The sequence below is a fragment of the Schistocerca gregaria genome, chromosome 1 (assembly GCF_023897955.1).
Source record: "Schistocerca gregaria isolate iqSchGreg1 chromosome 1, iqSchGreg1.2, whole genome shotgun sequence".
Taxonomy (NCBI): Eukaryota; Metazoa; Arthropoda; class Insecta; order Orthoptera; family Acrididae; genus Schistocerca; species Schistocerca gregaria.
This window is the reverse complement of record NC_064920.1, coordinates 935,857,026-936,145,383: the sequence shown is the minus strand read 5'-3', so window position 1 is coordinate 936,145,383 and position 288,358 is coordinate 935,857,026.

Genomic DNA, 288,358 nt, shown 5'->3' with positions numbered 1-288,358 from the left:
CCAGTGCCGACGGTATTTGCTGCGTGATACAATACCCATGTTAAAAGGGACCGTTTACCAATTGCGGAAAAGGTCGATGTCTTGATGGCTACTGTGATCAAAATGCCCAACGGGCGTGTGCTATGTATGCTGCTCGGTATCATGTGAAACTTCCCCTTAGAAAAATTTATGAATGACTGTGCTGATAAACCTCTTACATTATTTGCTTTTCAAACAGCTGAGCAAAACTGAACGTACTCATACATTACTCTCTTTACTTATTCTGATAAACACTAAACTGACACACAATATTTTTAGCGCAACGCAATCTTACTTATAATAATCCCTACAAAAGAATGGCCCTGACTAACAATAACCTATACATTTCATGAATCACTTACCTCACAAAAATCTTCGTTGCTCAAACTACTGCATAACAGCGACCGCAAATACTGCCAGGTAAATAAAGGATTCTAACTACTGAAGTCACTAACTACTGATAGACATAGTTAGCAAATGAAAGATTTTGATAAAGAACAAACAATGTATTTCCCTTAATAGTGTTCAAAAGTCATAATATATGTATATCAGCTCATGACATCCAGTCTTATAAATTTCCTGTCTCTGATAGCCACACGTCCAGATCATCCGCTCTCAAAACCCCGCCATCTCTCGCCCCACATCCACCACTGCTGGCGGCTCACCTCCAACTGCGCAACGCTACGCGCTGTTAGCAGCCAACTGCCCAACACTACAATAGCAAATTACAACAATGCAAAACAGCCACAGACTGCACACAGCACAGTCAGTGATTTTCATATACAGCGTTACGTGGCGTTATCAACATAAAAACCTAAACAGCCTACTTACACATGGACGACATCATAGTTACGTTATTTAAGGAAACAGGAAGTGTTAAACCACATGTGAAACGTCAACCACGACCTACAACAAATGATGATGCCCAAGTAGATGTTTTAGCTGCTGTAGCGGCTAATCCACACATCAGTAGGAGACAAATTTCGCGAGAATCGGGAATCTCAAAAACTTCGGTGTTGAGAATGTTTCATCAACATCGATTGCACCCGTTCCATATTTCTATGCACCAGGAATGGCATGGGAACGACTTTGAACGTCGTGTACAGTTCTGCCAGTGGGAACAAGAGAAATTACGGGACGATTACAGATTTTTTTCACGCATTTTATTTGGCGACGAAGCGTCATTTACCAACAGCGGTAACGTAAACCGGCATTAAATGCACTACTGGGCAACGGAAAATCCACGAGAAGTGGAACATCCGCGACCTTGGCCGGTTAATGTATGGGGGGAGGGGAATGATAATTGACCCCAATTTTTATCGATGGCAATCTAAATGGTGCAATGTATGCTGATTTCCTACGTAATATTCTACTGATTTTACTATAAGATATATCGCTGCATGACAGAATGGCGATGTACTTCCAACATGAAGGATGTCCGGCACATAGGTCGCGTGCGTTTGAAGCGGTACTGAATAGCATATTTCATGACAGGTGGATTGGTCGTCGAAGCATCATACCATGGCCTGCACGTTCACCGAATCTGACGTCCCCCGATTTCTTTCTGTGGGGAAAGTTGAAGGATATTTGCTATCGTGATCCACCGACAACGCCTGACAACATACGTCAGTGCATTGCCAATGGATGTGTGGATATTACGGAAGGCGAACTACTCGCTGTTGAGAGGAATGTCGTTACACGTATTGCCAAATGCATTGAGGTTGACGGACATCATTTTGAGCATTTATTACATTAATGTGATATTTACAGGTAAACACGCTATAACAACATGCTTTCTCAGAAATGATGATCACATTGGAACGACCGAAATAAAATGTTCAAACGTACCTACGTTGTGTATTTTAATTAAAAAAACCTACCTGTTACCGTTCGTCTAAAATTGTGGGCCATTTATTTGTGACTATTACAGCGCCATCTATCACAAAGCGAAAGACTTATGGCAGCGCTATCTAGGGGGCCAACCATAGCGCCATCTGGCTTCCCCCTTCAAGCTAGACAATTTTTGTTCTTTGTAGTTTTTTCGTTTGACGTTTATATCGTGCGTGAGATATTTGGCCCGGTCACGATCAATGGACCACTCTGTATTACAAAGCAGAGCCAGGCAAGGTGCCAATATTAATACAAGGAGAACCCCAGAGTTGTGATAACTGTCAAGTGCCTTTGAATTGTGGTTATGACTAGTAAATGTATTAAAATCACGGCATTATTCTTTCGTCAATAGTATTTCCAAGTACTATATAACCTTTTTATATCATTTTCCTGTACTATTTAACCCTCCCTTTTTATATATTTTATACGTGTTATAACTTCTTCGTTAAAAGAGAACTGGATTTGTGGGCTTGTCCTGACATTCAATCATATCCACAGGATAAGATTAGGAAACAGTTAGGTTAGAAAATGACAATTCACTTTATTAATGATAATAACGTACTTCTACAGAGGAACGTTTAAGTCTTAGAGCGACTTTAGTAGCGTTAAAATTTATCCGTTGTGCTAAATTATCATTTGTACGTCGTCTTGGCAGTCACCGCCACCAATAGCCAGTAGTAGAAGAGGTAGAGATAGGTTTCTTTTTCTTTATTGATTTTAAATTCCCTCCACCCCCCACCCCCCCAAAAAAGGGGGGGGGGGGGGCTGGCAGCAGCTTAGTACGCTGCTCTACAGCCTACAGACTTTTTGGTAAGAAAATGAAGAAGAAAGAAACAAGGAAAAAAAGGCGATAAATGACGACTTAAAGTGTAAAACGGCGAAAAATGCGGAAAATTAAAACAGAAAGCAAAAGGGGTTGGCAATGTCGATAAAATACACTGATATCGGACAAGTAACATAGTAGACACACAATTAAAAAAACAAGGCGACAGACTGGTTTCTGTTCGCAAGAGCTAAAAAAATCACACCCAGCGACAGTATGATTGCTGTTCGCTACACGTCCCTAAAGACACACCACGGAACGCTCACTGGAAAACACACACTCTAAAACGCTGCACGAAAAACGGTGGCACAAATACGACACTCCCGAGCCAAAGGCAGATGGGGGGCGGGACCTGGAGGAGGGGAAAAAATAAAGAGGGAGGAGAGGAGAAAACGAATGGGGGGGAACCAAGGAGGGAGAGGACTCATAAGGGGGAGAAGGGCAGGGCAGACGCGAGAGGGAATAGGAAGAGGCAGAGGAGGAAAATGCAAAAGGACTCGGGTGAGAGAAGGGGGCAGTGACAGGGGAGGTGGGGAAGAAAGAGGAAGGAAGGGGGGGAGAGGGAGACCAGGAAAAGGACAGAGGAAAGGAGGGGGAGTGAGGATCAGAGTTGATAGGAGGGATAAATGGAGGAAGAGAGGGCATCATCCGGGAGGGGGAGTTGATGTAAGCCACCTTGGGAAAGGAGATGTAGGGTGTAGAGATGGAGGTTAGGGGGGATACAACGGTGAAGACTTGGTAGGGGGAAGGGATGGGAGAGGAGAGGAGCAACCTGGGAGTGAGGGGGATCAAGGCGGCGGGAGGTGTAGAGGATGCAGATATGTTCGAGGAATAGGAGCAGATGGGGGAAAGGGATGAGATCCTAGAGGATCCGTGTGGGGAACAGGAGGCATATACAGAAGGCGAGGCAGAGTGCATGATGATCAAGGATCTGGAGGGACATATAGAATTTGGGGGGGGGCAGATATCCATGCAGGACTGGCATGGCAGAGGATGGGATGGATTAAGGATTTGTAGGTGTGGAGGATGGTAGAGGTGTGCAACCCCCATGTCCGGCCAGAGAGGAGTTTGAGGTGTTGGAGGCGGTGGTGGGCTTTGGATTGGATGGAGCGGAGATGAGGGATCCAGGTGAGGTGACGGTCAATGGTGAAGCCAAGGTAGGTGAGGGTGGGGGTGAAGCAGACAGGACGAGAGCACACAGTAATGGAGAAATCCAGGAGCCAGAAGGAGCGATTGGTGTGACCTGTAATGATTGCCTGGGTCTTGGAAGGATTGATTGTCAGGAGTCACCGGTTACACCATGCAGCAAAAAGGTCAAAGGGATTCTGGAGAAGGCGTTGGGACCGTTGGAGGGTAGGAGGAAGGGCAAGGAATGTGGTGTCATTAGCAGATGGCAAGCAGTGTACTGGAGGGGGGGGGGGTTGGAGCATAACTGCAGTGTACAGGAGGTAGAGGAGAGGGGAGAGGAAAGAGCCCTGTAGCACACTGGCAGAGTGGTAGAAGGTGTGGGAAGTGGCATTATGGATGCTAACATAGGAGGGGCGGTGGGAGAGGAAGGAGGCTATCAAACAGATGTAATTAATAGGAAGGGCGTAGGTTTGGAGTTTAAACAGGAGATCGGGATGCCAGACACGGTCGTAGGCCTTTTTGAGGTCAAGGGAGACAAAAATGGCGGAGCGATGGGAGTTAAGCTGGAGGGAGAGGAGATGAGTGAGGCAGAGCAGTTGGACATCAGCAGAGAAGGAAGGTCGAAAGCCACATTGGGTGGTGGGGAGGAGGTGGTTTTGGCTGAGGTGGTGCTGGATGTGCCGGGAAAGGATGGATTCCAAGAGCTTTCTGAACACCGATGCGAGACAGATAGGACGATAAGAAGAGGCATCAGATGGAGGTTTGTTGGGCTTGGAGAACATCAGGATACGGGAGGTTTTCCACAGGTCGGGATAGAGCCAGTGGCAAGGATGACATTGTAGAGGGCGGCAAGGATTGAAAGGAAGGAGGGAGGGCCATGTTTGAGGTGGTGGTAGGTAATACAGTAGTGGCCCGGAGGAGTGTTGCGTTTACTGTGGAGTGTGAGGCCGATGTCCTGTGTAGTGATGGGAGTGTTAAGTTCAGGTGGTGGTGTGTGGCCCAAGTACTGGAAGCTAGGAGCAAGGGGAGGAACACAGGTATTCGTACGGTTCATGACGTCAGGGAAGAGGGAATAATCAAAGTGGGGATCATCAGGAATGGAAAAAAAATCGGAGAGGTGAGAGGCAAAGTGGTTGGCCATAATGAGGTTTTCAGGAAACGGATGGTCATTAAGGAGGAGAGGGTACTGGGGGGGCGGGGCGGTTCCCAGTAAGGCAGTAGAAAGCAGACCAATAATTGGAAGAGTTTATGGGGAGTATGGTGTTGAGTTGGGTACATGTCTGGAGCCAGGCACGGCGTTTTTTCGCTGTAAGCAGGTTGTGGATGTGTCACTGTAATTGCCGGTGGTGGGTAAGTGTATCCCGGAGTGCGGAGAAAAGAGCGGTAGAGGCAGCGGGACACTTGATGGAGGAGGACGGCCTGTGGAGGCAGGTTGGGGCAGTGAGGGTGGATGGCTTTGGTGGGGATATGAGTGGCGACGGCGTCAGGCAAGGTCTGGTGCAGGAAGGCAGCAGTGCGAGAGACATCATCAGAAGATTGAAGGGTAAGGTCGTGGCCAGCAAGATGGATGTGAATGGAGTCCCGGTAGCCATCCCAGTTGGCACGGGAGTAATCATGGACAAGTTTAGGAGGGGCGTCAGGGCGAGGAGCGTTGTGGAGATGGCGACCATTAGAGATAGTGAGGAGAAGAGGATCATGGTCACTGCCAATAAGGTCAAGGAAATCTGCGATGATGGGCCCAAGAAGGTTGGGAGAGGCAAGGACCACATCGGGAGTGGTGTAGGATTCGGGTCTGGTGTGCTGAGGCAGGGGAACCAGGTCTCCCTGGAGGGTGGTGAGAAACTGATGCCATCGCTGGAGGTCGGCAGGATCACGGCTGTGGATATTGAGGTCAGCAGCAATCACGTAGGTGGAAAAGGTGTGGTCAATGTGGGCCAGGAAATCGTACGGGATGGGGGTGCGAGGGCGGACATAAATGGTGGCACAGGTGATGGTAAGGGTGGGGAAGAAGAGGCTGAGCGTGAGATGCTCGGCAGGATTGTTAAGGAGAGGTTGGGGCCGGACAGAGAGGTGCTTGAGGTGGCCTATAGCAACTCTGCCACGCACCAGAGGGTATGGGTTATCAGTGTGGTGAAGGATGTAAGGAACTGTGGAGATGGAGATACGGGGTTGAAGGAAGGTTTCATTTACGAAGAAGGCATCCACGTGGTGTTGATGGAGGGTGTGGAGGAAGAGGAGTTTGTGGGTGGGCAGAGAACGAATGTTGTGGTACAGGATACGGTAGGGTTGTTGTACCATGGGAGAGGAGAGTTAGATGAGGGTGGTGAGGGAGTGAAGGTGAAGTGGGCCTGGTTGTGGGAGTATGTGGCATAGGTGGTAAGATGGAAGATGGAACGGGCAGCGAAGGCGATTTGGGAAAGGCTGTGGGAGCGCTGGAAGGGGTGGATGTTTTGGAGCACTATGGTGATGAAACAGATGATGTCCTCTGCAGTAGGTGGACGGCGGAGCGAGTTGTTGGGGTGGATGGTGTCTTCAAAAGGACGGACAGGGACAATGAGCTCAGGGGTGACTGGAGGACGTTTCGCTTTACACTTCGAGGAGTAGGTAGGATGTGGTTCGTTGCAAGTGTTGCAGGAGGGGGGAGAGGTGAGGTTGGGGCAATTCTTAAGGAAGTGTGAAGCTTTGCAGTGGGGACAAGTAGGGGGGTTCTTGCAGGCAGAGGTAACGTGGCCTTTGTACGTGAGACAGCGTTGGCTGCGGTGGGATTGGGCTGGGGAACGGGAGGGGTCCACCTTATGACGGCGATTGTAGATGAGGGCTCCCTCGGTGAGGAGGCGGCCAATGGAGGAGGTGGATTCGGTGAATATCCGCACGAGAAAAGTCGGCCCGGCATCATTGAAGATGCGACGGGCCGAGCGGATTTCAATGACGGGCCAGGAGTTGAGTTCCGCCAACTTCTCAGCCTCCGTAATTGTGGAAAAGGTCGATATCGTCTTGATGGCTACTGTGATCAAAATACCCAACGGGCGTGTGCTATGTATGCTGCTCGGTATGATGTGAAACTTCCCCTTATAAAAATTTATGAATGACTGTGCTGAAAAAATCTTACATTATTTGCTTTTCAACCAACTGAGCAAAACTGAACGTACTCAGACATTACTCTCTTCACTTATTCTGATAAACACTAAACTGACACACAATATTTTTAGCGCAACGCAATCTTACTTATAATAATCCCTACAAAATAATGGCACTGACTAACAATAACCTATACATTTCTAGAATCACTTACCTCACAAAAATCTTCGTTGCTCAAACTACTGCAACACCTCAGCCTCCGTGATCACGGGGCTAAGCTTCATGATGACATCGGTGAAGGTCGGCGATCGTCAGGAGGTTGAGGCTGATGGGGAGAGGACGGGGTGTGGTAGGGGGTGAGGGGTGCACGTTGGCCAAATTAGATATGGGGAATGTGGGAGAGGAGATCGGTGTGGGAGGAAGAATTGGGGGATTTAATGAGGACCGAGTCTGTGCGGTGAATCAGAAGGGAGATGGGGGCATTGTGGAAGTATTTCCGAATGGCGAGGGCGAGGGAGCGGGTATCTAGGAATTGAGGGTCAGGATTGGTGAGGACAAAGGTGTGGGTGGCAGGAATGGCTGGGGCAGGGGCCGGGGTCGTGTCTATGGGGGTGGGTGGGTCATGGGGATTGGGGGTTTTTTGGAGGAGATTTCGGGGGAAGGGTCTACATTCAGGCGCTTTGAAGGTTTCGTGGTCACGACTGGGTGGAGAGGGGGCTGGGGGACTGGTTGCAGGGGGAGATGGAGGGGGGCAGCACCACCCTGAGCAGTGGATGACACAGAGGGAGTGGGCGCGGGTGTCACAGAGACAGTGGAACGTCGAGCCGAAATCCGTGCTGGCTTGGAGCCCGTCGGAGGCGGTGCAGGGAGCGGAGGAAAGTCAGTAGCTGTTGATGGGGCGACAGTGATAGGGGGGGTGGAGGGGGAGTTGAGGGTGGTTACACCCGAAAGTGGCGCAGAGGTGGGGTGAACAGGGAGAGAAGGAAGGACGGGAAGGGTGGTGGAGAATGAACTCCATGTGATGGTGGCTGGAGCAGCGGAGGGAGAGGTGAAAATGATAGTGGTGGTGGGTTGGGACATGGTGACGGGCGCGAGAAAGGCGGCGGCGGCGACCGAGCGGCGGCGGCGGTGCGGCGGCAGGCGGCGACGACGACGGCGACAGCAGGCAGCGACCGAACGGCGGCGGAGAGCACCGGCAGGCTGCGGCGGTGGCTGCGGCGGCGGCGGCGGCGGCGGCGGCGAGGAGGACCGGTCGGCGAGCAGCGGTAACGGCGAGCAGACGTCACGGCTCTTCCACGTCGAAGATGCACTCTGAGAGTAGCCCATGCAGTGCTAGTCCTGATGCAGAGATGAGGGAATCCAACCCTCGAATCAGAGGTACGTTATAAGCTTACTGAGGATCTGGGTGTTATTTTGATGGACATCAGACGAGATTGACATAGATTCTGAAGATGGAGAAAACGGTAATAGACGAAGCAGAAAACAAATGGGAAGCGGAAGTAAGTAATTTTCCTTTGAGCTGTTTCATTCGAGTAAATAGCCTGATGGAAGATGAACATTAATAAAACCATAAAACTGGATGGACGGATTTCTGACTGAAAATGGAGGAAAAATGTTGAATACACATGTGTCTGCCACAGCAGATGGCGCTAACGAATGAGATTTCCTCTGACTATGTGCCGTGTGTTCCCTTTGTGTTTTAGATTGTGTAGTGGACACAGGGTACTGTAAGCAGCAGAATAGTCGGTATCAAACGAAGATGGTACTTGTATATGGCCAAGAAGATGGAAACGGTCGAGAGGCAGCACGGCTATACCAAAACAAGTACCCTCACAGACACCAACTACATCACAGCATATTTCAAGCTCTTTTTTGGCGTTTGTGTGATCATGGGTCCTTCAAGACAGACGAAAGTGCAGGTAGGCAGTGCTTACCCCACATTTGGAGGATCAGCTTCTACACGATATTGAAACGAACCCTAGTACAAGCTCCAGGCAAGTAGCGTGCCGACACTGTGTAAACCAAAGTACGAGTATGTGTAGCCTGCGTGACCACCGCTACCATCCCTGTCGGCTGCAGACCCACGGTGACCACTTTGAACACACTGAAAGGAGTCTACTGGGGTGCATCTGTATGTGTCACCCCAAACTATTATGATGTTAAAGTAAACTAAAATGAAACTATGACACTATAGAAGATGTATGTCTCTGATTGGCGTTGTAAAGCGGGTCGCTGACTTTACACGACCCCAGAGCCCAAGACACTTCTTCTGGTCTGAGATTGTGGTGTTGGAGTTAGAGAGCGCACGGTGCTCAGGTGTACGTAGCTGTCTCTGAGTTAAGGAACATGACATAGGCAGTTTTTTTGGTGTGCTCTGTAAAGCCACCAAGTGTTAGAATAATGTAGGAATGACGAGAACATGTAAGCAGAAGTCTTCTCACAAGCAAGGTAAAGATGTTAAGTGTTTATGACTCTCGGTTTGCAGCATGTTAGTGTAGATGTGTCGGATGATGATTTGTAATTGTTGAGTAATCTCAGAATGTACGTAAACTGATTTGATGAAATCGCTAGTTAGATTTTTCCTTTTGTAAAGTTTCAAAGATTTGTTAGCACAGGTATATGTAATTTAATGATTTGTGTTTATGCATTTTTTAAGTGAGGTTAGATAACACTTGCTGTATAAATCTCATTGTTTGTCAATCAGTTAGAAACAAGATGTAATTTTTGTAAATAATGTAGTTTCAATTGGCAGATGTTTTCGAAAAGCCAAACTTAACTTGGAATATAAAGCACTAACAAGAAATCAGTGTTAGTAATTCACCACAATCAGCACCGCCTCCCTGACCAGATCATATATTCTTCAATGACGTTGGCTTTTTCTGAAATGTTTTCAGTTATGAGCCAAAAGAATGTCATGTCATTTCAAAGTATTACGGTAAGCACCGCACACGGCTTAGAGTCTGTAGTAAGCATGTATCGTATTCCACTGTTGCTGCTTTAGAGGTAATTCAATTATGTTTATTTGTTATGTGCACAAGGACCAGAGTTATCAATTTAAAAACAGGGCCAGAGGATTCAGTGCCCAAGGGCCTAAATATATCTTGCAGCGACTTTATTTCCTTATTGGTATTGGAAGATACATTGCCCAATCTATTCGTATACAGTTTTTGCTAACAATAACACAGAGTAAGCACACCACTTGCAGCTACAGCACGCGACGTGATAAGTACAGCTATGTATCAATTCCTCAGTCTCGCATTCATTCAGTTTACCACAAAGCAGATCAAGTAGGACAGTTTCATTTATTTGTTATGCGCACAGTCACTCACTTCGGTATCACAAATATTCTTAAAGATCGTTACACTTGGCGGCAGTTCTGCCAGTCGTTCACTCTGTGAAATCTTTGATGTTAAAATACTCAGGTATATATATTCTGTTCTCTCAACCACTCTATAACGATAAAATTAGTTACAGTCTTTTGGCACAACGGAGTTTACTAACTTGCACAAATATTTTCCACAGTTCATCGGCATTCTTATGCACCGCCTTGTTTTTTCATTGATTTCGTTATTGAATATTTTTGACTTTGGCCTGTACGCTGCATTTAATTTACGAGACCGCGCAGTGTTATTACGAATCAGGGGCGCAGTTTGACTGTTAACAATACTGCCATGAATAATTTACTAGTTAACGGTAACAATATTGAATGCAACAGTGTCATTGATAGTACAATTCTGCGATGCATATTTTGCAGTGCACCACAATGTACATAACGATTCTCAAAATAATGAACAAATTCGTGACTCTATAATTTCAGTCATTAATTTGACTAGTAATCAGACGGTAGGTTCTGGTATTGCGGACGCCACTGATCTGAGCGTGGCTGACGTACTCAATTCAAAGCTTGATTATTTACCGAATGAGGTCAGTGATTTACCTACTTTTCACACAATTAATCGGATTTGCAACAAGTGGGTCACAGGGCATAGTTGTGCAAATTATTAAGTCTGTTTTCAAAAATCTGTCAGATTCCATCAGCAGTAATTATGCAGATAATGCAACAAACGAGTCATCCACGGTTATAGATGATATCTCCACATCACAGAGCACAACGCAAGTTACAGCGGCCGCATCAGTTTAAAGTAATATGGAAGCGATTTTTCAAAATCTCATGCAAATAATGGTTAAATAGAATGCTCCGTTCTATGAACAGCTTTCAAACATACGAAAAAGAAAAAAAGAAAAAAAAAGATGAAGAATTTTCCAACATACAAGAAAAACAAGATAACACCACCACTCACTTCAATGAACGATTTAATTAAATGATAAACAATTTTCGAGCATATGAGGAAAACAAGATGACACCACCACTCAGTTCAATGAACGATTTCTAAGCATACGTGCCGAGCTTATATCATGCAAGGAAACGACTGATAACCGTTTCAAACGGATATATACAGACATTAAGGCTAGTGGCAAACGTCTTTGCGATAAAATTAAAGCCATAGCCAGGCAACTCGAAGGCAGCACCAGTCCTTTCAGAGATGACATTAATGCTTTAAGACACCATTGTGGTGAAACCTATAAAAAGCTTCGATTTGAAATCCATTCAGGTATTGAAAGAATAGATCAACAAGACACTGGGTTAAATGCACGCCTTAAAGTTTACAATGAGATCGCAGAAAAGCGATGCAAAGGCTTTGTCTGTAAACACACATAGGAGAACAAATAATTTGTATAGTTAATTGCAGTACAAATACAGGAAGTGGATCAGCAGTTTCTCACTAGTCTTACTACCCTTGTTGATGTTAGTACAAATCCCGTCAGAGACGAGGTTAACACCGATTCCGATTTACAAAACTCTTCAGTTATTCTATACAAACTGAAAACCTGATAACGCCTAGATTTCTCACATGTTACAAATCATTGAAGGTCAAGTCTAATAGGTGGTACAGCCTATTGGAAGCTTAGAGGCCACGGACAGACATAAATGTGATATCTGCAATAGCTTACTGTCATGTCCTCCATGAAACCAGCAGCGGCGTTGGCAACAATACCGTAGGTCTGCAGAAAGGCACGCCGCAGCTTATTTCAAAGCAATGTAGCGCCAAGACGAGAAAAACGAAACTCTCATCCACATACATCAAGCCCACGACGTCAAAGTTACTTCCTTTTCCTCACAGTGCCCATCTGCTTTAACAGCAGTGCACAGATCCTGTGGAATTAATCGCCAAGTAATCAGTAACAAATCAATCAACAATAACATAACCAGGGTTCAGTATCACCAGCGCCTAACTGTCGAGCAAATTTATTTGAAAACATCGATTTCCAAAACTAATTGCGTACTCGTCAAAGATAGGGTGCCTAGGAAAACTGCTTCTCAGATGCTAGACAACAATTCAAGCAAATCATATTAATGAAGTTTATTACAAAAGGAAATGGTTACCATACTTGACCTTGTATTTATATACATGAGTCGCAAGCAAAGAGCAACATACAAACAAGAAATCTCTTCAGTATATACAGCTCATAATACAAATACAATAATACAGTTCCGGCTTCCATCCAGGTTGCTGGTATTGACACTTATGTAGAACTCGTAGAACTCAGGCACAGCCGGGAGGTGCGGTGTTTATGTCCTCTTGGCGTAGAAGGCACTGCCGTCGCATTCTCATCCTGGACAGGATGCAATTGGCTGACGTCGTCTCACAGCCCTGTCTGCTCTGATGTTCCCGTCTGGCGTGCAGCGCTTGACTTTACGCCGTAACGCTAATCACATCTACATTCATCTCAAAAACATTATGCCAGGCCGAACAAAGTGCTGGATGTATTATGTAGCGCTATGTAAATACAACATTGCAGATTCTGCCATCACATAAATTAGTTTTATACAATCTACTTTCCCAGACTGCGACATTACACGCGATTTTGACAATGATACATGGAATTTGTCCCTTTGGTTTATGTCTTTATGTAGCTATGCGACCCCTGATATGTACAAAATTTCAATTTCTATCCTATAGCAATAATGAGAAATTACTGTAATACCAATAAGGTAAGTTTTAGAGCCAAGAACACAACTGCAGCTATGTACGAAATTGCAGGCATGCTTATTTCAGCAGCAATAATTCGGAAAGAAAACTTTACCGTATTTATTCTACGAAATTTCTTTGTAACCATCTACTTTATTTACGCTACAGATGTGCTCCAATTTTGACAACATAAATTATTTCTTCAGTTTGACATCTTGCATTCTGAAGACATTACACGGCTGCTTTTTATATTTTTTAATACTTTTCAGCTTTGTATAAATTTTTTGTGCTACTTTTCTGGAAATATGACGTTTGGCATTTGTCTAGCAGAAATCGTTATTTTCATTATCCGTAAATCTCAGCTTCCTTTTACGTGACACTTTTCCATGCTTATACAAATTCTGTTGGTGTTTTCCCGCTTCCTTGGTTATTCAGCATTTTATTAGGTGGTGACGTGTCCGGTAGAGAAAATCTTGCAGTTGGTTCTCTTACCGTAAGTTTAGACCCTGCAAATTTTTCTGTTTTCATACACATGTGCATGAAAACTACAACTGAAAGATACTCCATTTATTTTGACATGTGTCCAGCGAATCATATCGCATGGCCGGTCTGGCAGCTTTGTTGGTATTGGGAGTTGCATTGCCCAATCGATTCGTATAAAGTGTTTGCTAACAATGACACAGAGTAATCATACCACTTGCAGCTACAACACACTACACGGTAAAGCCAACTGCGTATCCATTCCTCAGTCTCGATTTCATTCAGTGTACCACAAAGCGGATCAAGTAACACAATTTCATATAGAGTCTCGGTCCGGCACAAAGTTTTAATCTGCCAGGATGTTTCATGTCAGCGCACACTCCGCTGTAGGGTGAAAATTTCATTGTAGAAACATCCCATAGGCTGTGGCTAAGCCATGTCTCCGCAGTATCCTTTCTTCCAAGAGTGCTAGCTAGTTCTTCATGGTTCGCAGGAGAGCTTCTGTGAAGTTTGGAAGGTAGGAGACGAGGTACTGGCGGAATTAAGGGTGCGAGTACGGGGCGTGAGTCGTACTTGGGTAGCTTAGTTGGTAGAGCACTTGCCCGCGAAAAAAAAAATGGTTTAAATGGCTCTGAGCACTGTGGGACTCTATTGCTGTGGTCATCAGTCCCCTAGAACTGAGAACTACTTAAACCTAACTAACCTAAGGACATCACACACACCCATGCCCGAGGCAGGATTCGAACCGGTGACCGTAGCAGCAGCGCATCTCAGGACTTTAGCGCCTAGAACCGCACGCTACCGCGGCCGGCTGACCGCGAAAGGCTGAGGTCCCGATTTCGAGTCTCGGTCCGGCACATAGTTTTAAGCTGCCAGGAAGTTTCACAATTTCATTATTTGCTATGTGCATAACCACTCACTCAAGCATCACAAATATTTTTAAAGAACGTTGGAATCTGTTATGATGTGGATGCGATACAGCTCTGTACTCTGTTCCGGGACGATTTTGTCGTTGCAGGCTCACCGTCAATTTCCAGGCACGTGTTTATACTACCTTACTTCCTCCATTTGCAGTCAGGAATCCGTCCGTGCAGTTTGTGGCTGTTATTAATGCTCATCCTGCATAACTAAATTTATTTGTACCACCAGGTCTGCTCTTTAACAACAGTATTCGCTAGAAGTTTCCCAGTTTGTCTGTTCACTATCATTCACTTTAATGTCTTGTAAGGTCAATAATAATAAAATAAGTAATACAGTGATCTCATGTCAAATAAACATTCTATATCTATGTATTTAACGACTTCATACAAATCAAAGTGCATATCTGCTCCGTACTTTTGCGTAAAAACTCGTTATCGTCATCTCGTTACATCTTTGGTGGCAGCGTCTGTACGAAGTCGAAGGCTTCCTGAGCGTTTTGAATAGGAATGCCATTGTGCTGAACAGCTGGCTGCAGATGTGACTGAACTTAAAAATGGTGTAGTACAGACCTTTTAGTTGTATCCCTGTCACTGGCGTGTCACTAGAAACCGACCTAGCTTTCAAATAACACATCCGTTGGTTTTCCGCTCGAAAGAGACTTTAGTTGCGACTCGCGAGCGCTGCGAACTACAGATAACAGCCGTGTGAGAGAGCGCAGTTCGTTAAGTCCACTAAATCAGGCCTGCGCCATTAGCGGAATTAAATGTGATCGGAGTGCAGCGGGTTCCCGCACATACGTTTACCAAGTCTGTGATGCGGCGCCGACCATGGGTGTGGGGCGTGTGGGCTGTCTCCGGTGCACAGAGCAGCAGTGGTGGCTGCCATGTGGTGGCAAAATGTCTGTTCCGCTAACAGTCGTCTCCCTTGACCAACCCGAACTCGTTTATTTTTATTATTATTACCTAATATGTACTCCTACAGCAGAGTGTACAGCGACAAAGATAGATATTATCAATAAAATTATGTATAAATGCAAATAAAGAGGATGATTCGTCCTGTTTCATCGCCAAATGTGATATATGGCTAAAATAATCTAGTTACAATCAGAATTACTAAATATAATCCAAATAATCAACCAATACTTGAACAAGACGAAATACTCTTAGATGCTGGTAAGCCAATTAAAGATTTTTAATAATCAGCTGACAAACCGGCCGTTGCGTGCGTATTCATTTTACCAATTTGACCTATGACCAAGCCGAACACCTTTCTTTCTTTTATTATTATCATATACGTACTCCTGCAACAGACTCAGCTGTGAGATGACCCCGGATAGTTTCTTTACGCTGGGCGCAGCTATTTCGAGTGTCAACAGCTCGATTTTGAAAACGTTTTTATGGCAATGCCTCTTCATAGCTTTGTATACGGCTAATGTTTCCACCTGCAGCTGTTTGCGCTTGGCGGTTGAAAGTTGCCAAATGCGCTGCTAGGTGTAAGGGATTTCCTCAGTTTGATCCGACTGTAGGAATATCTTTCCAGTAAGGTATAAATGTATTACAAGTTCTTCAGGCTTGTAAGCCTATTAACCATCGCACAATTTGATTAATTTTACACTCCCCTTTGTCTTGCACAAAAAATGGTTCAAATGGCTCTGAGCACTATGGAATTTAACTTCTAAGGCCATCAGTCCCCTAGAACTTAGAACTAACTAAACCTAACTAACCTAAGGACATCACACACATCCCTGCCCGAGGCAAGATTCGAACCTGTGACCGTAGCGGTCACGCGGTTCCATACTGTAGCGCCTAGAACCGCTCGGCCACCGCGGACGGCCAACTTTGCACATTGGGACACCCAATTACTCACAACTTTAATTATAGACTATTTTTGTTTCTAAAAATCCAACAGAACTCATGTTAAATAATTTAGTTATGAGTTTTCTTTTGTTTTTATTATATTATTTATTACTTTGTATTTTCCAATGACACAAATATATGTCTTTGTGTTTACATGCGATTTGCTACTAAAAATCTCTTCATAATGTCATAACATATTTTTATGCTCATAGAAACCATGACCTCAGATTATTTTCTTTATAGAAAAAAAATTGTTTCTTGTATGTCCATGCAACATTACGTCACAGGAGAGCACAGTCAGTTTGGTAAGAAAACTTCATTTTGTTTGTTCAGTTACGTCTGATACTATGCTAATGAAGCCATAAGCTGCTGCTGTAGGACTACCGTTTTCATTTTTTTTTTCACTCATAGATGGACAGACTACCATTTTTTTCCTTCTGACACATCCATGGACAAAATTCCACTATTTATATTATGATACATGGACTGAGTTCCATATGTTATCTTCTTAAGTTGGTTACTGAAAGACTGTTAGAGGTTCATTTTATTCGGGTATAGTTTCCAAATTAAATCTACGACGGAATTCTGTTCTTTTGTGGTGCCTCTGATAAGGGATACCTTTGACCTCGAACGCACAAATCGTACAGATCCATGAGCAGAGTAACATAAAAAGACAGTGTTTTGTGTCATTTCCAAGCAAAACGCTGCGTTCTACCACAACTGACACTTTAAGAGGAAAACAAAAGAACAACGTATCATTACCATAGGAAGGAAATTACACGGAATTCAGTGATGTCAGTGTATCGTTACATATTCAATCAACAATGCCAAAAACCTACCGCTTAAGGAAATTAATGCAAACCAGACTTATTCTATATACCTGATAATGCTTATATTAGACCTCGTGGTGCAGACGTAGGATTTCGATGAAGTAGTTAAAACAAGGGCCGGCCGCGGTGGCCGTGCGGTTCTGGCGCTGCAGTCCGGAACCACGGGGCTGCTACGGTCGCAGGTTCGAATCCTGCCTCGGGCATGGGTGTGTGTGATGTCCTTAGGTTAGATAGGTTTAAGTAGTTCTAAGTTCTAGGGGACTTATGACCTACGATGTTGAGTCCCATAGTGCTCAGAGCCATTCGAACCATTTTTAAAACAAGGTAGAAGAGAACAATATGCACACTCCACTAAAGCCAAGTTTTCACATTCATGCAGTCCAATATCAAAAGTCACACTAAGTATACTCCCAGATGGTGATATGGCTATTTCAATGTCATAAACTGCCTTTAACCAAGCTATTGCAACACAGACGTATACTTTGGTGCAGAAAACTGATTGTAAATCACAGAGTGACTTTTGTGATAATATAACGATCTTCACTTGTGGTTTGCTACATTTTAGTCTTACAAAATCAACAACCCCTTGGTATCCAGGAGATACTAGCGAAAAAGTAAATAACATAGGTTGGCAATATTTTGTTGTTTTTGGTGGTAATGTCTTCTATATAAAATTTCTGTTTACAAAATTTGCATCTAGAAGGATACGATCTGTATGACCTGACCAAGAATCGCACAGCAGTAGGCTATTTACTGGTGTTACGTATTCGCCAAGAATTGAAGCTAGAAAACGTTGCGCGTGTTCCTTAGTCATTTTTCCACTTTTCTTGCTGCCACATGAATATTTCGTGGGCAATTTGTTTCAGAATTCTATTATTTGGGCCGAAAGTGCCTTGTGTCTCTTTAAAACAGGTATACACCTTGGTTGCTAGTCTGCGCGTCATTTGATAAAGCCAAATTGCCCATTGGCTTCTGTCTCGGGTTCTTCGGCCGACCTTCGTCTAATTATTTTACTGACGTTTCGCCAGCACGAGTGGCTGGCATTGTCGAAGCTTCACCCTCCATTGTCGGTGGTGAACTGGAGCTGAGCTCGCGGCCGCAGACTATATGTACCTGGCGCGCCAACGTCCGAGGGCTTCTCCGCGGCCATTTCCGATGCGGTCCTCCTCTTGCTACCTGCGACGGTCGTTGGCTGCAGTACGGGAAGCCAGGATCCGTTTACCTTAAGGCTTTCCTCTTTCTTGTGAAACTGTTCGCGTGTTTTTGTATTTCTACAGCTTCTCTGAACAAGCGCGTGTGATAGTGCTTCTCTACAGCCAGAACTTCCGTGTCGGCGAATTTTATTACGTGGTCGGTCTCATTCAGTGCGTGCTCTGCCACGGCCGATTTCTCCACCTGCCCCAACCTGCAAAGTCGCTTATGCTCTTGGATCCTGGTGTTAAAGGATCGTCCAGTCATTCTGACATATACTTTTCTGCATGTGCATGGTATACGGTATATTACCGACTTTGCAAGTGGGTCTCTTTTCTCCTTCACCGATCTAAGACACTCTTTGATCTTCCTTGTCGGTTTGAAAATCGTCTTTACGCCATGTTTGCGCAATATACGGCCGATTCTGTCCGTCACTCTGGGAATGTATGGCAGAAAGGCCGTACCCGACATTTCTTTTTCTGGTTCCTTACTTCGCCGAGTGTTTGGCTCTGTTACACTTCTAATATAATTTGTGGAGTACCCATTGCTCCTCAGGACAGTTTCCAGGTGTTTCATTTCTCGTTTGAGGTGTTGCGGCTAACATGTTCGTCCTGCTCTCGTTACGAGCGTGCTAATCATGCCTCTTTTCTGACTCTGGTGGTGGTTTGACAGTTTGTGCAGGTATCGGTCCATGTGTGTCGGTTTTCGATACACGCTGTTTCCCAGGTTTTCGGCGTCCCTTGTGACCAGCACATCTAGAAATGGCAGCTTCTTGTCCTTTTCTACTTCAATGGTAAATTTTATGTAGACATGGAGGCTGTTCAAGTGCCTTAGGAAGTCACCGAGCTGTTCTTCACCATGGACCCACACCACGATACTATCATCGACGTACCTGACCTACACCTTAGGTTTGCAAGTCGCCGAGTCCAGTGCCTGTGCTTCGAATTGTTCCATGAAGAAGTTGGCCACCACTGGACTGAGAGGACTACCCATGGCGACGCCTTCCAGCTGTTCGTAGAAACCAGCATTCCACGTGAAATAGCTCGTGGTGAGACTTGCATGGAAGAGCTTTCTGATGTCTTGCGGGAAAATGGAACCTTTGTGTTCCAGAGCGTCACTGAGTGGCACTTTCGTAAATAACGAAATAACATCAAAGCTGACCAGGATGTCGTTTGGTGCAAGTTTCAGTTTCTTCAGCTTCTCAATGAAATGTCCTGAATCCTTAATGTATGTGTCGGTCTTCCCCACGTGTGGCTGGAGCAGAGAGGCCAAGTGTTTCGCCAGATTACATGCCGGTGAGCCAGGAGCGCTAACGATCGGTCTCAGTGGAACGTTGTTCTTATGAATCTTGGGTAATCCATACAGCCGAGGTGGTAGGGCTTCTGTGTTGCGCAGGTTTCTCTGTATGTCCGCCGGCAGAGAAGACGCCTTGATTAATCGATTCGTATTCCGTGTGATTCGCTGCGTCGGATCTGCGCCTAGTTTTCGGCACGTCGTCGGATCTAATAGGTCTCGGATCTTTGGCTCATAATCTTCTGTCTTCATTACGACGGTGGTATTCCCCTTATCGGCAGGCAGTGCCAATATTGTCGACGTTGAAAATCTCAATGGCTTGTACCTCTTCTTTCTTCGGGTTGCAAGCTGGTGCTTTTGCTCGGCGCAGCATCCTGGCTATTTTAGTGCGTATTTCATCTGCCCTCTCACAAGGAAGGGTCCGAATGGCTGCTTCGGTGTTGGCAATGGTGTCCTCCATAGGTATAGTTCTCGGGATGATAGCGAAATTCCCTCCTTTTTCAAGAACAGACACTTCCTCTTCGGTCAGTTATCGTTCAGTGAGGTTGCCCACTGTGTGTGACATGTCGGGAATCGCCTTGTTGGTCTGCTTCCGGCTTCTTTCAAACTTTTTCTTCTGTCGTTCGGTGCAGCGCTCGAGTTCGTTCTGCATGCTGTCGATCTTGTCCCAGTCGTCTCGATGCATTCTGCTACGTAGTTGATAGAAAATGTCCAGAAGTTCCTAATCCGTTCTTGCCAAGTCTCTCCGTGTTGTATGTATTAGCTCACGAAGAAAAGCTCGTTCCATTCTGTCATAGATACGATGTGCTTGGGCGGTGGTGAATAGGCGCTTACATCTCAAGAACTTCGGTGTAGCACATTCATCTCGGCACCGTGACAGAAAGGCGAGAGAGGACATCAGTCGCGCTTTCTTCTTCCGTCGTTGGTCAAGGTGTCGGTACAATCTGCAGATCTACTCCCCGTAGAGGCGTAATACAAAATTGTTAAGGCTTTCGTGGCCACTTGTTGACAAACTGCCTATTGGCTTCTGTCTCGGGTCCTTCGGCCGACGTTCATCTAATGATTTTTCTGACGTTTCGCCAGCACGAGTGGCTGGCATTGTCAAAGCTTCACCCTCCATCGTCAGAAAAATCATTAGATGAAATGATTGAAAAAAAAGCCCGGAGGTTGGCCTAATAGCAAAAGCGGAGAAGAGAGCAACTGCTATTTTCCTGTAAATATTATGGGAAGCGAGTTGCGTTTATACGCCCAGACATCGTTCCGCCAATCATAAGGTGAAGGCAAGTTCACTGCCAATTTTTAGTTTGTTGACAGACAGTGCAACAAGTGCAGGGGAAGAAAATTTTACAAGCTTTCCCAATTCGATGGAAGAGAGATGAAGATTTACATTTTCACTGTTACAAGCTTTGCGATTTTTCCTCCCCCATGGTATATTTTGAAAACTATGTCAGACTAAACTCTGTTGGCAGTCGATTTTGGGGAGAATACTTGGCGGCAGTCTATGTCTCTTCGTTGTTCGTGCCCTGTTTCATCTTGTCGCTCTTTTAGCTTTTTTGGATTAAGTGCCACGTCTAGTGTTTTCGTTGTCTTTGGACTGCACTGCTCACAATTTTCGAGTCTGTTTCGACTCGTGACTGATCAAACGTCGATGCTATGCAGAATACGTCCGTTTGTAAGTTTCCGAGACTTTAAAAGGCATTCCGATGCCTTCTGCACAGATACAGTTTTTATAAAACTGTATATTATCATGCTGGTGAGTCAGAAAATTTTAACATTGTACGCACATTGCTTTTTACATGATTTGATGAAAGTGATTGTTAATCAACCCAACTTAAACCTGGAGAGTATTGTCTGAGAGCTAATAAATTAGTGTTTTTAAGATAACATTTCCTCACTCCATCATTTCCTCCCACAACTTTCTGAAGAGGTGACACTTTCCATTAAAAATAACTATCATCAGACGATTCCAGCCCATTGAACTGCAGTCTCACTATGACGGCGTTTCCACTATAATTGAGGTGTCCTTACAAGAAACATATTCTTTTATTTCAATCTATGAAGTTAGTCGGATTGTTTTTAATAATATGTACTGAATTAAAGTTTTATTTCGTGGATAGTTAATCCTCAGCTGCATTAGCACTTTGTAGCAAGAAAAATTCTCAATATAACAGTTGTACGATTGTGTTGGTTTCTATGTGAACGATGAATCGCTTGTTTGGTCATTTATGTGTTGATTTCGATAGTGTGGTCAGCAGTTTTCACAGACGACTGCTGAACCCTTGCCCACTCGCATACTGCAATGTACGTATGATCAGAGCAAACATTTCAAGTTATTACGATGCTAAGCCCGTTTGACGAAATTTGCGATTCCATTCAATTCTCAGCTGTGTTTATCCAAAATTGCAACCCTGAAGTTGAAAAGAAGGGCCTATAAGATCGATGTATTGAATGAGCAAGCTGTCCATAATGTTTACCCTGATAACAAAACAATGTAATTCTTTATTGGGCACAGTAAAGGAAACATGTGTAATAACACGTATTTCTCTGTTCCTACTGTTTGGAACCTTACATAAACATTTAATACGGGTTACACAATTCAACATTTAAATCACTTCAATATGAGCACCAGTGGTAAGACGCAAAATATCTAGCCAGTATTCAAACTCTTGCTACAGGTTCTGCAACATGTCTGGTGTGACTGATGCGCTGTTGCAATGTCACAGTCTCAGGAACTGCTGTTTTGCACACAACATTTTTTACATAATCTCAAAGAAAGAAATCTAAGGGGGTTATGTCATGTGATGTAAGAGGACATAGCATTGAGCGCTCTCTGCCAATCCACCTGTTGAGGTAAGGTTTCATTAAGAAAATCGCGGATTTCTAGAGTCCAATGACGGTGACCTACGTCTTGCTGAAGGATGATAGTGCCTTGCATATCGGTTAGCTGGGGGACCGCATAATTCACCAACATCTCTAGGGAAACATATGCTTTCAATGAAGAAAACCGGGCCAGCACTCAGTCACACATTAACTCCCTCCACACATTAACCTATGGACTGTACCGAATGTGTTCCAGTACGACGTAAAGATTTTGTGATCCCCAGATGCGGACACAATGGCAGTCAACTGAGCCAGAAACGTGCAAAGCAGTGTCATTGGGAAAACATACACACTTCAAAAAATCGCTTTCCTCACGCAAACAGATCGGCGGGTCTACTGCATTTTGTTCATGTCTTAGGCTATAACCTGGTTTTAATGCTTGAAGAAATTGGATCGAGTATGCATGCAATTTAAGACGTTTGCGAACAACTTTATACACTGTGCTATTTGGCTCTTGAAGCTCCCGCAAAAGTCTCTAATTGGTATCTGTGGTGAACTCGTGGATGGGGTTTGAACTGCCTGCACAGTCTCCTTCGAAACAGACCGTCTCCCGCTGTTAGGAAGTTTGTGAACAGACCCTGTTGTTAAAAAAAGTTTCCATCCATGTCCCGATTAACTTGACACAAGATGCTCTCTTTCCATAATGGGACACAAACTTCCGTTGCACTATAGTGGGTATTTTGGTATCTGCTAGCCACACAACATAATGAGCTTTCCTCGGGAGGGGGGGGGGGGGGGAGGAAGCCATTTCTACGATATAGCTCACAAAACGCTCCTTCTTTCAAAAGTGTTGAATGAAACACAGCTGTACAGGAACTTCATGGTTTCTCTAATAGACCTGTAAGAAAAAGGAAGCGTTGCCATCAAAAACATAATTAATATGTAAACTCGAAATCAGGGTAAAAATTTACGAATTTATTTAAAATTTTCTCTTTTCCAATTTTTCTTGTAATGCAGTGGAACACTGTTTTTATCTTTGAGTTTAGAGAAGTTAATTATCCTGTAAGTTCCATTTGTTTCATACGACGATAATTGTCATGTACTGCACTTTAACATATCTAGGTTTCGAATTTTCTCACAACATTCACTATCTATTAAACTAAGAAATGTTATAATTAAGCAAAAGAAATTTCTCCTTTATAAAAATCTGTCACATGAAAGGAAATACGAAAGCTTTAATATTTTGGCAGCGTGACATTTATGTAAATTTTACGAAAACCTGGTTTCAAAATTATGTGTTGTAATATATGATTACTCCAACTTTATAAATTTTGCTAACTTCAGGAAATGTGTTTCCTTTATAACTGTTCACTCATGTGCGTAAAAAAATAGATACAAAATTAATTTGACCAACTACTGGTTCTGGGGTAAACTAGAAGTTCAAGGCAAAATAATGTATCGTTTGTCATACGCCCCAATGGTAGTCTTTGTTTCGAGCCCGAGTAGAATAATCTTTGTCTAGACCTAGTAAGTAACCTGGTCTTGGTACTGTCAAAAGAGTTTGCATCATTTACGACCTTTATATTTGAATCAGTGGTTTGCAATCGAAAATGGACGTAAAATGTTTGATGAAACAGTTAGCTGTGGGCACTGAAGATTATGAACTCCACGAAATGTTGCAAGAAGACTCTGTTTAGCAATGTTGACAAAGTAAATACATTACTTCCATTGTTTGTCACTTGTAGATGGGAAATATAACATCCTGAATGTGGGAATAAGTATTTCCACTTGCGTTCAACAACCTGGACGTTTACACCATCCCCTAGACAGCAAGAAGATGTTATGAGGCTGAATTATATCGTCATAACAGGATGATTGTTAAAAGTATGTGCCGTTTGCAATGACAATTTTAGCACCGTTTTTCTAGACTGTTGCGTCCTGTTATGTACAATATGCATTTACATAGCTATCTGAATACCTGAAAACTACTGTTCTCTATTACCCAACTACGTAATGATGACTTTTGAATAGGACATAGAGAACGGTAGTGTGAGATTGTACAAAAGTTTTCGTTACTTTTCATTTAAAAGAAGTATCAGGTGACATAGATTTCCGAAGATATGGTCACTTCACAAGATTTTTATATCATTAATTATTATTTAAAGCAAAGTTGTCAAAATGGATATGGTTTAAGGGCAAGTACTTCAGTAGTGCTAGCTCGACGCTCATCCACCTCCCATTCCTCACCCAAAAAGACAGAGAAAAAGAGAGAGAGAGAGAGAGAGAGAAAACCCAAGGGAAAAGTTGTGAATAAACTATTTGTGTGATAGCAGACTCGCTCATCAGTTTCATGCCTTATACTGACAAAATGACGACGACTATTATATAAAGTCAGATGCGAATGTTTTTAGGTATTCTTTTCACAAGAAGCTGACGCCTCTGCAGTTTTCAGTTCGGCCTCAATGTGATTGGGTAAGAGGCCACTCATACCGTGGTGTAACGGCATCAGGTTGTCATGTCAAATGTACGGTCGCTAGGGAGCAACTTGTACAGCAGCCTGCCCTATCCCCAGGGCGGTGAGCGAGACCGCAGGTGCGAGGTCCCGAGCGCGCAGTCAGGGCGGAAGGCGCACGCGCTCGCCGGAGTAATGGCGCGCAGATTAGTTGCGGCTTGCGTCTCTGGGGAGCGCCGCTGCCGCCTCCCGCGCTAAGTAACGTAGAGACAAATGACGCTTGCCTGCTCTAGTAGTAGTCACTTAAGGGCGCTGCAGCTTCCCGGAATTTTACAGTCTGTGAAGTAAATAAAAAGTAAAAGGAGTAGTAAGAACTGTGGAATACGGGGCACAAGAAACTTAAAACAATAAGTAGTCACCAGAAGGCATTCCTGACATTATAAAGCACCCAATGTACAAACCAGCCGCACCTAATTTCTATCAGTCTCTCCAAATCTTTGAATGCCATGCATCCTACCATCCATTTACCTTCCCCCGAAGCGGTCCTGTACCATCCCATCAAATTTCCACCGCTCGACACTAACTGTGAACACCTTCGAACACCCGCACCGTAAGCAAACTCGACGCCAATAATGAAACTGTCTCCCCTCTATCAGTCCTCTACATTTATGCCCACACTCTCCTAAAATACTAAACACTCAACTTCTTCCCTCCAACGACAAACTAGTTTTCCCCAGAACAGGTCCTTGAACTTTTAATGAAAGTGCGGCGCTTTATTTTTAAGATCACCTTGACTACATTGTGTTTCAAATGTATTCTAATAATTTTACTATTTTGTTTTCCTACTTCAGTTTTACAAAACGAATATAATCACGTTTCCGTTATATGGAATGTTCAGTAAGTTCATCTCTTAAAAATCATAGAATTATTTGTAAATATTTGCTTTTTCATTTATTATTTTTCATTAAAAGAAGATTTTTTATAAACTATTTACTAGCCATGATCGCATGTGCGAAATTTGTAACTATAGAGGGATAGTCTGCGCCTGTCATTTTCCTCTGCAGTTTGACGTCTGTCACTTTACTCTGCAGTATTGCAACATCGGCTGCTGCTACCGTTCCCTCATAGGTGACACATATAAACACACACAGACACATAAACGACGCGCAATTCCACGAATACTGCTCACGTGTAACGCGAAGAAATTTTGAAATAGCCTCCACGTGGCACATCGCAAATTCGAAATGGTCTGTCGACAGCTCGTTTTAAGTGATCTCTGACTGAACTGCGGCTGACGACGTGTTTTGTAAGCCTGAATTTAAACTTATCCCCTAACCTAGCAACAATCTCGTGATGTGCGATGCATCCGAGAAAATGATGGTCACCAATCTGCGGCAAAAGCAAAATCTTGATCGCTTTGTTTTTGTTGATCAAAGCTAACCTCTGTGAGCAAACTGAAGACATAGAAAATTCCGTTTCAACGCTAAAAGCAAACTGTAATTTCTCGACATCGTTGGTTACTTGGAAGTGTCCTCACACCAGCTACATGAGCTGCCGCATTACGAACAGATGAGAACTCCTCGTTGGCATTGGTTACAGATAATAAGCGACTCAGCCAGTTCTATACGAAAAATGATAGAAGGAAATATAACAGCCAATAAAGCGAATACCGTTATGAAAAGGACGCGACAACGAATTAGAAATAAAAAAAAATTAAACCGATTAACGGAGTAAAAATAATAATCTACCTTATAATACTATTTGTTTATGATTCATCTAACTTTTTATAATTTTTTTGCTTCTTGCACATTGTTACTATTTTTCTGTATGTGTAAAGTAAAGTGTGCTATACTGGAAGTTGATGTTCTTTGCATCGTATGTTAGTAATCTATGTAAAATAATATGTAAATTGTTTATTACGTTAAATATTAGATTTTTTGGTAATTTACTTTTGTACAGCGTCAACCATTAATTAAAACTGTGTTTTATTATTGAACGTTAAAGAAACTGGTTCAGTTTGTCATTTCATCCTAATCATATACCTATATAGTGTCCCTTCCTCGTGTTTGATTAATCCGAATAATCTGTTTTACAGACGTATGAAGTGGCAAATTAATATAAAGAGGCACTACTTAAACCGTTTTTGTTTAAAAGTTGTCTTAGTTGCTTCATTAAAAAGTGTAATGAAAATTTTTGTTAGAGTAATACCAGATCCGTGCTTTAGTACATTACAGAGAAATAAAGTCGAAATATTCTAGTTTAAAAGTTTTATTAAGTATTGCAAAGTTTTATACTTCAAATGGTTCAAATGGCCCTGAGCACTATGCGACTTACCTTCTGAGGTCATCAGTCGCCTAGAACTTAGAACTAATTAAACCTAACTAACCTAAGGACATCACATACATCCATGCGCGAGGCACCATTCGAACCTGCGACCGTAGCGTTCGCTCGGCTCCAGAGTGTAGCGCCTAGAACCGCACGGCAACTCTGGCCCGCAAAAAGTGTTACAGTAAAAGTTTCATTACGTAAAATTCAGTCAAAGAGAAGCAAAGTTACTAGAACTTCTTAAATGACTATACAGAGGTAGTTCAAAGATTAATAGCTTTTGAAAGTAAATTCCAGTAAGAGAACTTTTTTAAGTAAAATGATCAGTGTAAGAAATGTTTCCTTTAATATCTAAGTATTTTAGTATTTAAGTTTGCTGATTATGAAAAATGCTTTTCTGACGGTCCCGGCCAAATGTTTTTAGCTTCCTTGAATTTATCTTTCGGGTTTTTTCTCTTTCAAAAACGTAATGTATTACGTGTGTAGTAGTCAAACAATTCCAGTGTCCGCACCAACATTGTTTACGCGGAGTAATATTTATTTGAAGAAGTAACTTAAATAGTAGCAATAAAAGAGGAAAAATTCACACTTCTGCTTTTACAATACTTCACTGTTTCATTGCCTAGATAGGCTGTCGACACTTAGTACATATATTACACCACTAAATAAACTTGGAACTGAGTTGTCCTAGCTGTAATATAATACTATTCACACTGTGTTTCCCTCTAACCGCTGGGTAAGATCTTAGGAAAAGAATAGAATAGTTCGATTTACCTATCCATTAGACGCAACACATGGTCAAATCCTGTATAAAGGCTAACTCTATTGATAAGCTTTTCCTATTAAGAGGACTATCCTCACATAATGCACTTTATTTAGAAACTAAACTAAATTTAGTAAGAGGGTCATACTTGGCAACATAGAGAGAGGGTTTTCTGTTATTTAGGTAAAATCATATTAAATTACGATAATAGAGGTATGGTTATAAACTCTGTTGATTAGATTTAGAATTGAAAAAATAAAACCTACCATTATCTACGAGTTATGTTTATAAGCTAACCAGTGTGCAACACCACAAAACGGTGTTACTTAGTTATATGCATGACGGTGCTGCTCCAGTTTCAACGATGAATTGCAGCAATAAGAAAACAGCTTCTCGCAATGAAGTGGGAAGCTTACCTAATCCAAGCCATTCTCTGTAATTATGCTAACGGTATATGTGACGCTGAATCCCGTCTTTTGCGGAGATATCCAGTAGCGTTTGGTTAGCGCTCGTACGATATTTGTGTATTTCCTTAGCACCGTTGTTTTTAGTGTCGTTAACAAGTGTCATGAAGTACGAAATAAAAGTGAGGGACAGACCCATGATTTGGGATGCAAACACATCAAGAAAGAACGCTGGCCAAGCAATCGCAAGTGAACTAATCTATTGAATGTGCCTGGCAACGGCGAACGGTCCGGGTGGGACGTGAGCTCCAACATGTAAAATCTCAACTATCAAGTAATTTTGATCGGACATTTGTTTTGACATTTACCGGTCATCCTGAGGGCAGAGTATGCACAGCAGTGTCTAACACAAGAAGACACATTGCAGTTAGCTGTTAACACCGCAAGCGAACACGAGTATCGGCGTTCAACCCATCCTTGTAATTGAAGTAAATTGTAAGTACAGACAAGCACTGTAGTCGTGACATATACAGTGTGACCAAAAACTCCGTTTGTGCGTTAGAGGAGCTCAACGACGAGTTTGCCAGGGCAGTTACGGAACTAGTTGAAACGAATATTGTTAAAACGGAGAAAATGCTAGAAAAGAGAGAAACACTGTTACAGATAAAATCGTATTCACCCTTATCTAATCTCATCCATGATCGGCTGCACAATAACACAAGCTCATATCATGAAAGACAGCGTTAAAAGTTTCCAGATGTTCTAAAACTGGAAACTAAAGCTGTAAGTAGGCTATTTAGGTTTTTACGTTGGTAACGCCACGTAGTGCTCTGTATGAAAATCCCTGACTGGGCTGTGTGCAGTCTGTGGCCGGTTGGACTCACTGTTGGAATATTCGTTTGTGTAGCTTGGGGTGGTTGGATGTGAACAGCGCGTAGCGTTGGGCGGTTGGAGGTGAGCCGCCAGCAGTGGTGGATGTGAGAAGAGAGTTGCAGGAATTTTGAGAACGGACGATCTGGACATGTGTCCATCAAATTATGACTTTTGAACACTACTTAGGTGAATAAATTGTTTGTCCTCTATCAAAATCTTTCATCTGCTAACTAGGCCTATCAGTAGTTAATGCCTTCACTAGTTAGAATCTCGCGGGACTGCTACGGTCGCAGGTTCGGGCATGGATGTGTGATGTCCTTAGGTTAGTTAGGTTTAAGTAATTCTAAGTTCTAGGCGACTGATGACCTAAGATGCTAAGTCCCTTAGTGCTCAGAGCCATTTGAACCATTTGGAGTTAGAATCTTTTATTTAGCTGACAGTTTTGGCACTCGCTATATTGCAGTAGTTCGAGTAACAAAGATTTTTGTGCGGTAAGTGATTCATGAAAGGTGTAAGTTAGTTTCGGTCAGGACTATTCTTTTGTAGGGGTTATTGAAAGTCAAATTGCGTTGCTCTAAAATATTGTGTGTCAGTTTAGTGATGATCAGAATAAGTACAGAGCAAACTTTCTGAGTACGTTGAGTTTTACTCAGCTGTTTCTGTATCAAATAACGTAAGAGTTTTGCCAGCACTGTCATTCTTGATTTTCAAAGGATAAGGTTTATATTTCTTTCATTCAAAGTGGAAGTTTCAAAGCTATGTAAGACAAAAAGGAAAATAAAATAGATCCACAGCAGTATGTGACTGGCTGGTCCCTCATGAAAAGTCACGGCAAAGCAGGCCACACTCATAACAGATGTAAAACGTGGTCCTCAAACGTATGGACCCAATTGGACAGTTAAAGAAATTTTATCAATTGTGCCACATTCGTCTGATTATTTTCAGCTAAAATACAAGGCAACTCTGTCGGGAAATGAGCCCCTCCCCCCTATGAACCGAAAATGAAACACAGTCTGTGAATGTGTCGCTCTGTGATCTGTACGACACAAACACTACACATTGGAGGGTCCTCCGACCAGAGAAGTCATGCGTCGTAGGGCTGAGTCAAATGTGAAGACGGTTAAGGAGACCATCATTCGGCCTGCATTGCTTTAAGGAAGTACGCCAAGAACGTGTCGCGGACTTTGCTAGGTGCAGCTTAGTATCTGTCACTTCCAGCCACTCGTCTTGCCATCGGCAAATGACTCTGTCCCTCATCAGCGAGGTGATGGAACACTGAACTAACTGAGGATCGCGACACGCCCCCTTGCTTGCTACATCCACCTTTTCGCTCGCCGCAATTCCCATGTGCATTGGAACCCAGCAGAAAGACATCTCCTTCTTCGCCTTTGTAGTTGGAAGGGTGCGACCTGGGTATTCTTGACCCACTTTATCTTCTGGGTGCCAGCGTTGTGGAGAGTGAAGGGCACGCAAGGAATCGGAACAGGCGAGGAATCTCGTACACGTAACATACCTTATCGGTTCCAGTGCCCTCAAGATGGCGAATGATTCCTCGTCGAGGACAGTAGAGTGCCGAGGCAGTCGGATCTTGAGAACACGATCAGGGTGAACACCAGAGCAACCAATGGAATCCCTCTCTCTTGACCCATCCGTAAAAACGGATACAGAGTTGTGATGCTCAGCTAAAGTGTCATAAAACGATGTATTTAAAAACATACGCAGGAGTGCAAACGGTCCTGTACTACACTAAATGTACTCAGGATGTCGCTCCGCCCATATTATTACACGTGTGAATGACAAATTTGCGATCAGCGTTTGGTGAATATCGCGTGATGAGCCGCAACTTCTCTCATGCTAAGCCTCTCAGGTTCCCAGATCTCAGTCCGCGTGATTATTGGTTCGCAAGTCTAACGCGATCGTAGGACCTCACTACAGAGGCTAAAAGACAACACCCGACGGCAGTCTCTTACCGTTTGTCACCATACTTACTGATATGCTGTACAATGCTGTTCACAACACTGTATTTCGTCTACAGATATTGTTGATAATCACGGCTGACATACGTAAGATTCGTTGTAAAGAACGTCGTCTTTGTTAAGTGATATGCTAATGATTACTTTTGTATCATTTGAAGCGCCGACTATTGCTCATTTTGTGCACTGTTTTTTGTTTTAATAAAGCCTTATATCATTTGAAGTTCCTGTGTCAATTAATAGCTCTCTAGCGACACTATTCCTAGAAGTATTAAATATTACAAAATTAATGGACTTTTGAGTCATCTTGTACAATGACTGTGCTGTCTGGTGAGAGCGACAGTCAACGTTTCCATGAGGTAGTATTGGACTCGCAGAGATCAACACCACAGCCTGCTACTGTCGCAAAAGGGTGGACTCGGTTGTCTTCCCAGGTCATCACCATCATTCTGAGGAAAACTGGCGAGGCGCGAACTGGGAGAGTGCTTCTTGACACAAAAACATCTCTACTTCCGCCCTTCTAGCTGTCGTCTCTTGTAAAATGTCCCACTCTCACTATGGTCAGTGTCGTTCTACGTTTCTTCAACATAAAAATCACGAAAATGTTCTTGAAACATACTATAGGTCAAGCACCATTTCTTATTATTCGTAACGATCGGATGTAAAATGAACCGCTCTTCCACTTAAAGGGTCAAGGCTACCTGCATTACGAAGTTCTTATTATTCACACGAGGTTGTTACTTTAGCGATATGAATCACTTGTAATAAGGACACGGCTTTCTTAATACGTCCTCCGAAAAATACTTTCATCTATACTACTAATTAATATTTGTCCCTCATTATATTTCCTCCTTTACATTAATTTCGAACTATCAGTTTAATAAGTCACAGCTGCAGAATACTAACATGAGTTCTTTACAGACAAATGGAAAAACTAGTAGAAGCCGACCTCGGGGAAGATCAGTTTGGATTCCGTAGAAATGTTGGAACACGTGAGGCAATACTGACCGTACGACTTATCTTAGAAGCTAAATTAAGGAAGGGCAAACCTACGTTTGTAGCATTTGTAGACTTAGAGAAAGCTTTTGACAATGTTGACTGGAATACTCTCTTTCAAATTCTGAAGGTGGCAGGGGTAAAATACAGGGAGCGAAAGGCTATTAACAATTTGTACAGAAACCAGATGGCAGTTATAAGAGTCGAGGGACATGAAAGGGAAGCAGTGGTTGGGAAAGGAGTCAGACAGGGCTGTAGTCTTTCCCCGATGTTATTCAACCTGTATATTGAGCAAGTAGTGAAGGAAACAAAAGAAAAATTTGGAGTAGGCATTAAAGTTCAGGGACAATAAATAAAATCTTCTAGGTCTGCAGATGACATCGTAATTCTGTCAGAGACAGCAAAGGACTGGGAAGAACAGTTGAACGCAATGGATAGTGTCTCGAAAGGAGGATATAAGATGACCATCAACAAAAGCAAAACGAGGATAATGGAATGTAGTCGAATTAAGTCGGATGATGCTGAAGGAATTAGATTAGGAAGTGAGACACTTAAAGTAGTAAAGGAGCTTTTCTATTTGGGGAGCAAAATAATTGATGATGGTCGAAGTAGAGAGGATATAAAATGTAGACTGGCAATGGCAAGGAAAGCGTTTCTGAAGAAGAGAAGTTTGTTAACATCGAGTATAGATTTAAGTGTCAGGAAGTCATTTCTGAAAGTATTTGTATGGAGTGTAGCCATGTATGGAAGTGAGTCATGGACAATAAATAGTTTGGACAAGAAGAGAATAGAAGCTTTCGAAATGTGGTGCTACAGAAGAATGCTGAAGATTAGATGGGTAGATCACATAACTAATGAGGAAGTATTGAATCGGATTGGGGAGAAGAGAAGTTTGTGGCACAACTTGACCAGAAGAAGGGATCGGTTGGTAGGACATGTTCTGAGGCATCAAGGGATCACCAATTTAGTATTGGAGGGCAGCGTGGAGGGGTAAAAATCGTAGAGGGAGACCAACAGATGACTACACTAAGCAGATTCAGAAGGATGTAGGTACTGGGAGATGAAGAAGCTTGCACAGGATAGAGTAGCATGGAGAGCTGCATCAAACCAGTTTCAGGACTGAAGACCACAACAACAACAACAATAATTTATCATTTCATATTCATTGCTATTCCATGTAATGTCGCTAGTTGAAACCCCGGTTCCCTCAGCTCTACTGCAACCACTCACTGACGAAATCAAAACACTTGTAGGCTCAAACAAAGAATCTCGCATTATCAACGATATAAAGCCCACTCACATTTTCCAGTTTACCAAATAAAATTGTCTCTGTATACATTGTACAGTTTGTACAGGTAGACTGCATTATGGTGTTATCACGTTGACAACACAAAACACAGACATTTAAAGTCTACACCCAAGACCATGCAAGAGAGTACGATTTAACGCAGCATGAAACGAGAACTACTATTAAGTTTGTTTCTTGTCACATGAGTGACGTTACTTACGTAGAAACTCAGTAAATATCCAAGCTAGATTACCAGTTTTGTCATACGAAACCCAGTGACGTCAGGAAGTTACCATACTGCCCATTAAAATTGCTACAAAAAGAAGAAATGCAGATGATGAACGGGTATTCATTGTAGAAATATATTATACTACAACGGACATGTGATTATCTTTTCACACAATTTGAGTGAAGAGATCCTGAGAAATCAGTAGTCTGAACAACTACCTCTGGCCGTAATAACGGCCTTTATACGCCTGGGCATTGAGTCAAACAGAGCTTAGATGGCGTGTACAGGTACAGCTGCCCATGCAGCTTCAACACGATACCACACTTCATCAAGACTAGTGACTGGTGTATTGTGACGAGCCAGTTGCTCGGCCACCATTGACCACATGTTTTCAATTGGTGATATATCTGGAGAATGTGCTGACCAGGGCAGCACTCGAACATTTTCTGTATCCAGTAAGGCCCGTACAGGCCTGCAACATGCGGTCATGCATTATACTGCTGAAATGTAGGGTTTCGCAGGGATCGAATGAATGGTAGAGCCACGGGTCATAACACATATGAAATATAACGTCCACTGTTCAGAGTGCCGTCAATGCGAACAAGAGGTGACCGAGACATGTAACCAATGGCAACCCATACCATCACGCCCGGTGATACGCCAGTATGGCGATGACGAATAAACGCTTCCAATGTGCGTTCACCGCGATGTCGCCAAACACGGATGCAACCATCATGATGGTGTAAACAGAACCTGGATTCATTCGAAAAAATGACGTTTTGCCATTCGTGCACCCAGCTTCGTCGTTGAGTACACCATCGCAGGCGCTCCTGTCTGTGATGCAGCGTCAAGGGTAACCGGAGCCATGGTCTCCGAGCTGATAGTCCATGCTGCTGCAAACGTCGTCTAACTTTTCGTGAGGGTGGTTGTTGTCTTGCAAGCCTGTCATCTCGACTGCTAGTGATACGAGGCCGTTGGGGTCCAACATGGCGTTCCGTATTACTCTCCTGAAGCCACCGATTACATATTCTGCTAACAGTCATTGGATCTCAACCAGCTCGAACAGCAATGCCGCGATACGATAAACCGCTATCGCGATAGGCTATAATCAAAGTCGGAAACGTCATGGTACGGCTTTCTCCTCCTTACACGAGGCATCACAACAACGTTTCACCAGGCAACGCCGGTCAACTGCTGTTTGTGTATGAGAAATCAGTTGGAAACCTTCCTCATGTCAGCACGTTGTAGTTGTCACCACCGGTGCCAAGCTTGTGTAAACGCTCTGAAAAGCTGATCATTTGCATATCACAGTATCTTCTTCCTGTCGGATAAATGTCACGTCTGTAGCACGTCATCTTCGTGGTGTAGCGATTTTAATGGCCATTAGTGTATTTACCCTGGCAATGAGTAGATGTAGTTTGCTGTGATACCACCACCCCCTGGTACACGTTGAAGAAATCCTTGCCCTCAAAATTCATCACGTGCTGTTGGTATCTTGCATGATTTTTATTCATAATACTAGTCAGCCACTGACAATGAGTTACTCTTTGTGGAAACTCACATGTACAGCTTACACCTATAAATCTGAAATATATGTTATCTGTTGAATCTCTACTGCCTACTATCTTCAGCTGGAGGGCAAAGAGACGCTCCCGGAGTTGCAGGTAAAACATAAAATTAAATCTCGGATCTGAAGGTTTGGTTATTACCTTAAATGTAGAACGTCGCATCATCAACTACTCTGGATAGCCATTTAACGAATGAACCACATTGCAAATACGAAGAGGGCAAATTCAATGGCGGTCCCTTTCCGGTAGCTGCAGTTCGTCCCTTTGAGGTCAGACGGCCAGAACTCTCGGCCAACTTCCAGGTATCCACTGAACGCGGTGGAGCACAGGGTAATTCGGGGCACTTCAATTATGCTGAAGGCGTCATCCGACGCGGGCCGAAGCAGTGCAGTGAGGTGACGGCGTATCGATTTCGCGCTTCCCGGCGCTTCCCGGCCCTCTGACTCCACACCTGCGTGCCCCATGAATATTTTTGCATCACTCCTGGAGGAGGCTCCCGGCACCTCGGCGGAAATCGGTGCGCATGAAGATCAGGCCAGGGGAGGTTGAGAGCTCGCCCCGGTGCTCGTTCTACAGACCTCTGCGAGCTGCAAGTGAATTACTCCTGGTCCGCTGAGTGGAATGTTTTATATTATTTCACTCTTGTAACAAATAAGGTACCCAGAAATAACTATCCTACTTAAGTTAACTGGTGTTTAACACACACTAATTTGTTGCCAGGACACAATTGTTAAGAGCAAATCCCTTGTAGTGTTGTCTGAACTGAGGTGACAGAAGACGTGGGATACCTATTAATACGTCACAGACTTCTTTTGCTGGCCTAGTGCACCACTATGGATTCAACAAGGCGTTGGAAGTCCCGTGCAGAGAGCCATGCTGCCTATATAGCTGTCAATAGTTAAAAAGTGTTGCCGGAGCAGGATTGCATGCTCGAAACGACCTCTCAGTTATTTCCCATATATGTTCCATGGGGTTCACGCCGGGCGATCTGGGTGCCCACACAATTCGCTCAAAATGTTCGTCAAACCAATTGCAAACAATAATTGTGCCTCAGTGACACCACGCTTTGTCATCCATAAAAATTACATCGTTGTTCGGGAACATGACGTCCATGAATGGCTGAAAATGTTCCCTACTCAGCCGAATAGACAAACCACCCACTCCGTTCTATGCAAAAACTGTCCACGTCTTTATGGAGTCACCACCAGATTGCACAGTACCTCTTTGACAACTGTGACAACTTGGGTCCATGGCCCCCTACCATCGACTCTTAGAACTTAAATTTTGGCTCATCTGACCAGGCGACGATTTTTGAGTCGTCTACGGTCCAACTGATATAATCACGAGCTACGGAGAGGTGCTGCTGGCGATGTCACGCTGTTAGCAAAGGTATTCGCGTCGGTCATCCACTTCTATAGGCCGTTACACAAAACTTCACCGCACTATCCTAAACGGGTACCAACTTCGTACGTCCCTCATGATTTTTAATGTTATTTCACGCAGTCTTGATTGTCTGTTAGCACTGACAACTCTACACAAACACCGGTTCTCACGGTCGTTAAGTGAATCTGCATTGTCTGTTGTCACAAGTAACGCATGAAATTTGGTATTCTCGCTACAGTCTTCACATGGTGCAACGCGGAAACTTGAATTCCGTAACAAGTTTCGAAATGTAGTGTCTCAAGCGTCTAGCTCCAATTAACATCCCGCGTTCAGAGTCTGTTAACTCCAGCGGTGGGGCAATAGTCACATCGCAAACCTTTTCACATGAATCACATGAGTAAAAATGACAGCTCCGTCAATGAAATGCCCTGTTGTACCTCGTGTAAGGTGTTGCTACCACCATCTGTATACTTGCCTATCGCTATCCCATGACGTTTGTCAGCTCACTGTATTGGAAATGTGCTTCATGACGAAACACTGTAATAAATGTCTTACTGAAAGAAGAAAATATGTACCGAATAGATAGGGATGGAGGGGACCATGGAAGGAACGGAAACAGGCGAAGGATCAGTCCGCGTGTTTCGCATGTCTCCATAAACTATGGGAGTTAATAACTACCTAACGAACTATTAGAAAATGAGTCAGAAACTTTTTAAAATTTGCAAACACTAATAATAATAACTGGCTGAACACTAGAGAATGCAACAGATCTACTAAAGAGCCTGCCTACACTACGTTTGTCCATCGTCTTTTGGAGTGTTGCTGCGGGATATGGGATCCTTACCAAACAGAATTAACGGAGTACATCAAGAAAATTTCGAAGAAGAGCAGCACATTTCGTATAATCGAGAAATAGGGGAGAGAGTGTCTCTGATATGATACAGGATTTGGAATGGACATCATTAAAACAAAGTCTTTTTTTTATTGCGGCGGAATCTTCTAACGCGAATTCAGTTATCAACTTTTTCTCCTGGAGGCGAAAATGTTTTTGACGACGGCCTATATATGGAGAAACGATCCTTATAATAAAATAAGAGAAAACGGAGCTCACACGTAAAGATACAGGTGTTCGTTTTTCCGCACGCTGGAAGATTGTAATAACAGAGAATTGTTGTGGGGTGGTTCAATAATCCTCTTCCAGGCACTTAAGTGTGATTTGCAGAACATTAGTGTAGACGTAGACTTAGAAACAGAGTGAGAAATATAAACTTGAGTACCAATTACACTAACACTGACATATTCTATGACCAACATATCGAAAAGAAAGTAGCACAAATTAAAAACAAAATTGTACAGCTGGTGGATGAATTTTTACATTCAGAGATGTTGAAGGAAATGAATGGCTAGTTAAGATAAGAAATAAACAGAAACCTTAAACATGTCTGGAGTAATTCCTGTCAACTAACAATAAGTAGAGTTTTCCGACTGCTTTGCCTGATGTCTCTGAAAAGGGGAGTTAAAGTGTATGTATCTTTGTAGAGGGTGGTAGTGAAGTACGTAGCTACGAAGTGGGAGACTGAAGTATTTTTGTATGTGTACGGATCCTCTTAGCCACTTAGAAAGGGTTAGTTCACCCAGACATCACGTACAGTTGCACTCCAAAAAAAGGAGAATAACAAGTTTTTGAATGAATGTGTATAGCCATCACGAATTTTACGGGAATTTGTTCGCTCTGTTGAGGGTAAAAATCACATGACACTCCCATACAGAATGTGCTTTATCGAAGTGCTAAGCACAAATATTCGTGTAGTTAATGAGATATCTGAAGTAACTCCTCTGTTTCATCATGTGTTGAAAAAAATTTCGCTGAAACATCTGTTGACGCACGAGGGAAAGTGTGACGTTACTGGCTCTGGGAGCAATAGCATTTACTCCCATACTTCACTTAGTATTTAGAAATGCTAATTTCTGCTGATACAGCATAAATGATGGAGCGGGATACAGACAGTTATCAACATCCTTTTATTTCTACATTCCGATTTGATTGACAAACATTGTAGCAACCCTCAATAGCTAGATATCATACAAAGTGTACAAATTCTTTTCCTTTTATTAATTAAATAACAGTATTACTGTGATGCAAAGAAGACAAAGCACTTGGTGCGCTTTTGCCGTGCCAATAATGGGAGTGTGTGTTAGGTGCAGTCGAGTGTAGGATGTAAACGGGTTAGCACGCTCTTAGCACGCGTAACGCGTTTCAGTGTAGGCAATGTTGCGTGGATAAGATCTTATTTGCTTACCACGTACGTTAATATTAATATGCCGGGACAAAATGTAGAGAATATTCAGTGTATACAAAATGTTCTTGTAATGTGTTGTGTATGAAGCCGTGTGAACTGTTGATAACATGCTTAGATATAACATATAATGTGAGACTCTGAAGTCGAACCTTTATTATATTGCCTGTGAGCAGTTGATGCCATTAACCGATAATTCATTCCGTGTAATTACAGCAGTTGGCATATCTGAACCGAAAACAGTATATCTCATTCGATAGTTAAAGAGCCTTAGCCACCCACAAGTAACTATCACTACAGCCTCACATCAGGAGAGAGCGAACACCACGACACACGTGCTGTCTCTGGGCTGGGACATCGTCATCATTACCATCAAGACAAGCTTGGTGGACATTTAGAACTTGCGTGACGCGGTGGGATGCAGCTGTGGTACCACGCACGCTGTGCATTTAGAGTACAAGTTTTGACAGGTGCGTGTAATTTGTGACAACACAAAAATGGCAATACACAGTATGCTAGGAAGCTAGTTGTGAAGAACGTTGGCACTTGATTCCATCAGCTTGGAAAGGTTGACTAGTTTCCGAAACAGTTAATGCTTACCTCTACAGTGCCTCCTGTCAGTATCCTTCTGCCGCAAGGGTAGTGTAAAATTGTACTGTAAGAAGTCTATTCATGCGAAGTGCAACTGTTCCTACTTAATGTTTATATCAAAAGATGTTACAATGTAGTTGCGTCATCCCGTGACCGTTCAGTAAACAGATAGATAGCTTACTTCAAAACTGCTCCGAGACATAAATGACACTACCTACATTTACCTAAAAAAACTGAGTATCGCGCAATAACATTAATCTCCTGCAATTGTTAGTTACAGTTCGCGCAATATACTGAAGAAGACTGTAGAGCTTTGAAAAGGTTGACGCTCGTTCAGTATGTTGCGCAAAATATTGTACTGTCTAAGGCGGGTATTGCACAATATTTGTCAGTTCCTGCCGAAATCTAAACAAATACAAATGGCTTGGAACGGCCATTCCGCGAAGAATTGAAAAAAGTAAATAAAAAAGATCAGAAAGTGTATCGAAGATGAATATGAAAGCACAACATCTTGCTTTGAAGAAATACTGTTCCTCATTGATCAACAAACGACAGATACCTCTTTATCCACATTAGCTACGGAAACGGAAATTCGTGCTGATCCGGCAGTAAGTATCAATGTTTATTTTACCTGTTGTAGTTCTGAGAATTAAAATAAAATCGGGTCAGCTATCCAGTGTATATAAATGCTTATTTTGTGACAGTAAAGGCACAAAAATCATGCAAGGTTTCTATCACAAACTGATTTCTTTCGTTTGCAACAGTTGTATCTGTTGAGGAACACATAGAGAACAGTGCATATACATGATAAATTATGTAGTTCACTTTTTAAATTTTAATCAGTTGTTGTTGTGGTTTGTGAATCTAGGTTGCGATGAAAGCGTCCACGCTTTTGAAATGTTAGTAGCAAACTTCTCGCACTTGTTTCGCCCGTTCTGCATAATTTCCGTTTGTATTTTGCTAGCCAAGCAACTCAGTCGCAATACACACCGAAGTGTTCACTGTGAGCGAAAAATACTGATTCTTCCCGGACGTAAATATTGCGCCGTTGTTGGCCCCGCATTTTCCTCAATATATTTACACAATATAGCTCCTTAAGAGAGTGGATGGTATGTGTCGAGATAGGCACAGTAGTACACTAGAATTCGTAATTAGGAGGGAAATACTGGGTTGTTGGTGTGGTGTCACCGCCAGACACCACACTTGCTAGGTGGTAGCCTTAAAATCGGACGCGGTCCTGTAGTATACGTCGGACCCACGTGTCGCCACTATCAGTGATTGCAGACCGAGCGCCGCCACACGGCAGGTCTAGAAAGACTTCCTAGCACTCGCCCCAGTTGTACAGCCGACTTTGCTAGCGATGGTTCACTGACTTCTACGCTCTCATTTGTCGAGACGATAGTTAGCATAGCCTTCAGCTATGTCATTTGCTACGACCTAGCAAATCGCCAGTATCCGTACTTTTGATATTGTGAATCATGTACCATAATGAGCGACGTTCTTCATTAATGGATTAAAGTTAAGTATTCCACCAGCTACGTCCGTTTTTCTCAATTCTAATTCCCTTGTCATGTTCCAGACCTCACGCCAGCCTGCGTTAGCTAAAACGCGTGCATTTCGGCCTCCTTTACTAACACGGTTGGCTCTCCTGCCAACCACAACACTGGCGACGAGGCAAAACAGCGTTCTTATCGATATTGCCCTGATTTACTTGTGTAATGGCTTCGCCACAATCTCCAGACGTACTGTCCGAATTTTATCGCTTACAGAATCAGCAGACGCAGGCCTTACAGGATGCCCTTGGACAGCTCGTCCAGGGTCAACGTACGATGCAAAACGATGCGGCAGCAGCCGCTTCACCGCTAACGCAGCCACAAGAAGCTGGTGCACCCACTTTTTCTCAATTCTATTTCCCTTGTCATGTTCCAGACGCCAGCCTGCGTGAGCTAAAACGCGTGCATTTCGGCCTCCTTTACTAACACGGTTGGCTCTCCTGCCAACCACAACAGTTGGAGTGAACCTTAGTGGAAGCAAGGGAAAACAGGTGATATACTGAGGTATTCAATGTGGACAAGATGGTGGGGGAATGATTTTCCTCCGACTGGTGTGTAGCGGCCCGCCATGAATTCCTATCCTGCTGTGCCAACTTCTCCATTACAGATTAGGAGTTGCAACCTTCGTCCTCAGTTATTTGCGGGATGTATTCCAATCTGTCTTCCTCTACAGTTTTTGCCCCCTAAAGCTAACTCTAGAACCATGGAAGTCATCCCCTGATGTCTTAACAGATGTTCTATCATCCTGTTTCTTCTACTTGTTAGTGTTCTCAACATATTTCTTTCCTCTCCGATTCTGCTCAGAACCTCCTCATTCCTTACCTTATCAGTCCACCTAACTTTCAACGTCCGTATGTAGCACCAAATTACAGATACTTAAATTCTCTTCTGTTCCGGTTTTCCCACGTCCATGCTTCACTACCATGCAATGCTGTGCTTCAAACATACATTGTCAGGAATATCTTCCTCAAATTAAGGCTTATGTTTAACGCTAGTAGACTTTTCTTGGCCTGGAATGCCTTTTTGCCAATGCTAGACTGCTTTTGACGTCCTCCTTGCTCCGTCGGTCATTATTTTGCTGCCTGGCTGGAAGAATTCCTTAACTTCGTATGCATCATTCTTGATGTAAGTTTCTCGCTGTTCTCATTTTTACTACTGCTCATTACCTTCGTCTTTCTTCGATTTACTCTCAGTCCGTAAACTATAGTCATTTGACTGTTCATTCCGTTCAGCAGATCATGTAACTCTTCTTCACTATTGTTCAGGACAGCAATGTCATAAGCAATCTTATCATTTATATCCTTTCACCTTGATATTTAATTCCACTCCTTAACCTTTCCTTTATTTACATCATTGCTCCTTCGATGTAAAGAGTTAACAGTAGGAACGAAAGACTGCATCCCTGTCTTACACCGCTTTTAATCCGAGCACTACCTTCTTTCTCGTCCACTCTTATTTTTCCCTCTTGGTTCTTGTCCGTATTGTATATTACGCGTCCCTGCCTATAGCTTACCCCCAATTTTTTAGAACTGCAAACATCTTGCACCATTTTACATTGTCGAACCATTCTTCCAAATCGATAAATCTTGTGAACTTATCTTGATTTTTCTTTAGTCTTGCTCGCTTTGCGTCCACTAACAACTGCAACGTTAGAGTTGCTTCTCTGGTGTCTTTACCAGTCCTAAAGCCAAACTGATCGTCATATAACACATTGTCAGTTTTTTCCCATTCTTCTGCATATTATTCTTGTAAGTAACTTTGATGTATGAGCTGATAAGATTATCGTGCGATAATTCCCTCACTTGTCAGCTCTTGCAGTCTCCGAAATTGTGTAGATGATATTTTTCCGAAAGTCAGTTGGTATGTCACCAGACTCATACATTCTACATACCAACGTGAATAGTTTGGTTGCAATTTCACACAATAATTTTAGAAATTCCGATGGACTGTTATCTACCCTTTCTCCCTTATTTGATCTTAAGTCCTCCAAAGCTCTCTTAAATTCTGATTCTTATATTGGCTCCTCTATCTCTTCTAAATGTACTCCTGTTTTTCTTCTATCAGAGTATACATAGAGGCCTTCCCACCTATTCGATTTTTCGCCTACAGGTTTTTAAATATAAAAGTGGTATTAAAAATTCTGAAAGTCGATTAAAGGTGGTATTATAAACACAGACCGATGCTGGTTCAGTGGAAATGGCTTTATACAGTGAGCTGCTTGGTAGCGACGAGTTCCTTAAGATAGCGCAGATCTCGTGTCTTGCTTGATGACGACCTGCAGATAAGAGACAGTAGCATAAGATCAAGATGAAGAGTGGATGAAGCATGTTGGTCAAGAGCTGAAACTGGAGTCACAGGTATCCACATGTAGTTTCGAGGGCCGTGGGAAGGGGAGTGCTGTGGGGAACGAGTTAGATGAAGCTGCACGAGACTTAGTGGGAAGGTTTTTAGCGTGGGAGTCTACTCGGTGAAACAGGAGGTGAGATGGGTTTACCGAATATGTGGCAGTGGAATTTGAATGGGACACTGGACGGGCAGCCTGTGTAACTCGGTGGAGGACATGGGAGTGGTCAAATGACTTGATGTTTTGAAGGGTAGTAATAATGAACTGGATTATGTCTTCAGTGGTGGAACAAGGGCGAAGCAAGGAAGTCTGTGCGGTACGTGCGAAGGGAAATTACGAGTACAGGACGTTGTGATTATGGAGTATTTAGGAGTATTGACTGTGACGTGAGAGAGTATATACATGAGCAAAACAAATAGTTCTAAATTAAAAGGTGAACTCTTTACAAACGATTTTAAATTTTGTGAAAGGACGAGCTTTATAAAGGTTTTTATACAAAAGCAACAAGTTTTTTCCTGTTTTTTTTTTTAACTGGGAAGAAACTAAGCTGTAAAATAATAAAAAAAGATTAAACTATTTGACAAAAAAAGGTGAAGCACCCATAAAATTTCGTCGGTCACCTATCTAAGTCCGTACACGTACACAGCATCGACGCAAATGTGAATGATTACCGTTGCAATTTACTGTGGTCGGCAACGGCCATGAGGGAACGTTAGTGCTCTTGGTGATTAGTTTGTTACCATTCAGGCAAGCTGTTTACACCGCCGGCAAGTTTGGCGCCTACCTGGGCAGAGATCCCATTCTTCCACAGTTTTGACGAGGCGTAATGGTGTTACTCCTGGTATAATGGCATGGAAAGCCATCGGATATGACTTCAGGTAAGAGCTGGTAAAAAAAAAAAAAAAAGATCTTGCTGAAGGAACTCTTAACGGCACAACAGAATGTCACAGACATACAGCGTGCAAATGTTATATCCCACATGCGACAGTATATTGGTTACATTTTTCAACAGGATGATGACAATCCACAGATGCCACCTGTCTCTATGACCTCCATGCGTGAGGTTGAGGTACTCCCGCGGCCAGCAAGTTTCCCATATCCATCTACGATGCAACATGTGTGCAACCAGCACGACCGTCGACTCTATCCCATTGCCAGTATCCAGGATATCAAGGACCATCACAATAACTTGTGACGTAGCAAATTATTACGAGTTGTCACCGTGCATTCAGAACGTAGCTTGCCGTGAAGTCGGGAGCAGAGAGGATTTTGATCTCCACGCTCGCACAGTTGACGCTTGCTTCTGGGCTGGGCGAGCCGTGTACTTGCTTAACGCTGTGTGCAATACGTTACACGTGCTGTCCATGGATCCCAAGAAGTACTGTTAAATGGTAATCGATATTTTTCATACTTATTGTAGCAGAATCTATTGATAATAGAACCACACAACTAAAATTTCAAATCAATAACTACACTACCTTCGGAGATTTTTATCTAAAATACGTAATAAACGTGCTGGCATTGTGAAACAGAGTTAGATACTGATTGGCGACTCCATGGAGTGTTCTGTGCACCACGACCAGATAATGGATATAACTGGAAGGAGAAACAGCATTGGTCGTATTTTTTGGTTTTGTTATCCACAAAATCGATTTTTGTTCAGTTAGTGACCATCCTCAGTGCTGGAAGTTAAAAATTTCACATAACAATGAGAGAGTATAAAACAGAAAATCACAGCTACACCTGCGTATGAACATAACAGTTGGGAGGAACATACCTGTAATAAACCATTAAAATTGGTAAGCACTGGTATCAACAAGCTTAGAGCGATCACATAAACTGAGGCCGCTGTTTACATGCACCTGTTCAGGAGACCTGGGTGTGACAGGGCCTGGAACGCCCTCTATGTGACATGCGTCATGTGCAGACTTAATATTACTGGTTTTGCGAGATATTAACACAAAATAACTCTTGTGCATTTGTGAATCATGAAGTAATTCAAATTTAAAATGTACGTAAAACACATAGCAGACAAAGGGGAAGGAAACATCTAAAATACATTGGCGCATTGTTTTTTAAAAAACAAACTTACAAAACAATAAACAGATCGATAATAAGTTGTCAGAGTGCAGGACAGGTAAAAGAAAAAAAGACAATGCTAAAGAATAATATATGAATAATATGAAATGAGGTATAACACAGGTTTTTAAAAAACATAATACCCACTATCGGGCGTGGGACGTTACAAGTACAACGTTTGTAATTGACGTAAAATGTTACGTTAAGACTAAGCATATTTGGGAATGCTTCTCCGATTTCCTATGAGAAAAGTTGCCAGTTATAACAATTAGCAATTTCTAGTCAGTTTTTTTTTTCTTTGTTGTGATTTCATTCAACTGCCCCATATGGGTTCGTAGTCAGTAGCTTGTTATCCATTATATACAACGCCTCAGCCGTAGTTGCTACGAGAACACTTACAATGGCCGCTATTTCAACTATCTCAACCCATACACACATATGTTTCGGTTTGTTCTAATAATATTACTAATTTCGGTTTTTAAAAAGTATGCTCCCTTTTGTTCCTTAATTTTCAGAACTTATGGACGCCTACTGAACATAATTTCACTACAGTCGACATCTCTTAGGCGTTGACACAAAATGATATGTACCGGTTTTCACTTTTACGTAATTATTTTTAATGTATGTTAATAATTCCTTTTCTGTTTGAATAAGTGATGGATATCGTGCGTAGCCTATTTTTAATTTCTCTAAAGTTCGATGTATATTTCTGATATAGGTGGCACTATTACCTGCCCTTCTTCATGATGGTTTCTCGATGTATGATGTATACCACTTGTTCGCACCTCGTATTTTAAATTTATTTCAATGACACAATTGGAATTATAGGTACTTCTGAAGTCTGCTTTTATTTCATATGGGTCCCATTGCTACTATAAGTTATGTAAAATCAAATTACTTTTATTAGTATTCAAAGCCGGTTGCTTGGCAATTTTATTACTGTTTTGTCAACCTGTGGATGTATGTATGGGTTACGACCCAGTGCTTATGTGGAAGCGTACGCCGAGTCATGGGGCGACTGATATGTACATTATCACGTCGTTAAATATGATAACAGAATTGTTACTTTACACCCTCAAATCTTTTTTGCTGTTGTAATGAATATTGTTTAATGGCATTTGCGTACTATTACTATTTTTATATATTTGAATTCTCAGTTTTAACGTAATATTTACGTAAATCAAGAACGATATACATTAACTTCCCACGCCAAATGGTGGGTGCTATGTTTTACAGTAAGCAACCGTGTATATTTGATGTCATGTATGTACGTGTTCTGACCCAGTGCTTATGCGGAAGAGTATAACCACAGTTGTAATAATGCTAGCTTGTCCAAAGGGACAAACAAGATGTACATCATCATGTCAGTTAAATATGATAGCAATATTGTTTATCTACACCTACAAACTTTTTTGTAATCAACATTGTGTTTCACGGCGTTTTAATTATTACGTAATGGCGGTTTCGTACGATTACTATTTTTTTATATATTTGACTCCTTAGTCTTAACTTAACATTTTACGCAAATCACGAACGTTGTACTTCTAACTTCCCACGCCATCTGGTGGGTATTATTTTTTTTTTTTTTTAATCCTGTGTTATACATCATTTCATGTTATTCACATATTATTCTTTTGCATTGTCTTTTTCTCTTTTACCTGTCCTGCACTCTGACAACTTATTATCGATCTGTTTTATGTCATGTAAGTTTGTTTTTTAATAAACAATACGCCAATGTATTTTAGATGCTTTCTTCCCCCTTCGTCTGCTATGTGTTTTACGTAAATTTTAAATTTGAATTACTTCATGATTCACAAATGCAAAAAAGTTATTTTGTGTTAATATCTCGCAAAACCAGTAATATTAAGTCTTCACGTGACACATGTCACGTAGAGGGAGTTCCAAGCCCTGTCGCACCTAGGCCTGCTGAACAGGTGTATGTAAACAGCGGCCTCAGTTTATGTGATCGCTCTAAGCTTGTTGATACCAGTGCTTACCAATTTTAATGGTTTATTACAGATATGTTCCTACCAACTGTTATGTTCATACACAGGTGTAGTTGTGATTTTCTGTTTTATACTCTCTGATCGTTATGTGAAATTTTTAACTTCCAGCACTAAGTGACCAAAAATCGATTTTGTGGATAATAAAACAAAAAAATACGACCAATGCAATTTCTCCTTCCAAATATAGAGTTAGGTACTGTAATGTATTCATCTGTAGTATCAATTGAAACTAGAACCAAGGGGGTAGGTTCATATAATCTAAATTTCTGGAATTCAGTTTAGTTTCATTGCCACAGATTTTTGAAGTGATTAACCGTAGATTGGAAAATCATAATTTCATTGTGTTTTGGTTATGTGAGTGTTTTGGAGAGACCGAGAGTGCGAATGGAGGGCATACGTAAGATGAGAACATGACATGTTGTGTAATAGGAGAATTTGTTGCGTGTGTCCGAGTGAGCTTGACGTTGTAAAAGGCAGCCAGAAGGTGTGTTGAGTACAAAATTTATTAGTAAATCATTTTGTGAAAAGGAATCGTATTTTGTTTTCATTAAATTCTTTTTAGTTTCGGAATCCCGTGATTTCTGGTCTAAATCGCGTGTGCTAATCTGATTGGCTGACACTAGAAATTTCGTAAATATAGGAGTGCTCGAGATAATTTGGCTGCTTAACATACTAGCCAATAACAATTCGGCATTTCCCTCTCGTTTGAGTATAGGTTTGTGTCTCAGACCTATGAGTCGATACAGTCACTCGGAATCCAGCTTCTAGCAAACACCTGATCGAATTTGTACCAAACTGAAGAAATCTGCGCGTTTGATCAGTTCTAGTGTAGTTGATGAAAAACGACTATATTGTAGAGTATTTCGAGATAATTTGAGGTTTGTGAGTAATTTATTTTAGGAGATTTCACCTGAGAACTCTTCAAGTCGTAGATAAACCCCCGTAGCGTGTTTCGTGCAAATTACGATACATTATGGCGAGCACCTCTGTGCAAGAAGACTACTGAATTACTGAATGTGTTAACTCACAAACAGTCGTGGGTCAGTGACTTCTAAGGACGTTTAAAATATCTGGTAGGACCAAATATCTTCTGGCTGATTTTGGCTGTGAACTTGTTACAGAGACATCAGTAACAGTGTGTGATTAGTGTCGGGATATTAAATACGGATTTGACAGCAGTTTTCCTTGTTTTAGAGTTAATAAACCAACTATAAGGATATTTCAGTCATTTTTTCAAACGAATCATGCAAGACTTCCGGAAGCCCGATAGTTTAACTAACTTTGAGACGCTGCCCATGGATTAGAGTTATGTGGTCTCTGCGTCGTAAAGCAGTTAGCTGAATTTTCGTCAATGCTGCTTTTATCGCCTAAACCAGTATGTGCCACAGCAGAGCGAAGGGCAGACAACCTGAAACCTGTCCAGGGAGGTGGACTGATTGTTTAAAGAATAGTGAGAGAACAATCCGCCCCGCCGCAAACTGTGGGCCAACTGCATATTACCAGAGGATACAGTGGCGTTATGACGCCAATCCCAACCCAGTGCATGACTTTTAAGAAGATTCATATTTATTGTTCAGTCTCATCTGCACAAGTCCTTTCTACTCACAACCAATATACCAATATACTAATATACCAATATACCAATATACTAATATCAGAGAAGGTGCTACGTCATACTAGTATGCGGTTTCGAACTGCCAATTTATTTGCAAATTTAGCTTGACTGCAGTAATGCCACATACCCTCTCAGACTGTGGCGTTCCTCTTCATGAATCCACGATCATCATGAATATTTAATGAATGAAATCGTCTCTTTATCTATTACTACGTTTTGGCATCTGCCAACATCAGATATTAGCAGCTAAGATGAAAGACAGACAAACAGCAACTGTTGTTAGTTGATGTTCCGATTAAGTGTGGATTTTAATATTGCCACTGAAGGCAGTCTTAACTAGCTTTTCCAGTGTGTCACAGGTACAAATAAATATTGTGAAAATGTATTCGTCACTCCTACACGTCAGTGACTTACAACTTAATGGTCAGAAACAGATGCGGAATGCATTTTTTTCGCAACGGATTTTATACAAGAGTATACAGAAGGTTTGATATAAAACTGTTTGTTAGCATAAAAAATACCCTTAGGTTTGATGCTTTAAGTACTGGAAAAAAGTCACGGTTGTGTGGCCAAACTGCTGGATTTTTGACACCTTATAAATTTTCAGAAGGAAATTTTCACTCTGCAGCGGAATGTGCGTTAATATGAAAATTCCTGGCAGATTCAAACTGTGTGCCGAACCGACGTTCGAAGGAGAGCTTCTGTGAAGTTTGGAAGGTAGGAGACGAGATACTGGCATAACTGAAGCTGAGATAAAGGTCCCGAGCTCGTGTCTCGGTCCGCCACACAGTTTTGATCTGCCAGGAAGTTTCACCTTATACGTTAATGCCAGTACGACTAAACCTAAGATGGGGCTACCTTCCATGGTGTACTTAGATGGGAATCTGAAGGTCACAATGAGTGGCGATCTTCTCAATCTATCAAGAATTCCTTCAATCCTATTCTTGTCTTAGTTCGAAAACATTTATGTCCATAATATAACGGTAAGTCACCGCACATTTGCTAGAGGTGAGGGAGTTACGCACCTCAACACCTACGTCACTGTCACTTAAGCTTTTTGAGTTCCTTAGACGTTTGGCCTCTTAGTTTCAACCAGCAAGGATGCATTGTGCAATCATTCAATAGATTTAAAGGTACCAAAAAGCTCTTCTAAGACTTAATGAGTATAGAAAGGTGAGACTTTTCATATCGCCCCTCCTTCATCTTGAACGCTACATACGCTTGCTATTTGTAACTCCTTGAGTCCCATTACAAAATACAGTCTAACTATCAAAATGCCTATCCTCCCTCGGTCTTATAGAATAGTGGTTGTGAGTACTCCCAGTCAGTACAGCAGTTTGCGTGGGGAGCGTTTCTAAGTAGAGGATTCCCATGGGGTTGCCATGAGGAGTGTGGGATGTGAAGGTTCACCCAGACATTGCCTCACACGTCTGTGTAAACCTGATACGACTGAGGTGTGGCAGATTCCCCATAGGCTGCCTGGTAACAACTCGTCCACGTCAGCAACTATGTTTCTCATCGGCGCACGGTACAGTTTCCCTATGATGGTCTTCGTTATGAACGTTTTTACCAATCACACGATCTTGTTGGTGAAGACATGATCCCTGTTCGCTGTGGCACACAACGTTCTACCATCAATTTGCAAGGTTGTCGCTGAAGCACGCACAGAGCTTATGGTTACAGAAGACTGATGACACTCACGAGCCCCTACCAAGGAGCTGGCCAGTGTGGGCGAGCGGTTCTAGGCACTTCAGTCTGTAACTGCGCGACCGCTACGGTCGCAGGTTCGAATCCTGGCTCGGGAATGGATGTGTGTGACATCTGTAGGTTAGATAGGTTTAAGTAGTTCTAAGTCTAGGGGACTGATGACCTCAGATGTTAAGTCCCTTAGTGCTCAGAGCAATTTTTGAACCCAACCAAGGAAGCGCAAGGCCACTGAACCCTTACACAGTCAACAAAGACTGAGCCCCCTGAGGTACTCGGTACTTGGCACGGGTCATGGGGAGGGGGTGGAATATCGAATGCTATGGACGCGTAGAGCATTAACCCCGCCGCCTCCGCCACCGAGAAAGAGGCGGAGAGACCAAATATAAACTAATCTCAGACAGTACAGGCAATCAACAAGAGGACTTACAAGGAAATTGCCTAACACTTGAAGAAAGAAGGAAAAAAAAGACAGTCGGTCCTTTGCACCACAGTGCCTTGTCATATCTGGGCACTGCTTCTGTGGTCTTTCGTGATTTAGCACAGAGGACGCGCTGTCACAAGCGAGTTCGGAAGGGCAACCAACAACTAACAACGTGTGGGACTGGTCAGTGACAAACATTGTCCCGAGTTCGAGTCTCAGTCCAGCGCACAGTTCTTTTCTTCTTAGGCACGGTAGCTCAGCGTGTTCTATCAGAGAGCTAGTTGGCCTCTGTAATAAAAAACTGAGTGAAAGGATTAACAATGAACTTGAACGGATGTCATGTGACGTCCGCATCGACCAAACACAGCGATCAACAACGAACAAAATGCAAAAAAAATTTCCAATCTGAAGGTGAATATGTACTCATTCCTGAAAAGTAGAAGGCACAAAGTTAAGTCTAATTCTAAGTAATGACTCATGTCAATTGTAAGTCCCCGTTTTATGAATAATTTCATATCACTGTTGTTAACTTTCAGCTTTCTGTACAAACCATTCTTTAGAGTTGAATGCAGCCTTAATCCCTCACGAAACTCCATATCACAACTAATTCCGAGGAAAAGACTGTGTAAAGGGTTGATGTCATGGCGGCTGCAGTGTAACACGTGTTAATTTCGGCTCGCGAAATTTAGTCGAATTCGAAGGTGTTCTCGTAGGTGGTGTTGTCTAGTGCAAGTGGAAATCGTGTAAACAACAGTGTTCTGTGCAGTAGTGCTATTTTTCTTTCTGTGCTCCGCCAATATCTTCGAGAAAATGGTAAACAGAAGAGTCAACAGCAGCGCGTCCAGCAGCGGGGAAGCAGGCGTTGAAGTGACCAAGGCAGACATTGACAGGAGCCACCGGGTGGGACGAAAACTACCAGGTGCTACCAAACCTCATCCAATAATAATTAAATTTGTGTCGTACCGAAAAAGGGCTGAGATATTTACCCAGAAGAAGAAGTTAGCAAGGACAGGGCTTACAATAAGGGAAGATCTGACACACGAGCGGCTAAAGATTTTAAACAGTGCCATATCCCATTTCGGTATTCACAATGTGTGGACTCAGGATGGCAGAGTAATCATTAAGACAGCAGCTGGAAAGAAGACAGTCACACACATGACAAAACTGAATAGTATTAAGTGAAGCTACTCGAGCCAAAAGTGCAAAATAACACCATTTGCAAATTTTAACAGTCCTATACTCAGATATAGTCTTGTAATTGTATTAACGTTTTAATTATACCCATATTTGTACCTTCAACTAATAGATTTTGTAACTGTATTAACTTTTTACTATTTTTTGTGTCTGTAGCTCTAACCATTGCTTAATATTAGTTACTGCTAATACTTTTTTCATTTTCTCAGTTTATTCTCTTCCATTCTGTAATAGTTCTATTGCAATTATTAGTCTCTCCTTTACTTCATTAGTCACCCATCTCTTAGGTTTAAATTGTTCATAACAAAAATCACTATCAGTATCACTTTAGCAAATTTAAATCTAATTGTAGCTTCCTACGATAATCACTACCAGTATCACTTTAGTAAATTCCAATTTAATTCTAGCTTCCTACGATAATCTATTAAATATTAAGCTTACTTCTCTCTGCTGGCAGCATCGGCCTCTTAAATCACTCCCCTTTTCCTTATTTCCACCCTAAGCTGTTTCAAATACCCTAATTACATTTCTCCTCTTACGACATAGGATACTCAGTGACACACAGCCGTCACTATTTTGGTCATATTCTCCTTGCACCGAATACCACTAATCCATTTTCTATAATCCCGCAACCTCAGGAAATCTCTTGCAGTCGCCTTTCTTTCGGCACTCGCGGAGTTACAAACAGGGCGCGCAAAATCTGGGACACCCCCGTATTATGTCACTTGGCGGAAACACCGGCCAGTGCCCCTCGCGGCAGGTAGTGCCTAACAAAGGGACAAACCAGTCTGCCACCCTGCTCCAGGCTGCTCAGCGGAACGCGTAGATCTTTTAGCAGCTCACTGCATCATCCAGTCTTTACCTGCGCATTACGAAGAACTTAGCCTCCTCTTCAACCAACTAAACTACCACGTAATCCTCTTATCCGAAACGTGGTTGAGACCACACGTATCCTCTGCATCTATTCATCTCCCAGGGTACAGATTTCATAGGACAGACAGATCAAAAAAGTGAGGTGGCGGGGTCGGCGCGTATATACGAACAGATCTCAAAGCGAAAGTCTTATGTACGTCAAATCCTGCTGAGGAAAAAGAGGCTGAATTCATGTTCATCGAAATAAATATACAAAGTCGGAAATTCGTGTACAAGCCGCCAAAAATAAGCCCAGTGAGTTCCTTCCAGTCGGAATTACATTCACTTCAGTGTCAATACGAACATGTCGTCGTAATGGGTGACTTGAACATAGACCTGCTAAGAGACACTCCCTCCGCAATTAACCTAAGAAGATTGTTTAGTTGCAATAGCATCAACATTCTTCCATTACAACCTACACACCATACGGCACACAGTCATACTCTCATAGACGTAATCGCAACGAAACAGACTGAAAAAGTAAGAGATGGTGGTCAATCATCGGCCTCTGGCCTCTCAGCACATGATGTAATATTCCTGGCCTACTCTGTGCAGCCCCCAAGGATCAAATCGCGTTACATAACTTGTAGGAACATGAAACGTATTGACCTTGACGCTCTAACAGCCGACTGCCCAGAAATCTCATGGCATCAAATAATCAGAGAACCTGCAATCGACGGCAAAATTAATAAACTTGAAGATAAAGTCACTGCCCTCTATGACAAACATGCACCTGTGCGCACAGTTCGTGTAAGAAAATCTCCTGCGCCATGGCTGACAGCTGAATTACATAAAATGATGACTAATAGGGATGCTGCCCACAGGCGTTTCAAGGCAGATCCGAAACCCGAGCGTTTCGAAGAATATAGAAAGCTACGGAACAGAGTGAAACAATGCATTCGCAATGCCAAAATCAGGCACGCTCGCTCCCTTCTATGCAGCGATCTGACACCCACGACTCTATGGAAGAATCTGCGTAGCTTGGGGGTCGGAAAGGCAAAATCGGAAACTACTTTTCATGTGTCAGCTAACGAATTAAATGAATTCTTCTCTGCACCTCTGAATACCAGCATGGCTCATAATTACCGTCCACAAGAATCCCCAAATAGGATAACTAACAACGATACCTTCCATCTAAAACATGTAACAACAAATATGGCAAGAAAAGCAATAATGAGAATCTCTTCTGATGCAATAGGCAACGACAGTATCGGTATAACCATGATTAAGAATGTTGCCAATATCTTAGTACCTGTCTTAACTGAGATATTTAATTTTTTCCTCGTGAACGGAATATACCCCACTGCATGGAAAAGAAGCATAATTCGACCCATCCCTAATATCGAAAACCCGCAACTGCCTAGTGATTTCCGACCAATTAGCATACTGCCTGCTGTTTCCTAAGCACTCGAATGTATTGTTCATGACCAAATCACTGAACACTTGCATGAATTCAGTCTATATGACAAATATCAATCCGGTTTCCATAAACATCACAGCACAAACACTGCTCTAATTAAAGTAACTGATAACCCGAAATATGCCATCGACAGTCGAAAGGTAACAATATTCACACTACTGGACTTCAGCAAAGCTTTTGACACTGTTAAGTTTGACATATTGCTCAGAAAAATGCAACAGCTTAATTTCTCTGATAGTGCAATGAGATGGTTTGAAAGCTACTTCAAAGACAGACAGCAATGTGTTGTCTGCGTAAATGTAAATCTTCCTGGAAACATGTTTCTTCGGGAGTGCCACAAGGATCAGTCTTAGGACCACTTTTGTTTTCTTTATATGTCAACGATAATTCGTCGGTTTTATCCTCCTGTAAATATCATTACTATGCCGACGACCTCCAGCTCTACCTAAGCGTCAGACCTGAAGATGTAAACACTGCAATCGCTCTGATGAATGATGATCTGTCTTCAGTAGTGACATGGGCGAAAAACCTGGGGCTTAAATTAAATGCAAAAAAGACGCAAGTAATCTTAATAGCCCATCAGAAATTAATAAGTTCAGATTTCCGCGAACGGCTACCTCCTATTCTGCTCGACGGTACTCCAATACCATATCAGAAAACAGTGAAGAACTAGGGTGTAACTTTGGACGAGCATCTCAACTGGGCGGAGAATACAGTCGCAGTGTGCCGAAAGACGTCTGCTTGTCCCTTTGCTCTCAAAAAGTTTCGGAACATATTTCCACAGGACTTGAAACGCCAGCTCGTGCAAGTACTCGTTCTACCGAACGTCCACTATTGTGATGTGATTCAACAAGGCATGAGTAGTGAAAACAGAAGACGGCTAGAGCTAACCATGAATGCCTGTGTGCGTTATACCTGCAACATTCGCCTATATGATCATGTTAGTGCTTCATACTCCGAGCTAGGGTGGCTGCGGCCGGACAAACTGCGTGACTACCACACCCTATGTCTACTTCACCGACTCCTCGTCGCGCAATCACCCCAGTACCTTCCTTCAGAGATTAAAAACCGGTCATGCCATCATAATCGAAACACGAGGTCACTCTTATCTGGTATCATAACTGTGCCCACTCACAAAACAAAAACTTTTGCAAACTCCTTCTCAGTTGCCGCTGTCCGCCTCTGGAACAAACTGCCCCTTACGTTGAGGAAAATTCAATCTCCTGTTGCTTTTAAGAAGAAGTTGAAGCATTTCCTACTATCATCCTCATAAAGTTCTCCACAAAATTTATGTACAAGGCCAATCGTGTCATCTGTCAAATAGCAAAGCTAGCGTCTCCTATCTTGCTCCTGAGATGCCTTCCTCTTCATCTATCTCTGTTAGCCACGCAGTCTTCTTTTCCTTTATATTTCCTTAATTATGTTTCATCATGTTTCTCTATTCTTCTCCTCCCTTCACCATGAGTCTCCCTCATACTCCCTGCTGCCAGCACTCCTATCTAAAATCTTTCTCTTCAATAACGTGTTTTTCCAGGTGTACCTTTCTAATTGTTTATTTCACTTTTTGTATTAGATGTATTTGAACATGCCTACTAAAACATGTGGATGTAAAATAAGTAGAATGCCTCGCTAGATGTAAGAGAGGGCCTGATGGCCCTAATCTTGCCAGGTTAAATAAATAAATAAATAAATAAATAAATAAAATAAAGCTTTATATGGTCACTGTATACGTTGAACTACTGTGCAGTTCTTATATATATTTTCTTCTAAGTAATTGTGATTTTGCAGTCAAATAAATTGCCACATCTTACAGTCTCATATCTTCGTTCGATTAAAGACTACTTCCAGAATGAGATTTTCATTCTGCAGCGGGGTGTGCGCTGATATGAAACTTCCTGGCAGATTAAAACTGTGTGCCGAACCGAGACTCGAACTCGGCGGTGGCTAAGCCATGTCTCCACAATATCCTTTCTTCCAGGAGTGCTAGTTCTGCAAGGTTCGCAGGAGAGCTTCTGTAATATTTGAAAGGTAGGAGACGAGGTACGGACAGAAGTAAAGCTGTGATGAGGGGGGCGTGAGTCGTGCTTGGGTAGCTCAGTTGAGAGGGCACTTGCCGGGAAAGACAAAAGTACCGAGTTCGATTCTCGGTCAGGCACACAGTTTTAGTTTGCCAGGAAGATTCATAGACTACTTATTTGCGTTATTCGTCGTAGTTACTGTACTGGATCAAATTAAGCAAAATATTGTCTGACATTTTAAAGCTTGCAGAAATGAAAACGCCTGGTATGAACTTTGCGTTCGGTGTGTATCAGCTCATACATTGCTGTTATGAAATGTAGATAAGATATGGAAATTTTATGTAGAACTGAGAACGGAACGATAACTCCGTTTTCTTTCGAGCAATTGGTTTTTACATTCAGCGGAATGTCGTGTGTGCCATGCCCAATCCGTCCCTTCACATTGGAACTCATGTTGTCATAACAACCATCATATTTCATAAACGGTTCAAGATATGGAAATAAGTTTTTTTTTGCAAAGGATAGCACGCATAGATGCACGTAAGTTGTACGGTAAGTACTCTAAACTTTGTTATTCCCTGAAATAATAAGTAATAGATCAATCTTCCATTTTCTCGGTTCTTCTACGATAATTGGCAACTACGTTCGTAAGTAAACATCTTCTGTACAAGATTCTAACACTAGCCCCTGTTATCCATATGTTCAGCTAAATTCTTTGACTATCTCTCTCTTATTTTGGTGTATCGAACTGACTCCAAAACCTATTTACCACAGATTTAAGCCTGCTTAAGCATTCATTTCTATTAATAACAGTTAATTCTCGTATATGTAAGTCGTTGGAGCCATGTTACTCCATTATTGAGTCTACCTCAAAGTGTTGCGCACATAAAAATCATGTTTTGAAGATAGGAGTAAATATTTACCTCTTGGTTGAAACATTTCCAATAACCACATAATTTAACTGGTTGAGTTGTTCTATGCGACGGCTTCCAAGGTTTTGCATCTTACTATTGTGGGTAATATGACGAATAGCACTTTAGGAGCTTTTATTTAATGGCTATATGCTGTGATGCACATTAAACTTTAATTTTAAAACTGTAAAACTGGTTCTGCTATGACTACAGTATCTTCTTGCTCGTAGCACAGGAGATAATGTTGTGTTCAGAAATATATATATATATATATTTAAACTCTCTATTGGTAAGAGGTAACTGGGAACGCTTGTGCAAGATACTGTGGCCTACTTCAACCTCTAGGATATTTAGTCTTTTTAGTACATTACTTCATATACGTTCATAGAAAGTGGTGAAAGGAGGGCGTCCCTTTTTTATTATCTGAAGTTTGCTTCAAGACACGAGTTAAAGTTTACGTATGGAATTTTAATGGAATATCTTTCACGTTTCAGATTCACATCATTCTGAAGCTCTAAAATTCTTTCGCTGTCGTATTCATTTTCATTATGTACAAGACTTATTTAGCAATGACAGAATTGTTCGTGTTCTTCAAATAACATGGAAGCGAATCAGTAGTAATGCAACTAAAATGCATATCATTTTACAGGTATTAGTTGATGTTTTGTACTGCGATAGCAGATGCTTTAAGATTGTGCTTAAAAATCGTAGGTCAAGATTGTTAAAACTCCTTAATAACTAATTTTAACTCACTGATGAAATATTTTCAAATCAAAATAAATTCATCTGAAAATGGCTCGTCAGTGAGTTGAAAATAGTTACGAAATAAGTAAGTCTTAGCAGTCTTGACCGATGATATTTTATCCGCACATTTTATGTAAAAGATCACATATCTTCCAAGTTGACAATTTCTTATAAAAAAGCACTAGCTTTTTGCGAATCCTAAGGTTTCATGTGTAGTTCACTTTAAAACTCTCTTACGCTCATAAAAAGGTTACGCTTAAAGGGACAGGTCGAACAACGCCAGAGGAAAGACATCCTGACCTCTATAACCGACGATGTTACCTTCGGCAGGCGATCCCCTGCTGAAATCTGTTTACTGCTTTACGAGATATAATGACACGGCGGAAGCGGACGTTCCCTGTGAAAGGCTTAAGCCGCAGCCCGAGATATAAATTCACCGAACGAGACAAGAGCAGAAAAGGGATCGGAATTGGTGCGCCATCTTTCTCAGTCGAGATAAAAACATGGCCAGGCCCGGCACGGCCCGGCGTCTCCCATTGATCCTGAGATACGAGGGCGCCGCTGCCGCTGCCGCGCGCACACACACTGCCTACCTCCGCGCCACCCTTCCTCCTTTTCTGGCGGAGATCTTCTGGAGGGCAGTTGACTGTCTCCACCCGGTCGAGTGGGTGGGGTCGGTGTGGAGCATGTCCTCTTAATGACGGCTGCACTAAGAAGTATTACTCGTTATGACGAGATGCTGCCATGTGCTTTAAATTTAAAGCTTCGCATAGACTTTTATAACAAACTGCGTCAGGGGATCTGACGCTGAGTGGCTGCCCCCTCAGTCCCGTTTTAATGCACTGATAAGACAATGCCTCGCCTTCAGATATTTTAGGTGAGTTTTTGCAGCGATTGGAGTATGAGACTCGAGTGTGGTAGTTTTACATAGACAACACGCTTTCCTACGAAATACCCTAACCATGTGCCTAATATGAACACATGTGTCTTACACTTCAGAAATACAGGGTGGCGCAAGAGAGGAGATACAAAGTTTTTGTCTGCCAAGACATAATCTGGGTAGTTGGATTCTTGTTATTATATACTACCGGCCATTAAAATGGCTACACCACGAAGCTGAAGTGCTACAGACGTGAAATGTAACCGACAGGAAGAAGACGCTGTGATATGCAAATGATTAGTTTTTCAGAACATTCACACAAGGTTGGCGCCGGTGGCGCTACCTACAACGTGCTGTCAAGAGGAAAGTTTCCAACCGATTTCTCATACACAAAGAGCAGTTGACCGGCGTTGCCTGGTCAAACGTTGTTGTGGTGGCTCGTGTAAGGAGGTGAAATGCGTACCATCACGCATCCGATTTTGATAACGGTCGGATTCTAGCATATCGCGATTGTGGTTTATCGTATCGCGACAGTGCTGCTCGCGTTTGTCGAGATCCAATTACCGTTAGCAGAATATGGAATCGGTGTGTTCAGGAGGGTATTACTGAACGCCGTGCTGGATCCCGACGGCCTCGTAATGACTAACAGTCGAAATGACAGGCATCTTATGCGCATGGCTGTAACGGATCGTGCAGCCTCGTATTGATCCCTGAGTCAACAGATGGGGACGTTTGCAAGACAACATCCATCTGCACGAACAGTTCGACGACATTTGCAGCAGCATGGACTATCAGCTAAGACACCATGGCTGCGGTTACCCTTGACGCTGCATCACAGACAGGAGCGCCTGCGATGGTGTACTCAACGACGAACCTGGGTGCACGAATGGCAAAACGTCATTTTGTGGATGAATCCAGCTTCCGTGGTTCGAATCCTGCCTCGGACATGAATGTGTGTGATGTCCTTAGGTTAGTTAGATTTAAGTAGTTCTAAGTTCTAGGGGACTGATGACCTCAGATGTTAAGTCCCATAGTGCTCAGAGCCATTTGAACCAGGTTCTGTATACAGCATCATGATGGCCGCATCCGTGTTTGGCGACATCGAGGTGAGCGCACATTGGAAGAGTGTATTCGTCATCGCCATACTGCCATATCACCCAGCGTGATGGTATGGGGTGCCACTTGTTTCACGTCTCGGTCACCTTTTGTTCGCGTTCAGGGCACTTTGAACAGTGGACGTTACATTTCAGATGTGTTACGACCCGTGCCTCTATCCTTCATTCGATCCCTGCGAAACCCTACATTTCAGCAGGATAATGCACGACCGCATGTTGCAGGTCCTGTACGGGCCTTTCTGGATACAGAAAATGTTCGACTGCTGCCCTAGCCAGGACATTCTCCAGATCTCTCACCAACTGAAAACGTCTGGTCAATGGTGGACGAGCAACTGGCTCGTTACAATACGCCAGTCACTACTCTTGATGAACTGTGGTATCGTGTTGGAGCTGCGCGGGCAGCTGTACACGCTATCCAAGCTCTGTTTGACTCAATGCCGAGGTGTATCAAGGCCGTTATTACGGCCGGAGTTGGTTGTTCCGGGTACTGATTTCTCAGGATCTATTCACCCAAATTGCGTGAAAATGTAATCACATGTCAGTTCTAGTATAATATATTAGTCCAATGAATACCCGTATCATTTGAATTTCTTATTGGTGTATCCATTTTACTGACCAGTAGTGTATTTATGAGGTAGCAAAAGACCTGGAGTTTATCAGAAAAGGTTTTCAGTGTACTGTCCTGCAGCGACGAGTGTGCAGAGTGTTGACTGAATTTCGTGATGAATGAGTGAAGATCAGATTTCAGGTGCACGGTTCGTTTACTCTCAGTCCATAATTCAGTAACCGGAATAGGTTGAAGCTCTACATTGGAGCACATTCAGGTCTCACGAGCGCTAGAGTCAAAGTTAGAGTACTATAGCGGCCGTTCACCAAGCAGACTCAAACCCTCGACACCAACAAACAGGTCTATGTTCCTCAAGAAGTTGTGTAAAAATCCTAAATTTCTGCAGCGGCCGTTCACTGTCCTGAATCAGTCACCTACATGATCGAACAAAGCACGTTACCACAGGCAGGTCAACCTTCTTCAAGAACAAGCGTAAAAGTTCAAAACTTAAATTATCGTAGCGACCGTTGACTGCCAAGAACCAATCGCCTAAGCGACTCGTCAGTCACTTTACCACAGGCAGTTAACCTACTTCAAGAACAAACGTAAGAGCCTTCTTCAAGATCTAACGTAGCAGTGTCCCGCCACTGTCCTTCTCTCAATTGGCTGAAAGCCATTCTTATGTTCTACAGACATGATTTTGATAGAAATTGACCACTTCCAGTATAAACGTAGTATATTTTACAATATTTAAACGAAAAATTGCTTTGTTTAACTGTGATTTGTTATAGAAGTTATTTGTCAGTTATAAGAAACTGTTTTTAACCCTCCGTCACTCGCGCAGATGACACTCGTCATCCACATGAATTTCCCGCTCAATTTTTTCTGACGGGGCAGGGTTGAGATTGCGCCATTTGCTGTACCTTTCTGTTAGCTCTCCAGCAGTTAGCTCCAATCACAATTCGCTTTAAGTTACGAGAGATACATTGTTTATGCGACATTATTATAGACTAGAGGACACCAGTCATCTGCACGAGCTCTACTGCCACATTCTGAAACAATGAAAGGCTGTATTACCTGACTGCTTTCCTAGTTTCAATGGATCTTTCATGTGCGTAAATTAGGAGTTATTGAAACTGACTGCAGTTGCCTTCCGTGTTACCTAGTATTGACTTTATTTTTAGATTGTGGAAGAAACGTCAAAAGCAAAAATAAAAATCTTGGACAGAGTTTAGTAGAGATCCTAATTTATGGTTGGAATGGTTCAATGAGCCGAGTGATGAAGATGCTCACAGCGATAGTGCTCACTCAGAGACTGAGGACTGTGTTCCTGAAAGCGGTCACAATTCGGGAACAGAACAAAAAGTGCCGGAAAATGATGAATACGAGTCACAGGAAGAAATAACTCAAGAGGATGCATTTATTTTAGGGAAAGATGGAATAACTAAACGGAGGAAAAATAAATATTCTACCATTGTTAGAAGCAGATCTTGTAATAATATTACGCATTTGCCTGGACCAAAAAAATCGAGCTCGTATTAAAAAAAAAACAGAAATAGAAATTCTGAATTCGTTCTTCGATGAAACCATAATAAGCATTATTGCAAAATGCAGTATTATATCCATCAGTGAAGTTCATGGTAACTTCTCTAGGGAAAGGGATGCGACTGAGATGAGAGCCTTCATTGGTTTGTCATATCTGTGTGGATCTTTGAGATGTTCCTGGCAGAGTATATCGAAATTGTGAGATAACTCAAAGGCAAACGGACTTGAATCATAAGTGAAAACCGATTCAGGTTTCTATTGAGATGTCTTAGGTTTGATAATATCCGTGATATATGTGTTCGCAGAGAGAGAGTGACCAGTTGGCCCCTATCAGAGAGATACTTGAACCTTTCACGAATAATTTCCTAAAATATTTTTCACCTAGTGAATATCATACTGTTGCCGAACAGCTTTTCGCGTTTAGAGGAAACTGCCGATTCCGTTGAGGCAATATGTCCCTAGCAAACCAGAAAAGTATGAGTTAAACGTGTTTGCTTTGGTTGATGTGAAAACAGCTTACACTTTGCTGTAAGCAACCACAGGAACAATGTAATGACATTAAATCAGCTGAAGATATTGTTCTTCGAATGGTCGAACTGTTTCAGACGCTAGAGTATATTATACTGTGTACGATTATTGAATCTATTATATTTAGATTTAATTTAAAAAATCATAAAATCAGTCATAAAGACCGGTTAACGTATACAAATAGACCGCTTTCTTTCCGGATGACATCTGTCATCCGCGCGAGTGACCATGTCACGAATTTTGCACGAGTAGCTGAGGGTTAAGAGTGTCTCACACTTCGATATTTCTAGATTAGCTTCTGTGCAAAAGCCGTATGAGCAATCGTCGCTCACATTCTCTCTGTTTCAGGAGTTTCACATTTCTGGCTACTTTCTGACCTTCTCCATACTAGGACCGATCCCGAGCATACACTCTGGCTGGCGTGGTCGCATCACGTTGTGCGCCCTTGGGCGCCCCATAGCGTTCAGCAGTACAATAAAGTTAACCTTGCCTCAAGCCAGTTCTTGGCAGTCAGTTAGCACGCCTACATACGCGTAACACTACAGTCTAGACCTTTTATAAGGATTAGGTGAGTGCATTATGCACAACATTCAAGGAATACTCACATCACTGAATACTTATGCCCTACCGTCTCTCGACGGCATAATCAATACAAAGAGACACCCGGCGTCCCTATGAAGTGTCAGCTAACATTTTGACCGTAAGCTCTTCACCACGACGTAATCCGTCATCCCTAGAAGTTTGAAGCAAACGCCTTAAAAATACCCTATACAAGATGGTCAGTAACAGTCTGAAAAGCTTGTAAGGGTGTTGCTGTACAGGTTGTGCTGAGTAATAATTTTTAAGAAAGAAGTTCGATATGCTATACTGTTTCCGAAATAATTAGCAATGACGTTAGTCAATTAGCCCATTATACGTGCAAATTCAAGCAGTGTGCCACAAACAATAGTGGCAGATGTTCTCATAGCACTGATGATAGTGCACGAGACAGCTCAGCCTTGGCTCGGGTTCTATCCTTACTGGTGTTCCGTTTCCATTACTTGTACTGCTCACTTGTTTGGTCTTAGGAAACCAAATGAAGGACACATTTGGCGACATTGACTCTGTTGGACGGCTTGAATCAGTGTGCGCAAAGGCCTCATTGGCTAACTCCAAGCCTAAGAGTCGAAATGTGTGCTGTCTTTGGTATTTCAGGAGATATTATCGGTTTCGTTTTTTTTGTAAATAAACAACGCTCACCAGTACTCACACGCACAGCATCAACATGACGCTTTGACTTGTTTCCCATTACACTAAAAATTATCTGCTAAACGGTATTTTACAAGCCCGTTGTGTAGAGCTCTCCGATATTAAACTAGTGTGGTATTTGTTTTATCGATATGTATTAACAGAGAGAATGAACCCCGGAGAATAACCGGTACACCTGCAGCGACTGGGTAGCGCTGCTCTGTGGTAGTAGTTACCAGCGTGAGGCACCACTGCTCTGTTGTAGCTGGAGTACAGATTATTCTTTGGAGGAGAAGATCCAAAGTCTCGTCGACTTTTTGGGTTTAGTTCTCCCTGCTAATACTTGTTGATAAAACGAATATCACACTAAAATAATTTGGGGACGTAACATTGGGCTTTAAAAATCATTATGCTTCTAAAGTTGTAGTCTCTCCCCGATGTTATTCAATCTGTATATTGAGCAAGCAGTGAAGGAAACAAAAGAAAAATTCCGATTAGGTATTAAAATTCATGGAGAAGAAATAAAAACTTTGAGGTTCGCCGATGACATTGTAATTCTGTCAGAGGCACCTAAGGACTTGGAAGAGCAGTTGAACGGAATGGACAGTGTCTTGAAAGGAGGATATAAGATGAACATCAACAAAAGCAAAACGAGGATAATGGAATGTAATCAAATTAAGTCGGGTGATGCTGAGGGAATTAGATTAGAAAATGAGACACTTAAAGTAGTAAAGGAGTTTCGCTATTTGGGGAGCAAAATAACTGATGATGGTCGAAGTAGAGAGGATATAAAATGTAGACTGGCAATTGCAAGGAAAGCGTTTCTGAAGAAGAGGAATTTGTTAACATCGAGTATAGATTGAAGTGTCAGGAAGTAATTTCTGAAAGTATTTGTATGGAGTGTAGCCATGTATGGAAGTGAAACATGGACGCTACCTAGTTTGGACAAGAAGAGAATAGAAGCTTCCGAAATGTGGTGCTACAGAAGAATACTGAAGATTAGATGGGTAAATCACATAACTAATGAGGAAGTATTGAATAGGATTGGGGAGAAGAGAAGTTTATGGCACAACTTGACCAGAAGAAGGGATCGGTTGGCAGGACATGTTCTGAGGCATCAAGGGATTACCAATTTAGTATTGGAGGGCAGCGTGGTCGGTAAAACTCGTAGAGGGAGACCATGAGATGAATACACTAAGCAGATTCAGAAGGATGTAGGATGCAGTAGATACTGGGAGATGAAGAAGCTTGCACAACATAGAGTAGCATGGAGAGCTGCATCAAACCAGTCTCAGGACTGAAGACCACAACAACAACAACAACAACATGTTTCTGAAAGCAAACAAACCACTCTTGTTGTTGACAAAAGATGTCACATGAAGATGGTGCTCGGGGCAGACGCCCAGTGTATGTGTTGCATTGTGACCGATTACTCTGGAATGTACTTGATGTCAGTAACTGATTTTATGTTTTCATTTCTTTATGTTTTTTTCTTTTGTAAATCCTAATTACGCTCTGTTCTCGTTCCTCAATGTGCACATCCAATTTTCTTGCCTATATGTTCATGAAGTGTTCATGTATCACAGCCGTTTTTCAATAACTTGTGGACACACTGATCAAAAAGTATTTTGCAATATGAATGCCATGTTTGACGTGAAGGAAACTGTGCCTTCCAAATTCTTGCAAACAGAGGAGGAGAAGATTTCCGATCTTATGCCTCCCATGATATTTAAGAGCTGGCCAGGGTACATGATATCTCTGACAGTGCCCAGTGTTCAAGTTGTAAGTTTATTGCTATCCTCCATTCATTAGACATAGCTTGTGTAATAGCTTACGTTCAACCGCACTCCATGACATTCCGACTTAAGACCCAGTGCCAAGTTTTTATTCTTCAAACTCATTTGACAATGTAAACTGCAAACCTCGGGTTTTTAAATCTCTTCTTGCTCATTCAGAACAGCTTGGGAGAGATGCTTTCACTTTATTTCGCCACTCTGTGAACTGGAGACCCTTGAGTTGCTTCTATGTGGAACTTCCATACAGTTTACAGGATAAACAAGAACCACACTATCAGAAATTCAGAGATGTCACTGTGGATCAAAACAAAAAAATTCTGGTAAACATGACCCCTAAAATGCATACATGCGGAGCCATGAGCACTTGTTCAGAAGATGAGATGTGTTTGACAGTAGCGTAGATGAGCAACTGCTCACATCTTTGAAGGTATGCATTTCAAAGCCCATGCTTACTAGACCTTTTTTCTTGTTTTGGGCTATATTACCACCTCTGGAAGTTTGTCGGCGCTTACTTGTTCACCCCGTATTTGGTACAGGATTTCAATAAAAGCCACTTTCACACCGTGGCTCAGCTAAGGCTTACATGACACCAGGATGGCTATATATGTGAAACGATGAGCTGTGGACAAACGCTGTGCTGGGATGGAGTCCAAAAGACAGAGACAGATCAATAGGAGGAAGACCAGACCATTGTGACAAATATCTGTAGAATATCGTCAATCAAGTGGCTGAATATTGAACAAGACGGTAACTCATGAAAGAAGAAGTTGCAGTCAAACCTGAGCTCAATACGTGGAGATGTCACGTCATGTAATCATAGGTATGGCCGACACTGTCCCTCCTAAGAGAGGTGAGCTGTATTTTTTCCGGTGTTTCGGCAAACACGAATATCGCATTACACTAAAGTGGGTCTGCTTTGAAATGTATTCTCTCTCTCTACTGCTATAGATCTCTCTCCCTCTCTCTCTCTCCCACACACACACACACACACACACACGCACACACACACACACTATATAGACCGCTCTCTCTATGGGGCACCATACATAGTGCTTTGTGTGTGTGTGGGGGGGGGGGGGGAGGGCGGGAGAGAGAGAGAGAGAGAGAGAGAGAGAGAGAGATCTATAGCAGTAGAGAGAGAGAATACATTTCAAAGTTTGTAATCGTTTTCCAGACTTACCATCCTTGTGACTTTATATTTAAGTGTGGACTTAAAGATCACATCGATACTTTCACAAATATATTTGCAGTCCTTAATTTATCTTGCAGTTTTAATCTTGAATTTAACGGAATTCTTGTACGATAAACATTCATCTTGCTAATAACTTGTGCCATGATACCGAATTTCACCGCATTGTGGCCTTCCCCACCGCCCAGGTGCCAGTGACTCTGCTCCTCTGACGCTAAAGGTCTAGCCGGAGGGTGCGGTTGGCAGCATCGGAGCTGAGGTAGTGTGACGTGACACAAGGAGGTTATACATCTGCAGCCAGTTGAGCCAGTACTGTCTTCTGGAAGAAATAGCCGTTGCCACAGGTTATTAATAATTGGTGTTATAAATAAGCCCACGCCTGCACAACTCCTGGCCCAGAGTCCACTCCACTCAAGAGCTGCTGCACAAACATAATATAAGTTAATTTTTGAAAACATTCCTGAAAGACGTCAGCGATATATAGATAATCAAAATACTAATAAGTCTACATCGTATTGATTTATTAATATTAATAGTCACACGTGCAAATGGTGACCGGTTGCGACTTTAGCAAAAATCATCTTCAGGCTACGACTCATCAGATGGTGAACAGAGACCCCAGCTAGAGCGTTGGTATGTGTCGCAGTACACCCTGAGAGAAAGATCCGTTACAGGGTTGTTCTGTAATTAGCTCGTCGGCCGGAGTGGCCGAGCGGTTCTAGGCGCTACAGTCTGGAACAGGGCGACCTATACGGTCGCAGATTCGAATCCTGCCAAGGGCATGGATGTGTGTGATGTCCATAGCTTAGTTAGGTTTAAGTAGTTCTAAGTTATAGAGAACTGATGACCTCAGAAGGTAAGTCCCACAGTGCTCAGGGCCATTTGTAATTAGCTCAAAAATTATCCTCTGCAACTGCTCTACATTTCATGGACTTTTACAGCAAACTTCACATGTTGTATGTATACTCTTTTGGGTGGGATGTGTGTAGTAGATTACAAGAAGATGAGATAGTGACCATCGGTACAGTAGCTTGTGAGTTATGGAAAATTATGTTCTGGATGTGTGTAGGGGTTGACTGGATGACTGGTATGCATTTCCCCTATGCTTCCGTTTGTTTGGTGTCAGCTCCACCAAGAGGACGAGTTACGTTAATCGACGTGCCTGTGTAGTGAGATAGTACAGAAAAGTCGAAGTAAACATTGTGTTCAACTTTTAACAACGTCACGTTAATGTGACTCGTACATCGTCATACGATTATGGAAAGATGTTGAGGAGAGGAAGTGGAATAGTAAATAAAAAAAAATCTGTTTGCTGTTCATGTTGCTGGTCGCATATTCACACTGAGCAAAGTTACAAGAAAGGGAACTTCGCTGTTTAATGATCTCTAATGGCAAAATAATCTGTGTTTGACAGTTTTTTTGTTTTATTTTGCTTCTGGAAAAAAAGTAATTTTATATAAAGATGGTATCTTTCCTTTCGGACATACCATCTTCATATAGTTAAGACTAAGCGGCCATTGACCTTATTCTTCTTTGCTGGATGCACACGCATTGCTCGAACTCTTACGGGACTCGGTAAGAGTCTGCCGCGAGTAGTGAGGCACCACGAATGTAGTGTGTGGACGTTAAGTCGGGAATGTAGGTCTCACGGGGAGCGTGCAACGGATAAATCCTTGCAGCCGCACTATCCTCTGTGCCCTCGGTGGCTCAGATTGACAGAGCGTCTGCCATGTAAGCAGGAGGACCCGATTTCGAGTTCCGGTCGGGGTACACATTATCAATTGTCCCCGTTGATCTATATCAACTCCTGTCGACAGCTTAGGGTCTTGATTTCATTATCATTTTAAAAAGTAATTTGGTGTGGCCGAGATAAATGGGACACCTACCAACCCACCCACACATCTGCGACGAACAGTCTTTCCACAAATACGTCACGTAATTTACTCGTGCTACCTGATGTTTTCTGCATGGTCATAGCTACACCACTAAGTGAACTATGTGTGCCAGTACATTCAAAAAATATTTAATCTGTTTCACACATATTTGTACACACAGTTCAGCTGTGCCCCTAGTGCATATTGCCCTGCAGTTTTGTCTTCATTCAGCTCAATGTTTATGACATCATATCTGTCAGACTATACAATGATGTCTTCAACATTAAGCTGAGTGAAGACAAGCGAATAAATTGATATCGTCTGTTAAATATGTTGCTAATAGAGTTAGTAGCAAAGAGTTAGTTAGTTAGTTGCTTGTTCCATTGATCAATCTAATGGTAGCCGTTAGGATACGGAACGTGTCAAGCGCATAAGAATTGCATACATGAATCAATGTTTCTCTCTCTCTCTCTCTCTCTCTTTTTTTTTTTTTTTTGTAATAGACGTCTTGCATGGTGAAGTAGTTTCTCACGCATCTCAGTGTTTATAACGTCCCATCTCACGCACTATGTGTCGTACAATGACATAGTTTTGCAGATAAATTCCGTGTTATATGTGATACTGTGTGCAAACTTTTTCACGAATACAGTTAGTAGCTGTTTTTGTGGCCTCCAGTCCGAAGATAGGTTTGTTGAAGCTCTCAATCCTACTCTATCCTGTGCAAGCCTCTTCATCTCCGAGTAACTACTGCAAATTACATATTTCTTCTGAATCTGCTTACTGTATTCACCTATTGGACTCCCTCTACGATTTTTACCGCTACAGTCCCCTCAAATACTAAATTAGTGATCCGTCAATGTCTCATAACGTGTCCTGGCAGCCAATCCCTTCTTTTGGGCAAGTTGTACAACGAAGTCTTTGTCTCCTCAATTCTATTCAGTGTCACGTTATTAGTTAAGCGATCTACCAGTCTAATCTGAAGCATTCATCTGTAGGACAATAATTCAAAAGCTTCTACACCCTTCTTCTCTAAACTGTTTATCGTCCTTGTTCCACATCCTTACATAGCTTCACTCCATATAAAAGTTTCAGGAAGAACTTACTAACGATTCAAATCTGTATTCGATGTTAATGAATTTCTCTTCTTCAGGAACGCTCCTCTTGTCGTTGCCCGTCTACATTTCATATCGCCTCTGCGCCGGCCATCATAAGATATTTTACTATCCAAATACCAAAAATCATCTATTACTGTCTCTACTATCGTAATCTAACTTCCCAATGTAATTCTACTACGTTCCATTATCCTTGTTTTGATTTTGTTATGTTCATATTATATCTTCAATAAAAGACACTGGTCATTCCGCTAAACCGCTCTTCCAAGTACTTTGCTGTCTCTGACAGAATTACGATGTCATCTGCAGACCTAGAAGATTTTATTTATTGTCCCTGAAATTTAATGCCTACTCCAAATTTTTCTTTGGTTTCCCTTACTGCTTGCTCTGTGTACATATTGAATAATTCTGAGACAGGTTACAACCCTGTCTCACTCCCTTGTCAACCACTGCTTCCCTTTCTTCCCCTCGATTCGACACTAATAACTGCTGTCTGCTTTCTGTACAAGTTGTAAATAGCCTTTCGCCCCCTGTATTTTACCACTGCTACCTTCGTAATTTCAAAGAGAGTGCTCCAGTCAACACTGCCAAAAGTTTCTCTAAGTCTACAAATGCTATAAATGTAGGTTTGCCTTTCCTTAACTTATCTTCTAAGGTGTCGTAAAGTGAGTATTGCCTCGCGTGTTCCGACATTTCTCCGTCATCCAAATTCATCTTCCCTGATGTCTGCTTCTTTCAGTTTTTCCACTCTTTTGGGAGGAATTTGTGTTGGAATCTTGAAACCATGACTTATTAAATTGATAGTTCGGTAATATCCACACCTGTCAGCAAATGATTTCTTAGGAATTGGAATTACCACATTCTTCCTGAAGTCTGAGGTTATTTAGCCTGTCTCATATATCTTGCACACCATATGCAAGAGTTGTCTCATGACTGGATTTCCCAAGGCCATCAGTAGTTCTGACAGAATATCGTCTACTTCCGGGGCCTTGTTTCGATTTAAAACTTTCAGAGCTCTGTCAAATTCTTCGCGCAGTATAATATCTCCCATCTTCACCTACATCCACTTCCATTTCTATAAAATTGCTTTGAAACTTATCTCCCTTTTGTAGAATCTCCATGTACTCCTTTCAGCCTCCCCTTTTTACTTAGGACTTGTTTACCTCCTGAGCTCTTCATATTCATACATCTGCTTGTCTTTCCTCCAAAGGCCTCTTTAATTTTCCTGTAAGTGTTATTTATCTTTTACTTTCCTTACGGAAATATGTCTTAAATCCTTACATTCCTCCTCTAGCTATTCCAGCTTGGCTATTTTGCAATTCGTGTTACTCTCATTTTTAAGACGTTGTTTTCACCTCCGCCTGTATAGTTTGCTGCATTTTTAAATTACCTTCGTCAACTAATTTAAATACCTCTTGTGTTACCCAATTATTTCTACAAGGCCTTGTCTTTTTGCCTATTTGATCCTCTGCTGCCTTCACCAATTCATCTCTTAAAGCTACCGATTCTTCTTCTACTGAATTCCTTTCCCATTAGTCGTTGTCTAATGCTCAACTCTTGACAACTTCTAGGTCTTTCTACTTATTCAGGTCCCATCTTAATTTCCTATCTATTTCCATTTTCTGCAGTTCGCTCTATACTTCATAAACAATAAATTGTGTCCACATCTGCCCCTCGAAATGTCTTAGAATTTAAAATCTGTTTCCTAAATCTTTGTCTTACCATTATATAATCATTCTCAAACCTTACCGTGTCTCCAGGTCTCTACAGCGTATACAACCTTCTTTCATTATTCTTAAATCAAGAGTTAGAGATGATTAAATTGTGTTCTAATGGACGGATTCGTCTTTTATTTCTTTCCTCCTTCCCATGTTTACATACTATTTTTATTTCTCTCCCTTTTCTACTATCGATTTGCAGTCCATAATATCAAATTAATTTTCATCCTCTTTAACTATCTGAATAATTTACGTAACCTGATCATACATTTCTTCAATCTCTTTATCATCTGCGGAGCTAGTTGGCATGTAAACTTGTACTCCTGTGGTAGGAGTGGGATTAATGCCTATCCGGGCTACGATAATGTGTTCACTATGCTGTTCATAGTAGATTACCCGCATTAATATTTCCTTATTCGTTATTAAACCCACTCCTACATCAACACTATTTGACTTTGTGTTTATAATCATGTATTCACCTGACCAACAGTCCAGTTCTGCCACCGAGCTTCACTAATTCACACTATACCTATGTTCAACGTATCTATTTCCCCTTTTTAGATCTACCAAACTATCTGACCGAGTAAGGGATCTAACATTGCACTCTCCAATCCGTAGAATGCCAGTTTTATTTCTCTTGATGACGATAACCTCCTGAATAGTCCTCCCAACGAGGGACTACTTCACCCTGTGAATATTTAACATAAGAGGACGCGATCTTCATTTAACCAGACAGTAGAGCTGCATGACTTGGGGAAAAATACGGCTGTAGTTTCCCCCTGCTTTCAGCCGTTCGCAGCACGAGCACATCAATGCTGATTTAGTTGATATTACTAGGCCATACCGGTCAATCATTCAGACTGTTACCCGTGCAACTACTGAAAAGGCTGCTGCCCCTCTTTAGGAACCACACGTTTATTTGGCCTCTTATGGTTGCACCTTCGGTATCTCTGAGGCATGCCAGCCACCCCACTGAAGGCGAGGTCCATGGTTAATGGGGAAGTACAGTCAGTAGCAAGGAAGTAATATATCAAAACGTCGGGGCTGATGCTGCAGTTTTATTGTATGAACACCGAAAATATAGAAAGTGATAAACTTTTTCCCTATAGCTCTGTGCAGGTTGTCAGAAGAAAAGGTTTCTTTAAGGTTTGGAGTAATGTGTATCCTTTGCTGAAAGTAACTAAGTGCTCTCATTCTCAAGTAATTGATGAATAAACTCTAGATATTCACGTGTAGGACTGCACTTCCCTTTCATCCCAATCCCTTTGAAAGCTAAGTGGTTCTTATACCCACAGCTATATATTTATTCCAGTTTTGTGTTTGTCTATCTCCTCCTACCTCCTCCTCTCTGCCCACCTTCCCTTCACCCTGTCTCTATGCGTCTCCTCTTCCTCTCTTCCCCGTGTTCGTGTCCTTTCCTTTCTCCGTCCATCTCCCCTTCCTCCCATATCCCTGTTAATCTCCTCCTCTTTCATTTTTCAATTCATCTCGTCGTTTCTCTCTCAGTGTCCATCATTTACTCTTCCTTTCGCCTGCGTATTTCGTGTCCCCCCTCTCTATTTATCTCCTCCTACCCACTCTCTATTCCTATCTCTTCCTTTCCCTTTCTCTGTGCATATCTTCCTCCTTACTTACCCTTTTCATCTCAGCCTCTTTCCTCTCTCTGTCCCTTTCTCCCACTCCTATCTGCGCACCTGCACCTCTCCTTCTTTCTCAATGTTATCGTGCTCATATCAATAACATGTTGGTGGTTCTCACCCCCACAGTGTGATCGTAACTAATATGTGTAATAAATTTGATTTCATTGTGTCCATTGGATAAGGATGAGTTGTGTATTCATGGCTTTTTCAGTGTTCACACGTTTCAAATATATTTCCGTATATTTAACATGTTTCATTTGTATCTGTACACATATTTCAGCTATACGTCTAGCGAATTTCAGCCTGCAATGTCATTTCCGCTCAGTTTAATAGTTATTACCTCTCAACACCTACTCTGTATCCGCCTTCTTGGCTGAGTGGTAACGTGCTTGCGTCCCATGCTGCAGGCCCAGATTCGTTTCCCGCCCGCGTTGGAGACTTTCTCCGCTCGTGGACTGGCTGTTATGTTTTTCTCTTCATCATTTTACACTCATCAAGTCGCCCGATTTGGCGTCGACTGAAATAAGACTGCACTTGGCGACCGAACTTCCCCAGATGGGGCCTCCCATCAACTACGCCATACGTTTATTTCATTTTTCCTGGACTTTGTGCTGTACAATACCATAACTTCTCATGTGCATGCAGTGGTATACGCGTGTGCTGTATGCGACATGTGCTGCGAATAGAGTTGGTCGTAAAGAAGTAACAAAAAAAAAGAATCGTGCGTGATGTGGTAGTATTCCACGCACGTCAATATTTATGCCGGCGTATCTGTTGACATATATGTCGTACAACGATGTATTTTTGTACGTACACTTAGTGGCATATGCTGATACTGTGTGTGAAAACAGTTGCGAATAGAGTTAGTAGCAACGAAGTAACAAAGTTAAACATCCTGAATGACGCGGCAAATTTCCACACGTATCAGTGGTCATGACGCCGTACGCCTTCAACTGTTTGTCGTACAATGATATAATTTTGCTCTTACCTTCAGTGGTATATGTGAATACTGCCAGAAGAATGTGTTGCGAATAAAGTTGGGATTAAAGAAGTGAAAAATTAAAATGGTCGTGGCGGTTTTACTGCATGAACGTTGGAAGTGTAATGAGCGATAAACTATTTTCCTTTCATCGTTTTCTGAGGGTCTTCACTGAGAAAGATTTTCACAGAGATTTTAAATTATGTATAAAGTTTGTTCGAAATTACGAACTGCTCCTTTTCTCTAATACTGGATGACCAAAGTATGGGTATCGGGCCGTTGTGGGGTGCATTGCCATTTCACCCCACACCGTTGATATGTAGATAGTTTTTACCCTCACAGTGATAATTTACAGATAGTGAGTGGTACGTGTTGCTAGTTTTGTTGAAATCGATCCACTGCTTTATACCGTGGCGTATACACTCCTGGAAATGGAAAAAAGAACACATTGACACCGGTGTGTCAGGCCCACCATACTTGCTCCGGACACTGCGAGAGGGCTGTACAAGCAATGATCACACGCACGGCACAGCGGACACACCAGGAACCGCGGTGTTGGCCGTCGAATGGCGCTAGGTGCGCAGCATTTGTGCACCGCCGCCGTCAGTGTCAGCCAGTTTGCCGTGGCATACGGAGCTCCATCGCAGTCTTTAACACTGGTAGCATGCCGCGACAGCGTGGACGAGAACCGTATGTGCAGTTGACGGACTTTGAGCGAGGGCGTATAGTGGGTATGCGGGAGGCCGGGTGGACGTACCGCCGAATTGCTCAACACGTGGGCGTGAGGTCTCCATAGTACATCGATGTTGTCGCCAGTGGTCGGCGGAAGGTGCACGTGCCCGTCGACCTGGGACCGGACCGCAGCGACGCACGGATGCACGCCAAGACCGTAGGATCCTACGCAGTGCCGTAGGGGACCGCACCGCCACTTCCCAGCAAATTAGGGACACTGTAGCTCCTGGGGTATCGGCGAGGACCATTCGCAACCGTCTCCATGAAGCTGGGCTACGGTCCCGCACACTGTTAGGCCGTCTTCTGCTCACGCCCCAACATCGTGCAGCCCGCCTTCAGTGGTGTCGCGACAGGCGTGAATGGAAGGACGAATGGAGACGTGTCGTCTTCAGCGATGAGAGTCGCTTCTGCCTTGGTGCCAATGATGGTCGTATGCGTGTTTGGCGCCGTGCAGGTGAGCGCCACAATCAGGACTGCATTCGACCGAGGCACACAGGGCCAACACCCGGCATCAAGGTGTGGGGAGCGATCTCCTACACTGGCCGTACACCTCTGGTGATCGTCGAGGGGACACTGAATAGTGCACGGTACATCCAAACCGTCATCGAACCCATCGTTCTACCATTCCTAGACGGCAAGGGAACTTGCTGTTCCAACAAGACAATTCACGTCCGCAGGTATCCCGTGCCACCCAACGTGCTCTAGAAGGTGTAAGTCAACTACCCTGGCCAGCAAGATCTCCGGATCTGTCCCCCATTGAGCATGTTTGGGACTGGATGAAGCGTCGTCTCAGGCGGTCTGCACGTCCAGCACGAACGCTGCTCCAACTGAGGCGCCAGGTGGAAATGGCATGGTAAACCGTTCCACAGGACTACATCCAGCATCTGTACGATCGTCTCCATGGGAGAATAGCAGCCTGCATTGCTGCGAAAGGTGGATATACACTGTACTAGTGCCGACATTGTGCATGCTCTGTTGCCTGTGTCTATGTGCCTGTGGTTCTGTCAGTGTGATCATGTGATGTATCTGACCCCAGGAATGTGTCAATAAAGTTTCCCCTTCCAGGGACAATGAATTCACGGTGTTCTTATTCCAGTTTCCAGGAGTGTATACCACAGCAGGAAATCGGCACGAGTCGCGCACGCCCCAGAGTTGTCGGTACCGGAAGACAAAGAATAAAACGTTCCTTCTCACTCACCTACTAAAAGCGCCGTGGTCGCACTACTTATCGCTCAGTCCCTAAGGTAAGCAGCCAACTTTACATAGTTCACGGCCGAATCAACCAATGTGAATCAAAAATAGGCACCTCTTGAAATATTACTGCCTCAGTACTTTTGTTTGGTGCTGAACGAGAAAAAAACGTTCTTAATATGCTTTCAACGTCACTTGGTATTTTTGGATTTTTTTCAGTTTGTTGTTATATGGATATTACTACAAAATACGGTTGAGAACTGCGGGCTGCACGAAACTTGGGACCCTTGTCCCATAGTTAGACAATCACTCATTTACAGAGTAACATCTCCCATTTGTTTTTCATCCTGTATACGCTTCTCAGCCGTGAATATGGCAAGAAAAATATGAGATATAAACTTCCGCTCCTCATCACTTTGTTGTATGGCACAGTTAATGTTAGCGTAGCCTCACTGCATGAAGTGGAATATTTAGTACAGGTATAGAAGTAATGAAGACACACGCTAAAGTATTTCGGTATCTCAGTAAGACAATCTTTTATTTAGAAATGTATCGACTGCATTTGGTGGATATGACAACTGGTTTCGAAAGTAACGCATGAAGTCAAGCGCTCATTACGGTCATTTGAACGTTTTTAAGTCGTCGCACTGAGCTTTTGATGACGATTTGAAGTGCTACCTTGGTAACAAGATACGGGTTTCGATGACTCATTACAGTTGTCATATCCACCAAATGCGATTAAAGTAAGAGGGTATTTCAAATACACCGCATACTCCACTTTGACAATGTCCAATTTCATTAATCTCAGAACGGTTAAATGGTCATATGGACAGGAGACTGAGAAGTGGCACTTCCAAGACACTGCATTAAAGTTACGGAAACAAACTTGCAGCACAGCTGAGATAACGCCAGGTGCTACTTCTGCTGTACTAGAGGTAGATTTCACGTAGTTGTGCAAAGACAAGTAAGAGTCCGTTTGTGGTATGAAGTCCCGCTCTTGGCGATACGGCGTCTCGAGGCGGTTAGTCTGAGCTGAGCCGTATTTCGCGGCGGTGGCGCCTCTCGCGGCAGCCGACGGCGGCTAATGACGTTCCAGTGGCGGCTGCGTCATTAGGGCCACCTGGCCGCCGGCCTTATTAGGCGCCTCTTCCGCCCCTTTTGTGCGCTTCTTGCAACAAGACAATAAACTTGCGAGGTACTCTCCACCTGCCGCCCCTCGGCTGGCTCCTCTTTCCTCCCCACATAAATGAGCAGCGGCGGGCCTCCGCCGGCACAAAGTGCGCATTCCGCACGTTTATTAGAAACCGCGTGCGGCCGTCCTGCCTCTCCATCACGAGACGAGCGCCGGGGATCTTCTCTGGGGAAGGAAGAACTGCGCGGCCCGCAGAAACATTTCCATCCCCAGCGCTGGTCGAAATGGAAAGACCGCTCACGGAGTGCTCACTCATTGCTGACCTCAATACGTTAACAGTACTTACATTGCACATGACAACACACTTAACTGACACAGCCATCTGCTGTCTTATACACTTATCAGCCATATCATTATGACCACCTACCTAACAGCTGATATGTCCACCTTTGGCACGCATAACAGCGGCGGCGCTTCGTGCCATGGAAGCAGTAGGACCTAAGTAGGTCAATGGAGAGTGTTGGGTCCGCATCTACACACACAAAATGGCGAGGAGGGGGGCGATGAGCTCTGACGCCACGTTCAATCACATCCCCGATGTGTTACTTTTTTTTTTTTTGTTTTTTTCGTCATCAGTCTACTGACTAGTTTGATGCGGCCCTCCACGAATTCATACCTTGTGCTAACCTCTTCATCTCAGAGTAGCATTTGCAACCTACGTCCTCAATTATTTGCTTGACGTATTCCAATCCCTGTCTTCCTCTACAGTTTTTGCCCTCTACAGCTGCCTCTAGTACCATGGAAGTCATTCCCTCATGTCTTAGCAGATGTCCTATCACCCTGTCCCTTCTCTTTATCACTCTTTTCCACATATTCCTTTCCTCTCCGATTCTGAGTAGAACCTTCTCATTCCTTACCTTATCAGTCCACCTAATTTTCAACATTCGTCTATAGCAATGCTTCGATTCTCTTCTGTTCCGGTTTTCCCACAGTCCATGTTCCACTACGATACAATGCTGTACTCCAGACGTACGTCTTCAGAAATTTCTTCCTCAAATTAAGGCCGGTATTTGATATTAGTAGACTTGAAATCTTCCTGTATCTCCCGGCCTTTTCCAAGTATACCTCCTCCTCTTATGATTATTGGACAGGGTATTCGCTATTACTAGCTGAAACGTGTTACAGAACTCAATTAGTCTTTCTCCTCTTTCATTCCCTGTCCCAAGCCCATACTCTCCTGTAACCTTTTCTTCTACTCCATCCCCTATAACTGCATTCCAGTCTCCCATGACTATTAGATTTTCGTCCCCCTTTACATACTGCATTACCCTTTCAATATCCTCATACACTTTCTCTATCTGTTCACCTTCAACTTGCGACGTCGGCATGTTTACCTGAACTGTCGTTGTCGGTGTTGGTCTGCTGTCGATTCTGATTAGAACAACCAGATCACTGAACTGTTCACAGTAACACACCCTCTGATCTACCTTCGTATTCACAACGAATCCTACACCTGTTATACCATTTTCTGCTGCTATTGTTATTACCCGATACTCATCTGACCAGAAATCATTGTCTTCCTTCCTCTTCACTTCACTATCCCCTACTATATCTAGATTGAGCCTTTCCATTTCCCTTTTCAGATTTTCTAGTTTCCCTACCACGTTTAAGCTTCTGACATTCCACGCCCCGACTCGTAGAACATTATCCTTTCGTTGATTATTCAATCTTTTTCTCATGGTAACCTCCCCCTTGGCAGTCCGCTTCCGGAGATCCTTCCGGAATCTTTTGCCAATGGAGAGATCATCATGACACTTCTTCAACTACAGATAGATAGAGTTCAGATTTGGTGAACTGGGAGGCAGAACCTGCAATGGAACTCGCCACTCTATCACAGTCATGGCTTTGGGACATGGTACATTATCTTATAGAAAAATGCCACTGCCTTCATGAAGGGATGTACGTGGTCTGTAACCACAGCATGATGCTCCTTGGTGGTGCCTTGCCCGAGCTCCACTGGATCCAAGTGAATGTTCACCAGAGGATAGTGCAGCAGCTGACCGGTTGTCTCAGTCCTGCGGTACAGGTGTCAAGGAGCTTTTCCCCTGGAAGACGACGAATTAACGCCCTCCCACAAACATGATGAAGAAGGTGTCGGGATTCATCAGACCATGCTGTGCCGATGGTCATGTGCCCATCTCATAGGTAGTTGCCGATGTCGTCGTGTTAACGTTGGCACATGCATGGGTCTGCCCAACATTAAACTTCGCCACCTGTCGTCTTTTAGCAGTCTTCTCAGCTTTCGACGTCAGACATCTGTAATGAGGGGTAACCGCCCCACCCCACGACGTCTGGATGTGGTCTCACCTTCGTTTTGCTACATGTTGACGACGCCTCAGCACTCCCCGAACACCTGACAAGTCTTGCAGTTTTTGTAAATGTTCGTGTCTAGCCTACGAGAAATCTCAATCTGCCCTCGGTAAAACTCAGATCGCGCCTTCTTCATTCTGCACACGGACAGCATATTCACTGATACTGCATGCACCGTGTGTTTCTGTTATTCCTCGCCAGTTGTCGTTGCTATCTCGTGGATGGATTTATGTCGATAGGTCGGTGGTTGTAATTTTCAGGCTGATCAGTGTACTGTATCTCTTATAAGAGTCGTCAGGCGCTTTATCTCCGGTGATTAGGGAGATATTTGGAGTTCGTTCTTGCAACATGTAACTGGAACTAGCCCAAAGAAATACTGTTCATCACGTCTTTCATGCGACGACCAGCGTAAATCGAGGAATTTTACATGTCCAGCCAGTAGGGTCCTAGATAGTCTACTTCAATGTTCGTTTCATTGCTGCTTATTAACAGGGCGTGTAAAAGTCTTAGAAGAAAACGAACTGAAATCAGCAGCAATACCGTTGTCCTTGCCTGCACTGTGGAGATGCGCTTATCAGTAGCTACTGGAGCACTGATCATTCTTCGCGTTTCACTGCCCCCCTTAATACATGACATTTTCGCACTAGACTACATAGGATATCTCTGTCGAGTAGGCATGTAAAACACTGATTTAAGAATCGTATTGTCTATAATGGGAAACAAACCGAGCATTCCGTCGACGATGGGTGTCGTATGAAAGACGTCAAATGTGGTACTTATTTACAGCAATTATCAAAAGAGTGTTGAAACCTTCCCGTCTAATATTGGATGAACGTTTGCTTGCTGACTGAACGCTGCGTCTCTTAAAATCTTTTAACTGCTGCTCTGTCAAGACTACCTGCTGATTATTACGACGAAACATAAAATGTGTTGTCGCCGTGACCCTCAGTCGTTACCTGAAATTATTAAGACTGATTCTTACCTTTAATTATTTATACTGGATCGCCATCTGACTGCTACAGCAAACTGTGGAATGAATATACTTACTTCTCTTTAACATAATTATAAGCTGCTGGTGGAGTTTCATAATACTTTGTGACTGGAATTCTTTAAGTTGAAGTTAATTTAGATTTGATAAAAGCTGAAGCTCAGTTTAGACTTTTCTTTTAAGATAACAATAAATTCCGTAAAGCATTTACGTGAATGATTTTGGGATAGAAAATTCTTAATGCATTTAATCTGGTAGAAGTTAACTATATTCTGAGAACGATCTTGACAAACAATTACAAGGGGTATAGTTCTTTACAAAAATTCTTAAAAAGTAGCGTTGCGCTACATACCTAATTTTCCATCAAAATTACATAACTATATTCTGAGAACGATCTTGACAAACAATTACAAGGGGCATAGTTCTTTACAAAAATTCTTAAAAACTAGCATTGCGCTACATATAGCGAGTGGCTGGCGAGCACACCGCTTCTTTCAAAGTGTTAATTCATACCTCGCTTACAGCGACCTCCTCTCATGTCTCGCTAGCTACGACTGCCTCGTCTCACATCTTACTCGCAACTGCTCGCTTCCAACGCTCAATGCTACAAAAGTGCGGTCTCGCCACCAACAATGGTTTTGGTGCAGACAATCCCTGTTACCATTACAGATGTATTACTGCGCGCTGTTTCCCGCTCTTTCTCAAAATGTATCTATGCGCGGTTTCCCGCTCTTTCTCAACAATACACAATGCAATTTAATTAACAAAACAATTTAAATAAGAAACAGTTCAGATAATTACATGCTAAAACAGTTTAAATACGCCTATTACATAATTACATATGCCGCTACTCGGCTTTCTTAAAATTTTACTACGTTGTTGAGTCATATGGACTCAACATAAGTATAAAATTTGATTATAGAAAATAGTTTGAACAAAGTGTATACACAAATGCTGTCATACGAAATGATTTGTCTATCTCTAATAAAGAGAATATGTAAATAGAAAGGGTTTTAGTAGGAATTGTACATCAAGTAAAATTTGGTTCCCTTAAATTTAACAACAAGAATAAGAGTGAAACCTTCCCGTCTAATTTTGGATGAACGTTTGCTTGCTGACTGAACGCTGCGTCTCTTAAAATCTTTTAACTGCTGCTCTGTCAAGACTACCTGCTGATTATTACGACGAAACATAAAATGTGTTGTCGCCGTGGCCCTCAGTCGTCACCTGAAATTATTAAGACTGATTCTTACCTTTAATTATTTATACTGGATCGCCATCTGACTGCTACAGCAAACTGTGGAATGAATATACTTACTTCTCTTTAACATAATTATAAGCTGCTGGTGGAGTTTCATAATACTTTGTGACTGGAATTCTTTAAGTTGAAGTTAATTTAGATTTGATAAAAGCTGAAGCTCAGTTTAGACTTTTCTTTTAAGATAACAATAAATTCCGTAAAGCATTTACGTGAATGATTTTGGGATAGAAAATTCTTAATGCATTTAATCTGGTAGAAGTTAACTATATTCTGAGAACGATCTTGACAAACAATTACAAGGGGTATAGTTCTTTACAAAAATTCTTAAAAAGTAGCGTTGCGCTACATACCTAATTTTCCATCAAAATTACATAACTATATTCTGAGAACGATCTTGACAAACAATTACAAGGGGCATAGTTCTTTACAAAAATTCTTAAAAACTAGCATTGCGCTACATATAGCGAGTGGCTGGCGAGCACACCGCTTCTTTCAAAGTGTTAATTCATACCTCGCTTACAGCGACCTCCTCTCATGTCTCGCTAGCTACGACTGCCTCGTCTCACATCTTAGTGTGTACAGTGTATTTGAAGACTCTTTCTTTCAACTTATCTTTGTAAAGCTTCGTTTTGAAAAAAAAAGAAGTACTTGAAAAATAAATATCGGAATCTGGTGTTCAGTCACCTAGTAGACACAGTCATCTAGCAGGCTCTGTCTCAGGCTGATACTGATCTTCGGCCGGACATGGCTGCTTGTCCTATTCCAGAGGTTGCCCCTCAGTCTGCAATATCCGGGCTGACGCAGAGGGTGGGCTTACTGGTAGTTTGGAGCTCCAACGTCAGGCGCGTAATGGGGCCCCTTAGGGATGTGGCAGCAAGAGAGGGGAAGAAAACCAATGTGCACTCCGTGTGCATATCGGGGGGAGTCATTCCAGATGTGGAAAGGGTCCTTCCGGATGCCATAAAGGGTACAGGGTGCACGCATCTGCAGGTGGTCGCTCATGTCGGCACCAATGATGTGTATCGCTATGGATCGGAGGAAATCCTCTCTGGTTTCCGGCGGCTATCTGATTTGGTGAAGACTGCCATTCTCGCTAGCGGGATGAAAGCAGATATCACCATCTGCAGCATCGTCGACAGGTCTGACTTTGGACCTTTGGTACAGAGCCGAGTGGAGGGTCTGAATCAGAGGCTGAGACGGTTCTGCGACCGTGTGGGCTGCAGATTCCTCGACTTGCGCCACAGGGTAGTGGGGTTTCGGGTTCCGCTGGATAGGTCAGGAGTCCACTACACTCATCAAGCGGCTACACGGGTAGCAGGGGTTGTGTGGCGTGGACTGGGCGGTTTTTTAGGTTAGATGGCATCGGGCAAGTACAGAAAGGGCAACAGCCTCAAAGGGTGCGGGGCAAAGTCAGTACATGCGGGGACCAAGCAGCAATCTGTATTCTAATTGCAAACTGTCGAAGCTGCATCGGTAAAGTACCGGAACTTCAAGCACTGATAGAAAACACCGAAGCTGAAATCGTTACAGGTACAGAAAGCTGGCTGAAGCCAGAGATAAATTCTGCCGAAATTTTTAAAAGGCACATATGGTGTTTAGAAAGGATAGATTGCATGAAACCAATGGTGGCGTAATTGTCGCTGTTAGTTATAGTTTATCGTGTAGTGAAGTAGAAGTGGATAGTTCCTGTGAATTATTATGGGTGGAGGTTACACTGAACAACCGAGCTAGGTTAATAATTGGCTCCTTTTACCGACCTCCCGCCTCGGCAGCATTAGTGGCAGAACAACTGAGAGAAAATTTGGAATACACTTCACATAAATTTTCTCAGCATGTTATAGTCTTAGGTGGAGATTTCAATTTACCAGTAATAGACTGGGACACTCAGATGTTTAGGACGGGTGGTAGGGACAGATCATCGAGTGACATTATACTGTGTGCACTATCCGAAAATTTCCTCGAGCAATTAAACAGAGAAACGACTTGTGGAGATAACATCTTGGACCTACTGATAACAAACAGACCCGAACTTTTCGACTCTGTGAGTGCAGAACAGGGAATCAGTGATCATACGGCCGTTGCAGCAACCCTGAATATGGAAGTTAATAGGAATACAAAAAAAGGGATGACGGTTTATCTGTTTAGCAAGAGTAATAGAAGGCAGATTTCAGACTAGCTAACAGATCAAAACGAAAATTTCTGTTCCGACACTGACAATGATGAGTGTTTATGGAAAAAGTTCAAGGCAATCGTAAAATGCGTTTTAGACAGGTACGTGAAGAGTAAAACTGTGAGGGACGGGAAAAACCCACCGTGGTTCAACAACAAAGTTATAAAACTACTGCGAAAGCTAAGAGAGCTTCACTCCAAGCTTAAACGCAGCCAGAACCTCTCAGACAAACGGATGCTAAACGATGTCAAAGTTAGCGTAAGGAGGGCTATGCGTGATGTGTTCAGTGAATTCGAAAGTAAAATTCTATGTACCGACTTGACAGAAAATCCTAGTAAGTTCTGGTCTTACGTTAAATCAGTAAGTGGCTCCTAACAGCATATCCAGACACTCCAGGATGATGATGACACTGAAACAGAGGATGACACGCGTAAAACTGAAATACTAAACAACCTCCGTTTCACAGAGGAAGACCGCAGTTCCTTCTCTAAGTCCTCACACAAGCGAAAAAATTGCTGACATCGAGATAAGTGTCCAAGGAATAGCAAAGCAACTGGAATCACTCAACAGAGGAAAGTCCACTGGACCTGACGGGATACCAATTCGATTCTACAGCCGTGTACCGCAAGTCTCTAGAGGAATGGAGGGTTCCAAATGATTGGAAAAGAGCACAGGTAGTCCCAGTCTTCACGAAGGGTCGTCGAGCAGATAAGCAAAACTATAGACTTATAACTGTGTCGTCAATCTGTTGTAGAATTTTAGAACATGTTTTTTGCTCATGTCCTTTTTGGAAACCCAGAATCTGCTCTGTAAGAATCAACATGAATTCCGGAAACAGCGATCGTGTGAGACCCAACTCGCTTTATTCATTTATTTTCATGAGACCCAGAAAATATTAGATACAGGCTCCCAGGTAGATGCTATTTTCCTTGACTTCCGGAAGGCGTTCGATACAGTTCCGCAATGTCGCCTGATAAACAAAGTAAGAGCCTACGGAATATGAGACCAGCTGTGTGGTTGGATTGAAGAGTTTTTAGCAAACAGAACACAGCATGTTGTTAGCAATGGAGAGACGTCTACAGACGTTAAAGTAACTTCTGGCGTGCCACAGGGGAGTGTTATGGGACCATTGCATTTCACGATATATATAAATGACTTAGTAGATTGTGTCGGAAGTTCCATGCGGCTTTTCGAGGATGATGTTGTAGTATACAGAGAAGTTGCAGCATTAGAAAATGGCAGCGAAGTGCAGGAAGATCTGCAGCGGATAGGCAGTTGGTGCAGGGAGTGGCAACTGACCCTTAAGATAGACAAATGTAATGTAATGCGAATACATAGAAAGAAGGATCCTTTATTGTATGATTATATGATAGCAGAACAAACATTGGTAGCAGTTACTTCTGTAAAATACCTGGGAGTATGCGAGCGGAACGATTTGAAGTGGAATGATCATATAAAATCAATTGTTGGTAAGGCGGGTACCAGGTTGAGGGTCATTGGGAGAGTCCTTAGAAAATGTAGACAATCAACAAAGGAGGTGGTTTACAAAACACTCGTTCGACCTATACTTGAGTATTGCTCATGAGTGTGGGATCCGTACCAGATCGGGTTGACGGAGGAGATAGAGAAGATCCAAAGAAAAGCGGCGCGTTTCGTCACAGGGTTATTTGGTAACCGTGATAACGTTACGGAGATGTTTAGCAAACTCAAGTGGCAGACTCTTCAAGAGAGGCTCTCTGCATCGCGGTGTAGCTTGCTCGCCAGGTTTCAAGAGGGTGCGTTTCTGGATGAGGTATCGAATATATTGCTTCGTCCTACTTTTACCTCCTGAGGAGGTCACGAATGTAAAATTAAAGAGATTCGAGAGCACACGGAGGCTTTCAGACAGTCGTTTTTCCCGCGAACCATACGCGACTGGAACAGAAAATGGAGGGAATGACAGTGGCACATAAAGTGCTCTCCGCCACACACCGTTGGGTGGCTTGCGGAGTATAAATGTAGATGTAGGATTTCATGCAGTCCAAACGATGCAAATTTAGACATTATAGCCAAAAATGTCTATCACAAGTGTCATTAACTAACATTTTTTGCAATGAAGTTTGCTTTGCAATAGGCATGAATAAAAACCCAGATTTAACAACCAATCTGTACCTGTTTACTTAGCCTTTCAACATGTGAAGCATAGCGTAAATGAAGGCCCCCATCGGCTTCAGATTAATGACACTAGAACACTTCATGTAGGCAATTCAGAAATGCTATATAATTTTTTAATGATAGAACAGGCTGACCTCGCATAAAAGTACTTTCAGATCAGTTTCAGAGGCCAAACACACTGATCGAAGAATCTTTTTTGATACTGACTCAAATGAACAAATTACTAACGTATCACTACCTTTTTTGGACATTTTAAATTCACCAGTCAATTGACAAGAGCATCAGAAAAGTACGCCAGACAGGAGAACTTCAATTCAGATGGTTCAAATGGCTTTTAGTTCTATGGGACGTAACTTCTGAGGTCATCAGTCACCTAGAACTTAGAACTACTTAAACCTAACTAATCTAAGGACATCCATGCCCGAAGCAGGATTCGAACCTCCGACCGTAGCGGTCGCGCGGTTCCAGACTGTAGAGCCTAGAACCGCTCGGCGGCACCGTTCGGCGGCGGTAATTCTACAGGGAAAAGGTGGTTGGACACAATTAGGTTGGCGCACTGTATTCTTTTTTTAGTTGATTCATAACTGATCAACAGCAATTTATACTACTTTCTACACTCGCAGACATTCTGTGACTTTCTGTCGGTGACGAATCTGTTCGTCGCCCATGCTACTATACAGATTATTCCAGTCAGCGCAAATACTAGATTCCTATGAATACGCCACTAAAAATCTAATTGTGGCGTGTGACAGTAGTCGACTTCTGTAAATAGACTTCCCAACCCCACCCCTCCATCCCTAAAACTAATTGTTGTCAAACGTGTGAGCGGCAATATTGGCGGATTTCAATATTATAAACACAGCTGATCATCGTCAGTAACTGCAAAGTAATTCAATTCACCGACGTAGTCATGTATATCCAACCGCTGCTAATGGTAAAAAAAAAATCTTTACTGGTTTATAGTATAAGAGGAGGATTCAATAAGTAATGCAACACATTTTTTTCTGAAAGTAGATTGGTTTTATTCGGGATTCCAATACACCATATCATTCTGTAACTGCCTCTGAATATCTAAAATGTTCAGCTTTCACGCATAAAGAAACTCTCAGCCGGAAACACATCTCCTCTACAGACGCCGTTTCGAAAGCTAGGTATAGCGCCGGTACCTATCGGAATTTTATGAAACCATGGAAGTTGTGGGGGCAACATTCCACTATGTCTTACAACAAATTCTGCATTTCTTCAAGCAACACTGGACGACAAAAAAAAGTGTGCGTTACTAACTGAACGACATCGTACATTTTCATTTGTCCCATTGAAAATATTTAGGAAATATTTGTTATCTTGTGTTATATTGCTTAATTCATTTTAATAGATGTGCATCAGTTAATCATCCGCCTGCTCAGACAACACAACAACAGTCTGCCACACGCTTATAGTGTCACAGGCATGAGGTCGTTGAGACTGGCACCACTCAGAAGCACAGAACTATTGACACGAAGCGTTCCGAATGGCGCCGACTTTTAACGATCAGTACTTGCAGGCCAGCGAGCAACTTATTGTGCTCTCACTAGAGCTAATCTATTGCGGTTTCACAACACACTGATTTATGTAGATTAACCATTTATAACAAGATTGGTACGTATGAGGCTCGAGGTGCCGCTCCACAACCTCAGTATTGGCTGTCGGGCAAACTAGCATGTTAGGCTCCGAACGAATGAAAAAACTACTGTTGCGTATGTCTCTCTCTCTCTTTCTCTTTCTCTATCTATGTGTGTGTGTGTGTGTGTGTGTGTGTGTGTCATTCAGAAAATTAAACAATATTCAGCAATTGTTCCTGTGTGAATATATGACGTTTTATCGTCTGCAAGGAACGTGTTTCTGTTGGAGTTGTTTAACCATCTTTACATCTTGTCTCGTTAATTTATAATTATTTTAAAACTCTAGATAAAAACCAAATGTCAGCTATGCGACTGAATCATATCAGGTCAGGTTAAGAGCACACAACCGGAAAGATTTCCTGAAGATGCTTAGAGGCGACCAGAAGCGGCAACTTGTGGCTCCTCGACTTTCATTATACTGACACTCGGAAAAAGCATATTATTCTTGGGACCTAGCTCTGCAGTAGCACAAGATTTTCATTTTTCCATCGTTATATCTCCGTATATTCCTGTTTCACGTATCTTCCCGTTACAATCTTTCTCTACGTGCATGAATCATAGAGATCGAACGCAACAAATCCTATGAACTGTATTCGCCCGAGGTTTTTCGTATAAACTGCTGGCTCAAAGTTATTCCACCTGCCTCTCTTTCGTCTTTTGAGTGAAGCTACCAAGGATGTCCATACAGTTCGTCAGTACTAACACGGGACCTCACATCCGAGCACCCAAATTTTAAAATATTTTGGTATGGGTACTTGGGACAGCAATATAGATTATCCAAAATCACTTTGAATGTAACAGGTGTTTCAGCTTAAGTTTTCCTGTTGTGAGAAGTACGAGTCAGTTAATCTGGATGGAAGCTGGTCAGCTAGGGAAGTATGGATAGATGTCAATGAGAGACCAGAGTCTGCAAGCCCTTATCAAAGTAGTATTGGCTGAAGAAAGGAATGAAGATCTGGGTGTAATTTCACAGTGACCAAGTTCTTAGAGGCGAAGTACTGTTTTGTATTGGGAAAGAACTGGGAGGGAAATCGGTGGCGCCTTTTTCAGTGGAATCAGTTTGTCATTTTCCTTATTAAATCAATATAAATAAGAGATATGTGGACAGCTGTCTGGGGGCTCCCAATAAATTATAGTCAAGACGGTATCACTTGATGAAGAGAGTAGACTTAAGGTATCGCTACAGCACGGCAAAAAGCACTTTTCTGATTCGTGGGGTTTCTAGGCATATGCAGAGTGCTAAGGTATTTCGTACTTCTAAGAAAGGAGGAACATTTGATGGCCTCAAGACACTGCTCGCAACACAATTAAAGGACAGCTTTTTAGAAACCCCGTAACTGACTCCCTCTGTGACGCATGAGTTTGAAATTTGGTTCAAAGGTGGATACTGCCTGTCTCTGTATAGGTGACGTCCTGCGACGTCACACTCGGGCTCGACTACGCTTCAAACAGCTAGGTGTTGACACATGCGAAACGAGAGCCAGAGCTCAGATGTTAGCTGTACGGTAGATTAATAATGTCACATTGGTACCAGACTTCAGTACAATTCTGCCCAACACTACCCTAATCGTGTCACAAGATGGGAAAGTCGTCACACTGTCTGTAAGCAACATTTCGGAATTCAATGTGACGCCTCTGCGAAGGAGGTCATAACGACGACACAAAGAGGTGAAATCATTAGGATGCCCGAGACAAGATTCCGGACATATCACCGTTCAGTCAACAGGAAAAGATCTGAAGAAAAAGGGGGTTCATTTCCGCACCTTTCAAGGTCGAGAACGAAACGATCATATTCAGTGCAATGAGGAATAGGACGTCGATCTTGAAAACCTTTCACGCTGCTGAAACCCCCGGTCAGTCTCTCTCTAGAGACATTGCGGGACTGCATCCCCACTGGATGTGGTCGCACACCCCGGAGTTCACTCCTACCACAGTTTTTTCTCTCGTGTACAGGCTGAAACCAATATGGCCGCTCAAATCCACTCGATTAAATGTGAACCTGATTCTAAGCAGCAAAGGGTGCTTGTATGTTTTCAGTTCACCTGTTTTGCGCCCTTCTGTGGTGTGATCATCGCAGGTTGCGACATTGACACATGCGAGAATAAAACAGCAAAATGACCTCTAAGCCCCCAATTCGGCAATACCGGCAGTGGCAGCAGCCCTCATTTATTATGAACTTAGAAAAGTTCCTTTACAGAGAAAACTGCAAAGTAGTCCTTTACGCTTGCAGGCTGACAGCTGACATCGGAGCGGCGTCAAGAGGTTGCCAGGCTGCAGGTATCTAGGAGTACACTTGATGGTTTCCTCTGTATAGGCACTTTTCTAAAACTCTCAATAAATGTGGGAGGGTGCCACCGAGGGTATTGCCAAAATGAGGATCTTAGAAGGACTCTTTGCTGTTCAGTTGACGCATGTGTTAACGCCACACTCCTCCAAGATCTCGTCACAGGATAGGTCGAAACAGGAGGGATGAAAAATTGTGAGCACCCTTTGCTGTTTCGCATAACATTCACATCTCTTCGAACGGTTTTAAGCGTGCCATTGGTTCCAGGATGTACTCGAGAGCAATAATTGTGGTCTCTCTACACTCCAGAGGGATTCTAGAGGAACATAACCACGTTAAATGATGATGCAGTCCCACAATGTCCTTAGAGAGGGGTGAAACGTCCGGAGGCGTCAACAGCGTAAACCGTTGTCAAGAACGTCGTCCTGTTGCTCATCGCGAAGACAACTGTCGTTTGCGACGGTGAAAAGTGTGGGAATTACCGTCCGAAGGAAACGGATAATTCAATTGTGGCCGTTTTCATCTCCAGCGAAGAGGTGTCAAAGAAAGTGGTGAAATGTGGGTTAGAAGGCGTGTGACGACCCTGTCATCGTGTGATACGTTCACGGTGTACAGAATTATCGTGAAACCTGGTGCAGCGTGACATCATTAACTCACCTTAATCGTCACATGAACTTCTGATCTCTGGCCTCTTTCAGGCACGTGTCACCCCCTTGGTGTTTGAACCCTCGCCTAGCTCGTCTGAAGGCGCCATGCTTTTGCACAATTACAGAAGAAGGTTGCAGGCATTTTTAGGCCAAATTGCAAACTCGTAATCTGAATGGGAATTAGTTACGGGGCTTCGTAAAAGTGGTCTGTTATGCTGCGCACTGCATTTCCGGTGGTTAGGGAACAGTTTTCGAACAACGTGTGGTTTTCAGATATGGCCTACCAAAACCCAGCCGCGGATTCCAAGGCGGTTATGAACATAAGATGACTAAAGATTTTACGATTATTCCTAAGATCCTGATCTCGAATAACGTTGATAGTTGTCTTGGTGTCTTTATCCGTTCTCGTGATACATAGTTTCAACGTTAACCTATTTTTACATATATAATCCGCTCGTAAAATCAGGTGTGAGGGGAAAACATAGTTTATTAAGTGATGCACACAGAGAAAACTGCTGTAAAGTGTCTCTTTTATCATCGGAAGGTTTCTGGGAACTCCGTGTCATAAAAGCCCACGCAAAATTCGGTCTGAGCGGTTTAATGCAATTCTGTCTGTTGTAATTATTCGGGAGTTGACCGTCTGGTTTTAAACTTTCTTTGCTTTTTGCGTTTAATTTGATTGGGAAACCGTTGAGATTGAACTTAACATATACATGGATGGACATGAGAAATGAAGGTTGCAATAAATTTTTCATCTCTGATTATTACTTAACGTCTGAAATATTCTGTTTCAGATTAATAAAAATTAATTTATTTGAATATTCCAAAATAGTTATTCCAGTTTTACTTTTATTCAAGTACTAAAGCTGTTTCTGCAAGAATGAAAATATTATTGCCCATCGGATTTGGCAAACATTTTCACGTTGCAGTGGATTTTTGTTCACTGAATATACCCCGAATAGCTTTGAAGCATAAGACTATCTTTACCATAGAAATTTTTTGTTTAATATTGCTAAGCTCTCATGAAAATTATCCAGTTCTAAATACACTTTACGATATTTTCAGAATTTATCACTTTTTGAATGAAAATTTACGAAAGCGGTAGCTAGTATCCACCTGTTAATGCACAAGATAAAATCTACTATCTCTTTTTATTCTGCGTCAGGAATGCTGTGAATAGAAACACTTCATTATTTTCCTTCTTACCTGTAGCCTTTTTAGGATGTGGTCGGTACTGCGATCGTATATTTCAATCTGCCGCTGCTGCAGACTGCTCGCTCGCGGCGCTGCTCCGCACCGAGAGCGATATCCAATAAAATGCTGAAATTTCATAAAAAAATGGGTAATTCCCAGTGCGAACTTTGCAGTAATTGTGACAAACAGATATTACTGGATAAATATATTTTAACAGAAACAATTTTATCTTTACACGCCATTTACAATCCCAGTTACAAATGGCTTCGAACATAGACTTATGACAAATGAAGACCACTTAATAGCCTAATGCAACGTCACGGGTTCCTCTCCTATTCAGTCTTTGCAGAAGACAAGCGATTCTAATACAGTATATTACCTATTTACATCTTAGCTAATTCTTGTACAGTCTTCGTCATTTTGATTATATATCGTTTCTTCTGTGGCGGTTTTCACATCCTCCTCCACAGATAGTATTTCACATTCGTTGAATAATCAATTATAATAGCAAAATTTGTAATTATACTTTTCCTCAAATTAAGTATCCTTTTGAAATTAAATTAACCGAAATACATATAAATTATTTGTTACAGTGAATTACAGTGAGCATTATACATCGAAATGTTCCTTTAACTTTCACTTTGGATGCGTGCTGCCAGTTAACGTTACATTACCCCCTGGCAGCATTTGGCGAACACTTTTTTGACACGTTTGACACAATGCTGCCAGAAACGTTCGTACTACCGTTGTTCTTTGGTTTATGAACACTTATACTTCACTTATGGATGACCATTTCTTAGCCAAGGGTTATATTAGCTTTTACGGCTTCCCCATTCGGGCAAGGAGCAAACAGGAAACCTGAGTAAAACTGTGCCGTAGCCCAGCCATCACATCTGGTTCGTAATCGGATTTGTCCTTTTTTCCATTAAGCACTTTTATGTCCATTAACAGTCTATAATCAAATGTCACATTATAACACTGTCACATACACTGATATTATAGTTTGTTGTGTAAACGTCTCTCTCGTACTTACTTACTATGTCACGATATTACTTTAGATTTGCGTATGTTTTGACCTATCGCATCAGTTCGCAAATGTTATTCATACGACACCTAATTGTCAAAGTTTCATTACAACACATGGTTTACTGGGTTCATTCTGCCAAATCATTTACGTATATTATACAGACAGGCAATGTTTTTAGAATTTAAACACAGCAAATGTTAAGTGTCTTTCACTTAAATCGTGTTCATACAAATGTTTCTCGTGATGTTTTATGTGGATAGTTTTGGAAAATGTTTAGTTACACGTCACCAATGACATATTAGTCGAGCGGCGTGAAGTAATTGTTGCTCGGTGCTCGGTGCGTCGCGCCGTGTCGGCCCCCGCTGAGGTCGATGCCCGCGGTGTTGACAGCCACGGCTCGGAGAAGCGTGGCGCTGTCGCAGCTGCTTCGTGCCGCCACGGTCACTGCGTGGGTGACGTTACCGCAGACGCGTGTTGCAGTCCAGACTCCCAGAGTGCCCTCTTCTTGTGGTACTCCATCAAACATGGAACAAATTCACTCACAGTGTACTAATCATACTGACATAAGTTTTAGCTGTGGAAGAGAATGCACACGGTTAGCGGTAGTTATTACTCAGTAGGCCTTCACTGATCTGGTTTGCACAATGTCATTTGGGTATGATAACATGATTCACTGGGCACACAATATCCCTACACCATGTCACGACTCTGTCGTCCGTCACACGCAACTCTAAATCACACTATAAATATATCTTCTCAGTCAATGCTCTTCCACAGCGTCCCTTGACATACAAAGATCTTATTTCTCGGTTCACAGACACTGTAAATGTTGCTGTTAGACCCTAATTTGTCTCATCGTCTCTTTACGGATCACTGTTTGTGTCTTGTGGATTACTTATTTTCCTATGAACACTGCAATGACACAGTTTTCTTTTGTTTGGCATTAATAATCTCGCGACGTATTGCTGTAGTCTTAACACTCACTATCTGTCTCTGCTATACAATACTTCGTTCGTTTTCATAGGTCTTTGGTTACAATGTCCATTATGCCGTATTTGTAACAGTACAACTGTAACTTAGTTATTCGTTTATATCAAAGGTGTGTGACATTTTCTTACATTTCCAGTATTTTGTTTTCCTCAGTTTGCCCGGTTATCACCCATTTTATTCTGAAGCAGACTTTACTTGAGCATATATATATATATATATATATATATATATATATATATATATATATATATATATATATATATATATATATATATAACATTCATTTACACGTTCCTACATGACTACAGTGTAGTTTCTGTAGGGGAAGGTTGGTTTCATAAGTTTTGGCTAGCTGTTCTTATGTGTTCAATTAACACGTGCCCCAATTTGAGCTTTAATTATTCGTAACGTTATGTTACCTCAATTGGGTTTACTGCCATTGAATTTGTCTCCAGAGGTGTATTCAGGTCGCTACTGGTTGCATTAGGTTGCATTATTGAATTTCATAATCTAACTTCAAAACGTAATTCTCTCAGGGTTTCTTAACACTAATATCATTCTGGGTTCAATTAAAATCTTATATCTTACATCTACACGCACATAATAGAAGAATTTTTTCAACAAATGCTTTAGGTTTTACTCACATTAAATGTTGTGTATCTCATTAACTATCTACTTGTGAACTGTTAATTTCTTTACACAACAGATTATTGCACCTTGACATCAGCTTAGCTTTGTGAAATTAATTAGAGCATGTCAATTTTATCATCATTCAAAGAAGAAAAATCACAAATAATCCTAGAAAAATGGAAACACAAACATATCCTTATAGCTAAACATTTCTACACTCTAGTATATTCTCTATACACATTATATAATGCTACTAGTCATTCATTGTACGAATAATTTCACATCCTTTCGAGGGTACTGCCCCCGAACTTTCCCCGACTGAGTATCTGCTAATAAGTAACTACACTCATGTGGCACTCTGGTTATTTTAAAAGGTCCAGTATATACTAACTGCCACTTGCTGTTTTTTCTTACTATCTCTCTCTTGGACCAAGGAATGGAATACAACGCACGACAGTATGTTTCATGTGGTTTCACTTCGATAGTGTAGTGATACACTTCTACGATTGCAGGTTGGACACAAAAAGCTTCCGTGTATTCCGATAACAACTGTACTAAATCTTGTTGCTGTGCTAAGTTAAAATTCTCTGATTGTGTGTTTTAATCCATAAGTGCATCTCCATTTGACCACTTTGTACATCCGGATAATAGAGATCCCTTTCTAATGAGTGATTATCTAAATATTGTATCCATTAACTCCCACATTTGACATTAATCTCATTACGGTTAGGCACAAGTACCTCCTCAGATTTCAGCATGGGCAATTCCACTCTTCTACCTGAATTCATTCAAATTAATTTTCCCAGAGAAAGGTCAATAATTGCGTCCCTTTCTCTCAAGAAATCTACACCCAAATGCAGGCTACCTTCAAACCGTTAACTATTAAGAACGAGCACGCTATGGCTTCGCTTCCTACAGACATTTCCACCCGCACTTGGTATTTGATTATCTATCCCTGTGCGCTAATGGCTCCAGTGATTCTACAATTATTCACGAGAAAAGTCGGCATATTCCTTTCTTTTCCCAGCACCGTGAATAACTCCATGCTCATAACGCTGACAGTGGCACCTCTATCCACTTGTAATAGGTTGTTTAGGTTTTCTTATTGATAACGCCACGTAGCGCTCTGTATGAAAAATCCCTGGCTGTGCTGTGTGCAGTCTGTGGCTAGATTGCATTGTTGTCTGCCAGATGGATGTTAACAGCAGCTGGATGTTAACAGCGCGTAGCGTTGCGCAGTTGGAGGTGAGCCGCCAGCAGTAGTGGATGTGGGGAGAGAAATGGCGGAAATTTGAAATTTGTAAGACTGGATGTCATGAACTGCTATATATATTATGACGTTTGATGATATTAAGGTAAATACGTTGTTTGTTCTCTATTAAAATCTTTCATTTGCTAACTATCCCTATCAGTAGTTAGTGCCTTCCATAGTTTGAACCTTTAGTTAGCTGGCAGTAGTGGCGCTCGCTGTATTGCAGTAGTTCGAGTAACCAAGATTTTTGTGAAGTAAGTGATTTGCGAAACGTATAGGTTAATGTTAGTGAAGGCCATTCTTTTGTAGGGATTTTTGAAAGTCAGACTGTGTTGCGCTAAAAAATATTGTGTGTCAGTTTGAGCACAGTCTTGTATAATTGTTCTAAGGCGACGTTTCATACACTATAGCCTTCACTTCAGTGTCATTGATTTTGACCTCTAGTATCGCCTGTACCTTTTCATTATGTTCTCTTAAACGTGTGTGTGCTTCAGTCAATAGCTCCTGCCCCATCTGTATTGCGTCACTGTACCTTAGCATATAGATTTCAGGTATGTCGTCGTTCTTGTTGTTGTTGTTGTTGTAGTCTTCAGTCCTGAGACTGGTTTGAGGCAGCTCTCCATGCTACTCTATGTTGTGCAAGCTTCTTCACCTTCCAGTTCTTACTGCAACCTACATCCTTCAGAATGTGCTTAGTGTATTCATCTCTTGGTCTCCCTCTACGATTTTTACCGTCCACACTGCCCTCCAATGCTAAATTTGTGATCCCTTGATGCCTCAGAACATTTCTACCAACCGATCCCTTCTTCTTGTCAAGTTGTGCCACAAACTCCTCTCCAATTCTATTCAATACCTCCTCATTAGTTATCTGATCTACCCATCTAATCTTCAGCATTCTTCTGTAGCACCACATTTAGAAAGCTTCTATTCTCTTCTTGTCTAAACTATTTATGTTTCACTTCCATACATGGCTACACTCCATACAAATAATTTCAAAAACTACTTCCTGACATTTAAATCTACAGTCGATGTTAACAAATTTTGCATCTACAGAAACGCTTTCTTTGCCATTGCCAGTCTGTATTTTATATCCTCTCTACTTCGACCATCATCAGTTATTTTGCTCCCCACATAGCAAAACTCCTTTACTACTTTGTCTTATTTCCTCATCTAATTCCCTCAGCATCACCCGACTTCATTCGGCTACATTCCATTATCATCGTTTAGCTTTTGTTGATGTTCATCTTATATTCTCCTTTCAAGACACTGTCCATTCCGTTCAATTGCTCTTCCAAGTCCTTTGCTGTCTCTGACAGAAATATAATGTCATCGGCGAACCTAAACGTGTCTATTTCTTCACCATGGACTTTAATACCTACTCCGTATTTTTCTTTTGTTTCCTTTACTGCTTGCTCAATATACAGATTGAATAACATCGGGGACAGGCTACAACCCTGTCTCACTCCCATCCCAACCGCTGCCTCCCTTTCATGCCCCTCGACTCTTATAGCTGCCATCTGGTTTCTGTACAAATTGTAAATAGTCTTTCGCTCCCTGTGTTTTACCCCTGCCACCTTTAGAATTTGGGAGTATTCCAGTCAACATTGTCAAAAGCTTTCTCTAAGTACACAAATGCTAGAAATGTAGGTTTGCCTTTCCTGAATCTATCTTCTAAGATAAGTCGTAGAGTCAGTATTGCCTCACGTGTTCCAACATTTCTGAGGGATCCAAACTTATCTTTGCCGATGTCGGCTTCTACCAGTAGGTATGTCGTATTGTGCCGAATTGCTCTCGCTCCATTCCTCGGCCGACGATGGAGAGCCTATCTCGGCCGCACTTAGTTTCTTGGATTGCTTGATGCCGACGTACAAGGTCGTTCCGTGTCATTGACCTCCACGAGATGTACAGTTTGGTGCGCCGGCCGCCACGGTTGCGCAATTGGCGCATTTTGTGTTATTGGCCTGCTATTATCGTATCGCTGGCCGTTTTGCCGCTCCGGGCTAGGCCTGCGATTTTGTTTCCAGGTTCGTTTTCCGTCACTGTAATTCTTGTTATTCGATGGACCTCTGGAATTTTTCCATCGGCTATTTCCTGAATGTCCAGCGTCGTACCGGTCATCGAACCTCCTTTTCCTATCGTTATTGAATGATGGACCATTGCCGTTTCGCTTCCTCCCATTATTCCCGTTCTGCATAAATTCTTGCCGTTTATTGTTTCCTCTGCCGTTCCCACAATTGGTATTTGGCGTAATATTTTTCCACAATCAGTGTTTGGCGTAATATTATTGCGGTCACGTCCGCCCCCGGTAGATGAGTGGTCAGCGCGACAGCCTATCAATCCAAAGGGCACCGGTTCGATTCCCGGCTGGATCGGAGATTTTCTCCGCTCAGGGACTGGGTGTTGTGTTGTCCTAATCATCATCATTTCATCCTCATCGACGCGCAAGTCGCCGAAGTGGCGTCAAATCGATAGACTTGACCCGGCGAACGGTCTACCCGACGGGAGGCCCTCGTCACACGACATTCCATTTCATTTCATTTCGGTCATTTCTGTATCCGGATCCATTATTTCTCGCCGGACCAGATGTTGCCTTTCGGTCTTCTTGAATAAGATCAATGGAGTCAAGAACAGACAAAAAATGCTCCAAGTCATTTTCTGGCACATGTATGAGTTTTTCTTTTACATGGATTGGTAAGTGCGACTTTGAGAGTCTTATCAGATCTCTTGCTGACATTGGTTCATCCCAGTAGAGGATTTTATTTATATATTTTTCGAAATATTTCCTTAAATTTCCTAGGCGTGCGGAATATGGCTCCGGGTTGTAAACTTCTTTACGCAATCGCTCTTGTATGCATGCTGACCAGTATTTAGCCAAAAATGCTTTCTCAAATTGTTCGTAGGTTGTGCAGTTGTCAGCTGCTTCAGTCGCCCACAATGCGGAATCTCCTTGTAGATATGACATCACGTATTGTATTATTTGAGCATGGCTCCATACACTGGGAAGGATGTTCCTAAATCCCTTTATAAACACGACTGGGTGGACAGATTTTTTGTCTGTGGTAAAGATCTGAAACTGGCTATTCTTTATGAGACTTTCTTCAACCACCATTGTCGAATGATACTTGTTTACTTCACCCACGTCAGTCGCCTGCTCCATCTCGCAGTCTTATCTTTTCACTTTAGTATTTAAATGATTGTCATTGTTGGGCCTGACAAATGTTCGTGCATTTCCGTGCGTTTTCGTACTCGTCGGAGTTACAGACCTTCGCACCACCGTGTCTGCATTCTGTGACAGTTCTTTCTCGAGTTCGTCCATACATCTGTTGATATTCCACTGCCATTATGGAACATTATTGTGCAGTATTCGTTTAAGGTTCTGCACTTCTTTATTCGACTCTACGTCTTTTCCTTCTACTGCTGCTTGTACCTTTTCATCAATTTTTTTTGTCAATCTCCGTATATTTTGTCTCTAAGCACGTATTAAATTCCTTTTCAGTGTTATTGGCTTGTTGAGACGGTTTTTGTTCTATGACTTGTGTCGTGTCTACTTCTAGTTTCTCAATTCGGTTGCCCAGTACACCTATGTCATCAACTATGCTGGTGTTGGCCACCTGTAGGTTATCAACCTTTTCGCTCAGTTCTTGTACGGCTTTCGGGATTGCCTCATAATTCTGCTTTAAGCTAGCAGTCTCGCTCTGCATAACTTCTAGCGAATGCATTAGTTGCAGGTCTGTCTCTTGCTGTTTCCGATCACGTTCTGCCTGCTTTTGGATAAACTCGGCTATTTCTTGTTAACGCTCAGCCTGCTTAGCGTCACGCTCAGCCTGTTGTTGGACAAACCTAACCTGAAAATTGAGCATGCGTTATAACATTGCTTGTACCGACTGCTCCCTTGACACCTCACCACTCTCTGGTTCGTGACCTGTTTGTGTGGATGGTACAGTTTCTTTACTTCCTGCTAGAGCACTGGCAGGCAGTGACACCCTTCCTAGCGCCTCTCCCCCCAGATTCTCACATTATATATATAAGTTGCTAGTGCTGCTCAGAGCTCCACCTTCTACTTCAACATCACCGCTTGCTGATTGCTGTTCCGAATCCATACTGATGTTCCCTTAGCTACGCAACTTAACCACAGTCAGGCGAAAATTAACTTAAATATTCTGTTACTCAGATTTGAAGTGCCTAATCATACACAAAAAATGGTCATTCCTCGTAAACACACCACAAACTAACACACTAAGATAACTAATTACTTTCGCTTGGTCCTGTTGTATGCCACTATTCACAACAGAACAGTGCACTGGAGCTACTCCACTACCAACAGGACAACTGCACCGTAGTCATGCCTTTCGTTGATGTATCTTGCGGTGCAGCTGCCCCCTGGTACTGTGGTAGGTACTATTTCTTAATGGTACGGTATGTGATCTTGTCGTCAGCCTCTCTCAATGTTGAGTTTTCTCATGTAAAAGATCGTTTACACAGATTACCACACAGTATGGATTGTATAACACATAGAACACATTTGAAAGTGATTAATCCTTTTACAAAAAAGTTCAATCGCAACGATTCCCAACCTATTTCTCAGTTATTTTGGTTACTGCATATTCGGGCCCCACGTTCCGGGCGACAATTTAATGCGATTCTGTTTTAATTAGTCGGGAGTTGACCGTCTGGTTTTAAACATTCTTGCTTTTTGCGTTTAATTTGAGTAGGAAACCGTTGAGACTGAACTTAACATATACATGGATGGACATGATTGTGGTCGTTATTGCGATCTTATATTTAAATCCGCAGCTGCTGCAGAGTGCTCGCTTGCGGCACAGCTCAGCACCGCCAGCGATATCCCATAAAATGCTGAAATTTCTTAAATAAAATGGGTAATGTCCGGTGCGAACTTTGCAGTAATTGTGACATACAGATAGTACTAAATAAATATATTTTAACAGAAACAATTAACATCTTTTCACACCTTTTACAATCCCAGCTACAAATGGCGTCTATCATCGATTAAGACAAATGAAGACTACTTAATAGCCTAATGCAATGTCACGGGTTCCTGTCCCATTCAGTCCGTTCAGAAGGCAAGCGATTCTATTACAATATATTGCCTATTTACATCTCTTATACAGTCTTTGTCATTTCGATTACCTATCGTTTCTTCTGTAGCGGTTTTCACTTCCTCCACCACAGATAGTATTTCACACTCTTTGAATAATCATTTATAATAGCAAAATTTATAATTATATTTTTCCTCACAAAATTAAGTATCCTTATGAAATTCAATTAACTGAAATACATAAAAATTATTTATTACAGTGAGCATTATACATCGAAATGTTCGTTTGACTTTCAGTTTGGATTCGTGTTGCCAGTGAACGTTATATCGAGTAAAATGAGTTTTGCGTTATAAGTAAACAATGAGTGACATGTTCTGCTGTGGCAGGGAAAAGAAGGGAACCAAGGGAAAGATGCCTGTATCAGAACACAAAAAGGGAATATGCTCCTTCTTAAAAGACTGACTGGAAACAGGGTGCCCACTGCCTACGTTCGTCAGCACCTTGAGTAACTTTTCACAAATATTTTGGCATGTAAACATATTCACGCTTTTTTATGCTTAGACAGCAAGAGACAGTGACCCTAAGAAAGAGACGGGAAGGTAATAAATACTGCAATACAGCAGACAGTGGTAGAAAGAGTGAAGCCGGCAGTGGCAGTGTGAGGGAAGGAGAGGGACTTAGTGGCGCAGGTACACAGGTGACAGTGATAGAACAGTGTCAGAAAAAGACTGAAGGAGGCGGTACGAGGGGAACTGGAATAAAGAGAAGCAGAAGTGGGTGAGAGCCAGTGACAACGACAGACGGAGTCGATGGCAATAACAGTGAGGAAGAGAGAGATGGAGACGGTAAGGAGAGACACTAGCAGTATGAAGGAATGAATAAGATAGCAGCAGTAAGAGAGAGCAAGGGGGAGACACTGACAGCAAGAAGAGACAGTGTAAGTAGGCTGTTTAGGTTTTTTTATTGGTAACGCCGCCGCCACGTAGCACTCTGTATGAAAATCACTGGCTGTGCCGTGTGCAGTCTGTGGCTGGTTTGCATTGTTGTCTGCCATTGTAGTGTTGGGCAGCGGCAGCTGGATGCTAACAGCGCGTAGCGTTGCGCAGTTGGAGGTGAGCTGCGAGCAGTGGTGGACGTGGGGAGAGAGATGGCGGAGTTTTGAAATTTGTAGGAATGGATGTCATAAACTGATATATATATTTTGACTATTAAGGTAAATACATTGTTTGTTCTGTATTAAAATCTTTCATTTGCTAACTATGCCTATCAGTAGTTAGTGCCTTCCATAGTTTGAATCTTTTATTTAGCTGGCAGTAGTGGCGCTCGCTGTATTGCAGTAATTTGAGTAACGAAGATTTTTGGTGAGGTAAGTGATTTGTGAAAGGTATAGGTTAATGTTAGTAAGGGCCATTCTCTTGTAGGGATTATTGAAAGTCAGACTGCGTTGCGCTAAAAATATTGTCTGTCAGTTTAAGCACATTCGTGTGTAATTGTTCAAAGGGGACGTTTCAACAGTAGCTAGAACAAAGGAGACTGTGGCTGTGAGACAGGAGGCGGTGACAGAGAGACACAAAGGGGTGATGACAGTGACTTGGGCTGAATGAATGGGTGAAGATGGGCAAGTGACAGTGAATGGATATGGGCGTCTTCCAGCGATGGACTAGTGGGTGCGAGAGAGTTCAAGTTAGGGGAACTTGTGGGAGTCAGAGGTAATATGCATCATAAAACGATGGCTTTATGTTCGCATGCCAGCATAACAACCAACAGAATTACTTATTGACAAAACTTTTTTGACAGTGATTTGAAAATTTGTAAATTAAAAGTGCGTACATAAGTTTCGAAATAAATCCAATATATCGCCCGCTACAGTAGCCGAGCTGTTCTAGGCGCTTCGGTCTGGATGTGCGTGACCGCTACGGTCGCAGGTTCGAATCCTGCTCCGGGCACGAATGCGTGTGATGTACTTAGGTTAGATTTAAGTAGTTCTAAGTTCTAGGGGACTGATGACCTCAGATGTTAAGTATCATAGTTCTCAGAGCTATTTGAACCATCCAATACATCAAAAATAACCAGGTTCCGTAGTGAAAAATAATATAACATTTTACCAGTGTTATTAAACCAATACGAAGCGCAAAATAAAATTTTTAACTTTGTTTCTACCCTATGATAAATAAATTACATGTATTGGGTAATTCTCTTCTTAGCTGTATCGACAAGATCTATATGTAGAGGAAGATGAGCCACTAATCAGTTTTGTTAAAAGGAGTAAATTGTGTAATTGCTGCTGCTATCCCCATTTTAACAGTTACTCCAGTTACAGTAGCTGTTGCCCTCACGTAATTTTATAAATTTTGCATCCGATTTTACATCGTAATTACTTGCAAACATTTATTTCCTCGCTTTGGTATCACGCACAATACCGCATTAATTATCCATCGTGTAGTACCGAGAGCTTGAGTGATACAATGAATTAAGCGAGGCTAGTTCAAGGTAGGGTGACAACGCAGTTATCAAAAACTAGACCAAACTAATATGAGATCTATACGAATAATCAATGAGAATGATAATATTGGTAAATCCATGATCGAGTACTCACAAGGAAATTAGAGAGCTGATCGGACTCACGAACTGAGAACTTATTAGTATGCTAAATAACGCCAGAGTGGCTACCCGCTTACCGTGGCTACTATTTACCAGCTCGATCAATAGCACAGTCTCGGTGATCCGACGCTTCCGGCTCCGTGGGATTGTTGTAGAGCATGTTTGTAGCGGTGGCGCGTGTAGATTGTCCACGAACACTCGCCGGACAACACAGACGTGTTTGGCAGAAAACTACACGAGGGAGTGCGCTGTCTCAGAAGAGTAGTGGAGAAGTCACGTCACGCACTGAACAAAACATCGTTAATATAAGTAAGAACCAAATCCATAAATATAAGCAAGTAAGTTTTCAAGAATGTGAGTGATAATTGAGTTACCAATTATTAAAAATCACTTTTGCGAACTTTAAATGAATGAGTGCATAGCTACACATCAATCCATTGTGTTATTATCATATTTCTCCTTCCAATCATCCAACCATCTGAATTTACTTACACATTTGAACAAATTCTCGTAATTGTTAATCCAATTTCTACCTACTTACACAACCAGCCGCAGACCGCCACCAAGCTTTATGTACCTTAGTACAAGAGGTTGTCGTTAAGTCCGAAAACTGGTTTGACGCAGCTTTCTACGCTACTCTATCCTGTGCATGCCTCTTCATCTACGAGTAACTACTGCAGCTTACATCCTTCTTAGTATTGAAATTTCGGTCTCCTTCTACGATTTTTCCCCACACCTTCCATCAGTAATAAATTGGTGACCCTTGATGTCTCAGAATGTGTCCTACAACCAATCCCTTCTTCTACGCAGATTGTGCCACAAATTTTTTTGCTCTCCAGTACCTCCTAATTAGTTACGTTATCTGCTCATCTGATCTTCAAATTTTTCTGTTGGACCACATCAAAGAAGTTTCTATTTTCTTCTTGTCTAAGATGTTTATCAGCTATGTTTCACTTCCATACATGGCATGGCTATACTCCATACAAATACTTCTAGAAATGACGTCCTGACTCTCACAACTTGATTCAATTTTTAAAAATTTCTCTTCTTCAGAAACGCTTTTCTTGCCACTGCCAGCCTGCGTTCTATATCCCCTATCCTTCGTCCATCATCAGCTATATTTTTGGTTGCAAAACAAATCTACCACTTTACACTTACGTTTCCTAATCTGACTTGCTCACCATTACCTGATTTAGTTCGACTACACTCACCGAACGGGATAGCGGAGTGATTAGCAGAATGGCCTCTCGCATTCGAGAGGCAGACGATTCAAATCTGCGTCCGGGAATCCTGATTAGATTTTCCGTGATTTATCTAAATCGCTTAATGCAAATTCCAGGATGTTTCCTTCAAAAGGACACGGAAAGACCTCGTTGTCCAATGGACGTTAAACACTAATCTCCTCCTCCTCTGTCTACATTCCATTACCCTCGTTTTGCTTTTGCTGATGTCCGAGTTACATCCTCACTGTCTGTTCTCTTCAGTATCTCTTCCAAGTCATTTGCTGTCTCTGATACAATTACAGTATCATCGACCAATCTCAAAGTTTTATTTTTTCTCCGTGAACTTTAATTTCTACTCGAAATTTTTTCATTTTTTGGTCTTTACTGCAATGTACGGGCTGAATAACATCGGTGATAGGTTACAAAACTCTGTAACTGCTTGTCAACCACTGCTTCCCTTCCGTGCTCCTCCACTCTTATAACTGCTGTCTTGATTCTGTACAAATTTTAAGTAGCATTTCGCTCCCTTTATTTTATTCCTGGTACCCTCAGAATTTCAAATCGAGTACACCAGTCAACACTGTAAAAAGCTTTCTCTAAATCTACAAATGGTATAAACGTGGATTTGCGCTTCCTGAAGCTATCTTCTAAGAAACGTTTTAGGGTTAGTATTGCCTCGAGTGTTCCTTCTTCTCTACAGAGTCCAAACTGCTCTTCCCCGCGGTCGGATTCTACAAGTTTCTGCGTTCTTCTGTATAGAATTCGTAACAGTATTTTGGAACCATAAATTATTATACTGATAGTTTCGCAATATTCACATCAGTCAGCACCTGGTTACTTTGGAATCGGAATTATTAGATTCTTCTTTAAGTCTGACGGTATTTTGCCAGTCTCGTACATCTTGCACACCAGAAGTACGAGTTTTTTCATTCCTGGATCTCCCAAGGCTATCAGTAGTTCTAAGGGAATGTCATCGGCTTCCAGGCCTTGTGTCGACTTAGATCGTTCAGTGCTCTGTCACATTCTTCCATCAGTATCATATCTGAAACTTCCTGGCAGATTAAAACTGTGTGCCCGACCGAGACTCGAACTCGGGACCTTTGCCTTTCGCGGGCAAGTGCTCTACCAACTGAGCTACCGAAGCACGACTCACACCAGGTACTCACAGCTTTACTTCTGCCAGTACCTCGTCTCCTACCTTCCAAACTTTACAGAAGCTCTCCTGCGAAACTTGCAGAACTAGCACTCCTGAAAGAAAGGATATTGCGGAGACATGGCTTAGCCACAGCCTGGGGGATGTTTCCAGAATGAGATTTTCACTCTGCAGCGGTGTGTGCGCTGATATGAAACTTCCTGGCAGATTAAAACTGTGTGCCCGACCGAGACTCGAACTCGGGACCTTTGCCTTTCGCGAGCAAGTGCTCTACCAACTGAGCTACCGAAGCACGACTCACACGTGTGTTCGCTAGCCATCAGAACCACTGGACTCACGTGTAACAACATGAACAGCGGCCACGAGAGGACAGTGCGGCCGTAACCCTTTCGGAGCATGAGGTCACTATCCATTATATACTAGCTGCCTATATGCTATATCCTGCCAGTCGCCTACAAGACTTGCCTTTCAATCAGCCATCAGAGTGGCACACGCGGTATCCTACCCTACAGCCATCCTCTTCCATGGTATGTTTTTTTCGAATTGTCCAATTACATCCGAGGTATGTGACATCGTTAGCTGCGAGATAACCGCCTTAGTACACAGAGGAACGAGTGGTCAACCACCTTGAAGAGGACTGCAGAAATTTGCTAGAAACGTCAGCAGTTTATTTGCTTTAGTGTTATCCAGTGACGCTCCCTAATATTCAGAATTATTATATTCAAAATCCACACTCTTACACTGTTATTCCGATATTGTTATTCCGCATTTTGCTTGGCTTTTGCTATGTAAAACTTTTTAGTTATAGATAGTGCCATATTAAGTTCGATGCTTGTTTGTCATCAGTTATAGGGTATTCTTACATTCAACAAATTGTGGATCACTATCCATAATTCATCGAATGCGTCGGTGTAGAACTGCTGCACCTTATTATCTTTGTAAATCTTTGTTTTGAGATATGAAGTACTTGAAATATAAACATCGTTCTCGTTTGTCCAGTCATTTAGATGACACAGTTAGAATCGCATGCAGTCCAAACGATGCAGATATAGATGAGATAGCCAAGAAAGTACCTCAAAAATGTCATTAATTAACATTTTTATTTTTGAAATGAAATTTGATTTGCTTTTGAAATGAACAGAAATTCTTCTTCAAGAACTAAGTTGCAGCTTTTCTACATAGTCTTTCGCATACAAAAAGTGTAAGAAACGAGGGTGCTCATTGGCTTTTTCATCATTTCAAAGTTTAGATTAAGGGTACTGGAGCAAAATTTATGTGGGCTTCTGAAAAATGTGACAAAATGTTTTGGTGGTACCACAGATTGAAATTGCATGAAAGTACTTTCAAATTAGATTCAGGGACAAAACACACTGATCCTTGAATCGGTTTTGATAGTGACTCAAAATGATGAAATTGCTAGCGAGTCCATTCCTTTCCTGCCCCCTTGATATTCACCTGTCAAACAACATAAATATTATAAGTCTATGCAAGACATGAGAGCCTTTATTCTGCAGGGATAAGGTGGACTGGGCTCATATAGATAGGCGTGCTGTGTTCAACATTTAGTTTATTCAAAATTATTTAGCAAGACTTTATGTTATTTTCCACAGTCGCAAACATGGCTGCAGTCATTCTGTGACATTCTGTCAATGGTGAACCCGATCGTCGGTCCATGCTACTATCAGCTCCAGTGATGTATTCCCGTAAATATGTCTCTAAAAGTCGAATAATTGTTGTCAAAACGGCACTTTCCAGCACGCGACTGCCGTGGATGCATCCCCCGTAATCTAATTGATGTCAAAGGTGCGTGCGGCAATATTGGGGGATTTTAGCAGTAAAAAATTTTTATTATTATAAAAATTTCACTCAACGAAGGAATCATTTATGCCAGGAATGGTACAAAAAATTATTCTTTACTGGTTTTTAACATACATTTTCATTTCATTGAATGTAAAAGTTTAGTAGCTTCTGAGGAGGAAGATTTTTGTAGAAACTAACATGAAGTTACATGAACACTGTTGCAGAAACAACCCAATGTGCAGAATAAAAACGACACTGAAAATATTTAGTAAATTTTTGTGATCGTGTCTCACATTGCACAATGTATTTAAACAGAATTGCATTTACTGTTAATAATCAATTAATCAGCCGCTCGCGAAGAGAACTCGATATTTCGCCATACAATTTCAGTGTCACGAGCTCGGGGTCACTGATGGCGGCAGCAATTCGAGGCAGAGAACATGTGACACGAAGCGTTCCGAATGGTGCCGACATTCAACGATCAGTACTTATGGACCGGTGACCACCATATTGTTCGATTCCCGGCGGGGTCAGGGATTTTCTCTGTCTCGTGATGACTGGATGTTGTGTGCTGTTCTTAGGTTAGTTAGGTTTAAGTAGTTCTAAGTTCTAGAGGACTGATGACTATAGGTGTTAAGTCCCATAGTGCACAGAGCCAGACCCACCTTATTGTGCCCTTACTATAGATAGTCTATTGGGGCTTATAACCAATTGTCTCTCTGACCAGATACAAGGAAACTGACAGCATTTCTTTTAACAACGAAGTACGACGTTAATCTCATAAGATTAAATACGTTTGTGTCTGTGTTTATCCGAGTCTTGTATGGTGTGGTAGTAAAGGAGCTAAGTATCAGAATAATAATCTACGTTGACGTCTCTATTAATAGCTACCGCTTCATGCGAAAAGCATTACGAGTTACTGAACAAGGTTTTTCATATCCTGAGAAAAAGTGAAATGACTTTAAAAATAAAAAGGTGAGGATTTGCAACAACCAAGCATGAATTCTTAGGCCATATTATAACAACCACAGAAATAACTAAAGATCTAACCAGCGAAGGTGAAAAAAAACTACTGATGTTTTTGTTTGGTCTACAATTTCTCTCTCAAATACTTGGACAGGCAGGTATTCAATCATCCAGAGTTGTGTAACTTAATAAAAATAGTGCGTTTGTTTGGGCGGAAATTTGTCAGATAGCTTTTGACAGGTTAAAACAAGAACTTAGAGAATAACAAATTTTGCCCCACCCAGATCTGTCTTTGCCATTTCATACGGGGACGGATTCATGTGTCTATGGTATAACAATTCGTATTTTTCAAGAAGTAGAGGGGAACAAAGAATGTCACTCTACAGCATTCACTAGGAGCACTCTGACGAAATATATGCGAAACTATACTGTGTCGGAAAGTGAATATTCTCTATGTGGACACAAGGTGGTAGTGCATATTGATCATTAGACACTGACCATTTATAGAATTTTTGGCTGATGCACGACAGACTGATGAGGTGGGCCTTGTGTATACAAATGTTTGATTACGAAATTTGTTATGTGAGTGGTGCAAACAACAGTGTAGCGGACGCTTTGTCGAGGTCATCATTTGATCTAGGTGACGTAAATAATAAGGACAGCTCCGAAGGAACATTCAAAATATGTATTTCAAAGAAGAATAGATGCAAAAGTAACCTAGAAAACTTATGAAGGAATATGTATTGTTATCAGTCTGAGGATGAATATTTACTATTATTGAAAGTAAATTGGAATCTGTGGGTGTAATGATGGCATGCTATACTTGCGAAAAAGCGGGAGTGAAGAAGCCTGGTACGTATGTTGGTCAACGAAATATATATCTGAATTGATTGACTGCTTCCATTTGGGTTATGGCCACTGAGTGTCATAAACGTATATAGATATAATAGCTGATACAGTAACTTTGGCTAATATAACTGGTAAAGTAAGTGAGACGGTGAGAACTTGTGACGGGGTAAAAAAAGTAAAAGAGACAAACTTGGATATTCATGTCCAAGAGAAGCTTACAACCTAAACATAGACAAGAAATCTTTGCCACAGATATTTACGATCCACTGCCAAGATACTCGAAAAATTTACATGCATTTTAGAGGTATTAGAAGCTTATTCGAAATTTTTGAAGCTACATACTTTATGAAAATCCACAGCTAAAGCAGTACTCACTAAATTGTAGACGATTATTTTGTGCAGACTGGAAAATCAAAATCGATGAAAGCAATATTATCTGACAGCGGTCCCCACTTTATATCTAAATCACGGCATGACGAAACGAAAGAAAAAGTTGTAGATGTTAAACATCGGAATATATCACGCTAAGTAACTCTTCAGAACGCTATGTTCGTGGACTGGGTAGGTATTTCGGCATACATTTCCGCAGTAGCCATACGGAGTGGGGAAAATCTGTGTCTGTCGTAGAAGAAATCATGCACTCCATCTCGCATGAAAGTACGGGCCGAAAGGTGGCTGTCCTATTTCCTGTGATAATTCTAAGTCTGTCATGGACTACTAATATGAGTTAATTTGTAAATTTTATCTATGTTCTTAACCGTTGTAACATCGTTTTCACGTTCGCTTTATAATTAAACACTTTCGAACTATGTTTCGAGAAGAGAGATGTTGGTCAGAATAGAGCGAGAGTGTGCCGGTAGCACCCGTGTGATTTGTAATGGTCGACAGCTGGCCTACGTTGGTGCGGAGGCAGCACAGTTTCGACCAATTTTTCTAATATTATATTTAAAGAGATATACCGGGGAGAACGTTTATAATATCGTATGAATGAGAAAAGGTAACATTTATAGGTAAAGTGGTATGTTATATTTGTAATTACGTAGTACGCTAAGTGTAACAACATTTCTTAAGGTTTAGATTTTCTGTAAGGTTATTGCAGTTAGATTATTTTGTTCTGTATTTTACTGCACCGATAAAAGCGAAAGAGAAATTTTGCGAGTTAGTTCATGTGTGAGAAGTGTTGAAAGTTCTAATGTTACTATCACTTAAAGCAACTCAGTTAAAACCTAAATTGTCGATTCAGTTGTTTCTTTGTCGGTGAGATAAGATCCCGATTTTACTTTTGCACTCTCGATTTTATTTGACTACATACTCACATTGCACGTCACGAGTTGTGTGCGGAGTAACACTTTGAATATTTATGACATCCCGTCTCATACTGAACATCGCGAGTACGGTGAATGAAGCTTACTTTTGACAATAGGGTCATTATTTTTTTTTAAAAATTGTCAGAACCGAGCTCACGGGCCAGCTACGAGTTTCATTATCATTGTAGTTCATTTTCAGTCAGGCACAGAGATTGTCAGAGTGTATTTACGAGAACATTTTCAGTGTAAATTCAGAGGTTTGATGCGAGTGAAATACTTATGGAAGTGCTCTATCGTGATTTCAAACAGATTTAACAGATGAGGACAGATGCGTTTCATTCATCGATCATTTGTTATTAATTACAGTGATAGGTCTGGTGAAGCAATTGTTCTCTAACCTTACAAACACTCGCGAAATTCAGGTCCAACACTTAATACGAATCCGTTTTGTTACAGTCAGATAGCACACGTTAATTTTGTTGAGAACGGATTTCTCTCACCGTCGCATTGTTCGATCGACCGGTCGCCCTGGATTTCACATCGAGTAACGTGAGCTCCACATATTTCCAGCTCAAATATTTTAAGTCAACATTTCTCAGTTACTCAGCTTTACATATTTTACCGTGTGGCTTCACGATTATTCGAGTATTAAAGCATTTTAAAGGACACTTTCAAGGCTTTCCTAAAGTTCAAATTATGTTAAGTGACAGACCAAGAAATATGTACTGACTCACGGATTAAAAGACAATATCAAAGAGTGGAGCCAGAAAACTCACAATAAATCCGGTGAAACACATGATACCCAAATTCATCTATTAGGGACCTTTCAAAATTGAATGCTTCCTGTCTTGCCTATCCTCAGGTCGAAGATTATATTTGTAGTGTCACCGCCAGACACCTCACTTGCTAGGTGGTAGCCTTTAAATCGGCCGCGGTCCGTTAGTATACGTCGAACCGTGTGTCGCCACTATCATGATTGCAGACCGAGCGCCGCCACACGGCAGGTCTAGAGAGAGACTTCCTAGCACTCGCCCCAGTTGTACAGCCGACTTTGTTAGTGATGGTTCACTGCCTTCTACGCTCTCATTTGCCGAGACAATAGTTACCATAGCCTTCAGCTACATTATTTGCTACGACCTAGCAAGGCGCCATTATCAGTTACTATTGATACTGTGACTCATGTATTGTCAAGAGCGACGTTCGTCATTAATGGATTAAAATTGAGTATTCCACCAGCTACGTCCGTTGTTTCTAAATTCTAATTTCCTTGTCCTCTTCCAGACCTCTCGCCAGCCTGCGTGAGCTAAATCGCGTGCCTTTCGGCCTCCTCTAGTAGCACGGAGGTGTCTCTCCTGCCAACCACAACATTGGCGACGAGAGTAAAAGTGTTCTTATCTAAATTGCTCTGATTTACTTGTGTAATGGCTTCGCCACAATCTCCAGATCTACTGTCCGAATTTTATCGCTTACAGAATCAACAGACGCAGGCCTTACTGGATGCCCTTGGACAGCTCGTCCAGGGTCAACGTGCGATGCAAAACGATGCGGCAGCAGCCGCTTCACCGCTAACGCAGCCACTTTTCGACCTTTTGATGCTGCGCTGGAAAGCTGGACGGAGTGGTCATGCCAATTTGGATTCCATCTCGCCGCCTACAGAATTCAAGGTAACGAGCGGCAGCCTTTTCTCCTTTCATCCGTCGGGGTACAAACGTACCGTGTGATAGTCAAATTATTCCCCCTACGCGACGTAGCAACTCTGTCCTACGAAGAAATTTTGTCTGCATTAGATGCATATTTCAAAGAATCAGCTAATGTAGTTGCGAAAAGGTATACCTTCTTTCGTACAAAACGTACGGCAGGTCAGACTAATCGGGAGTGGGTTGCAACTTTGCAAGGTCTTACTAGGGATTGTGCTATTGAGTGTCAATGTGAACTCCCTTTTTCAGATAATACAGTACGTGATGCAATTGCACAGAACGTTTCTGATGTTCGTATAAGGGAACAGATTTTGAAACTAGTAAATCCCTCCCTTCAACAAGTGATGGACATATTGGATCAGCAGGACACACTTGACTTTGCTCAGGAATCATTCGGAACTTCGCCAGCAGTGTGTCAGGTTAACCGGCCCGCCGGGCAAGCTGCACGGAGCAGTAAACAGCCCTCGCGCTCGGCCGCGCCGCTTGCCGCCAGGCTCTCAGCCACGTGTGTCGCGCCGGCAAGCAATTGCAGTGATCAAATCATGCCCGCGTTGTGCTACTAAACATTCGCGTGAGAATTGCCCGTCACGCCAAGCTGTTTGCTTTTATTGTAATAAAAAAGGACATGTTGAGAGTGTTTGCCAGAAAAAAATCTCAGATCGGAAGCTCAAAACCGTTCTAGGCCCTTTGCTTCGCGCCGGAATCGGAATCGAACCAAGGATACTCAGGCTCGCGAAACTTCTCCCATGGAAATTCATGTAGTTCATTCCACTCCGCCCAGTGCCACTCTCTCTAACAGTAACTGTGTTCGTTCCAAAAATAGTGTGCGTCGACATCGCCGGAACTCCCGTCAAGTCCCAAGTGATTATGTACCAGTGACAGTTCACGTTGCACGAGACAGTCGCTCTTGTCGTCAGCAGGACAATAAATTTTTTGTAGACTTGGACATTAAAGGCAAAGTGATACCATTCGAGCACGGTACCGGAGCTGCAGTTTCACTGATCAATCAAGACACTTACAAACGGCTGGGCACACCTCCGTTTCGTGCCGCAATGTTAACTAGCTATTCAGATCACGAAATCCCTGTGTTGCAGCCTTCTTGCAACATACAAAGGACAAACAAAACTTTTGTCATTTTACGTCCTTGGTTCTTCTTCTGCAGTAAACTTGTTTGGTTTCGATTTATTTCAGTTGTTTAACTTGTCTATAGTAAATCAGGTCCTATCAGTAAACAAGACTGTGCCTTCAGACAGTGTTTCCCGTCTATGTGAAGAATTTGCAGAGTTTTTTGCACCGGGCCTCGGTTGCGCTAAGAACTATAAAGCACATTTGAAACTGAAAGTAAACGCGCAACCGTAATTTTTCAGAGCGCGCAATGTTCCCCACGCATTGCGTGATGAGTGCGCAAAAACATTACACGATTTGGAATCACAAGGTGTAATTGAACGTGTGCATCACCCTTAGTAATTTTGCCAAAACCTTCCGGAAAATTGAGACTTTGTGTGGACTTCAAGGCAACAGTGAATCCACAACTAGTGATTGCAACTTTTCCCTTACCTCGCCCGGAAGATCTTTTTGACAAACTGTGCCCGGGTTAATATTTTTCGAAGTTGGACCTAGCAGATGCGAACTTGCAAATAACAGTGGACGAAGAATCCCAGCCCGTTTTGGTGGTTAACACTCATCTTGGGTTGTATCAATTCAAACGACTGCCATTCGGGTAGTGCATCCGCCCCTGCATTTTTTCAGCAATATCTACAAACTGTTTGTGCGTCGGTCCCTACTGCAGCAAATTATCTGGACGATATTGCGATCTCTGGAAAGACGGAAGAAAAACATTTGGCCAATCTCAGAACATTATTTCACGTCTTTCGACAAAATGGTCTTCTCTTGTGGGAGGACAAGTGTGTGTTTTTTGCTCGGGACTTGCCATACTTGGGACATGCACTCAATGTCCAAGGCATACATCCCAGTCCAACGCACCTCCGTGCCATACAAGAATTGCCTTCGCCGTAGAATTTGAAGCAGCTACAGAGTGTGCTGGGAAAAATTACGTTTTATAACCGCTATGTTCCGCATGCCTCTTCCATTTCAGCTCCGCTTCATCGCTTACGCCGTAAGGATGTTCCGTTCGTCTGGACGACGGAATGCGAACGCGCCTCTCGCCAGTTGAAATCGGCGTTGCTTTCCAATACTTGCCTTACGCCATTCGTTCCTCAGAAGCCGCTTTTGTATATGGTGGATGCATCGGATTTCGGGAACGGTGCTGTGCTTGCGCACAAAGATGGATCCCACGATCGCCCTATGGCCTTTGCGTCAAAATTTCTCTCGTCTGCGCAAAGAAATTATTCACAGATAGAGAAAGAAGCATTGGCTCTCGTATTTGGTGTTACAAAGTTTCATGATTTCTTGTATGGTCGTCACTTTACCATAATCACAGACCACAAACCTTTGACATCGCTTTATCATCCGACCAAGCCTATTACCTCCACGTACAGTGCAGAAATTCATTCGCTGGTCTATTTTACTCTCGCAGTACCGCTACGATATCTTGTATCGGTCCACTACTAAGCACGGAAACGTCGATGCGTTGTCCCGCTTGCCTGTTGCTCAGGATAGGGCATTCGATTCCTCTGAACTTGCTTGCATGTTCATTGATGCGGAAATAGATGACGTGGTCGAATCGTTTCCGATAGATTTTCGTAGTGTAGCTACAGCCACAGCTGCCAACCCTGTCGTTGCTCCCGTTCTGCGTTTTGTTGCTACGCAATGGCCCTTGTCAAAGTCACGGATGGAGGACCCGTTGGTTCACCGATTATTTGCTCACAAGGAGAGATTTTTTGTACGACGTGGTGTATTGCTGTTGCGTTCTGATAATGATCAGTCCATGGTCGTGGTACCACGTTCGTTACAGTCCTCTGTCTTACAGCTTCTCCACCAAGGACATTGGGGTATAGTGAAAACGAAACTACTTGCTCGTCAGCACTGTACTTGGTTCGGAATCGATGCCGCGATTACGAATATGTGCTCTTCGTGCATGCTGTGTGCCAAACAACAATCAGCACCACCGCGGAAATTCTTTGCATGGTCAAACGCCTTTTCCCCTTGGCAACGCTTACACATCGATTTTGCTGCTCCATTCTGGAATGCTCGATGTTTGGTTGTGGTAGATTCATTCAGTAATTTTCCTTTTGTTGTCCGAATGTCTTCCACGACGTCATCTGCCACCATCCAAGCGTTATCTGCTATCTTTTGCATGGAAGGTCTTCTACAGACTATTGTTTCCGACAATGGCCCACAATTCATGTCCGCAGAATTTCAATCAGTCTGCAAAGCCAATGGTATTCAACATCTGACGTCCGCGCCGTTTTCGCCACAGTCAAACAGTGCCGCTGAACGATTGGTCAGGACTTTCAAGTCACAGATGTTGAAGTTAGAAGAGTCGCATTCTCGGGAGGACGCCTTTTTGCTCTTTTTGTCCTCGTATCGCTCTCAGCCCCGAGATGGTTGCTCGCCGGCTGAGTTGTTCCACGGTCGTCATCGTCGAACCTTGATGTCTTTGTCACATCCGCCGTATCAGGTTCCTGTGCAGCGACAGACACCTGCTTTTGCTCCAGGCGACGTTGTCTACTATCGCCACTATCGAGGTTCACGGCGTTGGCTCGAAGGGCGCATTCTTCGCTGCCTCGGACGCGCTATGCATCTGGTTTTGGGGGCGTCTGGTGAGGTGCGTAGGCATCTCAATCAGCTGCGCCTCTGTCGTCGCACGGGATCTGCCGCTTGCCGTCTGCTTTAAGCGACGGTACCGTCCGGTCAGCGCCCCGGGGACCCATCTACTGGCTCGCCTCAGCCCCAGGTGTTACCGACACGCTGCCTTCCAATTTGCCCCATGGCGACGCGCCGTCGCCACCGCCGCCGCCGCCGCCTGTTCTCCCGCCGGCGCCGACCGCAGTGGACGCGTCGCTGCAACCGCCGTGCGCCTCCCTGGTTCACGCGCCGCCGATCGCTACCCGTGACCAGTTGTCCTCCGACATGGAACTCTTGCCCCGGCCCGATGAAGGTCGACCCTTCGGCCCTTCCTGTCTCTCTACGGGCGCATATTCCGCATGTTGGCGTGCACCCTGTAGCAGGTTTTCAGGCGTTTCCTAGCTCCCCGCGGTCCGAATGGCAGGGTGCGAGTGGCACAGCCTCGCCTGTTGTTAGGCTTCTCAACTCGTCGCATACGTCAACATGGGGTCCTCCCCACGGCGGGCGGAATCCTTATGCCACAACCGTACGCCGATTTGCGGGGGAGGAATGTGGTGTCACCGCCAGACACCACACTTGCTAGGTGGTAGCCTTTAAATCGGCCGCGGTCCGTTACTATACGTCGGACTCGCGTGTCGCCACTATCAGTGATTGCAGACCGAGCGCCGCCACACGGCAGGTCTAGAGAGACTTCCTAGCACTCGCCCCAGTTGTACAGCCGACTTTGCTAGCGATGGTTCACCGACTTCTACGCTCTCATTTGCCGAGACAATAGTTACCATAGCCTTCAGCTACGTTATTTGCTACGACCTAGCAAGGCGCCATTATCAGTTACTATTGATACTGTGACTCATGTAATGTCAAGAGCGACGTTCGTCATTAATGGATTAAAGTTAAGTATTCCACCAGCTACGTCCGTTGTTTCTAAATTCTAATTTCCTTGTCCTCTTCCAGACCTCTCGCCAGCCTGCGTGAGCTAAATCGCGTGCCTTTCGGCCTTCTCTAGTAACACGGTGTTGGCTCTCCTGTCAACCACAACAATATTCACATTATGAATAGTGATAACGACAGACAAATATGATTCTTGTGCATTTTTTGGCCCCAATCTATAGAATTGTGAGAAAATGTGTTGCCTTTCCCCAGTCGTTAACGTTTGAAAGCACGACACTCAGTTGCATCTGTAACCAAAGGAACCCCAAGCCGGGTGACCTACATACAAAACTATCAAAGAAAGCAGAAGGAAAGATTTACAGATGGAAATCAGTAATGTAAATAATGCCCATATGCATTCACCTCTTACGCGTTTGGTGTGAGTACCTTAGCCGACGTAATTCATGTGTTCCTCGCCCATCACCTTCTTATTCTTTATTACATGACGTTTCTGTTTTTTAGGCCATTGGACACTTGTCAAATAATAAGCACTATTTTTGTTAAAAATTGTTCTGACAAAGACTGTTTTTGTAGAACCGTCACATTTTTGAGCTGCAATAACTCAGGACGAGGGACGATTCTGCCATTTCTGATTAGAACAAATCATTAGTATCGGGGACGGCTACAAGAATATGCTGAAATAACGAAAATGAAAAAACAATTACGAGGGGTTGTTTTTGTTGTGAAGTCTTCATTTGTTTCCATGCTTTACCATTTAATTGAAAACTATTTGACTGACAAGACATATCCATTTGGAGCTGTGCTAAAGCTGTAATAACAATTTCGTCCTATTTTCGCCTGATGCCAAACTATTCTTCTGTGAAGTTAGCAGTAATACAAATAAGTAACTGTAGCAACAGTTACGACCGTTAATTTTCTTTCTCATTTACTGCATTCGTAATAAGTAGTTGCAGAAGCAGTTATGGCCATTAATTATCTTTATTGATTAACTGAATTCATACGTTTTCCGATTTTGCTGTTACTGTGATCCCATTTCATTTTTTGTTTTCATTTTACTTTAAGCGATTTTCATTTCGTTATCGTCATTACTGAAAGGGTACTGAGCTTTGGTGATTCGGGTGTAACGAAACATACATTTCACGCATTTCATTAATTCTTTGGCGTAAATACTTTTTTTGTACAACAGGGATGCTCAGGTATATGATTCCACTTTATGTGCCTAAGTAATCAGTGCCCTTTTTGAAATTCCCGACTGTCGATGACCATTTCTTGTAGTTTCCTTCACAACGTTTACCAGGAAAATTGTTTAGATGAACCCCCGTTCCCTGACAGCAGCAATTCCTGTCACAGACAAGACGTGATGTTCCTCTCCATTCCCTGTCGGCTGCAATCCTTTAATGACCACAGTTTTCATCCCGTGTCTTGTAACTGCCAACAGTATACAGTTTCTTGTAGACACGCTGGAGAATCATGGACACGCTCAAACACGACAATCCCTTCCAGAAGTGTCACATCCCCACGTCAACCTGTCTTACTGCACCGATTCCAAACAACGGTGCCGACCGCGGTGGCCGTGCGGTTCTCGGCGGTTTTCGTCTACAATCGGTTAACAGCACCGAATATTAACAGTAGCTCATTGGAGGCGGGGAATGCAGGTTACTAATCAAAACTTTGCCTCTTTCCAAACGATGCACCGACAGCCAAATGTGACAAAAAATGGCTCTGAGCACTATGGCACTTAACTGCTGAGGTCATCAGTCCCCTAGAACTTACAACCACTTAAAGCTAACTAACATAAAGACGTCACACACATCCATGCCCGAGGCAGGATTCGAACATGCGACCCTAGCGGTCGCGCAGTTCCAGACTGTAGCGCCTAGACTAGCTCGGCCACCCCGGGCGGCCAAATGAGATATTTGGCCAAAGTGTGTTGAGTGTATATAGTTCTGTGGTTCATCGGGCTGTTTGTCGCAGCTTGATTTGGACCCTCTTAAGAGGGGTAGGACGTCAAACGGGCCGACGTGGAGCAGGATAGGCATCATAGGACATTTTAATTTCCAGTGTCTATACCTTTACAAATAAGTTCGTAAAATTTTGTCAGCATCATCAGGAAGTATTCAGGATTCGCACTCTTAGCAGTGGAAGTTCAAAAACATAACAAAATATTTTTTTTGCATGTGAAAAACATCATTTTTTCACTTACTAATGGCTGCATTTGTTGCTGTGGGTACACTTTTCTTCGTAAGTTACAGAAATTCTTCGATGAATTTTGCGCAGCATACGTACTATACTTAAAGGTGCATGAAACTCTAGAATTTATTGAATTTATGAAAAAACGAATGAGCTGTTGTATTTTAAACTTCATGTTTAGAAAAAACAAAAATTTTGTAGTTAATTACCTCAATTTTTACCACAATTTTAATAGATTTGGAAAATTCTAGAGTTTCATACACCTTTAAGTATGGTTTGTATGCTGTGCAAAATTCATCGATGAATCTCTCTTATTTATGAAGAAAAGTGTACCTATAGCAACAAATGCTGCCATCAGTAAGTGAAAAAAAATGACGAAATTTCACATGTAAAAAAAAATTATTTCGTTATATTTTACAACTTACACTGCTAAGGGTGTGAATTCTGTATCCTTCCTGGTCATGCTGACAAAGTCTTATAAATTTATTTGTAAAAGTATAGACAGTGGAAACTGAAATGTCCTGTGGTGCCTCTCCTGTTCCAAGTCGGCCCATTTTACGTCCTACCCCACTTAATCAGCTGAACCCCAGTTTGAACCAGCATAAAGTTTTCAACATTTTCGGTGACCAAGATTCTCATTTCCTCATTGTTTTTGAACCAAACAGGGTGGCACAGTGGTCAGCACACAGGAATCGCATTGTGGAGTAGAACAGTTCGTCCATATTAACGTTTTCTTTGATTCCCCTAAATAGCTAAAGGCAAATACGTCGTTAGTTTCAAAAGACACGACTGATATCCTTCCCCGTCCTTCCCTAACTGGACGCATTCCTAAGATGACAACAGCTGTGTTCACATGTTGCGAAACTGTCAGGCACCCTCTGAGCATCTTGTCTTGCCCGATAAATGAACCGATCTTAATCCCACAGGTAACGTCTGGAAATATTTGGAACAGTAGATGAAACTTAACAATACGAAGTCCCGTAATTTAAATGCCATTGTTGTCTTCAGCTGTATGTGTTGATACCGGGAAAGCTAGTGCTCTTTCTCACCGAACTGAAGCCATTATCCACAATAGTGGTGGTGTTGCACGTTATTAGTGTGATTTCTCCCTGAAGTAATGAATATCTAGTGTGCATGTAGGCGGTATTCGAAATAAAAATAGTAAGGAGGAACTAGAAATATATAGAGCCCCAGTGGATGAGCAGAAGAGAATCGTGGGAAACGATGGTCATGTGTGCGTTGTCCGAACCACTCATCTGTTGCGGTTCGGACGGAATATCCGGACGCCAAGACGTTTCGGGACGCAGTGATTCATTTACCTTCCCGAAGACATACAGTTGATGAAACAGGCGATGAGCAAACCGCCCCACACGCTACGTCTGTCGCGTCCCAAGCGTGGGTTTTGCGAGGGATTGAGCGACACGGTTCGTAAACGGGAATTAGCCGGTTGACCTAATTGAGAGGGAGACTTTTGATCTGGCTAAGATGTTAAATTCCCTGGTGTGAAGGTACAAGGCTAGGATGTTGGTAGAAGTAAACTCGTATGGACGTTATAAAAGTTCTAATTTATTCATAAAGAATACAGATCACCCTAACTGCGTAGTGATTGTACCTACAGAATAGCCAAGCCCATTACAGAGACGGTGACTGACTTCCACCGTTCTGGCTGCCTGATAGAACTTTCCAGCACTTTGCTGCCCACACTAGCACCCTACGTCTCCCGCGGTCGCTGCCTAAACGCTCATCGGCGACTATCTCCAACTGTCTGCCTGCAGCCCGCCCTCAGCCCAAGTCGGCTGCTACTCACGCTGACTACCGTCGCTGCCTAAACCCGAGAGAGAGAGAGATCCCCGGAGCGGCGTGCCTCCGAGTTTTGTTAGCTCTTCCCCTTCGACCCCGCCAGCGCTTGGCATGACGTAGCGTCGAGTGCAACTTTTCCTTATTAGGGATTGTTTTAGTATTAACTTCAGTACTTTTCTTCAGAAGCTGGGTGGAGGGGTAGAGGGGCCTCTCCCTATATGGTCACGCACTGCGTCCTGAGCCCTTCATTGGCTCCTCATGACGTAGTGCGGTCCCCACCTAGGGCCCTCTTTCTTTCTCTCTCCGCTCCCAGACTTCTCCCTCTAGCCAAGAGTGTTGATACTGCAAGTAATTGTTTAGTAAGGGACCTGCCCAGAGCGCCCTGTTTATCTTAATAGCTGAGTCTGCTTCCTTGCTTATCACGCGCAGCTGCCTGGCCGCTTGGACCGCCGCCTCGGCTATTTGGCTGCGTCGTTATCTTTTGTGACCCCTCTGACACGCCTGGCGTCCCCTGTTAACTCTATCTCCCCGTATGATTTCTGGTGTATCGTCTGAGAACAACTGCATTTAGACTTGGCTTTTCTGCGGTTACAACACGTCGTCATGTGCAAGACTCTGGGAATGACGCAGCGTGTCAGCCCTCTCCATCCAGCCATTTTTTTAATCTCATTTTTATCGTTTTTGTTCGTTGTATCTGCTCGGGGCGCACGTCGCAAGACACTCGTTGCAGTTCGTCGTTGATCCACTAACTCAGTTTTTTTTTTATTACAGAGGGCAGCTAACCCTCTGACCGAACACACAGTTACCGTGTCGGCAATCCGGCTGTGTAAGCACAGTCATTCCGACCTGCAGTGATTTCTGCTCTAGTGCAATCTGGCCTCCAACGCTGCCGCCGGCGCTGCTCAGCGGTGTGTAAGCGCGCTGTCTCCCAGCAGTGTGCATGGCCTTCACTACCGCGCCTCTTGCACCCATACGAGGACGCTGTGGAGCGACACCAGGCGTTACCCAACTGACCAGGGCGCGCACCGGTATCTCTTCAGGCTTGATGATTAATAAGGAGTTCTCTTACACATAGTCCGTCTACCTTGCTCTGAACGCCTCTGAAATAACAGACAACTGTGATTCGACTGTTACATTTGGTGGCAGAATTGGGATGTCATCACAGTCGTCATGTGTAAGTAATAGTTTATGCGAACTTCATGTGCACATGGGTTCCATATGCCCCACGTCCCTTTTTAAATATTTGTCTCCTTTCTCGTGCACAAATATACGATACCTAGACTGTCGCAAATGAGACAGTTGTGTGCTGGAGAAACGTAGACGTCTGTAAAAATTTGGCACGGAAATTATAATTTCTACAATCCACCACAGATCTACGCTACTAGATCGATGACGTCCTGGAGTGCCTGAGTTGCTTGTGGAGATTTTCTCTGCCTTTCCGTTTATGCGCCGCATTCCTTCGGTTTCCATTTGTGATTCTTTTCTCGAGTCAGATAGATGAAAGCCTTGGTACAGCAAGACCAGCGGCTTAACAGTTACAGCACTGTTGCAAGGCTATCTGACGGTAATTTTATTTATCTCTTCATCATGCAACGTCTGACTCATAACAGGACAGTATGGCTCAGAGATACTGTACACATTCTCCATGACGTGATTACCATACTACTTCTCGTCCCTCAAAACACATCTGCGGTGATAGCAAAGAATCTGTCTGAGATAATTGTCAGAAACAATCCAGGGGAGTATCGGCATAAGGTAAAGGGAGTCGTTATGGGAGAACTTAGCAACTTTCAATGAATATGTACTACGTGCGTAATAGCAATTGAAATGATGTACCACAGGTTGGATCTCAAGAGTCGAGATAAAGTGGCACAGGTTGATGCTGGTAAAGTTCCTGTGTCCAATCTATGTACAGTCAAATATGTCCGTTACACTCCAGAGCTGATGAGTCACGATAAGTTCTACAGCGATAGTTTTCCAGGTGATATGATAAGTAATGCGACTATAGTAACTCTATCATGGATTCTTCTGTTAAATAGTTTACGCTTATCTCTTCAGGCTGAATTCTTGTCATTGTGCTTTAAATAGCGGATTTTACAACTTAATGGTAAAACATAATTGTTTAGCATACGTAATTAGTTAAGAGCTTTAAATAGGTAATTTTATAACATAATAGTTAGACGTAATTGGTTCTTAGCAGAAAGGTGTAGAACGCGACAAAATGACACACGTTTATGATATGTGATGAAGGTACGGAAAAAGTTAAATCGCATATTTCGTACATATCGTACATATGCACAAGTACATAACTCCGCAGTTTTATACAGGACAAACAGGAAGACTATTGTATAGAGATTGCGTCATTGTACAAAACCGCCCGGATTCCAAAAAGCATATCTTTATAAGCTTGTTAATACTGCAGCATAATACACAAGTGAATTTCGTGCGCGGTCGGTGTTTTATGAACTAACCCTGCCTAGAGACTCATTCGGACAGCGTGGATAGTGCTGCATAAAACAGTGAGTGGATTGTGTAAAACGTGGACCCACGCTCACGAAGGTGGACAAACGTAAACATTGGAATAAAACTGTGTAAACTGTCTGCGGATCTGGTGTGTGTTCACACCATAGGTGTATAGTTTTTGCAAACAGCCAGTGACGAGAAGTACACACACTATAGAGAGAAATCTTATTACCAAATGTGTCTCTGTGTTAGTCATAACTGGCTATCATCAGAGCAGCACCACTTTACGTTCGGGGACCGAGCTACTCCAGAGAGCTGTGTTAAGACTCAAAACATCTGTCAAAAGCCTTGAATGAGAAATGTGATATGACGGAGAGGAACATGATTACGGAAAATGACTACTTTTATGGCAACACGGAATGTATAAAGCAATAACACCAAGTGAAATGAAGTTTTCCAGTCGTTGTAAGTATTAAAAATTGAGCGATGGTGTTAACAGAAACAAAAGAAAGGGGAAGGGAAATGAAATGATGGGAGTTTATGTTGATGTCCGCTGTGGTGTCAGAATGGAGGCAAGAGCCAACAAGATGAGTCACAAGTAATTCACAGAAAGCCTAAGCAGAGCATCGAAAGTTGGGAATAAATAAATGAAGCAATTATGGCTATAGTGTTTTCTAGTAAGGGCGTGAGGGCACTTTAGTGGGAATGTATGCCACAACAAATGATGCTGATAGCAAAATGAAAGATGAGTTTTATTAGTAATTGACAGATGCATTGGAAAAAAACGAAGTCTCAAAATAAAACAGACCTTACGAGAGATTTTTATGGAACAACAGTTACAGAGATAGATGATGAAATCTTAGGAAGATACGGAGAGGGAAATGGCCTAAAACCAATAAATACATGCAGAGCATTGGATCTGAAAATTTTAGACCGTTTCTTTCCCAATAAAAATGGCTCTGAGCACTATGGGACTTAACTTCTGAAGTCATCAGTCCTCTAGAACTTAAAACTACTTAAACCTAACTAGCCTAAGGACATCACACACATCAATGCCCGAGGCAGGATTCGAACCTGCGACCACAGCAGTCGCGCGGTTCCGGACTGAGCGACTAGAACCGCTAGACCACCGCGGCCGGCCTCTTTCCCAATAAGAGTATAAACAAATACAAGAGGCAAAATCATTCAAGACATCAGGGAACAGTTATAGATTACATTATAAAAAAGAAAAGATCCAGAATGTGGCTCCGACCACTTTCTGCTTGGACCAAAGACTGTCTTTCCAGCAGGAAGGAAAAGGGTCCGTCAGGAAGCTAGTACTCATATTTAAGTTCTGGATGTCGTTCCGCATAACGTACATAGCCTCAGACATAAAAGTGTTAAATTTCTTTATAACCTCAGACAAGCCAGCAAGCTGCAAGGTTCTGAAGAAGGTAGAAACGAGGAAGAAAAAATGAATAAATTAAAAGATTCATTCGTGAGTCGGCACATTATGTGCTGGCTCAACAAAAGTGAAGAAAGAAAACAGATCTCAGGGTGATGGACGGAGAACTTAATGTAAGTGATCTAATTGAAGGAGAAAATGTATAACTTTTGGCTGTGACGAGAGAGAATAGAAAAATTAAGAAAGGGAGATAAACGTGGCAGATGGAAAACAAATTATTAATAGTTGAAATGAGACGTGAGAAACGAGATGAGAGGAGATAGATAAATTAATTGCGGGGAGGTCTACAAAGGTAGCAGAAGCCCGTAAAACAGTGATGAAGAAAAAGAGATGAGGAAGAAAGGGCAAATGTAACGGTTATTGGTAATAGAGAATGGAATTTGGAAATTTGTGGTAAGTTGCTACGGGACCAAACTGCTAAGGTCATCGGTTCCTAGGCTTACACACTACTTAATTCAACTTAAACTAACTTACAATAAAGATAGAACATACACCCATCCCACAGGGACGACTCGGGCCTCCGCCGGGGGGTGTCGAGCGTACAGTGGCATGGTGCCCCTGACCGCACGGCTACCCCGCGCAGCAGAAGAAAATGGGAAAATACTTTCGAGACATTGCATGCGGAAGAGAGAATTAGATATAATTATACAGAACTGGATTTCTAGCAGAACTGTCCACGGGGAAAGTAGACCCAATAACTACAGCAGAAGCAGAATGATAAGTAAAAACAAGGAGAACATGGAAAATATCCCTCACCAGGAAACTTACCATCAGAATTAGTGAAGTGTGGGCCGAATGTGTTACGTGTGTATTTGAGCAATCTCTTTATTGAATCTATGTTAGAGGGAAAAGAAGCCCCCAAGAAATTGAATTAGCGCATCTATGTCTATTTTACAACGAAGGTAGGTAGAAGGTATGCGGAAATTACCGTGGAGTCAGTGTTATAAACTCTATTGGTAGTTTGTATGGAACGGCAGACCTCGCCATGACAGATTTGTTTCTGTAATACATGCAGTAGTAAAGACTGGATAGTAATCTGAGTAGCCATTTAACATTCATAGATCTCGAGAAGACATATGACATACTGCTGTTTAGGAAACTGAAGTCCTGAGGGAAGCGGATTAAAAAACACGTATCTTAAAAGTAGAACCGACCTATTCAGGTTTCAAGGTACAGAATAAAAACAGAGAATAACATTTCGTCACAGTCTTGCAAAATTACAAAAGGAGTGAAGCAAAGAATCTGGTACATTGTTGAAAATATATATTCTCAAATTATTAGACTTGTGGAGTAGCAAACGTGCAGAAATGGGTATTTATATTACAAAGGATCAGTGTATGTTTGCCTTGTTCTGCGCATATGGTCAGGCAGTGACGGCTAGTAAACAGGAAGGTATCTGCTTTATACTGAGAAAATTATGAGACGAATATAATACGTGGAGACTGAAAGTACGTCTTCAAAAAACAGAATATATTTGGATATCAAGCGATCGGAAAACGGAACAAGTAAGCAGCGAATAGTCTGCAAAACAGGAAAGCAGTAACTACACCCTCTGTTATATTCTTCTAAGATAAAGTGGAAAGAAAAATGAGAGGATAATTTTCATGGCAAAACTATAGCAACTCCGTGGATGTGAATTTAAAACATTACTTGGCAGGGTGGTTCCGGAAAGATCACACACACCCTCACACACACACCCTCACACACACACCCTCACACACACACCCTCACACACACACCCTCACACACACACCCTCACACACACACCCTCACACACACACCCTCACACACACACCCTCACACACACACCCTCACACACACACCCTCACACACACACCCTCACACACACACCCTCACACACACACCCTCACACACACACCCTCACACACACACCCTCACACACACACCCTCACACACACACCCTCACACACACACCCTCACACACACACCCTCACACACACACCCTCACACACACACCCTCACACACACACCCTCACACACACACCCTCACACACACACCCTCACACACACACCCTCACACACACACCCTCACACACACACCCTCACACACACACACACACACACACACACACACACACACACACACTGTAAACACTAATGCTACCACACAACCAAAGATCACCGACACCAGAAACTGTCGATAGCGAGTGATACTAAAATATAGGAGAGGCAGCGTTACCTCTGTCGCTTAGTTTTTTGACAAGGAAGAGAGCAGGATTCCACGCAGAATGTAAGCTAGAACCTCTTAATTTAATCAATTAATAAATGATTAAATTAGCATGCAACCTTGTGAATAAAAAGTTACATTTTTGCTTAAATTCTGCGTGGACCTCTGCCCTCTCCTTTGTGAAAAACCAGAGGGACAAAGTTAATGCTATGTAACTCGTTGTTTAGTAATTTTCACTAATGATAACTTCTTGCTTCAGTGATCTTTGGTTGAATGGTGACGTTATTGTTTACAGTGCGTGCGTGAGTGTGTGTGTGTGTGTGTGTGTGTGTGTGTGTGTGTGTGTGTGTGTGTGTGTGTGTGTTTTATCTTTCCGAAACTGCTAAGTAAAATCCGGTTTTAAATTTACTTTCAGCAGTTTTGCCTTGAAATTTACAGGGTAGTCATCGTCGAAATACCGGCGATTGTCAACGATGTCACCTGGCGACATTCCCGTAAGTTATTTGAACTCCGTATATGCCGGGAGAGTTGTAGAAAAGGACTATGTCAAAAGATCATGTTAATAGCTCGACGTTACAAGGTGACAAGTACAACGATTGGGGAAACAAACGACTCATGAAAACTACACAGAATAGAAGAACAGCAAATAGCCTTGTAAGGACATGACAGAGGACCACAAAAGACGTGGTGTACGATCCGTAGGAAAGGAAAATAAGAGGCGGACCGAATGTTGCTTGATTGGATGGAGTAAAGACAGAACGGAAAAAGAGAGGTAGAAAAAGAAGAGGAAGCATAGGAAGATAGAAACCGATGTTGACAGATATGTGCGCTGTTGGTAACCCTCAGTAAGATAGAGGTTATATTGCGATGAGCAAGAACTTCCGAACACAGTGATTCACCGTGACGGGGTCGGGCAGGAGCTGACGCTTGAGTGCAGCAGACCTGAGTGTCGAATCAGATAGAATCCAGCAGCCACGCGCCGGCAAAACTCTTTGGGCTACGAGGTCCGTCCCGGTGTTGCTGTCCACGGAATCCAGTGAAACCTGGCTCCGGCTGCCAGCAGCCGCCGCCACCGACACTACTTTGCTACTTCCCAGCAATATGCGTGGCTTTCAGTCATTCCACAGTCATTCCAAAACCTCTGCGTCAAAACAAAGACATTATGGATCAACTCCAGAACGCGCCCTCAGGACCAGGGCGCGCCCCTGTACCTGGTCTAGCTTGACGCACAATTAACAGTTCTCATCGTCCACGTTGCTGGCAGCTTTCACCTCCGATCCGACGCATTCCTGTCGTCCCCGCCAGCCTATCGAAATCACAGCGTCCGGGTCGGGGTAGGGGTGGGATTTGGAAGGGGTTAAGGGGGATGCAACTACCCCGTCTACCATCCTGATTAACTGGAAGAGCAGCTGCCGACCCCTCCGTAGTAGTAGTATCTCTCCTGTGTTCTACCTACCCCTTCCCTCTTGGAGTGGACATTCAAACGTAGTAGCAATACACCAAAAACCTACAAGAGAGAAACGTCGCTGTGGCCTCGCCTAGATTACGTATATGTTGCGTTTTTCATCAGACAGTTCTTTTCTAAAACACAAATATCGTAAAGCTGAAGAGCAATTGGATATAAATTTTTGCTCTGTTAACGTCAAAATCCGAAATCGCAAAGAATAATGTCAATTAATATTTAGGTCCACCGTGTAGTTGATTGGTCATATAGTTAAATTAAATCAAAATCTTTAAAAGCTTAAATTCATGCTGGGCATCCAATAACTAAAAAATGCCATACATGGTTCGGTGTTTTATGTATGGCCCCCACGTAACCAAATATGAGCACCAAATATGAACAAATTCAGGACACTGCCACATCTGAAGTAGTAAAGAACCTTTCAATAGTAGTCAGTTCCCCAATAGTCAGTTCCCCAATTCATTTCTAATAAAGGCAACTCAACATTTAAACGGCAATCTGGAAATGAACTAACAAAATACCGTGCAATAACATTTAGAACACTAAAAACGTCTCATCTAAACCTTCACCTAGCATAATAGTTTAGAAAGTACCGTACGAAACTACCCCGAGGAGCTTCCCAATTTCTTTTTTATTTTTATTTATTTATTTTTCTAAAGACTCTTCGTGGACTAGCTAGTAGTTACTCGCCGCTAATGCCACACAACTGCACGTACAGACCGCAAAGTGATCGAACGCAAATTCAGTCACTAAATACGAAGGGTGTAATAAATATCCCATCAGAACATACTATTAAAATATCAACTACCCACCAGTCACTACTCTGGCTTGAGATATGTCCAGGACGGAAACAAAAAGTTCCCAATAACACACAGCAACGCAAACCGCAGTGCCGACAGTAAGGAAACATCCAACTTCTAATCACTTCAGTCTACATTAGCTATTTCGAATAGACATCGAGACACCGACCTCACTCAAACAAAGTAGAGTAGATTTGCAGTTCTCTACCTTGTAATTTGCTGCCACTGAAAACAAACTACATGCCCCACATGTCTCAACACAACAACCACAATAAGCACCGACCCCTACAATGTTTGGCTCCAAATGCAGTGGATCGCTCCGCCAGTAAATTATTACCAGAAGCCTCTTCCTTCCATACACTGGCCACTTATATTATCTATGGTACATTGGTTTCTGCCACACGAAGTTCCAATTGCCACCCTCAAAATCAAATTGCATAACGTTCTGTTCTTAAACTTCCTCTTTTCACAACCCAAAGTCTACGTTCTCAAGCCCGCAATACAATGGCCAAGCAACGCAAGACTCCAGCGCACCGGCCTGCACGTATCTTCAGCTCTCTGTACATACACTCCTGGAAATGGAAAAAAGAACACATTGACACCGGTGTGTCAGACCCACCATACTTGCTCCGGACACTGCGAGAGGGCTGTACATGCAATGATCACACGCACGGCACAGCGGACACACCAGGAACCGCGGTGTTGGCCGTCGAATGGCGCTAGCTGCGCAGCATTTGTGCACCGCCGCCGTCAGTGTCAGCCAGTTTGCCGTGGCATACGGAGCTCCATCGTAGTCTTTAACACTGGTAGCATGCCGCGACAGCGTGGACGTGAACCGTATGTGCACTTGACGGACTTTGAACTAGGGCGTATAGTGGGCATGCGGGAGGCCGGGTGGATGTACCGCCGAATTGTTCAACACGTGGGGCGTGAGGTTTCCACAGTACATCGATGTTGTCGTCAGTGGTCGGCGGAAGGTGCACGTGCCCGTCGACCTGGGACCGGACCGCAGCGACGCACGGATGCACGCCAAGACCGTAGGATCCCACGCAGAGCCGTAGGGGACCGCACCGCCGCTTCCCAGCAAATTAGGGACACTGTTGCTCCTGGGGTATCGGCGAGGACCATTCGCAACCGTCTCCATGAAGCTGGGCTACAGTCCCGCACACCGTTAGGCCGTCTTCCACTCACGCCCCAACATCGTGCTGCCCGCCTCCAGTGGTGTCGTGACAGGCGTGAATGGAGGGACGGATGGAGACGTGTCGTCTTCAGCGATGAGAGTCGCTTCTGCCTTGGTGCCAATGATGGTCGTATGCGTGTTTGGCGCCGTGTAGGTGAGCGCCACAATCAGGACTGCATACGACCGAGGCACACAGGGCCAACACCCGGTATCATGGTGTGGGGAGCGATCTCCTACACTGGCCGTACACCTCTGGTGATCGTCGAGGGGACACTGAATAGTGCACGGTACATCCAAACCGTCATCGAACCCATCGTTCTACCATTCCTAGACCGGCAAGGAAACTTGCTGTTCCAACAGGACAATGCACGTCCGCATGTATCCCGTGCCACCCAACGTGCTCTAGAAGGTGTAAGTCAACTACCCTGGCCAGCAAGATCTCCGGATCTGTCCCCCATTGAGCATGTTCGGAACTGGATGAAGCGTCGTCTCACGCGGTCTGCACGTCCAGCACGAACGCTGGTCCAACTGAGGTGCCAGGTGGAAATGGCATGGCAAGCCGTTCCACAGGACTACATCCAGCATTTCTACGATCGTCTCCATGGGAGAATAGCAGCCTGCATTGCTGCAAAAGGTGGATATACACTGTACTAGTGCCAACATTGTGCTTGCTCTGTTGCCTGTGTCTATGTGCCTGTGGTTCTGTCAGTGTGATCATGTGATGTATCTGACCCCAGGAATGTGTCAATAAAGTTTCCCCTTCCTGGGACAATGAATTCACGGTGTTCTTATTTCAATTTCCATGAGTGTAGTTAAGTACCTGCTTATTTATATAGTTAGGTAGGATGACGGAAAATTATTGTTACGTAGCCTGAAACATTATTATGTGAACTTAAAATTGGACTTTTTCTGTAGACTGTATCTCTAGCCGCGTCCTGAACTGACCACCTAATTACCTCTAATATTTCCTTGAAAAGAAAAAAACTGTTTGTGAATAGGGTTTGATTACCTTGATAATTCCTGATTAATTCTGAAGGTGAATGAGCTTGGGAAATGCTCTGAAATATGCTAAAAAGTCGTCCAAGTACCGTAACGGATGGTGTTACCTAAAATCTGAAACATGAGGTAAGAACACAAAATCAGACCGCATGAACAGAAAATATGAATTAGGAAACATTATATCAACAACCTGAACCGACATAACCACCAAATCTATCGTTTAAATAGCCGAGATGCCACAACCAATCGTGATTTGAAACTGCATCCTAGCAGGCCGATAACTAATTTTTTGCGAATACGTATTAATCTACATCTACATCTACATTCATACTCCGCAAGCCACCCAACGGTGTGTGGCGGAAAACAAATCTACCGCTTAGAGCTTCAATATCAAAAGTTCTATTGTTAATAATACCATAAAAACGCTCGAAGCACAGTACGGAATGAATAACTCAATGAAAAACGTTCATAGTAGTCATTCATAAGGCTGAACTGGATCCAGCGTCAAGCGCTCTTTTTCTAATGCTTCCTCCCCGAAGGCCATTCCCACAATTTTACGGGAAATCTTTGTAGCGACAGGAACTTTTGTAGAACGGGTTGTCCGCATAAATATGATGCTTACTGGTCTGCTACCGAGCGACGCGGGTTTCGAATCCGCGGCAGACGGCATGGACCTCGATTATCACTAGAGGTCTCTACAGCCGTCATGCCATAAGGCGTGGCTGCGCGCGCTCCTGGCGCGCCACGATGGAGCACGTGGTCCCAACAGCCAATATCGACGTACCCTATCATCTGTTTAAGCGCCTGCCTCTCACTCGGTGACGCAGTCTGATATTCGCATGGGTCCCTCGATTTCTCGCCTAAAGACAGCGTGTTTACTTTGCTTGTTTCCGTGTACGAGTGAACGTTGTTGATTTCGTGCGGTTTTCGCTTGTGACCCCCGTTGATTCTTGCGTATTGTTGTTCTTAGTGTTTTGCTCGGTCGTCAGTCGTTGTTCGTGTCCGTCCTTTACCGTTCGTCCGTTTTGTTTGCTCGTGAGCCGCTCCCGTTTTGGCCCCTCACGGTTTCGTTCACGGCAACCCCGCAACCGTACCGGTCGCGGTTACAACAACTGGGATAGCTGAGATGAGAGAGACTCGCCAATGGCACGTTTGATCCCATCCCGGTTGACAGTTTTAATCTGTTGGCATAAAGCCGGCCGAGATGGCCGAGCGGTTCTAGGCGCTACAGTCTGGAACCGCGAGACCGCTACGGTCGCAGGTTCGAATCCTGCTTCGGGCATGGATGTGTGTGATCCTTAAGTTAGTTAGGTTTAAGTAGTTCTAAGTTATAGAGGACTGATGACCTCAGAAGTTAAGTCCCATAGGGCTCAGAGCCATTTGAACCATTTTTTTTTGTTGGCATTAAATCTAATAGCGATTACAGGTCCTGACAAACAAATTGATAGTGTTATCTATACCGTGTGTAAGCTCTAGGGATTGATCAATGAGATGATTCATGGTTACCTCCTAGAGGGTGGTTTTGTTCCTCATACGTCGTGTCTGTTCACAGTAGTTCTGCCTTGTGTACGTGTACATATTTGGGATCAGGTCTTTTATGTTTCACTGCACTCCATTACATGCAACCGCGACACTATTTTCTGTTAATTCACTGTATGGATTAGACCATTAACAGAGATCAGACAGTAAAGGTATTCTCTGATCTTCCGCTCTTTGAATGTTATGTACTGATTATGTACATTAGTCCTGAGATATATACCAGTAAATTGGTTTATCGCATTCGCACCGAGAAGTATGTAGAGAAGCGAAACTGATCAAAGGTTTCATTTATGTTGCAGTCTGGAGTAAATGTTTTCCGGTTACTAGCTTTATAGCACACGCAAAATGATTTTAAAGTAATGTACTGGCTTATAGACGAAATTGTACGAAATTTCCATCACTGTTACGACACCTGTTGAATTAGTCACTTCATTACAGTCATCTGTTGTTTTTTGCGAATGACGTCGTAAGTGATTTAACAGTCAGATTCCTGTCAGATTCTTCATAACTGCAAATATAACTGCAAGTAAAGAACAACGTGAGAAAATAAGTTTATCCTCATAAACTACATGTTATACACGGTTAAACTTTCAAATTCTTACAACGTACGACAGACAAAGTGTTTAACATAGAAGACATTTCTGGTCAACTAAGTCGGGAATGGTGTGATACCACAGTCATTGAAGACCAAGAAAAGTCAAATGTGGCAAATAATTCGTATAGTAGTAGGAATGGAGTACGCTTAACAACATACTAAAAATCTTGAACGGGTCAGGGGAGGGGGTGGGGGGGGGGGGGGGCGTGTGTGAGATGGAAGGTCCTTTTATTAGGGTTTTCTTGAATAGCTCGAAAGCCGCGGCCTCCAGAAAATACGTATACCAGTACAATTTACTCCACATAAAAAAAGAGGATCTACAAAAGAGGATCCGATTCGAATCCTCGTGCAACGTGCTTATGCTACACCTTAGATGGTTTTTCTAGGTTGTGAAAACAAACTTAACCTCTTAGCAACAAACAATCCTGAATTAGTAATGAGCATCAAAACGGATACAGGGATTAGTGAACACAAGGTTGTCGTAGCGAGATCGAATATTGTAACACCCAAATCCTCTAAAAATAAACGAAAACTGTACCTGTTCTAAAAGGCAGATAAAAATTCACTTGACGCCTTCCTGAGAGACAATCTCCACTTCTTCCTAATCAGCAATATAAGTGTAAAGCTTGAATTCAAAGAAATAATATCGGCAGTAATTGAGAGATTTATATCAAATAAATTAATAAACTACGGAGCTGCTCCTCCTTAGTACACAAAACGGCTCAGATCACTGCTGCAGAAACAACGAAACAAACATGTCAAAATAAACAGACGCAAAATCACCAACGTTGCAATATTTTACAGAAGCTCGAAATTTAGCGCGGTCTTGAATGCAAGATGCTTGTAATAGTTTCCACAACGAAGCTTTGTCTCGAAACCTGTCAGAAAACAGAGAGAGGTTCTGGTCGTATGTGAAGTATGTTAGCGTTAAGACACAGTAAATGTCGTCTCTGCGCGATAGCAATGGAGATACTATCGAAGACAGTGTTGCCAATGCAAAGTTACTAAACACAGCCTTCCGAAATGCCTTCACAGAGGAAGACGAAGTAAATATTGCAGAATTCGAATTAAGAACAGCAGCCAACATAAGCAACAAGAAGTAAAAATCCTCGGAGTAGTGAACAATTAAATCACTTAATAAAAGCGACTCTTCGTGTCCAGACTGCATACCATTTAGGTTTCCTTCAGAGTATGCTGATGCAATAGGTCCATACTTAACAATCATATACAACCGTTCGCTCGACGAAAGACACATACTCAAAGACTGGAAAGTTGAACTGGTCACACCAATATTCAAGAAAGGTAGTAGGAGTAATCCACTAAATTACATGCCCATATCATTAACGTCGATATGCGGCAGTATATTTGAACATATATTGTGTTCGAACCTAATGAATTACTTCGATGAAAACTGTCTATTGACACACAGTGAACACGGATTAAGAAACATCTTTCTTGTGAAACACAACTAGTTCTTTACTCGCGTGAAGTGTTGAGTGCTATTGGCAAGGGATTTCAGATTTTGTCTACTTGATAGACCACAAGTATCCTGTACCGTCTTTATTTACTATTCTTTTGGATGAACATATTACTTGGCAAATATTGGCTGATTAGAGAATGGGCGTAGCCCTAAACCGGCTACCGACTAAATAAATTTCCATAGTTGTTGTAACTCTGGCTGTCTCTTTTTGCATCACATGAACATGTAATTAAAACACCGATTTTTGGAAAACGATATAAAAGACAGTCTCATGAATCACTACTGAGAATGTTACGCACCAATTGTAAAATATGTGATATATTTACGGCTACAAGGCACCGTCAAAAGGAAAAAGGCAGCGTTAAGCATAGATTGTCAAACTACGTTCTCTGTATTGAACATGTTTATCATTACTTTTGGAAGGCCAAATAAAATTTTCATTTTATATCGCCGAAATTTAAGATAGTTATGCAACAGCCAGTTGGGTTATCCTCTGCTCATATAGCTTTCTGTACGTGGTGAAATACCATAAATTACCTCATAATGTCCACGCCGAACTTTCTTCGGGAAATTTGTTACTCAGTTTGCTGAAATCTCCTTTATTAAAGGGAATAATTTATGAACTGAGAAAGCTAATTCGAACCAACTAATGGAAGGGAAAAGCTAGAGAATATCTTCGCCATAATAATTCTTGCGAAAGCGGTGGAAAAAAGGGAAGCGCGGCAATGAGGGGAGACAAAAGGAATTAGTGGCATCGGAAGTGCTCGGGGGAGCTCGTGTGTCGCCGGCCGGAAGTGGTTTTTTCCGGCAGTTGTTGCAGTCCGAGAGGGAAAGTTCTTCCATTTTCACGAGAGAGCCCTCAGCGAGGTTCTGCTTCTTTAGAAACCCGTGCAGATAAGTTAGAACGACTGTACCATCCCTGCAAGAAATCGTAAATTTAGACCGTTGACATATTTCACTACTTTGTTTCTTCACCACACCTCCACACCGTTCTTCAGTCATCATGTTTTCAGTCGATTGGGGCTAAAAGAAACTTTCATTATCTCTTTCGCATAATACAAAATTTGCATAGATAGACGTCTTAAATGAATATCAATCATTTAGGAATACCAATAAACCAATAAATAATGACTAGTATATATTAAAAAGTATATAGTCGATGTGTTTCTAAACATTTATTTGAATAACGAGTAAAAATTTTAAGTAAATCGGAAAGGTATATTTTGAGATTATTTGTAAGGTTTTCCTTTTATATATTACATGTATAAATGTATATATATTTATAATGTATATGTATTAAAGAAATATGTATGTATATATTAAAGAATTTGGTTCCTAAAAACATGCCTGTGTTCGAAATCAGTGTTGTGTCGGTAGGGAACTTTCGAAGATTATTGATGTATACAAAAGCAATTGAGTTTTCGAGTGCCACGTTGTGTCAAAACTTCAAAGCATTCCATTAAGAACATTCGAACATACGAGATTTTGAATAAACGAACATCTACGTTTATACTTTTACAGAAACTGGAAATATTCCTTACCACAAATCTCCGAAAGTTTGTGAATGTATGCTCTGAGAAAGACAATTTTGAAGAAAGGAACATTTACATTTTCATTTTTACTCATTAACAAATTTCTCTTTTGAGAATCTACGGTATTTTCTTGCTATTGTCAGTCTCAAGTTTTTTTTTAATTTTTGTAGTTCGGCCATAGTCAGTTATTTTACTGCCCAAGTAACAAAAATTAGCGAAACAAGTGTCACAGTAAACATGAATCATAACGAGGTAATGGGGTTTTCAATCGATATTATATGACTATAGAGGATATCGATCTTTTAAAGCTCTGTACCCTTTTTTTTTTGTTTCTATATGGTTTATTATTTATGAACACAGTTACTGTTTGCTGCAGTATAACTGGAAACTAAGGGAGAGCCAACACGTAGGCGTTCCCCTCCAGTAGCCCTGCGATCACCACCGTTGTCCTTAAGGATCCCCGTTTATTGTACTGTATACTCCTACTCGATAAGAAACGATGAGAAACGATGGAACGATTAGGGATTTCAACCTAAACGCTGTTGTCTACTCTAGGAGGTAGAGCTTTTCCCCACCTTATCTTAGTCATTCACGATCAAATTCGGGTGACATTATCCCTCAAGGCTCTGAACTGGAATCGTCTAGTTCCAAGTCGAATAAGATAGTGTTACCCAGAGTTTATTTATTACTACTTTCATATGAAGTTTGTACTCCAATAAAATATCAGTTTCCTTTCTTAATTACATTTCATGGTTATTTCCAATTTGTTGGCAGAATGTAACTACTTTCTTAAGTGGATATTTATTCACACTCTGAATTCTGCACATCTAATTTTTCAAAAACTGAGCTGTACGTAACGCTGAAAGTTTTTGTTATACTACTGCGGGGCTTTACAAAATGAGTGTCCCGACAGTGGCGAGCAGTAGTATCGAGGGTGTAGGTGGGCACTTCTGGACATCAGTGCCGTACGATAGTTTCATTTTATCAAGGATATCGCGAGACTAGTAAATTCATAATGAAAAACAAATGAAAACCCGATGATGAAATAGTAAAAACTTTCGTTGTCTTCGTTCGCTGTATTCATAACTCAAATGTTAAACAAGTGATCGGTGCATTGAGTTCCACAATTTTGTGCATGTAATTTCCAATTATGGCTCTAGATATCTCTCTTCGGCTGTGGTACATTGGCGCTCTCTATCAGTCCATGTCTTAACAAGCTCTTCGAGTGTAAGACTGTTTCTTCGTTTCGTTCGTGACATATGTCTTATTTTTCTTACAGCAATTTAACTGGGGGATGTCATCATAGATGGAAACGTTTACCGTCAGGAAGAGCCCTTTCGCGGTTCATGAAACATCTTATGCAGGGAAACAACAAACAATGTGTTTGATACCCCGTAGATGCAGAATCATTAAATAGTTCGTCTCAAACATACGCTTGGTCCGCACCATGATGGAGCAAGAACACAAAACTGAGGCTGTATAATGAAGAATGTTAAAAGATTTGATTCACGTATAGATAATGTATGTCCTAATATGTGTAGAAAAACTTTCCAAATCACGTACGGTACAAATAAATTGTTGTGCCATAGTTTAGCAATATATAAACATTTACAGGGAAGAAGTTTTGACTGCTTCAAAGAATTGTAAGACAGAAGAATCACGGGATTTCTTTGCTAACGATGAAATTAAAGATCTCTGATAAATCTCAAGAAGTTGTTTATCTTACACCTGAAACTATTAAAAAAATACGTGAACTTATCGAGTTGCACAGAAAACCGTCATTCCTACCTCCTGTGCAAAAGAGAAAACGAAGTCTGGCTCTGAATATGAATGTGATGGGAAAAAAATTCCTTTGACTGATAATGCAGTTGAATGACGTATTCGAGATTTACTTTAAGACATCGAACAGTCTATTAAAACTGTAGCTGGTGGAAAACGTTTAATGATTGCAATTCATCTGGATGAATCTACCGATGTATGTGGCCTACCTCAGCACATCCCCTTTATTCGTTTCAATGATGAAGGAAATATAGTTGTACAGCAGCTGTGTTGCAAGTAAGTCTCCTTAACTACCAAAGACAAAGACATGTTTGAAGTAACAAATAATTAATACACGGAGGTGCCGCGAGACTGGTAAATTCGTAATGAAAAACAAATGAAAAACTTATGATAAAATAGTACATATTTGTAGTAATAAATAATTAATACATGGATGTGCCGCGAGACTAGTAAATTAATAATGAAAAACAAACTTGCGAACCCTTCTATGACAGCTTTCATTAAAGAATTCGTAACACTGGCGAACTTACGATACAAATATTTGATTATTACGCATTTATTACTACATACAGAAGCGCTTGCAGCAGAAACCACTCGAGAGGATCTGAAATCAGCATTGGACAAAACTGTAAAAGACTATGGAAATGGTAAATCACATTAACAAGCCTGTGAAGCCAAGATGTTTCGCTGAAATATGCGACGAGTTGTAACCACCTCCATACAGAAGTCCGCCAGCTACCCGGAGGCAGAATACGTAGTTGTGTTTATGAACTTAAGTATACAACGCTGCAGCTATCTGGGAAAGAAAACCATACCAAGTTTTCCGATGAATTAAAAGACGCTGAAAGGGCGACTTGCATCAAAACACATTTTTGAAAAACACAAATTAAAGATTATGTTTTTAAATCACTTAGACGGCAGGATCATTATACATGGAGATACTCTAATTAGAAAAGAATGGTCTACCTACAACTGTTATAATTCAGATATGCTGATTTATAAAAGCCACCAAAGCCTGAACCCCATTCGTCCCAAAAGCGAAATCAAACGATCAGTCATTGCACCAATGGGTAATATACACTTTGTAATCAAAAGTATCCAGACACCTGGCTCAAAAGGACTTACCAGTCCGTGGTGCCCTGCATCGGTAATGCTCGGATTCAATATGCTGTTCGCCCACCCTTAGCCTTGATAACAGCTTCCACTCTCGCAGGCACACGTTCAATCAGGTACTGGTAGGTTTCTTGGGCAATGGCACCCGATTCTTCATGGAGTGCTGCACTGAGGAGAGGTATCGATGTCGGTCGGTGAGGCCTGGCACGAAGTCGGCGTTCCAGAACATCCCGATGCTGTTCTATATGATTAAGGTCAGGACTCTGTGCAGGCCAGTCCATTACTGGGATGTAATTGTCGTGTAACCACCACGCCACAGGATGTGCATTATGAACAGGTGTTCGATCGTGCTGAAAGATGCAATAACCATCCCATGCTCTTCAACAGTGGGAAGCAAGGTGCTTAAAACATCAATGTTGTCCTGGGCTGTGATCGTGCCACGCAAAACATCAAGGGGCGCAAGCCTCCTCCATGAAAAACACGACCACACCGTAACACAAGCACCCCCGAATTTTAGTATTGGCACTACACACACTGGCAGATGACGTTCACCGGGAATTCATCATACTCACACTCTGCCATCGGATCGCCACGCTGTGTACCGTCATTCGTCACTTCAAACGACGTTTTTACACTGTTCTGTCGTCCAATGTCTACGCTCCTTGCACCATCTAGGCGTTGTTTGACATTTACCGCGCGACGTGTGGCTTATGAGCAGCCGCTCAACCGTGAAATCCAAGTTTTCTCACCTCCGCTTATGGTCTGGATAGATGTCTACCTATTACACATTATAGCCCTCTTCAATTGTCGGCGGTCTCTGACAGTCAACAGACGAGGTCGGCCTCTATGCTTTGTTGCTGTACTTGTGCATTCACGTACCCCATTCTATATCACATCGGAAACAGTGGACGTAGGGATGTTTAGGACGTATGACACAAGTGACACCTGACCACATTCGAAGTCCGTGAGTTCCGCGAAGCGCCCCATTCTGCTCTCTCACGATGTCTAATGACGATTGAGGTCACTGATATGGAGTACTTGACAGTAGATGGCAGCACAATGCACCTAATATGAAATAGTATGTTTTGGGGGGTTTCCTGATCCTTTTGATCACATAGTTTATGACTAGAGAAAGATGTTAGTTTTGTGCCCAGTTCTGAGAAGTAAGTAATAGAGAGCACCTACTAAATGCAGATGCAATACTTTGTTGTCCAACTCGCACGGTAATAGACAAAACATATGGAGATAATATTTTCTGTCTGGAATCAATGCTAACAATAAATTTTAAAATGCTGAACGTCTTTCGCTTTTCGTGAAATGTGTACATATGTTCCAGAAAGAACTAAGACTGAAGGTGTGCTTCTCAAACGATTATCGGACAACGTCATTTTATTCTTACTCCTCCCAAAAACGTACAAAGCGGTGAAACAGAAAGTCACACCACTGGTGCAACCATCTTTCGGGTTTCCATTTTCCATCTGTCAAATGTGAAAGGATATTTTGCAGTGAATACGTATACCATTTCTTCCTCGCCAGTAACTGAGAGCCTTACGGTAGTGTCGCTGTATGTAATTGTATTCCTTTATAACCTACTGCATTTTCAGTTTCACAGTTTTACTGATCTGAATCAGTGCCGTTATGAGTATATTCCTATTTTTGGCTGATAACTGATAATCTTGTTTTCTTTTTTTCGTGCTACAGAAATTTAAAACGACAAAGGCGGTCATCGTAAATACGGCAGCCAGTACGTGTCAAAAATATCGGTAGGTATATTTGTCTCTCTCTCTCTCTCTCTCTCTCTCTCTGTCTCTCTCTCTCTCTCTCACACACACACACACACACACACACACACACACACACAACGCCTCTCCCTCTCTCTTTATCCAGCTCTCTCGCTTTGAAACTGGAGGCGAAGTACGAAATATATTGTTTGCTCTAGACTCAAATACAACGCTTTGCGAGCACAATATTTCTATCATATTGCTCTTTTTTTCTGGAGTACAGTGCTCAGTGAAATGGAATTTAACATCAGATGAAACTGTGAAATACATTCTTTGAATCTGGCATACCCTTTGAATATCTACGGACACCATGATGAAGAGTGGAGAGTTTTACAGCAACATAATATTATTAACTTGTTTATAGCTCACCCACCCGTGTTGAATCTACGCAGATAATGTTGTCTTCCGTTTGAGCACTGGTTTGTTGTAGCTGCCCTTGCTTGTCTTCCTGTACAAGCCTTTCCGTCTCTGGCTAACCTACGCAGCTTACGTTCATATTAACGTGCTTACTGTACTGAAGAGCCACAGAAAATGGTACACCTGCCTAAAATCGTGTAGGGCCCCCGAGATCAGTCATAAGTGCCGCTACACGACTAATGTCTTAAGTAGTGCTGGAGGGAACTGACACCATGAATCATTCAGGACTGTGCATAGATCCGTAAGAGTACAAAGCAGTGAATATCTCTTCTGAACAGAACCTTACAAGGTATCCCAGATATGCTCAATAACATTCATTTCTGTGAAGTTTGGTCGCCAGCAGAAGTGTTTAAACTCAGAACAGTGTTCCTGGAGCAACTCTGTAGCATTGTCCTCTTGGAATTGCCCAAGTCCGTAGCAGTACATAATGGACATGAATGGATGCAGGTGATCAGACAACATGTTTACGTAGGTGTCACCTATCAGATTCGTATATAGACGTATCAGGGGTCCCATATCACTCCAACTGCACACGCCCTACACCATTACTGAGCCCCCACCAGCTCGAACAGTCCCCTGCTGACATGCAGGGTCCATGAATTCATGAGGTTCTCTCCATGCCCGTAGATTATATATAATTTGAAACGGGACTCGCCGGACCAGGCAACATGTTTCTAGTCATCAACAGTCCAGAGTCGGAGTTGACGGGCCCAGTCGAGGCATCGATGCTTTGTGTCATGCAGTCATCAAGGGTACAGGAGGCCGCTCGGTGTAGCTGGGCGGTCTGTTTACGTAGGTGTCACCTATCAGATTCGTATATAGACGTATCAGGGGTCCCATATCACTCCAACTGCACACGCCCTACACCATTACTGAGCCCCCACCATGAATCATTCAGGACTGTGCATAGATCCGTAAGAGTACAAAGCAGTGAATATCTCTTCTGAACAGCACCTTACAAGGTATCCCAGATATGCTCAATAACATTCATTTCTGCGGAGTTTGGTCGCCAGCAGAAGTGTTTAAACTCAGAACAGTGTCACGGTTCACGCGGCTCCCCCGTCGGAGGTTCCATTCCTCCCACAGGCAAGGGTGTGTGTGTTGTCCTTGCGTAAGTTTACGTTACAGTCGTGTGTAAGCTTAGGAACCGATGACCTCAGCAGTTTGGTCACATAGAATCTACCGCAAATTTCCAATTTCCAAATTTACAAGTCTTCACGAGTGGGATTTCGGCTTCGAAAGGCCATGTCAAAGAAGTTTCGTTGAATGGTTCGCACGCTTACATAGGTAATCGAAATCTGCAGCGATTTGCGGAAGGGCTTCACTTCTGTCACGGTGAGCGATTCTCTTCAGTCGTCGTTGGTCCCGTTGATGCAGGATCTTTCTTCCGGCCGCAGCGACGTTGGAAATTTGATGTTTCACTGTACACTGGTGATATGGTCGTACGGCAAAATCCACGCTTTATTGTTACCTCGGAGACACCGTGTCCATCGATCGTGAGCCGAGTATAACACCACGTACAAACTCACGTAAATCTTGATAACCTACCATTGTATCAGCAGTAACCGATCTAACAACTGCGCCATACACATATTGTCTTATGTAGGCGTTGCCGGCAGCAGCGCCGTATTCTCCCTGTTTACGTACCTCTGTATTTGAATACGCATGCCTGTAACAGTTTCTCTGGCGCTTCAGTGTTTACTACCACATTGGTCTGCCTCTACAGTTTTTACCCCCCACACATTCTTCCATCACCAAATTGACAATGGTTTGATGTGTCAGTGTATGTTCTACTAATCAGTCCCTTGTTTTAGTCAAGTTGAGCCACAAATATCTTCCCTCACGAATTCGATGCAGTATTTCCTCGATCGACCTGATTCTTCTTCAGCATTCTTCTATACCACCATATTTCAGCTTAGTAGGCTATCGTCCACGATTCAGTTCCATACAAGTACATTCAGAAAAGACTTCTTAATACATTTGTATTAGATGGTAACAAATTCCTCTTTTTCAGAAATGCTTTTCTTACCACTACCATTCTGCATTTTATATCCGCACTACTTCGGCCGCCTCCAGGTACACTCCTGGAAATGGAAAAAAGAAGACATTGACACCGGTGTGTCAGACCCACCATACTTGCTCCGGACACTGCGAGAGGGCTGTACAAGCAATGATCACACGCACGGCACAGCGGACACACCAGGAACCGCGGTGTTGGCCGTCGAATGGCGCTAGCTGCGCAGCATTGGTGCACCGCCGCCGTCAGTGTCAGCCAGTTTGCCGTGGCATGCTGAGCTCCATCGCAGTCCTTAACACTGGTAGCATGCCGCGACAGCGTGGACGTGAACCATATGTGCAGTTGACGGACTTTGAGCGAGGGCGTATAGTGGGCATGCGGGAGGCCGGGTGGACGTACCGCCGAATTGCTCAACACGTGGGGCGTGAGGTCTCCACAGTACATCGATGTTGTCGCCAGTGGTCGGCGGAAGGTGCACGTGCCCGTTGACCTGGGACCGGACCGCAGCGACGCACGGATGTACGCCAAGACCGTAGGATCCTACGCGGTGTCGTAGGGGACCGCACCACCACTTCCCAGCAAATTAGGGACACTGTTGCTCCTGGGGTATCGGCGAGGACCATTCGCAACCGTCTCCATGAAGCTGGGTTACGGTCCCGCACACCGTTAGGCCGTCTTCCGCTCACGTCCCAACATCGTGCAGCCCGCCTCCAGTGGTGTCGCGACAGGCGTGAATGGAGGGACGAATGGAGACGTGTCGTCTTCAGCGATGAGAGTCGCTTCTGCCTTGGTGCCAATGATGGTCGTATGCGTGTTTGGCGCCGTGCAGGTGAGCGCCACAATCAGGACTGCATACGACCGAGGCACACAGGGCCAACACCCGGCATCATGGTGTGGGGAGCGATCTCCTACACTGGCCGTACACCTCTGGTGATCGTCGAGGGGACACTGAATAGTGCACGGTACATCCAAACCGTCATCGAACCTATCGTTCTACCATTCCTAGACCGGCAAGGGAACTTGCTGTTCCAACAGGACAATGCACGTCCGCATGTATCCCGTGCCACTCAACGTGCTCTAGAAGGTGTAAGTCAACTACCCTGGCCAGCAGGATCTCCGGATCTGTCCCCCATTGAGCATGTTTGGGACTGGATGAAGCGTCGTCTCACGCGGTCTGCACGTCCAGCACGAACGCTGGTCCAACTGAGGCGCCAGGTGAAAATGGCAGGGCAAGCCGTTCCACAGGACTACATCCAGCATCTCTACGATCGTCTCCATGGGAGAATAACAGCCTGCATTGCTGCGAAAGGTGGATATACACTGTACTAGTGCCGACATTGTACATGCTCTGTTACCTGTGTCTATGTGCCTGTGGTTCTGTCAGTGTGATCATGTGATGTATCTGACCCCAGGAATGTGTCAATAAAGTTTCCCCTTCCTGGGACAATGAGATCACGGTGTTCTTATTTCAATTTCGAGGAGTGTATTTTCCTCCTCAAATGAGAAACACATCTACTGTTTTTACTGTCTCATTTTCTAATGTAATTCTCTCAAGATGGCTTAATTTAATTACACTATGTTCCTCATTCTTTGTTATTCTTCTGTTCATGTTCATGTTATAACCGCTTTTCAAGACACTATTAATTATGTTCAGCTGATCTAAGTCCTTAGAAGTCTCTAACAGAATTACTATGTCGTCGGCGAAACGAAAAGGTTTCATTTCTTTTCCTTTTCCTAATTTCGTCTTGATTAACTTCATGGCTTGTTCAGCGTACAGATTGAATTTTATTTTGAATTCGCGTCAATTGTTCTGTTGAATAATGACTGGCTGGTCTGCCACTGTTCGCTGATAAAGTAAGCAACACACGTGGTTAATTATATGCGCAGACGACAGAGATCTGACTGAAGTTATTACTTGATGTTCTACATTACTATATATAAATGACGGAAGCTCATGTGTTACATCCAAATGGAATAGTTGAACATGTACGGGATCCTATGGCAACCTTCTCTCAAAAGAAATATTGGATTGACGCTCTTTATCGTGAACCACAATTTGGAAATCGCCATCGTGATGAGTAAATCATTTAAATAAGTGACGGGGTGCAAAATATTATCCTTTATAAAGCATTCTTTATCAATCACCGGAACGTATCAGCAAGTTTTGTTGACGAAAGTTGCTCCATTATCGATGACTATAACTGGCCGAACACCCAAGACGAATTTAAAACATGAACAGCGTATTGTATTTAGCTATATTTCAGTAAGATCTATGGATGATTGATTTTTAGAAATTCTTCAGTGACGAAGGAAAAGTTGTATTAATTTTGGAAATGTATGAATAGCAACACTTTACTGAAGCCTTCGTGAATAATTATATGTCTTGACGAAGTTCCTCACACTCAAAGAATTTTAATTTGCTTCCCCAGAGTTTCTAATTAGTTTGAATCAACTTTGACACCTACTGTTATTATTTATAATAATTTCAAATGTGCACTTTATCCAGTTTTTCATCTTTTTTCTCAGAAGAACCTTACGGACTAGGTCATCGTATATTGAATATGATTTCAGACGCGAAGTAAAAAAAAGGACTCCGAAACCAACCGAGAAGTAATTTGTCAGCCTTGCAAATGCAAACACTGAACTAATGTTGTTACTGGAACGTTAACGAGTAAAGTTCGCCGACGTATTTGCAGCGAAGTGCTTGCAACAAATGACTCACAGAGTTCCAGTTTGGTATTCCAACGTTATGAAGTAACTTCGTATTTATTTTGGCCTGCGACCCCGCTGCATGCACTACGGCAAAACACGTAGGCAATGTACAGCATAGCACACAAAATTTTCGCACAATTTTCAAATAGAGCAATAAAATTCCAAAACGCGTGTCGTAATTGAGTGTCTTTTGAAACACGAGTATTTCCCATTTAACAAATTGTTCGCCATCAATTTAATGTCTCTGCTACGCTCGAGGGGAGCCATTACCGGAATTGATATGGCGACCTTCCGCCGTCGGCCGCCAGATGGCAGTCGCGCGCTATGGGCCGCAGCCGGTCAGTCAATACAGCCATCTAAAACATTCACCAGCGCTCGTTAAATCAGAGCCCGACTGTTTGCTGAGCCTCATCGGGAAAAATATTTGCTTGTTTGCCGTCTGCGGGAGAATAAATAGCGGCTTATTTTTTCCATTCGCACTCCGGCGAAATTCGCCGGCCTTTAGTCATCAGCTGTTAACGGCCGCGATAAAGAAGTCATCAGCTAAATTTTTGTGGCAGAATGTGATGGCCCTGTTCGGGGCCGTAATTACTCGACACGAGAGTACTGACGTGCTCGCTTCTATAAGTCTTCTCTCTCTAGTATAATTACATAACGAATCGTACAACAGATACTAGAAACGGTCATACAGAGAGTTAACGTAACACTTGTGTTTTTAGGACTTTTTAGAATTTATTGCCTGGGTGTAACAGTGACAGTTAGTCATTAAGGGTGGCGAGGCAGATTTGTGACGGTAACGGCTCAACACATCTTGCCAGTGAGATGAGATGGAACAAACACATTCTTGCGTGCATAGTGTTTTGCCTCATTGTCATACAGCCGATTTACTCGTTACAGTCAAATTTCTGCGTGTTTCCATTTAAGAACAGACGTTATTTGAAAATGATACAGGAGCACTTAGTGCACTTTTAACACGTCATTCAGTGTTACATTTGATAATGTTATCTTATTCGTACAACTTAGCAGACTCTGACAAATTTTGCCGATCAACCTTACCTTTTCAATGTATGCTCCGAGGTATGTAGATATCTGGGCTTCCGACTAGGATACCCGTTTCTATGTAAGTCAGCAGTTTTTCGTCGCCCTTGTCAATGAAGATGAAATCTTCAAAGTTCTTAGGCCGCTCACAATCCTCTTCGTCTGCTCACTTCTTCAGGAACTCTGGTGTCCCCTGTTAACATACCAGAAACAAGAAATTACGCAGAAGACCCCAGTAGCGGGGACGAAATATTTTTGAAGAAGAAATTTGAGGAGGAACATGCTGTGGCGTAACAACATAGGTTTCTTTCAAGGTCCTCCTTTGTTGCCCATCTCTCAATATGGCTAGGTATGTTTCAAAATGTAACAATATCAGTGTTGGGAGAAACAAGTACTAAATACAAACATATTACCATTCAGATAGGTGTTTTCGTTTTCTTGAGCAATATGTATGCTAAAAATCACAAAACCTGGTTTCAGCAACAGAATTATTTTAATAATTTCTATCATATTTTCAGTGATAGACATCGTAAGTAATCGTTAATAGGGTCCTAAACTGCTAGACTGTGTGTGGGGCGTGGATTTGAACATAGTTTCGGTGGCAGTGCGTTTATAAAGTGAGACATGCAGCTAAGCATCACGCTAAGGCTCAAGGATTTAAATTGGCAGTAGGAAAACGGTATTAGAAAACTAAAGCTTTTAGTAAGCATGCCTAGGTGCAGTTTACATCATTTCAGTTTTTCCTAATCATGGTTTCGTTATTATGGAAACTTAAGGTTTTTTGTTAAGAATGCGATATTCTGAAATTATTTGTTGTTGAAATGGTGACAATATCATTATTTGTCGTTCAGTGAGCATGCTCCTGTTACTGTGACTAAATTGTTGAATTATTCCAGTCGTTATGATGTAGATATAAATAGGACCCCGTATCTTAAAAGCTGGAAGTTTCTCTCCAGTTGTTGAACAAGGAAGATGTACGTAGTCTGTGAACGTAGTTCACAATCAATTACACTCTGGAAAGCGAAATTCGTTTAGGACTTCTATATCTAGGTACTGCGATGAACAAAAATACGTATTAAAGGGAGAGAGGTATAAAGTAAAAATACAGGAAATGGCCACAGGAAACAATGATGGCTAAAGAAAAAAAAATGAACGTAATTTACAATAACCGGATGATAAATCTCTCAACTAATGAGGTGTTGAAAGGAATGTCTTTGACAAGTATAGTGGAAAGTGCAAGCATAGATCTGTACGATGGCTTTTCACCGACTGATGTAATAGAAGAGGAGGAATTTTTGATGTGGTAGATACAGGTGGTGAATTCATTCGACAATAGTTTGACATAGAGCTGAATGGAGGTCAAAAAGGTCTGCAGTTGTTGAAAGTACGATATTTGATATCGTAATCAGAAAAAGTACAGGAGTGACATCAGGTTTTCAGAAAAAGAAGTAACACTGCAGTTTCGAAAAAGGAAAAAAGGTGCAAGCGTAATTACTGTCAGATGATTTCGTCAACTTGTAGAGTAATATGAAGACGCTAAAAAAAAGAAAAAAATTAGTTGCCGTAGGAATATACATTCAGCTTCATAAAATGCACAGACAGAAGAGAACCAGTTCTGAATTTATGCTTGATGAAGGAAGCAACAATGAACATATAAGAAGAGATTTCCAATTATTCCTTTTTTAATTTGTGAAAAATTTTGGATAACGTAATTTTATTCTTGTTAACTGATGTTTTTCTAAAACCTACGACTTTGTGATTAATGATATGGCTAATAAAATGAATTATTTAGATAATTTTAAGAGGGGTAAGATGTTTGGAATCCGGAGTCCGGGAAAGAACATACAGCGACAAACAACGCAGGAGAAATAAAGTGAGAAGAAAAGAATGATTAGCTAACGCAAAAATGGTGGGAGGGTTGCAGGTTATCGCCGATACTAGTTACCATGAATGCTGAAAAATCATTGAAGAATTTAAATAAAAACTCAAATCAAGATTGAAAAGGGCAAGGTCAAGAGACTGCACTACTAAATTTGATGAACGACATAATCAGTCTGGCTGAAAGTAGGAGTGACTTAGAAAAATTATCATATGTAATGGGCTGCTTTCTTGTAACCGAATGTAGATTAATGACCACGAAACTCAAACTGTAGTAATTTCTAGCAGTTGAATGAAGAATAATGCCTCGGTAAGTATTGCAATAGGAAAACAATAACTCAACCAAAAATAAACCAGCTACTAGAAAACAAAAAGTCATCAAATGGTCACAGTCAAAACCAACTATTTTCAACTAGAAACTAATTAATGTAGCTCATCGACTAAGACACTGGACTAATATCAAGAAGGACAGAGGTTCAGAAATCCTCAAGATCTACAAATTAAGTTTTCCTGTTGTTTTCCTAAATTGCTTGAAGCAAATATTCGGTGGGCGGTACCTTTAAGAAAGACGGGATTGGCCCATCCATCTGACAAACGCGCTTGTGCTCCATCTCATATTGTAATGCTGTTCAAGGAAATTAAAACCGTTATCTCCGTCAATTCAACAGAACTTCACTGGTGTCAGTTACTGACATAAGATGTTTCAGCACCTGCCACAGCGTTTTATGATTGTTAGAACCAACTGTGGGAAAAACGGTAAAGGTACAAGGAAATACAGGTAGGTGAATATCATGTAGCGCACCCATCTTTCATAGATTTTCCTATTATAGGACCAGTTGTGCCTCGTCCGACTAAATGTTTTATAATGTACAGGGCGATTAAAAAGTCAGTATAAATTTGACAACTTAATAAACCACAGAATAATGTAGATAGAGACGTAAAAATTTACACACATGCTTGGAATGATATGGGGTTTTGTTAGGATGGCGCTCCACCCCATATTGATAGACGCGTGAAAGATCTCTTGCACTCGTCGTTTGGTGATGATCGTGTGCTCAGCCGCCACATTCGTCATGCTTGGCCTCCCAGGTCCCCAGACCTCAGTCCGTGCGATTATTGGCTTTGGGGTTACCTGAAGTCGGAAGTGTATCGTGATCGACCGACATCTCTAGGGCTGCTGAAAGACAAGATCCGACGCCAATGCCTCACCATAACTCAGGACATGCTTTACAGTGCTGTTCACAACATTATTCCTAGACTATAGCTATTGTTGAGGAGTGATGGTGGACATACTGAGCCTTTCCTGTAAAGAACATCATCCTTGCTTTGTCTTACTTTGTTAATTATTGTTATTCTGATCAGATGAAGCGCCATCTGTTGGACATTTGTTGAACTTTTGTATTTTTTTTTTTTTGTTCTAACAAAACCCCATGTCATTCCAAGCATGTGTGTCAATTTCTACCTCTCTATCTACATTATTCCGAGATTTATTCAGTTTTCAAATTTATACAGACTTTTTGATCAGCCAGTATATATGTAGACCCGACCGCGGAATGGAAACGTGTACCAAGAACGTGGGTCTGTTTCTCTCTAGGCAGATGCGATAACCACTACGCAAACTCGGCCCAGTGGCTTTCCACAACTGCACGGATTACCCCAGCTCACCTGGTCCCTCGCTCCAAATTCCAATTCACTCCTCAGCCCACTTTGTATTCCCCACAAGCTCGAACAGCACTGCCGTGGCTTTCCAATTGTATTGGAATAGCCCCTCAGTATCGAACAACAAATGGGATCCGGCTTCAAACTCAGGCACACGTGCTTAATCAAATGAAACTATATGGTTCCATAGGCCTTTTCACGTCTCAGACGTCCATGATGTGTAGATGCAGAGATGCGAACCAAGGTTTTGTGCTCCTACACAGATGCGATAACCATTACGCACGTCTGCCTAGTAAGCAGGAGACCCGGGTCCAAACCACGAACTTGATACAAATTTTGTTCCTCGCTTCAGTGTGCATATTCATAACATAGATGTCTGAGACTTGAAAGGTCTCTGGAAACGGACAGTTTCAATTTGATTACAGATTTCTTGTTTCTCTTATGGACTATTGCCACAGTTGTTATCCAACACAATAAAGTTACCGAGAGAAATGTCCAAGATCAACCACACTTTATGGTCGATATTCAATGAAGTCAAAGTTAATTCCGTAGGTCTTGAAGGGCCTGAAAATCTTGGCAGGAAAAGCGGTACAGATGTTTTAATAATCGCGTTCTATTATCTTCTACGGTACAGTAACTGAACTGGTTTTCCTCCCCCCGTCGGAGGTTCGAGCCCTCCCTCTGGCATGTGTGTGTGTGTGCGTTGTCCTTAGCGAAAGTTAGTTTAAGTTTGATTCTGTAGTGTGTAATCCTAGGGACCGATGACCTCAGCAGTTTAGTCCCACGGAAATTTACCGCTAATTTCCAAAATTGAATTCTTTCTTCCGCTACACCTAATATGCAGCTGTTTGACACGGCGTGTAGCATTTTGATAACCTTCATTCTACAATCTGAAATGTAGATCGGATTTAACCATCGAAGGACGATCACGAGCGAATTGACTGAGACTCCCGTGAGATTTGTTATCATGTGGAGCACACGCAAAACCATAAACTTTTATGGCAGCGAGAGTCCCCTTTCCATCACACTTAACGATCAAGGGAAAATTAAAAGTCAACAGCAATCATTTTAATGCGCTGTAGGAGAACGACGGCGATAGTCTGCGACTGGAGTAGAATTAACGAACGGAACGCTGTCAGCACGCAGCTACGCACCGTACAGGGATTACCGAATTTATTGTATATTGGGCTCTTGTGCTTCCATAAATCTTTTCGTAACAACCAAGCGTCAACTAACGTCGATTTATTTACATACTTCCACAAGACGTGTAGTTCTCGTAAGATCATTTACAGGGATGTTCTGATTTGTCGAACTACTAATCACTTTTCACCTTTCTATTTTTAAGAAAACTTATATCTATGTCGTATGATTTATCCGTCATTTTTAGTAGCCGTACACCGTAAACTGCTGTGGAACAGTAGTTCGTGAACACGGACTCTATCTACGAACGTCACCAACAAGCTCGAAAGTTGTGCGTTCAAGTTGTTGTACATGAAAACTTTTCACACTGTTGTGAAATGATTCACTTATTTCACAAGCGTCACACTGAAACAGGCGGAGAATTTTATTGTGATTCACATAATTTTTCGCATCCTGATTAACCAAACTAAATAGCACCACAAATTCATCCAAAATAGTACTGATAGTCAGGGTCGTTTTTCATTCAACAAAAAATGTTCAAATGTGTGTGAAATGTTATGGAACTTAACTAATAATGTCATCAGTCCCTAAGCCAACACACTAATTATCCTAAATTATTCTAAGGAGAAACACACACACACCCATGCCCGAGGGAAGACTCGAACTCCCGCCGGGATCAGCCGCACAATCCATGACTGCAGCGCCCTAGACCTCTAGGCTAATCCCGCGCGGCTTCATTCTACATTCAGTGGCTAAGTGCCCGAGTATTATGTACGTATCATATACAGTTCCAAAGCAAAGAAAACGAAGAGGAGAGTGACATTAAAAGGTGTCTTGGCTGGATAATCGTATATATTCTGCGACAAAGTGTGTGGGGTGTTTGAGTAATACATTCGACTTGATGGAATGGAATAACGGCTTTGGTTATCACTGTGTCACACAGATTCTCGATGATTTGAGGAAAGAAAGAGAGAAAATTATTTGGTACTGATGGGTGGAAGATCTCTTTCCACTTGGTGTATGAGATTTGTGTGTTAAGTGTATCCGTTGAGTGTAGGTAGCGTCACGGACGAGTGCGCATGTGAAGCCACGTTTGTCCACATAGCTTACACTCCACGAATATTAACAACAGCATCGCGGGGCTTAACTTCTCCAGCCGACAGACGGTTTGCCATCAACAGTAGGTTGTGCCCTCACTGTATGATACTCTACGATATTTTTGACATTGTAGAAAGGTCCACTAATCACCATCATTGTGCCACCAAGGCTTCTTTGAGGTAAGTGTGCTTGAATCACAGGTAGTTTCTGCTATTTGAAGTTTCACCAAAAACAATCAGATCTGAGTCAGTAAGTAGCACTCAAATTTTGAAAGTGAGGGCACTGCCCTTGATTACAGAGTTGGCTTACTTTTAAAGTCTCGACTTGTTTTATCCTGTGCATGTACAGATTTCCACTTACTTATTAAACCTGAAGAAAAATATGCGGTGGTGTTGTGTATTCATGTAAAATTGAGTGTAGAAGTACATAAAAGGAATCATTTCACTTTTTACACGAATGTCCGTAGCAGATGGATGAATCGGGAAATTAGATACCTGTCTTTTCCGAAAACTGCTACATCAAATGGGAAACATGATCCTGTAACGAACGTAAGTACATGACAACAGAAACCAGTAAAGTCAGACATGAAGAACTGTACATAATCGCCGACTACGACTATTCAGTATGCTATGAATTATCAACATTCTGAAGTCAGAGCTTCTAAATGTCATTCATTTAGCCAAGAGATTAACTTTTTTAAGGTAATCTTCCTCAACGGAAAGCCTATTCGTTTCTAGAAAGTATTAACTGTGGCACCTTCAGACCATACACAAAATGCGTGGACACTATAACAATAGGCCGTGGAGATCATGGAAAAAATACCACCTGCAGTTCTCAAGAGAAAGAATAAAAATACCTCCGCACCTGTCGCAAAGTTTCGTGTTGATGCCACGAATTAATAAAACTGTCACGGTAAGTTAAACCCATTTCCCAGAGATGAACTCAATCGCAAGCGCACTGCTCACTTTGGCAATATGTGCATATACTACACATCGCATTTAAATTTTCGATCCAGTACACCTATCCTGACTCAATGAGCTTCGAATAACACTCAGTTTTTCTGTCACAGAAGAGAGCGCTTGTACAGCCACAAAGACATACATGTCCTTCGAGGTTTGATACTCAGAATATCGTCATGGTACTGGTACCATTCTTTCGGTGTGTTGTTATTTTCGCAAATTAAACACAAGTTGATGAAATTTATGAAGGGCGAGCTATGATAAAACTGTGAATCACATGAATTCTGAGAAGTTTGTTGTCTCCATGGAAAAGTATATTTGCTTTCAACACATCGTAACTATCTACAACATAACTGCAATGTCTGAGATGAAGTGCGGTAGTATATACGACGGTTAGATAAAAAGTGTTATTAGTGTTGTAGCGTGTTCCATTGACTAATATGGTATTTCTGGTTAATGTATGGGTCGTCAATGTCACCTCAGGTCATTACTCTCTTCAGCTCCAGGCAGATTTTAAAAGTAATAATAATGTCGTGTGACGAGAGCCTCCCGTCGGGTAGACGGGTCCAATCCTTTGGATTTGACGCCACATCAGCGACTTGGGCGTCGACGGGGATGAAACGATGATGGTTAGGATAACACAACACCCAGTCCCTGAGCGGAGAAAATCTCCGACCCAGCCGGGAATCGAACCCGGGCCCTTAGGATTTACAGTCTGTCGCGCTGACCACTTTCTTTTATCTCATTTTGTTCGATTTGTTCCTTGATTTTTTCAGGGCAGACGTCCGATGACACTCGTTCAGGTTGCTCATTGAACCTTTCACTCAGTTTTTTTTTATTGTTACAGAGGGTAGCTAAAACCTCTGACCGAACACGCTGAGCTACCGTGCCGGCGACCATTCAGCTACCGGGGGCGACACTTTAAAAGTGAAAGAGAGTTACATATATGTTAACAGGTTTGTGCTAATATTCGTTAACAATGAATGACTCTCAAAAAGTGGGAAACCATAATGAATATTTGTAAATGGTATCGTATATGATACATTGCGACTTAAGCAGACAATCACACACGCAGCTATAATGTTTCATGTTGATTTATTACAAAAAAGCACTTATATACCTTACACAAATTGTTCATTTTTATTGTAAATTTCAATCCAGGTCAGACCAGAAACTTGGTACCGAAACTTTAAGCAACTTTAAGCAACTTTAAGTCGTCAACTAGTTCCAGATAATTCCTCAGGAGGTATCATATGTCTCTTGAAACCTTGTCTGAAATTAGGGGGTATCTGATTTTCCTCCCCCAGCACATTCTTAAACGCGGTACACTTAAACGGGGTGCAATAATACTACTACAGTAGAATGAAATGATTTTCCAGTTTTATTGACATGTCCGATACTTGTAAATGGAGACATTAGCTGAAATCATGAATCAAGACAGTATTTGGATAAATATTTGAACGGCTTCTTGAGTTCTTCTATGGCTGCTGAGTTGCTGGCAGTATTGTTAGACTGGAAGTTATTGGAAGTGACACCCACCTGAAAAATAAGAAAAGGCAAATACATTTTCTAAGTAAACTATTCAGTCGCAGACCGTAATACTTATAGTAACACACTCATTCTTTGTCGTTTTATGGTCCGAGAATCCTTTTTGTCTCTGATTTGACCAAGAGAAAAGTTTTCTCATTTGAGTCACGTTCTTCATTTTGATCGCCTTGCATCAAAGCGTCACCTTCATCAAGATTGATACGATAAACCCACTAAAGAGACAGCCTACATTACACTTGTCAGTCCTCTGCCGGAATATTGCTCCGCGGTATGGGATCCTTACCATGTAGGATTGACGGAGGACATCGAAATAGTGCAAGGAAGGGCAGCTCGTTTCGTGTTATGGCACAATAGTCGTGAGAGTGTCACTAATATGACACGCGAGTTGGGGTGGCAGTCACTGAAACAATGGCGGTTTTCTTTGCCGCGAGATCTATTTACGAAATTTCAGTCACCAACTTTCTCTTCTGAGGGCGTAAATATTTTGTTGACACCCTCCTACGTAGGGAGAAATGATCATCATAATAAAATAAGAGAAATCAGAGCCCGAACGGGAAGATTTAGGTGTTTCTTTTTCCGACGCTCCATTCGAGAGTGGAATGGTAGAGAAGTAGTGTGAAAATGATTCGATTAACCCTCTGCCAGGCACTTAAGTGTGAACTGCAGAGTAACCATGTAGATGTAGATGTAATCTGAGTGATGAAGCTTTTTCACTGACTCATTTGGTTTAGTTCTGTTAACCAACTGGCTGGTCCCAACGGAGGTTCGAGTCCTCCCTCGGGCATGGGTGTGTGTGTTTGTCCTTAGGATAATTTAGGTTACGTAGTGTGTAAGTAAGGGACTGATAACCTTAGCAGTTAAGTCCCATAAAATTTCACACACATTTGAACATTTTTTGTTAACCAATTCAATGATCTCATCAGTGAAGCCTGGTAATCGTATGAAAAAGAAAGAAAAATCTAACCATACTTCAGCTCATGGAAACGAGGTCGGCATTGAGTCTCAGGGTATCATATGTAATTTAAAGCTTTTACATTTGTTATAACATTAATTTATAGTTCGCTGTTAACTGAGGGATGTCTGTACAATATTAATACCATTCTAAAACAGGTGAAAAGCGACGTAATTAGAAAGAGACATGTCCTCATATAAGGGACCTACACTTTCAGTTAATTGGGATTTTTAAATGACTCGTGCACCCAATATTCCTGTTGTTTGGGAAAGGCGCCTGTTCCAAAGAATAGTAAAAATCCAGATAAATGCTCGCTTTGGTTTTTACAGTTAAAGTCGTTAGGTAAATTTCGTGCTTTAGTTTTCAGCTGATGTTTCTTATTCTTCCTAGTGAAATATTTAAATAAAATTTTCACTCAGTGTTTAAACTTCGTTGAGTGTACCAGTGGCCGCTTGAAATTTTGGTTTTAGCTAGTAATTTTGTGAAGTTTTGTTGGTATTGGTACTAGCTGTGGTGTTGTAGTGTTAATACAAGTAGTTGCTTTCTTAGCAGAAAGGAGAATATCGAGACCGCTATTGTTAGTTCTATAAATAATTCTACCAGTGTAACTGAACTTAGGTAACGTATAAGTAGGCCTATAGTTTTTTTTCAGTAACTATAAAATTTTACCCTGAGTGACAAGTGTGAGCTCTGTCGTAGGCTTATGAGTAGTGTGTTATGGTGTGGGATTTGTTCAAAGTATTTTCATTGGGGAAATGCAGTGGGGAAGGCAGTGGGCATTCTAGTGAGATCCTCTCCTGAGAATTCAGAATCTGTAGTGGAAATAATTTGATAAAGGAGTAGCAGCGTAAGATCTGTGATGTTCAGGTGCAGTTATGCCCAAAGAAGGAACTAGATAGATTGAGGAGGGTGAAGGGTGGTGGGCAGTTGCCAAGAAGGCACCTAGGAAGACGAGGTATTTAGACAGTTATATTTGTGTATACGCAGTAGATATGACCTACTGTCAGAGTTGAGTGGAGAGAAGCGTCTTGTAGCTGCAGATGTAGGGAACATGCAGCAGTCCTCAGCAGTTAGGAGGCCTAGGTCAATTGCAAAGTCTGACAGAAAAAATGGTAGAGTTGTGGGCCAGCAGTTGCAGGAAGTTTTGGGGAGTGAGTACCAGGTCACCAGCATTGTGAAGACTAATGCAGGTTTGGCTCAGGTGACGGACAGCATATTGGAGTTACGTAGGAATTTTACGATGGAGGATCAGATAGTGATATTGGGTGGAGCAGGGAACAGTCGGAGCAGGGAACAGTCTCTATGAGGGCGGGGAATACTATGTAGGTGGTGACCTGGTGAAGATAACTACTCAAACTAGTGGCACTAATGTGCATTTCTTGCAACTATTTCAGCGTCATGATTGGCCTCATCTTAATGCGGTTGTTAGGTGCATTAAAATGGGACTGGGGATAGCTCTGATGATGTAGGGCATGGGTCCCATTTCATTGGTGCTAGTTGGGTCTGTCAGTAGATTGAGTTTCACAAGGCATGGCCTGCACCTCAAAAAGTATGGGAAGGAGTGGTTGGCAAAACTTATAGGTGGCAGTGTAGTAAATGGTGGTGGGATCATTCAAGGAAAAATTCCTGTAGTAGTTTGTGTTAGAGCTGCCCCTTTTTTAGATTGAAGTCAGCTGGTTGGTATACCTGATTAAAGGAAGTCCCTCTAACGAACGGCTCACTTTCAGAGTACGTCATGTTTCCAAGTAGAGAAGGAATTAGCATATTTCATCAAAGTATAAGAAGTATTAGAGATAAGGATAGTGAACTGCTTATAGATGTTGACTCTGAAATTATTGGTATGTCAGAGCACCACTTAAATAATATCACAATTTAGAGGTTTCCTTTACCTGGTTACAGATTAGCTGGATGTTTTTCTAGGAGTTCCTTGCGGGGCGGGGGAGTGGCTTTGTAAGTAAATAACAGTATTCCATTTAAGTCCATAGACATATCATGGCACTCCACTGAACAGATATTTGAATGTTGTGCTGGGGAGCTGAATTTAGTGAAACGAAACTTCTAATTGTTGTTGTTTATAAGTCTCCTAACTCTGACTTTAGAACATATGTGCTCGAGCTAGAGAGGATTTTTGAGTCGCTTTGTAGGAAGTACCAGAAATTAGTTATATGTGGTGACATCAATATAAATTTTATCTATGATGATGCAAGAAAACGGATGTTGGTAGATCTCCTAAATTCATATGATCTGATGAAGCCTTTTTTATCTAGGGTGCAGAGGAACAGTAGTACAGCCATAGACAATGTTTTTATTCATTTTTCAGTACTAGATAGACTTTCTGTTAATAAAAGGGTGAATTGCCTTTCAGACCATGATGCACAAATTTTAACACTAAAGCTCTATAGCATTCGGACAAATATCACATATAATTAAAAAATATGTAGGAAAGTTAACCCACCAGGAACCAGAGTGGCAGGATGTTTATAATGCTGATAACATAGATGATAAATATAATGCTTTCCTTAACACATGTCTCACGTTGTTTGAGAGTTGCTTTCCATTAGAAGGTACTAAACAGGGTATTAGCAGTAATAGGCTGCCTGGATAGCTGACTAGTGGAATAAGTATATCATGTAGAAGAAAGTGGGAATTATATCAAAATTTTAAAAATAATCACAATGAAGTTACAGCACCCTATTACAAACAGTATTGTAAGGTGCTTCAAAATGTTATAAGGTAAGCAAAGAGTATGTGCTATGCAAATAGAATAGATAATTCACAGGATGAAATTAAAACCATATGGTCAGTTGTGAAGGAAGCGTCTGGTCAGCTTCACAAGGTCGATGATATAAAGTGAGTTAGTAGTAGAAATATTTCTGTTACTGATAAATCAGATGTATGTACAGTATTTAACAATCATTTTCTGAGCATTGCAGGTGACTTAGGTAAAAATTTAATTTCTACAGGGAATCATATAACTTTCTTGGCAAATGCCTTTCCGAGACTGATGTCTGAATACTCTTCTGTATTTAGCCATATTTGTAATTTTTCCTTTAAGAATTGGACAGTTTCCTGAATGATTAAAGCATTCAGTAGTAAAGCTGGTTTATAAAAATGGAGAAAAGGATAATGGAGATATTTTTAGACCTACTTCTATGCTATCAGACTTTGCTAAAGTTATTGAAAAGGCAAGACTGTTTATGTAAGGATAGTTGATTATTTTATATCACACGATTTGCTGTCAAATGTACAGTTTGGCTTTAGAAGTCGTTTAACAACTAAAAATGCTATATTCTTTGTGCAAGTAACTGGATGGGTTAAACAAAAGGTTTAGAACGCTAGGCATACTTTATCTAAGGCGTTTGATTGTGTTGATAACAAAATATTGCTCCAGAAGTTGGACCATTACAGAATACAGGCAGTAGCTCACAATTGGTTCACCTCTTACTTTAGCAACACACAGCGAAACGTCATTATTCACAGTGTTGAGAATGGCTGTGATGTGAGGTCTGAGTGGGGTGTGCTGAAGTGGGGGGTGGGGGTGCCCCAGGGATCATTGCGGAGGCCGCTCCTTATTTATGTAAATGATAAGCCATTTAGTATTATGACTAACTTTAAAATATTTATGTTTGCTGATGACACTAGCTTGGTAGTAAAGGATGTTGTGGCAACAAAGGCTCGGTTTCAAATGGTGCAGTTCATGACCTAAGTTCATGGTTTGTAGAAAATAAACTAATGCTAACTCACAGCAAGACTCAGTTTTTATAGCTTCTAACACACAATTCAACAGAACCTGACGTTTTAAATGGTTCAAAAGGCTCTGAGCACTATGGGACTTAACATCTATAGTCAACAGTCCCCTAGAACTTAGAACTACTTACACCTAACTAACCTCAGGACATCACACAACACACAGTCATCACGAGGCAGAGAAAATCCCTGACCCCGCCGGGAATCGAACGCGGGAACCCGGGCGCTGGAAGCGAGACAGCTACCGCACGACCACGAGCTGCGGACCCCGACGTTTTAATTTCACATAATGCGCATATGATTAGTGAAACTGAAGAGCTCAAATTTCTATGTATTCAGATATACAGTAAACTGTTGTTGAATGCCCACGTTCAGGATCTTGTTCGAAGACTTAATGCTGCCATGTTTACTGTTCGAATGGTATATGAATTGAGTGATCGTTCGACACGAAAATTGGTCTACTTTGCTTATTTTCATTCGCTTATGTAGCATGGTATTATCTTTTGGGCAGCTCTTCTCATTCTAAAACGATAATTTAGCCTCCGAAACGGGTGGTTTGGGCAGTAAGTGGCGTAAGTTCGCGAACCTTTTGTCGATCCCTGTTTACGAGACTGGGTATTTCGACATTGGCTTCTCAATATATATATTCGTTGCTATCATTTCTTGGTAACCATATTAACTTAGTCCCAAGGATAAGCAGCTTTCACTCTGTTAATACTCGGCTGAAATCAAACCTGCATTTAGATCAGACCTCCTTAACTCTTGAGTAGAAAGGTGTGCAGTATACTGCTGCATCCATTTTCAATAAACTACTACTCGAATTCAAAAGTCTTACAGTAGTCCACGGGCTTTCAAATCGAAACTGAAGAAGTTCCTCCTTCTATTCTGTCGAGGAATTCCTTGAAAAATTAAGCTGATTTTTGTTCTATTGTTGATTGCGTTTTCTTAAACTTACACATTACCTTTTTCAGGTCATAAATATTTTATTTTTACTTGTTATTACTTTTATGTTATAATTTCACATACTGAAACGTTCCATGACCATGAAGATTTGATCCTCAATTTAGTCCTAAGGAACTTCGATCGAAATAAATTTTGGAGCGAAAGGTATAAATAAGAAATAGTTAATGGAATTAGGAATAAATAGACTGAGTCTCATATAATTTTAGATTTCAAGTTGTTCCAGAGCGTCGGCTCACTGAGTAAAATTGTGGTATTATTAACTGATCATAGATTTGCAATGGGGCATAAACGGAATCAAAGCTAGTGACTCGAACTTGATGTAAAAACAGAGTTAATACTGTGAATTAACGTCAATTGAAAAAGCAGCAGAATAATTTGTAGCGATTACAAGAACGTAAAAGTTAGTTGTTCGCAAAACACTTCGCGTAATGAACAGCTTTGTGTTACTCACTGTAATGCAGATGTTCATGAATACTTCATTTATATTACAGTAGGTAATTTTTGAAAAGTTTGTGAAGATTCATTTAGCGCAGAATAAGTAATTTTGCACTAGACCGTTGCGCAATTTTCAGTGCACACCAAAGACATGAAATATATATTATTCTGCAGTAATATTTTTTCAATGTTCATTTAAATTATGCTTTTAATTTCTAACATTTAGGCCTTATTCTTTAACTAGTGGTCGTACCAAGCAATAAAGTTCGCTGCTGTTAAATGACAGTTTTGGATATTTCCTAGTTACGTAAATTGCATTTCTTTATGTTAGTTATTAAATAAGCTCATCTATTTCAGTATTTTTCTATATTTTCACTAGTAGTATTCTCAGAATCTATAATGGTGATAGTGTAGGACTCTGTCAGGTAAGTGATTGAGGAAAAGTTCATTTACACTGAAGTGTTGCCGCACCGAAAAATTTGCTGTTTAATTGAGGAAAACTACTACACTGGCTAGCCCTATACAGTCTGAAGATGAAACTGGTCGGATATTACTTTGAAAAGTTGCTGCTTGTGCTATGTGAGATATCATTCCTCGAAAATGTATGCCAACATTATCACCGCCCCATATAACAAATAGGCTCACAATACCCTCCCTGAATAATAATTCCACTTGATGGCAATGTACCGTGCTCATTGACAACCACAAAATGACTGACCAAACCTTAAAAATCTTGTAATTTATTCCTTGCATTTCCACCCACCGCGTCTACACTTGACTCGTTTGAACACTTGTTGCTAACAACTCCTCTCTGGCGACTACTTCTGCACAAGACGGTGTTTATGCGACCAACGACAATACTCCTTACTTCAAACGTATTCTCTGGCTCTCTATACAACAGAAAACTTCCGAGACTAGACCATAGTTTTTAACATATCATAATTACCATATTCTTTTTTAATTAATTCGTTTGCATTAAATCTTTGACATTTAATCATATGACAAAATTAATAAAACGATAAGACGTACATACGACAGAAATTTGATCACAGTTACATTATTGTAATAGCATTAATTATGAGAAAAGTGTATTAGGCTCTGTGTTTCTGGCTTTCAGTTATGTTTATTCTGCTGAGCCCTACTCTGTACGTGCATAATCCAAAGTTTCCAATCAGTGCTGCTACCACTTGGTGCGTCGCAGTAGAACGAACAACTGAGCTGCTAACTATCGTACGTGATACCACAGGCCAGAAGAAGTTCAGTTGCGCATCGACCTAAGGAAAGATTAAAACCTAGAAGTATCATATACAATACCTCGGGAAGATGATAAGAAACGGCACAGAACGACAAATGGAAACCTTGAAGACGCGGCGTTGACAACGAGGAGGGCAGCAAACCGAAGACCTCTTGTAACAGGACTGTAGTTGGCCAGATGTGGCCAAGGAGAATGGGTGGAATCGTTTGCATAGACAGGAGCACATCCACACAATATGAAAAGCATACTACATACACCACTGTTGGATGTTATTTTGTCAGCTTGGGTGGGCGAAACTATGTAGGACTTCGAGACGCTGAATTGTTGGTGCTTTGTATAAAATTATTATTATTGTTATAATTATTGCATAAGGATTCTTTCAACTATGCAACACAGTGTGAGATGTCCTGTTTAGTTCAGGATTAGAGCAGTGAAGGTGACTCGTGAGTCGTGAGGGGATAGCACAATAGGTGAGAACATTGTCAGAAAAAAGCAGGGTTCTTGCATCGAGTCCCTGTCTGGGGCACAGTTTCTGTATGTGTAAGACAGGGACTCGATGCCAGAACCCTGCTTTTTTTCTGACAATGTTCTTACCTATTGTGTTATCCCGTCACGACTCACGAGTCGCCCTCACTATTCCAGTCCGAGACTAAACAGCACCAACTGCAATGCGGAATGAGAAAGTTATTATGGAAACACCCCTAGGCTTAGGTAGGTTATTTCTTTGTATAACTACACTCCTGGAAATTGAAATAAGAACACCGTGAATTCATTGTCCCAGGAAGGGGAAACTTTACTGACACATTCCTGGGGTCAGATACATCACATGATCACACTGACAGAACCACAGGCACATAGACACAGGCAACAGAGCATGCACAATGTCGGGACTAGTACAGTGTATATCCACCTTTCGCAGCAATGCAGGCTGCTTTTCTCCCATGGAGACGATCGTAGAGATGATGGATGTAGTCCTGTGGAACGGCTCGCCATGCCATTTCCACCTGGCGCCTCAGTTGGACCAGCGTTCGTGCTGGACGTGCAGACCGCGTGAGACGACGCTTCATCCAGTCCCAAACATGCTCAATGGGGGACAGATCCGGAGATCTTGCTGGGCAGGGTAGTTGACTTACACCTTCTGAGTACGTTGGGTGGCATGGGATACATGCGGACGTGCATTGTCCTGTTGGAACAGCAAGTTCCCTTGCCCGTCTAGGAATGGTAGAACGATGGGTTCGATGACGGTTTGGATGTACCGTGCACTATTCAGTGTCCCCTCGACGATCACCAGAGGTGTACGGCCAGTGTAGGAGATCGCTCCCCACACCATGATGCCGGGTGTTGGCCCTGTGTGCCTCGGTCGTATGCAGTCCTGATTGTGGCGCTCACCTGCACGGCGCCAAACACGCATCATTGGCACCAAGGCAGAAGCGACTCTCATCGCTGAAGACGACACGTCTCCATTCGTCCCTCCATTCACGCCTGTCACGACACCACTGGAGGCGGGCTGCACGATGTTGGGGCGTGAGCGGAAGACGGCCTAACGGTGTGCGGGACCGTAGCCCAGCTTCATGGAGACGGTTGCGAATGGTCCTCGCCGATACCCCAGGAGCAACAGTGTCCCTAATTTGCTGGGAAGTGGCGGTGCGGTCCCCTACGGCACTGCGTAGGATCCTACGGTCTTGGCGTGCATCCTAACTAACCTAAGGACAGCACACACATCCATGCTCGAGGCAGGATTCGAACCTGCGATCGTAGCAGTCGCACGGTTCCGGACTGCGCGCCTAGAACCACGAGACCACCACGGCCGGCGGACGCAATATTGCCCACCAGGAATTCCACCAAGCACTGAAGACACTGCAACAAATTCGTTAAGGAAATGTAGCGGCATTGAAAATCACTGAAAACTCATTACGAATGTTCGATCCTTTGTTGTATGATTATATGATAGCGGAACAAACACTGGTAGCAGCAGCTTCTGTATATTATCTGGGAGTATGCGTGCGGAACGATTTGAAGTGGAATGATCATATAAAATTAATTGTTGGTAAGGCGTGTGCCAGGTTGACATGCAATGGGAGGATCCATAGAAAATGTAGTCCATCAACAAAGGAGGTGGCTTACAAAACACTCGTTCGACCTATACTTGACTACAGCTCTTCAGCGTTGGATACGTACGAGGTCGGATTGACAGAGGAGCTCCAAAGAAGAGCTCCGCGTTTCGTCACAGGGTTATTTGGTAAGCGTGATAGCGTTACGGAGATGTTTAGCAAACTCAAGTGGCAGACTCTGCAAGAGAGGCGCTCTGCATCGCGGTGTAGCTTGCTGTCCAGGTTTCGAGAGGGTGAGTTTCTGGATGAAGTATCGAATATATCGCTTCCCCCTGTTTATGCCTCCCGAAGAGTTCACGAATGTAAAATTAGAGAGATTCGAGCGCGCATGGAGGCGTTTCGGCAGTCGTTCTTCCTGCGATCCATACGCGACTGGAACAGGAAAGGGAGGTAATGACAGCGGCACGTAAAGTGCTCTCCGCCACACACCGTTTGGTGGCTTGCGTAGTATAAATCTAGATGTAGATGTCATCGTGTGGGCCCCCTCTTCGACGACTTAACTCCTGCACTCTCATTAGATTACAACGCTCACTCAGTAGGATCATGTTGTACTTACTCGATTGTTAGTCTATAGTAACGTCTTGTATGTGAGACTGTTTCGTTGTTGATCCCACTTGCTGCCTCACGAGAATATCAAAGTCCGGTAATCTCAAGTGATGAATTCCAGCATCCAGCACTCAACTTATTACAACGCAGGCAGCAATAATTGGTTAGCTCAGAGGTCTACCTACAAGACTCTGGTCCACAACAGACACTAGACACAAGCTCCATCGTAGAACGTGTCTGACGGCCCACCTGAGCCAGGTTCAGCATGACATCGCAGCATCTGACATCGTGGTCTACCTGAGGGGACAACACGAGCAGTGATCTGGGAGGGACTGAGAACTCCCAGGAACGGCATGTGAATCGAAACATATGTCATCGCCTTTCCAAACAGGCCTACCAGCGAGACATGCATACCTCGCCAGCGAGGAGGGGGGGGGGGCAAACAATCGCACAAAGGTATCATCGACTTCTCCTCCAAACCGATGCAGCGCTCTCGGCAGCCATGAGTCCGCTGTTAGATTCAGCGGATTCTGTTCCAGCTTATGTATCCAATAGACGTAGCAGATGATACGGCAACCACTTGTACTGTGATTAATAAATTGAATTATCCTGATTACCGTTATCCTGTGTCTAATGGCACTGGGCGTCGGTCTGCATCCTGATATAACAGTAGCGGTTTCAAGACCGGCAGTGGAACGTGAAACAGGAATGCTAAGAGGAGTAAAGCCCTGACGATGGGTGCTGAACTATACGTGGACAGTTAATTTAGTAAGAACGTTAACAGACAATAGAAAGGATCCTGGTTCGTATAGCGTGCTGGCAGCATTGGCAGTTTTCCAAATGATAAATAATTTTTTATTTATGTCCCAATTTAATGAACTGGTAATTACATAACCAGTCACTTGCAAGGTAATAAACTGATCACACGAAGCACTTCGAAGAAAGTAAGCCTAACCAGAAATTATCAACAAAAAGTTCAGAAATGTGTTCTATATTGTAGCTGACATATTGGTTGGAAGTGACCTTCACAGCGGTGTTCGTATGTAACATGTATATGTCGTCTATTTTTCCGTCTCAATTATTATCTCTTGGAAGTAGTCGTATTGAAAAGACAATGTGCAACTGAGACGGAAAAATAAATAATTTATAAAATTGCGTATGTTACGTTGAATATTAAGACAAATTAATGTGTTGTAAACATGCAATTGTCGCAGTCTAAAAGGACAGAGAGTATTTCCTAAAAACCTGTGGCCTGATTCAATGAGACGATACTCAATTTCTGAACGTAGTTACAGCATAACATCTACTCCACTCCTATACACGGAGATACGACCGCATTCATCCTCAAGTCGTGGAGAGGAAGGAAACAGTTTATTGAGATGGAGCACGAACATCGCCAGAATCATAATGCAAATAGAAAATATGGACGTTGTCAGCACTAAGTCTGTAATATTAACAACGAATTCGAATGACATCATGTTACCAACTTTAGGCTGGATTTCCCGATAGTTCTTCCGTGGACAGAGAGTGACAGGCGACTGTAATCCTAAAATCCTTCAGCAAGCCGTCTTGGCATTCCATCACAGTGGTATACACTATCGACATTGTGAGGCATCGATCTGTGGTCTAGCTGCGGCACGAGACGTAAAGGGCACGCAGCGGTGACGTATCGCCTGGCGGGTCGCAATGGAGGACTCCCTACTGGAATGACTGGCCGATAATACGTGAACACTGTACGCATCGCAGGGGCATATTTCGGGGTTGCTTCAGATAGGATATAGCCATCTTTCCTTTTTACACGACGTAAAATATCTTGCGTACACCTACTCAATCTCTCAAAGTTAAACGCTCACTTCAATGCACTTCTCACCGTGAATCATGTTATTTCTGTTAAAACTGTTGTCCTACGTTCTACGTTCTGCAGCCTCTTCGATGACTGAATACATGTAGCTTACGAGTGGGCTAGAATTTCTCTCTCCTTCATAACACTCTGTTTTTATTCGTAGGCTTGTATTTAACAACATCAAATTCTTTTCCAGACTCATGTACGACTCTTGTTCAATACAGTGCTAGAAAACATTTCGAATAGACTGTCCTACGCAGCTACTATCATATTCAAAGGGGGTACTGAATACGTCTGAACACTAATGCCATTTCTGTCTATCAGAGTGTGCAACGTTTTTCCTTAAGTTTCTCTCCTGTACCAACGTCTTCATCTCAGAGAAGCACTTGCAACCTACGTCGTCAATTATTTTCTGGAGGTATTCCAGTCTCTTTCTTCTGTAGTATTTCCCTCTACAGCTCCCTGTAGTACCATGGAAGTTATTCCGTGATGTCTAACAGACGTCCCACCATTGTGTCTCTTCTTCTTGTCAGTGTCTTTCATACGTACCTTCCGTCGCCAATTCAATTCATTACACTAAAGTATTCCATGAAACTGTTTTTACAGAGATTACCAACATGAGTTCTAACCATGAGACATGTTCAAATACTACCACCAATTTCCTGCTCTTGGACATACAACAAGTCTGTCAAATGGACAGATAAATCTATACTGAGAAAAGTATCTGCAGAGATTTCCTGAGACGTTACCACATTATCAATGAAGAAAAAAATTACTGCTGAAGTTCAGAGGTATGTGAATAAGAGAGAGACTGCAACTATTTACTTTAGCTTTTGAGAAAGAATAAGTTTATTACACCTTCAACTACGCTATTCAATTAATTTCTCAAGAACCCTCCGATTCAACTTGCTCATATCTCTACAGCCTGATACAGGACTTAAGCAGGTACGTTTGAAACGATTCATTGGTACAGTCAATTTTTCCACAGGGCTTAAATACGCTACTGTTTAGCCTCTTTAGAAGAAGGTGACAAGAATGACGTGGTGTACGGAATTTCAAACAGAATACTGAAAATTTGTTCTAAGTTAATAAGTAATGTCCTTAGTGACATTTCTGTACTGACATTTTTCCGTTATATTAGAAAAGGAATGTACTCAAGAGTTGTCTCAATTTTAAAAAGACATAATTTACTTGGCTAATCACAGATTGGATTCCAGAAAGGTTACCCAAAAGAGAATGCTATTTATGCATTCACTGAGGAAATATTCCAATCCTTAAATAGTAAAACATTTCTAATCTTAAATAATAAAATATAACTGATATTTTTTTGCGATCTTTCCTAGTATTCGATTGTGTAGATCACGTTACACTCTTAGAAATATGTAAGTTTTAGTGAAGTGACGGGTTTATACCTAACTGATGTGCATCATACTTCACAAAATGCATAACGTTGTGCTGAATAATTCATTGTTTAAAAGGTAGATAATTTTAACGGCTTGGAAAAAGAAATCATAAAGGGAGTCCCATAGGGTTCAATATTGTGTCCAGTTCTGTTCGTTATATATTTGAAAGACCTTCCATGTAACATTCAACAAGCAGAATTAGTAATTTTTACATATGCTCCTAATAATAAATCACATTACAAAGAGTGCAACAAAACTCATTTTCAATTATATTTTTCAAAAAACTATTGAGTGGTACTCTGGAAACTTGAACTGAAGGAAGCATATTATTTAAATTCTCAAACAGTGAGGTTCAGCTTGTTTTGCTCTTAGTATAATTGCTAGTCTTGGAATCAAATGAATTAGACTCCTGACATTTTTGCATTTTTCGACTCAGCAATGTTTTATGGAAGAGTTTACTGTGATAACTCATCACTTAGAGGGAAAGTATTGACCAATAAGTACAATATGTGGCGTTCTCCCGCAGTCGTCATGTACGAAGCTCTTGAAAGTGTTCTTCATTTTAATCACACCACCACAATTCGTATACTCACTTATGATATCCATCGTAAAAATGCATCATAATTTGGGAACAATATTGATATCCATAACTACAACACTATAGGAGAAAATAACCAGTAATATCCCTTATTAAAACTGCCAGTGGCTCAGAAAGGATTTCAGTATGTATCAGAATAGATTTTTGATCATTTTCCCAATAACATAAAATGTCTGACATGTAACAGATCAAGTTTCAAAGCAAACCCAAATCATTTCTCCTGGACAACTCGCCTTATTTTTTGGGAGAATTTGTATTTAAGAATTATGTACAAAAATAATAAGAAATAAAAACAACTAATTTTAGGTGTAGTCACATGAATAGGAATAAAAATAAAGTCTTCATTAAGGTTAACACTAATCAGATACCTTATATACCTGTAAACTTACTCATTCCACATTATTTTGATAGAAGATATTAAACTTCTTACTAAGAGCTGCAAAATGAAAATTACATTATCTTCTTGACATTTGCCTCTCTGACATCTATTCGATACATATTCCAGAAATTGCTTAAAACAAAGTCTTATGTTAAGACAGTACAAAGACTTTTAGTTTGTTTGTGTTGGACTGAAGTCCCATAGAAACATCCAAGAGATCTAAATAGCTAATAGGTGTGACATCTAAAACGTTATATTAAGAGAAACAGTCGTTAGAATCGTTATTTTTCAATATCACACCGTCTTTGGACAACTACATAATAGAAAATGGAGGTAGTGGCTGGTTGAAGTAGGAAATGTAGGAAATAACTCTCTCCTTGATTTGTTGGATGTGTACAGAATTAAACACAATTATCTGAACAGAAAATGGGATTTCATATTGAACAAGATAGTTCTTAGAAATATCTTGCTCGTTTATGGATAAATACAGAAGATGTTGAATTGTGGTGCTTCAATGCTATTAGACAGTAATAACTCTAAATAAACATTAGCTTTAATGTTTCACAAAACTAATGTTTCCGAAAATGATATGAATTATGCACTTCAATCCCAAACGTATTTACGTCTTTAACACGAACTCCATGAGAAACATAGAGATTGTTCAGCAGTATTACCTGAAGATTTCGGTGGAGGGGATTAATGGTCACTGGTGGCTCGTTATAGAGTAATAAAGTAATTATATTTTTCCATATGGTTACCAAAACTCATTTTCACAATAGTAAAAACATCTGCAATAAGCGAGCAGTCTTAGAAAGAGCAATTATGTAAGTGTGCGACTATCTGTTACAATGTGACAAAAATGATGTTACATTATTAATAGACAGTAATTCGTAGGCTGTCCATGACTCCGACGTAAATCACATAATAATATGTTATAGTCACAATATTTGTATTTTTTATTACTGTCAATCTCATTTGCGAGCTACAACTCACTTTTCAAGGACTGTATGTAGTTAACTGGAGTTACTCCTCCTTCAGTTTTCAACTAGTATTAAGGCTACGACGAACTTGTCAGATTTAATGAGAAAGCAGTCTCAGGTGGTATTTATGAGAGGAATGCCAGAGAAATGAAAGACATCAAGTATTTTAACATCACGTATTTGTTCACATAACATTCGTCTTCGGTGCCAATGCAAAGTTTCCACATTTTTTGTTAAATTTTGAAACATTTAACATTTTTGGCACTGTTACGTGACTCAAATGATGCATACTAAAGCTGTATTACTATGAGGCGATAGAGTATTGAATTTCTAATTATTTCCATTTGTATAGATGCAAAAAAAAATTAAGAAATTGAAAAGTACTTAGACAATTGAAAACAGTTTTAGTTTTACGTCCTTACATATTTTTACAAATTGTTAATTGTTATTAATTCATTGTTTCATTTCGTCAGTCTATGTTAATGAAAATAATGTGAAACCAACACTACAGCAAGTCACTGTAACATACACTCCTGGAAATGGAAAAAAGAACACATTGACACCGGTGTGTCAGACCCATCAAACTTGCTGCGGACACTGCGAGAGGGCTGTACAAGCAATGATCACACGCACGGCACAGCGGACACACCAGGAACCGCGGTGTTGGCCATCGAATGGCGCTAGCTGCGCAGCATTTGTGCACCGCCGCCGTCAGTGTCTGCCAGTTTGCCGTGGCATACGGAGCTCCATCGCAGTCTTTAACACTGGTAGCATGCCGCGACAGCGTGGACGTGAACCGTATGTGCAGTTGACGGACTTTGAGTGACGGCGTATAGTGGGCATGCGGGAGGCCGGGTGGACGTACCGCCGAATTGCTCAACACGTGGGGCGTGAGGTCTCCACAGTACATCGATGTTGTCGCCAGTGGTCGGCGGAAGGTGCACGTGCCCGTCGACCTGGGACCGGACCGCAGAGACGCACGGATGTATGCCAAGACCGTAGGACCCTACACAGTGCCATAGGGGACTACCGCCACTTCCCAGCAAATTAGGGACACTGTTGCTCCTGGGGTATCGGCGATGACCATTCGCAACCGTCTCCATGAAGCTGGGCTACGGTCCCGCACACCGTTAGGCCGTCTTCCGCTCACGCCCCAACATCGTGCAGCCCGCCTCCAGTGGTGTCGCGACAGGCGTGAATGGAGGGACGAATGGAGACGTGTCGTCTTCAGCGATGAGAGTCGCTTCTGCCTTGGTGCCAATGATGGTCGTATGCGTGTTTGGCGCCGTGCAGGTGAGCGCCACAATCAGGACTGCATACGACCGAGGCACAAAGCGCCAACACCAGGCATCATGGTGTGGGGAGCGATCTCCTACACTGGCCGTACACCTCTGGTGATCGTCGAGGGGACACTGAATAGTGCACGGTACATCCAAACCGTCATCGAACCCATCGTTCTACCATTCCTAGACCGGCAAGGAAACTTGCTGTTCCAACAGGACAATGCACGTCCGCATGTATCCTGTGCCACCCAACGTGCTCTAGAAGGTGTAAGTCATCTACCCTGGCCAGCAAGATCTCCGGATCTGTCCCCCATTGAGCATGTTTGGGACTGAAGCGTCGTCTCACGCGGTCTGCACGTCCTGCACGAACGCTGGTCCAACTGAGGCCCCAGGTGGAAATGGCATGGCAAGCCGTTCCACAGGACTACGTCCAGCATCTCTACGATCGTCTCCATGGGAGAATAGCAGCCTGCATTGTTGCGAAAGGTGGATATACACTGTACTAGTCCCGAAATTGTGCATGTTATGTTGCCTGTGTCTATGTGCCTGTGGTTCTGTCAGTGTGATCATGTGATGTATCTGACCCCAGGAATGTGTCAATAAAGTTTCCCCTTCCTGGGACAATGAATTCACGGTGTTCTTATTTCAATTTCCAGGAGTGTATTTTAAGTATGCATCATTTGACTCATACGGAACTGTAAAAATCATGTTAAATCATTCAAAATGTAAGAATAATATGAAAGTTTCCACTAATGCAAAAGATGATTCTTACGTGGTCAATTGCATGTAATAAGTTATAATACCTTTTCTCTCCGATTTCTCTTGCGTTTCTGTTATAAATACCGCCAGAGACAAACATGGTTCCAATGGCACTGAGCACTATGGGACTTAACATCTGTGGTCATCAGTCCCCTAGAACTTAGAACTACTTAAACCTAACTAACCTAAGGACATCACACACTACCATGCCCGAAGCAGGATTCGAACCTGCGACCGTAGTGGTCACGCGGTACCAAACTGAAGCGCCTAAAACTGAACGGCCACACCGGCCGGCCCGCCCGAGACAGTTTTCTCGTTAAATATAACAACTGTGACGTACTGTTGCTATTATACGAGAACTGAAGGAGATGTAACGTCCACTTTGTCTATAAGGTCCATGAAAATGCAGTCGTAGCCCCACAACACGTCGGACTGTGATTAGAAAATATAAATATTGTGACTGAAAACATAATAGTATTAATTAACACAACAAAGTTACAAAAACTAAAAAACTAGGTCATGGTCAAGAGAGCTACCATTGCCTTGAGGCGTAATTCTCCGTCTGTTCATTGTGTCACATGACCCCACTTCTGCCTGAAAGATCCGAGAAGCATTCAAGATGGCAGCTTCAGTAATGGCAGCCATACTGGTAACACAGCCTCACAGATTCTCCTAACCCCCCCCCCTCCTACCATTTTGTACTACTTAATTTTTGTATAGGCATCTGCTTTTATCTGAAACGGTGGTTCCACACCTACGAAGCACCATGCATTGTTTGCCAGTGACCTAAACACCGTATCTGCCACACAATGGAAATTGTTATCGACAGAAGCGACCGACATTGTTTCACTTGCCTGACCTCAGCCTGCAGCCCACTGAGCATTCCTGTTAATTCGCGCACACGAGCGGCATGCCCCGCGGCCCTTCGTTGCGTATTCCACAGGCGACGCGCCGCCACGATAAATCCCCACACCTGCGCCGCTATACCCCGCAAGCTACCGTGCAGCGCTGCTCGGCGGGCAGCCGCAGCCTCAGGCGCCGGCAGAGTGGGATTTGCCCTGTACGTGTCTCACATCTGTTCGCCGCCGCGGCGCGCCTCGTCGACCGACTCCGATCGATGGGAAAAGTTTCACGGCACGAGCAACGATCTCGTCCTAATTTACTGCTCTGGGGATACGGAGTCGCCGGCTGGAACGAGTAGCATGAACTCGGTCCGCCGTTTTCCGAGCGTCCCTCGTTTTCCCAGCGTGGTGGAGAACGCAACAGCCAGTGACGAGTGTTTTGTAATGGACAAAGTGCGGCTGTGGCTTCTCCCAGCCGTCTGAGTACATACGCAGACAAAACAGCTCATACAGGAGCAATCTGGAACATTCTCAAGTTAACTGGAATCCTGTCTTTTCTCCGTCATCAATCGGTTAAGTAAAAAATATATCTTAGCAGGTCTTACATCTTCACCTGTATCTCTACGGTGGATGGCACCTTGCGTTTAGTGTTGAAGGGTAGTTTGTGTATCACTGTCACTTTTACACTTACCTGTTCCAGTCGTGAATAGTTCGCGTGAAGAACAACTGCTGTTAAACCTCCGCGGTAGCTGGAATCTCTCTGATTTCATCCTCGTGGTATTATTAAGAGATAGAGGTACGAACAAACATTACGTTTGTCGATTCTTTTATAAAAGTAAGTTCTTTGAAATTTCACATTAAACCATACCGTTATTCAGAGCCCCTCTCTTGCAGGTGCCTTCCATTGGAATTGGTTGGTCAATTCTACGACGCCTTTGCGCGTACTAAATGAATCTCTGGAAAAATGCATTGTTTTTTTTTTTTTTTTTTTTTTTGGCTTCGCCCTATGACCTCTACGACTTCTATTTTGTACCGATCGCACACTGACAAGCAACATCCAAATTTTAGTAGCACAAGGGTATCAAAACTACCTCTTTTGTTGATGGACTACATTGTCTGAATACTCTTCCAACGAATCAGTGTGGCAGCTGCCTTTCCAGCGATTAGATTTATGTTGTTCCATTTCAGTTAGCTATGTATTCACACTCCTAGGTATTTTGTGGAAGGAGCTACTTCCAGTGACTCTTCTGCACACGTGTAATCTTATAATAACATTTGTGCCTGTCTATGTATGCACAATGCGTTACACTCTTTTACGTTGTCAGTTGTCACTAACCGCTCCAAGCGCCAAGCCTCTCCCGGTCTTCCTGCGTTACGCAACGATTTGGTAGCATTGCGACTATTCTCTGTACAACAGTATCATCCAGTAAAAGATCAATGGAGATTCAGTTTCTCCACTATGTCATTTACCGTGTGATCAAAAAGCCAGTATATGTTTGAAGACTGAGTAAATCACTGAATAATGTAGATAGAGAGGTAGAAATTGACACACATGCTTGGAATAACATGGGGTTTTGTTAGAACAAAAAACATACAAAAGACCACAATATGTCCGACAGATGGCGCTTCATCTGATCAGAATAACAATAATTAGCATAACAAAGTAAGACAAACCAAAGATGATGTTCTTTACAGGAAATGCTCAATATGTCCACCATCATTCCTCAACAACAGCTGTAGTCGAGGAATAATGTGAACAGCACTGTAAAGCATGTCCGGAGCTACGGTGAGGCATTGGCGTAGGATGTTGTCTTTCAGCATCCCTAGAGATGTCGGTCGATCACGATACTCTTGCGACTTCAGGTAACCGCAAAGCCAATAATCGCACGGACTGAAGTCTGGGGACCAGGGAGGTCAAGCATGACGAAAGTGGCGGTTGAGCACACGATCATCACCAAACGACGCGCGCAAGAGATCTTTCACGCGTCTAGTAATATGGGGTGGAGCGCCATCCTGCATAAACATCGTATGTTCCAGCAGGTATTTATCAGCCAGGCTGGGGATGATGCGATTCTTTAACATATTGGCGTGCCTCTCACCCGTCACGATAGCATTTACAAAACCAGAATCACGCATTTCCTCGCAGAAAAAAGGCTCGATAACGGTAGATTTGGTAAATACAACCCATACCGTGACTTTCTCTTCGTGCAATGGAGTTTCCACGACAGTTCTAGGATTTTCGGTAGCCCAGATTCTGCAGTTGTGGGCGTTGACAGACCCTCGAAGCGTGAAATGAGCTCCGCCGGTCCACAATATGTTACTCAACCAACCGTCATCTTCCGCCATCTTTTGAAACGGCCACACCTCAAATGCCCTCCGCTTCACTAAATCGCTGTGTAGAAGTTCACGATACCGATGGATCTTGTACGGATAGCATCAGAGGGTACGCCTAAGTGCCAACCAAACAGTAGTGAATGGAATGCCGGTGCAACGTGTGACTGCACGAGCGCTGACTTCCCCGTGCATAGACCCCGCTACAGTCTCCATTTCTTCCTGAACTGTCTCAGCAGCATTACCCCTTACGCTCGGTCGGCCATAAGGGGTCTATTGTCTAAACAACCCGTGGTTTCGAACTTCTAAATAATTCACGCCACAGGTGCATTTGTTAACGGACCTTTACCCTTTCGAATCCCGTTCCTATGGCGATAGAATCGTAATGCTGAACTAGCACATTCCCCATTCTGATAATACAGCTTCACTAAAAGCGCCGTTTCAGGTAACGTCAACATGCTGCGACTACCGGTGCATCTGATTCTCTCTCTTTTTCTCCCTTTATTGTTATTTTAATACCTATACAATCAGGTAGGCTGTCAGCGGCATGCTACGCCGCGCTTCAGCCATAGTGTTGACAATGACAGAACACAGGGTGAAGAAACAGAATGAACATAGTGACGGGCTAAAAAATAGTGGTCACAGATACACAAAAAACACGGAGCCGTTCACACTCGACGATAACGACACTGAAAACACGTTGACACGGCACACAGGACACTGATGAATCCGACGGCACAAGTGAACGTAGAAGCGTGACGACGGGCACTAAAAACACAAAACGACGTCACACACACGAGACACAGATGGCGATGATCGCCGGCGCGCGAAAGTCCACGTAGCGTGTGAGAGTCCGGGGACCTACCAAGAGGGGAAGAAAGGTGAGGGGGGAGAGGGTGGGGAGGGGAGAAGAAAGATGGCAATGGCTGAGGAGATGGGAAGAGGGGGAGAGGGACAGGGGAGGGGAAGCTCGGAGGAGGGGTGGGAGAAAGGGAGGAGGGGAGGGAGGGTGCCCAAAGGAACAGACAGAGGAAGAGAGAGGGAGGATCAAATATGGTAGGACGGGTATATGGATGGGAGGAGGGCATCATCAGGGAGAGGGAGCTGGTGGAAGCCACCATGGGAGAAGGTAAGGAGGGTGGAGAGATGGAGACTGGGTGGGACACGGGAAAACAGGCGTGGCAGCGGGTGGGGGTGGGAGAGGATGGGCGAGACAAGCACGCGAGGAGGATCGAGTTTGTGGGAGGTGTACAGGGTCCGTATCTCCTCAAGGAAAAGGATGAGGTGGGGGAATGGTATGAGATCATACAGGATCCGCGTGGGGGAGGGGAGAAGGATGCGATAGGCGAGGCGGAGAGCATGGCGTTCAAGGATTTTAAGGGATTTATAAAAGGTAAGGGGGGGCGGAGATCCAGGCCAGATGGGCGTAACAAAGGATAGGGCGGATGATTGATTTATATGTGTGGAGTATGGTGGAGGGGTCCAGACCCCACGTGCGGCCGGAAAGGAGCTTGAGGATACGGAGTCGGGAGCGTGCCTTGGCTTGGATTGTCCGGAGATGGGGGGTCCAGGAGAGTCAAAGGTCGAGGGTGACGCCGAGGTACATAAGGGTGGGGGTGAGGGCGATAGGATGGCCATAGGCGGTGAGATAGAAATCAAGGAGGCGGAAGGAGAGGGTGGTTTTGTCTACAATTATCGCCTGGGTTTTGGAGGGATTGACCTTGAGCAACCACTGGTTGCACCAAGTGGTGAACCGGTCAAGATGGGATTGGAGAAGGTGTTGGGAATGCTGCAGGGTGGGGGCAAGGGCAAGGAAGGCGGTGTCATCGGCAAACTGGGGTAGGTGGACGGGGGGTGACGGCGGCGGCATGTCCGCCGTATATAAAAGGTACAGAAGGGGAGAGAGGACGGAGCCTTGGGGCAGTCTGGCGGAGGGAAAAAAGGTGTAAGAATCTGTGTTATGGATGGTGACGTAGGAAGGACGTTGGGAGAGAAAGGAGCCGATCAGACGGACGTAATTAATGTGAAGGACGAAGTTTTGGAGCTTGAAGAGGAGACCGGAATGCCATACACGGTCATAAGCACGTTCGAGGTCCAGGGAGAGGAAGATTGCCGAGCGACGGGAATGAAGCTGTACGGAAAGGAGATGAGTGAGGTGAAGGAGAAGGTCGTCAGAAGCCACACTGGGTAACGGGAAGGAGGCGGTGCTGGCGGAGATGCTGGTGGATGCGGCGGGTGAGGATAGATTCCAGGACCTTGCTGAAGACCGAGGTAAGGCTTTTGGGACGGTAGGAGGAGATGGCGGACGGCGGTTCATCAGGTTTAAGGAACATCAGGATATGGGAGGTTTTTCACAGGTCAGGGTAGTAACCGGTGGACAGGACTACACTGTAGAGGCTGGCCAGGGTGGAGAGGAAAGAGACAGGAGCTTCACAAAGGTGACGGTAGGTGACACGATCGTGACCAGGAGTGGTGTTGCGTTTCGTGCGGAGTATAGCAATGAGATCCTGTGAAGTGATAGGGGCATTGAGTTCCGTGTGTGCAATGTTGTCCAAGTATTGGAAACCAGGTGCGAGTGGAGGGACAGAGGTGTCAGTTCGATTGCGGACATCCGGGAAGAGAGAGTAATCTAGCTGGGGATCATCAGGGATGGAAAATACATCGGAGAGGTAGGAGGCAAAGTGATTGGCCTTACTAAGGGTGTCAGGGAACGGGCGATCATCATGGTGAAGAGGATAGTAGGGGTAGGGTTTAGTTCCGGTAAGGCAACGGAAGGCTGACCAAAACTTGGACGAGTTTATAGGCAGGGTAGCATTTAAACGAGTGCATGTCTGTCGCCAGTCCTGGCGTTTCTTAGCCGTGAACAAATTTCGAATGTGTCGCTGGAGTTGCCGGTGGCGTTTGAGTGTGTCCGGGTCATGCGTGTGGAGGAAGGCACGGTAGAGATGGCGGGATTTACGGAGGAGGAGGACAACCTGTGGGGGTAAAGTAGGACGGTGGGGATGGATGGCGACAGTAGGGATGTAGGCTTCTACGGCCTCAGACAAGGCCTGTTGGAGAAAGGAGGCGGTATGGGTTACATCAGCAGGGTGGTGGTAGGTGAAGGGGTGGCTATCGAACTGGGTAGAAAGGTTATCCTGGTAGGCATTCCAGTCGGCACAGGAATAATCATGGACATACTTTGGGGGAGGGTCATTACAAGGGTCGGGGCAGGGGCGACGACCGTCTCAAACGGTGAGGAGGACAGGGAGATGGTCGCTACCAATAGGCTCCAGGACATCCACCGTTATGCGGCCCAGGAGGTTAGGGGAGGAAAGGATAACATCGGGAGTGCAGTTTGATTCGGCATGGGAATGAGGTCGCCTTGAAGGGAGGAGAGGAACCGATGCCACCGCCGTAACTGGGCGGCGGAACGACTATGGATGTTGAGTTCGGCGGCGATCACGTAGGAGGAGAAGGTACGGTCAATGTGGGAGAGGAAGTCGAAGGGAATAGGGACGTTAGGGCAGCCGTAGATGGTGGCACAGGTGACGGTAAGAATGGGGAAGAAGAGACTAAGGATCATGTGCTCGGTGGGGTCGGGAAGGAGAGGTTGGAGCCGAACTGGGATCTGTCGGTGGTGACCAATGGCTACTCCGCCAAGCACAATCAGGAGGGGATTATCAGAGCAGTGAAGGAGGTGGGGCGACGTGTGGATGGTGTAGTAGGGTTGGAGGAAAGTTTCATTGAGGAGGAAGGCATCCATGCAGTGGGTGGCAAGGGTGTGCAGGAAGAGGTTCTTGTTGGCGGGAAGGGAGCGGATGTTGTTGAAAAGGATACAGTGCTGTCGCACCACGACAGGGATTGAGACAAGGGTGTCAAGATGGGAGAAGGTGAAATGGGCCTGGTTATTGGAGTAGGTGGCATACATTTCCAAGTGGAAAATGGAACGGGTGGCGAGGGAGACCTGTTGGAGGGTGTGAGGGCGCTGGAAAGGGTGGACGTTTCGTAAGACAATGGTGAGGAACTTGATGATGTCCACAGCGGTAGGAGGGGGGACGAAGGGAATTGCCAGGAGGGGTGGGGGGTCCAGAGGACGGAAAGGTACGGTGAGTTCAGGAGTGGTCGGAGGGGGTCGGGCTTTACACATTTGGGAGTAGGTGGGATGGGGGAGATTGCAGGTATTGCAGGAGGGGGGGATTGGAGGTTAGGGCACTGCCGGAGGAAGTGCGCTTGTCTACAATGCGGGCAGGTGGGAGCCTCGCGGCCTACGGCGGTTGGGTGTGCATTACAGTGCAGACACCTCTGGCAGCGCAGGGATTGAGGAGGGCAACGGGAGGGGTCGAGGGGTCGACCTTGTAGCGCTGGTGGAAGAGGAGGGCACCCTCCTTCAGGAGACAGTCAATGGAGGGGGCGTCCTCGGAGAAAACCCACATAAGTCGGGTGGGTCCGGCCGAGTTGAAAATGCGGCGGACCGCCTGCCCCTCCAGTGTGGTATGGGCCTTGAGCTCCGCCAACACCTCTTCCTCCGTGATCGATGGACTGAGCCGAGTGATCACGGCAGTGAGGGTTGGCGAGCGATGCGGGGTTTGTGGTTGGTGGGTGGGAGATGGAGAAGGAGCAGGGGTGAGGGAAGCAGGTGAGGGATGCATGGGGGTTAAACCAGTGACGGGGAGGTGGGAGAGGATGTCAGTATGGAGGGTAGTGCTGTGGGAGGAAATGAGAACGGAATCCCGTCTGGGAGTGAGGAGAGAGATGGGAGCACCAGGGAAGTGTTAGCGGAGGAGGAGGGTGAGATTCCGGGCCTCAAGAAGGGAAGGATCGGAACGGGAGAGGAGGTATTGGTATAAAGAGTGGGGGAGGTGGAGGAGGAGGCAACTGGGCCTTTTTGGGAGCGGAAGAGATGGTGGTGCCACTAGGGCGTTTAACGGCGGCAGAAGGGTGGGTGGTGATATGAGGCATGGGAGCTATAGGGAGGTGGCGGGAAGGGGCAGGACGCAGCAGTCGGCGCCGGAGATGGTGACGGTGATGGTGAAGGCGATGGTGACGGCGACGGCGGCGGCAGTGATGGCGAAGGGGATGGCGAGAGTGGGGCATGGGCAGTGGCCCGACGGGCCACCACCCTAGCTGGAGCTGCAGAGACGGGCTGGGGGAGTGGGGGGAAAAGATCAGAGGGAGAGGAGCGGGAGGAAGAAGCTGGAGAGGGGGCTACAAAGACCGAGGGCGAAGGGAGAGTAAGAAGAGGAGGGATGGAAAGAGGGGGGTGAGACTGGGCACACCATGTAATGGTGGTGGTGGCGGCAGAGGAGGAAGTGTAAACTATGGCTGTGGTGGTAGTGGTCATAGTCGTGGTAGGGGCTGACATGGCGACGAAAAAACAGGGAACGGACGGAGACGGAGACGGAAGAAGACGGACGGAGACGGAGGTAGACGAAGACGAATGAGGACCAGAGTCCCCAGCTGCTTGAGCTGGCGCTGGCGCTGACGCCGACGACAGCTGGCAGGAATGCCGCCGCAGCTGCTGCTGCTGCTGGAGGGCTGGCTGGTTGGCTGGCACCTGAAACCCTAGCGTTTCGATTATTGCGGAAACTGCACAATCGAAGGGCGGTAACCTTGCGGAATACCGCCGGAGATGGATTCTCTCTCTCTCTTTACAGCTCCTTTTATACACGATTGACATGCGCAGTCACTGACGTTTTGCTGTCCAGCCCCATCTGTCGGACATTTTGTGAGCTTTGTTTTGTATGTGGTTCTAATAAAACCTCTCTATCTACATTACTCCGTGATTTATTAAGTTTTCAAATTTATACTGACTTCGTGATCACCCGGTATATATTTCGAGAAGTAATGGATCTATAATACTCCCCTGAGGTACTTCTTAAGCCACTTTTACGTCAGCAGACTTGTCTCCATTGAGAATTACATGTTGTGTTCTGTTTCTTAGAAACTCTTCAGTCAAAAGACACAGTTGGTCAAATATTCGGTACGCTTGTATTTGGTTCATTATGCGGCAGTGCGGAACGGAGTCGAATACCGTAGGTAAGTCAAGGAACACGGCATCTATTTGCGTCTCATGGACGAACAAACGAAGCTGGGTCGGAGGATGGTACACCTTGAACACCTTACTGAACGTTATCGAACTGATATTCCAATGTTGCCATGCCTTACCTAGGCGACGATTAAAATTTCATACTCGTGTGTGCTTATTTTCTGTAGAGATAGAAGCCATTTATACGGTTGAAGTATGGTGAGAATGAATGATAGCTGTTTAGTATGTCTAGAGCTACTGGATCTTTTCACGTGAGGATATCAATACATCTCTCCCAGAGGACGCGCACGTGTAGCTTATCGCTCTATTTCTAACTGCGAAATGTCAACCATTCACCTGAACTACATGGGAGCAACGTTGCGACAGATAGCACAGACAAAAGACTGCGGTTCAATGACTGCATAATGAGACGTGGAGAAATGGACAGCGTGGCAGGAAGAATTACAAAACAAGCAGATGTAGGACTGTTCGGCTGGCTATGATGAAATCACGGATGACAATAGGTGAGATCAGGGTAGAGGCCATAGCCAGAGTGTCACCACTGACTGTCGGGAAGTGGTCACTGGAATGTGGGTTGAAATCTCGAGTTTCCCTGAATCCTTTATCGCTTCTCACATCACAAAAAAAAACATTTATACCAAACTGACATTCTATGGTGTTCCAGTCACGAGTTTGGCTTATGTCTGTATCTGTCAGAACGACGCAAAGGTGCTAGTGGATCACCAGGGGTTAATTAATGGTTGGAGAGGAGACATCAAAGTTGCAGGTAGTCTGCGTAAAACAGTTGTTGGCCATTTATGAGTCGTATATGCGGGTCGTGATAACCCCTTCAGCTTGAGCTAAGGCTTGAAGATGGTGCACTGAAGTGACGAAACTGGTACAATAAATGACATCATAAGTACTGCTGTAAGCGTTTCGTTTCCTTAGGACCAGGGGAAGGTCGCTGGAGGTAACCCGTACCTATGCAACGTCCGTAGTAATGGTGTATAAAGCCAGTAATAATAACAACAGGGGTGATGTGGAGGCTGAGTGCTCGCCAGTACGTTGTACAGATAGAAAACAGTTTTTCATACCCTTCGAGACCAGGTTACGGAATGACATACTGCTGTTGGATAAAGCAAGGCCCTACGCTGGAGTTTACACTACAAACGCCTTGAGGAAAGTAGGAGTCTTTGACTGACCTGCCCGATACCCTGATTTGTCAGCCACAGAGCAAGTATGCCACGCAGTTGGAAGACGTATACTTTCATACTGCCTTCCAGCTCGCAAAGTTCATGACCTGACACAACTTGTTTCAGATAAAGCGACAAATTCCTGAACATGACATTCTGTGTTTGTCTGTTTCTATGTCAGAATGACTACAATAGTGTATTCGAGCCAGTGTGCGACAAGCACCATATTGATGTTGATAACGGACATCAGTTCTGAAAGGAAACAAGATTTAATCATTCAGTACCTTTCATGGGATAAATACCTCCAAAAAGTTTGATAGATATCGGTCTGGCACTTCATGATGTAAGACTTAACATTTGCATGCTACAGCTGTTAAATATATTACGAAAAGCCTTTTTATTGGCATCAGCCCTAAACATTCAGCTTCATCGTTTACTGGTTTTTGTTTCTCTAATGACCAGCACAGGACGAATAAATAACTAAGAGAAAAAAACATATGTAGTGCACACAGATACAAGTGTCGCAACGGATAATTTTGCTGTACAAGTTATCTGGGAAGTGTTACAAGAACCTCTCGTGCCTGACCACGTACCTGTACTGAATCGATGCCAGAATACCCCCGTACAGGAATAAACAATTTTCTCTCAATATAAGTTGAACATATGAAAGAAAAGAGCGCAAAATACGGGATAGTAACGATGGAGAAGGTGAAAAGCTAAGGAAAGTGAGAAGTGAGCATGTGACAACTGATAATCCCAGAATAGTACATATTATTTAAAGCGCATCCAAAACCTCAATCCCATAAAAGACGTTCTTCTATGCTTCTGCTAGGCCGCCTGTCGTCTCGCAGGATGGCGAATGTAAGACAGTTAAGGAGAAATGAGAATCACTTAAAACCAGCAAGTGACAACCTACGGGAGGAATTTTCTTAATGTAAACCTCTTCCAGACAAGAACGAAGCATTTACACAAAAACGAAAAGAGGGAAAGCTAGCAGACGTTACGCTATTGCCTACCTACAGTGACACTGGACTCGCATTCGGGAGGACGACGATTCAATCCCGCGTCCGGCCATCCTGATTTAGGTTCCCCATGATTTCCCTAAATCGCTCCAGGCAAGTGCCGTGTCCTTTCAAAAGGCACGGCCGACTTCCTTCCCCGTCTTCCATAATCCGATGAGAACGATGACCTCGCTGTCTGGCCTCCTTCCCCAAAACAACCAAAAAACCAACCTACCTACAGTGTCCTTCATGAATATTATTTGAAATACGATCAGGAGTATAAGACATTTAATACTACAGACAACGTGTAAAAGTCTTTTGAAAATCATCTTGTACAATCTTTCTTTAGAATTAGAAGAGAAAAGAAACGAACACATAGTAGACAGTCACACGTAACATCTACTATATAGAAATTTCTCCCTGTCGTAAATGAATCTAGTAATGGCCAACAGCAAGACTACGTCTCGGGGATTGGGTAGCAGCTCCAAGACATGTTAAACAAAATGTGAAACAACCGAATCTATGTCCCAGAAATGACGATTGCTCGCGTCGAACCAATAGATAAAGTCATTCTTCTGTAGTGACTATATAAGACGTTGGAATAGATAGTTAAACACGAATTAGAATGGTGGATTAAGTATCGTAGAACACTGACGTTTGGACAAACCGGTTTGAGAAAGGGTGAAGACACAACTGAGTCACTAGTACCTATAGTCACTGATCTAAAGCCCACGCTGAATGAAAATCAGTATTTGCTAGCAGTGTGTACGGGTATCAGAAACTCTTAAGATAGCGTTTTTACGGCGTTATTGATGAATAAGTTGAAGAATCATGGCACCCCTGTATCACTCATTGAGAGCTACTCCTGTTCCTGACAAAATAAACCCTTTCATTACATGGAACCATGAAACTTTAGGGTTTAGGAGAACAAGCGCAGGGTTTTCACAAAGCTCATTGTTGTCGCCATTACTGTTCGATCTATTTACATCACACATACATTCAGTGTTTCACCCGAGTGTACAAGTACTGTAGCAGCTAGATGATTTATCTATTTACACTCCTTAACTCTAGATTTCCAGAGGCTTTTGACACCGTACCTCACAAGGGGTTTGTAATCCAATTGAGCGCTTTGGAATATCGTCTCAGTTATGCGACTCGATTCGTGATCTCCTGTTCGTAGTAACGGACACAAAGTCATCGAGGAAAACAGTAGTGATTTCTGGCGTTCCCGATGGTAGTGTTATAGTGTAAGTAGGCTGTTTAGGTTCTTATATTGGTAACGCCACCGCCACGTAGCGCTCTGTATGAAAATCACTGGCTGTGCTGTGTGCAGTCTGTGTCTGGGTGGCATTGTTGGAACTCGCTATTGTAATGTTGGGCTGTTGGCTGTTAACAGCGCGTAGCGTAGCGCAGTTGGAGGTGAGCCGCCAGCAGTGGTGGATATGGGGAAGTGAGATGGCGGATATTGTTTAATGAGTGGTTGAATCTGCACTGCCTTGACGTATCGCCTCATAAATTAGTTGTGAGTGCGTGTATGCGAGACATGGACTAAACGAAATTGGATTAGCACTATTCACATTCCAGCTGTAAATGGTGGTCAAGTACATTGTTAGCTTACGTTGAAAAAAACGCACAGAAAATATGTCACAAACAGCGATAATAATTGCTTAAAACATGCTGTAACATACAATAAATAAGGTAGTATGAAAGTATCCATAGAAAACTGTATTTCAAAAAACGAATAGTAAAAAATTTAATGTGTTTGTATAACCATGCTATTTTCTGCATGTTTTAGATTTTAAAAAACCATGATGGTGATATTTGTCGCCGAAACTAGTTTGCGAGAATAAAGAAATAAATGAATGACAAGGTGTTTTGCATCAAGCCGGACTCAATTTTCTGATATTACTGTTTTTATATGCAAACACGGACCAAATGGAAGAGTTCCAAGGTAAAATCAATTAACCATTCTGGCAGTCCCGAAATCAGTCCCTTTGTCTTTCGTTGCTAAGTGCTCTACCGATCGATCCTCCCAAGCGTGACGAACGATACGTCCTTACTGCTTTAGTTTCTCCAGTACCTCATCTCCTACGTGGTAGAGCACTTTCTCGCGAAAGCCAAAGCTCCCGAGTTCGATCGACGGCCTGGTACCCAGTATTAACCCGCTGGACGTTTCAAGATTCATGTTCTGGTCGAACGAGTGTTTTGGGGGGCTGGTGTAGACTACATTTCCTGAGGATTCTTCCAATGAATCTCATCGAGCATCTCCCTTACCAGAGATTAGGTTTAGGAGGCCAGTCCATTTCAAATCATTCCTCACATATTCTCCTAGATCTTTTATGGATGTGACTCCTTCCTTTCATTGGTCTGCAAAACGTGTAATCACATAAAAATGTGTTCTTCTGCCTATTTGTGCGCAGTACGCTACATTTGTTCATGCTGAGGATGAGCTGCAAATTTCTGATCCACTCGACGATTCTCTGCAGGTCTTGTGTATTTCGGGACAATTTCCTAGCGTTGTGCCTTCTTTGATTACAACTGCGTCATCCGCGACAAGCCTCATAGAACTTTCAAAGTTATCTGCCATGTTATATATATATATATATATATATATATATATATATATATATATATATATATATATATATATTGTGGAAAGCAATCTTCCTGTAACACTCCTGCAAGTTTGACTTGAAGTGGCCAAGTGAAATCTCGTCGCCCAAACTACTCTTGTTCCTTTGGGAGAGTGCGTGAGTCTGGAGACAGTAATCAAGTAATGAGAGAACACAGTCACTGAGAGAAAAATTATATTATACTCAATTTTGGTCTAGAACATCTTCGTCGATCTCTATACACAAGGCTGTGATGAGTTAAGCACTTTAACAGCTTGCAATACAGAGCAAAACGTAAGTCTTGAGGCCAGTTCTGATGTTTTACTGTTTTAGAGAAAGTTGCTACGGCATTATGACGATCGTACACTGCTGCCAACTGGAATTACTCGGCAACAGGGCAAGAACTGGCTAGAGTTGTAGTCGGGCGGTGTTTTGTCCACGTGATCAGTGATGCTGGTAGTGTCTCAGATCAGAGTGCGTGGCACTCGTGAGGCTAGTTGTTGGGCGGCGCCGGTCGCTGCCGCTACCGTTGTCGAATAACAGCGAAACTACTAGTGCCTGCCACCGTAAGCGGAATGGTTTCCCCTTCTGTGGTTTCGACTGGCTACAACACCACATGATTTGCTTCTGCCGATTTCTCTCGGTTAAAAAGACCTGCTCTGTCCTGTTTGCTCGCTGTTTTTCAATACAATGACAGCACTGATCTGATAATCCTTTGGCTTATGTTTCATTCTAACTCACAATGACCAATCCGATTCTTCGAGGAAGTCAAGGAAAACATTATCAACCTACACCTCAATATGTACTGTGTAGATGAAAGTATATTCGACCTTCAGGGCGAATCTCAAAGTAGAGAGCATGCAGGAAATGGACAAAGACTGTAGATAGGTGGAGCTCCGTGGGACTATGGGTCGGCTGTGAGGCGTGCCGAGACAGTTTGCGCAGTTGCTCTAAAAGTTGGGTCCTGTATGGCGCAATGGTTAATGCACCTACCTGGTAACCAAGAGATCTCAGGTTGGAATCTCTGTCCGGCACACATTTTTACTCGTTGCCGCTGCTTCTGTGTAATGTCCCGAGGCAGCTGACAACAGTAATCCTTTCTCTCTCTTTTCCCTTCTTTGCCCTCGTCCTTCAATTCAGTTTCAGGTCATCGTTTCGGAATCTCACTCCTGCAGAGGAAATTTTCGATATCCGGAAATGTGATGTCATGCGATCATAAAATATGTTTCAGAATTAAACAAACATGAGCGGTATGGAGCAGTAGTCATGTGCGTCTTTTTCCCGAGCATTTCGAAAACATGAATTTTTTTCTTATCGCTCCAGCGACCTACTGCATACTGCTCCTATGAGAGCCATTAAAATTGCTACACCAAGAACAAATGAAGATGACAAACGGGTATTCATTGGACAAATATATTGTACTAGAACTGACATATGATTACATTTTCACGCAAATCGGATGCATAGATCCTGAGAAATCAGTACCCAGAAAAACCACCTCTGGCCGTAATGACGGCCTTGATATGCCTGGGCATTGAGTCAAACAGAGCTTGGATAGCGTGTACAGGTACAGCTGCCGATGCAGCTTCTACACGACACCACAGTTCATCATGAGTAGTGACGCGTATTGTGACGGGCCAGTTGCTCGGCCACCATTGAACAGACGTTTTCAATTCGTGAGAGACCTGGATAATGTGCTGCCCAGGGCAGCACTCGAACGTTTTCTGTATCCAGAAAGGCCCGTACAGGACCTGCAACATGCGGTCGTGCATTATTCTGCTGAAATGTACGGTATCGCAGGGATCGAATGAAGGGTAGAGCCACGGGTCGTAACACATCTGAAATGTAGCGTCCACTGTTCAAAGTGCCGTCAATGCGAACAAGAGGTGCCCGAGGCGTGTAACCAATGGCACCCCATACCATCACGCCGGCTGGTACGCCAGTATGGCGGTGACGAGTACACGCTTCCAACGTGTCTTCACCGCTATGTCGCCAAACAGGGATGCGACCATCATAATGCTGTAAACAGAACCTAAATTCATCTGAAAAAATGACGCTTTGCCATTCGTGCACCCAGGTTCGTCGTTGGGTACATCATCGCAGGCGCTCCTGTCTGTGCTGCAGCGTCAAGGGTAACCGCAGTCACGGTCTCCGAGCTGATAGTCCATGCTGCTGCAAACGTCGTCGAACTGTTCGTGCAGATGGTTGTTGTGTTACAAACGTACCCATGTGTTGACTCATGGATCCAGACGTGGCTCCACGATCCGTTGCACACATGCGGATAAGATGCCTATCATCACGACAGCTAGTGATACGAGGCCGTTGGCATCCAGCACGTCGTTACGTATTACCCTCCTGAACCCACCGATTCCATATTCTGCTAACAGTCATTGGATCTCGACCAACGCGAGCAGCAATGTCGCGATAAGATAAACCGCAATCGCGATAGGCTACAATCCGACCTTTATCAAAGTCGGAAATGTGATGGTACGCATTTCTCCTCCTTACACGTGGCATCACAACAACGTTTCACCAGGCAACGCCGCTCAACTAATGTTTGTATGTGAGATATCGGTTGGAACCTTTCCTCGTGTTAGCACGTTGTAGGTGTCACCACCGGCGTCAACCTTGTGTGAATGCTCTGTAAAGCTAATCATTTGCATATCACAGCATCGTCTTCCTGTCGGTTAAATTTCGCGTCTGTAGCACGTTATCTTCGTGGTGTAGAAATTTTAATGGCCAGTAGTGTAAGTTATTACTGTCAGAAACATGTATCAGAGGGCATGTAGTTGGAACAAGTACGATATCTCAGCATTGTTTAATTGATCGCGCCATGTTGGGATCTGCGTCGCGGGATGAAACAGCATAAAAGGAGGAGGCCCTACGTCCACGTCCTCTGGGCGGCGCGCAGTCGCCGTGCCGAGGGACAATCAAAGGCCGTGTCGGCTGCGCCATATTTCAGCGGCCGAGGCGCCGACGGGAATAAATAATAGGCTCGCCCTTTGCGCCCTCCACCTTTGTGCTGCAGATCTCTGGGGGAGGGGCGACCCAGCGGCCAGGGTACCAGCCCTGCCGCCCTTGAGAACCGACCACCTGTCGGAGACTTCCTCCTACGCTGTGGGCAAGTACAGGGGGAGTTCTGTATGCGTTTCACCAGATTTTAATGTTTATCGCGTACTCTGCAGTATCTCACAGTACCTCTTCCCATTCCCATTACCTCCTCAGACCCACCAACCCCCTCCTCCCCATCCCCCTCTGGTGTAACATTGTCCCTCTAGTTGCGGTTGGTCTATGTGCATACACCATTCCTTCACCGTGTCCGTCAGTCGAACAGACCATGTCATTCATCAATAACAATACGTTTCCAACGATATTAGTGACACACTGGCTAATAAGATCTCCTGCTAAGGCGTTCAGATTACTAGAACTTTTCAGACCATTCCACCAATACTGAGTGGGCAATTATTACCGTCGCCTCTTCCGAAGAAATATTTCATCCTAGCAGCTTCTTATTTAATAGGACTAGCAGGCATCAATATGGTAACTGTGATCAATAAATCCACTCATACTTTTCAGCAGTAACATATTTTTCACCGCTGAACATATACCTGTTGTCGCCCGTTTCTAAGACAACCAACTGCGTTAGCATATCCAGGTAATCAGCCAAAACAGATCGCAAATTATCGGTCTAGAAGAAACTCCACTTCCATTTTTCTCAGCCTCACTCAATTATTGATTTGGCTTCTGTTCAATAACATGTTTTCTCAGTAAACAATGTATTGTTTGTATGGTTCTTGAGGTTTATATAAAGAGGATTTTAAAATTATTTACTGTTTGAAGTGGGCTTTGACGCCCGCAGATATTTTCTTTGTGTTGTAATGTTTCAAATTCTAGGGGAATTATTCTGGGTTAACAGCAGTTTGCTGTTTTCATGCAATTGTTAAATAAAATCTGTACTAAATTACAATCCAGAGTTTGTGTTTGATTGATAATTATTGCCATTTCTTTATTGAGTTGAAGTATCCTTGAACGTGTGTCCCATGTCTCAGATATATTGAAGGATAACGAAAAAAAAGAAGCATTTCCTCCGTGATTCGCAACATAACATTTGAACGAAATCTATCGTTCACTTGTGCACTAGCTTCAACAAATATTTCTTTCTTTTCTTTTTCGTATGCATTTTTCAAAGCACGTATATTATTTTTGATGTTATTACACGGCCATAGTACACCAGTTCTTCATTACCACATGAATGAAATGAACTGTTGGCACTGAAAATGGAGGTATTTTATTCAAAAAACTCCATTGGTAGACGTTACAACAGAGGCGTTGTGCATGACGGGGAGATTTACTATTGAAATTACGAGAGAGCACGTACGACTCGTGTAGTGACCACGAGGAGTATATTCGAGAAATTAGAACCAATACAGAGGATTACGGACAATCGTTCTTCCCACGAGCTGTTCACGAGTGGAACGGAGTTGAAGGCCTCAGTTGTGATACAAATAGTATTCTCTGCCACACACCATAAGGTGGCTTGAAGAGTATGATGTAGGTGTAGATCTAGATTTAGAAACGGACGAAATAAGTTAACATATCATTTGTTAAGTGTATGGTGACTTTTTTCCTTATATAATAAAGACTGAAGCTTCGAGAGTAGCTCATTCCACCACTGCGTCGAGAAGACTAAGCTATATATGGTAATGGTTATTTTCAAAATCCAATAAATCTGCTTCACATCCATGATGGCTTCCATTTTGAGAGATATTAACATTCAACAATGATCAAAAAGGATCATGTCATTGTTGTAAGTTGTTATGTTCTCAGTAGGCGCCCACGAGCGCCTATGAACATGTGTCTAAAAGTAACATACGGAATTCCTGTTTCACAATTCGATTATGTCTATCAGCGTGTGTCATATTTAGGATTTGAAAGGAACTCCCCTTCCGTAAGACGGGACGAGAAATTCCCGGAAGCAAAGACAATCGAGTCACAAATAAACACATATACATAGCAACCTACACCATATCAGTAGTAAATAGAGCGAAACAAAAGCTGTTTTCCTCGCCTAAAAGTTCAAAAGAATGTGAAACTTCTGTCATCAGTGAGTTCATCCACTTTATGGATAAATATTAATGAAAGATAAAAAATAAAACTACGTTCTTATATAACAGTTGGCAAATACCAAGTTAGTAATATATCCAGGTGGTTGACGGGAAAGCGTGTGCGCAGTGACAGTAGCTAGATCAGGAGAATCCCTCCAGAGCATAGAACACTAATCCCAAGTAGACGTATTAACTGACAGAATCAATACGTGGTAATCAGGAACGGTACATACGGTATTACAGTGAGACGCCTGGACATTGTTCCACCTTGTTAGGCAAAGGCAGTCATAGTGGTAACTAGTTAGAATGTAGTCAGTTCCTGTTCACAACACATTGGTACATCTACAGCAGAACATTAGATTAATAACCACGTGATCCGCCCTTTAAAATTTGTACAAAAAATAAATGCTACAGTTTTGGAACGAATGAGCAATGGAATCAAATACAAACAAGTAACTGAATTTGAGAACACGCTTCGTGCAATGAAAGTTCTCACATCTTAGTCTTGCTACATAAATGTGCAGATTATCGTGCCTGTTGCCTAACAAACACTTGTCACAAAACGAAAGACATTCGTGGCATCTTCAAATCTTTTGACTGACATGCTTAATGCGATATAACATTGTTAGCTTACGTAGAAAAGTTTGTTTGTGATGTCTGTTTGTAGTCGTTTTCAACAGCATAATTGTGCCATTTTCACACACATGCTGCACGGGCTAAACAGAACACCTCTCAAAACAGAAAACTACACACAGGCACTAAATATAATCAAGGAAATTGCTGTTGGAACCGACTACAAAACAGACATCATAAACAAACTCAACAACAAGGTAAAACGGAAATATGCAGTACACACAGCCAACACAGTAGACCACACCACTTCAGAAAAAAGAGAGACATGGTACACACTAACATACAATAACAAAATATCACATAGAATAGTAAACATCTTGAAAAGCAAGGGATCCCAGTAACATTCAGAACAAGTAATACAGTTTAGGAAAGAATAAGACCACTCAGAAAAAACTTAGACAAATTCAACAACGCTGGAGTATATCAACTCACTTCCAACTCCTGTCAGGCCCAACATATAAGACAAACAAGCAGAAACTTCCGAACGAGGTAAACAGAGCACATGAGAGCCCTAAAGAGTGATAGAACTCATTCCACTTTTGCAGAACATCTAATGAACAAAAACCATAACCTCACTAATATCGAAAACGATCTACACATTCTGATAAATAGCAACAGTGTATACCGACAACTAACAATAAAAGAAAATTATTACATACAAAAGGCTGTAGTCGAAGGGAAAAATGTAATAAATGAAAACGCAACACTTTGAAACAACACACCCTTTACCGCTCTGAGAAGGGCACAGAACAGAAAGCACAAACACGCAAAAGCACCGCTTCCCTATTACACACAGAGGCATAAATATTGAACAGAAGTCGTCGTAATTAGCGCTACAGTTCTTCATAGCCTTTCTCGCCACATGCGATATACGTCTCGTGACACACGCGAACAGCAAGATGGCGTAATATTCTGAATCAGAAAAAAGTGCGAATGTTTTGTTTTTCTGTGTATAAAAGCAGCTACATACCATCCAACGAACGTGAGTACACGAATAACTAAGTAACAGTTCAATACACGCCAAATAACAACTCCAAGTATATTTTGCAGAGATGAGAAAGTCACAAAAAAAAACCAAATGTGTGTGAAATCTTATGGGACTTAGCTGCTAAGGTCATCAGTCCCTAAGCTTACACACTACTTAACCTAAATTATCCTTGCGATTTTTTTTGCTGTCAGAGTATGTTTACTTTGAACCGAGAATAGATGAAAATTGTTTGCAGTGTTCCCTGTCTGAAGTACCTTTTCACCGTTTTCTCTAGTGGATTTTTGGCTTGGGTACTCCATTCAATTTATTGATGATGCATTGGCAGTTTCTTTACCCAGTATGGTATCGTGTTCAGAATATTCTTGGTTTGTGACGGCTTTAGATGGAAGAAATAATTAGATCCCCGTTTGGGTGATGAAGTGAGATTTTATTTTGCTAATTCCACTCTTGGTGAGCATAGGCATTTGTACCCTATTGACGGAGGAAGTGTGAGAGGAGTTTTGTGGCTTATTCAAGCCCAGTGACAGAGTTAGAGTTGCTCATGTTTCCTATTTTGTGGAAGAAAGGCAATTTTTTGTGCTTTTTTTGAGCTCGGGATGTACGGGGATTTGTGTATTTCTAATAAAGGTGAAAACGGCTGATCAACTAGGACGATGTGGATCACTGTATTAGGAACAAGGCAACCAATGGCCTGCATCAAAACCTTAAACGTGGTAGAATAACGACAGCAGGTGAACTAAATCTAACGTTTGCTTCATTTCCAAGTAGCCTTGCGTAGGTAGCTGTAATGCGGATGAGAAACGAGCCACGAAGGATAAATTTGAAGCCTGGGGGGACATTCAGGAATAAGTGAGGGGTAGCACAAACTGCCTGTGGAAATAGCTCCTATAAATTAAATAGACTTAAACTTCAAGGCAAGTAAGCATAGGAATAAAGGAACTCCAGATATCGATGTGTCAGTATGTGTGAAAACCGGCTAAGACAAGGAACGTCATACGGTACTGACTGTTGTACACTGTGCAAAACTTACTGGCTCCGTGAAGGAAGCTGAGAGAAAGGATGGTTCATGGATCGGAGAAGAAGGGAGAACAAGACCAAGGAACTGGATAAGAGAAGTGCATGCCGTTTTTAATAAAGTAGAGCAGCAGTAAAGGTAGGTTTTGTCTTTTTTCCTTCCTTCTTCTTTTTAGTAACTTACGCTAGCTTGTGCACTTCATTGCTTAGGTCAACAAATGAAAATTGTTGGAAACATGAATCAAGGTAATAGTAGTTTTTTTACACTGTAAATAATACACTAACGAATCTCCTACAGAGAGACGGGTCGATACTGGAACTCTTGAGATATTTTCTCTGTCATAGTCACTCAAACTAAACATTAATATTTGGTCGGAAGCTTAAATTCTAACACCCGTCTGGGCCATGTTCATGTCACCGTATACCACCTATATAGGTCCATAAATAGAATTAAAAAATAAACAGGCGAGATACCTGCATTGATGACAGGGCTATGAGCAAGATGGCAAGTCCTGAAGGAATGCCTCCTTGCGTCTTTTGTTACGTTTGTGATATGTATTGATATAGGTTGACAGCGATTGTGAAATGCGTGTCTCACCATCTAGTTGAACAGGTTAATTAGAAGTGACGAGCCTTTCCTTCTGTTAACTAAGATATTATAATTTGTCTGTGCTGCCGTTACGTGTTAGGGGACATGCTGCTTGGAGTACTACCAGAGGGTAGTGAGCTGTATTTTGGGATGGCAGAAGAGGCCAACCAATGTAGAATGGCTGAGAGCATGTGGGAGTTGGTGGCCATTTTCACGTCATGGGAGTTTGCATATGGCACGGGGGGATGCTAAAGGGAGTCGCCAAGCGACCGCAAGTGACTTTCTGCTACTAAAACGGTGCAGCGTATTGTTTCTAATTCTAATCAGAGTACTTTTCACTACTTTTAGGCCCTCTCGCACATTGAGAAGGTACTTAACGATATTATTCCTGGTTGGCTGAGGACCTTTCTTTTTGAGAGAAGCGTATCTGTTAATACTACAAAACGTTCCTTGTCTATCTGAGATTATCCTATGCTGTTGGATGCCTGACAGTTTGTCAGCGATGCAGTCGGTGTACGTTTAGGGAATTTGAGATCCAGCACCAAGCGCTTTCCTGCACGTCCTACAAATAAGGCTCATGACTGGAAACCGGATACTGACATCAGAGATGTAATGGTCGTGTCAGTAGCGTTTGGCGACAAGTCGTTCTATTGCGGAATCGACTTTTGTCCTTGTCCTGTATGGAGAGGTAGCGTCAATTTTGATTACGTGAAAGGCGTGGAGGTATCTTGCCACGTGTAATTGGTAGGTTAAATTTTTTGAGATGCTCCATGAGACATAATTTTTTGGAAGAGCGGATTTCGAAAAGAAGACTTAGTTCAGAGATTGTGTTTTGTACGCATTGGAGAGTTGATTTTGGACAGTGAAGTGAAGGGTTCCTTCAGGTATGCTGGGTTGGAGAATTTCGCCCTCAGGCTGTGCATGAGGTGAAGTCTAAAGCTTGAGTCTTTGGACGTACTGTTCGCAGACTATTAGAATCGTCACCGCAGAGAGCACGGAGTTTACTAACGACAGGGAGCTGTCTGTGGCGAGCACCTTTGCAGCTCCAGCACACAGGGAACTTTCCATCTCCCTTTGCACCATAAGTGCCCTGTTCTTTCGCCTTGCAGCAGCAGTTTTTCAATTGACTCATGTTACAGCTTTTCCGTTTAGTAGTTCACAAGTGCTGTCATACTAGATAGAGCCAGTTAGATAACATTACTGTTGATACACAAAGGAGGAAGCATCACATAGAGAATCCCATAGCTTCATGTAGCTTGGCTAACCGACCATTAATATTGACGTAACTGTGACTTACACGTGATTTGTTGGAACTGTTTTTCTGTATTATTTTCTGGGAACATCAATTTCCATACAAGTTTCTACTGTACTAAGTCAATCGGTTCAAGGACTAGCCTTTCTTATTTTATAGTGAATATACATTGCTTATTTTATAATTTTGTTGTTTTTTGTTGGATATTTCATACCAGTTGTTGTTGTCATAAGTTCCCTAGTTTGGGTTCACTATTAACAAGCTTTCAGATCGTCCACAGGAAACAGCTTTCAACACTGTTTCTTAACGGTCGTTCTGTGTCAATGGTCATTCTTCTTCTTCTTGCGCTTTTGTCTTTGTACTGCAATTTTCGTAGGTTCGGCATTGTTACAATCGGATTTGGCATGGTAAGTTTGAAAGGGTGGCCGGATGCCCTTCTTGCCGCCACCCCATACTTCCGGGATAGAATCAGTATGTCCCAGCTGTCTGCGTATTGTGTAAAATCTTGAAATTTTGCGAACGTGTTTCGAATGACTGCGAGTCGTGTAACTGAGGCAGGCCGTGGGGACCAGCCCGGTATTCACCTAGTGGGAAGTGGAAAACCGCCCAGAAAACACATCCAGGCTGGCTGGCACACCGGTCCTCGTCGTTAACCCGCGGGGTGAATTAGATCTAGGGCCGGCGCGCCTAAGTCAAGGAGGCAGCGCATTAGCGCTCTCGGCAAACTTGGCAAGTTGTGTCAATGGTCATTCTGGGGCGGAAACTTAATCGTGGGCAGTTCCTACCTTGACATACCACTGGGCATTGTTGTTGTTGATGTTGTGGTCTTACGTCCAAAGATTGGTTTCATGCAGCTCTCCATGCTACTCCATCCTGTGAAAGCTTCTTCATCTCCCAGTACCTACTACAACCTACATCCTTCTGAATCTGTTTAGTGTATTCACCTCTCGGTCTCCCACTACGATTTTCGCCCCCCACTCTGCACTCGAATACTAAATTGGTGATCCCTTCATGCCTCAGAATACGCCCTTCCAACCGATCCCTTCTTCTAGTCAAGTTGTGCACCAAAGTCCTCTTCTCAAATTCTATTCAATACCTCCTCATTAGATATGTGATCTACTCATCTAATCTTCAGCATCCTTCTGTAGCACCACATTTCGAAAGCTTCTATTCTCTTTTTGTCTAAACTATTTATCGTCCACATTTCACTTCCATACATGGCTACACTCTATACAAATAATTTCACAAAGGACTACCTGACACTTAAATCTATACTCGATGTTAACAAATTTATCTTCTTCAGAAAAGCTTTTCTTGCCATTGCCAGTCTACATTTTATATCCTGTCCACTTCGACCATCATTAGTTATTTTTCTCCCCAAATAGCGACACTCATTTACTACTTTAAGCGTCTCATTTACTAATCTAATACTAATATCTAATACACGATTTAATGCGACTACAGTCCATCATCCTCGTTTTGCTTTTGTTGATGTTCATCTTATATCCTCCTTTCAAGACACTGTCCATTCCGTTCAGCCGCTGTTCCAAGTCCTTTGCTGTCTCTGACAGAATTACAGTGTCATCGGCGAACCTCAATGTTTTTATTTCTTCCCCATGGATTTTAATACCTACTCCGAATTTTTCTTTCGTTTCCTTTACTACTTGCTCAGTATACAGATTGAATAACATCTGGGATAGGCTAAAACCCTGTCTCATTCCCTTCCAAACCACTGTTTCCCTTACATGCCCCTGAACTTTTATAACTGCCATCTGGTTTCTGTACAAACTGTAAATGGCCTTTCGCTCCCTGTATATTACCCCTGCCACCTTCAGAATTTGGGAGAGAGTGTTCAGTTCAACATTTCCAAAGCTTTCTCTATGTCTGAAAATGCTATACAATTTGTTTTCCCTTCCTTAATCTATTTTCTAAGATTAGTCGTAGGGTCAGTATTGCCGCACGTGTTCCAACATTTCTACGGAATCCAAACTTATCTTCCCCGAGGTCAGCTTCAACCAGTTTTTTCATTCGTCTGTAAAGAATTCCCGTTAGTATTTTGCAGCCGTGGGTTATTAAGCTGATAGTTCGGTAATTTTCACATCTGTCAACACCTGCTTTCTTTGGGATTGGAATTATTATATTCTTCTTAAAGTCTGAGGGTATTTCGCCTGTCTCATACATTTTGCGCACCAGGTGGTACAGTTTTTTCAGGGCTGGCTCTCCCAAGGCTATCAGTAGTTCTAATGGAATGTGCTCTACTCCCGGGATCTTGTTTCAACTTAAGTCTTTAACTGCTCTGTCAAACTCTTCACGCAGTATCGTAATTCCCATTTCATCTTTATCTACCTCTTCCATTTCCATAATATTGACCTCAAGAACATTGCCCTTGCATAGACCCTCTATATACTCCTTCCACCTTTCTGCTTTCCCTTCATTGATTAGAACTGGGTATCCATCTGAGCGCTTGATATTCATACAAGTGGTCCTCTATTCTCCAAAGGTCTCTTTAATTTTCATATATGCAGCATCTATCTTACCCCTAGTGATATACACCTCTACATCCTTACATTTGTCCTCTAACCATCCCTGCTTAGCCATTTTGCACTTCCTGTCGATCTTATTTTAGAGACGTTTCTATACCTTTTTGCCTGCTTCATTTACTGCATTTTTTGTATTTTCTCCTCTCATCAATTAAATTCAGTATTTCTTCTGTTACCCAAGGATTTCCATTAGCCCTCGTCTTTTTACCTATTTGATCCTCTGCGGCCTTCACTATTTCATCTCTCCAAGCTATCCAATACTTCTACTGTATTTATTTCCCACACTCTTGTCAATCGTTCCCTAATGCTCTCCCTGAAACTCTCTACAACCTCTGATTGATCAGTTTATCCCGTCTACTTAAATTCCCACCTTTTTGCAGTTTATTTAGTTTTAATCTACAGTTGATAACCAATAGATTGTGGTCAGAGTCAACATCTGCCCCTGGATATGTCTTACAATTTAAAACCTGGTTCCTAATTTTCTGTCTTACCATTATATAATCTATCTGAAACCTGTCAGTATCTCCAGGCTTCTTCCATGTATACAACATTCTTTTATGATTCTTGAACCAAGTTTTAGCTACGATTAAGATATGATCTGTGCAAAATTCTACTAGGCGGCTTCCTCTTTCATTTCTTATCCCCAGTCCATATTCACCATCTCTTCCTTTTTCTACTATCGAATTCCAGTCACCCATATTAAATTTTGGTCTCCCTTCACTTTCTGAATAATTTCCTTTATCTCATCATACATTTCTTCAATGTTTTCGTCATCTACAGAGCTAGTCTGCATGTAAACTTGTACTACTGTGGTAGGCGTGGGCTTCGTATCTATCTTGGCCACAATAATGCTTTCACTATGCTGTTTGTAGTAGCTTACCCGCATTCCTATTTTTTTATTCATTATTAAGACTACTCCTGCATTACCCGTATTTGATTTTGTATTTGTAACCCTGTATTCACCTGACCAGAATTCTTGTTCCTCCTGCCACCGAACTTCACTATTCCCACACTATATCTAACTTTAACCTGTCCATTTCCCTTTTTAAGTTTTCTAACCTACCTTCCCGATTAAGGCATCTGATATTTCAGGCTCCTACCCGTAGAACGGCAATTTTCTTTGTCCTGATAACATCATTTTGAGTAGTCCCCGCCCGGAGATCCGATCGGGGGACTATTTTACCCCCGGAATATTTTACTCAAGAGGACGCCATCATCATTTAATCATACAGTAAAGCTGCATGCCCTCGGGAAAGAATTACGGCTGTAGTTTCCCTTGATTTCAGCCGTTCGCAGTACCAAAACAGCAGGGACGTTTTGGTTAGTGTTACAGAGCCAGATCTGACAATCATCTAGACTGTTGCCCCTGCAACTACTGAAAAGTCAGTTTACTTCCTTGTAACTCGTTTGCGGCTGTGCGGCATGGACCCTCCAGACCTCAGCTTTGGCCTTCCACTCAGTCGTTGTGGCTGTCTATATTGTGCGCCTGCCCGACGTGTTTGCTTTCGCTTTCTTTTTCCTTCGACTTACCCACCCGGACATTAAATTTTTAGGTCCGATTGTTTATTAGGTCTATATCAGTTTTTAGATCCGCCATGATAAGGTGACCTGGAGCAATTCCATTGACTGGCTCCATCACACGTTATGTTACAAAATACAGTGAGTCGCTTTGTTTCGGTAGTCTGCTGTTCTTGATTATATTGATATTCTGAATTATGTTTCTTTCGTTCTCTCCTTTGTATGTCACAGTTTTTTACACCAGAAGATGGGATTTTAATATCTCGAAACCGGTCATGTTTTGAACAATCGCTGCCACAACTGAAGCGAATCTCTTTAAATTATGTGCAATTATGAACTTTCTCATGCAGATTTTTCAATTTTTTTAACAGCTAGTGGGATTCCTCCCTGTCACACAAGGGAGAGAGTGCTTACTCCACATGTGGTCCAGAAATTTCAGATGCGGAGAAATAGCTCATTGGGCAACGCAAAAAGATATATGAGAACCCTGAGAAACGTCAGTTTGGAGATGGATTTTCTGACATATACATGCCCTGGAAAGAAGGCCATTGGAAAACGTAATAAAACTTGTGCTCGGTGGGGCGTTGGAGCGCTCTTTTAAAACACATTGACACCGGTGTGTCAGACCCACCATACTTGCTCCGGACACTGCGAGAGGGCTGTACAAGCAATGATCACACGCACGGCACAGCGGACACACCAGGAACCGCGGTGTTGGCCGTCGAATGGCTCTAGTTGCGCAGCATTTGTGCACCGCCACCGTCAGTGTCAGCCAGTTTGCCGTGGCATACGGAGCTCCATCGCAGTCTTTAACACTGGTAGCATGCCGCGACAGCGTGGACGTGAACCGTATGTGCAGTTGACGGACTTTGAGCGAGGGCGTATAGTGGGCATGTGGGAGGCCGGGTGGACGTACCGCCGAATTGCTCAACACGTGGGGCGTGAGGTCTCCACAGTACATCGATGTTGTCGCCAGTGGTCAGCGGAAGGTGCACGTGCCCGTCGACTTGGGACCGGACCGCAGCGACGCACGGATGCACGCCAAGACCGTAGGATCCTACGCAATGCCGTAGGGGACCGCACCGCCACTTCCCAGCAAATTAGGGACACTGTTGCTCGTGGGGTATCGGCGAGGACCATTCGCAACCGTCTCCATGAAGCTGGGCTACGGTCCCGCACACCGTTAGGCCGTCTTCCGCTCACGCCCCAACATCGTGCAGCCCGCCTACAGTGGTGTCGCGACAGGCGTGAATGGTGGGACGAATGGAGACGTGTCGTCTTCAGCGATGAGAGTCGCTTCTGCCTTGGTGCCAATGATGGTCGTATGCGTGTTTGGCGCCGTGCTGGTGAGCGCCACAATCAGGACTGCATACGACCGAGGCACACAGGGCCAACACACGGCATCATGGTGTGGGGAGCGATCTCCTACACTGGCCGTACACCTCTGGTGATAGTCGAGGGGACACTGAATAGTGCACGGTACATCCAAACCGTCATCGAACCCGTCGTTCTACCATTCCTAGACCGGCAAGGGAACTTGCTGTTCCAACAGGACAATGCACTTCCGCATGTATCACGTGCCACTCAACATGCTCTAGAAGGTGTAAGTCAACTACCCTGGCCAGCAAGATCTCCGGATCTGTCCCCCATTGAGTATGTTTGGGACTGGATGAATCGTCGTTTCACGCGGTCTGCACGTCCAGCACGAACGCTGGTCCAATTGAGGCGCCAGGTGGAAATGGCATGGCAAGCCGTTCCACAGGACTACATCCAGCATCTCTACGATCGTCTCCATGGGAGAATAGCAGCCTGCATTGCTGCGAAAGGTGGATATACACTGTACTAGTGCCAACATTGTGCATGCTCTGTTGCCTGTGTCTATGTGCCTGTGGTTCTGTCAGTGAGATCATGTGATGTATCTGACCCCAGGAATGTGTCAATAAAGTTTCCCCTTCCTGGGACAATGAATTCACGGTGTTCTTATTTCAATTTTTAGGAGTGTACATTCTGACTGGCGACATTTTGCACATGTGTTGTGCAGAGTAAGAAGGAAAGATTGTTTGAGAAGCCTGGGGGATTATGCGGATGCGGGCATACTGGAGGGGAATGTGGAACTGAACACTGTGGACGAACACGTAGAGGCAAACGGTTGATGCTTGGGGACGCGGAGGAAAGGATGTCGTGATTCAGATGCGCAGTGGAAGGTGCACTTGAATTTCCGAGGGTTAATCATCGCATGCTGGCTGAATGACTGGCCTCTAGCAGGAGACTGCGCCATAACTAGGACTTAAGGGACTGACTCGTCAATTTTGGTGACATTATCCGGCAGTGTAGGCTGACTCGGAATGATAGCAGTTACGTGTAGTTTCGTTCTGTTGCTTCTAAACATTATTGGGATCTATGATTTAACAACCAATCAGAGATTCGAAGGCTCATCCGTCAACAAACAGATTCTCTCTTTTCCATGCAGATTTCATCTGATCTTATGGTGTTGTGGAGCTAATCTGGGCGCTCTCATTCACAGATATGACATTTTGAAATGGTAGTCACTCCTGAGTCATCTGTTCCTAGCAGACGTTCCCAAACCAATTTCTCTCCAATTTAAGTGTGTTACAATGTTGAAAACTGGTACTTCTTCTCACTTTGTAATTTATTGCTCACATTAACATGTAATTATTGTTTTCTCGGTTATGTATGTGGTTACAAGCACTGGATGGAATAAACTGGGTTTACAGTGGGTCAAGAGTATAACTAAGCATCTATAAGAAACCCGCTTTTTAGCTATTAAAATTTTAATGCTTTGAGTAAGAAAGTACTCATTTATGGGGGACATTCTATCCGTATCACATAATCCATTGTACGGCAGAAACACTTGCGTATCTGAATTCATAGGGAGCGATCCGTCCTTCGGTCGGTCTAGCAGGTATAGACCAGTTTTGCAGTCAAAAGGCTTGATAGCTCTGCTGGCTTCTTAAGTATCTCCTAAGAGACATCATGCGTTCAGTTCTGCCTAGTGTGCTCCTACGTTTCTTCAGTATCTAAACTGATCTTCCCCGTCGGCTCCTGCCAGTTTTCCCATTCTTACGTAATAATTTGTCAGTATTTTGATACCATTACTTATCAAACTAATGATTCGACAGTATTCAAATCTGCCTTCTTTGCAATTAGTTTATTACATTCTTCTAGTAATTATTCTAGTTTCATAGGAAAGAGAATGATGTGTGGAAATTCTATAAGAGGTCTTTATTCAGTCGTGAATATGAAATGGCATGTCTGATGTACTGAATAGAGCAGCAAAAACCGCTCTTCGTAGCCAAGATTTCTATCTCAGCCCTTGTGTGATAGTACTGCACGCACCGATTTGAGTCCAGCACAATAAATTTTCATCTGTGTTCGGATGGCAAACATATGAGAGATGGTAACCTAATGTTCTTGACGATTATTTTGGACTATGACGTCCAGGGTATAATTACCAACCTCTCCACTGTCCTTTTGATGTTACGCTGCGTACAGTTATCCATCTGTCGGAGAGGTAATTAAACTGGCCGGCCACATAGATAGTAACCTAGACTAGTTGACTATTCGTCTGCACCGGGTGCGAAACTGGACTTCTCTGGACTTCCGTCTCCGTTGTAGCCATGAACGGCATAATTGTAATATTACAAAATTACAAACACTCCTCATGGTCATGCATACTAAGAGTTAACGCTGGAAAATGAGGCCATTTGCACTAAGAGTGTCAAGAAGTTCTGAAACATTTCCTCTTTTATTGAATGCAGTACTTACAGTTCCAAGCAATGCCAGAGGCCTAGTAATATGTCATACATATCTGAAAGCCTGGGTGAATCCTGCATCCTCACTGGCAATACAGACAGAATATAATCTCTGTGAACTTCTGGTGAATTAGTTAAGGTAACCGCACACGCGGGTATAACATTTGCTCGAAGTGTCACTTTGTCACCTATAAATAACAACTCTACGGATATTTCTTCTGAATGGTTTTAAATCGGCAATGATTTCTTAATAAACAGATGTCTCATTAAAAATATGACGTTTTTGATAAACAGATATTTTGATATTACTTTTGCATGTCAGCCACAAATCCTTTGCTTGAAGTTAATTTTGCGATTTGAAAATCACACATGTGGCAGTAAACCATATGTGGTGTGCGTGGGTATATCTATGCTATTATGTACGTGTTTATTTTCATCTTCATCAATGCGCGATAGTAGCCAAATAAAAAAAAAAAACGAGCTTCCAACGTCGTTACGTATGCTACAGTTTACAGGCAATCCGGTATAATTAATTTTCCATATATAGTAATTAATACAAACAGTAATTTCGGTAATGCACTCTGTGTGCTCCAACGGTACTGCTAGAGTTACAGGAATAAATGAACAACGTGACTGCGGGCTATCTAAACATAATGTTATGCAGCTTACATATGGAGATAACAGAATTACTTGTGTGTGATGGATAACACTGAAGAGAAGTTTTTGATGTACTAAAATAAATTGGCAACCTTTAATATGTTTAATATGTGAAGTAGATCAAGTCAATATACAATGATTTCACAAGCTGCGACATGATCGCAGTTTCAAACAGTACTCCAGGAAGTATAGAATAATTTATTTTTCTTGCACCTCCGGGGAAGAAATTAGTACACCGTGAAAGACGACGTCGATTTTGATTCGGTGTCGGCATGTGCCTCCTGGGGAATAGTAGATGTACTGCTAATGGTTTCAGAGTCGTCGCCAACAGATAGTTTGTGGTATAGCCACAACACCGTCATCTCTGTCCACCCTTCAATAAGAAATGCTCACAGCCAGAAGGCTCAGTGGGGTGCAGATGAAAGAAGCAAGCAGACAACCCCCTAGACGCACTCGTGCCTCCTACAATCAACTTAGAGAGTCTTAAAGGGATCAAATTCTAGCCTTAGCGTGTCAGGACGGTTCTTCCTGAAAATTTACATGTCAGCTGGACGTGCTGCGTCGGTTTTGCAATGATGCTGGTATCAGTGGTCTCGTGACCATTTTCGCAGCCGTAGACGTGATTCTGGGAGTCCACGTAGCACAGATGCCCGCCAGGATCGTCGTAGAGTAAGGATAACAGTGGCCGATCTTACACCTACCGCCGCACTGCTGCGCCACAAAATGTACAGGCATGGATTTGAGGAATTCTTGTAAATCGCGCACAGCTGTGGCTGGTGTAGTTGTTAAGGGACCGATTGAGATGTCGCATGGCAGCCGCGGGCGATGTTAACATTTTGCAAACATTTCTGCGAGGTAGCTTTACAACAGCGCTTGCATGCTAGAGGGACGGCTTGGAGGGCACTTTATACAAATGTAAAGTAATCAGGGCAATGCAGCGCACCGACGTGCTGTGAAGATCCATACGTTGCACTGGCAACAGCTCCTACCGACCTGTATGTAGGGGCCGAAACTGGGCGAGGAAAGCTGACGCTGTACTTGTGAAAGAGCACTCCGCTTCTCCCCTACAGAGGAACTACATCAGAGGCGTAGGGGAAAGACGTACAAATAAGCGAGCCAGGAGGCTCTAACGGGGCAGTCGTGTTGGCATTCTGCCTGCAGCTATAAAATAATAGAGTGACGATCGTTTAAGTTGCAGGCCGACCACGACGACCCACGGTGATGGATGTTGGTGGCCAACCGGCCCGATGAAGCCACCTACAACGTCCGCAGCACGGATGCTTCATTGCTGTGGCGGGACGTTTGGCAACATGGAGCTGTACTGGCACGAGGAGCGAGAGGGCTTCTAGCCTCTGCTGTCCGGGTAGCATCGTCGGGCGGACTACAAGCTGCCAATTGCAGGGGCCAGGTCGAAGCGCGGGTGCAGAGCTGTCTGCAGGCACTCACCGAGCTGCCCTGGGTGAATGGCTGGAGCTGCAAGTCTCAATACGACGGCGGTCAGCTGCTTCCATTCTACATGGGGTGCGCGAGTCGCGCTCGATGGAGCCGTCAGGCATGTCGAGTCCGAGTAGGAGTGCTACGTCCGTAAGGCTGGGCAACTGTACGCCGACGCTGCAGATGCAGGCATTTGCGCTGATCCACGCACTCTGCGCAACGCTATCGTCGAGTTCAGCAGAAGGTCCGCTGTATACCTTCGATGCATGATACACTTGCCTGTATTTCTCTGCGTTCTTCACCATGAGTCATCCCTCTCTCCCAGACCATACGTCTCGGTCTTCCTCACGTATTAGATTCCCTGACCTCGGAGGGTTGTAACAGCATAGATATGAAGGCTCGTGAGTCCGACGTGAGAACACCAGCTGTTGCGAACCGATTAACCAAAGTGGTACTACAAACATACAAACTTCTAGCTCCTCTTCAGCTCACGCTAGAGCATCGCCATACGCTGCTCGACTGGAAACGTCAAATAATCAGGCAGAAGACTGGATGTCACGCAGTGGTTTTCAGCAATGAGAGCAGATCTTGCGTGACAAGTAATGGTCGTTTTGTTCGTACAACGTAGACCTGGTGAGCGCTGTCTCGCAGAGTGCATTCGTCCAAGACACACTGGCCTTGTGTTCCGGGATGCGATAAACTGCAACTATCGTTCAGAAGTAGTGTTTCTGTTGGGGACGCTAACCACCGCTCAGTACGTGCTGAATTGTTGCAACAGTAAGGTGATGTGTCGTTCTAACAGGAGAAAGCTCGCCTCACACTATCCGTGAAACTCAGCGTGCTCTGCAAGATGTGCAGTAACATCCCTGGCTAGCACGATCTCTGGATTTGTATGGAACCGTGGACATGTGCGATATGATGGGACGAGATGTGTCTCTTGCAGGGGATGCGACAAACTACAACTCTCGTTCACCAGTGATCTTATTGTTTGGGACGCTAACCAGCGCTCAGTACATGCTGAACGTTGTTGCAGCAGGTAGGTGAGGTCTTGTTTCATCAGGGTAAGGCGCGCCCACACACTATACGTGAAACTCAACGTGCTCTGCAAGATGTGCAGCAACATCCCTGGCCAGCACTGTCTTCGGATTTGTCAGCAACCGTGCACGTGTGCGATATAATGGGACGAGATGTGACTCGTGCAACTCTTCAGCCAACAATTCTTACAGAACTATGTGAACAGGTCGAGCAGGCGTGGAATAACATATCCCAAGACGGTATTAGTCATCTTTATGATCGACTGGATGCCAGAGTCAGCGCCTGCTTTGACGCTCGGGGAGGCTCTACCACATACTAACATGCGTGTTTCAGCATTGGTTGATACCTCGTACCACAGAACCGCATGTGCTCTTGACTGTAAGTGAAATCATTTCATGTACTCCATATGTACTGTTGCAACAATGAATCTTGAGTATATTGGAAAGCTCTAAAAGGCAACACAAATCTGTTTTTCCGACAGTGTGTTTCCGTCACATATCATATCAGAGTATATTATATTCCTTTTATTTCCGTTAATAATGACCGAGTCTTTGGTCCTTAGACTACCGGTTTCGATCAGTAATAACCATCTTCAAATCTGCTTTATTAGGACATGATATATAACAGATCTGAAAAGTTTTGTGATCATTGACTGAAATAAAAGGAATTAATATAACCTGACACGATGTACTATATATATATTGTATCATAAAAGCCATGTCTGTTGTTATAAGGTCAAAAGGCTGGAGTATCTCTCGAGAAGTGAGTAGAGGGGCGTGGTGAGTGAAGCATAGGACACGCAAGAAAGGGGAATAGGATACGTAATTCCAGTCATCCCGTCCATATTTTACCTTTAGTCGATTCCTTAGATGAATAAGTGGGAGTTGAGTGATGGCTTTCTAGCCAGGCCACAGCCGCTTTTACAGCAGACGTTTCCAGTGACCTGAACGTAAACGAAAAGTTTTTTTGACAGTCTTTAGTTTAGAGGTAGGTGTAGCTGTATTGTAGCTTTAACGGACTTCGCCAGTTCTGTTTGAATGGATAAAAAACTTAAGACTTTTTCTTGAAACACAGTTTAAGGAAAGGCTAACTTCCAAGTTATTACCGACGGAACATCATCTCATTGTATCAAGTACCAGGATGGAAATCCTCGTTTGCCTTGAGGAACTAAGTACCGCAGCATTCACCTCAAGTGATAACCGTGGTACACTGAAGTTGATTATTACCTAAAGTAAGTTTTTTTCAGAATACAAGCCGATTATCTTAATCATTGCACCATCTACTTCCATTTTTTTTTTTTTTTTTTTTTTTTTGCAACAGGAAGCTAAGTTCAAGCGATTTAAGGAAACCTTGGTAAACAGTCATGCATGATTACCAAAAGTAAGTTTTTTCAGAATAAAAGTCGATTATCTTGAAACACTACTGGCCATCAAAATTGCTACACCATGAAGATGACGTGATACAGACGCGAAATTTTACCGACAGGAAGAAGATGCTGTAATATGCAAGTGATTAGCTTTTCAGAGCACTCACACAAGGTTGGCGCCGGTGGCGACACCTACAACGTTCTGATATGAGGAAAGTTTCCAACCGATTTCCCATACACAAACAGCAGATGATCGGCGTTGCCTGGTGAAACGTTGTTGTGATGCCAAGTGTAAGGAGAAAAAATGCGTACCATCACGTTTCCGACTTTCATAAAGGTCGGATTGTAGCCTATAGCGATTTCGGTTTATCGTATCGCGACATTGCTGCTTGCGTTGGTCGAGATCCAATGACTGTTAGCAGAATATGGAATCGGTGGGTTCAGGAGGGTAATATGGAACGCCGTACTGGATGCCAACGGCCTCGTATCACTAACAGTCGAGATGACAGGAATCTTATCCGAATGGCTGTAACGGATCGTGCAGCCACGTCTCGATCCCTGATGGAGACGTTTGCAAGACAACAACCATCTGCACGAACAGTTCGACGACGTTTTCAGCAGCATGGACTATCAGCTCAGAGACCATGGTTGCGGTTATTCTTGATGCTGCATCATGGACAGGAGCGCATGCGATGGTGTACTCAACAACGAACCTGGGTGCACGAATGGCAAAACGTCATTTCTTCGGATGAATCAAGTTTCTGTTTACAGCACCACGATGGTCGCATCCGTGTTTGGCGACATCGCGCTGAACGCACATTGGAAGCGTGTATTCGTCATCGCCATACTGGCGTATCACCCGGCGTGATGGTATGGGGTACCATTGGTTCCACGTCTCGGTCACCTCATGTTCGCACTGACGGCACTTTGAACAGTGGACGCTACATTTTAGATGTGTTGCGACCCGTGGCTCTACCCTTTATTTGATCCCAGCAAAACCATACGTTTCAGCAGGATAATGCAAGACCGCATGTTGCAGGTCCTGTAGTGGCCTTTCTGGATACAGAAAATACTCGACTGCTGCCCTGGCCAGCACATTCTACAGTTCTCTCACCAATTAAAAACGTCTGGTCAATGGTGGCCGAGCAACTGGCTCGTCACAATACGCCAGTCACTACTCTTGATGAACTGTGGTATCGTGTTGAAGGTGCATGGGCAGCTGCACCTATTCACGACATCCAAGCTGTGTTTGACATTGCCCATCAAGGCCGTTATTGAGGCCAGAGGTGGTTGTTCTGGGTACTGATTTCTCAGGATCTATGCACCCAAACTGCGTGAAAATGTAATCACATGTCAGCCCTAGTACAATATATTTTTCCAATGAATAGCAATTTATCATCTGCATTTCTTCTTGATGTAGCAATTGTAATGGCCAGTAGTGTATTTGGACCATTATTTCCATTTTTTGGCAATAAGAAGCGAAGCTGAACAACTAATCAAATTTTTTGCAGTTGCTAGTAATAATACTTTCAAAAGCATTACACAAAACACACACACACATACACACACACACACACACACACACACACACACACACACACACACACACACACACACACACACAGACATACGCTACTGCTATTGTTCACCTGCACTTTACTTCACGTCGTAAATTTTTATGTTTCAGTCTTCAGCCAAATCAGTTACATGCATTACGTTGGAACATATATTACACAGAATTACCTGCGTCTTAATGTTATTCCAGTGTTGCGAAAATATAGTTCTAAAATTTGTTAAGTCTTTGGAAATCAACAATGCCCTCAGGCACGCTGACAGTTCAAAATTCAGTCTCATTAGCCCATTTGTTTAGTGATTTCCCTTAACAGTTTATGTAACGCAGAAGAGTGTCGATTTGTAGATTCTTTCCTAGATATCATCGGTGACAAACGTGTCTCGTATTGCTGATGAAATCTTCTCGGGATTCCACCTCGTTAGCCGCGCCAAAGATGATGAGAATGACACTCATCGGAAAGTCGCGGATTTTCGACGCAGCTACCCGAATGAAAGCCCGAAAAGATTTCATCAGCAGTATACACCGGGAAAGCCTACATTTACATATGTGTCTCGTAATACCTGTAACCAGTATAATCTTGAAATAGCCCCTGAAAACGCCCCAGGACATTTTTTTTGTCGCGTTATCTCTAATTCTTACTATATTTAATACTATGCTAAATAGCACATACTTTCTTAATGGTCTGAAACATTATTTTTATTTAATCACGAACTGTTTTCCGGTTAATTAGTCGACGTCAGGAGACAATGATTATCACAAAAAGATAAAATACGTGCAACGTACACAGTTATTACTTGGACTGAAGACAAGAAAGACACAAAAACTTGATATGTAGAGTGTTTACAAAAATTCAGAGATGATTACATCTAACTAAAATTGGGTAATAATGTTACGTGATGCATTTAACAACAAATGCAAAACAAATATGAATTTACAATAGTAATCCAACTTTTGTATTCCATTCCTCCTGTACAGGAATGTCTGCCGCCATATTCGATTCTCTTTAAGGAATTGTGACTGCGTAATCGTGCTTGCTCAGGCGAGATACTCTAACTACATTGACATTAATGAAAATTAGGACCTATTACATTTTATTTAATTAGTAGCAGTATCCCGCCTGTTTTATGATTATGTTTAAATCCCCATACAATGTCTCGCACTTAAATTAGCTAAAAGTACAATACCTGACAGAATTGACCTTGCTTCAGACAAACCTTTCTGTAGGAGCGTAATATGTGTTAATAAGACTACTCTCATTTAATACAAGCAGTAGCACAAAATTTGTATAATTTAATTCATATTAGCTTGTATTTCAACCGATTCATGTGACATTGTGTTCTTAATCAATAAAGTAGCTCTCCCTTATCCTCTGTTTTATCTGCTCCAGTGGTACCACACAGACGAATACTGTTCAGCTTTTTTTTGCCATGCGTTATCTACATCTCATAAAACTGATCAGCCTTTTTCACTTGCCTTTGATAGATTTCACTTTGCGATGTATACTTATAGTTAGTCTTTCGCTCGTTTTTAAAAGATTCTGTATTTGTGTTGTTATTCTCAATGCTTCGATGATTTCAAAAGTAACCTTTAATTGTTCAATTGAGTGAGTTACAGTCATCTGCACCGTTGATAAGCTACGATTAGTTCTTGATGTGACCGACTTTCTATTTGCTGTTAACTAGCCGTTAATGGATTTTGTGGTACAGATGGAGTTTGTAGTCTTACGGCAGGTAGTTTCAGATACGGGATCACTCTTACTAAAGTGTGATGCCCTGCTTAACCCGCAGGACAGGACAGACAGAATAAATTGTGGAAAGGGTCCAAAATAAAGGGCTGTCAGTTACACTCAAACATACAACTTCATTATTTGATCAAACATTACAAGAGACCCAAAAAAATTCTTTAAACACGCTGCTATAATATTTGGGACTTAATTTAGGCCGAAAGCTGCTTTAATTTAAAAACGGCTGATAGATGATTACTTAAAACAGAAGCTAATCAGAAATTAGAAGGCAAGCCCTATATTTAAACAGTTCTTTAGTCAGACTGAAGTAAACAAGTTAAATTCAAATCGGCTGAAGGCCGAACACTTAAAACTCGAAACCATTACTTTTTTTAATCAAAATACCCAAGTCCTTACGTGAAACAGTTCTTTAATCTAGGCTGAAGGCTTTAAGAACAAACAACTGAAAATCAAACCGGCTGAAGGCCGAAGACTTAAAAATTAAAAATTTCTTTAAAATGCCAATGGGCTTACGAGAAACAGTACTTTAAACTATGGTGAAGGCTTTAAGAGTAAAACAACTCTAATTTAAAACACAAAACCGACTAGAAAACCATACAAGTACCAACAACATGAATAAATTAAAAAAAATAAGGCTGTATACACTAGGGCGCCCAGATGTTCGGGGGTCTGCCTGTAATTCAAACACTAACGCTACCTTAGGTGAGACAGGCACTCGGGCCAAGCATTCACGTTCCGACGTCAACCCAACCGATCGACAGTCAGCGGACCCACCGACAAGATAACTTCCACTTCATCCGACCAGGACACAACAGGGAGTTCAGCGGAACAACGTAGAAGATATTGGCGCCCTCAACCAATCATACACGGAGCTGTCTAACTACACACCGTGCTGGAAAGCAACAACAAGATGAGGAAACTGCAATGCCTGAAATTTACGTCAGAGCCCAGGGCAGGGAACCAAACGTTAATGGCCACAAGGCAGAAGATTCGGCTGGTGCACTTCAATTCAAGTAACCAAATACAGTGAAACTCCACCGGAGGTGGCTAGAATTTTCCAGCTTGAAAACCACATTGTTGCCCGCGGGAATATCCCAACAGCTGACAACGAACTTCAAACGACACAATGTGAACAGTCTTGACTTGTTGGTAGGTTAAATCAAAACTCAACTTTCGTGTTCAGGGTCGGTGAGCAATGGACCTCGTAGCAATGGGAACAGCGCCACACTCTCTGACACAGTGTAGACACCAGCGGGCCTGGCCAATCAACGCCCCGGGGAGAATTCCTCGCTGTTCCACGCCAACCGAACGACTACTCAGAGCCATTACACTAACAAAATTTAAAATAACTTGTCATTCAAGATCACACAAAGTACACACAGTTTCACGAACACTTGCATGAAGAACCAGAAAATGCTAATGGCAGCGGCTGTACAAAAACAGGGACGAATCACGAGTCGGCACACAAAGCCAACGCATAAGTGATCGCCGGCCAAATACACGTCGTCCGGCAAGATGAGCGATCGACGACCAACCAAAGTCGTTGCCACTCCAATCATGTGTGTCGACAACGGTAGGGCGAGTCATGGCGGTCCGGACCTCACTGCTGCCGCACCCCCACTGTACTGGTGCCGCGTGCCAACTCAAACACTGCCAGGTCCGAACTAACTGCTGGCACGTTCCAACTGGCTGGTCGACACACGACGACCGGGAAGTAGTAGCAGTCCAGTACAAATAACACAGCAGGCCTTATATCGATAAGCACTGCTGCTGCTGCTCGAGGGCAGACAAAGCAGCAACTCAGTGACACAAGTAATTGAAACTAACATAACGAGGTGGCAGTACGGCAAAAACAGGATGTTAAATAAGACATGGCACGACCACGAGCCATTCACCGCTCATAAGGTTTAAACAACCTGTAACCGACGTGTATGACACTGAAACAAGTAATTTCATATGAGACGCACGCGGTCGCAAATTTCGGGAATTATCACAAAATTGGATGACATATTTTCAACATGTGACGTCATCAGATAAAGTACCTAATCGCGCGTCCAGCGATTGGGCTTGTTATCCTACTCTCGCAGGTAAGGGTTGTGGTACACATCGCTCCGCTATGACACTCTTTTTCCGAGCACCTTTTGTAAGTGAGAGCACCTTTTGTAAGTGACATCTGTATTAAACTACAGCCAATTGGGAGCTACTTAAATGAGAAGTAGCACCTCCGGTCACGAAAGATGATAACGGTCGGGATAGTGATGTGCTGACCACATAACCCTCTATCCAATGACAGCTTTCGGTTAAGGATGACGCGGAGGTCAGTCGGCACCGCTTGGCCCTCCGTGGCCTATTCTTGAGGAGTAAACATAGAAGTTACAAAATTATTATGCAAACAAAATCTATTGTAATTTTGTATTTCTTTTCTTTCGTCCTATCCATTTTTGTTTAGGGACTTAGCAAGGAAACAGCACGCCATTTAGTAATAGCGATGAAATTCGGAAGTTAATACTTATTTATCTGCGGCACAATACGGCAGCTTTTTGTAGTACTGTACTTTGAAATCAAGCAGAGGAGACCAAGAGACCGATAAAAAAATCTGTAAGTCATATCTCAATGTAATTGTCTAATGCAGTGCAAAATAATACAACCTGCCAGACACAAGACCCTAACACCAAGCTCCACGCGTTTATAGGTGGGCTCCATCGATGTACCTGCGGTGAGGTACGGCGTCTGGTGACGTCACATATTAAGCATTGGTCATCAATTTTGTAGTTGTAACGACGGAACACCAGACGCATTTCGCTTTATTGAAGTAAAGTATCATCGGTAATGATGATTAATCTGCCAGTAAGTTTCACCATCAGTAGTGGTAATTTCTGCGTGGTTTTTCGCCTACGTCAGTAAGTGCCTACCCATGTACTACTTTTAGCGTGTCATTTCCTAATCTAGTTACTTCGGTATCTACTGATATAATTCGACAGTTCATTACCTGTGTTTCACTTCTGTTGATATTCGTCGTATAACCCCTCTTCCAGACTATCCGTTCCATTCAGCCACCCTTATAAACCTTTTGTTGTCTTTGACAGTATCGTAAAGTCATCAACAGATCTCAAAATTGTTATTCCTTCTCTCTGAACTTAAATTCCTACTCTGAATTTCTCCTTGGTTCACTTTAAGGATTATTCAACCTATAGGGCTAGACTAAAACCCTATCCCACTTCCTTCTGAACGGTTACGCTTGCATACACTTCGATTCTTATAAAAGCAGTAGTTTTTTATTCCTGCAACCTTCAGAATTTCAAAGTGTGTATTCCAGTCGTTAACTTCAAAAACTTTCTCTAAGCTGCACATGTCATACACATAGGTTTGCCTTGCTTTAACCTTAGTAAGACATGTTGTAGGGCCGCGCGGGATTAGCCGACCGGTCTTGGGCGCTGCAGCCATAGACTGTGCGGCTGTTCCCGGCGGAGGTTCGAGTCTTCCCTCGGGCATGGGTGTGTGTGTTTGTCCTTAGGATAGTTTAGGTTAAGTAGTGTGTATGCTTAGGGACTGATGACCTTAGCAGTGAAGTCCCATAAGATTTCACATACATTTGAACATGTTGTAGGGCTAGTACCGCTCAGCGTATTCCTACACTTCATCGGAACCGAAAATAAATACCCCAGAGTTCGTCTTCTATAACTTTGCTATTCTTCTGCAAGTAGTTGCTGCATTCGTCTTACAAGCATGACTTATTGAGATTATAGTTTGGTAATATTCCGATCTCTCTTCTTTGAAATTTTAATTATTACGTTTCTTGAAGCCTGAGAATATTTTGCCTGCCTCATATAGCTCGCACTCAAGGTTGAATGGCATTTCCATGAATGGCTGTACCAAGAGTCTCAATAAATGTTAGGGAATGCCCAGGGGCCAAGTTAGCCCAATCAGCAAGTATCATCAATCTAAACTGAAAGCCCGATGTCAGCACTGGGATCACTCCACGTGGCGGTGCACGAGACACAGTGGTTTCCTCTTTCGACCTTCGAGAAGATGTGAAAGACTGGGTCAAACATCAAGCTACAATGAACCTAGAAACACAGTGCATGGGTCTTTAAGAGGAGTCTGCGAGAGTAAGTCGTATGACGCATGATGACAACAGTGAACTGATAGTGCTCTAGCTCGTTTTAGGAAAACGAGAGGCACCGCCGGCAACATCCTCACATCTTGCATGGTGTTGATACGTGGACATTGCTCTCCCACTGCAACGTTAGCTCTAATAAAGCGGAAAAACATGTAATTTTCAGACTAAATTGAAAAATTTGTCGAAATTCTTTCATGAATGGGTCTCAGATTTCGTTACTTTAACAACTCCTGTCCTCTGTTCTGGTAATTAAATGGAAGCTCTCCCTTTTGAAATTTTTCATTTGTTACTGTTTGCTGAATCGTTCGGCAATGGTACCTTCAAGGGAGACGACTTATAACAGATCATATACGATCCAGAAATAAACTGCCTATCAAATGTTTATGAAGTGTCTGTGGTTAATGACCACTGAGTACGTAATTACATATAATTCTTACTCACACTTTTCTCGTCCGCACAGATAATTTGTCATTCCGGAGGTGTCATCATGTAACCAGTCTTCATTCTATGATAGATATTAGTTTCAACTTTTATTACCACTATTATAGCCTGTTAATGCAAGTAATTTTCAGTTGGTAAATTCAGTTCTACCCACACTAGCAAGGCTAAAACTCGCATTCCTCCTGCTTAACTTTTATGTATATGATCATTAATTAATAACCGCTTGACTGCTGAATAAAATTCGTTTCAACAGCGTCTGTAGCTTTTACGCTACAGATGCCCATCTTAACGACCCGACCAACGCTTATGGCTACAGACAGCTACCTACTCGAGTGCCCTCTCGTTATGTACTGGAACAATGCCGGTGAGTCGGTGCAAAGCTACCGCCGCCACAAAAACGGCTCGTAACGTACTTAAGGTTCCAGTCCATTAGACTCGCCGGCTAGTGTAAAACTTTTGCTACACTTTTCAACGTTTTTCTGGTTCAGAACGGTTTCCTGCAGTTACGCTCTTTACGTGTCACAGTACCTATGTCTCGTACCACCACAATGCTTCTTGTTTCCTGTATGAAAATAGCGTTTGTTGTTTGACTTGTACGTCACTTCTTACACACACGTCAATAACTATTGCTGTTTGCTCTTGAATTACGTTCCCTATTTCTGCCTTGCATGGTTCCAGATTTCACAGTTCCTTCCCGCGACAGTCGGATTCGAAGGTAGAATCGTGACACGATATGCTCTTTGTAGTGTCTCCCTTCCGAAAATTTACATGTAGTACTGTTCGTTTGATTGGTACTGACCTTTCAATGATAACAGTTTCAGCTTTTACTACATTCTTCTATAGGTCGTTAATCCAAGTAATATCCAATCAGCAATTTCAATTCTACTCACACTAGAAAGGGTAACACTAGTTACCTCTACTTAACTTTTTATATATAGTACCCGGCGTTTCCTGGGAATGTATGTATTCCAGTCTTCTACTACCCCATCTCCTGCTTACCTCTCTCGCTCTCTCTTTCGGTCTCCTCCTCTCCCCTCTGTCCATCTCCCCCTCTCTCTCTCGGTCCATCTCCTGCTTCCCCTCTTCATGTCCATTTCCCGGCCCCCTTTTCGCCGTTCCGCTTCTCCCTTCTCTCTCTGTCTCTTTCTACCTCCTCTTTCCTAATTCTGACCATCTCGTCTTCTCTCCTATGTCAGTCCATGTCTCCCTCTCTTTTTCCATCTCCTCCACCTGCCCACCTGCCTGTCTCCTTCTTCTCCTTCCCCTGTCTGTCTATGTCCACCTCCCCCGTCTCTCTCCACGTAATCACCCTCAGCCCAGTAGGAGTCTGATGCTTTTTAGCACGATGGTATTTCTTTCCAGATTGTAACTAACCAAATTTGGTTGAAATCGTTAGAGGGATTTAGGATGCCCGCGCATTTCGTCGCGTACAAGCATATCAGATATATTTCACACATATTCAACATATTTCACAGTTACAAGATGACACAGAAAAATGGGAACATTTCCACAATCCAATAAAACTAGAAGTGACGAAAGAAAGAAATTGAATTCACAGTAATTAAAACCTAACAATTTTGCCATTTACGAAACATTGACGGTATTAATCATTTTTTAAAAATACGTCCTTTAGATGGCGTCCTTATGTACGAATACATTCGTGAAATGTGCTGTTGAGATTCCTCATTGACCACTGCAACATTGCAGCTGGGATACTGTGAATTGCATCCCGAGTTCTCTGTTTTACCTCATCTTGGTCGAGTCGTGTGGACTTTGTTCTTGAGGTAGTCCCACAGAAGAAAACAAAAAACGGATAAATCTCGCGACCTAGGGGCCAGGGAATGTCACCGAATCGTGAAATCACACGGTTGCCAAAATATTCTCTCACATTTGCCACTGATTGCCTTGCAATGTGTGATGTCGCTCCGTATTGTTGAAACCAGGCTTCTTGAACGTTTGGAAAAGTTGTTCAATGCAGGTGTAACGAAAGTTCGTAACATCTCCACGTAACGATCGGCATTGACAATTATCGTGTTTCCCTGTTCATTTGCGAAGAAATACGGTCCGATAATTCCACGTGATGAAACACCTCACCATACTGTCACTTTACTAGCATGGAAAGACACCTCCTACACGTCATTAGGATTGTGTTTGCCCAGTAACGGTAGTTATCTTTATTCATATAACCTGTGAGATGATAATTTGCCTTATCTGACATCCACAAATTGTTAAAAAATTCAAGGTCATTGTTTACTTTTGTTATCGTTTGTTGACAGAATCCTAATCGTAAACGGTAATCATTGTTCTTCAATTATTGCACCATCTTAGTTGGTACGGATGAAATTTTAAATCAAGATGAAGAATTCTGCGAACCCTCTCCGGCGAAATTCCAATCATTGTTGCTTGCTTACGAAATGAACGCCGTGGACTCCGTACGACAGACTCGCATACAACATCAATGTTCACTGGAGAACGCACACTTTTTCGGTCGTCCTGCTGGTTTCTTCCTGAGGGCAGATCCAGTCTCTTCAAAGTTATTAATCCAACATTTTGTCACATGTTTCGACGGAACGGCATCATGACGTCCTAAATTATAAAAACGTCGAAACTCCCTATGCGCCTCTACCAAACTATCATTTCTTTTATAAACTTTTTGCAGGCGTTGTCAGCAACAAAAAGTTTCGTGAAGGTTAGAAATTATGTGTAAATTTTATTTGAGGTCACTAAATACTCAGTCAATGCAAGAATAATGGATGCCGATTGGCGAGAAGTGGGCTTCACTGCATTTTCACCGCCATTCCCACCACTTTAATAGGTAGGTGTTTCTTACCCTCCCAGCAATTTTCTCCAGACGTACATATTCGTATATACACTTTTCTAATGTATATACATTATTAATTAACAGCAGCTAACCTACTTGGTAGTCCTATTCCTCGCAATACCGTATATACCTTTTACTGCCACTGGTCCTCATCTTAAAGATCCGATCGACTCTCAGAGATGCACACACATACATGATCTCATGATCACTCATTAATTACTGGAACAATGCCGGTGTGACCTGTAAAAGCTCCACCCACCGAGAAAAGGCACATAACGCACCGAATATTCCAAAATGTCTGAACTGAGGACTAGCGAACCTTAATCATAGCGCACGACTGTAACAGACACAGTAATCTTATATAAACTATGTCCATTACAATTAAAAAGTTATAAGGCTAAACTTTCGAAAACTAGACAGACTTTCGAAAAATCCAGCACTGAAAATGATTATTTCTGTGATCAAATATTGATTTACATTAATGTGAAGTATGTCCGCGGACAACAGTGAGAGAATAGAAGCGGTTCTTTGCCCGTTAAGCTAGCTAAGTGATCTTGATCGACTTGTAGTTTAAAATCTGGCGTTGCTTTCATCGCCATTGCCACAACATTGTTACGTAGTAGAAGTTAATTCTTACTTATGATTTATGAGTTACTTCAGAGTTTTGGAGTGTTCGCGTGTTGTGTGTAACGTTTTTCGAGAATTATTTCATATCTCTCGTTATTAGCGTAACGGTCTGCCGCTCAGAAATTATGAGCTTAACTAGCGTTAGAAGTACCATTAAAGCAGGCATCTGCACTGTGCATATTTTCTAGATCTACATCTACATCTACATCCATACTCCGCAAGCCACCTGACGGTGTGTGGTGGAGGGTACCCTGAGTACCTCTATCGGTTCTCCCTTATATTCCAGTCTGGTATTGTACGTGGAAAGAAGGATTGTCGGTATGCTTCTGTGTGGGCTCTAATCTCACTGATTTTATCCTCATGGTCTCTTCGCGACATATACGTAGGAGGGAGCAATATACTGCTTGACTCTTCGGTGAAGGTATGTTCTCGAAACCTTAACAAAAGCCCGTACCGAGCTATTGAGCGTCTCTCCTGCAGAGTATTCCACTGGAGTTTATCTATCATCTCCGTAACGCTTTCGCAATTACTAAATGATCCTGTAACGAAGAGCGCTGCTCTCCGTTAGATCTTCTCTATCTCTTCTATCAACCCTACCTGGTGCGTATCTCACACTGCTGAGCAGTATTCAAGTATTGGGTGAACAAGCGTACTGTAACCTACTTCCTTTGTTGTCGGATTGCATTTCCTTAGGATTCTTCCAAAGAATCTCAGTCTGGCATCTGCTTTACCGACGATCAACATTATATGATCATTCCATTTTAAATCACTCCTAACGCGTACTCCCAGATAATTTATGGAATTAACTGCTTCCAGTTGCTGACCTGCTATTTTGTAGCTAAATGATAAGGGACCTCTCTTTCTATGTATTCGCATCATATTACACTTGTCTACATTGAGATTCAATTGCCATTCCGTGCACCATGCGTCAATTCGCTGCAGATCCTCCTGCATTTCAGTACAATTTTCCATTGTTGCAACCTCTCGATACACCACAGCATCATCTGCAAAAAGCCTCAGTGAACTTCCGATGTCATCCACCAGGTCATTTATGTATATTGTGAATAGCAACGGAAACAGATATGCTAGTAGCGAAGGCGGTTTCTTAGATTTTTCAAAATCGAGAAAGTAGTGGAAACACTTTGGCTTAATATAGTCTCCTCTCTCAAGGGATAGAACGATAAGTTTTATACATAAAGGCTAGCCGGCCGAAGTGGCGGAGCGATTCTAGGCGTTACAGTCTGGAACCGCGCCACCGCCACGGTCGCAGGTTCGAACCCAGCCTTGGGCATGAATGTGTGTGATGTCCTTAGGTTAGTTAGGTTTAAGTAGTTCTAGGGGACTGATGACTTCAGCAGTTAAGTCCCATAGTGCTCAGAACCATTTAAACCATAAAGGCTAAGGAAAACAACAAAGGTACAGCAAAGTATTTCAGGACAATGTAATGTAACAAACAGATGATTTACGAAAGCATTAGTGTGGTAGCTTTTCATTTGCGACATTCCACTGTCAATTTTCTTGTGTTTGTCAGTAATTCCAGAAACAGACACTCTACTAAAACATGTTTATGATCGCTGGAGGTGAACTACTGACAGGTTCATGCAACGCTTGTAATGCGCAAGCATATTACAACACTTTTAATAGAACTCAACATCGTTTTGCTCGTGAAACTGTGGTGAAAACGTCTCTAGCGTGTTCCTTATCCGTTGTAGTGGCTACTTGCATCTGCCCTTCGGTATATGCACTGTCGTATTAATCTTCTTAATTTATGTTGAAGGATAGGGAGCTAGAGAGAAAACGCATATTCAGACTCTTCTTTATGTTTCTGATTCATATCAGCTTTGGACTTCTTTAATACTAAATGCTTTCAGCTAATTCTGCTACTACGCCAGATACACAGTGTCACTATACACACTTTACTTGATGCTTCAGCATTAGTTATGACAACTTTCCAGCTGTATTTGTCAGTGTCTCTCTAATGGAAAATGGCTTCCTTTTTTAGATTGATACTATCACGTAACTGGCAGTCAAAAACTTGCAATAATATTTGAAGTATACAAAAATTTTAACTCACTTTCTGCTTCTATTCCTTTAAACGAATGCTTTGGAAATTCCTCCAGTTGTATGTTACACACTACTTGTACTTAACGTTGAGCATTTATGAAATTTTTATTTATAGGAAGTTAGCCAAATAGTAATAATTGATTGAGCTGTTAGGTAACTGCGCTCCATAATGAATCTCCTTAAGACTGTCTCCCGTCGGTGGCACACTCATTCATGCGAAACATTGTTGTATTAATTTTCTGATATGAGGACTCGCCTTTCAAGGAAAAAAATATATGGGGGAGGATAATTTTTTGCGTTAAAACTCCGTCACAGCTTGGATTAAGCTAAATTGTACTTAAAACAGGTTAATAATTATGGTATCACAAATTAGTAAGAATGTTTTTAGTATTCACGTCTAACGCAGTAAATTGTATATAAGTCGAATAATTTCATACGAGTTTAAAAGGTGAAGAAAAATACAGTGCAGTCTAAGCTGGTTCAACACTATATATAATCACTAAAATGTGAGCGTAGTATGCGTTGATCAATGGAACGTGACGTCAGAAACTGTAATTATAAATGCTATTAAAATAACAAATGATACATGATGGTTATTATTGGATAGATTCACAAGCAAAATATTATCCATATCAAGGAAAACAGGGAAAATATTATCAATTGTAAGAAAGTGCATGGTTTACCCACGTTGATTTGTGTCGACACACGTACGTGGCTACAGCGATGTTCCAAAATGCCGCGCATAAAAACTGGATTTTTCTGGGCTTATACCTCGGCGATTAAGTGTTTTGTATAGGCCTTTGGCTAGGGAACATTTTTACACCCAACAGAAAAAATCAAAACTTTACTGACCATTTAAGTTCTTTTCATATGAGTTACATTCCCAGTTATAGAAGGTAAAATGGGGGAACCAGTGAAAAAAAGCTCGTATCGCTGCACAAAACAGGTGAATATGCTCCCATTTAAAAGGCTAACTGAAAAGTGTTACACCCTACCTTCCTCAGAATCTTTAAAAATATATTGTAATATATTTACGTTATTAACATTGCAGTACCACAGAGCGAGATAAGCAATTGCAAACATTAAAAGCTAATACACCAATAACCGGTGTCACCGCCCGAACGTTAATCCAAACATGCAAACGTGCATGCATTGTGCTATACGTGTGCCGGATGTCAGTTTGTGGAATGCACTTGCGTGCCTGTTGCAGTTAGTTGGTCAATACAGGGCCGGTTATTGCTGTTTGTAGATGACTCTGGAGTTGTTCGAATGAAGTCCCATATGCCCTCGATTCGAGACAGCTCTGGTGGTCGAGGAAACCGAGACAACTTGTCGGCACTCTGTGGAGCAAGTTGGATTACAACACCGATTTGTGAGCCCGCTTTATCCTGTTGGAAAACACCTCCTTAATGTTGTTCGTGAATGGCACCATAACAGGTCGAATCACTGGATTGACGCACAAATTTGCAAGCAGTGTGCGTAAGATAACCACGAGAGTGTTCCTGCTATCACATAAAATTCCTCGTCACACAACAACTGCAGGTGTAGCTCCAGTATGCCTAGTACGCAGACAGGTTGGTTGCAGATCCTCAAGTGGCCTCCTTCTAGCCAACACACGGCCATTATTGTCACCGAGCTGAAACAGCTTTCATCAGGAAACACAACAGCCCTCAATCCTACTTCCAATGAGTTATCGCTTGACATCACTAAAGTCGCAAATAAAATCAATAGAATGCAGGCTACAGAGCGTCTGACCCGGGGCTGCCCATGATGTAACCGGCCATTTCGTTGTATTACTGTGGTCCCCACAGTCGTTTAAATCGCTGCTGCAGATGCGGTACGATTCGCCAGAGCCATATGGCGAACACGATGGTCTTCCCTCTCGTCAGTGTCATGTAGCAGCCTGGATCTCGATCTCCTTGCGACCGTACTTTCCCTTGACCACCAATTACAGAAATCATGTACAGTGGTTACATTATTGCCAAGTCATTCTGCAGTATTGCAGAAGGAACATCCAGCTTTCTTGTAATCCTGTTCCAATACTTCGTTCAAACTTTGTGACGTGCTGATAATGGCGTCTTTGTCTCCTTAAATTGAGTCTTGATCGCTCACGGTCGTTACCGCATGTGCTTAAAGCAGCCCTGATCTGCATCATCATAGTTCGCTGCTAGCGCCGCTCTTATGCGACTGCCACGAAATCTGAATAGGCATCATCTTTCAGATGTATAAACAGGCCGTCCAGCTTCCATTTATGTTGCACAACACCTTTTTGATGTTCTGATTTTCTTCCGTCTGTGTATTAATATCACCTGAGAAACAATTTAGGAGGCATGCCACTATTACAGCAGTTTCGATTTGCGTCCACCAAAGAAGTGATCAATGATATTGTACACAGTCAACGCGCTAAGTATACTTGAAAAATGAAGGAGTCCCTGTTACTGTTTCTTTTTTTTCTATTCCACTGCTCAAACAATTGTAATGATTATTAAATTTAATACGTGAATCATCAATACCAGCAAAAAATGGATCTATCGTAGCAGAAAAGTGTCTAATATGTTCCTGTTTAAAAGACTGGCTGAAAAGTAACATGTCAGCTGCATCTTTCTACCTTTCATAGGATCTTTAAAAATCTCCCAAAAATTTTGGCATGTGAACGTATTGACACTCTTTCTAACATGCAACATGCTTCTGAGTCCCACAAGGGCAACGAACTGTAATTCATTCACACCCAATTGTCCATCGCTGTAAGTCGCTCATGTCCCTCCACATCCACTTTCTCTTCTTACTGAGTCACTTAGCCGCACTCACTGACATCAGCTCTTTATGCCTCCTGTCTCACGGTCACAATCTCCCTCGTACTAATGTCCCTTCTCACTGTCACTGTATGCCTCGTGACAGCGCTGGTGCTTCTTCTCACTGCCACGCTCTCTTACTCTTTCTCATTCTCATAGACTCTGTCTCTCATCACTGACTCTCACCCATTTTCACATTCTATGTCTCTATGTTCCTCTTCCACTGGCATTTTGGCCTTCACTCTTTTCCTAGCACTGTCTGTCATTGTTAACTACTTTCCAGTGCCACTGTCTCTTTCTCTTTTCATCATATTTCCATTCCGTGATACTACACCACAACCACTGTGTACTATTTTTCTGTATTTATTACTTTTATGCCCCTTTCCCACTGCCACCTTCTCGTTCTATCTCACTGTCTCACTCTCTCTCTCCCAAAAAAAAGGAAAAAGCTTTCTCATGCCAAAATATATTACAAAAACAAAAATATTCTCGAAATTTCATTACTCTACATTAACTACTTTTTGGGATGCGGTTTTTTCCTAACAGTGTACAAAGGCTTCAGAAGATAAAAGTATCCCCAAACCGCAGTACGTTTTGAATACCACTGTGCTTAACTAGACAAGACCATCCTGGAAGTAAGATGTGGTTTCCTTCCTCTGCCTCCTGAAATGACTTACACTGGCAATTGTAGGGAGACGTGCATTTAACATGAACTCTGAATCACCGTGCAACTCGACACTCTTTACAGTAATAAATATTACCAAAGATGAAAGAAGTGGCGTTAGCTAAAAATCCAAAAGCCGACGAGGGATCGAAGAACTCTAAATCTTTTGATCCGTAGTTGGGTACTTAAGCACTTTTCTCATTTTTTCACTCAGCCGCCCACTGTATCTTCAGTTATTTGATATTCGTTATATGAGGCGCATCAACGAGGCTTTGTGGCTGTTGACTGCACTGCGCTAAACACTCGTTCCTCAGAAAAGTTTCTCGGTATGTAAGCTGCCTGTAAGAAATGATAAGTGATCATCAGAGATGATGGATTAATTACGACGTGTACCAAGTAGTAATGTACAGATCTAAGAGATTTATCTGGCTGGGAATAACCACAGAGAAAGGACTCGTATTACGTAAAAGAATATATAGAGATACCACGAATGCCGTCGTAACAGTGCAGTACTGTCTGTTTTGAATCTAGCTAGACATAGCATATAATCTGTTCAACTCGGGATAGATAAAACAACAAGAGAGTGTATTCAGTTGAGAACTTCGGTAGTGGGCGTGTGGCCTGCGTTCCACTATTGTTATACGCAGCGGAGGGCTGGTGCTACAGGGGTTTTGACGTAAAGGCCACCCACGTACTACTGCGAACACAGCGCTATACAGAACGCTGCTATCGAAACAAAAGGGCACTGTGGTTTGGCTTCATTCTATTCCTCTAAGTAACATGGGATTATCCAACAGAACAAGCTAACATAATAATGTCACTAATAAGTATAAGCCAACGTTGTCGACATCCTGTAACGTTGGTATATATAACAAACTTACAAGAACGCTCGATGAACGGGGCCAGCGAGGTGTGAGGTAAATAGCTGACGCTGCAGACTTCATACAGCAAGAAGCTTCCTATCACAATACATAACAAGCGCATTTCATCCAGGTAAATTGAATACAGATCAGAGAAGATGAACTTCTTTGCCAAGATAGCGAAAAATAATCTTTATTCTCGACCATCTTGTTTTTTAGGGCGTGCAACCGCAGCCCAATAATCGGTTTGGGTAACGCATGTTGCCGTCTTTAAATCTCGACAGTCAGGTCATTGTATATTTCTTAAAATAGCTGTAAAAGCAGTCTTTCTCCTGATTGACACGAACCTAACAGACTGGAGGATTGATGACGGCATGTCAAAATTAAAATAATTATATACACAGTTACACACCACATACATCGGTCTTATGTCACTCACAGCAGAGTACATTACTTCCGCCAGGGCGCCGCTAGACGTACTTACTCATCAAGAGAAAGAGTACTTTTACTGCTGTTTGTGTAATAAATAAAGCGGAAAGATTGTTACAACAAATAAAGGGGAAATGTTCTTATAATAAAGAAGGGAGAAAGATTATTATAATAAATAAAAGGGAAAGATTGTTACCAAACTATCTAAAAGCTCTAGTCCGATTTACTTTGAATCTCTACATCCGTATGGAACAGTGAGGAAAATTATGGAAAAACTGAATGCCTAACGAAAGAAATGCATCGTGTAGTTCCTATCGCAAGAATAAATTCAGAAGCAATACGCACCTTGGAGATTGCAGAATCAGACATTACTAGAGAGCGGGGCGAACGAAAGCTCGATAATGATTGCAAACTCTTATTTAATGATTAGTTGCCGTTCTTAGTCATAACATATACCCTGGAAGATATTTTACTCCGTGTTTTGCAGTTATTTTTATTATTAAAATCCACGGGTGTCATACAAACGCTAAGGCAGCTCCTCGATAAAGTAGCATCACAAGTCACTAGAAAGCGGGCCGATCAAAAGATCAAACACATTCCGAGATTTTCCGAACTGAGACGAAAACTGTTCGAAAAGTTCGAGTAGTAGTCAAACACAGCCTTGCTTGAAAGAATGGTAACTGAGTTAAAACAACAGAAGTTGCATTTACAACAACTGCAGATTCCCATATGGTTTGCATTTGCTAAGATTATCTAAAAGGAATAGGGCCAATCACTTTTTGTGGCAGATACCAAACATCCCGGACAACGCCAGGCACTGCAGCTAGTAAGCAATAGATACAGCTCTAAAATACTAGTTGTTAGTCACTGTAACGCCCCAAGGACAGAAAACCACAATTAACGAAGTTTGTGGACTCTTAAAGTAGGGAAGTGAGTCATCTTGAAAGAGACGGCCACTATGACGATAAAATCTACACTGGTAATATTTTGATAAACACCTATATTATTCAAATACTGAGAGTAGCATACAAAGAGGGGAGATAAAAGGAAATGATTATCATAGATTCATTATCAAACATCTACAGAATAAATTCAAAATCGTATGAACGAAGGTTAAATCCAAGAAAGTAATTCAGTCAAAGATAACATTTACCATGGAAGAGAGTTGCAGCCGCATCGAAAAGGAAATCAATGCGACTACAATGCAACTCGGATATGGAAATGTTTAGTTAGTTAGTTGCTCTTGAGTCCCTCAAGAGAACGTTTTCTATAGTTTTCTGGACACAAATGCTATTAGATTGTTTCAGTTTTGGAAGTCTGATAATTCGTGAGGTAGAGACTGAAGTATTGCTCAGTCATTCAACTGATGAAAGTTAATCTTTACCGTTCTCAATGCGACGCGATAGTCAGACGAGTGTTAGACTTCAGTTGAGTGATATTGGTTTACCGGACTTAACCTTCATACTGATGAATAGTTACAAACATTGGGAGCAATGGATCAACGACAGATAAACATTTCGTAGGCTTGAGTAGGACACAATAAAACGAAGACACGAAGAAAAATAAGTCAAAAGTTGTCGTCAGCATCACGAGTACTGAACTGAACAGAAGTTAATCTTGAATGATATATCGGTGTGCTTGTGTTGTAGGAACAAACAATTAATTACAGAAAGAGCAATAAAATCTGAGTCAATAGGTAATTCTTACGTGTCGCCTAACTGCTTAAACGGACAATACAATGTGTATTAATGCACGTCGATTAACATTTAAACATTTTAGGTGTCTCAGTGAGTACATGAATAATGGACAGTGAAGAGTGATTAATTTAAACCAGTGTTATGGCGTATTAAAAAAAAACATTTATTCCAACGTAAGTTATCTCTGCAGTTACGCCGGACCGTTGTTAATAACTGGACGTAGCAACGGCATAGCAACGGAATAGTAGACAGCAAAATGTCATCCTCGCTGTATAGGATTTTAAAAACGACAGTAATGATAAAATCAAGAATCAAGATTTTGTTTCATCATGGGACTAACCGGACATAAGAATAAAAATAAACGATTATAGTTTGCCAGTTCGCACAAGCTGGGAAGATTGTTGCGGACAGAAAACAAAATATTTCTAAACCATGCGAGGAGTTGTGTCTTTACGAGAGTTACAGGTGCTGTTCCACGTCACACCGACGGGGATGAACATCGTTACGTGTCGCGTCTCCTCCCGGCGAGTGTTGGAGGAGGGAAGGGCGTCACATAACACAACGATGAACGTTAGTGGTTGGTGGTTGATTTGGAGGAGGAGACCAAACAGTGAAGTCATCGTTCCCATCGCGCTAGGGAAGGATGTGGAAGGAAATTGGCAGTGCCCCTTCAAAGGAACCATCCCGGCATTTGCCTGAAGCGATTCAGAAATATCACGGGAAACTTAAATCGGATGGTAGGACGCGGGTTTGAAGTGTGTTCCTCCCGGAAGTGAGTCCAGTGTAATAACCACTGAGCCACCTCGCTCTTTGCAACTATGAACGGTAAACTGTAGTAACTGGAAGTATTTTGGTTTTGTGCAAGTCAGATGCAGCACAAGATGAAAAGTGTTTCTCAGCAACCATACGAGATGGCAACATGTGTGTTACACAAGCTTTCATTGCTCTTGATTACTGTCGAGAATGATATCGAATCTGAAACTAGCACATCTTGAGGAAGCGCACGGCTAATGTAATTTTTGTCAGCTCTGGTTCGTGTCACGTAATATGATACTGTTGACAACAACGATAGTGCATATATATTATAACATATAGAGTTTGACTAAAAAGAAAAAAATACTGATTCAGTTCATGAAGCCTTAATCATCATTTCGACAAACAAAATTACATAATTAGTTTTTTTTATTTCTCCGTAGATTCATTTCTGCTCTTCTGCTGAAATTCCCGCACCACAGTACGGTGACACACCACAAAAGGAGCCTACCCAAAATGACCCATACCACTGTAAATTTACTTGTGTTTTGGGTTTGAAATTGCAAAAATCTATGCAAGAACGCACGATCATAAGACACAGCGACTAGTGTGGTCACACAAGTCTGAATGAAAAACTGACAGGCATTCCAATTGTGAAGAGCAGAAGTACATGAAGTGGAAGCGATGGAGTCCCATGACCGGCTTAACAGTGTCGAGGCTGTAGTGGAAAATTTGGGCCATCTCTGTCTGATCAGTTTTCAGCAATTTGTACGTCACTTGCTATGAACAGGTATAATTTTTATGCGCAGAGCAGAAATCAAGCAAAGAAAATAATTTTGTTTGGTGTGACGTAGATGTTCCCTACTCCACTTGCAAGATCACGCACACGAGAAACAATAGAAGGCAGAGAACGTCCAATTTCTTGCAACACAATAAATAGCTCTCTGCCCATTTACCATACAAATTATTGTCGGCATAATTGCAAACAAATGCAATAATTCATTGTTGCTGATTGATTTTGATGCAACTCACTTGGTAGCTCTAATTCCCAGGATTTCTTCCACAAGTATTTTCTCCTCAAATTTCGATTGGTCGGCATTGCAAACAAATTCCTTACTGAACGATGGCCAACGTTTGTTCAACTCACCTACAAATTTTCGGGGCGATTCCGAAGTTTGCTGTGCATCGTCAAGTTGACGCTTTGTTTGAAATTTCGTTATCTTACGTCTTCAAATTCTGTAGGACTGTTTGACGTTCTACAACCATTCACCGATTCCCTTGAAACCACTGCAATTTATGTCGTGCACAATTTTATGTAGTAGGCTAGTACCCTGCACACCCTGTAAATTGTATCGAGCATCCTTGAAACGCGTAAGCAGCAACTTTTGTAATAAGTGCGCGTTGTACTCCCTTGAATATCCGTAGTTTTTCTAAAGCACAACACAGCCATATTGCTTCAGACTTATTCGAATTCTGTTCATTACTGTTTTTTACTGTGCTGCGTATGATCTTCCATGAACGTAAGTATGTTTTAAAATTATGTACGTTTGCTAGAGCATCAACCGTAGAGTGAAATAATATTTATTTATAAATACAAATGGACAGTCAGTTGCAAATTGGAAAGTTTGTTAAAACTCATTTACCATAATTTCAACGTTTGTAAAAACATCTTCTTCGGAAGGAAATGTAGGCCTCTCGATTAAATGTGGCAGAGGTACGTTAAAATATAGCCGAAAAGAGCCAGTCAAATATAATATTTCACCTCCATGTAAATTAAAACGTGCACAAAATGGCTGTTGTCAAGTAGAATTTCATCACAAATGTATAGCTAGTGTCTTTCTGCTATATTATAACGTACCTCTGCCACAAAATGTAATCCCTTATGAAAAACTTTCTAAAAACATTGGAACTATGGAAAAGGGTTTTAGTAAATTTCCAATTGTAATTGATTAGCTTTTAACTATTTCTACAAGAAGAAGTAATTGCAATCAGTAATCGCTTTAGGGACAACGGTTGTCCTTTATTACGTTTCACTGGGGAAGGAAATTGTGGCTCCCTGTCAGACCAGAGAGATTAACTAAATCTCTGAACACCTGTTTCAATATCTCTTTCACTTTTTAAGCACGTATCGTCTCATTGTACACCTCATGTACATTGTCCACACAGTCAAGCTTATACGACACCACACATTCCACTGATTCATCTTCCAGAAACACTAATGTTTCATCTTCCACTTTTTTGTCATATGGTTCAGATGGCTCTGAGCCCTATGGGACTTAACATCTGAGGTCATCAGTCCCCTAGGACTTAGAACTACTTAAACCTAAGGACATCACACACATCCGAGCCCGAGGCAGGATCCGAACCTGCGACCGTAGCGGTCGCGCGTTTCCAGGCGTGGAACCACTCGGCCACAACAGCCGGCCCACTTCCTTTTCACTCTGCTAAATTCCTTGGGTTTCTTTATGACGAAATGTCAACTTCGGCAACTTTTGTAGAGACAATGCAATGTTTGCTTTGCTTATCGTGCAATTGCTCTTCTTTGTATCAATACCACTAGCACTGAAGCACTGTCGTGTGTTATTCGGCGGCCAAGGAGTTCAACTACGCCTCGTAGTCTCAGTGCTGAGCTCACCATTGGATATCTCTAATCCTGTCCTCTGTAGCCATTATCAGACAACATTGGGGTTGTACGGTAGACAATATGTGGTGAGTCAAAAGCCGTAAACGTCATTGGCCTTCAGCCACCTCGCACTCAAGGGGTTCCTTGTGTTTCTTCGTAGTGCCGTGGTGCGTTGTTACCAGAGAACGCTTGTAATGCGCATACCGTCACAGAAGCATATTACCGAAATCTCCTTGCGAGGCTATTGAAGTCCGTCAAAGTGAACCATCGTGGGCAGCTGTTCAAGGGAGCTCATTTCGTCGTCGAGAACGTAACAGAATATTCTGCATGGGAGATATTCACACATGCTGATTCTTCTGGCTGTCGCATTCTGCCTCTCTCCGTGTACTCTCGTGAAATAGCATCTAGCATTTCCTTTTTCCTCGTTTGAGAAAACAACTGCTAGACGGCATTTCCAAAATGACGACGAAATAATTTTGAGGTGCAATGTTTTCTGAACAGACAAAATGAATACTGCTGCAAGCATTGTCAAGGCCAACTCATTAACGGTCGTGGAAATATGATGGAATGAAAGGTGGCTATAGAGAGAAGGACGGCAACCATCACAACGTTTAATGTCGCACCTCCAATTTTTCGAAGTAATAATTATAATTTATGACTACTAGTAGTAGTTTTTCTCTAAAATACTGAGAACTATTAGTGTATGCGGTATCAGTTAGAGACGTCCACTTGACACTGAAATGATACTGGACTTTTCATGCAACAAGACTTCGTATATGTAGTAGTGGCTTCAGGTATCAATAAAATTCTGTACATGTTACGAAACAGACTGCGGGGTTAATGCTGCCAGACGAACGTTCGATGCGAACAGCTGTGGTATTCAACAGGTACGCAAAAATTTGGACGTTATGAGGGCACAGAATATAGAGATTATTTTATTTAATACAATTATGTGATTCTTAGTGTTTCTAAAAACATATACTTTATATATAGTACCTCATCAAATTCTTGTTTAAATGTCTTCCTACAGCAGATAGGATCCTTGAATGCCTAGCTGTCGGCCTACTGTCAAACACAAAACCTCGTCTACTGTATCCACAGTAAATCGTTTACGTACACTGACCAGCCAGAATATTATGACCACCTACCAAATAGACGGTATATATATCTCTGAAATGCGTAACAGTGGATATGCGTCGTGACATGGAAGCAGTGAGGCGTTGGTAGGTCGCTGGAGGGAGTTGGCACCTCACACACATACATATACAAGTCACCTTATATCCGTAAATTACGGGAAGCTCTGACGTTAGTAACATCCCAGATGTTTTCTATCGGGTTAAGATCTGGCTAGCGGGAGAGGGTGGGTGGGGGGGGGGGGCATCTCATCAACTGGAATTAGCCACTGTGTTCCTCGAAGCATTTAATTACAGTCGTGGTCTTATGACATGGAACATTATCTTGTTGAAAAAATGCCACTGTCGTCAGGAAACGTAATCGTCATGAAAGGACATACGTGCTCTGCAACTTGTGTACGGTACTCCTTGGCCGTCATGGTACCTTCACGAGCTCCACTGAACCCACGGATGCCCACGTGAATGTTCCCCAGAGTATAATGAAGCCACTGCCAGCTTGTCTCCGTCCCGCATTACAGCTTTGAAAGGTCCCCCCCCCCCCCCACCCCCCCCCCACCTCCCCCTCCGATAGCTGAGTGGTCAGAGCGCCGATTTGCCATCCTACGGTCCCGGGTTCGATTCCTTGCTGAGTCGGGGATTTTCTTCGCTCAAGGACTGGGGGTTGTGCTGTCTTCATCATCATTTCATCTCCATCCGGCGCGCAGGCCGCCCATGTGGAGTCGAATGTAATAAGACCTGCACCACGGCGGCCGGACTTGCTCCGCAGGGGACCTCCCGGCCAATGACGCCGAACGCTTATTTCCATTTTTACAGTTGTCAGGAAGCTGTTCCCATGGAAGAAGACGGGTTCTCCGCCAATCGGCATAATGAAGAAGATATCGGAATTCATCAGACATGCAACACTCTGCCACTGCGCCAACATCCAGTGCCCAAGGTCACTTGCTCATTTCAGTCGTAGTTACCGACGTCGTGTTGTTAACGTTCGCACATGCATGGGTCATCGGCTGCGGAGTCCCATCGTTAGGAGTATTCGGTGCACCATGTGCTCAGACACACTTGTATTCTGCGCAGCATTGACGCCTTTTGTTAGTTCCGCCACCGTTCGCCTCCTGTCCTGTTTTACCAGTCTGCTCAGATTACGACGTCCGGCATCTGCAATGAGGGGTTGTCCGGGTGTGGTCTCACCTTGGTTTCGTCACGTGCCACCACAGAAGTCGTGCACTTACCGAAATGCTTGCGCCGAGTCTCCAGGCCATACCAGCTACCTTCGGTCGAACTCAGACAGATTGCGTGCCTTCCGCATTATACTCACGGACAGCACGCCCTCTGATACTACATGCATCACGAGTGTGTCTGACCAGCAGTCATTCCTCATCAGGTGATGCTGCTACCACCTGGACGGGTTTATGGCGATAGTAGGTCGGTGGTTATAATGTTCTGGCTGATTAGTGTAATATCATTGAAGAACGTATCGACTGTATTATGAGCAGGAATTTATTGCGGTCCATCTTTCTGTCAATACAAATAGATTATTGAATTTACTTACGTTTTTCGGGTCTGATCATGCTGGAAACTCTTTGTTGTAACTGCAAATTTATATCATAATCTGCGGAAAACGAAGAAATTAAACTCCAGTTGGAAATTTTATGGTAATCAACACAAGCGAGTATTAGGAAATAGCAAAAATTAAGAAATTGTTACGTTGTAGCGAAGTGACGCTAGGGCTAAAATTTCCCCAGGATAGCAGAAACATCTTACCAAAAATAATCGCAATGTTGGTACTGTAAATAGGCCCCGACCGGTACTCGAACCCGGGATCTCCTGCTTACATTTCAGACGCTCTATGCATCTGAGCCTCCGAGGACACACATGAATAGCGTGACTGCAAAGACTTATCCCTTGCACGCTTCCCTTGAGACTCACATTCCCAACTGCCCAGAATTCTACATATGTAATGTATCTTATAGACATTTGCCCATTCACTCATTACTCGCGCACGCTTTGGCGATTCCCGTAAGTGTTTGGGCAATCTGTGCGCATTCGCACAGACGAAGGTCAATGGCTGGGTAGCCTTTAACTATATATATGAAGACAGTAACTGTTCTCGAAAGAACAGAATACTGTTGATGACCGTGCAGATTTTCCCTGGAATAAATTATGACTAACTGAAACCCTCAGCTGCCGACAGGTACTGTTGACATACCTCGATGTGAACAGCCGAAAATGTGTGACCCGATCGGTACTCGAACCCGGGATCTCCTGCTTACATGGCAGACGCTCTATCCATCTGAGCCTCCGATGACACAGATGAATAGCGCGACTGCAAGGACTTTTCCCTTACACGCTTCCCATGAGACTCACATTGCCAACTGTCCCGAATAATATATATGTAATGTACCTTATAGACATTTGCCCATAACATTTTAATTAGTAAATGCAACCTTCCAGAATTGCTTTTGGCTGTTTCTCTATGTAAGTACCGGGTCATCAAAAAGTTATTATGAATTTTAAAACTGAATAAATCACGGAATAATGTACATAGAGAGGTACAAATTGACACACATGTTTGGAATGATATGGGGTTTTATTAGAACAAAAAAAAAAAATACAAAAGTTCAACAAATGACCGACAGATGGCATTTCATCTGAGCAGAATAGCAATTATTAGCACAACAAGGTAAGATAAAGCAAAGATGATGTTCTTTACAGGAAATGCTCAATATGTCCTCCATCATTCCTCAACAATAGCTGAAGTCGAGGAGTAACGTTGTGAACAGCACTGTAAAGCATGTCCGGAGTTATTGTGAGGCATTGGCGTCGGATGTGGTCTTTCAGCATCCCTAGAGATGTCGGTCGATCACGATACACTTGCGACTTCAGGTAACCCCAAAGCCAATAATCGCACGGACTGAGGTCTGGGGACCTGGGAGGCCAAGCATGGCGAAAGTGGCGCTGAGCACAGGTTCATCGCCAAACGACAGGTGCAAGAGATCTTTCACGCGTCTAGCAATACTTTTTTTGGTTTTAATAAGACACCATGTCATTCCAAACATGTGTGTCAATTTTTACCTCTCTATCTACGTTATTCCGTGGTTTATTAAGTTTTCAAATGTGTACTGACTTTTTGATCACCCGGTACTTTAATAGCAAAAGTCACATAGATTTAATGATGACATAAGTGAAAGAAGAGACAAATCCAGAAAAAATTTTAGTGAAATGTGAAGCGTATAAAGTAACGAAATGTGCAATGTCATCTGTAATATGCACAAGATATAATGAAGTGACCATTATCCTTCATTATGCCATGAGGTGTATTAGGAAGGGAAGAAAAGCATTTCAGGTATTCTGTGCTATGATGGATCTCCTGCTACCTTCTGTCAAATTTAGGATGAATTATAAAGTTTGGACAATGCTATAATAGATATCAGTGAAGCATCTATACAGTGGGCAGCGAAAGAAACTGGAGATATTTGCCAATCAACTCATAACGTTGTTGCATTGAACGGTTCATTCGACGACGGAGGCCATGCGTCGCTGAAAATGTAGATAAAGGTAAAGGTAAATGAACACAAACGTGGAAAAATCTTTGATTTCAGCGGTGGTATGGATAGGAAGGGGGTAGTCTCTACTTTTAGTGGATGAACTGCTGGATGTTTTGTGCTACACACTCTCTACCGTAGCGATGATGACTATAACCACTTAAATAGTATTGTGCCTGCCTAACAGTATAGTGAAACTGATATTTAAAAACGATAAGTAAAGGAGTGTGTAGAAGAGAAAGTAGACAAGCCTTAGGAAACTCTGCAAGGACATGAGAGGAAAAAAACTCTCTGATGGCAAAGCAATTGGTGGTTAAGGCGGGCCTTCCAGATCAGAAATGGAAATCCTCAAAGAATATTATGGTATAGCCATCAGGAGAAATAGCGAAAATGTCAGGAGATGAAAAAAATAATTTACAGAATATCTACCAATGGGCATCCAAACCATGGCTTCTGTCCATAAGAAAAAACACTTCATGATGGAAGCATAATAGGCGTAAAGCAAATGGATAAAAACGTACAAGTGCACATTCCATACCAGAAACTGTAATTTTAGAACTAAATCCCAACACAAAGATCTTTCATCTCCTGGAAACATGTGTTCATGGAAAAACATAGAATCCGAATGAAAGATTTAATAGCAGCATTTTGGAACGCTTGCCAAAAACTGTTTCTCTTGGCATGCCAGCTTTAGACGATTGTGTTGAACTCTATAATGTGTTGTAACTAGCAGACTGGAGAGGACACCCAGAATCAACAAGATTATTGAGCTGGAAAATTTTGATTAGTTATCACTGTGAAGAAAATGACATGCAGATCTCTAGTTTCAATTTCCCGTATTCAAAGTTTTTGCATGGTTCGATATCATTACCTCATATAATATCAGCAACAAAAATTACTGATTTATGGATTAACAATAACATAGTTCTTGCCTACACAGTGAACAACAATCACCAACAATGTATTTTAATCTGGAGTATGTCATTTCCAGAATAAGATTTTCACTCTGCAGCGGAGTGTGGGCTGATATGAAACTTCCTGGCAGATTAAAACTGTGTGCCCGACAGAGACTCGAACTCGGGACCTTTGCCTTTCGCGGGCAAGTGCTCTACCTTTTTTTTTTTTTTTTTTGCAGATGCTCTATCCATCCTTTTTTGCCAGCAATCCAACTTTTAACCACTCTTAATTATTTATTTTTTTATTTTACTTTTAGGATGGTCAGGGCGTGGTACATGCCGCACTAGCTGTGGGGTCTCTTCACGGCACTGCCAGTGCGTCGAGGCCCAAACCCCTTCCACCCCTTTTTTTCATGTTCCCTGTTGGGTCACAGCACTAAGTGTGCAGAGATCTAACACAAAATTCTCATTCTCCGATGTAATAAAGACAAAGAAATATCTTCTCGGAGTAGAAATTGAACACTGATAAAAAGTTAACAATTCTTCTTGAATCACACAAATACTTTGGAAGTCGAACACGAGTAACTTTTTCGTGTAACATTGAAGTTCCGGAAGCCAGGTAATAGTAAAGAATAATAAGAAACCTTGTGACTTTTAATTTTCTTCTGTTCGTTCTCGTTCAAGGTGTTGTAGTGGTTCCACATATTTAACCAACATCCATTCTTTCAAAAATGATCTTCAGCATGTTGCCGTAGTGCTTCTTGTGGTTGCGATACGGGCTGATTTTTGCATATTCACACTTCATGTAAACGCGGAATTCTCTCTCGTTGTCAGACCCAAGTTTGTGGATGACATAACTAACATATTTTCCCAGTAACCAGCTAATGGCGTTGGTTTTTAATTTCGGAAAGTATGTCATGTCTGGTCTCAGGAGGAGCGATGGCGTTATATATTCCGTAGAGGATCTGGTGAGAAATGCAATTTGTTGCCTGATCTAATTCAATTTATGCACATTGCCACCACAGGTGAATCTGTGGATGAGTGTATCCACTAGACTGCATTTTTCACAAAGGTGTGTCTGGTTTAAACCGATCCCATATAGCCTCTAGTTGGTGCTGATGACATTGTTAACTGTTTTGTACCATGCGGAAATAGCGTCTATAGATAGCCCGGCATGGTTGATGTTCCGCCATACAGCTTTCCAGTCACAATTTGGGAATTTCGTTTCAATTTTGTTTCTGCCATCATTTAACTTCCTTTCAAGTATGATGTCGCGCGCTGTGATATGTGTGTTGCTTCTGATTTCGTCACTAAGATAACTTACTTCGAGGAAAAAGTTCCTCACATACTGTAGACGGGCATTAATCCTTCGCACATCAACCGGTGCTTGCAGGCTATGGGGTGACCGGGCCTCAACGAGCCTTGCGGTTATACGTTGTGGAAGTTCTCTGAGTATATGGAAAGTCCGTTTGAGGAACAGAGCAGACGCTTTATTGCGAATACCCACCAAACCAAGGCTCCCGTTTCTGACATCCAGTATAACGGTAGTCGCACCAACCCTGAATATGTCTCCTCGCCGTAAGTAATTGGTAACGGTTGACATGATCCCTTGCGCTACCAGTTTAGGGATTGGAAATACCTGCACAGTAAAATACGCTTCAGACAAAACGCAGGAGTTGATGAATTTGACTTTTTGCACCAGGTCCATAATTCGAAGGATGTTCTCCATTACAGCACGGTGAACTTTCCTCCTAGTTTCCGTCCAGTTAAAAGCAGTCATCCTCATCAGACATGCCATTAAGGTTGTTCCCAAAGTTTTATGTTTGTTGTCTTCTGTAGCCCATGCCAGTTTTAGGTGATCTAGGCCCCGTAGATTCAATATTTTACGTTTGTTTTCATTTTTTGTCGCTCCCGACGCTAGACAATACCTGTGGATTTCTCTTTCCAGTGTAACTGTCTCCTCCTTATTCCTTATTACAAAGCCCACGTAATCAGCATAAGCTCGTATGACAGTTTTCTCGCCAGTTAATCTTGTGTGGACAGTGCGGAGGAAGGGCTCTAAAGATACGGAAAATAAAAACATAGATAAGGGACTGTCCTGTGAAACCCCTCGCCTTATCTGTATGGGTTTAGATGTTTGACCATTGATTGCTATTTTCGCATTTATACCAGTTGCAATGTTCCTTAGCACGTTCACAATCTGGGGCTGGAAAGCCATTTCTGACAGCGTCGCAAAGAGGTATCTATGACCAACGCGGTCAAAAGCTTTGTTGAAATCTATAAAGATTAAAGCACATTTTATCCTTGTCACTGAGGTAATTGCAATGTCGTCTCTGTATGCAGATAGACTTTCGAATATTGTTTTGCTCGGAGAACAAGCTTTATGACGACTCACTATTTTGTTGGAAAAGGCAGAGAGTCTTTTGTTGATAATACGCGAAATTATTTTGTAATCAGAATTTAGTAGCGAAAGAGGCCGAAAATTGTTTAAGTTGGTTTTGCTTTGACTCTTACGAATCAGTACTATTTTACTTTCCTTAAACTCTGCAGGTACCGGTTTTCCGTTCAGGACCTCATTTGCGATGGAAGTGATCTTGTCCCAAATTATAGACCAGTAGCGGGCATAAAACTCCACAGGGAGGCCATCAAGACCCGGAGAGTTTTTGAGAGGTGAGTTACGCACTTCCTCATGCACTTCATCCTTAGTAATAGGTTACAGGATGCCAGCGTTGTCTGTTCCCGACAATTGTGGACCTAAAATAGTGAGAAAGTCCTCGAGAGCTGCATCTTCCACTGTGGTAGGGGCATATAAGGTTTAATAGTACCTGTGGACTTCGTCCAGTATTTCTTTCTGGCATGTGAGCCTCGTACCAGTATGCGTCTGGACTTCATCAATAAAAGTTTGACGTCTGTTTTTAGCATGCCGCACCAAGTGATGCAGAGAAGCTGTTTCATGTGCTACGACTGATGTGGCTTTCGATTTAATTTTTAGTCCCTCCATCTGTTGCCGTTTAATGCTTAATAACTTGGCTTTTATTTTTTTGATATCATTCAGACGAATTACGTCAACATGGGCCTGTTGATATAAGTCTCTTAAAACCTTATAATAAAACTCCATTGTATTCCTCAACTCCCTGTGCCTCGCTGCACTAAGCTGCATGACAACCTTCCGCAGCCTTGGTTTAGCCCTCCTAGTCCATCAGTCAATGACTGCTGGGTGCTTGTCTACTGTGAGGAGGCACATAGTCTACGCTACTCTTAGTTTCTGGTTCAGTTCTTCGTCAGTTAAAACAGAGATATTTTAATTCCATTGGCTTCTGATCGACGGGTCGGCTGTACACTTAAACTAAAGCAAGTTAAAAGTGTACTGTGATCGCTAAAATACATGGGAATAGTTTCAACGTTTAATAAATAATTTTTAAAGTTGGTGACACGTAAATTCTACCTAGTCTGCTGCGGGAGTGGCTGGTTATATACGTGCTGAAGTTCCCACACATCCTTAAGGTGTAGATCACTTACTAACTTTTATAACTGTGGAAAGTAGTTGAAGTTAGGTTGTTGATCTTTCTGGTTTAAAACAGTTAAAATCTCCACCTAGTACAAGAGAACACGGATTTTTCCTTAGTAAATAAATCAGTTCATCTTGAAAAAACTCTGCACGATCCAATTTGTGGAAATTTCCTGATGGGGCGTAAAGGTTAAGCACTGTCACATCGAAACTTTTTATGCCTGTGGCTCTTCATGATTGTAGTCGTTCGATTTCAGTCACCGGAATACCTTCCCTTATAAGAATGGCTGTACCGATATTGGCTTCCGTGGAAACATTAACAATTTCAAAAAAACCTGGGATCCTAAATTCCGTTATCGCAACTTCTTGTAGCAACGCGATATCTGTCCCAGACTGGTACAAGAATTCTTTTAGTGCTGCCAGTTTCAAGAGTGACTGTATTTTATTAATGTTAATAGTAGTAATGCTATAAGCTTGCATCACAGACATACCAGAAGAAGCTATTTGGGATGAGGATCGGTGTGATTATCGCAGTAACGTGCTTCTGCACAAGTCACGATCTTTAGAAGCTGTAAGCCCATTACATGCACTAACTTCTTAGAAAAATTTTCACTGCTTTTAAACAAAGTGCTTGAGAAGAAAAGCATCCTGAAATCCTGACAATGCATCGCTATATGTCACTGCGGCCCTTCTCTTTCTCCTCTTCAGTGTTGGCCCTGATGACTTCATATTTAATGTTGTTTTTCTTTATGTCTTTCTTCTCTGGTGTGGCTTTCACTTGATGACGCATGACAGCAAGACCCGGTGTCGGTCGCTGCCGCCGGCGGTGGCTGTCTGGGTCAACGGCCATGGCTTGCGAGTCGTCAATATTTGGTTCCGACTTGGTGTCTGTTGTGTTGTCTTGCTGGTGAGGCGGTTAGGCTTGTTTATTTTCTTCTTCGGCGCAGCGTTGCGCTTCGGAGTCAGCAGGTTGTTTACTTGGTACTTCCTCGTACTGTTCGCACTGTATGGGCTGTGCACTTGATACGGTTATTGCAGCTGTGACCTCAGGGTCACATTTCTGTGAAAGGTCACTACCAGCTGGTCGTGGCGGTTTAAGTCCTTGTGCGGAAGTGGGAGCCACATCGACCTGCATTCCATCTCCTTTTTCCACTTCCAACAGATATTCAGGACTGGGCCTCGGCCTCCTGGCAACGGGTGTTTCACACGATGAGTCCCCATCAACATTTTTTTCAGTGTCCTCTAGAGGACGCTTTTTAGTGGGAATCTCGCTGCCTCGGGATGGAATTTCTGCAGTTAATGCAGGTTTTAAAGACGGAAAGTCATTAACATTAAGTGCAACATTTTCAGAGGTTATAATAGGATCCACGACAGCCGCCGGCTCTGTTGTATTACTGGCTGGCAACAAATACATCGAGTGTTAGTTTCTGGCGTTGCGTAAGGTTATTTGTTGGCACAAAAACACGGCGTGGGCAGTCCTGACGGAGGTGACCAGACTCATTACATACATGACATGTAGGGGTTTGCCCTGAGTACGTAACATGCGCCTTGTGACCGTCAACAAAGATGTGGGAGGGAATGTTTGCCTTCATTTCATCTCCACGGAGCGAATGCCGTTAAAGCACTGCAGCTTGAAATGCGAAGCCCACCTTTCGTTGACTATTTGCCTGACAACCATATACTTTGAAAAGACATCTTTAATTTTCGAGTTGTCTACTTCTATGGGAATATTCAAAACTCTAACATTCCTAATTACAGACTCAAAATTCCGGAGTTTTACAGTACTTTTAGTACCACCGCGGTGTATAAATTCCGTTTCATAACCGAATTTTTCCAGAATGCGGTCGACACTCACGGAATCGTTAAACTTTACATAAATGCAGTATTCATCAGAGTCTAGCTGCATGGTATGAACAGATTCACAATGAAGGCCCATTACCTCGGTAATCCAGTCGCGTATTTAAAGTGCAAAGGGCTGTCCTCGACGGGTGTACTTGTCGAAGGTGAAAATCACGGTGTTATTTCTCGCGGAGTTTGCCATGGTGTTCTGCAGCGAAGAAATCTCGGACAACGCCGAAATCCCAACGGCACTACGTAGAAAGACGACACGAACGAAGACCAAATGCTCAATTGATAACGCTCAATTCACGTGCAAAACGTCAATAAACGATCATGAAACACGAAAACACTGGCGTAAACACTGAACGTTCACTGATCAAACTTGAGGAGCGTGCGACCGCTAAAGCCAGTCTGACCATCTGAGCTACCGAAGCACGACTCACGCCCGCACCTCACAACTTTACTTCTGCCAGTATCTCGTCTCATACCTTTCTAACTTTGGTAGATCACTTGCCCGCGAAAGGCAAAGGTCCGGAGTTCGAGTCTCGGTCGGGCACACAGCTAAAAATTTGCCAGGAAATTTCATATCAGGGCACATCCCGCTGCAGAGTGAAAATCTCATTCCGGAAACATCCCCCAGACTGTGTCTAAACCACGTCTCCGCAGTATCCTTTCTTTCAGGAGTGCTAGTTCTGCAAGGTTTGCAGGAGAGCTGTAGCTGCATGGCTATTGATGCATCACATGTCAACATGCAGCAAAAAAAAAGAATATTAATAATAATAATAATAATAACAATAAAAAATACAAAAAGTCAGTGGCATGTGAGAAAGAAATAATAGAAAATACAAAAAAGTTAGTGGCAGGTGAGAGCAGAGGACAACATGCCCAAAATTTTATGCAGGGAATTTATAAAGAAGTTCAAGGAAACAATCGTTTCACAATCAGAGCATATCTAAAGAGTTTCCTCAAGTTTCAAGACAGAATACTTAAACTGTCAAAGTTTTACTAGCGCTTTATACTGAAAATATTGAGTGAGGCGCACAAATTAAATTGAGGAGCCAGATCATTGAATAGTCTTGAGCAGCTAAGTAATGAAAATGATGAGTTCTTAATCCGAATTATCACTGAAGACTGAACAGGGGAGACTCATGTTACACCATCAGTTAAACATTAAACATTAGTAGAAAGTTATTTAAATTCAGCAATAAAATAAGAAAGCAGCAATCAATTTCAGCCCAAATACTCGCTTGCCTAGGGCCGGAAACAGCCTGATATTCCAATGACCTAGAATCCAGTAACTATCAGTCATTTCTGCACATGAAAAAGCATTTAGTCGATCAACGCCAAGGGAAATCAGTTATTCAGGAGACACATTTTTATGAAACAAGATTTAAGAACCTGCTTTTCCAATCTGGTCGATACCTCTATTTTAGCGAAGATTATACTGCAAAGTAGATTAATGCGTAGTAATGTGTAGTAATAAAATTTTTGTAAGAAATGCTCTTTTTGTTTATAAGGACTATTTCTTGGGGATGAGCCTACTTCAAATTCACAGAGTTTTCATTCTTAATAAACTAAATACTGTAGCAAATTCCTGTTAACGGTTACTACATTAATATCGCCGGTCTCTCATTTTCGAAGTATCAAACATTAAGGAAAAATTGAACTCTTATTCTGTATCAGGAAAACAGAAAAAGAATGGTTATGGTAGCAGAAACTGTGGATCATAACCGAAATTTCCATCATAAATTTCTGTTTTGTGCTTTGCCTTCCCTCTCTGCGTTACAACTGAAGACAAGTAACCTAATAGCTCTCTAGAAACAAGTTGCGCTAGTAGACTATAAAATAGTTATTGAGTTAAGTGTGGGATGGTTATCGAGTAGAGAATAATTTTACGTGCTTGTGGTTCGGGACTGCACAGTGATCAGAACTCTGAATCGGAGAGCGTCTGGGAGCGAGAGATTACTAGCTTCGTGGTTTCGCTCCTCTGTGACCTCCGCACGTGAACCAATAGTTTGAAACTGAGGCTCTCGAAAAGTTGAGTGCGCATCGAAAATGTCTGGAATACTTTACATAGAGGTTTGCTTCTCCAGATCCCATCGGCCAACTTTCAAATAATAGGAACTGTAAATATTTCCGTTATTCCTGTTGTTAGGATACGAAAAATCTACCTCTCGGAAGCCGATGCATTCAATAATAGGAAATAAAACTTTATTATAAAGAAAGCACAAAGTGAAGACGCAATGTGTAATAGACTCGGGAAAACAAAAGCTTTAGGCTGAAATGGAACGATTTGCCGGGAATATTTACGTAATTGATTAGTATTTCTATTTAAAGATGCCCAGTATAGAAACATAAAAGATGACGAAACAAATACTATTGCATATTGCGTATAACGAACAATTTATTTTTCTGTCTAAGGGAGACATACTCCCATTAATTCCAGACGCTTACAATTAAAGTGAAGCTGCTCACGGTGTTTCAGTGAGGACTTCAATTATCGCATAGCAGCGACACTTGGTGAATGTGCTAAAGCGTTAATGCACACCCGATTTACGTTGCTATAAAATATTTCCAATTTCTTCCACCATGTGCATATCCGGCGCTGTACATCTCGGCGAAGTCTCCGATGCTCGTATAGAAAAACAGTGTAAGCAATGGTTAATAATACAAACAACACTATGTTTTACTCACATGTTTGACCTTTTTGTCCACTTCCCGGTCCAAGTCTTTTAAAGAAGGAAAACTTTCTATACGTCTTTCTTGCATCCACAGATTAGCACCTGATGGTCTAAATTGAAACTAATTTTTTTCAGCATAAATAGATTCTACATTGATGCATTAGAATGTCTGCGAAGTTTCGCTGGCGTATAACAATTATAAACCACAAAGGGCTTCTGTGATGAGCTGCACTGCTATAATCGCCCAATAGTTTGATGAAGAGTACCCCAATAACAACATGTGAAAGACGTAAATGTCGTAAGTGAATATCAGACACTGAGACAAAAGAAAATGTATAATTTACTACAATATTAAGTAGCACTTCACTACGGAAATAAATGGAACTGTACGTCTGCCTGACGGACGAGAAAATCGAGTTACTTAATTAATGTCAGTTAGCTACATTTAAATACCCATTGTCCATATAATCGGGACCATCTGGTTGTCAAACTCACGCGAAATTACAGTACGTCAGTTTGGCACCAGTAGGCAACATCCAAGGATTAAACTACTTGCACTAAGTCCCATTACTGAACTCAGCCGCTATTGATTTTAACGGCTCTGCGAGTAATCAATGGCCACACATTGCCAATGCCATAACTTAGACCATTAATTACCGCGGCCATTACAACAATTTCTCGTAGGAAACAGCAGAGCTGTAATGCCGGGTGATATACTGGAACCCCAGAGCCAGCTCCACACGAGACGCTCTTGTGTTGCCTCTGAGCTCTGTTACTAGCTCCGGTCCAGCTTGGTGGGCTGCCACGAACGCTGGACGGGTGTGGGGAACATTTCACCCCAAATGTAGGAAACTTTCGGTGAAAGAGCATCGTCAAATGTTGCTTGGCTTTTTCTCTGTCCTCATCTAGATGCTATGCGGGTTCTACAACAATAAGTTCCAGGAACGTGAAGAAATTTACGCCGTCTACTTATCGAAAACTTGTCACTATTAGAATGACGATGCAATGGGAACGGATTCTGCAGTCTCGGAGGATATTCTAAGGAATATTTACTATTAAAACCAGTCTTGATCACGGTTTATTTAGAAAGGTAACCGGTTTCGACCACTACTGTAGTCATCTTCAGACCTACAAGTTGTATACAAAGCATTAATTAGAGGGTTACACACATTAAAGAAAATACATAAAGTTATAAAGCTACAAAACGATGTATTACCATAGAGTAGAAACCTCTTTCTGTTGGAGAATCACTACTGGAGAAACCAGAGCACGTCTTACTATATATAATGGAGGATCCGCCCACGTCTGATGGCATGATTTCATTACTAACCAATGAGTTATAAGTCGAATAACAATGTAAAATTTCTTACTTAAAATAACATTGTCATGAATAAAAAATAAATACACAGTAAACTTGGCTTATTAAACAGCTATCGTCCATTAAGAAGCGTTAAAAATATACAAATATGTAGGATAAATGAATTTCGAGTTGCCAGTACATGGGTTGCCCCTCTCAAGGCCTGTTAGTGTACCATTTGGAACCACTTGGTGCCATGGTGAAGTTGGACGCCGTTCCAAAGATGAGGCAGAAGGCTTCTTTCTACTGAAGTTGTTATAAAGTCGATAGGCAAACTAGTGGTTGTCATGGTGAGGACAAACGCCAGTGCAAAGATGTGGCAGCAGGCGTCTTTCTAACGAAGTGGCTGAGAAACTGGAATGGCGAAGACTGTCACTTCAGACGATGTATTACTGGGCAGCAACATGTCTTTATTGAAACGATTTTCAATGAGTAGGCTGCAATAATCCTTAGCTGACATGTATACTTCATGCTGCACAAATACGATAGGAAGTAGTTGTCCATATTTATGAAATATTGTCTATGAAGTTCGTATGTAAATTACATGTGGCAATTTTTTAAAAGGCATTTCTATTCCAAGTTGTTAGCCAGTCTTTAAAGAATTTAAAATGTAACACTATGAGCCATAGTGTCAAAAATAAAAGGATGTGAATTAGCAATATGCAGTTTAAAAGCATAAAAGCAAAATTTCTAAAACAGATAGTCATAAAATAATGTTTGGTGCAATAAAATTACAATATAAAGATAAAATATTTCCTAAATGTCTAAATAATTTTAAAAAACAAAGGACAGAAGAGTGAACATTCTAATGCAGATCATCGAAAAGCTCAAAGAAATGTTTGTCTTTGAATTCAAGTTGTTCGTTTAAAACAGATAATGGATTACTTTTAAGTGAAAAGATTTCAATTTCTTCTGATATAGTCCTTTTGGCACAGTACGTAATATTTTCAAATTGTTAGAAATGCAACCCTCAGAATGACTGTATCTATCAAGATGTTGACGAAATATTGACTTGGTACGTGCAGTACCAGTAGTATGTTCTTTAAAACGTGTTAGAAAGTTATGGCCAATGTGGCCAATATATTGTTTCTCACAATCATTACGTATCATTTTGTAAACGCCTAACTTTTGTTGTATATTTGAGTCCCCAATTGTGTGTTTCAGTTTCATCTGTAGGGGATTATTGGTTTTCAATGCTATTGTCACGCTAGTATTATTAAATAATTTATTTGTTTTATCTGAAATAGGTCCCTTGTATGTCATTTTTGTAAATCTCTTCTTGGAATTTATAACAGCACCATTTGTTTCTTGTAATTTTTGATATAACAGATTAACCTGATGGGAATTATAACTGGTAGCAACTGCTATCTGTTTAATGTATCAATTTCCTTCTGTATCACATCAGATTGAAGAGGTAATTTCAGTATTCTATGTATCATAGTTTTAAAAAATGCCATTTTTTATCTTAATGGATGGCATGATGTAGCATTTATTATTACATCGATTGAGGTGGTTTTTCTATAAATAGAAATATTATGTTTACCATTCTTGTTTGCAGTTGTGAGGTCCAGGAAATTAATATTATTTTTACTTTCCAGTTCTACTGTAAATATACGTTTTTGATGTAAATTATTTAAATTGTTAGCGAAAGCATCAATTTCTTCCTTAGAACCGTTATATAATAGCAATATGTCGTTAACATATATTTCGTAGTATATAATTTTATTTGTTTCTGGATTAATTTCTGAAAAATTTAATTTCATTATAATTGACAAACATATCTGATATAGTGCTAGCCAGGGAATTCTCCATTGCAAGTCCATCTTCCTGTACGTATATTTTATTATTGAATGAAAAATAATTAAAATCTAGAGTAATTCTTCATAGTTCCATGAATTAGACTATTTCATCGGGGCTCATAATTTTGTGATATGTTAAGTTGTCGTTAATAACAGAGATATTCTCTTGAATATGTATATTCGTATAAAGATTCTGTTTCAAAGAGTCTGTTTCAAATCATGCCGCAAGAGCATATTATAACAGGCATTTTAATGTCTGAATGTCCAATTATGACCACTGAAACACAATTATAGCGAAACTCACTCGAAACGTGCTTGTCATAAAATTTAATGAAAATTAGGAATGGGCGTTTAAAGAAATTACATCAGACAGTGCGAAGTACATAAAGACACTACAACTTGAATTTTGCATTTAAAAATCGTAGGTGGTTTCAGGTGACGCACGCTCAAAGACCTTCGTCGGGATCGTCATGACGAAAAAGACAGACGCACATGGGTTAGTGTCGCACTTCTTGGTGATTACATTCAGGCTCTACATCTGCATCTGCATCTACATATACATCTATACTCTGTAAACCAGAATTTCGAACATCTTGTACCATCTGACATGGTCGAACACATTTTCTAGGTCGAGAGACCCTGTGAACCTGTGCTGAATTTTCTTTAGTCTTGTTTTCATTATCAACCGAAACGTCAAAACTGTCTCTCTGGTACCTTCACTTTCCTGAAGCCCAAGTGAATGTCTCTTAACACCTCGACAGCTTTCTTTTGTATATCATTCTTGTGAGCAAATTTGATGCAAGCGTTGTTAACCTAATTTTCCGATAATCATAGCACTTGTTCTTCGAAACTGTGTGAAGGACGTCTTTTCCTGAAGTGAGAGGGTTTATCGCCGGAATAATACATTCTACACCTAAATGTGAATAGTCATTTTGTTGCAATTTCCCCTAATGTTTTTAGAAATTCTGATGGAATGTTGTCTATCCCTGTAAGTAGGCTGTTTAGGTTTTTTTATTGGTAGGCCTCCGTCACGTAGCGATCTGTATGAAAATCACTGGTTGTGCCTTGTGCAGTCTGTGGCTGGTTGGAATTGTTGTAATACTCGCCATTGTAGTGTTGGCCAGCGGCAGCTGGATGCTAACAGCGCGTAGCGTTGCGCAGTTGGAGGTGAGCCGCCAACAGTGGTGGACGTGGGGAGAGAGATGGCGGAGTTTTGAAATTTCTAAGAATTGGTGTCATGAACTGATATATATATATTATGACTATAAAGGTAAATACATTGTTTGTTCTCTATTAAAATCTTTCATTTGCTAACTGTGCCTATCAATAGTTAGTGATTTCCATAGTTTGAATCTGTTAGTTAGCTGGCAGTAGTGGCGCTCGCTGTATTGCAGTAGTTCGAGTAACGAAGATTTTTGTGAGGTAAGTGATTTGTGAAACATATAGCTTAATGTTAGTCAGGGCCATTCTCTTGTAGGGATTATTGAAAGTCAGATTGCGTTGCGCTAAAAACTATTGTGTGTCAGTTTAAGCACAGTCCAGTATAAATTTTTCTAAGGGGGCGTTTCATATGTCGACCCTTAGCCGAAGATACCTCAGTGGAATCTTTTGAGTTTTTCTTGTAGTTTTTGTAATTAGTGTAGATTTTGTTTATCGTTAGCGCGTAATTGTAGAGAGAATCTCCTTTGTAGTTGCAGTCTTTCATTGTTGTACAGTAAAACAGGTGTGGCACGCATGTAAATTTGCACCAAGTATTTCGCAGCTGCGCTTGCAATTAACTAGTTATTATTTTCAGTGATATGTTAATGTGTTTTCTTATTTTGCTCTTCAAATTGTGCTTTTCTGTGTTGTCGTGTGAAATATTGTGACCATAATGGCGTGTGAAAAACGTAATACTAGGCTCCAAAGTAAACTGAGAAATGACAGTGAAGATGAAAGCAGTGTGTTAGCGCCACCATGTAATGAATTAACTAATGTTCAAAGTAGTAATTTGGTAGTTGTACATAGGGAAATGGAGCGGGCTGCAAACAATGGTTTACACAGTGAAACAATTAGTGAACAGGGAAGCATTATCGATCGATCGGTTGGCAACCGCTCGCCTCAGGATTCCGAAATGACAGGACACATTTCTTGCAAATACTGTAGATTCAGGTTTTGCGTCCTCACCGTTTTCTCAAATAAGTCAAGACACATTTTCTGTTTTTCAAACTGCGAATATTGCCGGTTCGAATGCATTGCTGAATAGCACTAAGGAACATGTTTCAGACACCAGTGCACTGTTATTACAATTAATGCGACAAATGGGACAAAAGCTTCAAAAGTTAGACACAATGGAACAAAATCAGAGACAAAAACAGCAACAGTTGGACACAATGGAACATAATCTTCGGAAGTTAGACACCACACTTGAACAAACGCGTGAAGATTTAACTAGTGAGTTACATAACATTGAATCGAAATGTCAAAAAATCTGTAATGACGTAAAAACACAAATTTGTGAGCATATTTAACCTATTTTTTCGCGGCATGAAAACGCATTACACAATCACGAAGCAGCCATAAAAGAATTGCAAACTGTTGTTCGTGAAAATCACGACACCTTGCAAGCTAAAATGGACTCAGTTGCATCCACCGATTCGGTTACGCAACTTGCAAGAACTCAGGAAAACATAAAGGACACAGTAGATTCGATTTCAACACAAATGGACACTCTGAAACTTGGTTCAGAAAAACACACTGAAGAAATGTGTTCACTATCGGAGAAAGTATCCGAACTTTCGGATCAGTTCACTAATTTATCTACGAAGGTAGATGATGATCTGAATGACCCAAGAACCGTAGCCTTCACTGACACAGAAGAGTATGAACAAATAAGAAAATTCAAACAAAATCAAAATCAAATCAATGCACAATACAAAAGAGAAATTCGGGAAGCAGAAGATCAGTTGATGCAGGTAATACAAAAATTACATATTTCAGAGGACACTCGCGCTCCAACACAGGAAGAGGGACTTAGAAATACGGAAAAGCCACAAAGTAATAACACAGGGCATTTCGGAAATTATGAAAGAAATTTTCAAGGTGCACCGAATTTTGAGATGGAGCCGCCGACACGACGTAACAATGATCGATATGCGACTCGCCGACACGATGATTTTGACTATAAGCTGTTCATTACTACACGTAAATTCAAAACATTTAAGAATTCTGACAACGACATTCATCCACAAACATGGCTTCATCAGTTCTCTCATTGTTTTCCTCCCAACTGGTCACTGGAGCACTGGTTAGAATTTATGTGTGGCTACTTGGAGAATGAACCAGCTGTAAGAATGCGATCGGTAATTCACGATTGTCACAGTGAAGGAGAATTTTATCATGCCTTCCTCTCAGCGTACTGGTCTCAAGCTACACAAGACCGAGTAAAACATAGCATCATAATGATGAAACGTTTCGAACAATCTGAATTTTCCAGTCTTGTGAAATATTTTGAAGACATGTTGCACAAGAATCAGTACCTTTCAAACTCATACAGCCCCTCAGAACTCATCCGCATTTGCTTAACTAAATTACCTGAACATTTACGACATATTATTTTGGCAGGACGTTGCAAAGACGACATTGAAGGTTTTTTTTTCAGGGACTCTTACAAGAACTGGAAATTGACACTGACAATCGCGGAACGCGAAAACACGAGCACAACAATTACAGGTCACATCCGTCACAATTCCGCGATAACAGAAATAATAAGTGGACGCGACAACGCTTTTCTTACAACGCAAATCGTGACCAAAACAGACACCACCCGTATGACAACCGTTGGCAGAATAATAATTACAGAGAAAGATCACTTTTCCGTAGTAATGAATATGACAGAAACAGTCATAGAAACAGACAATATGACAACCAGAACTATTATTATCACGGGAGACAGAATATCTTTAGACGCAACAGTCCACCGTGCAATGATAATTCACAGAGAAATTCTCCACTACTTAACCGACAAGAAAGAAAGTACAGGAAATACCGACATGACGACAGTCGATATAATCATAACGAAAGACCTGAATTTCATCAGAACTCGCGGGATTCAAACAGAGCAGGGCACTCTCAACAAGGTGTATTTGTAGAAGTTAGACCTCCAAATCCCAATAACGACGCGCGCCAACTAAGAGGCAGACAATGACTCGCACCGCCGGCTGGCTCAGAGAAAAATAACATAGACGCTAACCTTGAGAAAAAATTTAGCATTCCTTACCGACGTATACCACACGATAATTGCGTACTAGGAAGAGTAAAGTCTTACACCACATTTCACATGAAACCGATTATTGAGAGATAATCTGCTTTTTAACTTTGTTTTTGCCATAAAACTTTTCACTTCACATTTCTAGTATTCTTTGTCAGACTTAAGAAACTGTTAACATGCAACAATGTTTGAAGTTAAATATCCAATCAAGAACCAAGAGAACTTATTTGAACAGAAATTATGAATGCATTGTTATATTGAACAGACGACACAGTGTTATTGTGTGTGTGTACATTCCTGCTTGATAGTGGCACGATTACGTAAAGACCATAAGGCTCACATACTTAGAACAGTTACCAGTACTGCTAACGAGATTTTAATGCAACATTTTGGTTTACTTGAAAATAAATTCTGGATTTAAAGTACTTTCTGTGAGATTAAAGATGACTTAGCATTTGGTTTCTTTGATAGCTACACGATTATTTCACGACGCTACTTATATGTGACACGATTTACGTTGTTGCTTTTACGGAGTATCTGTTTTATATCTGCACAGTTTTTCTGAATTCTTCTGGAAAGGAAAACATGTTTTAGTAGTAACTTTGTGGTATAGCTACAATGAGACAGCCTTTTCTGTAGCACAACAATACGTTACAGTACAGTACTTACTTCATCACAGCAATAAGCGTAGTAACTATGATATCTATACGCAAAGCATTTCACTTTTGTTTATCATGAGGTGAGTACATTGACTTCTGCAGAACTTAGCTTTCGGAGGACGATAACTACGACACTTCCACAGAGATTATCTTACAACACGACGCACAGTTTAGCGCTACAGTACATGTAGTTGAGTGATTAATTTTGTACTGAAAACATTTATTTTTAAAGATATTTGAAGTACAATGATACAAAGGTTTTCCGTGATACATTTCATTCCATTCCTGTAATCTGCAACACCTAAGGATATAATTACACAATCCTCAGGGGGGTACACGCTTACTTTGTGTACCATGTGTTTGGCAAGCGCAAGGAGCCCTAGCTAGTATGGTATTTGCTTATACAACTTTACACATCGGTACCATATTTCTGTAACACATAATTACACAGCTATCTGATCATTTAACTGGGAGAGACAAACATTTATTTTACTACATCAGTGACAGATGTTTACGTAATTACACAGTTGGATAACTTCACACTTATGAAATTGTATTTTGTCTGTCTTTGTGAACTGTTCATATTTTTCAGACCCATTGTTTTACTATGAGAGCTTTGAATGGTGTATTTGGTATGGGATCATGATTTTTAAAGTACGTTTGAGGCAGATGACACTTTGGACACCAGCAGAGAATTTTTTTAGGTTTTGAAATTATTGGAGGAAGCTACGACGATTTTGAGATTTGGCTGAGGTTTTATGATGTTATGATGACGATGTGTATTACGCTGTTGCGGAATATTTATGATCAATAAGCTGATGCTATATGAGTTATTTGATTATGCTACGTATATGTTATGATGAAATATTGAAGAAGTGTCGACGAATAAGGTAAGGAATAATGAGTAGTGGTTAGGGACTCTGGTTTGTGAAAAAGGTTGTTGGAAACCAAGAATCGTACTTTAAGAGTTATGAAATGTATGTAAATGCTTGAATGTATTACAATGCCGACTAACATTTTCTGAACACTGTTATATCAATAGCATTTTGTTTCTACAGATGAATAACGCAAATTCTTGACCTGTGAAATTTTTTATTTGAGACTGCCACTGTAGCTGAAACTGCTGTCGTAAATATTTCAGTAAGAAATGCGTTGTGGGCACCCAGCTGCGCGACAGACGCCTTGAAAAAAGCCATTAGTGTGTGCCTGTCAGAGGCACAGGTGGAGAAAAAAAAATACAGGACCTTATCCTCGCCATTGACATTTCTTTGTAGAAAGCACCGCAAATACGACACGCTCATTACTTGGAAACATTCTTACATCTGCACACCTGATTATGACAAGTGTCTTTCTGCAAGAGTTGAGAGAACTTCTACTGACGTATGAGATGCCACATAGCTATTGAATGATGTTTTTATTCTTTACTTTGCATAATTGCTTATTTCATTTGATATCTGTTTTCCAGCTGTGTTACAGCATTGGTTTTATAAAATAAAATTAAATGCATTCGCTAATGTGAAAACTTTCTGTCAACAGAACTATTAAATAATCATTTTGTGATCCACGTTCTTCGGAAAAGGAGCACTTGGAAAGGAAAAAACAATAACAAGGGATTAATAACAGTTAATGCATACTTAATTTTCTTTTCAACTACTTGGTAATATATTTTGTAAATTTAGTTTTTTTGTGGTGCACCACTTTAGTTATATAGACATTAAGATGTGAATATACATTTCCCTTATCTGCGTTGTTGTCTTTAGCGTACTATTTTTTTTGCTTGTGGGTTTGTCATGTTTAGATATGTTATTACATTTACTGCTGCTTGCTTTGCAAATCTGCATTTTTTTGGGTCATTGCTGTTTGTGTTAATTTGTTTTGTGCTGCTGCATTGCCTCGTCCCTTAGTTTAGCATCTAAGCTCAGTAGATTTTAAGTTAGCCTAAGAGGGGGTAGACTATATAAGAAAATAACTATGATGAATTGGAAGAAATGCATTGAGAAGCTATAAGAAAATGGTTTGGCCAAAAAAGTAGTGTATAGTGGAGAAAAAATTCTTGTGAAAGAGGATGTGAGCATAATACAGAAAGCAGGCTTCGATATGACTTTTTGGAAATAATGAAGAATGAAGGGAGATCTCCGAGAAGTAAAGAAAGTTTTGTCTGCAAAATACTGCAGTAAGACAAACCCTGTCCTTCCCCTTCTGTTATCCCACTACGTGTTTGTGTACCAACTGTGTATTTATGTTCTACCGGTCTTTATATGTTTATCTGATAAGATTTATGTTGCAGAATTTTTTCTCTTATAATACTAAGCTACATTCACTATGATGAGGAATACTGTTATCCTCAAATATAATTTGCATTAATAACATGTTATTTACTTCGTAAAGATGTTTAAACATAATTTATTATGTTTTGTTCTAATGCTCATGGGTGAAAAGGATGTTTCAAAAGTTATTCTGATCTTTTATGTATGTACACTCCTGGAAATTGAAATAAGAACACCGTGAATTCATTGCCCAGGAAGGGGAAACTTTATTGACACATTCCTGGGGTCAGATACATCACATGATCACACTGGCAGAACCACAGGCACATAGACACAGGCAACAGAGCATCCACAATGTCAGCACTAGTACAGTGTATATCCATCTTTCGCAGCAATGCTGACTGCTATTCTCCCATGGAGACGATCGTTGAGATGCTGGATGTAGTCCTGTGGAACGGCTTGCCATGCCATTTCCACCTGGCGCCTCAGTTGGACCAGCGTTCGTGCTGGACGTGCAGACCGCGTGAGACGACGCTTCATCCAGTCCCAAACATGCTCAATGGGGGACAGATCCGGAGATCTTGCTGGCCAGGGTAAATGACTTACACATTGTAGAGCACGTTGGGTGGCATGGGATACATGCGGACGTGCATTGTCCTGTTGGAACAGCAAGTTACCTTGCCGGTCTAGGAATGGTAGAACGATGGGTTCGATGACGGTTTGGATGTACCGTGCACTATTCAGTGTCCCCTCGACGATCACCAGAGGTGTACGGCCAGTGTAGGAGATCGCTCCCCACACCTTGATGCCGGGTGTCGGCCCTGTGTGCCTCGGTCGTATGCAGTCCTGATTGTGGCGCTCACCTGCATGGCGCCAAACACGCATACGACCATCATTGGCACCAAGGCAGAAGCGACACTCATCGCTGAAGACGAAACGTCTCCATTCGTCCCTCCATTCACGCCTGTCGCGACACCACTGGAGGCGGGCTGCACGATGTTGGGGCGTGAGCGGAAGACGGCCTAACGGTGTGCGGGACCGTAGCCCAGCTTCATGGAGACGGTTGCGAATGGTCCTCGCCGATACCCCAGGAGCAACAGTGTCCCTAATTTGCTGGGAAGTGGCGGTGCGGTCCCCTACGGCACTGAGTAGGATCCTACGGTCTTGGCGTGCATCCGTGCGTTGCTGCGGCCCGGTCCCAGGTCGACGGGCACGTGCACCTTCCGCCGACAAATGGCGACAACATCTATGTACTGTGGAGACCTCATGCCCCACGTGTTGAGCAATTCGGCGGTACGTCCACCCGGCCTCCCGCATGCCCACTCTACGCCCTCGCTCAAAGTCCGTCAACTGCACATACGGTTCACTTTCACGCTGTCGCGGCATGCTACCAGTGTTAAAGACTGCGATGGAGCTCCGTATGCCACGGCAAACTGGCTGACACTGACGGTGGCGGTGCACAAATGCTGCGCAGCTAGCGCCATTCTACAGCCAACACCGCGGTTCCTGGTGTGTCCGCTGTGCCGTGCGTGTGATCATTGCTTGTACAGCCCTCTCGCAGTGTCCGGAGCAAGTATGGTGGGTCTGAACAACCGGTGTCAATGTGTTCGTTTTCCATTTCCAGGAGTGTATTTCGCGCGTATTATAGTATTTGACAGTTGTAGCATCGAGCTTTAGTGTTTACTTCGTAGATTCTTATTTAAATTGCGTGTGAGTTTCGTATATGAGGTGCAATTTCGAGTTTTAGTTACTGTAATCGTAAATTCAGCAGATTGTAGCGCAGTCGTTAGGCATTTGTACAGGTTAGTTGATACATTCTTTGCTTGTTTCGCTTACGTTATCTAGGCACGGACTCGTGTTTCAGTAACTGTTGTTCAGCACCTATTAGACTGGACAGGGAATGCGATTGCTGTGTTCGGATGAGGGCTGACTTGGCATCCCTTCGCTCAGAGCTGCAATCGGTGCTGACTTCGGTCGCGCAGCTTGAGGCTGTTGCCAATGGGCACCACTGTGGGGAGCCGGACTTGGGTATCACGGGGATGTCAACCTCGTCCCGTCTGTCCCCAGATCGGTCTGCCGCTGTGGTTGCCCCGGTTGCTGCCCGCAGTGGGGCTGAGCCCTCGCCTGTGGTTGATTGGGAGGTCGTTCCAAGGCGTGGCAGGCAGCGAAAGGCGTCCCCGGAGGCTGATCAGAAAGCCTCCCCGATGCGTCTGACAAACCGGTTTCAGGCACTGTCTCTGACTGAGCCAGATGCAGCTGCCTGCCCTGTTTCAGAGGATCATTCTCAGCTTTCAAGGTCTGGGCAATCGCAGAGGGTGGGCTTACTGGTAGTTGGGAGCTCCAATGTTAGGCGCGTAATGGGGCCCCTTAGGGATACGGCGGCTAAGGAGGGGAAGAAATCCGGTGTGCACTCCGTGTGCATTCCGGGAGGAGTCATTCCTGATGTGGAAAGGGTCCTTCTGGATGCCATGGAGAGCACAGGGTGCAGCCAGCTGCAGGTGGTGGCACATGTCGGCACTAATGACGTGTGTCGCCTTGGATCTAAGGAAATTCTCTCTGGATTCCAGCGGCTATCTGATTTGGTGAAGGCTGCCGGTCTTGCTTACGAGATGAAGGCAGAGCTCACCATCTGCAGCATCGTTGACAGAACCGACTGCGGACTTTTGGTGCAGAGCCGGGTGGAGGGTCTGAATCAGAGGCTCAGACGGTTTTGCGACCGTACTGGCTGCAGATTCCTTGACTTGCGCCATAGGATGGTGGGGTTTCGGGTTCCGCTGAATAGGTCAGGAGTTCACTACACTCAGCTGGCGGCTACACGGGTAGCGGAGGCTGTGTGGCGTGGACTGGGCGGTTTTTTAGGTTAGAAGGCCTCGGGAAAGTGCGGGATGGGCTGCAATGTCAAAGGGTGCTTGGCAATTACAGGACGTGCTTGGATCAAGGAACAGTCGGAATTATAGTTGTAAATTGTTGTAGTCGCGCTGGAAAAGTCCCTGAGCTTCAAGCGCTAATAGAAAGCACAGAAGCTGATATCGTTATAGGTACAGAAAGGTGCCTGAAATAATTTCTGCAGAAATTTTTACGAAGTCTCAGACGGTGTTCAGGAAAGATAGATTAGGCAGAATTGGTGGTGGAGTGTTTGTGTCTGTCAGTAGTCGTTTATCTTGTAGTGAAGTCGAAGTAGATACTCCGTGCGAATTGGTGTGGGTGGAGGTTATACTTAACAGCCGAATTAAGTTAATAATTGGCTCCTTCTACCGACCCCCAGACTCCGATGATACAGTTGCGGAACAGTTCAGAGAAAGTTTGAGTCTCGTAACAAATAAATACCCCACTCATACGGTTATAGTTGGTGGGGACTTCAACCTACCCTCGGTATGTTGGCAAAAATACTTGTTCAAAACCGGTGGTAGGCAGAAAACGTCTTCCGAGATTGTCCTAAATGCTTTCTCCGAAAATTATTTCGAGCAGTTAGTCCACGAACCCACGCGAATTGTAAATGGTTGCGAAAACACACTTGACCTCTTAGCCACAAACAATCCAGAGCTGATAGAGAGCATCATGACTGATACAGGGATTAGTGATCACAAGGTCATTGTAGCTAGGCTCAATATCATTTCTTCCAAATCCATCAGAAACAAACGCAAAATAATTTTATTTAAAAAAGCGGATAAAGTGCCACTAGAAGCCTTCCTAAAAGATAATTTCCATTCCTTCCGAACTGATTATGCGAATGCAGACGAGATGTGGCTCAAATTCAAAGATATAGTAGCAACAGCAATTGAGATATTCATACCTCATAAATTGGTAAGAGATGGAACGGATCCCCCGTGGTACACAAAAAAGGTCCGAAAGCTGTTGCAGAGGCAACGGAAAAAGCATGCGAAGTTCAGAAGAACGCGAAATCCCGAAGATGGGCTAAAATTTACAGACGCGCGAAATTTGGCACGTACTTCGATGCGAGATGCCTTTAATAGGTTCCACAACGAAACATTGTCTCGAGATTTGGTAGAAAATCCGAAGAAATTCTGGTCGTATGTAAAGTACACAAGCGGCAAGACGCAGTCAATACCTTCGCTGCGCAGTGCCGATGGTACTGTTATCGACGACTGTGCCGCTAAAGCAGAGTTATTGAACGCAGTTTTCCGAAATTCCTTCACCAGGGAAGACGAATGGAATATTCCAGAATTTGAAACACGAACATCTGCTAGCATGAGTTTCTTAGAAGTAGATACCTTAGGGGTTGCGAAGTAACTCAAATCGCTTGATACAGGCAAGTCTTCAGTTCCAGATTGTATACCGATTAGGTTCCTTTCAGATTACGCTGACACTATAGCTCCCTACTTAGCACTCATATACAACCGCTCGCTCCCCGGTAGATCTGTACCTACAGATTGGAAAATTGTGCAGGTCACACCAGTGTTCAAGAAGGGTAGTAGGAGTAATCCATTTAACTACAGACCTATATCATTGACGTCGGTTTGCAATAGGGTTTCGGAGCATATACTGTATTCAAACATTATGAATCACCTCGAAGGGAACGATCTATTGACACGTAATCAGCATGGCTTCAGAAAACATCGCTCTTGTGCAACGCAGCTAGCTCTTTATTCGCACGAAGTAATGGCCGCTATCGACAGGGGATCTCAAGTTGATTCCGTATTTCTAGATTTCCGGAAAGCTTTTGACACCGTTCCTCACAAGCGACTTCTAATCAAGCTGCGGAGCTATGGGTATCGTCTCAGTTGTGCGACTGGATTCGTGATTTCCTTTCAGGAAGGTCGCAGTTCCTAGTAATAGACGGCAAATCATCGAGTAAAACTGAAGTGATATCAGGTGTTCCCCAGGGAAGCGTCCTGGGACCTCTACTGTTCCTGATCTATATAAATGACCTGGGTGACAATCTGAGCAGTTCTCTTAGACTGTTCGCAGATGATGCTGTAATTTACCGTCTAGTAAGGTCACCCGAAGACCAGTATCAGTTGCAAAGCGATTTAGAAAAGATTGCTGTATGGTGCGTCAGGTGGCAGTTGACGCTAAATAACGAAAAGTGTGAGATCATCCACATGAGTTCCAAAAGAGATCCGTTGCAATCCGATTACTCGATAAATAGTACAATTCTCAAGGCTGTCAATTCAATTAAGTACCTGGGTGTTAAAATTACGAACAACTTCAGTTGGAAGGACCACATAGATAATATTGTCGGGAAGGCAAGCCAAAGATTGCGTCTCATTGGCAGGACACTTAGAAGATGCAACAAGTCCACTAAAGAGACAGCTTACACTACACTCGTTCGTCCTCTGTTAGAATACTGCTGCGCGGTGTGGGATCCTTACCAGGTGGGATTGACGGAGGACATCAAAAGGGTGCAAAAAAGGGCAGCTCGTTTTGTATTATCACGTTATAGGGGAGAGAGTGTGGCAGATATGATACACGAGTTGGGATGGAAGTCATTACAGCATAGACGTTTTTCGTCGCGGCGAGACCTTTTTACGAAATTTCAGTCACCAACTTTCTCTTCCGAATGCGAAAATATTTTGTTGAGCCCAACCTACATAGGTTGGAATGATCATCAAAATAAAATAAGAGAAATCAGAACTAGAACAGAAAGGTTTAGGTGTTCGTTTTTCCCGCTCGCTGTTCGGGAGTGGAATAGTAGAGAGATAGTATGATTGTGGTTCGATGAACCCTCTGCCAAGCACTTAAATGTGAACTGCAGAGTAGTCATGTAGATGTAGATGTAGATGTAGATGTAGATGTAAATGTAGACTACAGTGGGTCTACACCTTTGATGACCCACCAATACCATTATTTCTACAAGGACTGCACTGGTTCTGCACCTCTGGTGGGCCAACAATACCGTAATCTCTACCAGGACCACAATGGGTCTACTCTGTGACGACCTACCTACCAATATTCTTTAAAACTTCGACTGACTCTGCTGTGGGTCTGCTCTGTTGACGCCCATTACCTGTCTGCATGTCAAGAGTCAGCACTGTCTTTCCATTGGAAGGACAAAGCTACTTCTTCAAGACTGCATGGAAATCCACTACTTCCGTGTGCATTTTCTTCTACTACTCAGACTTTGAGAAAAACACTGCAATTTTACTTTGATGAATGATCAGGTCTGTCTTTATGGACTGTGAGAAAATTTTAGCTTTTGACCAACATTGTATCGATAAGTGTGTGCATTTCATTTCTTTGTTATTGTAATTATGAAAAAAAATTTCAAATCTGTATTGGCCACTGCCCAAAAAAACTTGTAAATTTTTTTGTGGGGAGCATGGGGGCTATGTAAATAGACTGTTTAAGTTTTTTTATTGGTAACGCCGCCGCCACGTAGCGCTCTGTATGAAAATCACTGGCTGTGCTCTGTGCAGTCTGTGGCTGGTTGGCATTCTTGTAATACTCGCCATTGTAGTGTTGGCCAGCGGCAGCTGGATCCTAACAGCGCTTAACGTTGCTCAGTTGGAGGTGAGCCGCCAGCAATGGTGGACGTGGGGAGAGAGATGGCGGAGTTTTGAAATTTGTAAGAATTGGTGTCGTGAACTGATATATATATTATGACTATAAAGGTAAATACATTGTTTGTTCTCTATTAAAATCTTTCATTTGCTAACTGTGCCTATCAGTAGTTAGTACCTTTAGTAGTTAGAATCTTTTAGTTAGCTGGCAGTATTGGCGCTCGCTGTATTGCTGTATTTCGAGTAACGAAGATTTTTGTGAGGTAAGTGATTTGTGAAACATATAGATTAATGTTAGTCAGGGCCACTCTCTTGTAGGAATTATTGAAAGTCAGATTGCGTTGCGCTAGAAACTATTGTGTGTCAGTTTAAGCACAGTCTTGTATAAATTTTTCTAAGGGGACGGTTCGTCCCTTATTCCAAATTCTATCATAAGTCTTCCAATACTGGACCCCCTATCTCTTCTATACTCCACTCCTGTTCCTTCTTCTTCCACGTCAGCGGACAAGTCTTCCCTATGATACTATGTGACACAGGTAGTGACCAGCAGTTTCACTAGAGTCAGGAATAAGAGGTTATCTGGCAAAATGTAGCGGAGTATACGCTAACATTAAGTTCCTAGGTAGATTAAAACTTTGTAAAATGGTTACAGGTTCGAGCCCTGCTTCAGCGTGCAGTCTTAAAGAACCACGAATATTCACGTCAGAGCACGCTCTGCTGCAGAGCAAACTGTTGGGGCCACACGAAGTAAGCGTTGCTTCACGCAGTGGGGCATGGCGAGACAGAGGCACGCCGGCGACCGAGGCGTTGCGAAGTAAGCACGGCAGTGATAGCCTTGCTGACAGCAAAAGTCTACGAACTGTCTGACGTAAGGACGCACGCAGACCGAGCACCGAGTGGAGCCTGGAGAGTGCTGAGTAAGGGGAAGTGAGGCCAGCACGCTAAGTTACGCTGCAATAGACTGCGAGTGTGATAACAAAAAGCTGCCACCGAGGGTAAAAAACGTCCTCGTGTCAGATATAAACATTGGAGTACAGGCGGCAACAGACAGAAGCAATTAGGAAGCAGTTCGGATCTGAGGACGGACGTGGTCCGAGTCCAAATGTTCAATCTTCGTAGGTGACGATTCCTGAAGTCTGTTCCAGCTCGCCGGAGTCATTCGTTCGCCGCCAGAAGTCAACTTCAGCTCTGGGGGTCGGCCCGAGTTCGATCGGCACCATGGCTGACTAAGTACAGCGAGATCTTCCAGCAGGACCGGCTTCAACGCTGTCTTGGTCACAGGCGCCGCCGGGGACTGACGCCCGGTCTTCATGGCAACCTGGCCCCACGGCACGTGGTCCATCCATGACGGGATCTCGCGGACATCGCGACTGATGGCTTCCCAGCTGCCGGTGCGGCTGGCGTTGGCAGCTGACATCACGGCGAAGCGGCTCCGTGGGCCTGCCCGTACCACGGCGCCGGGCGGCGACGAGTTCTTCTCAACCTCAGGGCACTCTAGCTTCTATGGGGCACTGGTGGCCTGAGGGCCCCGACTGCGATCAGCCGGGCGCGTTGCGCGCATTGTCGGAGAATCTACACAGCAGCAGCCAGGCGGAGGGGTCAGCAGGGCTCAGCAGCGACGATGAGGGAGACATTATACATAAAGTACAATAAATAATTGTAAAACTCCACGTCGTCTCAGTCTTTGGCGCAGCCACTGTCTCTGCTGCTAACAAGTGGTGTGCAGAAGTCATAACAAGTGGCAAATTGCCTAACAAAACATTCATTCTGGAAATATTCACGTAGCTGTGTCTCAGCCGTGTCTCCTCAGGATCCTTACATATCGCAAGTTACTCAGACAACCGTAAGGTTTGTATCGTATGGAGGTGAGGTAGTGGCAGGTATAAGGCTGTAGGATGGACAGGTGGTAAGTTTTACTCGGGGTGTTGGTTGGGAAAGGTAAAGGCCATAAGTTCGAATCCCAGTCCGGCATATAGTTTTAGTCCAACAGTAGGTTTTAGCTGAGTAGTTGCTTGATGCGATACACCGCGTCAGTCCAAAAGGTATCGAGAGTGATTAAATGACAATTTCGTAAAGGTTGACATTATGTTCTTAATGCATCGGTGTTCTGCAGTCAGTCCATTCCCTTCACACGAGTAGGGCTACAACGCATTAAACGTTCACACTACCACTTGAAACCGCCTTGAAGATCTTCCTTTGGGACGTCGTTCAAGTCGCGCGTTAGTGTCAAGACGTTGACCACGTGAATTTCTGCACTATGTCATGCCGTAGTAGGTTCGTATTGGTGATACCAAGTCTTGTCACGCGTAATAACTTTTTCACATAAAAGAACTATCCGCGTTATGCGGTTCAGTGAAGTCATGGCAGGTATCCAATCAACGCTGTTTTTCTCCTAAGTTAAGCAGTTTCTCTTTTTCAGCACATTCTATAGAATGATTTGAACATTTGATTCAGAGGTGTTGCTGGATTGCGAATGTGACAGAAAAACCCTGACACACTATGGGTGCACTGCCACTGATAGACACCAACTGATCACGACTGTCTGGTCGAATGAGCATCTGTTTTTAAAATGTTAGCTCACGCTGCCGCCGTCCGTACTGTTGGAACGATATTGCATGGCCTGTGTTATTCCGAAATACGATGCAAAGGAACAGACACTGAGGCGATTGAAGCCATTATGAAATACAGAAACCTGAAACTTTATGGCAGACTGAAACTGTGTGGCGGACCGTGACTCGAACTCGGGACCTTTGCCTTTCGTCGGCAGCTACCCAAGCACTACTCACGCCTCGTCCTCACAGCTTTACTTCTGCGAGTAACTCGTCTCCTACCTTCTAGGTCTGGCACATACTTTTAATCTGTCAGGATGGGTTTCGAGAAAGACGGTCGTGTGAAACCAAGCTCGCGCTATTCGTTCACGCGACTCAGAGGGCCATAGACACGGGTTCCCAGGTAGATGCCGTGTTTCTTGACTTCCACAAGGCGTTCGATAAAGTTCCCCACAGTCGTTTAATGAACAAAGTAAGAGCTTATGGACTACCAAACGAATTGTGTGATTGGATTGAAGAGTTCGTAGATAACAGAACGCAGCATGTCATTCTCAATGGAGAGAAGTCTTCCGAAGTAAGAGTGATTTCAGGTGTGTCGCAGGGGAGTGTCATAGGACCGTTGCTATTCACAATATACATAAATGACCTTGTGGATGACATCGGAAGTTCACTGAGGCTCTTTGGGGATGATGCTGTGGTATCTCGAGAGGTTGTAACAATGGAAAATTGTGCTGAAATGCAGTAGGATCTACAGCGAATTGACGTATGGTGCAGGGAATGGCAATTGAATCTCAATGTAGACAAGTGTAATGTGCAGCGAATACAAACACAAATCCCTTATCATTTAGCTACAAAATAGCAGGTCACCAACTGGAAGCAATTAATTCCATAAATTATCTGGGAGTACGCATTAGGAGTCATTTAAATGGAATGATCATACACTCCTGGAAATGGAAAAAAGAACACATTGACACCGGTGTGTCAGACCCACCATACTTGCTCCGGACACTGCGAGAGGTCTGTTCAAGCAATGATCACACGCACGGCACAGCAGACACACCAGGAACAGCGGTGTTGGCCGTCGAATGGCGATAGCTGCGCAGCATTTGTGCACCGCCGGCCGTGGCATACGGAGCTCCATCGCAGTCTTTAACACTGGTAGCAAGCCGCGACAGCGTGGACGTGAACCGTATGTGCAGTTGACGGACTTTGAGCGAGGGCGTATAGTGGGCATGCAGGAGGCCGGGTGGACGTACCGCCGAATTGCTCAACACGTGGGGCATGAGGTCTCCACAGCACATCGATGTTGTCGCCAGTGGTCGGCGGAAGGTGCACGTGCCCGTCGACCTGGGACCGGACCGCAGCGACGCACGGATGCACGCCAAGACCGTAGGATCCTACGCAGTGCTGTAGGGGACCGCACCGCCACTTCCCAGAAAATTAGGGACAATGTTGCTCCTGGGGTATCGGCGAGGACCATTCGCAACCGTCTCCATGAAGCTGGGCTACGGTCCCGCACACCGTTAGGCCGTCTTCCGCTCACGCCCCAACATCGTGCAGCCCGCCTCCAGTGGTGTAGCGACAGGCGTGAATGGAGGGACGAATGGAGACGTGTCGTCATCAGCGATGAGAGTCGCGTCTGCCTTGGTGCCAATGATGGTCGTATGCGTGTTTTGCGCCGTGCAGGTGAGCGCCACAATCAGGACTGCATTCGACCGAGGCACAGAGGGCCAACACCCGGCATCAAGGTGTGGGGAGCGATCTCCTACACTGGCCGTACACCTCTGGTGATCGTCGAGGGGACACTGAATAGTGCACGGTACATCCAAACCGTCATCGAACCCATCGTACTACCATTCCTAGACTGGCAAGGGAACTTGCTGTTCCAACAGGACAATGCACGTCATCATGTATCCCGTGCCACCCAACGTGCTCTAGAAGGTGTAAGTCAACTACCCTGGCCAGCAAGATCTCCAGATCTGTCCCCCATTGAGCATGTTTGGGACTGGATGAAGCGTCGTCTCACGCGGTCTGCACGTCCAGCACGAACGCTGGTCCAATTGAGGCGCCAGGTGGAAATGGCATGGCAAGCCGTTCCACAGGACTACATCCAGCATCTCTACGATCGTCTCCATGGGAGAATAGCAGCCTGCATTGCTGCGAAAGGTGAATATACACTGCACTAGTGCCGACATTGTGCATGCTCTGTTGTCTGTGTCTATGTGCCTGTGGTTCTGTCAGTGTGATCATGTGACGTATCTGACCCCAGGAATGTGTCAATAAAGTTTCCCCTTCCTGGGACAATGAATTCACGGTGTTCTTATTTCAATTTCCAGGAGTGTATAAAGTTGATCGTTGGTAAAACAGATGCCAGATTGAAATATTTGCAGCACAGTACATAACCCAACTCTGAACCACAAACAAGCAGGCATAGTCCACATGAACACTATTTTCGGCATTGAATCAGCAAAAACTAGCGTTGAAGAGTAAATATACTGGGAAGTGGGTCTAAGAATTGTAGGATACTTACCATTTGCGTAGTACATTGGGGTGACAGATGTCGTGGGACCGCGATATACACACACACATATGGCGGTAATGTCGGGTACACAGATTATAAAGTCGCAGCGCATTGGCGGACAGGTATTCATGTGAAAATGTGTCCTAAGTGATATGGCCGCGCTACGGGAATTAACTGATTTTGAACGTGGAATGGTAGTTGAAGCTACACGCACGGGATATTCCATTCAATATTTTGACATCCAAATTGTCAATATTAAGCCGAAAATACCAAATTCCAGACATTTCCTCCCACCAAGGGCCACTCGATGGCCGGCGACCTTCACTTAACGACCGAAAGTAGTCGTGTTTTTGTAGAGTTGTCAGTGCTAACGGATAACCAACGCTGCTTAAAATAACGGCAGAAATTCAAGTGGCAAGTGGCAAACGTATGCGATACGACAGTGCATCAAAATACGACGTTAGCGGGCTATGGCAGCAGATGACGGAAACGAGGGTCTTTGGTAAAAGCACGTTACCGCCTGGGCTCGTGACCATGTCGGGTAGACCTTAGGCGACTGGAAAATCGTGACGTGATCATATGAGTCCTGTTTTCAGAAGGGTTAGAGTTTGACACATGCCCCAACAAGCCAGGGAACCATGTTGTCAACAAGGCACTGTGGAAGCTGGTGGTAGCTCTATAGCGGTGTTGGCTGCGTTTACACGGACCTCTGGTCATACTGACCCGATCATTGACTTTAAATGGTTATGTTCGGCTACTGAGAGACCATTTGCAGCTATTCATGGATATCATGTCCCCAAACAACGTTGAAATTTTTTGGATGACAGTGCGCCATCTCACCTGATCACAACTGTTAGCGGTTGTTTCGATGAATATTCTGTACATTTGGTCCAACGTGGGACGTAACTGATAGGTCAGTTCGTACACCGGCAACACTTCTGCAATTGCGGACGACTTCGTAGCCAGCATAGCTCAATAATTCTGGAGGTGTAATTTTTCCTCCTATCTATGTAGTTCTCAATTCGTCCCAGCAATCAATCATTCATGATATGAAACACAGTCATTGCTCAGTCATTCAAAATGATTCAGATATTTTACTTGTTAGAATGAAATCAGGCGATGATTCTTCTTTTCTGCAGGCTTGTGCTTTGCGGCAGGGTGCTAATCTGTACGAATAAAATGCCTCGTAATTTTGGGACCGTTGTATAATCAGTCGGGAAACCTCAGATGAAGCGGATATTTGGCTCTGATGAAGTTTAACCTTCCGAAGAAGTAATGGAGCTCTTGGGTTATTAAATGCAGGTTTCGTATCCAGTCTTTCGGAATTTCCTTTCTGATTAACAACTACGCAATATATCGATGAATATCGTTAATTATTAGATGTTAAATACACACCTTTTGTGTGAAGGAGCAATATATATATATTCTCCTTTTAATCGTACAATATCGTATCAGTTATCTTCCGTCATAAATCTCAGTAATCATATTACAGTTCTTCAAACAAAGCTGAGACTAATCGGCACGAAGACAATCTCGGAAGCTTTTTTGTTCTAACAACCACCAGAGAGAGTACTACCAAGAATAACTATGCGCTCATGGCATAGCTACTGTATAAAACTATTTTGCGCATGGATTCGGCGAGTATGAAGATAAAAATTGTGTAAACGTCATTCAAGTGTAAAATTGTATCAGAATAATTAATCGAATATAATGAGATATTACAGAGGGATCTTCCAACGACCGTGGAGTCCTTACCACTTCGAGTTACTGCACTGACCAGGGTGAAAAGAGGCCCGAAACGATGTTAGGACGTATCCCATGTCTTTTGTCACTTCACTGGAGAATACATGACCAAACACGTAGTAACTAGCCACATGATGGTGCTTTGGGACTTCAGTGTGCCACTCTATTCGGATATTCCAATAGCTTCCTAATTTCAAAATAATGTTTCTCCATATGAAATCTACATTCACTAGTGATACTTGCAATTCTCAACGTTCAGAAGCAGAATAACCATGAGCTCATTCTTTCTCTTCTTGTCTTGTTTTGAAGTACAAACTAATATCTCAAAGAGAATCCTGCCACTACTCTAACCTCCTTTTCTTTCATCGAAACAGTTAATTACTAGATTACGGCGGATCCCTATGAACTAATTGTTGACAGTGTATCAGATATACGAAAAAGGCTTGTGAAGGAGAAAGAAAAGAAAGATCCGAAGTCAGAGATGAAACATTTAATTCTAGGACCAAATCGCGTTACAGTCAGTGTCTTATGAAAAACTTTTGGTATGGGTGACGAACGTTATTTACCGTTAGCAACGAAAGAAGACAAACTTTACCTTCCGACAATTTCAGCAGCTGTAGTTTTATTTTCCAGTTAGACTACAAGTACAAGCGTGTGAAGTTCCACATTTTCGTCAGAATCTTCCCCGTCTTTGTTATCACAGCCAAATTTATTAACAGGTTGCGTCCGGAATGACGTGCCCGTTACATCGCTCCGAGCCTTAAATACCGTCCGTAATTTGTCTGTACCATTATTCCTTTGCTCTGGCACGTTCAGTTCATTTAGACAGCCAAGGGAGCGGACAGTTGTACCGCTTGAGTAATTAGCGACTTCTCGTGCAATATCAAAGCCAGCGCTTCCAACTTTCCTCGGAATTTTCCTCTCAAGCGTGCTAATACTCTTTGTTATTTGCTCCGAAACTCCGTTAGTACCCTTTATGTTTCCGACGAGTGAAGACACGAGAATTAAAATTCATTGCTTGAAGCAATTATATGATGTCTAATAATAGTATTCTACCGAGAAATATAAAGAGGTACGTTCCGGGAGTTTAACCTGACTTTCCAGTAGGCAGTGCTATAGTTCGAAGGTCTCTCCACCAACACTTTTCGTTGGTTGTGTTGCTGTTCAATGCCATCAATGGTCAGTTGTTACTATTATTTTATTTTAACAACTAAAACTGCTCTCACGATTTTCTGATTTCTTTTATGGCCATAAATGGTTTTCGTATTATTGGGGTGTCATCAGGTAAGAACTGACAGTTCCAAGAATGAGTCACCGTTCTACCACGTGCTAAACTGATTTCTCAAAGTCAACTATTGTGCCAAACGGAATCATAAAATTGGTATAAAGAAAATGACGAGCTACGGCAAAGGAAATATACTTGGTGACTTTACCCTATAACGAACTCAATTTCCCATCAGTAGCATTAGTTTCTATGGTTACGATGAATGACACGTTTTTAGGACGTTGTAGAGATTTCAGAATAAAACAGGGGGATGCTTTATTTCAAACCATTTTTATATGTTTGTGTTTATTGAAAATTGTACCACCAGGATTATAGTGTATAGTCAGTATACATGGAAGAATCCTGGAGATACTAGAAGGTATCAGACAGATTATATATTGATACGACAGAGATTTAGGAACCACGTTTTAAATTGTAAGACATTTCTAGGGGCAGATGTGGACTCTGACCACAATCTGTTGGTTATAAACTGTTGATTGAAACTGAAGAATGTGCAAAATGTTGGGAATTTAAGGAGATGGGACCTGGATAAACTGACTAAACCAGAGGTTGTACAGAGTTTCAGCGAGAGCATAAGGGAACAGTTGACAGGATTGGGGGAAATAAATACAGTAGAAGAAGAATTGGTAGCTTTGAGAGATGAAGTAGTGAAGGCAGCAAAGGATCTAGCAGGTAAAAAGACGAAGGCTAGTAGAAATCCTTGGGTAACAGAAGAAATATTGAATTTAATTGAAGAAAGGAGAAAATATAAAGCTGCAGTAAATGAAGCAGGCAAAAAGGAATACAAACGTCAAAAAATGAGATCGACAGGAAGTGCAAAATGGCTAAGCAGGGATGGCTAGAGGACAAACGTAAGGATGTAGAGGCTTACCTCAATAGGGGTAAGATAGATACTGCCTACAGGCAAATTAAAGAGACCTTTGGAGAAAAGGGAGCCACTTGTATTAATATCAAGAGATCAGATGGAAACCCAGTTCTAAGCAAAGAAGGGAAAGCAGAAAGGTGGAAGGAGTATATAGAGGATCTATACAAGAACGATGTACTTGAGGACAATATTATAGAAATGGAAGAGGATGTAGACCAAGAGATGACTACACTAAGAAGATTCAGAAGGATGTAAGTTGCAGTAAGTACTGGGAGACGAAGAAGCTTGCACAGGATAGTTTAGCTTGGAGAGCTGCATCAAACCAGTCTCAGGACGGAAGACCACAACAACAACATTTTGCAGCTGTGACTTATTAAACTGATAGTTCGGTAATTTTCTCACCTGTAACACCTGCTTTCTTTGGGATTGGAATTATTATATTCTATTTGAAGTCTGAGGGTATTTCGCCTGTCTCATACTTCTTCTTCACCAGATGGTAGAGTTTTGTCAGGACTGGCTCTCCCAAGGCCGTCAGTAGTTCTACTGGAATGTTGTCTACTCCCTGGACCTTGTTTCGACTCAGGTCTTTTAGTGCTCTGTCAAACTCTTCACGAAGTATCATATCTCCCATTTCATCTTCATCTACATCGTCTTCCATTTCCATAACATTGTCCTCAAGTATATCACCCTTGTATAGACCCCCACGAAGAATCAGTGAATCTGGAGAAGAGTTTTAAAGAGAATGGCTATACTTCGCGTCAAATACGGAAGGCCATGCACAATTATAATAACAAGAAGCTACGCACTAAGGAGACTGATGATGACTCTAAATCATCTGCGTTCCTTCATATGCCGGGAACGTGTCTTCTGAAATAGGCATACTGCTGAGGGAGAATAATGTTAATGTTATCGTCCGTCCACCAGCAAAGAGCAGGGCTTCAGTCGGATTCGTTAAAGACGATTGACAATTGAGGAAGGCGGATGTTTATAAAATTCCCTGCAAGTGTGGCTCTGCATATACAGGTCAGGCCACACGAACGGTCCAGGAATATTGTAACGATGGCGAAAGACACACCACCACCATCTAGAGACAAGGCCGCAGCGCGAAGTTCATTGCAGGCTGCGACGTCACTCCAAGCGGGCCACCATTTGGTGTTTAGAAGCATTTACTGGATTCTAGTGCTACATTAGTGCTTAAAGCCCCTACCGATTATAATCGAAGTAAACATACTTCTAGTGAATCTACTTTGATCATGGTTTACAAGTGTTGTATACCAAGGTGTCGCGGGAAATGGACCGGAATTAATATTGTTTTCCTTTCCGAAAGATTCGAAACTGCGTCGGAAAAGGCTTTGAGCGATTCATCGGGACAATTTCCAACCCACTCATCACATGAAGGTACGTAAAAACTATCTACCTAGTTCATGTAACTTTTTTCTTTTTGCTAGTGGAATATCTTAAATTTTGGATACATTTGACTAAAATTGTGAGCAAAAATTCGCAGTAAATGATATTCGTTTTCAAGTGACTTTATTTTGATTTTTAAAATGAAAAATAAATTTGTGGCTTGTGTTACATTTTAGTCGTGTTTAAATATCTCTGCAATTTGTATTTTGTTACACATTATCGATACGTTTTATTCTCTGTTTGGGAGTGGGTGTTGTTTTTCTCTCTCGCATTGGGTAACATGAGTGGTAACCAATGTTGAAACTGATGTTTTCGTGTTAATACCGCGATCTCTCTTTACGAAGCATATCTATGTAGTTTTTCTGTTTGTTAGTTTTTCCAGTTATTAGCCATTTGCCAACTCACAACGAACTAATCATCTTTCAACCTAGCCTACGCTTCAGGTTGCACTGCAGAATAGGTGTGATCACAATTAGATTTCAGTGGCGTCCTGTATCAGTTGAGCCGTCTCATTGAACGATATTCGCGTTAATAATGCATCCAGTTACTTAATCCGTCCGGCATCTTAAATGTTCCAGTTGATTAATTTACATGCCAAGTGTCGTTTAGTTCATAGAGCGCAGCTTGGTACGGAATGTTTAGTTGATATCTTCTTAACATATTTCCAGTTGAATGGTCATGACTGTGTTATTGAGGTGTGTCATTTGTGCTGGTATCTGTTCAACTTTATTTTGTGTTTGGCTTGTGTTTGCTTTGGAGTTATTCTTCTATCCAAACATGAAATCTGTGCTGTATCAGGACCCTCATTCAGCGTTACCTCCAATGACACTGTTTTAATATGTGCTGGCATAATAACACCCACAGTGAAATATTATTCTGCAGCTGTTGATATCTCACATAGACCTTACCATGACAATGAAGAAACTATAAAGTCTAAATTACACAATAATTGCTATGTTAACATGCAGAATCTAACAGATCACTGAAATTTGGTGCAACTTAATCCATAATAGGAACTTGACTCTTATAGTTCCATAAATATCATAGTACTTCTGTAACACAAGAAGCTCACAGGTATATTCATCATATACTGAAGCATGTTGAGGCTTGCTCCTATAGGTTATAGTACTAACTAATAAAAGAATATTACAATGCAATATGCATGTCATTGTAGATCATGGTATACTATTGTTAGGCCTAAATTATTAATGAACTTCCACAAAGGTGTGACCTGTCAAATTGATATTGCTGGATAATGAATGTGTGTAGTGTTTCTTACTTTCACATGCAGCCACACATCTCTAGATCATGCTGTATACTGAACTGACTCGCACTACTGTGTTCAAGGTTTGTGAACTTCACTTAACCGAATGTGAGATCTGCTGGCATATGGAATGTTATGATGAAGTGATAGGCGGAAAGCATACTGCCAAGCTTTCAAGACCAAGTCTTAGAGAGGGTGCTGTTCCATCAGTATTACCAGGCTGCCTAAGCTATTTGTCTTTCAATCCACCAGTTCTCGAGAAATTGCACAGGAAAGGCAATTAATCATAGTATAGTAACCAAATTAGAGTATGATTTGAGGAAGTGATTTTCTACTTTTGAAGCATTTTTGTAGTGCTTAGAAAGAGAAACCATTCCCAGAGAGTGGACCATTGTTAGGAGGAGTTACTGTATCCTGTTTCTATAGCTTACTGTATTACCTGCTCCAACTGTGTCTGTATCTGTTGCAGTGACAAATGAGTTGCAGTTATCCGCCCATCAATGTAACACTGAGATACGAAAGATAGGCAGTAGGAAAATATCAGCCGAACTTCCAAATGTCAGTGATTTGTTACAGTATTACACAAAGTGAAAGAATTACTCAGTGCATAGAAAATTCATTAAAAAGCCAGTGCCTTCTTATACAGGACATCTTAAATGATATGTGCAGTTCTGTAGAACAAGAAAAACAGAAACAAATTCAATTCTTAAGTGAACAAGTTAAGTTGGTATGCAGCAGTAAGGAAAACTATAGGTTTAATCTTCACTTTTCTGTATTTTGTTGTATCCTGCATTCTATCTCCCCTCATGCCTACAAATTTTTCAGGTCTTCTGTGAGTCTTATTCTTCCTCATCCAAGAATGTTACAGAAAATGTTCCTCATATAGTAATGGTTCTCATAATGAAAAAAATGAAAGTACTATGCTCCTGTATATCAAAGAAAGATTCAAATCTTTACAGGAAAGTGAATGTACCATTTCTTTAATGATTGATGAAATTCATATAAAACCTTATTTGGAGGAAACATTGTGGGGGCAGCATCTGATAGTGATAAGGCTCCTACTACATCATATGTCTTTATGATATAATCATTGCTATCTTCTTTTAACGAAGTAGTGCATGTCTTTCCAGTGAGAAACCTTGTAGCTGAACAGTTATTTTTATATGTGAAGAAAATATTATGTGGCCTTCATGACATTGGTTTCAAAGTTATTTGTGTAGTTAGTAACAACAGTGCTACAAATAGGAAATCAGTGGCACTTTTTAGCTTACCTCCAAAACTCAGTATATCCATTAAATTTCGGGCATGCAGCCGCGCAAATAATTTTTTTTTCTTTTTTGCGCGGCTGCATGCCCGAAATTTAAGGGATTACACATTACGCCGCGAGAAATTGAAAATGCACAAAACTCAGTATAGTTTACCGACATCCAGCTAATCTAATTCAGTCACTGTTTTTTATAATTGATTCTGTCCACATCCTTAGGTGTACACGTAAGAACTGCGTTAGTGAAAAGTGCTCTCAAGTTTTTCTCAAATACCGACAATTTGAGGGAAGCTGTGGGGATTGTCAGGTGTTAATGGCATCTTTTGAAGCATTGAGGCAGTTTTATAAGATTGAATGTGATGATCTTAAGCACTCTTATGACCTTACTTTCCATCTTCACTTGAGAAACAGAATGTGAATCTTGTTTTGCAGGTATTCAATGAATAAACAGCTGAAGCCGTTTCAACTATAGGGGAACAGAAAAACGTATTACATTACCAGACCACTGTGTAAATTTTTTTTTAAATTATCCTTACATGGTGGAAAATTGCAAATTTTAAGACAGTTCAAAAAGGTGTTCAAATAAATGATCTCTTCCAGTGGCCTCTGTCTTTAAGTAATAATGAAGAAAAATTAGATTTCCTGAAAAAGTTTCTTGTGCGGCTCTATAGGTGCAAGGACTTAGGTCTGAAAAATAATACCCTTTCAGAGGAAACCAATATAGCTCTCACACACGGAACCTATGTTTTGATTCAGATGGCAAGGTACTGTACTAAACAGTTTGGTTTCACTTATTTTTTGCCTGGAAAAACTCAAACTGATTCTCTGGAAGGAAGGTTTAGCATTTACCGATCTGTGGCTGGCTCTCAGTACCTCATATCTGTAAGACATACTTCTGAAGTCGAAGCCAAGATGAGGATGCAGAACATGTTACCACTCATGTTGGATTCAAGTACTTTTGGTAAACTGCCTGTTGCTGAAGGGTTCACCTTTAATTGTAGTGATGACACAAAAGTCCACAAAAGAATACAAGATGGCCGCCGAGTGAGATCACAGGTATTTTCTTCGTCCGCTAAAATAACTTATTTAAGAGGAAATAGTGCCAAGTTTAAATATTCTTTGTTTTTATTACTTGCTGTAGTGTCCGTTCTTGTCACACAACTGAATATTAGCGTCCAAGCAGAGCTTGTTCTTGAAAAAACTTGTTCTTTAGCTGAGGTCCCGATAATCGCGACATAACCCGTAATTTTGCGTGACATAAACACAACAAATTCTATTCAAGTTTTCTTGATAGTGGAAAAATCGTTTAAAAAAGACAGCTACTAGTTTCATCAGTGTCTATTGTCGCAATAAAAGTGTAATTAAACATTTCTAAATCGTATTTAACTAACACATTTCGTATTGTTTACTAGTTAGATAGACGCGATCTAGGTCTAAATTTTCCGAGTTATAAACGTTTAAAAACCTGACCAAACACGCCTGATAACTTAAATTCTCTAAAAGCAAAGTAATTACAAATTCATTCTTCTGTTTTTGCATCTCTAAATCAGTAGAAAAACAACAACCACCGCACATAAGATCTTTGTGTCGTTTTTTTTGCTTGCAGACATACAATCTCGCGACCTTGACAAATTTAAAACATTCTTTAAACTTAACTATTCTTTCGAAACTCACCATGAGTGAGAAATGTGGGAGCTGTTATAGGGTAGTGAGTAGAGGGATTTGTTGCCAATCTTGTAGGAAATATTTTCACTGGGGGGGATGCAGTGGGGAGAATGTTGGGAGAACAGAAGAGGCTCTCTCCTGGAACTGCAGAGTATGCAGTAGGAACATTTTGATTGGGGAGCAGGAAAGGAAAATCTGTGCCCTTCAGGCACAGTTGGAGGAAGCAAGGAAGGAACTGATAAGGATCAAGGGAAATAGGGGGGAGGAGGGTGGTTGGGAACTGGCAGCTGGTAGGAGGATAGGAAGAAAGAGAACGCGATCTGATAGTTTTATCATCAACACCAAAAACAGGTATCTGCCACTGCCAGAGTTAAGTGGAGAAGAGCCTCAGGTAGAACGAGGAGCAGGAAATGTGCAGCACACTTCAACCGAGGCCAAGAAGCCTAGGAATGTACAAAGTGTTAGGAAGAAGAAAGTGCTGCTGCTAGGTAGTAGCCATAAAGTTTAGGGGCAGCGTACCAGGCCACCAGTATCTTCAAACCAAATGCAGGGCTAAGTCATGTGATAGAGGACCTAGGGTCTTTATGTAAGGATTTTACAAAAGAGGACCATGTAGTAATAGTGGGTGGGGCGGGAAACAGTTTGGACAGGGATGGGGCATATGAAATAGGTGGTGACCTGGACAAGATAGCTTCCCTGACTCATGGCACCAATGTACACTTTGTTGAGCTGTTCCGGCGTCATGATCAGCCACGCCTTGATGGAGCTGTGAGGCGAATCAATGTGGGGCTGGGGATGGCTCTGAGGACGGCCAACTTTGCTCATGTTTCTCTGGTGCCCGTCGGGACTATCAACAGATGGGGTTTCACTAGGCATGGCCTACACCTAAACAGGACTGGGAAGGGAAGATTGGTACAGCTGATTCATGAAAGTATAGGGGGTGGATCTCGGGCCACACATGGTCAAATACCTGTTGTCATAGGTAGGAAAAGTAGGTCTTCTTTAGGATAAATCCAGACAACAGGTTCCCCTGCCTAAAGAGTATCTCTAGCAGTTCAAAAACTACTGAAACAATCACTCACAAGACAGATTATAACACTTCAAAAATCACACATACCAGATGTCACAAAGAAAAACAAACCATCGGAAAGAGTAACATGGGGCATTTCACAGACTTAACAATCCTCCATCAAAACATGCAATCAATAAAAAATAAAATACAAGCATTAGAAGTTGAGCTCCAATCTTTGAACTGCACAGTAGTTTGTATTACTGAGCACTGGTGTAGAGACACAGAAATCCAACATGTAGTATTATCATTGTATGAAAGGGCAAACTCTTACTGCAGAACTACTTCAAGGGGTGGAGGATCATGCATTTATATCAGAAAAGGAATACAGTTCAAATCTAGACATGACCTAAGTACGGTAAGTGAAGACAAACACATTGAAATATCAGCTATTGAATTATCAGGGCTTGATATCACCAAGAAATTAATCATTTTGTGTGTGTATAGATCTCCCAGTGGTAGTGTGGACACTTTTTTCAATAAATTAACAGAAGTTCTAGATAAAGTCTCAAGTACAAAGGTCAACATAATTCTGTGTGGGGACATAAACATCAACACTAATATCATAAATGAATCCAGCAGCACCTTCATAAATATCCTTCAAAGTTTTGGCATGTTCCTATTGGTCAATAGTGCAACAAGGGTTACTACAATGACTGCATCAGTAATTGACCATGTGGCCACAAATATAGACAGGGAAAAATGTGATGTAGCTGTAAAAGATCTCGGACTATCAGACCATCTCTGTCAAATAACAACAGTAAAATCAGGCATCGAATCATTCCCTAAACTACAAGCCTATAAATGACATCTATCAGAAATCAAAATAAAAGATTTTTCAAAAGAACTAGAAAAACAAAGCTGGGATGAAGTGTATAAGGAAACCAATGTGAATATGAAATTCTCCAAATTCTCCACATTGTTTAAATTGAACTTTGAAACAGCATTTCCAAAAGTATGCATGACTGTATCAACATCTCACAAAAACAGATAGATAACAGCAGGTATTAAGAAGTCCTCCCAAACACTTAAACACCTCAGTTCCATGAAAAAGATTCACAATGATCCAGAATTCTTAAATTTCTATCATAGATACAAAAAGATTTATAGGAAGGTGCTGATTGCTGCAAAAAAGTCATTTAATGACAAAATAATATATAATGCAGAGAATAAAAGCAAAGCAGTCTGGGATGTTATAAAAAAGGAAACAGGGAGAGGCAAACAAACGCAGAATAACATACTGCTAAGGGAGGGGGATAAGGTAATAAATGATCCACAACACTTAGCAAACTATGTAAACGAGCATTTTTCAAGTATTGCAGAGAAGTTACAGCAAAAATTCCCCAAAGCAAATATAACACCTGCAAAAATTGTTGCACTAGATACAATGATGTTACTTCCAACCACAGAGAATGAAGTCAATAAAACTGTTCAAAAGCTAAAAAATAAAGTCAGAAGGCTTAGATGATGTACCAATGTGTGTACTGAAACAAAGCATAGGGATTATACAAGGCCCATTAACAAATATAATAAATGAATCCTTCACATCAGGGACATTTCCAGAGCAGCTAAAACAGGCAAGAGTTGTACCTTTGCTTAAGAAAGGTAATGCAGAAGAAATAGAAAATTACCAGCCCATATCCCTGCTGTCAGCATTCTCAAAAATAATAGAAGCAATTATGAAAGACAGATTAATGAATTATCTGAATAAATACAATCTTTTAAGCAAATCACAGTTTGGTTTTCGAAGTGGCAAAAATACGGAGTCAGCCATAGTAGAATTCACAAAAGTTGTACTTAATGCTCTTGATAAAGATGAGTGTGTCACAGGCATATTTTTGGATCTTTCTAAGGCTTTTGATACAGTCGACCACAAGATTCTATTAAATAAATTAGAAGCATTAGGAATAAGAGGGGTAGCTAATGACTGGTTTTGATCATACCTAACAGATAGGGTACAAAGAGTAGAGATAACACATACTTCAAATAGATCTAAACATTTAGTAAAATACTTATCAGAACCAAAACATATTAATATAGGGGTTCCACAAGGTAGCATATTAGGACCAATACTATTCCTGATATACATCAATGACTTTCCCAGTAGTGTTACTCATGGTGAGAAAATTCTCTTCGTTGATGACAGCAATATTATAGTCACTGAGAGAACAAGAGAACTCCTTACCGAGAAAGCAAATGAAACTCTCAAGGAAGTTTACGATTGGTCAATAAGCAACAAATTGACATTAAACATAAAGAAAACTAATGCCATGAACTTCAGTTTGAAGAGGAAAAATGACAATGTTAAATTGAATGTAGATGGCACCTCTATAGACTGTGTAACAAATGCAAAATTTCTAGGAATGAATATTGACTCTCAGCTGAAGTGGTGCGAACACACAAAGGTACTTGCAAACAGAATGTCATCAGCATGTTATGCCCTTAGAATTCTATCATCTGTGTGTAACATGCAGTGTCTTTTAGTTACATATTATTCATATGTACACTCAATTGTTAGCTATGGCATTCTTTTTTGGGGAACAAATCCACAAAATATGAACACAATTTTCAAACTCCAGAAAAGAGCCATAAGAATAATAACCAGAAATAGTAGTCGAGCTCATTGTAAAGATCTGTTTAAAACACTGGGAATTTTAACTGCTCCATGTGAACACATTTACCAGTCAGTTGTACACATCAAAAGTAACATTGGCAATTACTGCACAAACAGCTCTGTCGATGACCATGCAACAAGAGATAGACTCAACTTACATTTACCAAGAAAAAATAAACATAAAACTCAAAACAGCATTTTCTACCAAGGAATAAAACTGTACAATAAATTACCAAAAGAGATTAAAGAAATTTCAAAAATACACTTATTTAAGAAGGCATTTAAAAAGTACCTGTTATGCAATACATTTTATACATTGAAGGATTACTTAGATAAAGCAGAGTAGGGGTTTGATAAAAAAATGTTATACAAACAAATAATAATAATAATGATGATTATAAAACATCCAATATTCCACATAACACCTTCACTTTATTATTTTTCTTCTTTTTTCCTTTCTAGAGACAGTCTCCCCTCAAGCTATGCATAACACAATACTATCACCTCTTCCTCTTTCTGAGCTCAACATCTCACTCATTATGAAGGGATGCTGACTCAGTTTTTCAGGATAGCAAATGGGAACTTGCAGTACAGAAAATGGCCCAAGGATCACCTGTGTGTGTGTGTGTGTGTGTGTGTGTGTGTGTGTGTGTGTGTATGTAGTGAGTGAAGTGTTATGAAATAATGTGTGTATAGTGTGTGCAGTGACTGATAGTGAAAAATGAGTGAATAGTGTGGCATTACATTATTTAATGAGTTATTTGTAAATAAATTATTGTATACCAGGAGTAAAATCTAATGATTGTCTCTAACTAGAAGTCTGTAAATATATGTGTATACGAATTAGCTTATTGTAAATTGATGTAAGCTTGTAAATACTTTGACATGTCCTATATCCTTGTAAAAAGAGATCTACGGATGAATAAAACTACTACTACTACTAAAGAGATTATACAAACAGACTCTGAGTTTATGGTTGATGTTATGTATTTGGAGGAAGACTTCAGGTAGGCAGCAGCATACCTTCCAGTATTAACATATTTAGCAGGATATCGTGTTCGCAGTGTACGAAACGGCAGTGTGAGGTGTGCAGAAAATACCTTTTCTTAGACAAAGAAGTGTGCCTGCATGGTAACCAACGTCTTAATATAATTAAAAATTGGGGCAGGAATGGTCTGCTTTTCCCTCAGCCTGATGTTGTGAATGTTATTTACAATTGCATTACTGCACAGAAATTAATATCTGCCCCTAATGAAAATAAATTTTTGTCATCGGACAGTCAAAGTGTGCTTGTTCAAAATGTAATCATAAATGCTGTTCAGGAGAAACATTTCTTCTTAACAGACTTTGTCTGCAGTAATGGTCGTTCAGCAGACAAGGTACTGAAGTTGTTAGTCAAAGCATCCACCAATGCACTGTTAAAAAATTACATTAAGACAAACAATGACACCTTTACTGCTTCTTTTAAGAAATGGTAGCTAAGCAAATTTTAATTTACTTACCGTTTACATGCTAGGGCATTTATCAGATGTCACAGGAAATTTCTATTAAGTGTCACACATTCAGTTAAACTCTATTTGGTCCAGTGAAAGCAGAGGAAGGTTCTGTAATCTATATTGGTGTAGTACTTTCAATGTAAGGCACACTAATTGTCATTTGGTCCATATAGTTTGCAGTTTTTGGTTAGTTTGCTTCCCACAGTTTCTAATGTCGAAAAGTCAGAACTGTTTCCATGCAGGCTGTTCAGCCAAAGTAAACACTTTGACCAGCACTAATGGCTAGTTTCAACCTCATCATTGTCAAATGTTATCAGGTTGTCTACACATCCATCTTAGCACTTATATTGGCCTAAGTTGAAACTTTCAATTTGTTGAGCATGTGCTGCCCAACAAGAAGAAATCAGTCAAAGTAATCTTTATTACATCTCATGTAGTTCATTATAACAATGTATGTAATTAGAGACTATCATTTTAGCATGCAGACATACAAAACTAACAGTAGTGTATTACAATGCTAAATAGGGAAAGTTAAAAATGGATTGCTCCCATTTTCTTGAATCAGAAATACACCAGGGTGTTTCCTAATGTAGTTACCTCTCATAACAACTGTTCATCTAAATTTAGATACAGACTGTCAATTAATGTTGCATACAGGTAACAATTAGTTATTGCTTTGCTGGTATTATGTTACTGAGACACATTTACATTCTAGCAGCTGTTTATTCCACTCACAGTCAGGAATAGCATAATATCAGACACAGTAGTTGTTCCCCATTCCCAAACTGGCATTTCATGCAGACTGTGACCCTTAATTTGTTACTAATCTTATTGTTGTTGTTTTTAACATTACTCTAAAAACCCCTTGGCTGTGTGAGACTGTGTGCCAGACTTGGAGCTCACATGCATTTAATCTGCTACAAAATTTCATAACAGCCCACATTTTGGCACTGAGTAAAAAGTTTGTTCTTGAACAGTCATATTAGTGTAAACTGTCATATTAGTGTCAAGTTCGTTACTCTATATAGTTTTAAGAAGCTCTCATTCATTAGAATACAAAGTGAAAGTAGTTTCTGCCAGTAGCCGTAGAATCTTGTGTTACAGAAAATCACTTCACAGCATTAATATGCAGATTAGGAATTCCATTAAAGTAGTTTAATTCAAACAGTTTATTCTAAGATTTATGCCGCTAGAATAAAGTTAAACAATGCTACAATTTCTTTTCTGAAGGTGTTATTTATATAGTAATAAAGGTAAAGCTCTTCCCACCTATTTACAAGGAGAGTATTCTTGCTAAAATTAAGGAGTGTTGTGATGCTGCATTTTATTTGAATGTCTACGACGATATATCATACACCATTCAGTATAATTTGGAGTCAATGTAAAATCATACAGTTTTGATTTATGTTGTACTTCCTTAGTTAATCCCAGAGATAGCTCCTCTGCTTTATTTTGTTTACACATAGGTTCATCACAAGGAAACTGGCCTGCTTCTAGCTTACAGAAGGATTTTCAACAAATGTTGCATAGCTGTGCAGTAACGATATAAAAGAGTTGTTTCAGTTGTGGATCATTTATTCAACTGTAATGTGAGATTGCTATGATATGTCGTCATACTCAGTATTACCATTACTTATTAGTTTCTAATGACTGCCTGCATTTTCACTTTGCTGAATGTCCTATGGTACTGCAACATCCGAGTAACATCTTTATGTATTCCAACAAATAATTGTTGTTCTATTACTCCGTCTGAGGTACTACATTTGTGAGCAAGCTAAGTCATCTTTAGTCACAATTATTAAATTTTATAGGCAGTAAGACTTGTAATGTAACCAGTTATATGCGTCTGACATGTTTTGAAACTATGTAATTTTCCAGGAAATACAATATATCAAATTTGTGCGACTAATCAATCATTCTGTGTAATTCCACAGAAAGTAGAAAAGGCTTGCTGCCTTTTAAGATGGAAATTTTGATGGTTTTTTGTAATGGAACCAGGCTGTGCCATGGATTTTGTAACAGCTTTCTCAGGAAGTACATATACACATGTCTGACTTAAATAAATTTTTATTCATTACTTCTAGTGTTTTATACATCCTAAATTAACAGAAACTATTAACAATTATTTTATTTTAAGCATGCTGAGTACTACCATTCTCATGTTACAGCATTTTTTCTACATGTTACAAAGAATTAAACTTGCTGTAGTCATTAGCAGCGGTTTCTGATCTATCCCTGGAGTTACTAAAGTGCAAATGTGAATGGTAGTGTCCCTTTCCCTGAAGTTTAATTCAGGTCTTCATATTGTACACAGCATTCCCTTGGTTTTAGAGGAGAGCTCGACTCCCTTAGTGAGTCACTGTCTACTTGCAGTCACTTAGGTAGGCACCTATTGAAATTCCCTTAGGAAATACAGCTTCAAACAATGGAACAAATTAATCTAGAAATAGGTTAAATTTATTATTAACGGTTTTAGCTTGATACACTGTCTCATTCCAACTGCTATAAACGTCTGCTGAGTGTTTGCAGATATTCACTGTTGTCTTATATGCAGGTCCTACTGATAAAACTACTGCTGTTTACAGGGCTTACAGTATGCATTATGAACAGATGACCATCATGGTCTGGAAGACATCTAAAATTTCACTTACACATACGTTGCTAATTCTTTTATCTGCAGAGTACTGTCGGTCAGATTTGTAAAGTCATTTGCAACTCTTGTGAGAATGTCAAAAACTGCACTCGGCTCATTACATGCTCAAAATCTGACGTATTTTTACAGGAAAGAAGATTTATACTAAAATCACAAAGCATGAATATATTTGTTTCTGAGAATAGGTGAGTTAAATGTGATTGTTTGCTTGGGGAATGTGTCCAGCTTTCCCTGGGCACCTCTATAAACAGCTACCATATAAACAGGCAGTAAATTAACAAGGAATTCTCAAACTGTTGAGCAATTCAGTTTTTTCCCATAGGCTTCGATGCTAACTCTTACATACTTACTAAACTTGCAAATATAAATCTGCAAAGTGAAACAATATTTTATTTAGGATACTGAATGGAGAGAAATTTAATACGAGGGTTGGAACTTTAAGAGTGACAACTATTTATTTATAGCTCGTACAAAGCAGATACACGACTCAAAGTTTTACTGACCTTCAAAATAGTCACCAGCATTGTGTATAACCCGTTGCCAGCGATGTGGAAGTCGTAGGATACTCTTAGCAGTGCAATTTGTGTTCACTGTTCAAGCGGCGTGGTTTATTGTCCGACGAATTTGTGGCAGTTCTGAAGCGAATCCCAAGAAGCGTTACCTTCAGTTTAAAGATCGAGTTGAACTCATGATGGCTTAAGTCAGGGGAGGGCAGTAGATGCTATAGCACTTAGCAGCCCCATCAGCCAAACAAATCAGCAACAGCTTGCACTGAACGTGCTTGAGCATTGTCCTGCAAAATGATGGCCAGGTCCTGCAGAATGTGTCGTCACTTCTGTCTCTCAGCTGGTCGTAGGTTGTGTTCCAAAACGGAAAAGCATGGAGAAAGAAGTGGTGACACTTTCTGCATGATCTGAATATCATTTTACAGGACTGTTTGTGGATGCAAACTGTTACTGATTTGTTTGACTATTGGGGCTGCTGTTATACCACATACTGCACTCCCATGTCGTAAGACATCGTGAGTTCAACATGATTTCTGAACTGAAGGACACACTTCAAGGCATTCGCTTCAGAACTGTTACAAATTCATCGGGGAAAATAAACAGCGCTAATCCAACTGCCAACCCAACTGGCACTGCTAAGAGTATCCTACGACTTCCACATCGCTCCTTTCAAGGTCATTAAAACTTTGAAATACGTATTTATTTTCCACGAGCTGTAAATAAACAGTGGCCACTATTAAAGCTGCTGACCTCCTATTATACAGAGTATTAGGCAGAATTCTTCAAATGAGTGCAAATAATAGTCGTCTGGTCAAGAAAGGCTGTAGTTTAACACAGCGTAATTTTCACCAATGTATCCTGTTTTATTACATATATCGCAATATTATTTACATCCTGCACTCGTAGGTTTTCACTGGCAATTGATAGGTCTTAAACAATTAAATTACCGGTAAAAAAATTATAAACTATAGCTTCTGCAATATCGCAATAGATAAAGTTCCGTATTTTAACCATAAGGCAAAGTACTCTCCTCTTTGCGTGGTATTATTTGCCAAAATCTCGTTTCAATATCTCCAGCGGTTTATAAGATATGAGAGGCGATATGTATATTTCATTCCCACGCGCCGGCGATCGGAAGTCAGCTTGCTGCAGATGCTCAATATTTTTGAGGCAGATACTGATCAGAAGTTTTACAAAAATTCCAAAACCTCATCCCTACTTCATAATTAGCAATATAACGTAAAATATGCATCAAACACACATTCATCGCGACCCCTGTTTTTAATTGCAACGTTCTCGAATTTGATACTCATATGTGAAAAATCACAATAGTTATGACCATTATCGAATGATGGGCACTTCAGCATCAGACTAGCATATAAAGCTACAAGTATTTCAGAAATCAATTAGTTTTTACGGAACAGATTCTGTAAAACCGTTTGACAAAGACTGCAGGCCGTGCGTCTCGATTCCTTCAGCGCAGCGCCACGCCAACCCTGGCCCGTTACGCGTGAAGTCACAAGAGCGCGCCGCATCCTACTCTCTAGGCGGTGGTGGACACATCCGTCTGCGGCGAACTTTAAAAACAGCCGTGGCGGAACATTGCATTTCCATGGGACATTCAGTGGAATACAATAATACCAAAATTTAGCAACGAGTAGCAGCTTCTGGGACTCTGTAATGAAAGAATCCGTGGAAATACGAGTAACTAATAATTTAATGAATCGTGATAACGGCTTTCAGATGGATAAAAATTGACATCCAATTATTAATATTGTGCGGGCACAACGAATTCGACATGCTAAGTCGATACTCAGCGATTAGTTTGTTCATACTTCAGTACTTGGGGCAGCCCACACAACGTGGCTGCCTCGCGCATGCCACCTCCTAACGCATGCGCCGTAAACCGCCAGTACGATTGGCATGCGCGGAAATCGCTATATGCACCGTGACTGCAACAGGTCTCTTCAGCACTTCGTCTACTCACCTGAGGATGGCCGGACGTTTCGGGTCCGAAATATCGTGGTTTAATGTTGATGGGATCCGGCTGCAAACCTGAAAATTGCAGGAAGGTTCTTGTATATATTTGTAGACTTCCGTACGCAGAAAAATTCATACTTCATTGCAAACTATTAGAAAACGGAGGGACAATACGAAGTAAAGTGAAGGAAATAATCAGTACAGTAGGTATAGTATGTTGTGAAGTTTTTTACTGAATTGTATCACTTAGACGTAACATTGACAACAGGGCAACGTATTCAGTACAACGTGAAATAGACAAATTTTCTTGAAATAAGTTGTTACAAATTACATTTATATATTTTAATTAACAATTCAATTCACATCACAATGGGAA